The 288,358-nt window shown below is 48.5% G+C and overlaps 1 protein-coding gene across 2 annotated transcripts; it reads left to right on the forward strand.

Annotated features, from left to right (window-relative positions):
• Positions 1-24,166: 24,166 nt before the first annotated feature.
• On the forward strand, positions 24,167-208,751 carry IHH (Indian hedgehog signaling molecule). Of its 2 annotated transcripts, XM_086954434.1 has the most exons (4): positions 24,167-26,240; positions 152,215-152,476; positions 184,325-184,493; positions 188,077-189,238. In XM_086954434.1, the coding sequence occupies exons 1-4, from the start codon at positions 25,935-25,937 to the stop codon at positions 188,261-188,263; spliced, it is 924 nt and encodes a 307-aa protein (XP_086810560.1). In that variant the 5' UTR covers positions 24,167-25,934; the 3' UTR covers positions 188,264-189,238. The 2 variants fall into 2 exon arrangements, with proteins under 2 accessions (XP_086810560.1, XP_086810559.1); XM_086954433.1 differs by lacking the exons at positions 184,325-184,493; positions 188,077-189,238 and adding an exon at positions 201,100-208,751.
• Positions 208,752-288,358: the final 79,607 nt, after the last annotated feature.

A 288,358-nucleotide genomic window follows, 5' to 3' on the forward strand; every position in this document is an offset into this window, starting at 1 on the left:
CCCTCCTCTCCTCTTCCCTTTGGTTTATTCCCCTGGAAGGTTAATTCGAACGTTCACCTCTGTGGTACTGCACTATCACACGGGTATAAGAGGGTCATGAAACTGGTTTGTAAATAAACTTCATTCTTCTTACCTGAAGTGGACTTGTTTTCTTAACAATTTGGCGACGAGGGTCCCAGCCCCTTTTGTACCGCTTTTGGCCACCATAAGTGTGGCAGGGTATACTCAGACGTGAGTCCCTTGCTCACTTTGCCACTGGATTCAAGCAAGCCGAGCTGAAGACGGCTGGAATGCCAGAAACCGGTCCTCGGAAGCTTGTTTCCGGTCCAGGGAAGACATGGCTTGGCAGTTCGGGCTGCACTGTTCCCATGAGGCACAGGGTCAGACTGATTTGCATATAGCCATGTTTGAACTGGGGTGGCAGAGTGGGCTAAAGAACGGTGATGGATTAAACCCAGATCTTTTGACTGGGTGTGAGTGTTTGATTGATTCAGATGCTCCGTCCATCACCACCCCCTTTTGTACCGCTTTTGGCCACCATAAGTGTGGCAGGGTATACTCAGACGTGAGTCCCTTGCTCACTTTGCCACTGGATTCAAGGAAACCGGGCTGAAGACGGCTGGAATGCCAGAAACCTGTCCTCGGAAGCTTGTTCCCGGTCCAGGGAAGACATGGCTTGGCAGTTCGGGCTGCACTGTTCCCATGAGGCACAGGGTCAGACTGATTTGCATATAGCCATGTTTGAACTGGGGTGGCAGAGTGGGCTAAAGAACGGTGATGGATTAAACCCAGATCTTTTGACTGGGTGTGAGTGTTTGATTGATTCAGATGCTCCGTCCATCACCACCCCCTTTTGTACCGCTTTTGGCCACCATAAGTGTGGCAGGGTATACTCAGACGTGAGTCCCTTGCTCACTTTGCCACTGGATTCAAGCAAGCCGGGATGAAGACGGCTGGAATGCCAGAAACCGGTCCTCGGAAGCTTGTTTCCGGTCCAGGAAAGACATGGCTTGGCAGTTCGGGCTGCACTGTTCCCATGAGGCACAGGGTCAGACTGATTTGCATATAGCCATGTTTGAACTGGGGTGGCAGAGTGGGCTAAAGAACGGTGATGGATTAAACTCAGATCTTTTGACTGGGTGTGAGTGTTTGATTGATTCAGATGCTCCGTCCATCACCACCCCCTTTTGTACCAGTGAAGGGGGACGGCACCAGTTTCACCCCCATCTTCTTCGACTCCTCTGAGATTTCTCGGCGCTGCGTGAGTGACACCTTTCGAGTGGTTTCGTCAGCTCATTTTGGGTCAGATCGGTTTCTTGAATTTCTCGGAGCCGAGTTTCCCGACTGACCATTGCCATGTGTCTCCCCTTGAAGTCTCTTTGAAGTTTTCCTTCATCGGAGTTCGAGCTCAGTCCCGGTGCACCTTCAGCTTTCCAGGTGTTCTCAGTGAGCCGTTTTCTGCTTCTCCTGTGCGTAGGTAGTGTCTTGCCTTGGCACTTCCTAGAGACATTTCTGTGGAGTTACGTTCTTTTATTATTCGTCAGTGGAGGTTCATTGCTGGGAAGAGTCTCATTCAGCATTGTTACGCTGTGCTGTCCCCTGTGCGTGAGTCAGTGTTTCATCATCAGTTGTTCCGGTCCTGCGCAGGGTGTTTTGGAAGCAGCGTCTTTCAGGATGTCAAGCATTTTCTTCATTGCTGCGCAGGTGCAGTTTCCCGCGCACTAACCTGATTTCCTCAGCGGTGATTCCTGTCCTGCGCAGTACGTTACAAAAGCAGCGTCTCTCAGGGGACCAAGCATTTTCTTCGTTTCTGCGCAAGTGCTATTTCCCGCGCACTAACCTGGTCTCCTCAGCGGTGATTCCGGTCCTGCGCAGTGTGTTATTAAAGCAGTGTCTTGCAGGGGATCAGGCATTTTTCTTCATTACTGCACAAGTGCTGTTTCCTACGCACTAACCTGGTCTCTCACCAGTGATTCTGGTCTTATGCAGTGTTATTCTAAAGGCAGCGTTTTCAACCACCTCATCAGTACGCCGATCCTGAAGGCTGTTGGAGGTAGTTTTCTTAGCTGCACCAGCGTTCTTCTAACAGAGAACATTTCTATTTAAGAAGAGTTCTACAGAAACCTCACAGTGTGTACTCTGCAACCGTGTTTGTGACTTGGTATGCAAGATTGTTCTAACTGACATTTCTAAGGATAATGTGTTGTTTTCTTCATTGAAAAGGAAAGTTGTAAGTCTATACTTCTCGCTTATATAGAGTTACTCTTATATTCTCTTCAGGTCTTTTCTTCTTCTTTCATTGTTCTTCTTTGCAATTTTCCCCCTGCATTTTCCTGTCCTTTTCTCACATTTTCTTGATCATACTCTCTCCTTTGTCTTCCTTTATTGTTCTTCTTTGCATTTTTTCCCCTGCATTTTCCTGTCCTTTTCTCACATTTTCTTGATCATACTCTCTCTCTTGGACAGACTTAAAGAAGCAGGTTTAACCATAAAAAAGGATAAATGCAAATTTGGTATGGCTTCAGTAGATTTTCTAGGACACACGCTGTCATCTGAAGGTATTAGACCTAAGGTGGATCTCATTGAGGCAGTTGGTAAAGCGCCTTCTCCCTTGAACAAGGAGGAAGTCAAATCATTTTTAGGACTAGCTGAATATATGTCCAAATTCATTAAAAACTTTGCTGACTTGGTACAACCCATTAGAGACCTTTTAAAAAATGATGTTAAATACTCTTGGACTCCAGAACATGAGCAAGTCTTTTCTACAATCAAATTAGCCATTGCTTCTGCGCCCTGTATTGGAAATTTTGATAGCACCAAGAATACAATCCTCACTACTGACGCCAGTAAAAGGGGTCTTGGCACTACTCTTTCCCAAATCCAAGATGGTAAGGAAAAAATCATTGCATTTGCCTCAAGGACCTTAAAGGAAGCTGAGGTAAATTACTCTACCATTGAAAAAGAAGCTCTGTCATGTTTTTGGGCCACCAATCATTTCAAATACTTTTTATGGGGGATACCATTTAAACTTAAAACTGATCATACACCCCTTATCTCTTTATTCGCATCCAAAAGCATAGAGTAGACTACCCCTAGAATAGGCAAATGGTTGATTTCTCTTCAAACTTTCAACTACACTATTGAATACATTACTGGAGAGAAAAATCTTATAGCGGATTGTCTTTCCCGCTTACCCATAGAGGCAACTATTTCCACGGATGAGAAAAAAGAGGATTTTGTTGTCTTACAAGTTTCTATTCCTTCGATCTTAGAAAAAGAATGGAAATGCTCCTATAATAGTGACAACGTCCTTAAAGATTTGAGAGACAAAACCATTCATGGTTGGCCTGACAAGTGCAAGAATCTTCCCTCTGAACTCCAACCTTTCTGGAATGTTAGGGATGAACTGTCTATTGTGGATTCTTATGTATACAAAAATGATAAAGTTGTACCCCCAGAAAATCTCAGAAAACAAATTTGTGAATTAGCACATGAAGGGCACTTAGGAAGGAGCCTCACTAAAAGTAAACTTCGTGCTGGATACTGGTTTCCGGCCATGGACGCTTGTGTGGAAGAGTTAGTCAAGGGTTGTCACGCATGTGGTTTAAGTGACAAAACTAAAATTACCAGAAGAACACCTTTAGAACCGATTCCTATTCCTATCAAAGCATGGGAAAAGTTAGGCATGGACATTATAGGTCCACTACAAGTTCCAGGTTTGCAAGAAAAGTATATCCTGGTTTTAGTGGACTACTTTTCTAAGTGGATTGTCACAAAGTTTGTAAACAATGTCTGCACTAGAACTATTAAATGTTTCTTATCCGACATCTTTTCAAATGAAGGTGTTCCACATACACTCATTACGGACAATGGGGTTCAATTTGTCTTGGAAGAGATGAAAGATTTCTTGAGCAGTTTAGCCATCATACATATTTCAACCCCATTGTATTGTCCACGTGCCAATGGTCTAGTGGAGCGTTGCAACAGGATGATAAAAGATACTTTGCAACTGGCAGTGGCATCACACAAACCTATTATTCAATCGGTCAAAGATATGATTTGGTCATATGTCATTACACCCAATAGCGTAACAGGTTACTCTCCTTTCAGCTTGTTAAGAGGACCAAACCTGGTTCTAAGCTCACACCAAATTGGTTGTTCCAAGATAGTACCTTTAGTTGGAACAAACAGGTTGCGGAAGAGAGAATCCGGAGTAACCAAGAAAGTATAAATGTAAATATGATCAAAAATGGGGAACCAAGCCCAGAGTGTGGGAAGCTGGTCAACAAGTTTTGATAAGAAAGCCTGTGTCAACGAGTAGTAAGTACAATAAGTTTTATGAAGCAGAAAAGATAAAAGAAGTAGGGAAAAATGTGGTTACGATGTCGGATGGCAAAAAATGGAGCATGGACAGATTGGTCAAAGCTCCTGTTCTATCTGACAATTCTATCTCACGCAATGAAGGCGAGATTGCTCATAAGCATCAGTATAAAAGAAGCATAAGAACACCTTTATGGCGTAGAGACTATGTGATGAAATAATTCTAGAATCTGTTTGTGATAATTCTAGAAACTGTTTGATCGTTCTGTATTTCTGGCAGAAAGGAAGATGTGTTATTACTTCCCCCTTTATGTGACCCGCACTTCCTCCTTTCCGTGCTCCCCTCCACCCCTCCTCTCCTCTTCCCTTTGGTTTATTCCCCTGGAAGGTTAATTCGAACGTTCACCTCTGTGGTACTGCGCTATCACACGGGCATCAGAGGAGCATGAAACTGGTTCGTAAATAAACTTTATTATTCTTACCTGAAGTGGACTTGTTTTCTTAACAATATAGCATGGGATCAAAATTATCTATTGATAACCATTGATGTGGTGTCATTATACACCTCGATAAAACACCACATAGGACTCAATGCATGTGCCTACTTTCTCAAACAACGAAATGTAGAGGAGAAAAAAACATACAGAAATGCTCATGCAAATGATCAATCTGTGTCTGACAAACAATGTGTTTATTTTCAATCATCAATTGTACAAGCAGGAGTGTGGTACATCTATGGGCATGTCATTTTCACCAAATTATGCCAATGTCACCATGGGATGGTGGGAAAAGACAATAGCCTGGGACCCCACCAATCAAGAAGATGTGGATAAAATTATTTTATGGGTCCGTTATATCGATGACCTGTTCGTAATTTGGAATGGGTCACAAGCAGAATTTAACTCCTATTTCTCTAAACTCATTAACAATGATGTAGGTTTACAGTTCACACATTCCAACAGCAAAAAGAAAATTCACTTTCTGGACCTCACTGTTTTCATTGAAAATTATCAAATACAGACCACTCTGTACAGGAAATAAACAGCCACAAATAGTATCTTACATGGCACTAGTTTTCACCCTCAACCTCTGCTATCCAACATACCTTATGGCGAATTTATCCGCATGAAAAGGAATTGCACTAAAGATAGTGATGCAGAAACAAAAATCAGGGAAACTTCTGCACAGCTAAAATCAAGAGGGTACAGTGATAGAATTCTCAACAACTGTAAAAAGGGAGTGGATGTGAAAAGTCAAACAATGATACTTGACCCACGAGTAAAAAAGGATGAGAGTCAAGGACCACCTCGGTTTGTGATGACATTTAGCAAAGAAAGTGGCATCATAAGAAATAAAATTCAGAAATACTGGCATCTTATTTCAGGGGATCCTGATATAGGCAAGATGGTGGGAAAAGGGCCATTGATTAGCTACAGAAAAAACACATCTCTAAGAAATTGTCTTGTACAGAGCCATTTCAAGGAAAAACAAGCTGTGAATAAGAACAAAAATAACTGGTTAACAGACCAACGAAATGGATTCCGGAGATGCAATGTCTGTAAAGCTTGCAAAATTGGCCAAAATAAAACCACTTATGATGAACCAAATGGAAAACAAACAACAATTCAAGGACCAATATCATGTGCATCAACACATGTTGTATATGTGGTAGAATGTAAATGTGGTTCCAAATATATTGGCAGCACAACATGTGCACTTAAAAAACGAATTTTGGAGCATATAAGAGCGATGAAAAATAAAGACTTGACATATGCTACCGCCAAACACATGGCCAATTGTCAAAAGAGTGATTGGAGAGCTGTGACGTACTATGGCATTTTCATGTTGGATGCAAATGAAAGAGGTGGCAATCGACTAAGAAAATTACGGCAAATTGAATCAAAATTGATCATTAGACTTAAGACCAAGGTACCTAAAGGGATGAACTTTGATGAGGAACTTTACGTACATCTTGAATAAACATTTATATTGAACTTATGAATCATGCGGAGGCGAAAATTCTGATTCTATCGGGTGCTATCCCCTGATTATATGAACTACAACCTGTAAAAATAGTGCACATATGATGATTGATCAAGGGTACTATACCCGGTTACTTCAGAAAATGTGACTGTAAAACACTGCATAATAGTAATGCAATTCGTATGAATTTAGCGCGAATCAAGCAGCGACTAAATACTGATTGAAATTTAGTAAATTGTAAAATTTAAATATTGCAAAATGTAGCAACAGCATCCCTAAATGCGCAAATATCTTGAAAAGTTTCATTGTGCAAATCGAATTCAGTATGTACTACTAGTCCAAGAAAGCACCCTAATTGCTAAACTGTGATAAATAGTAGACATAGAAATGTGACCACTTACCGTGAACAAAGCCTGTGAACTAGGCTGAAACGCGTAGGTCCGAGCATGGAGTAATAAATATTTTGATGATATAACCCTATCTGTGTGCCGCAATCCTTGGATGAAATGAAAATATATATATATATATATATATATATATATATATATATATATATATATATATATATATATATATATATATATACACACACACACACACACACCTATACCATAAAATCTAATATCAAACATTCTATTATAAATTAAAACATTAATATATTTATTAATTTTTATACTTACATTTTGCACTTTGAGGGCCACAGTAAGGAAAGTGTTGGATAGCGGAGGGGAAAAAAATACTATTCCCACTTCAGTGAGTGCACCAGTTGGGAAAGTGCTGGATAACGGACGGGTAAAAATTACTATTCCCACTCCAGTGAATGCAACAGTAGGTTAAGTGTTGGATAGCGTAGGGGTAAAAATTACTATTCCCATTCTAATTACTGCAACATTAGGGAAAGTGTTGGATAGCGGAGGGGTACAAATTACTATTCCCACTCCAGTGAGTGCAACAGTAGGGAAAGGCTTGGATAGCGGAGAGGTAGAAGTTACTATTCCACTCCATCGAATGCAACAGCAGGGAAAATGTTGGATAGCGAAGGGGAAATATTTACTATTCCCACTCCAGGGAGTGCAACAGTAGGGAAAGTGCTGGATAGAGGAGGGGTACAGATTACTATTCCCACTCCAGTGAGTGCAACAGTAGGGAAAGTGTTGGATAGAGCAGGAGTCAAATTTAAATATTCCCATTCCAGTGAGTGCAACAGTAGGGAAAGTGTTTGATGGCAGAGTGGTAAAAATCAATATTCCCACTAAAGTCAATACTAAATTTAACCAAACAAAATATCAACTACAATACAAAAAATGTTAAAAAACAAAAAAAATATAAAAATAATAAAAATTACAAAAGATAGAAACATATTATAATGTCAAACAATCTAAAATATTACCTACAAACATTCGTTTATACAAATTAAAAAAATTATTTTCAAACAAATATGTATACTTAATAGAAATTAATTATAATAAAAAACATTAAGGGGCCGATTCCGATTCGGTAAAATCCCTTTACAAATAGCAGTATGCAACATATTTCCCGTACCAATCGTACCCGTAAACGTCCTCGTACGTACGATGAAGTACGATTCGGATCTAAAGCAGATCTCCGTACGAATCGTACTGAAACCGTACGACTAAAAAATACGTGCGATTTTTATCCGGAACACGCAGTACGCGACGTCCGTACGTAATTAAGCAGCAGTTTCCGGCCCAGCAAGTACGATTCGTCTCTGCGACACTCCGTACGCCTCTTTTTCTACGGGAGTTCTAAAACGTCCGGAAAAGCAGAGTCCGACCCGAACCACATCCCCGGTACGTGACGTACACGCCATGAATACGGGGGTACGGTGCGTACACCTGCCATGAATACCGGGGTACAGTGCGTACACACGCCAGGGTACGGTGCGTACACACGCCATGAATGCCGGGGTTCGGTGCGTACACACGCCAGGGTACGGTGCATACACACGCCATGAATGCTGGGGTATGGTGCGTACACACGCCATGAATACCGTGGTACGGTATGCACACAGGCCATGAATGCCGGGGTACGGTGCGGTACACACGCTTACTTGTGGCTCCATTACAATAGTGATACGACTTGCTCATACGCGACGTTTTCCCTACTTATCGCATTCTGATTCCCTGGTCTGGATCATACTTGTAGAGTCGTACAGCATGTTTATGATTCGTACGGATCACTTTGAGGGTCTGTGTCCCCATCTGTCACCTAGGGGGGCAGAAGCCAGTAGACACCAGGGTTTTTTAAACGTTGGTGTTGGGGAGTGACCTCTTGGGCAAGGATCGCTCCCCGTTTATGAGGGCAAATTTTTTTGGCTGTTTCCGCTCCCTGTGGGGGCAGATCGGCCTTATTCTTTTAGGCCCACCTACCACCTTTGCTTGGCTGGTGGATAGTATGTGGACTAGTGCTTTATTTACATATGTGATTGTAATGTTTTATTTCTCCTTTTTATTCTACTGTAAAGCTTTTGATTACTGTTTGCGGTTTCGGCAGTGGTTGTTATGCAGTTTTGCGTAGTTGATTTTTTTGGTAAGAAAAACTTTTTTGTTGTATTTACTCCAAATGAGTATTACTATCATGCATGAATGAAGATTTTTGTAAGTGGTGTCATAATGGCAGCATATTTAGTTAGTGTTTTGAGCATGAAATTATTTGCGATGCATTCTCTTATGTGTAATTTTCCTTTCTTTTTCTCTTTTAGTGGGATATTGTTGATTCTTACTGTGTCTGTGCAGAGTAGGTGGTGGTCTTTGCCTATACAGTTTTTTCAGTTGTTTATGGATGATGTATTTTTGCCAGAGATTGTTGAGCAGACTAATTTGTATGCTGAACAGTTTTTGAGGGACCACAGTGCCACACTTAAGCCCCACTCTAGAGCTACCCGGTGGATTCCCACAAATCTGGATGAGATGAAGAAGTTTTTGGGTTTTACTTTTTTGATGGGCTTGATAAGGAAGTCATCCATAGCTTCATATTGGTCTACAAGTCCCTTGATGGCAACTGCCATATTTCCTGTGATTATGACTCGTGATCGGTATTTACTTTTGCTGCGGATTATGCATTTTGTTGATAATACTTTGGCGTTGCCACGAGATCACCCTGACTGTGACCGTCTTTTTAAGATTTGGCCTGTTCTTGATCACTTTGTAGATCAATTTTCAGAGATCTATACTCCAGGAAAAGAAATATCTATTGATGAGTCTTTGGTCCTGTTCAAGGGCCGTTTGGTTTTTAGGCAGTACATCCCTAGCAAGAGGGCACATTATGGAATTAAGCTGTATATGTTGTCTGAGAGTAGGACAGGATATGTTTTTAATTTCCGTGTGTACACTGGTAGGGATTCCACTATTGACCACCCTGGTTGTCCGGCCACTTTTGGAGTTTCAGAGAAAATTTGTGGGATCTTGCTAGAGGACTGTTTAACAGAGGCCACCATTTGTACCTTGATAACTTCTACACTGCTGTGCAATTGTTTAAGGAATTGTTCAAAGTGGACACTTTTGCTTGTGGCACAATCCGCTCTATGTAGAGAAAAAAAGTGTAGCAAACTCCAAGGGCATAGATAATCCCTAGATCAGAATCTAAACAAAATGATAGACCCTCCACAACATTCAAATAAATGTGTGCTGAAACAGCGAGTTATACAAAAATTCTTCAATCTGTTTATTTTGATTATAGTATATTTGTTTGTTATTTTTATCCTTTGTATAAATTTCATTTACTTATTTATTTCATTTTCCACATTTAAAAAACATTTGTATATAATACATAATGTTGAAACACAAACAAGAAATTGGTTATTTATAACTAAAGACGTACAAGGACAATAAGTGAAAACAGAAAAATTACATAACCACAATTTCAAAAACAAATTAACCCAGTGATATACGAGATATTCAGTCGTTGGAATAATTGGTGAAGGCAATGCGGTTGAATGGAACTACGCGCGTTTCGGCCCAAGGCCTTCGTCAGGTGACCGTCATTCGTACATTTTATATAAATAGAAAAAGTGATATAACAAAATAATTGACAAGTTGACGAATCAACACAGAGACTTCGCTTCCTATGACGACAGTTTTAATTTCATTAGTATTGAGTCTGATATGCTGATTTATTTCTGCAAAATGACTTTCTACGCACTTAGTCACGTGTTGATTTTAGTGAGTCTGGTCAATTGACGATAGAAACGAGTCCTTAGAATCTTTATTCCAGTAGTCTGACTCTCAGATGTCCGACGATTATTATTTGTAAATTTTTCAGGGCAACATCCTATTTCTCTGATCGTGTTCCCGCAGAAAATGTCAAAACTCGGGCTCAGTTTCTTTGTAGTAAATATGCACTTGATGCAGTGACGCCGGCACATGTGCTGGATGAGAATATTTTATTATATAAACACTTCGTCTTTGGACTCTCGTGCGCTCGGACGGGGGTTCTGATCGGTCGATGCTTCTAATGTCCGCGATCTACGGACATTAGAAGCATCGACCGATCAGAACCCCCGTCCGAGCGCACGAGAGTCCAAAGACGAAGTGTTTATATAATAAAATATTCTCATCCAGCACATGTGCCGGCGTCACTGCATCAAGTGCATATTTACTACAAAGAAACTGAGCCCGAGTTTTGACATTTTCTGCAGGAACACGATCAGAGAAATAGGATGTTGCCCTGAAAAATTTACAAATAATAATCGTCGGACATCTGAGAGTCAGACTACTGGAATAAAGATTCTAAGGACTCGTTTCTATCGTCAATTGACCAGACTCACTAAAATCAACACGTGACTAAGTGCGTAGAAAGTCATTTTGCAGAAATAAATCAGCATATCAGACTCGATACTAATGAAATTAAAACTGTCGTCATAGGAAGCGAAGTCTCTGTGTTGATTCGTCAACTTGTCAATTATTTTGTTATATCACTTTTTCTATTTATATAAAATGTACGAATGACGGTCACCTGACGAAGGCCTTGGGCCGAAACGCGCGTAGTTCCATTCAACCGCATTGCCTTCACCAATTATTCCAACGACTGAATATCTCGTATATCACTGGGTTAATTTGTTTTTGAAATTGTGGTTATGTAATTTTTCTGTTTTCACTTATTGTCCTTGTACGTCTTTAGTTATAAATAACCAATTTCTTGTTTGTGTTTCAACATTATGTATTATATACAAATGTTTTTTAAATGTGGAAAATGAAATAAATAAGTAAATGAAATTTATACAAAGGATAAAAATAACAAACAAATATACTATAATCAAAATAAACAGATTGAAGAATTTTTGTATAACTCGCTGTTTCAGCACACATTTATTTGAATGTTGTGGAGGGTCTATCATTTTGTTTAGATTCTGATCTAGGGATTATCTATGCCCTTGGAGTTTGCTACACTTTTTTTCTCTACATAGTTTACCTTCCCTACGAGTAGCTAACTGAGTACATTGTAGAGGCCCCCTTTTTCCCATCGAAAACAATCCGCTCTAACCGTAAAGGTTATCCAAAAGAGCTTGTTTCCAAAAAACTTCAGAGGGGATAGTGCAGTTCCTTGCGTAATGATGAGCTACTAGCTGTGAAATTGATGGACAGGAGGGATGTGTACTTGCTGACTACCATCCATGATGAGAGTACTTCACCTGTGGCTTTTTGGGGTCAGTTTGCTGAAGTACGCAAACTTGTGTGCCTTTTAGACTACAATAAGCACATGGGTGATGTTGATAGAGTAGATCAGAGGTTGGAATCTTACACTGTTATTCGTAAGGCGTACATTTGGTACAAAAAGTTGGCCATCCATCTCTTCAATTTAGCAACTTTCAATGCTTTTGTTGTGTACAAGGAGTGTTCTCCTGAGTCAAAGTTGACTTTTGTTTAGTTTCAGCAGTCTGTGATAGGAAGCCTTGTTGATGTGGAACAGGGAAGTGTTCTGGAATCTGCGTGGATCCACAAATTTCCTCCCATCCAGTGTTCCCCCAGGTATCCTGATAAAAATGGTACCTCACTCGCGTGGGTGGGTCAAGTACCCGTGATAGTCAAGGACCCAAAACCTATTGTAAATGTATTGCGATTTATATAGCGCACGTATCACCCGGAGGCATCAAGGCGCTTGCCTTGGGAACCCGTCCTGGTATTCCCCTGTGAGATAACCCCAGCAGGGTATCCACAAGGTGAAAGCCAGGCATCCCGCCGCGAGGGGCCGTAGTGGAGATTAAGCAAGCTATTACCCAGAGTCGCAGAGTGTGAACCCGTGAGCCGAGTAGGCACCGGAACGAGAATTATCGAGTCCGTGGAATTTTTGAGCCCAAGACCCGCCGAGGCGGGGAATTGAACCCTGGTCCAGGACCGTTCTCAGCTTCCGGGTCTGCCGCCTCTAACCCCTGAGCCACACTTCTCCATTGAGGCGACATCAAAATTACCTATCACAAACCAACCTGGTTTTGCAAGGGGGGTCCCATGAGGTTTTGGCCCTGGGCTTGGCAGCCATCTAGGGAAACCTACCAAACCCACACATTTCTGAAAACTAGAGACCCGGGGTAGTCTAGCGAGGTATGCCTTGCGTGGGTCCCCCAGCATTCTCCTAACCAGAATCCCCTGCAAACCTGAAGCACTTTTTCTCAAATTTCTGTGTGGGAAAGTTCTGGAATCTGCGTGGATCCACAAATTTCCTCCCACCATCTTCACCCATGGCATGTGTATGCACCAAGAGCGAGGGGTGCACAGAGCCTGGACCAGGGCAGGAAGTGAGTGACAAAGGGGCAGATATAGACAAACAGAGAGGGATAAAGACAGCTCGAGCAAAGGCAGATTAAATACATAAATGGAGGAGCAAGCACTGCCGGGGCAACTGCTTGCACACTGAAAGGGGTAAGCATAACAAGGAACAAGGCAGGCAATGATGTACAAACAGAGAGGGGTAGCACAACCTGGGCCATGTCAGATGTAAAAAAAACACAGTTGATGGACAGAATGCAGAACAATGTCTTACATTCACCCCAGTACAAAGATCTGGGCCTAAATCCATCGTTTTTTGCACTCCACACCACCCTAGGTCAGACACTGCTATATGCAAATCAGCCTTGACCCTGTGCCTCATGGGAACAGTCCAGCCCGAACTACCAAGCCATGTCTTTCCTAGCCCGGAATCAAGCATCCAAGGACCGGTTTCTGGCTATCAGCCTTCTTCAGCCTGGATAGCTTGACTCCAGTGATGTGGAGAGCCTGGGACTCACGTCTGAGCATACCCAGCCCACTCGGGGTGAAAATTGCAAAAAACACAGTTGATGGACAGAATGCAGAACAATGTCTTACATTCACCCCAGTACAAAGATCTGGGCCTAAATCCATCGTTTTTTTGCACTCCACGCCTCCCTAGGTCAGACACTGGCTATATCTACACACAGAAAGGTGTAAACACAGCCTGGGGCAGTGAAGATATATACACACACGCAGATCTAAACACAGCCTGGGAAAGTGTAGATATGTACACACAGAGAGGTGTAAACACAGCCTGGGGTAGTGATGATAGGTATACACAGAGGGGTGTAAACACAGCCTGGGCCAAGGCAGATATGTTCACACGAAGTGGTGTAAACATAATCTGGGCCAGGGCAGATATGTACTGACACAGAAGGTGTAAACATAGTGTAGTGTAGTTCCTATATTCCCAATAGGCTCTGCGCATTGGAATAACATAAACGGCAGTTTAGACGTAGGACTGAGGTCGACTAGGTCTCTACTGAATATGTTAGACTTAATTAGGTATGCCAGCTAGCTCAGAGGTCACTAGAAACGTTCTCGAATGAACAGGGAGGAGTTAAATTCCCTGATTAGACAAGAAGGGATTCACTTCTGACAACCGCATAAACATGACAACTTTGCTCCCTCCAGAATAAGGAGTATATCTTCAGAGTCGTGTTAAAACAATAGATAACCATTTCACTCAGTCAATCGTGCATACTTAGTTTCACCAGAGTGCAGAGAAATAGAGAGACAGGCGTTTTAAATAAAAGGTGTTATTTATTGAGCAGTCCTCTTTCTCATGCAAAAGAAGTGAATTGCCACAATTGCAATACTTGTCATAAAGTAAAGTGCGTACAGTAAAAGGAGTATTATGAAATAATACTGTAAAAGCATTGATATGGTTTCTGAGCCATATGATACTTAAAACGGATAAAATATATACAATTACATACAATGATAAAAGTTGACTAAACGTACTCAACTGGTGCTTCTAAATATGCCTAACCCAGTGTACCTAACCTAAGCCTAGTACGTGGGAAGGAGTAAGGGAGTCGCAGTTTAAGTTAAGTTAGTTTTGCCAAGAATCTGAATCAAGAATTCTCTAAGGGTCTAATCAGCTCTGTAACTTGGTTTTAGAATGAAGGAGGTCTTGTATCTCGTTCTCAGGACTCGATCTCCCAGTAACCCGCAAGGGTGACTGGAAACACTGGAGCTGGATTTTCGCAGAAGGAGAAAAGACAGCGTCTTTCTCAGTGCGTAAAATGGGAGGGTCGGCTTCCTTCGTCACTCGCATCAGCTGGGCTTTGGGTAAGTAGATAGCCGCTCTGCTCCAAACCACTGTGTGTTGCTTAAGGCAAATGCTGGTATATTTATACCTTGAAGGTGCCGTGTTTGACGTAAGGTTGGACATAAGACGTCAATAAGAACCGTCACTAGGAACTGGCAGTTCTATCAGACTCGCAGGAGTTCTAGGACAAATCAAAACAAAAGTATGGGGAATTCCCAGGTTACTGGAGGTTTGGTTTGTTTAAAGAACTCGTTGTAATTTCTAGGAGTCTAAGAAAGTAGCCTTGCCGTATTTGGACTGCATTGGCTATTACTAAATATGGATATGATTCTTATGCCTTTATAAAGATATGATATGTTATAACCACATAAGGGCATAAATCGGGGATATTTAATTAGGGTCCAAGATACGTTCACAACAATAGCCTGGTGCAGTGCAGATATGTTTACACAAAGATAAACAAACATAGCCTGAGCCAGAGCAGATATGTATACAAAGAGAGGTGTAAGCACAGCCTGGGCCTGTAAAGATATGTACACACAGAGTGGTGTAAACTTAGCCCGGGCCATGGCAGATATGTACTCATACAGAAGTGTAAACACAGCCTGAGGCAGCGCAGATATGTGTAAACAGGGATAAATAAACCATAGCAAGGGCCAGGGCAGATATGTATACAAAGAGAGGTGTAAGCACAGCCTGGGCCTGTAAAGATATGTACACTCAGAGTGGTGTAAACTTAGCCCAGCCCATGGCAGATATATACTCATACAGAAGTGTAAACACAGCCTGAGGCAGTGCAGATATGTGTAAACATAGATGAATAAACCATAGCAAGGGCCAGGGCAGATATGTATACAAAGAGAGGTGTAAGCACAGCCTGGGCCTGTAAAGATATGTACACACAGAGTGGTGTAAACTTAGCCCGGCCCATGGCAGATATGTACTCATACAGAAGTGTTACCACAGCCTGAGGCAGTGCAGATATGTGTACACAGAGATAAACAAACATAGCCTGGGCCAGGGCAGATAGGTACACACAAAGAGGTGTTAACACAGCCTGGGACAGTGAAGATATGTACACACAGAGAGGTTTAAACATAGCCTCTGCCATGGACATGGGGGTACCTTTTCTCCTTGATGACATACAGAGAGGTGTAAACACAGCCTGGGGCAGTGCAGACATGTATACACAGACAGGTGTGAACACAGCTCAGGCCAGGGCAAATGTGAACACACGGAAAGGTGAAAACACAGCCTGGGCTAAGGCAGAAATGTACAAACAGAGAGGTGTAAACACTGCCCGAGGCAGTACAGCAATTTATGCACAGAGATAAATAAACCCAGCCCTGGCTAGTGCAGGTGTGTGCACACAGATAGGTGAAAACATAGCCTGGGGCAGTGACGATAGGGATACACAGTGAGGTGTAAACACAGCCTGGGGCAGTGCAGACATGTATACACAGACAGGTGTAAACACAGCTCAGACCAGAGCGAATTTGTACACACGGAAAGGTGTAAACAGCCTGGGCCAAGGCAGATATGTTTACACAGAGAGGTGTAAACACAGCCCGGGCCAAGGCAGATATGTACACACAGAGAGGTGTAAAGACAGCCTAGGACAGTGAATATATGTACACACGCGCAGATGTAAACACAGCCTGGGACAGTGAAGATATGCACACACAGTGTAACCACAGCCTGATGTAGTGAAGATATTTACACAAAGACAGATGTAAACAGAGCCTGGGGCAGGACAGATATGTACACACAGAGAGGTGTAAACACAGCCTGGGGTAGTAAAGATATGTACACACACGCAGATGTACACACAGCCTGGAACAGTGAAGATATGTATACACAGAGAGGTATAAACATAGCCTGGGGTAGTGAAGATATGTATACACAGGGAGGTGTAAACATAGTCTGGGGCAGTGAAGATATGTATACACAGAAGTGTAAAGATTGCCTGCTCCAGGGCAGATTAGATACACACAGAAAGGGGTAAGCACTGCCCATGCCGGGACAGATTGGGTACAGAAATATTGGATCAAAGACTGTCTTTGCCAGGACAGATTATATACACAAAGAGGCAAACACTGCCTGCTCCAAGGCAGATTATATACACAGAAAAAGAGGCAAACACTGCCTGCGCCAGGGCATATTATATACACAGAGAAAGGGGAAAACACTGCCTGCGCAAGGGCAGATGTTATACACAGATATAGGGGCAAACATTGCCTGTGCCAGGGCAGATTATATACACAGAAAAAGGGGCAAACACTGCCTGCGCTGGGGCAGATTATACACACAGAGAAAGGAGCAAACACTGCCTGTTCCAGGCCAGAATATATACCCAGAGAACGGGGAAAACACCGCCTGCGCCAGGGCAGATTATATACACAGAGAGAGAGGCAAACACTGCCTGCGCCAGGGCAGATTATATACACAGAGAGAGAGGCAAACACTGCCTGCGCCAGGGCAGATTATATACACAGAGAGAGAGGCAAACACTGCCTGCGCCGGAGCAGATTATATACACAGAGCGAGAGGCAAACACTGCCTGCGCTGGGGCAGATTATATACACAGAGAGAGAGGCAAACACTGCCTGCGCCGGGGCAGATTATACAGACAGAGAGAGAGGCAAACACTGCCTGCGCCAGGGCAGATTATATACACAGAGAGAGAGGCAAACACTGCCTGCGCCGGAGCAGATTATATACACAGAGAGAGAGGCAAACACTGCCTGCGCTGGGGCAGATTATATACACAGAGAAAGGGGCAAAAAATGCCTGCGCCAGGGCAGATTATATACACAGAGAGAGAGGCAAACACTGCCTGCGCCAGGGCAGATTATATACACAGAGAGAGAGGCAAACACTGCCTGCGCCAGGGCAGATTATATACACAGAGAGAGAGGCAAACACTGCCTGCGCCAGGGCAGATTATATACACAGAGAGAGAGGCAAACACTGCCTGCGCCGGACCAGATTATATACACAGAGAGAGAGGCAAACACTGCCTGCGCTGGGGCAGATTATATACACAGAGAGAGAGGCAAACACTGCCTGCGCCGGGGCAGATTATACAGACAGAGAGAGAGGCAAACACTGCCTGCGCCAGGGCAGATTATATACACAGAGAGAGAGGCAAACACTGCCTGCGCCGGAGCAGATTATATACACAGAGAGAGAGGCAAACACTGCCTGCGCTGGGGCAGATTATATACACAGAGAGAGAGGCAAACACTGCCTGCGCCAGGGCAGATTATATACACAGAGAGAGAGGCAAACACTGCCTGCGCCAGGGCAGATTATACAGACAGAGAGAGAGGCAAACACTGCCTGCGCCAGGGCAGATTATATACACAGAGAGAGAGGCAAACACTGCCTGCGCCAGGGCAGATTATACACACAGAGAGAGAGGCAAACACTGCCTGCGCCAGGGCAGATTATACACACAGAGAAAGAGGCACAGAGTGCCTGCGCTGGGGCAGATTATATCCACAGAGAAGGGGGCAAAGACAGCGTGTGCCAGTGCATATGTGTGCACGCAGAAGAGGGCAAACACCGGCTGCGCCTGGTAGAATGCACGGGGGGAGCCCGGGCCGCTGGCACCGGGCTCCCCCTTCCTCCCGCGCCCGGACAGGGGTCCCCGCTCTGCACCCCGACAAGTGCCAAAACAAACGGCTCTTTCCTATTCATACTGTGCTGCGAGGAGCAAGAGAGGGAAGTCCGGAGCCCATCGGCGCAGCGACGAGCGCACACCCTCCCCTGGGCACACCGCGCTCCGCCAGCGGGCACCAGGGGGGCATCGGCGCAGCGACGAGCGGACACCCTCCCCTGGGCACACCGCGCTCCGCCAGCGGGCACCAGCAGCTGGAGGCGGGGGGCATCGGGGCAGCAGACGAGCGCACACCTGCCCCTGGGCACACCGCGCTCCGCCAGTGGGCACCAGCAGCTGGAGGCGGGGGGCATCGGGGCAGCAGACGAGCGCACACCTGCCCCTGGGCACACCGCGCTCTGCCAGCGGGCACCAGGGGGGCATCGGCGCAGCGACGAGCGCACACCCGCCCCTGGGCACACCGCGCTCCGCCAGCGGGCACCAGCAGCTGGAGATGGGGCATCGGGGCAGCCGGAGCTGCGACAAGGAGCACATCGAGAGGAGCTCCCGGGGTGGTCGCCAGTGTGCCGAACCCCGGAGCATAGGGGGCTGCGGGCGGACACAAGATAACACCGCCGACCCGCGGAGGCGCCGGGAGCGCAGGCATCGGAGACGCATCAGGGATCCACTGGCACCAGATCACTGGATCACGGGGAACGTGGACGCATCGGGGATCTACTGGCACCAGATCACCAGCCCTCGGCAGCGCTGGGGGGCACAGACATCGTAGATGCATCAGTGATCCACTGGCACCAGATCACTGGTCTCTGCAGACCCCGTAAGCGCGCCAGGGATCCACTGGCACCAGATCACTGGTCTCTGCAGACCCCGTAAGCGCGCCAGGGATCCACTGGCACCAGATCACTAGTCTCTGCAGGCCCCGTGAGCGCGCCAGGGATCCGCAGAGAGGAGTTCCCCAATCCTGGAGCAGCGGTGGGTCCTCACCCCGTGGCGACCAGCGGGAGATCTTGTTGCCCGGGGTCTGGAGCGGGCAGAGACCCCCAGCCTGTGGGGAGTCCGTGTGAGCTCAGCCCAGGGGGAGGGAGCGAAGCCACGAAAGACTCACCAGGGGGGCACGAGGACAGATCCCAGGAGAGCTGGAGCGAGGACAACCGAGAGACCGCCAAGGGACATGACAGGGGACCTCGGGGCAGGAGAGACACAGGACAAGAGAGCTCGGGGCAGGAGAGACGGGAGAGCTCGGGCAGGAGAGACGGGAGAGCTCGGGGCAGGAGAGACGGGAGAGCTCGGGGCAGGAGAGCTCGGGGCAGGAGAGACGGGAGAGCTCGGGGCAGGAGAGACGGGATAGCTCGGGGCAGGAGAGACGGGAGAGCTCGGGGCAGGAGAGACGGGAGAGCTCGGGGCAGGAGAGACGGGAGAGCTCGGGCAGGAGAGACGGGAGAGCTCGGGCAGGAGAGACAAATGTCGAGAGAGCTGTGGGGAGAAGAGACAGGTGTCGAGAGAGCTGGGGGGAGAAGAGACAGGTGTCGAGAGAGCTGTGGGGAGAAGAGACAGGTGTCGAGAGAGCTCGGCGCAGGGGCCTCTGCAGACGCTCCCGGGAGAGCCTCGGACGGCAGAGCGCAGAGGGGTCCCCCGGCGCAGAGGAGCCTCCCGGGTCCCAGCCGTGAGCCAGGGCCGGGCTGGTGATGGATCCCCGGTGTGGGGCGTGAGGTGCAGACACCCCCTCCTCGCAGGGGCCCCGGGACGGCAGAGGGGCCCCTCGAAGCCCACAGCAGGGCTCCCACTCCTGCGGACCCCTGATTGGATTAAACCCCAGGGGCAAGTCTGTTCCGCAGCTGATCGCCCGAGGACCCCCGAGAGCGCTCCTGGGGCCACTCTGAAGCCCCCCGTATCCAGAGCCGGGCACTTTGAGGGCTAATCCCGCAGCAGGATATCCGCACTGGCACCGCCTGCTGGTCTCACCCTGGCACCCTGGGCCGGGTCTCACCCTCAGCTCACCCTGACACCCTTGGCCGCGGTCTCACCCCTCAGCTCACCCGGGGCCGGGTCTCACCCCTCAGCTCACCCTGACACCCGGGGCCGGGTCTCACCCTCAGCTCACCCTGACACCCTCGGCTGTGGTCTCACCCCCTCAGCTCACCCGGGCACCTTGGGCCGGGTCTCACCCCTCAGCTCACCCTGGCACCCTCGGCCGCGGTCTCACCCCCTCAGCTCACCCTGGCACCCTCGGCCGGGTCTCACCCCTCAGCTCACCCTGGCACCCTCGGCCGGGGTCTCACCCCTCAGCTCACCCTGGGCCGGGTCTCACCCCTCAGCTCAACCTGGCACCCTGTGCCGGGTCTCACCCCTTAACTCACCCTGGCACCCTGGCACCCTCGGGTCTCACCCCCTCAGCTCACCCTGGCACCCTCGGCCGGGGTTTTACCTGCGTCCAGTCTGGCCCCCTTGGCACGGACGTGGCCACTCCAATCCTGCACCCTCGGGTCAGCCTGACCCCTCTGCCGAGCCTTCCTCCGCACGGATCAACCTGCAGCCCCCCCCCCTTTACATCCCACCCCATACCTCGCACCCCCATCCCGACGGGGGCGCACTCCCCGCCACACGTCCCTCCACCTCCCCCTCCGCCCGCCAGGGGGCGCACTCCCCTCACAGGACCCGCGCCTGGAGGCAGCCCCGAACCGGACTCTGAACCCGGCCTCAGTCTGCAGCCTCCCCGAACACCCGCCTGGACCGGGACAGCTTCAGAGCCGCGCTCGGCCCCAGGGGGCTGACACGGGACTGGGCAGAGACTGTCCCGAAAGGACCAACGTGTGTCTGCGCAGAGACAGGACCAATCTGGACAGACTGTTAAAAAAGGACCAATCTGAACTGGACAGAGACTGTTAAAAAAGGACCAATCTGAACTGGACAGAGACTGTTAAAAAAGGACCAATCTGGACTGGGCGGAGACTGTCCTAAAAGGACCAATCTGGACTGGAGACTGTCCCAAAGGGAGCAATCTGAACTGGATAGGCACTATCCCAAAAGGACTTACCTGGGGCGCCTGATTGGAGCATCCCTGAGACTGGGCAGAGACAGTCCCCAAAGAACCAATTCGTGTTTGGGAAGAGAGACTGTTCCAAAAGGACCAATCTGGACAGGACAGAGACTGTCCAAAAAGGACCAATTTGTGCCTGGGCAGAGACAGTTCCAAAAGCACCTATCTGTGGCAACTGATCGGAGTATCCCTGAGATTGGGCGAGCCCCCCTCCACCCCTCCTGGGGAATCCCTGAGTCTGGGCACATACCCCCTCCCACCCCTCCTGGGGCATCCCTGAGTCTGGGCACAGACCCCCTCCGACCCCCCTGGGGCATCCCTGAGTCTGGGCACAGACCCCCTTCCACCCCCCTGGGGCATCCCTGAGTCTGGGTACAGACCCCTTCCACCCCCTGGGGCATCCCTGAGTCAGGGCACAGACCCCCTCCCACCCCTCCTGGGGCATCCCTGAGTCTGGGCACATACCCCCTCCCACCCCTCCTGGGGCATCCCTGAGTCTGGGCACAGACCCCCTCCCACCCCTCCTGGGGCATCCCTGAGTCTGGGCACAGACCCCCTCCCACCCCCCTGGAGCATCCCTGAGTCTGGGCACAGACCCCCTACCATCTCCCTGGGGATTCCCTGAGATTGGGCGAGCCCCCCTCCCACCCCTCCTGGGGCATCCCTGAGTCTGGGAGAGACCCCTCCCATCCTTCCGGGGGCATCCCTGAGTCAGGGCACAGACCCCCTCCAACCCCCCCCCCCCCCCGGGCATCCCTGAGTCTGGGCACAAACCCCTCCATCCCTCCTCGGGCATTCCTGAGTCTGGCACAGACCCCCTCCCATCCCTCCTGGGGCATTCCTGAGTCTGGGCACAGACCACTCCCCCCCCCCTCTGAGGCTGGGCACAGTACCCCTCCCACCCCCAGGGGAATCCCTGAGATTGGGCGAGCCCCCCTCCCACCCCTCCTGAGGCATCCCTGAGTCTGTGAGAGAACCCCTCCCACCCCTCCTGGGGTATCCCTGAGTCTGGGCACAGACCCCCTCCCATTTCTCCGGGGGCATCCCTGAGTCTGGGCACAGACCACCACCCTGGGGCATCCCTGAGTCTGGCACAGACCCCCTCCCCCCCCCCCCCCCCCCCCCAGGGGAATCACTGAGATTGGGTGAGCCTCCCTCCCACCTCTCCTGGGGCATCCCTTTGTCTGGGCACAGAACCCCTCCCACCCCCCCTGGGACATCCCTGAGTCTGGGCACAGACCCCCTCACACCCCCCCCCCCCGGACATCCCTGAGATTGGGCACAGAACCCCTCCCACCCACCCCTGGGGCATCCCTGAGTCTGGGCACAGACCCCCTCCCACGCCTCCTGGGGCATCCCTGAGTCTGGGAGAGACCCCTCCCATTCCCCCTTGGGCATCCCTGAGTCTGGGCACAGACCCCCTCCCATCCCCCGTGGGGCATCCCTGAGTCTGGACACAGACCCCCTCCCATCCCCCCTGTGGAATCCCTGAGTCCGGGCACAGACCCCTGGGGCATCCCTGAGTCTGGGCAAGGACCCCCAGGGGTATCCTTGTGTCTGGGCACAGACCGCCTGGGGCATCCCTGAGTCTGGGCACAGACCCCCTGGGGCATCCCTGAGTCTGGGCACAGACCCCCTCCCATCCCCCCTTGGGCATCCCTGAGTCTGGACATAGATCCCCTGGGGCATCCCTGAGTCTGGGCACAGACCCCCTGGGGCATCCCTGTGTCTGGGCCGAGGTCGTGCATCCAGCGAGCTGCCCCGCGGGAGGCAGCCTCCGGGGTCCCCTCGATCCGACAGTCGAATCAGAGACATGTCCTGGAGGAAAAACCTCCCCCCGGCAAAACGAGACCTGGAGAAAAACTATCTCCGAGCCCTGGTTGGAGGTAAGACGATTCCACAGCGGAACCTGTTTGCAAGCAAAGTGAAACAACTATTATGTACTCAGATCTGTTGGATGCATCGTAACTAGGAGTCAACCCTGTCTGAGATGTTGAAAACAGCTCTTATTGAATAAAAACTATTTCCTAATAAAAACGTTCGGGGCTGAAAACTACCAGAAGAAATAGTATCTTGTTTTTTTTAAAAAACAGCTTTCTGGGAATTAAGGTTTTCCTGTTGAAAAAGTGCTGTGAAATAAAAACCGTCTTGAAGGAATGTCAAAGGTTGAATAAGAAAGAGAGTGAAGACTGCCTGAAAGGAACCCCACCAGGAGTAAAGTGGAGAGTAAAAACTATCGGGAAGATCTTGGATTGAAGGAAAAGCGAATACAAAATGCGTGAAAGTCTCAGAACGAGGATACTCGCGTGAATCGGAGCCCAGCGAGTCCAGTGGTAACGCAGGCCGGGAGTAGAGTTTGTAATGGAGTACAGCAGACACTTGGATGACGTTTGCGCCGGGGTGAGCTGGCCCTGGGGTGATGCTTCGTCGCACTCACACCTCCCTTGAGCCATCCTTGGATCGCAGCTGGGGCCATCCCTGCGCCCCCCCCCCCCCCTCCGAGCATCCCTGCGCCCCCTCCGCAGCATCCCTGCCCCCCCTCCGCAGCATCCCTGCGCCCCCTCCGCAGCATCCCTGCCCCCCCGCCCCCTCCGAGCATCCCTGCGCCCCCCTCCGCAGCATCCCTACCCCCCCCCCCGCCCCCTACTAGCATCCCTGCGCCCCCCTCCGCAGCATCCCTGCGCCCCCGCCGCAGCATCCCGGAGGCTGGCTGCCTCCACAGACCGGAACTGGACATTGGTCCACAGGCCATCCCCCACCCACGTGGGGCCAGGCTGGTACCAGGCTGCAGTCTTATTCTCAGCCCATCAGATGACCCCCTGCAAGAAACCCACAGCAGCCCTCCACCAGCAACCCCAGACCAGAGGGGACCGCCTGCTCGGCACAGGCTAAGGAGCGCGAGACGGGGCTGTCTGTCCATCCGTGCACCCGAGCATCATCTGAAGAAGACCCGCAGCTTCCTTCATCACTGAAGCAGACTGAAACACGAAACTGACAGCAGCGCGAGCAGTCAGCCACGCGCAGCAATCCCAGGTCACTAATCCAGCCTGAAGCGAGGAACTGGCAGCACCGAGAGCAATCACCCACCAGCAGCCATCCAGCCAGTCACAGGAGCTGCCACCACCCGCGAGCAACCAGCCACGCGCAGCAATCCCAGATCACTTATACAGCCTGACACGGGGAATTGACAGCACCGCGAGCAAACACCAACCGGCAGCAAACCCTGGGGACTAATCCAGCCTGAAACGGGGAACTTGCAACACCCGCCAGCAATCACCCACCGGCAGCCATCCAGCCTGCCACAGGGAGCTGCCACCACCCTCGAGCAATCACCTATCAGCAACAATCCCACCTGACTAATCCAGCCTGAAGGGAGAAACTGACAGCACCGAGAGCAATCATCCACCAGCAGCAAACCCAGGTCACTAATCCAGCCTGAAACAGGGAACTGGCAACACCCGCCAGCAATCACCCACCACCCGCAAACCTAGGTCACTAATCCAGCCTGACACGGGGAACTGACAGCACCGAGAGCAATCAGCAGCGCTCAGCAATCCCAGATCACGTATCCAGCCTGAAGCGCGGAACTGACAGCACCGAGAGCAATCAGCAGCGCTCAGCAATCCCAGATCACGTATCCAGCCTGAAGCGCAGAACTGACAGCACCGCGAGCAATCACCCACCGGCAGCAAACCCAGGTCACTAATTCAGACTGAAACAAGGAATTGACAGGACCGCGAGCAATCACCCAGGCCCAGCAATCCCAGGTCATCCACCCACCAGCGCATATACCAGTAACAACATTCATCACCACATCCAGCCTAACACCGGGGACTGACAGCCCTCTGAGGAGTCACCGACCAACAGATAACCCCAGACCAGGAATGGCTAACACCGGGGCCTGACAGCAACTGTGGGGACCTGGAACCATTTTGGACACCACTCGTGAGGATTATCACCCCACTCATAACACCGAGAAACACCTGAGACACAATCACTGAGAGACGGTGCCCTAGCGATCACCTCTGCCCTGGAATCTGACCCACTAAGGGATCTACAGTGAGCCCTTCACGCCCGACGGGTGGCCGTCACACCCGAGGGTCACCCGCAGGTATCACTTCACCCGGTGACCCTCCCCGCACCCGGACCCATCGCACCCGAGGGTCACCCGAAGGTAACACTTCACCTCACACCCGAGGCTTCGTGACACCTCATTTCGCTAATCCTCCCTGCCGGGGGTCGTCACACCGGAGCAGTCACACATCGCCAGGACAGGATAGCCCATCGCCCCAGGAGAGAGCGGTGTCAACCCCCGGAGCAGACTCCCACAGGAGCCCCGGCACCGGCGTCCCCCTGGGCCCACCCTTCCCCCCCGGATCAGACCCCCTTCCCACCGGACCCCCGCACCGAGCGTCTCCCCAGGACCCGGCTCCCATGACGCCGCTGGCCCTCCCCCTGCTGGCCGTGGTGGGCTGCGCGCTGCTGCTGGGGGCCCCCGGGGCGCGGGGCTGCGGGCCCGGGCGGGTGATCGGCCGCCGCCCCCGGCCCCCCCGGCTCATCCCGCTCTCCTACAAGCAGTTCCTGCCCCACGTGCCCGAGAAGACCCTGGGGGCCAGCGGGCGCTACGAGGGCAAGATCGCCCGCAACTCGGAGCGCTTCAAGGAGCTGACGCCCAACTACAACCCGGACATCATCTTCAAAGACGAGGAGAACACAGGGGCCGACCGGATCATGACCCAGGTGAGCGATCCACTGGGAGGGATCTGTGGGGATCCACTGGGGAGGCCGGGAGGGATCTGTGGGGGCGGACCGGATCATGACCCAGGTGAGCGATCCACAGGGGGGGGGGATCTGTGGGCTCATGACCCAGGTGAGCGATCCACTGGGGGGGGGGGGATCTGTGGGCTCATGACCCAGGTGAGGGATCCACTGGGTGTCTGTGGGGGCCGATCGGATCATGGCCCAGGTGAGCGATCCACTGGGAGGGATCTGTGGGCTCATGACCCAGGTGAGCGATCCACTGGGAGGGATCTGTGGGGATCCACTGGGGAGGGATCTGTGGGGATCCACTGGGGAGGGATCTGTGGGGACGGACCGGATCATGACCCAGGTGAGCGATCCACTGGGGAAGAATCTGTGGGGCCATGACCCAGGTGAGCGATTCACTGGGGGGATCTGTGGGGATCCTCTGGGGAGGGATCTGTGGGGACGGACCGGATCATGACCCAGGTGAGCGATCCACTGGGGGTCTGTGGGATCATGATCCAGGCGAGGTATCCACTGGGAAGGGATCTATGGGGCGGACCGGATCATGACCCAGGTGAACGATCCACTGGGGGTCTGTGGGGGCGGACCGGATCAAGACCCCAGTGAATAGATAGCTGTGGATCTGGTGCGAGATCTATGGAGACCCAGAAGGAGATCATGGCTTGTGGCAGAGATCTCCCGAGGATACATTGAACAGCAGGAGTGGATCACTCCTCGAGGGAGGTCCCTCACAGGGATCCCTGAAATTGGAGATGCCTTGACCTGGGGAGGGGGTTTACTGGGGTCTGTGGGAGCATTTGGGTTTATTGGGATCCAGGGCAAGGGCTCTCTGATAATGTATGAGAAAGTAGGAGCGGATCTTGATCAGAGTGAGTGATCGACTGAGGGAATCTGCTGCCGTTTCATGAGGCCACATGAAATATTTATGGCCCAGATGTGGGATCTACTGTAAGGGATCTGTGGGAACAGGACTGATTATAACCGAGAGGAGGGATCTCTGTGGATCTATGAAAAAAGGAGTGAGTCGTGTCCCAGGAGTGAGACCTCCGGGGATCCACTGGGGCATCGACTCATTCACGAGAGGGGCGGGGGTCAACCCGAGGTCAAGGGGAAGATCTATAGAAGCAGAGGGCAGATCCATGACCGGCGGGGATCTGTGGCACACATGACCTGATCATGACCCCGGATAGAGTAACTAACGGGGGGGGGGGAGTGGGGGGTCTGTTGGCACACATGACCCGGTCATGACCCAGATACAATAATGGCCACAGGGGGTCGATGGGAAAAGAGGATCTGACCTTGACCCGGGTGAGGGATCTGTTGTTGATCTACGACAACGTGTGAATGGATCAAGACGCAGTTCGTGGATTCGCAGGGGATCTAGGGATCACGGGAGTGCCATGACGTCACTCTGGGCGGATCGTTACCAGCGCAGCTGGCCAAAGAGAGGCTGCTGTGGTATCACTGGGAACATGGGTCAGATCCTGACCCAAGTGAGGGATCTACTGCAGGTTTGTAGGGTCGTGCATTTGGATAGGGACAGAGCGAGGCATCACCCAGGGATGAGAACCGCGGGGGGATCCGGACATCAGAACAACATATGACCAAGCTGAGGGATCAGCTAGGGGCCCACGGGAGATCCACAGGATTACAGTGTAGAATGATACCCACTGACGACATATGAGACAACAGGACCAGATCACGACCAGATGAAAGACCCGCCGGGGTATTCAAGAGCACGTGAGTGGATCAAGGTACAGCTGGGAGGTCTCCTGGGAATCCACTGGATCACATAAGTGGGCCATCTATGAGATCACAGGAGGGGCCATGACTCGGGGAGAGGTCGTGGAGAAGTGTGGCTCAGGGGTTAGAGGCGGCAGACATGACATGCAGTGTGCAGTGCGGTATCCCGGTGTACATATGTGAGATTGACATGCAGTGTGCAGTGCGCTATCCCGGTGTACATATGTGAGATTGACATGCAGTGTGCAGTGCGCTATTCCGGTGTATGTATGTGAGATTGACATGCAGGGTGCAGTGGGGTATGCCGGTGTTGGTGTACATATGTGAGATTGAAATGCAGGGTGCAGTGGGGTATCCCGCTGTACATATGTGAGATTGACATGCAGTGTGCAGTGAGGTATACCGGTGTACATATGTGAGATTGTCATGCAGTGTGCAGTGAGGTATACCGGTGTACATATGTGAGATTGACATGCAGTGTGCAGTGGGGTATACCGGTGTACATATGTGAGATTGACATGCAGTGTGCAGTGAGGTATACCGGTGTACATATGTGAGATTGTCATGCAGTGGGGTATCCCGGTGTACATATGTGAGATTGACATGCAGTGTGCAGTGAGGTATACCGGTGTACATATGTGAGATTGACATGCAGTGTGCAGTGGGCTATCCCGGGTACATATGCAAGATTGTCATGCAGTGTGCAGTGAGGTATACCGGTGTACATATGTGAGATTGACATGCAGTGTGCAGTGGGCTATCCCGGGTACATATGTGAGATTGTCATGCAGTGTTCAGTGAGGTATACCGGTGTACATATGTGAGATTGTCATACAGTGTTCAGTGAGGTATACCGGTGTACATATGTGAGATTGTCATGCAGTGTGCAGTGGGGTTTCCCGGTGTACATATGTGAGATTGACATGCAGTGTGCAGTGAGCTATCCCGGGTACATATGTGAGATTGACATGCAGTGTGCAGTGGGCTATCCCGGGTACATATGTGAGATTGCCATGCAGTGTGCAGTGAGGTATACCGGTGAACATATGTGAGATTGCCATGCAGTGTGCAGTGAGGTATACCGGTGAACATATGTGAGATTGTCATGCAGTGTGCAGTGGGGAATACCAGAGGGGCGCCTGTGAACTTTGACATGGAGTGTTGTGTTAGACTTCCCAGGAATATGTAGTGATGTTTGACGGAGACTCACCTGTGAGACTCACCGGGAATGTGCAATGGATTATATAACAAAGAACAACCTGTGAGAGGTACCAGGGATTTTTGGTGGGGTGTAGCGGAGACACACCTATGTGACTCACTGGCATGTGCAGTGGATTATAGTGTACATTGCAGACACACCTGTGATGCTCATGTGCAGTGAGGTATAGTATACACTGCAGACACACCTGTTATGCTCCAATGCAGTGGGTGTAGGGTATATTGCAGACACACACCTGTGTGAATCACTGGCAGGTGCAGTGGGGTATGGTGCGCACTGCAGACACTTATGTGTAAATCACTGGGATGTGCAGTGCGGTATAGTGTACAGTGTAGACACACCTGTGATGCTCCTATGCAGTGGGGTGTAGGGTACACCACATACACTCCTGTGTGAATCACTGGCATGTGCAGTAGGGTATACTGTACATTGCAGACACACCTGTGATGCTCCTGTGCAGTGGGGTATACTGTACACTGCAGACACAACTGTGATGCTCCTGTGCAGTGGGGTGTAGGGTACACCACAGACACTCCTGTGTAAATCACTGGGATGTGCAGTGCAGTATAGTGTACAGTACAGACACACCTGTGATGCTCCTATGCAGTGGGGTGTAGGGTACACCACAGACACTCCAGTGTGAATCACTGGCATGTGCAGTGGGGTATACTGTACATTGCAGACACACCTGTGATGCTCCTGTGCAGTGGGGTGTAGGGTGTACCACAGACACTCCTGTGTAAATCACTGGGATGTGCAGTGCGGTATAGTGTACAGTGCAGACACACCTGTGATGCTCCTATGCAGTGGGGTGTAGGGTATATTGCAGGCACACCTGTGTGAACTACTAGCATGTGCAGTGGGGTATACTGTACACTGCAGCCACCCCTGTGATGCTCCTGTGCAGTGGGGTGTGGGGTACCCTGCAGACACTTCTCTGTGACTCACTGGCATGGGCAGTGGGGTATAGTGTACACTGCAGACAGACCTGTGATGCTCCTGTGCAGTGGGTAATGTGTACACTGCAGACACACCTGTGATTCTCATGTGCAGTGGGATATGGTGTGCACTGCAGACACTTTTGTGATGCTCCTGTGCAGTGGGGTGTAGGGTATATTGCGGACACACCTGCGTGAACCACTAGCATGTGCAGTGGGGTATATAGTGTACACTGCAGACACACCTGTGATGCTCCTGTGCAGTGGGGTGTAGGGTATAATGCAGACACTCCTGTGTAAATCACCGGCATGTGCAGTGGGGTATAGTATACACTGCAGACACACCTGTGATGCTCCTGCGCAGTGGGTATTGTGTACACTGCAGACACACCTGTGATGCTCATGTGCAGTGGGGCATGGTGTATACTGCAGACACTCCTGTGAGAATCACTAGCATGTGCAGTGGGGTATAGTGTACACTGCAGACACACCTGTGAGGGTCATGTACAACGGGGCACACTGCAGACACTCCTGTATGAATTACAGGCATGTGCAGTGGGGTATAGTGTATACTGCAGACACGCCTATGATGCTCCTGTGCAGTGGGGTATGGTGTACACTGCAGACACTCCTGTGTAAATCACTGGCATGTGCAGTGCGGTACAGTGTACAATACAGACACACCTGTGATGTTCCTATGCAGTGGGGTCTAGGGTACATTGCAGACACACCTGTGATGCTCATGTGCAGTGGGGTATGGTGTATACTGCAGACACTCCTGCGTGAATCACTAGCATGTGCAGTGGGGTATAGTGTACACTGCAGACACACTTGTGATACTCCTGTGCAGTGGGGTGTAGGGTATAGTGCAGACACACCTGTGTGAATCACTAGCATGTGCAGTGGGGTAAATGTACACTGGGGAAACACCTGTGAGGCTCCTATGCAGTGGAGTGTAGGGTATACTGCAGTCACTCCTGTGTGAATCACTGGCACGTGCAGTGGGGTATAGTGTATACTGCAGACACACCTGTGGTGCTCATGTGCAGTGGGGTATGGTGTATACTGAAGATAATCCTGTGTAAATCATTGGCATGTGCAGTGGGGTATAGTGTACACTGCAGACACACCTGTGGTGCTCCTGTGAAGTGCGATACAGTGTACTCTGCAGACACACCTGTGATGCTCCTTTGCAGTGGGGTGTAGGGTATACTGCAGACACTCCTGTGTGAATCACTGGCACGTGCAGTGGGGTATAGTGTATACTGCAGAAACACCTGTGGTGCTCATGTGCAGTGGGGTATGGTGTATATTGAAGATAATACTGTGTAAATCATTGGCATCATTGGCATGTGCAGTGAGGTATAGTGTACACTGCAGACACACCTGTGGTGCTCCTGTGAAGTGCGATACAGTGTACTCTGCAGACACACCTGTGATGCTCCTTTGCAGTGGGGTGTAGGGTATATTGCAGACACTCCTGTGTGAATCCCTGGGATGTGCAGTGGGGTATAGTGTACAACGCAGACACACCCGTGATGCTCATGTTCAGTGGGATATGGTGTACACTGCAGACACACCTGTGTGAATCGCTGGGAAGTGCAGTGCGGTACAGTGTACACTGCAGACACACCTGTGATGCTCTTTGCAGTGGAGTGTAGGGTATACTACAGACACTCCTGTGTGAATTGCTGGGATGTGCAGTTTGGTATAGTGTACACCACAGACACACCTGTGATGCTCATGTGCAGTGGGGTATGGTGTACACTGCAGGCACACTTGTGATGCTACTGTGCAGTGGGGTATACTGTACACTGCAGACACACATGTGATGCTGATGTGAAGTGGGGTATGGTGTACACTGCAGACACACTTTTGATGCTCCTGTGCAGTGGGGTATATTGTACACTGCAGGCACACCTGTGATGCTCATGTGCAGTGGGGTATACTGTACACTGCAGACACACTTGTGATGCTCCTGTGCAGTGAGGTATACTGTACACTGCAGACACACTTGTGATGCTCCTGTGCAGTGGGGTATACTGTACAATGCAGACACACCTGTGATGCTCATGTGCAGTGGGGTATGGTGTACACTCCAGACACACTTGTGATGCTCCTGTGCAGTGAGGTATACTGTACACTGCAGACACACCTGTGATGCCCATGTGCAGTAGGGTATGCTGTACACTGCAGACACACTTTTGATGCTCCTGTGCAGTGGAATATACTGTACACTGCAGACACACCTATGAGGCTCATGTTCAGTGGTGTATCCTACCGACGCACCCGCGTGAATCACTGGCCTGGGCAGTGTGGTATATCGCAGACACACCTGTGATGCTCGCGGGGCAGGAGAGGGCGCCACATCTGCAGTGAGAGGGAAGTAGTGAGGAAGGAGAGGGCGCCACATCTGCAGTGAGAGGGCAGCAGTGGGGCAGGAGAGGGTGCCACATCTGCAGTGAGAGGGCAGCAGTGGGGCAGGAGAGGGCGCCACATCTGCAGTGAGAGGGCAGCAGTGGGGCAGGAGAGGGCTTCGTGAGTCGAATGGTTCCCGCTGAGAGGCCCTGATCTTCCGTTCTTTGGAGGTGAGCGAACTAACTACCATTAAAGTGAAATGGTAGCGCTTCGAAACAGCAGTTGTGCGTTATGAGACGCTATGTGAAACGTGTTTCTATTATCATAATAGCTAGAGTGTGACCCCAGTGAGGGTCATGGCAGAATGAGAGTGGGGGTAGTGAGGGGGGCGCGTGGCTGTAGAGGGGGGAGTGGGGGGGGACGAGGGGCGCCGTGGCTGTAGAGGGGGAGTGTGGGGGGGGAGGACGAGGGGCGCCGTGGCTGTAGAGGGGGGAGTGGGGGGGGGGGGAGGGGGGCCGTGGCTGTAGGGTGGGGGGCGAGGGGCGCCGTGGCTGTAGAGGGGGTGCAGGGGGGGGCGAGGGGCGCCGTGGCTGTAGAGGGGGTGCAGGGGGGCGAGGGGCGCCGCGGCTGTAATGGGAGTGGGGGAGGCGGTCTGAGGTTAGAGGGGGGGTGTGGGGGGGCTCTCTGGTGCCAGCTCTGCGGCTGCTGCTCCTTACTCTGGTTTGTGGTCAGTCCGGATCAACGCCCTCCTTGTTGGTTATTTTAAAAAGTGGAAATATTGTGCTCCGGGAGACAGAGGAGCGCTACAGTGGGTGCCCGGGGGAGGGGCCCCCGGGGGTCTGTGCTGGAAGGCAGGGGCCACAACACAGCGAATTTGTGGGGAACTCATACAACAGTAATTACAGGCAGACAACAGGTACAGCGAGAGAGAGACGGAGAGAGAGAGGGGTGCCAAGAGAGACGGAGAGAGAGGGAGTGTGTGAAAGAGAGAGAGCGAGAGAGAGCGAGAGAGAGAGAGAGAAAGAGAGGAAGAGAGAGTGAGTGTGTGAAAGAGAGAGAGAGGTAGAGAGCGAGAGAGGCCGAGAGAGACGGAGAGAGAGTGAGTGCGTGAAAGAGAGAGAGAAAGAGGCCGAGATAGACGGAGAGAGAGAGAGAACGAGGAAGGAGAGAGAGGGTTAGAGAGATGGGGAGAGAGAGGGGGAGAGACAGACGGAGGGAGAGAACTAGAGAGGGGGGATGAAGAGAGTGAGCGGGAGACAGCGGTGAGGAAGAGACAGGGGAGAGATAGATAGACGGAGAGCGATATATATATATATATATATATATATATATATATATATATATACATACATACATACATACATATATATATATATATATATATATATATATATATATATATATATATATATATATATATATATATATATATATATATATATATTGAAGAGACAGGGGAGAGATAGATAGACGGAGAGCGAGATATATATCTATATATATATATATATATATATATATATATATATATATATATATATATATATATATATATATCGAGAGAGGGAGCGAGCTAGAGAGCGTGAGTGTGTGAAAGAGAGAGAGATGAAAAGAGAGAACAAGAGGGCAAGAAAGAACGGGGAAGGAGACTGGTGTATACAACAAGGAGTGAGAGACACCGAGAGTACAGGGATTCAGAGACTGCTGGAATGTTTAATTACAAAGACTCAACAGACATACAGAAGAGAGGGGAGCAAGAGAGGGAGAGATACGGGGAGAGAGCGAGAGAGAGGGGGAGGGAGGGAGAGAGCGAGAGAGAAAGAGAGGAGAGAGAGGGAGAGGGTGAGAGGGAGGGAGGGGTGGTCTCGAAGAAAGAGTAGGGTCATTACAGGGACTAAAAAAATGCCTCAACGTGTATAGGACAGAGTGATGGACACACAGCGGGGAAAGTTATACAGGTAGATGGACAGACAGACAGACGGATGGACAGAAGGATGGATGGATGGATGAATGCAGTGCAGGTTTGAAAAGCCAGATAGGGAATAGGCTTACACAGTTTTCATCAGGATTGAGGCCAGAGAGGTATTGGATTCTGAGTAGGGGTAGGTGTAACTTGTGTAATTCAGTGTAGAATAATCACACAGAATTACCTCACATTTTTGGAAGATTATGCCTAATTACAGCAGAAGAGTCATTCTATACGTTAATGCAGACCTGCCGCCTTGTGTACAAAATGGCCGTGAGGATGTATTTTGTGCTGAGAATAGTGCTAAATGCAACAGACACAAATAGCCATGCAAGCACCACTCGCACTTACTGCCCTTGGGGAAGGATTTTCACCCAGCTTACTCCAGGGATTTAGCACAATTTATTTTTCGCAAACTGCCCGCCTTGCACCTAAAATGGGCACAAGAAGGCATTTTGCGCTAAAAAATAGCACTAAATCTGCTGTTTGGTAGAAGTTTCTGCCAACATACTCCTCGCAGTTAGTGCTATCTCCGTAGCGCAAAGTGTACTCTTGTGCCTTACATGGATGTTTGGATGCATTTTGCGTTAAGAAATAGTGGTACATACAGCAGAGCAAAAATAGGGGGTGGACACTTGCGGTCGCTAAAAGGGCTCTCCCAGTAGGATTATTATGTGAGCGGGTGTAATTGTCATATCTGTAATTCCACATCATATAGGATCAAAATTACTCTGATTAATTGTAGTGGTTTAGTATTTAGTATTTATGTTAATTAAATGTCATGTATTTCCGAATGTTCCTATGTTCTCTCTCGTGCGGGGAGCTTTCATTCTTGGGTGTTCAATCAGCTACTGTCAGTTGCTGACCGAGCCTAATCGGTGATGCGCACACCTGCTAGTGAATTTAAGAATTTAAGCGTCTAGATTTTTCAAATTGCAACAGGTTTAACAGTATTGTTTAAATAATCGTTTATTACTATAATATCTTTGAAAATAATTATTGTTATGGGAACACCACAGCAGATTTCTCAACTTACTCAACCTTCACCATTTCTAGCGAAAACAGGTAAACCAGGTTTACCCTGGCAAGAGTGGTTCTGTTTGTTCAAAAACCACTTAGTGGCTATTGATGCCACAGAGTACTTACCTGCTCGCAAGTTCGCTCTTCTTTTTGGCAGATTGGGTTTGGCAGCACAACGCATTTTTCAGAGTTTACCTCCTATTCCACCTACGACTGGACAATCTTGCGACAGACATTGGAACATTTATTTGGAGGCTATAGAGAGACTTAAAAAACAGTTTTCCACGCTTCCCAAAATAATGTTAGAAAGGCATATGTTTTACAAGAGAAAACAAGGTTATGAAGAGAAAGTGGAAGAGTACATATCAGCTCTGAGAGTTCTAGCTACCACTCGCGGGTTTGGGCCTTTATCAGATGACATCATCAGAGACCAGTTGGTATTCAATTGTGCATCGCAAAAGATAAAGGAAAGGATTCTTAGTTGCAAAAATCCCTCTCTTTCTGAGGTGATAGACATGGCCTTAAGTATTGAATGTAATGCCATCTCTACTAAAGTCATGCAATCCAGTTCTACAGCCAAAGTTAATTTAGAGTCTGAGGAAACTCACGAGGAAGCTTTATTTGCAGTGGGCTCAAAAGACAGTTCAACTAAATTTACACAAAGAAAAAAACAATCTTTCTATTACAGATGTGGGTCGAAATTCCACATTGGTAACTTTACAGGTTGCCCTGCTTTAGATAGACGATATTCTATTGGCAAAAAGATTGGTCACCTCCAAAAACTCTGCAGAGGTCAAAAGAAAATTGTTCAAGTTCGAAGTTTTGACATCGAGACAGACGGTTGTGCTGAGTCTCTTGATAATTTACTTTTAACAGCGGATTACACGGATGATCCTTTAGAGATTAAAGGCCCCTTGTGTGTTGGTTCGATTGATGGTAAAGAAACAAGGGTCATGGCCGACTCAGGATCTTCAATAACAATTCTGCGTGATTCGTACTTTTTGGAGAACTGGAGTGAAAAGTTGCGCTTTCAAATTCAGACGTGAATCCAAAGGCTTTTGGTGAAAAGGACATAGACATGATGTTTTTTTTATCTGATGTTTAAATTTTAGAACAGAAAATTACTACTAAACTGTATGTTGCCATTAAGGGTAAAACATTGTGGGCTGGAAAGAGCTGGCATGTTTGCATTTATATTTAGTCCCAGGGGATGCGAATCCTGTAAGGGTAATGAGTCCTCTGTATGGAGTGTGTATGAATCCGTTATACATTTAAAAAGTTTGATGTCTGAATTTAAATCAGTGTTCAATGATCAAATTGGTTGCGTGAAAGAGTTTGAATACAAGATAAGGTTATTACTTGATGCGCAACCAGTGGCGCATAAAGTCAGACTGATCTCCTTGAGTGCTAGAGAAGAATTAAAATCCATGTTGGAGGCATTATTCAGCCCACCAATTCATCACAGTGGGTGGCCCCCATTGTGGTTGCCCGTAAAAAGACAGGCTATTTTAGACTCTGTGTGGATTTGAGGGGATTCAATAAAAACATCATAGTCGACTACCACCCTCTCCCTAAGATCCATGAGCTTCTTGCAAATTTGTGAGGAGCTAAGTGGTTTTCGTTGATCGATCTAAAATCCCCATATCATCAGATCCCACTAGCTAGGGAGTCTCAGGAACTGACAACATTCATTACACCCTGAGACTTACCTTTGGTTTAGCATTTGCAGCTAGTGTCTTTCAAAGATTGATGGACACAGTTTTTAAGGGGATGAAGGGTGTCCAGACATATTTGGATGACATACTAATCTTTTCGAAGGATTCAGATGAGCATGTGTAGCTGTTGAGGGAGCTGATAGCAGCTCTTGGTAAATATGTAATGACTGTAAAGGGCAGACAAATGTAAATTGGGTGTGAATGAATTGGACTACCTGGGTCACACAATTTCTTGCAAGGGCCTCAAGCCAAACTTTTCAGTCATTAGGCCTCTTAAAGAGGCAAAACCCCCTCTGATAAAGATTCTCTCCATTCCTTCCTGGGTCTCGCCGAGTATTATGCGAGATTTGTTAATAACTATGCACAGATTGTTGAGCATCTTTGAATGTTGCTTAAGAAGGGTCAAACATTTGTATGGTCTCAAGAGCTTGTTGGGGTATTTGCAAATGTAAAATATCTAATTATTTCAGCCCAGGCCTTACATGCTTTTTGTGATGATTGCCTATCTATTTTCACAGTTGATGCAAGTATGAATGCCCTGCGGGCAGTCCTTAGTCAAAGGGTGAACGGCAAAGAACAAACGGTGGCGTGCGCTTTTAGATTGCTCAAATCATTTGAGAAAAATTACAGTACCATCAAGCGTGAGGCTCTGGTTTGTGTTTGGGCGGCCCAGAAGTTTAAAATGTATATCTGCGGTCACAAGTTTGTGATTTTTACTGATCACAAGCTGCTCACTTTTATTTTTTGCAAGCTTTCAAACATTACCATGTCTGCAAAGTTAACTTGATTAATTTCAAAGTTCAAGAGTATAATTTTGAGATGAGACATATTCAAGGGGGCAACCATTTTCAAGCTCACTGTTTGTCAAGGATGTTAATGGAAAATGATGATGCGGAGGATGTGGAGGAAGATTAAGTTGAGTATGTTTCAGTACTAAATGCAGTAGAGAATTGCAATTCAGTTATCTCAGAGTCAGAATGGAAAGTTGCATTTTGTAAAGATGCTATTCTGTCCAAAGTTTTGGAACATTCTTCTTCTAAATGGCCAGAGTTAAGAAATGTATTTGGGTAGCTAAGAAATCTTTCATTAGTGGCAAATGAAATTTCAGTTAAGGATGGTTTGGTGTTACGGGGAGATAAGTTCATACCTCCAGATTGTCTAAGAAGAACGTTAATCAAGATAGCTCATGAAGGGCATTTAGGGGTGACTAAAACGTGCATGGGGATTAAGCAACATTACTGGTGGCCTGCCATCGATGCCCAGGTGAGAAGTATGGTGGAAGGTTTTGAAGAGTGTTTGCTCTCAAACAAACACTGGAAACTTTCAAAGTTACCTTTGCATCCCACAGAGTTTCCAGAGAAACCTTGGGAAAAAGTTGGATTGGATTTTTCAGGGCCTTACAATATTCTAGCTGAGTCATCGAGATATTTGATTTTAACTGTAAATTATCATTCTAAGTGGAAGTTTGAAAGATTTGTGGACTCTCCCACCACAGATAACACCATTTCTTTTTTTAACAAAGTATTTTTACTGGAAGGAACTCCTAGGTCATTAGTAACAGATAACAGGACTCACTTTGTTTCGGATAAAATGTGTACATTTTTGAAGAGTCACGACATTAAGCATTTAAAGATGGCAATGTACTCCCCAGCTTCTAATGGGCTGGTGGAAAGGCGCAATAAAGTACTTAAGGGAGGGATCCAGAAAGCGCTGGCCGCTGGTCGGGAAGTAGGGACGTTTTTGGAAGATAAAGTGTGGAATTATAATACTTCGCCACACTGTACTACTGGTATCACCCCTTTTGAAATTCTAAGAGGTAGAAAGGCCAACACTGCTTTATTGCCGTCTTGGTTAGACAGTGGTGAATTTGCACACCATGACTCTGGTTGTAAGAATGTAGCAGATGTAGTGAGAGCAAAACAATAGAAAATGAAAGAAAAGTTTGACAAAAGTTCTTCTGCCTATTCTGAAATTGGGGTGGGCGATTGGGTTTTATTTAAGAAACCATCCAAAGTTAGAAAAGGTGAATCTGTATTTTCACATCCTGTTTTGGTTTGTAAGATTAGCAAAGGTGCTGCATTTCTTCAAGGTAAAGCATGGTGGAATAAAAGACAATTGATAAAGGTATCTAAAGAACAAGCTAATTTAATTAAAAACAAGAAAACCTCCATAGCGGAACACAAGTTAGATTGGACCCATTGGTTACAAGATCCAGAAAGACAACGATCCTCAGGTGAGAATGTATTCTTGCCGGAGAATACATTCTCACCTGAGGATCTTTCTTCTCTGTCAAATCATAGTGTGAAAATTGTCCTAAATGGCTCCCAAGATGGCGGAATGACACCGCCAGTGCGGAGGAACGCTGTTTGAGGTCCGGGCTGTGGTCATGGCGGACCGCGTCTTTTGCTGCTTTTTTTAATGAGAATTCAGCTGATATCGTATTACATTGTTGGTGAAAAATCAGACTAAATCAGTCGGTGCTCCGCGGCTTACCTACATCAACGGGAGACAGAGCTGACTGAGATTATGCCGTTTGTATTGAGCTGATACGGCTGAGCTGACTACAAAAACACAGGGCGGATCAGGCTAAGAGCGGCTTACCTATGGCTCTTGTTAGTGTAAGCTGAGCGGTATTGAAACGTGGCCGGAGCCAGGGCTGATGCTGCGACTTCGGCTGATCGAGAGCCGGGTGAGGGGATTACTTCGCTCCATACGACTGCCACGCCTAATCCCTGTAGCATCGAAGGGCAGGGCGGCAATCAACTGGTTTGGTCTACAGGCTCATCGGCGCTCCAACTCACTAACGGCTACAGCAATAATGGCAACAGAGTGTGGGGAGATGGCGCCTAAACTTCAAGGACGGAGTACTCGGACGACGACGGTGGCTAAACAAGCAGTGACAATTTGCACTACGGACTCGGTTCCTGCTGGGAACGTCGTCTGTGCAGCAATGACTTTGGAAACTCAAACGGCAATACCCGAGGCGGTTCCGGATGCAGGAAAGAAAATCATCGGTAGGCAAGAGAAACTAGGGAAGAGATTGGGGGGCTGTCCAGCCGTTGGCAAACCGCCCCCTCGACTTCCCAATGTTGCTAAATCTAACTTTACATCCGATAACACTTTGTTGCTACTAACAGAGGCTAACCCATTGTCTTCGGATTTAAATGATTTCTCTGGGGCAGGGAGTAACATTGTAGCTAGTAGGAAGAGTCAGGAAATGAATGTTGCTTCGGGAGCTAAGGCCAACAATGCTATGAGTTTGAATAATATGCTAAGTGACTGTGTTTTAATGGCTGATACTGATACTGTCATTTATACACAAACTATAGCAGATACTAGTACTCTTGCCATGGCTACTCAACTCATATTACCAACAGTAACCATTAGTGACGCTCTGTTGCAATCGGAGATACAACCTGCTGAAAGTGCGAATGATATGCAACTTACACAGACTATACCCATATTGGCAGTAGCAGATGAAGGGCTGGCTGAAGTGGAGCTAAGTAATGAAACAGAGGGGATACAAGAAATAAAGGAGATTCTAGGGGCAGAGTACCTGGAACATACGGATGGTGCAGAAACAGATGAGGAGTACTGTGAATTTTCCGACATAGGTAACAATAAACCCTCATTTTCAACTAAAGATAAAGTTAGTAGTATTAAAAAGGGGAGAGGCAAAATTAAGAATAAGACTAAGAAGGTTTTAAATAAACCTAAAACCACTACTATAAAGTCATTAGCAGAAAACAGTCCTATTAGACAATCAGTACAAGCTAAAGGTGGTGTAAAATCAATGGCCATGAGACTCTCTGGAAATAGACTTATTGAGTCAGGCGTTACTTCAGGGGATATCACTGGCCTTAATGCTGTAACGGACGTGACAGACTCTGAGGGCCCTGCAAAGGGGGAGGTCGATGTAGTTACTGTCACTCAAAATGTGCAATCTACTTCTACTCCCTCCTCTACTCCAATTCCCACATTGCTATCAATGGATGGGATTGCTGAGCCGAGTCCTTCAATGGAAGTCTCAATGGAAATTTCACCTCCTCCCCTTCTGGCTCCTCAGCTAACAATAACGCTAGTACCAATAGCGTCTGTGGAAATCTCCAATGCACTCCCTCCCACTACTACCTCACAGGCTGTAGCAAGTATAGCAGCGTCAACAACATCAACAGCTGCAACAACAACAGCACTAGTTTCTGAGACAGTTTTGAGTACAGGACCTTTAAAGGAATCTGATGTAATTGGGCTAAAGAATTCTAATGATCTACATTTGTCGAGTACCTCTCAGAATAATGCATCTCTGCCTGTGGACTGGACCCTTCAAGGGGAAGTATCGTCATCATTTCAGATGATTTTACAATTATTAAATGAGCAAGAACGGGAAGCCCAGTCTCATTATCAGCAGATGAGGGAAGATAGTAGCAAGACCCAATCTTCTTTGCAGGAAATGTCCTGTAAACTTGGCGCTATCTCCCTGGAGATGGAAGAGCTTCAGCAAAGAGTGGTTTTAATGGAGGAAAAGTCTGTTTGCTTTGAAATAGCTGTGAATAAACATGAGGCCCAGATGTGTCAAATGCAAGCTAAGCTTGAAGATTTAGAAAATCGGCAACATAGACAGAACTTACGCTTATTTGGAATTGCGGAAGGGGCTGAGGGAGCTGACACTAGAGCATTTATTGTTCGACTATTTCAGAAAGCATTTCCTGAATTATCCGATTGGGATTGGGATTCACAGATACAACGTGCCCATCGGCTCCCACTTTTCCAAAGAAACAAGGGCAGCAAATATCCTCACCTAATTTTGATTTGTATTGGTAATTTTTTGCTTCATCAGGCAATTTCATTAAAAGTGAGACCAAATACTCCAATCACTATTGACTTAACTACTTTTTATGTAAGATCTGATTTAAGTAAACTCTCTATGGAACGACGATGGAAATTGAAACAGTATATCGATCCGATAAAGGAGCTGGGTGGCCAAGCTTTCCTGCAAGAACCAGCTAAACTGAAAGTGTTAAAAAGTGGCCGCAAGTACTATTTTCTGGAAGAAAATGAGGTGGAACGAGCATTGGCTAATTGGAAATCGGAAAAAAATTGACATTGAATAATACTCTTTTCTTTTTCTATATATCTTGGGGTTTTTTTCTCTTCACAATAATGTTATAACAAGTGATGCGGCATGATATTTATGTGTGGAATATGGGTGTTTATATAGGGACTCAATGCTACTTTCTTTTTCCTTTTTTTTTATATAATAGGCAATATAAAATATTACACACTGCTATACGTGGTCTGACATATTTGAGCATATATTTGAATGCCCGGATCCTCGAGGCGTTTGACTCCGTTCTATGGCTGCCAATACAACGGCAGCTGGTTGAATGGGGGGACCTGTAGGTAGGATTGGGGGGGGGGGTAGGGTGTTGTTCGGAAGGGGTGGGGTGGGGGGTGGTTCTTTTTGGGGTAAAAATACCATCATGGCGTTAAACAATTATAATATTTGGAGGTACAGCAAGGCTGATATGATTTTTTGTAGGGGCTTCAAGGACAGGGATATGCACTTCACACAATGTATCTAGTAAAATGTTTAGTATGGAATGTGGCGGGTTTAAATAGCAGGATTAAAAGAAATCTGGTGTACGAGGAACTCAGGATGTATAACCCTTAGATAGTAGTTATCACCGAAACTCATATTGCATATAAGGATAAAAAATTGCTCAAACAACTGGGATATGATATTATGGTATGTACTGAATTTAATGCTTCTATTCGTGGGGTGGCAATACTAAAACATAAACAGTTTAAGGTAGAAATAAGTAGAACATTAACCAATAAGACTGGTAGGTGGGCAATCGCACAGATAGTACAGGAAGGTTGTAAATATACAATTTGTGGGGTTTATGCGTCGAATCAGGATGAACCAAAAATCATGGATCAAGTTAATATGGAATTGCTCTCATGGGATGGGGAGTATATAGTACTTTTTAAATTTTTTTAAAATTTTTTTTTTAGTACTTGGTGACTTTAATTGTATCATGAATTATAATCTAGATACAACTAGAAAAGGCTCATTTCAGATAATGAGTAAGACTAGGGCTGCAATTATAGATCTTGCGGCAATCCATTTACTTAAGGATGCGTGGAGATGCTTATATCCCAGTGTAGCTGGCTACACCTACTATTCAGCTGCACATAAATTATGCTCACGCATAGATATGATTTGGGTTACAGATTCCATCCTTGAAAATAGCACCATAGTAATATGCCCAAGAGTAACCTCGGATCATAATCCAATTATTTTGACATTTGAGATAACAACAGAGAGACCTATTCCCCGCCCTTTTTTGTTTCCCAGATATTTATTTATGGATATTAATTTTGTGAATCAACTGAAAGAGCATATAAAGGAGTTTATAGATATAAATATGTATTCAGCTCTACCTATGATAGTATGGGATGCATGCAAGGCAAGTATACGTGGATTTACACAGCAGTTTATATGGCGGCAAAATAAAGAGCGTCAATGCCAAAATGAGAAAGTGATCGCAGAAATACTTAACCTTGAACATCAAATATCTGAAGCTCTACTAACCGGGGTAGCGAATTTGGATGTGTTAAATTTTAAACTAATTGAACTAAAAGTAACTTTGAAAAATCTCTTTAGGGAAAAAAGTATTAGTAAATTAAAAAAATATCAACTTAACCAATATGAAAATGGTGAAAAGATTGGCAAAGTTTTAGCTTATAAAGTGGCCGAAGATCGCGCCCAGAATGTCATCAAGGAAATTAAAGGGGATAATAATCAGATATTTCAAGATCCCAAATTAATAATACAACAGTTTGCATTGTATTATCAAGATCTTTACACGCCACAAACTGTAGTCATGGAAGATAATATTAAAAGCTATATAGTGGTAAATAGAGTCAAAACTATGGAGGTCGAACAATCTGGCCAACTTGCGGCTGACATTACAACGGCGGAAATTAGAATAGCCATTAATTCCTTAGCAGCTGGTAAAGCTGTAGGAGAGGATTGCATCCCTTTGGAGTTATTTAAAAACTGTATGGAAGAGCTGATACCACTGTTAATTAAAGTTATCCAAGCTATTGGCAATGGAGAGCAAGCTCCAAAGTCTTGGAACCTCACTCAAATTATCTTTTTTTTTTTAAAAAGGGCAAACCACCGCAGGAGAGAGGCTCTTACCGACCAATCTCGCTTATTAATAGCGATGCAACATTTTTTGCAAAAATATTGGCAACCCGGCTGGCACCATTAATGTCTCATCTGGTGTCACCCCAACACATGGGTTTATTCCAAAAAGAGACACTACGGCACATATTAATATGGCCATTTCTGCATTTTATGTGGCACGGACAAAGCTCACCCCACTCGGTATGATTTTATTAGATGCAGAAAAGGCATTTGACCGAGTGGGATGGGGCTTTTTATGGGCGGTGTTACAAGCGTTTGGTATAAAAGGCCAATTCTTGAAATGGGTTCAATCGCTATATGATAAGCCGTTGGGAAAAGTCTGCTATATGGGAAAATGCTCCTCTACTTTCATGATTATGCGAGGGACGCGGCAGGGGTGCCCTTTATCCCCCTTACTATTTGCTCTAGGAATGGAACCTTTCCTGATTGCACTTCAGAGCCAGGCTCTTATTCGCCCCTTTGTAAATGGCCCAAATTCTCTGGATATAACCGTTTATGCGGATGATGTTGCTGTTTATTCTACCAATGTGTCAGAAACTATGACGGGCATTGTAGCAGAAGCAGGGAAATATGGCTTAGTGTCAGCCTATCGACTTAATACCAGCAAAACTCAAATTATTTTGAATCATCAACTACCAGCTTCGGTGATAGGGATATGTGATGTAGCAACTTATCTGGGGGTAAAAATCTCTTCAAATATTGATGTAATTGTGGCATTAAATTATGAACCGTTATTTAAGGAGACTGCTATATTATTTAAGAAGTGGCATAAACTACCGCTTAGTATTATTGGTCGAATAAATTTGGTCAAAATGAAAATATTACCAAAATATTTATATATTTTTCGTTCTATTACCCTACGAGTAAATAATTCTTATTTTCATAGATTAGAAGGTATTATTAGCAGTTTTATCTGGGGTTATAAGAAAGCACGGCGAGCTGTCTCACTTCTCAAACTTCCTTTTAATCAAGGTGGACTGGGTCTTCCAGATATCAAACATTATTATTGGTCTGCTTTTCCGACCCGCTCTCGTAGTTTGCTGATCCCTGATAAATGTTTATATTTTCACAAATTTTTGTTAGGAGTGGACGCAAATATGTTCCTTTACAGACTAAATGACCCCAATTATTTTAAACGCGTAAAGTTCAAGATGGTACGAGACACAGTTAATATTTGGTGATCCGTTCTTATCAAGAGTAAAGTATCTCTGTTCCATTATAAAACCCCTTTGTGGTTTAATCCGGGTTTACCTGAAATTTTTCAGGATCCAGCTGGTCGCGCATTATCAGATGTGGTAGATTTATACGACCATAGGGGATTTTTTGCATTTGAAAGATTGAAGGTTTGTTATAATCTGTCAGAGGGGGGTATGTTTAAATATTATCAGATTAGGGACTATTTTTTGAGGAAGTTGGAACTTACCTCTCTGACAGATTCTGAAGTTTGGAACTGTATTTACAGAGAAGCAGATAAAGCACTGATCAGTATTGGGTACAAAATATTTTCTGGGTACAACATTAATGATATTTCTAAGCTGGCAGAGAAATGGACTAGCAAGTTGGCATTGGAAGTACCACCAGATCTGATCACTTCCTCTTTAAATAGCCTTAATCTTTCTGTTCAATCTTCAAATCTTAAATTGCAGTTATTTAAAACTATATGTCAACTGTATTACACACCGGACAGGATTCTCAAATGGGCAACAAATAATAACTTCTGTGATTGTACGAAATGCCCAAAATGCGATTTAAGGGGGGGCTGATATTATTCACATGTTCTTCTCTTGACCGCATCTTGCTAAATTCTGGAATGGAGTAACTAAAGTTGTGTCTACTAGACTCGTTAGTCCTATTATATTTTCATTAAAAGATGTATTTGTGGGAGTGACAGGGGAAAATAATGTGTTATGTGATCTGCTGAATATTTTAATTACATGTGCTAGGCTGACTATTGCTAGAGTCTGGGTTCAACAAAATCCACCAATGGTTATGGAGTGGTGGAGCCTTGTCAAGGAAATATATAACATGGAGTACTCTCTTGCGAGTACAAGGGGTCTGCAGACTAAGCAGAAATTGGATAGAATGTGGAGATTAATCATGTCATAAAATTGTCTCTTTCATTATTCTTTTATTATTTTATTACTACTTTGCTGAGGATTTGTTTTTGTATCTGTTTTTGCTGTATGTAAGAAACTCTTCTTCTTGGTTGTTCCCCATGATGCAAATAAAAAATTTTTTTTTTTAAAAAAGAATGTATTCTTGCCGGATAATCTGCCTGTGGGTAATACAGTTGAAAGAGAAGCAAATAGTTTCACGGGTGTATCCTATCAGAAAACCTCCTTCCAAGTTCAAGGATTTTGTTGCATATTAACACCTTCCGAGCGTCGAGCGCCCAGTGCTGAATGTTCGAATAACGAATGATGACCCGTTGGCCAACGGTCGTGCGCAGTACTGGCAAGGTAGTGCTCGTGACGACCGTTGGCCGACGGCAGCACTTAAAGGCTTAATGCTGACTAAGATGTTTGTGTTTTCATTATTGTATAAGGGGGGAGGTGATGTAGTGGTTTAGTATTTAGGATAATTAAATTTCATGTATTTCCGAAAGTTCTGATGTTCTCTCTCGTGTGGGGAACATTCGTTCTTGGGTGTTCGATCAGCTACTGTCAGTTGCTGACCGAGCCTCTGAGGGACGCCGCTCTTTGCCGTGGCTGAAGAAGTGATACGAATAAACCAACTTATTTCAAAAGACAGCGACTCATCTGACTAATTAACTATTATATTAAGGGACTCGTTCTGATGGGCTTCCATCAGACGCTCTGAAGCAGCCTGTGGGCTCTAGTGGCACACATGAAGTATAGGGTGAACCGGGCTCTACAGGCGCTGCCTGTAGAATCTCCTTATAGGAGTGTGTGTAAGGCACCTATGTCTCAAGCATCCTGTGGGCTCTACTGGTACCTCTCAAGGAGAGGAGAGGGTGACCCGTGCTCTACATGCGCCGCCTGTAGAATCTCCTTACAGAAGTGTGTGTAAGGCACCTACGCCCCGAAGCACCCTGCGGGATCTACTGGTACCTCTCAAGGAGAGGAGAGGGTGAACCGGGCTCTACATGCGCCGCCTGTAGAATCTCCTTATAGGAGTGTGTGTAAGGCACCTATGCCCGAAGCACCCTGCGGGATCTACTGGTACCTCTCAAGGAGAGGAGAGGGTGAACCGGGCTCTACATGCGCCGCCTGTAGAATCTCCTTATAGGAGTGTGTGTAAGGCACCTATGCCCCGAAGCACCCTGCGGGATCTACTGGTACCTCTCAAGGAGAGGAGAGGGTGAACCGGGCTCTACATGCGCCGCCTGTAGAATCTCCTTATAGGAGTGTGTGTAAGGAACCTATGCCCGAAGCACCCTGCGGGATCTACTGGTACCTCTCAAGGAGAGGAGAGGGTGAACCGGGCTCTACATGCGCCGCCTGTAGAATCTCCTTATAGGAGTGTGTGTAAGGCACCTATGCCCCGAAGCACCCTGCGGGATCTACTGGTACCTCTCAAGGAGAGGAGAGGGTGAACCGGGCTCTACATGCGCCGCCTGTAGAATCTCCTTATAGGAGTGTGTGTAAGGCACCTATGCCCCGAAGCACCCTGCGGGATCTACTGGTACCTCTCAAGGAGAGGAGAGGGTGACCCGTTCTCTGCAGACGCCACCTGTAGACTCTCCTTACAGGACGGCTGGTAAGTCGCCGGCACCCTGTGAGCTTTACTTGCTCCTCACAGAGAGTGGAGATGGCGCCGCAGCCGTGACGTTATGGCTGAACAAGCACAGAATCATATTTCCCGCCAAATCTTGCTACGGTGATCCCGCGCAGAGAGACACGCGCGGCTCTGAGGGCAAGACATACCCTATGACAGGAGCGTGCCGCACTGTCAGACAAAGAATACACTCAGCAGGTAAACAAGAAAGTCAGAATTAACACATAAATTACAGTTCCAAATAATTCCAAATTCCATATATTTTTAAAGATATTTGGTATTTAGATGAATCACAAGTTATATTTTATTTTGAATAAACCGGACTATTCAGTGACTTTTTTGACTTATAATACAACCTGCATAATTAACACTGATTTAAGCAGAACGTTTGATGGTAATCTAAAGTCCACAAGTTCTTGGAAAACACGAGCTCGGAAGCTTTTCAGATGCTTCTTAGACTTAAGTGTTTTGTAACCAGGAATCTGGGGGCAAAGGTCTCTGAGCGCCCTGGAGAGGGGAGTGGGGCCCGCACTGGGCCCTGGCTGGCCCCCTAGACTTCCTTGGCACGAGGAGGCAGCTCTTGGGGTGTCTCTCAGGGTCTCTCTCGCCCCTTGCAGCCATGAAGGGTGAACTGGGAACCCCGGCTGACTGCTTCTCCCGCCTTTGAATGTTTGGCCCTGTCTCTGTCGTCGGGAAAGGACGCCCCTTGGACGAAAAAGCCCAGCGCCTTGGTTCTTTACACGGTGTCTTTGCGGCGCAATGGTCGGAGTGGAGTTAGATGGTTCTCGATTTCAGGACTTGGGGCATACTTATGCGGGCCTTGCGGCATGCTTGCGCCAAGCAAAGTGGTACATGCACGACGCAAAGACCCACATCCTAATTATGAGGCCGTGCAAGGCCCCTTTCCATGGCTTTAAATGACTTCACAAATATGGAATAATACAAATCGCTGCGTTGCCTTACTCTGCTCACGGGAGGCGCTCCATGGGTGTTAGGGGGGCGTTGAGAGTTGCGATGCAGCTCCCAAGATTTAGGATGCATTCCCAGACTTACAAGGACTTGTAAACCTAGGAGTGCTTTAAACCCTTACGCCTCCCAGTGCAGGCATTACAAGGAGAAATATCTTGATTTCTGCTTGTTTTTCCTCTTTCTATGTGTCCTGCATTCTGCAGCACTCATTGAAGGGGGAAACACCTCCATGGATTGTTTTTGTGCAGGAAGGTGAGCTTTCATCCACAAATCATTCCTGCAGACAACAGAGACACCCTTGCACCATGGTGTAAGGAGGTCTGCGTTGGAGCTAGACTGCCAAAACGGCGCATGCGCAGGGGGAAAGGACAGGAATGAACCTGATTGGATAAATATGGCATATTTCTGCCCTTTCCTCCTGGCACAGGGCAGCGCAGCGAGGTAATTTGCAGCGCTGCCCGATGCACCTATCCCATAAAAATGCCCTTATGGTATAGCTGGGGTAGACCCAAAAGATAGTGGAAGCAAATCCTCACGAACGAAACTCCTTTCTGATTGTGGAGTTTCCCTAAGAGGCGAGGGCTGCATAGTTCTTCCGTTCAACTAGAGCATCGGTCTCTTCTCTAGGCACTCTGTCTAGCGCCCAGAAAAAGTAGCACAGGACTCGCTTCAAGAGGAATCTCACTCTGCACCAAGGAGCCAAAGTAGGCGGCTTAGTGAGAGCCCAGCTGGGCAGAAGCGGCCATGCCTCTGGTAGTGAAGCGGCTGAGAAGGTTCCGGGGCTGGCTTTGGGGGTGCCTTCAACCTTGGGCAGGTGCTTCAAAGATCACCCTTGAGATGTCCCGGCAAGGGGGGGGACAGCTGTAATGACTCGAGGTTCACTCAGGCAGTCATCAATCAAGGAGGTTCACTCAGGCAGTCATCAGTCAGTCAAGGTTCACTCAGGCAGTCATCAGTCAGACAAGGTTCACACAGCCAATCATCAGTCAAATGAGATTCATTCAGCCAATCAGTATAGAGAAAGAGAATTATGTAGACCCCACATCCAACCACATTGTATGAACACTGTGAACTCTAAGTTCAGATCCACTCTCTGGAGCGTGATGCGTGCCTTCAGCAGTCGGTGAGCTGCAGCGGTGGCTTTATACTGCTCTACATCATTGATTAGAAATGTAGCAGCATTTAGTGACATCTAAACAATAAAACAAGACACACAAAGAGAAGCGAGGGGTGTGAAGGAGAGTACAGTGACAAGGTGTGAGGGAGAGAGGGAGGGGTGTGAAGGAGATACAGTGATGGAGAGAGTGAGGGGTGTGATAGAGATACAATGTCAAGGTGTGACGGAGAGAGTGAGGGGTGTGAAAGAGATACAGCATCAAGGTGTGAGGGAGAGAGGGAGGGGTGAGGTGGTGAGCTGTGATATGGGCCTTCTCTCATGTGCCTGCCCAGTATCTGCCCATTGTCGCGTCACTAAGGGTGGGTCATGTAGGGCCGGCGCCCCATCTGTTAGTGTCCTGGCTCCCCTTCTGCCCCATGACCAGGAGAAAGCTGCAGCCTGCCCAAACAGAGACTGCCCAATCAGCCTGGGAACAGAGATGTTGTTTATTTACTCTTGATCCCCTAACAGTATTTGCTATTTCCAGCATATTGTGTCCCTGTAGTTGTTTTCTGTGCAGCATAGCAGTCTTGTGTGGGGCCTACTGTGGAACGAGTTGCCTCGAGTTGTAGTCCTAGATCGTGATACGGAACCTTTATCTTTGGCGATCATAGGCTACCCACTGGTTTTAACATATAGCATGGGAACCACCAGAATAAATTGATCTCCGGTACCTCGTGCTATATTTTAACGCACCCACCTACCCTATCCACCTTTCACCTGGCCCCTCACTTGCACTTCACCCACAGGCTGTTGGAAAAAAGATCTCCGATAAAGAGCCCCTCTTAGAGGTGAGCCCGTTGGATATTGCACCGCCTGTCCAACGAGGAGCAACGGCCGATGATGAAGCATGACACTTGCAAGAGTGTGTGAGGCCATTCATTCCAACTAACGGTATGCCCAGGGTAGCCCTCTACTGAGCACTACCCTCCTATTAATTTCTTTCCCTCCTTGACCATACTACTCTTCACCTAATTTTAGGAACAACTGAGTCCCCTTTTTGTCAATCACTGCTTGTGACTTCACATATTACATCACTAATGACATGCTTAATGACATCTTTAAAGACATCACTCATGACATCTCATATGACATCACAGTCTTCACTCCGACTTTTTATGTGGAGACCATTCCCTCCAGACATCAAATGCCCCTTGAAGAGTAAGCACGTACTTTGTATTTCCTACACCCGGTAGCAAAGCGTTTGCAGCTAGCCGACCTCTTGTGGGCTATCAGTGAGACATGAGTCGGCAAGTCTCTGCTGCACACGGCGTTCACCCTGTGCAAAGCTATTCTCAGAGAGCTCACTCCTCCATGCACACAAGACCCATTAGGAGGCCAAGTATGGTGCAAAAGCTTACAACCACTAGCATTAAAGAGGCTATAGAAAACGGAATCCTGATGTACCTTGCTGAATACCTTCCAGTATGAGAAGCATATACCAAACGGTCAGATTTATTAGATGTCATTAGTGCTGTTATCAGTGCTGTCATCAGTGATGCAATTTATAATGTCATTAAACTCGTCATGAGTGATGTAATATGTGAAGTCATAAGCAGTGCATGGCGGGGTTGCAACATATAGTTAGCCATTGTACGGGCCCCACCACTTTTATTTGTGGCCACTTATGTGCCCTTCTAAAAATCACTTCTAGAAATGCCACTGCCTGCCCACTGTCCTCTCCCACAGCCCCCTATTCAACCCTGCCACCTTCGAATGGTCAAAGTTCTCCGTGGCCCATGGTGCGTCTGACGGCGAGTGGAACAACCACGGTGCACGTGTGTGTCAACCCCGCACTTTGATCACAGGCCCTGTTTGGGGTCAGACCTGGGAGATGTGAAGCTTTTTTTCCCTCCTGAGATCCAGAGTCCACTCTGTTTATTGTAGATGTTATGGTGGCAAAGTCTCGTGTGGGTCTCAGATCTTCGGGAGGAGCCCGAGCCCAGCACCCGTTCTGAGGGGAGGGTCGTCAGCAAACTTCACCGGGTTTACGAAGGTTGTCAGGGTTCATGAGCTACACAAAAGTTTTGAAGTTCTATAAAGGAATTGGTGGGAAAATATCTTTCAGCAGCAGATGCTACGGTAACCCCCCCCCCCCCCCCCTGTGGAAACACGAGCATTAATGGGAGCATTTTCATGCAAGAGTTTTCTGCAGAAAAATTATGTTCCAAAATCGTTTTTTGTAGGAATTGTCTCATGCAGTTGTTTGCCAGCTACTCAAATTATCCATGGCAAAATGAGGGATATTTTTGCACAACCCAAATGCTGAAACATTTTTTTAAAGTTGCATGAACCTTCTGTTTTGCTCTTCCAGTACAAAAGCTGTCCTTAAAGACTGTTTCTGCTTTATATTTGTGTGTACAATGCAGCACACATGTAAAGCTGGAAAAATAAGGAGAAATGAACACATCTCTCTTCGTTACGCCTGCCGCGAGCAGGAGTAAGGTTAGTGCAACTCCCTGTCTACACGCGGTCGTATTTAGGGACGTGCACCAATTGGTTGCATGGGAACGCCCATTTATCACCCATGGAATGCTGCCTTGATGCAAAGTTGGGGAGAGGATGTGGTCTCATGACTGTCGACCTTGGAGCTGGGAAACCGGGTTCGAGCCTCAGGGTCGACTCCACATCCTGTGATTCTGGGCAAATCACGTAATCTCCCCGCGCCTACCAAAAAAATGAATGTGTCCTTGTGTAACGTAACTGGTGCTCATGTAAAGCGCTCTAATACCTTTGGGTCGAGTTGGCGCTATATAAAGCTGCAACAAATTAAAGTAGTCTACTTTGCGTTACTTTGGGAAGCTTTGCGCTGGAAAGTAACTCCCACCACAACTCTTAGCATCATGTTTGTGCCACTTTTGTGATGCCAACCTGCCTGAAAGCGTTAGTAAATCTAGGACTCGGTGCGCTACCCTGGCGCTACTGGAGGCACACGCAGTGTTTGGAGTGGACTGGTGTTTTCACTATCGGCTGTAAGTGCACTCTTATTACAACTCCTCTAAACCATGCTTTCCATATGAGTTCTGTTCTCAACTTCATTTAACTTATGAAATTACATGTAATGGGATATTCTAAATTGTGGATCGAAAGTCAGAAACCAGGGGCTGAGAGCAATATTCCAGACATGCTGGGAAAGGTTGTATTTTGTTGGGGCCCTTTTAGAGAGTGTTGATAGCACAAGTGTGGCCCGGAGTGTCCCAGAGTCACAGCTCCTTAGCGAGCCAGCATCAGGTGCGACACTTCCAGGCCGCACTTCTTTTCGCGAGGTTCGGCTCTCAGCGCCTCTGGCAGAACCTTCCAGCCCTTGGCTGCGAGGTATGCAAAGCATCGAGCCCCTTCCTGGCTCTCTGTATTCTTGGCACCTTGACCAGGGACGTGCCCTTAGAGCTTTCATTCTGAGGCGGTATACAGGCGTTATCCTACAAAGAGATACTGCGGCCTTTTCCCCAGAATTCTGTGACAGTACCACGTGGCTTAAACGTGATCCTCTTCTGCACGGCCAGCCAGTGGAGAGAAGCTGCAAATATACATAGCTCTGAGTGGAATTCTACCACTGAGGCGCTACATTCCACACAGGGTTCCTTTACATGTGTGCTGCCAGCATATTGTGCAGATCGCAGGGTGGGTGTGGTTGTGAGGCTGAGGCCACCTTTGGGCTGCCTTTGGAAACAAGGTGTAGAGTTTGATAAGATAAAATGTTTGATTTATTCTCATGCATGTTCATAAATCCTACAGGTGCCTGGATGTTAATAGGACATTTGTATATTAAATAGGCCTTGATCAGGGATTGTTCTATAGGCAGTCTTTATTTTGGGATGACTGTATGGTATTTTGGGCGTTCTCAGCACACTCCATGTGCACCACCACCACAGAGGTGCAGGGGCACTGTCCACCCTCTGCTGAGCTGCAGAACTCATCACTGGTTGGGCGCGAAGCTTGCGGTCATCGGTTTCCCATTGCCTTACATTGGAGGACTGCACGGTCGATAACTATCTGTATGCAGAGAATACTTCTGGTAAAAGTAGGTTTGGAAGAGAAATATACAGCAAAAACACATTTAAGAAGAAGATTTTCTTCTAAAAATCTTTTTGGGAGACCATTTGCAAAAACTTTTTATTTGGCATGATATTTCTCCAATAGCCAAAGTTGGGTAATGTTGGTAAACATCACAATCTGTAAGAAATGTGTCAACCTCAGACACCTTTGAGGGCAGGGTTAGAAATTTCACGCAACTCTAGAGTTAACTGCTCCATTGTTTAGACCTAATTCCTAATTCCTAGGGCCTTATTTATGAATGCCTTGCGTCAGTTTTGCGCCGCCGGTGAGTCACTTTTTGTGACGCACCAGCGGTGCAAAAAATGCGCCTCGTTGCGCCATATTTAAAAAGTGACGCATCTAGGTAGATGCGTCACTTTTTAAACCCCTGCGCCACATTATACCTGCGTCAGGTATAATGTATGCAGAGGGGGTGTTCCCCCGCAAAAAGCCTCGTAATAGTGACGCAGTGAAATCTATGAGATTTCACTGCGTCACTTTTAGGACGCTGTTGCGTCAAAATCTTGCGCCTGCCTCACAGCAGGCGTAAGACTGACGCAAGCCCTTTCACATGGGGCTTTCCCCATGTGAAAGGACGCATTGCTGGAGTTGCGTCACTTTTGTGACACACTCCAGCAATGTGTCACTTTTGCGCTCACAGATACATCAGAAATACTGACGTATCTGTAACTCCTTGCGACATGATGCGTCATACATTAAATATGACGCGTCATTGGTGTCGCAAGGAGTGCGCAGTGAAAAGTGACGCATCGCTGTTTTCACGCAGCGATGCGTCACTTTTCATAAATGAGGCCCCTAGTCTTTAGTCTGCTCTTCTTTTTTACAAGTTTTAACGCATAACGTCTTGTATTAACAACCCGTATCTTCATGCGGACCTTGCTGGTGGGTCATCTCTCTCGAATTTTCATGTTCTGCTGCCACTCCATCCTCAGCCTCCTTATTTGAAGGCAAATCATATCTTTGTATCTTGATATTATTACCAATTCTGCTATTTTTACTTTCTCTGAATGTTCACGTTTTGACTGTTTTTTTATGTGGTCTCCATAACTTAGCAGTATTCTCTGAGGTAGAATACGTCCTCTCTATCTCCTGTCTCCTTTGGTGCCCAGTGTATCCCTTCCATTGGTTTCAGCACTGAGCAGTATCACAAAGTATGCCAAACCCACCCACAACAGCCACAGCTTTGGGTGTAAGGCGCTAAAATGATGCACATATGTCCGGAGACAGGATAATATGTACGACTCATGGTCTCTCCTTATCTTCTGCCCCTAGAAATCTTTGCTGCATATACGAGAGCTCATCGTCCCTTCTACGACTTGCTTCTATAACAGGGTTAAGGTCTCCCTTTAATGTGGATGGCACAGCCATGGGTACAGGTTTAGCCCCTTACCTGCTGGTCCTTAGCACCAGGATGTGGGGCAGATGCAGATATTGAACCCTAATTCAAAAGAGGCGTTGATCGTAGGTGAACACACTGTACTGTGAACCGAGGATCTCTGCCCAGAATCTATGGACTCCATTCCACAACCCTTGGGTTCCTCCCGGGGTGAGTCTCGCTTCTCACCCTGTATGGTCAGCACAGCCTAAAGCTCCTCTTTGTAAAAGCTCAAAAGCCCTGACGCTTGACTCTCATCCCAAGTTACTGGAGGTCACCAAAGTCGTTTCACCTCCTCCGTCTAATTTTGCCAGAATGTCCATTGAAGGTGGACAGAGGTGCAAGGTCACTCTCTACAAAGGAGTTGGCTGAAGGGACCACCTCTACCCACCCGACATCAACCACCAGTGGTAAAGCAGTTGTGCTTGAAGGGTCTGGAAGTCTTCCACTCTCGAGGAATCACTTATCCTGATATCAATTTACTCCTCCCATCCTCAGAGGAGAAACTCCTGCCATGGACTTTTTCGACAATGTAACCAAGGCAGGCGGATGGTTCTCTCGGCCAGCTCCTAAACTTTGGATCTCATGTCTGATGGCCATACAGGAGTCTCATCTTAGTTTCACTAGAAGAGCAGAACACTCCTCCAACAATGCCCGTCTTCGTATCAGTGATATCTCATGGACTTCTGTAATTTTCAAGGAAGCAAGGCCTTTCTGATGGCATGCATGTACTTGGTAAATGTCTTACACTAATCTGAAGTTTCTAGCCTTGCTCCATGAATGATATACGTACCTCACACTAGTTTGGTAAGTGTTTTGTAGACAGATATGCACTTGTCCAGAGAGTGTTGTATACACAGCCTCTTTTTTGTACAACTGTGTGTGGCATTCGTGGTTCTCTCCTTATAGATGTGTGTATAAAATGCAAGAAGTGGAGCGAATCCAAGTACAGTATCCAGATGATATAGACATGACAATGGGCTGAAGTATCGGACTGAATTTCCAATGTCCAGTCGGCGTGTCCAGCCCAAGATGCCTGGCTCATCGGCTCTCAGGGTATCCTTTGGGTGACTTGGATGTTTCATCGTGGAATGCTAGCAGTGACCTCGTCATCCGGTCACTTACAACAACACGGGTTACTGATGAATTGTGCATGATATATTATTACTTGATGAGGAGCATTATTGAAACACATAGCCTTGAGAAAGGTGGCTGGGCAGTCGATGAGCGAAACACGTGTCGAACGAAAGATACATTTTGAGGTTCATGAGGATTATATAAACAGAAATATCTATGTTGGTCCTACACACATATGCTGAATGGAAAGGCATTCTCTCTTTCAATGTATAGGTGTAAATTATTGTTTTATATGTGGATGGTGGTGGAAGGAGGGGAACCAGGGAGGCGCATATCATAACAACTAAATACTTTGCTTTAGTAGTGAACTGTGCTCGGTGCATTCGTTTAGGACCCCTGAGGTCCCTCGCTACTCGCATTAGTTCCATTTGACTCCTTTTGGTAAAAACTTTCCTCAGCTAATTTAGTTAAAGTGTGATCAAAACAAGAGGGTGGATTTCTTTCAAAACTCCTGCGCCTTTATCCATAAACATATGTTGGATTCTTTTTTTGTAACATGCAGGATAAGAAAAAAAACTGGTTGAAATTAGATGCAGAATATATTTTAAACGATGTTAAAAAAAATGTAATCAAGTGTGCACAATGTTTTCAAAAGGTGAGCTGAACGGACTCAAAAATTGATATAATTGTTAAAAGGAGGCAGATAGAGAAAACAAGTGAAGGAATGATTTCAAAAGTAGGACCCAGTAATCCTAACACCTGCCCAGAATGATCCATTGAAGCGAGCAGGCTCAGTTAAAAGCATGGAAAGGTCTGCTATGAAAAGGACAGTGAGCAGAATTCACCAGCCTACGACCTCCCTACAGCTCCCAGAAGCCCAGCCCTAACCGCTGCCCCACACACCTCAGCCAGCCCTCGGGCCCTCACAAGCCACCAGCTCTCTGCAGCTCCCAGAAGCCGAGCCCTAGCCGCTGCCCCACACACCTCAGCCAGCTCTCAGAGGCCTCAGTGCTCTCTGCAGCTCCCAGAAGCCGAGCCCTAGCCGCTGCCCCACACACCTCAGCCAGCCCTCGGGCCCTCACAGGCCAGAGCTCTCTACAGCTCCCAGAAGCCCAGCCCTAGCAGCTGCCCCACAAACCTCAGCCAGCCCTCGGGCCCTCACAGGCCAGAGCTCTCTACAGCTCCCAGAAGCCGAGCCCTAGCCGCTGCCCCACACACCTCAGCCAGCCCTCGGGCCCTCACAGGCCAGAGCTCTCTACAGCTCCCAGAAGCCCAGCCCTAGCAGCTGCCCCACAAACCTCAGCCAGCCCTCGGGCCCTCACAGGCCAGAGCTCTCTACAGCTCCCAGAAGCCCAGCCCTAGCCAGAAGCCCAGCACTAGCAGCTGCCCCACACACCTCAGCCAGCCCTCGGGCCCTCACAAGCCACCAGCTCTCTGCAGCTTCCAGAAGCCGAGCCCTAGCAGCTGCCCCACACACCTCAGCCAGCCCTCACAGGCCACCAGCTCTCCACAGCTCCCAGAAGCCGAGCCCTAGCCGGTGCCCCACACACCTCAGCCAGCCCTCGGGCCCTCACAGGCCACCAGCTCTCTGCAGCTCCCAGAAGCCGAGCCCTAGCCGCTGCCCCACACACCTCAGCCAGCCCTCGGGTCCTCAACGCCAGAGCTCTCTACAGCTCCCAGAAGCCGAGCCCTAGCAGCTGCCCCACACACCTCAGCCAGCCCTCGGGTCCTCACACGCCAGAGCTCTCTACAGCTCCCAGAAGCCTAGCCCTAGCAGCTGCCCCACACACCTCAGCCAGCCCTCGGGCCCTCACACGCCAGAGCTCTCTACAGCTCCCAGAAGCCGAGCCCTAGCAGCTGCCCCACACACCTCAGCCAGCCCTCGGGCCCTCACAGGCCTCAGAGCTCTCTATAGCTCCTAGCAACCGAGCCCTAGCAGCTGCCACACATCTATAGCTCCCAGAAACCGAGCCCTAGCAGCTGCCACACACCTCAGCCAGCCCTCGGGCCCTCACAGGCCTCAGAGCTTTCCACAGCTCCCAGAAGCCGAGCCCTAGCAGCTGCCCCACACACCTCAGCCAGCCCTCGGGCCCTCACAGGCGTCAGAGCTTTCCACAGCTCCCAGAAGCCGAGCCCTAGCAGCTGCCCCACACACCTCAGCCAGCCCTCGGGCCCTCACAGGCGTCAGAGCTCTCCACAGCTCCCAGAAGCCGAGCCCTAGCAGCTGCCCCACACACCTCAGCCAGCCCTCGGGCCCTCAGAGCTCTCCACAGCTCCCAGAAGCCGAGCCCTAGCCGCTGCCCCACACACCTCAGCCAGCCCCGGGCCCTCGGGCCCTCAGAGCTCTCTGCAGCTCCCAGAAGCCGAGCCCTAGCCGCTGCCCCACACACCTCAGCCAGCCCTCGGGCCCTTCCCTCGCTGTCTCTTACGAAGCCAGGCCAAATCCGGCCACTTTCCGTCCTCGCGCGCCTACAGAGAGGATAAATATAGGAGGGTGTTTTTTCCTTTTCCTGTAAAGTTCTGTTTTCTTTGTGTTTCACTCCTCGCTCGCGGCTGCTGCTGTTTCTTCCCCCTGGCGCTGCTCAGCCTTATCGGCTGTGGTGGAAGTGACCCCGGGGCGCGCGGCGCATGCCCGGGGGCCCAGGGTGCCACCGGCCTGCTGCTCCTCATGCCACCTTCCGGGTCTCGGCATGCACAGAGGCTGATTAGAGGAAAGCGAGGGAAAGTGTCAGTCCTCGCTCGGGCCCGTCTCCCCTTCCGCCCCCAGACAGGGAAGGGCCCCCCGCGGAAGCGCAGCCGGGCCGCCCTAAGGGCCGACTCCTAGATTTCAGCCCGAGCTTTGTCCGACTAGGAGGGGCCCCTATCTGGGCCGGGTGAGGTCACGGATACTAAACATAGACTTGTTGTTAAAGTCTTTGCTCCAAGAAGGCCTAGCCCTGGCCGGCACAGGAGGCGGGCCGCCACCACCCCAGGGGAGGGCCACTCCCCGTGATAGGGAGACCCAGGCCCTGGCTTTCGAGCAGGGAGTGAGGGCACTTCTTATAGGCACGGCACTAGAATTATGCGGCAGGGGAGGGTTAAATTATGCGGCAAGGTCGAGTAAATTATGTGCGAGAAAAGATCAAATTATGCGGCACATTTTGTGATGGTATTACTACATTATGTTGTTATTTTTAACCTTGTTAACCCTGTGTGGGCATTAATTGTACCCCATTAGTACAATTTTAACACCCAAATATAGCAATAAGCTACATAAAGGTGACGAGTCAACCTTGGCCAAGCGCCTTCACTGCGCAGCAAGACATCGCTGTGTTTTTACTAACTTTTGAACTGTTTTGAGCTAGAAACATTTTTTGTTAAAATCTGTGGATTATATGGCAGATGATGGATTATGTGGCAAATGTGGCGAGTCCACAATTGCTGCGGCCACACAATCACATAATTCCAGTGGCCCTGCTTATAGGGTCATGGAGGATCACGAGGCGTGCAGTGGTGAAGAGTTCCATGTAGACCTGTGATATGGACTGCACGTGGCCCGTGAAGGACATGACCTGGTGGACAAGCTAGTAGTGCAGCTACTCGTGGGTGCCAGGAGCCCGGGTAAGGTGCCAGCCTGACACCTACCTGAAGGTGACACTGAGGTCAGGCTACAAATAATGGATGGTTGAGGTCACGGAGCTTCAGTGACCAACTCGAGACACTTCCAGGGTTGGAAGGGCTCCGAGGTGGAAAGCAGTTCATGGCACTTAACGTATCATAGCGTGTGTTTGTAAATCTCACGTTCACCCAAGGGTATCTTGGCGCTGAATAACTGATATAGAAGCAAGGCACTCTGCTTGGAGACATGATGTAGAAAGAAGGCACTCTGCCTGAGACAGGGGATATTGAAGGATGTCTCATTTCCTGCGGACAGAGGGGGTTGAAGGATGTCTCACTGCCTGGAGACAGAGGCGATTGAAGGATGTCTCACTGCCTGGAGACAGAGGATATTGATGCATGTCTCATTTCCTGGGGACAGAGGGGGTTGAAGGATGTCTCACTGCCTGGAGACAGAGGCGATTGAAGGATGTCTCACTGCCTGGAGACAGAGGATATTGATGCATGTCTCATTTCCTGGAGAGAGGATATTGATGGATGTCTAATTTCCTGGACAGAGAGGAAATTGATGGATGTCTCATTTCCTGGACAGAGAGGATATTGATGGATGTCTCATTTCCTGGACAGAGAGGATATTGATGCATGTCTAATTTCCTGGAGACAGAGGGGATTGAAGGTTGTCTCATTACCTGGAGGCAGAGGCTATGGAGGAAGGCACGCTGGCACCACACAGAAGATAAGGATTAATGGCACTTTACCTGGGGACACAGTGGCAGGCGCCATTGCCTGGAGATCAAGGTTGTAGACAAAGTGTGCACGATTGGAGCACGTTTCTTGGAGGCTCAGAAGAGGAACACGGCACATTGGTTCATACAAAAATCTGATGGCAAAGAAGCGCGTGTCGTATGTAGCGCACCCCATGGGTAGAGGTATAGAAGAAAGACTGGCTCCACCCCCCACAGAGTGATTGGCCATTGGGCAGAGAGGCGTCCGTCAGGCTTGTGACATATTGAGTACTGACAGAGTGACTCTACTCGGGGCACACTAGAACACAGAGGCCGTAGGCTCCAGTCAAGTTCATGTGGCCAAACTTCAACTTCCGTCCTTGTGGAATTTCTCCCTGCCGCTCAAGGTCCCTCGCGAGACCTCCTGATCCCCACGGGGCGGGCGAGCATCCTGGTCCTCCCCAAGTCTTTCCTATCAGACCCACTAGGGTTTCTCTAGGCATCTGGGAGCAGAGCAGCTCCCATAATGCCCTCTAAGAGGCAGCCATAGCTGTGCTACGCGCGTTACGAACACAATACATTTTGGGGGCTTATTCACAAGCCCCTTGCGCCACCCGGACATCACTTTTCCCATGTTAAAAATGACGCAAAAGTGTCGCAGCGGCTTGTAAATTAGCCTTTCAGCCTCTTTCTCGTCAGGGAACGCGGTGAAAATGGTTCTCCATCCAGCCCGGGGTGTGGCCGATAGCTGCACCCTTCAGCACTGCGACCGGCGTCTCCTTATCTGATGGGCGAAGCAGGTGCCAAGCAGCGCCCCCTCCCAGGGCACAGGGCCAGAGGGTTCTTGGAACACAAGCCTGGCCGCGTTTTATTGAACAGTAAACACCACAAGGAGGAAACAAACAGCATTCCTGCCCTTGTCACTACTACCCTGCTGGACTTACCACCAGGCCTCTGCCTCACTGCACCCGGAACACGAGGCGGAGAGGGCTTGGACCGTCTCCAGACCCCTCTCGCGTCGCGGACCACCGGTGGCCCATGCATGCTCGCACACAGGGCTGCTTTTCTGCCCCTCCCCCATGCAGTATGACTTGTGGAGGGAAAGGTATATAGGAAAAACAGTGTCCCACTGGGTATCAATGTCAAAGACAATTTAAATTTTGCATACAGTACGTATTACAGAGAAGGAATACCAGGGAGTCTCAGTACATTTGTGAAAAGGTTATTAATCACCAATTATGTTGAACATGAAAAGCACAGTTGAAATGCAGCACTGTACATGAAAGACAATCATGGAGCAACCCAAAAAGGCTCTTGGTGACAAGGTGATGACGAAGTGATAGTGACGACGCAAGTGAAGGTGAAAGACAGCGAGGTCGGCGCAAAGTGATAAAAAACAATCAAATATAGGCTTTTACATTGAATATATAAAATAAACAAGTTCAATTTGGCAGAGTGATGAGCCTATTAATAGTGCGCCATGAAATCGCGCTGTGGTTGTCGACAACCACAGCGCGATTTCATGGCGCACTATTAATAGGCGCCATGTAAAAGCCTATATTTGATTGTTTTTTATCACTTTGCGCCGACCTCGCTGTCTTTACATCTAAGCTCACATATGAGGAATCAGGAATACCCTATCCTGTCAGTGTTTTGTTACACAATATTTGAGGGGTCCAGGCCGGGTAGCAACAGGACCCAAGCCTCTCATGTTTTTCCTGTATGTAAACACACGAACACGTAAACTGGTTGAAATGCGAAGGTTTCCAAATTGGACCCATCTTGGAGGGGGTGTTTTAAACTGTGCCCACCCCCACCTGTTGGTGCCCACTATCTTTGAGGCCTCACGTGGAATCACTGCTTTGTTTTTCTACTCGGAAACAGGGGTAGGAAGACCTTGGCGAGCCCTGGTTGGTTGTTGAGGTTTCAGCGGTTTGAGGGTCATTGCCTTACGATTTTTTTGTGCCCTTACTTTAAAAACAGTGAGTTACCTGTGTCGGCCCATGGCCTTCCCAGAGAAGCAACTGGACCTGCCCTGGGACGCTGGCCTTTTTGATGCCTGACTCTAGGCTGACATTTTCCGGGGGATATTTGACTTTGGGCTTCCTTGAGGCTACATCAACTGACTAACCTACTCCGGTGTGTCCAAGAGCCTCAGAGTTTGAGCCGCCTCTTGGTTTAGCTGGCACTCGGAACCGTCAGGTTTATCTGGTAAAGCGAATGATTAGAGAACTTGGGGCCGAAACAATCTCAACCTATTCTCAAACTTCGGTCGGGCTTCTTCCTCGCACCAGTGTGCCAGGAGGGCACCAGGACTGCACACTCACCAACAGTATGTGTGATATGTGCAGCATGCGGCGGGGAATGCGCCCCTTCCCTGGGGAGACGGGCCGCCCTCTGTGTCACCTCTTGGCACCCCGGGGTCAGGCAACGGCCTGCCTCTTAGAGCAGCACTGTTTCAACACTACACTGTCTCAGAAATTCCCTTTAACCACTAAGCAAACACTGCCCTGGCATGGAGGTGCGAGACTGGTACAGTCCCGCGAGTGGGGGTGGGGCCGGGGGAGAAAAGAGAGCAGAGAAGCGACCGGAAATAAGGCTTAGGAAAAAGAGGAAGAGTGTGAGAAACAAAAAGGGGAGAGCGTGAAGAAGCGTTGAAGGATAAGAGGAAACTGTGAGCGAGAGAGGGGACGAGAGAGAGATGGTGCAAGAGAGGGACAAAGAGATGCTGGATAGATAGAGTTATAAATATGAGACGAGTAGAAAGTGGAGTGAAGCAGCTCCAGCGCCCTGAGACCCTCGTGGGTGATTTGCAGCACTTTATAAATCCTGATTGAGTGTATGCACGTAAATGGATACCATCGTTGCACGCGCAAATGGAAACACAATAGAAGGAGAAAGACAGAGACCTTTGGAGGCATTTATCATCTGAAATGGAATAAATAGATAAAGCCAGAGAGATGGAATCACAAAAGAGTAAAGAAGAAATGGGAGTGAACTTGGGAAAGCTGCAGCAGGGTTAATGGGAGCATGGGTAGTAAAAAACAAGACAGATCGCAGAGCATGGGGTGAAAGTGCACTTGGGCGTGGCTGCAGAGCCAGGGCCATGGACACATCCAGTAAGATATGTTTCATGAGCCCTAGTGCAAGCTTGGAAAATAGGCCCCCAAGCTGCTGTGCCAATGCACCTGTTGCACAAGTGGAGAAGTGTGGCTCACTGGTTAGAGGAGGCAGACCTGGAAGCAGAGGTCAGCCCGGGACCAGGGTTCAATTCCCAGCTCGACTGGGTCTTGAGTCCTAAAATGTCCATGGACTCGACAATTCTCGCTCCGGTGCCTACTCGATTCACGGGTTCACACTCTGCGACTCTGGGCAATAGCTTGCTTAATCTCCACAATGCCCCCTCATGGCGGGATGCCTGGCTTTCACCTTGTGGATACCCTGCTGGGGTTATCTCACAGGGAAATACCAGGACGGGTTCCCTAAGCAAGCGCTTAGAAACCGGTTGGTGATTTGCGCTATATAAATCCCTGTACATTTACATTACATAGCTGTGCGCCTGGACAGGTCACTGGACGGCAGAGATGTAGCGGGACTCTGTTAAGAGAGCAAAGACACAAAGAAGAGAAAACTGACAAGTCTAAGTTAAGTTTCAAGTATTATTTATTGTCTCAGTCTGACATTGACAAACCATACAATATGCATAACACATGTACATACTATTTAAGATTATTAGCATACGTAAATATAAAAAAAATTCATAACAGTAAGCCATACTGATGCTTAGCAAAGGAACAGCTTATGATTATAAATAAATAAAAAACGTACTTTCAGTAATCTTATCTAAGGGTAAAAATGAGGACGCCAAACAAGATACTAAAAGGGTTGTCAGGTTGAGATGAGACAATCGTTAAAGTGCTTGCTGCATGTCCTGACTACTAATAAGGTGCCAGTGTCTGGGCAATTGAGCACTCCTTAAAGCATTAGCTCTTGCTGGGTCGCAATAATGATTTTGCGCCTACGAGAGTTCCCTCGTAAGGATGCTATAACTATATTGCAACTAGACCAAACAATATTTACCTAAAATGTCACAAAACTAAATATAGAAATTCTTACAATGTTAAAGTGCTTCACACAGTGTCCCAATCTCTTAAGCAAAAGGTTCTAGTGTAGGAACTTTGGTCCATCCTTGAGTTGGTAAATCTTGTACAAACATGTTATTGCACCCAGCCTTCCAAAACAGAAAGTGCTAGTGTTTGGACCGACGTTTGTGTCTTGACTTTGATAGTTTTACTTGTATTCCGAATGAGCAAAGATGCTTTTTCAACTGTTACCTACTGAATGTGCATTAACTTTTGAGTCACTCTTTGTACAATGCCTGAGGCCTGGAAATCAGGCGATTTTTTAATTTTTTGCACACTTATTCTGTGTTTTATGTTTTTTAATTATTGTTCAATTTAATAAACTCTTCATTTGGAGAAGATAAACGTAGTTCTCATTGTTTTTCTATGTGTCACGGTTTATCACCTCTTGAAGGGACCAGTGCTTTTGTTATAGATAGTGTTTGGCCTATGGGCAGATGTTAAGCATTAATCGTATAAGAATATACTTTTATGACCGGCAGGAAGTGCATTGATAGCAAGTCAACATTTCCTTCACCCGTCAGGACTCGCTAAATAAAAACATTTTAAGGTGATCCAAACGCTACAGGTTTGCTTCCGATAGCCTGATCACTTTTACGTGCGACCAAATAATGGCAGCTGTGTGACAGTCCTTAATATATAAATATGTGTGTGTATATATATATATATATATATGTATATATCAATATATATATTCACTGAAAAAAACATGAGTTTCAGGGACGTTATAGTTATCAGTGATGTCATCAGTGATTTCATTTGAGATGTCACTGACCATGTCATGAATGATGTAATATGTGACATTATCAGCAGCGCATTGCAGGGGCGCAAGTTATAGTTAGCTGAACTTATTATAGCAGCCACATTTCTCTGGTTTTGTACAAGTGAAATGTCCAACTAACTATAACGTCCCTGAAACCTGTTTTTTTTTTTTAGGTCCTCAGGATACAAGAGGACCTTATCGCCCCACCAATTAAATAAGCCCCAGGGAGGTGATGGTCCCCGGGGCAGTGGGGGCGGGGGGGTTGGGACCCCCACAAGCATTTATTTTTAAAGCCCTGGGGAGGTGGCAGTCCCCGGGGCTTTGAAAATACACATTGCCCCCGGGACCTGGCCCACCTAGGGGCTCATATAAAATGAAGCGCAGCAGACTGTATTTAATTTCTTTTATTTTTCGGCCGGATTTGTGTACCCCGCGTGAACTTGGATGATGTGATTTTTTTAACAAAATGAATTTTTTGGCCCTGGAGGTCAGTGTAGGACACCCTGAGCAGGTCTAGAGGATCAGGGTGTTTGTACACTGCTCCTTTTCTTGTTTTTCACCTTTTTCTTTACTCTCTTCGTGTGACTTGGTTACCGAGTCACAAGATGGCTGCCAACACCTCCTGGTTTGGAGTGTTGGCAGCCAATCAGAGTGAAGCTCATGCTCGAGAGGAGTTGCGACTCCTCCTCCGTGCTCAGATATCAAAAGTTTTCTTTTTGTTTTTTCTCGGGAACTACTTAACGGATTTAAACCATTTAAAATAAAGGTCGCTTTCTGGACCAAGACCTACCTTTTTGCCAAATTTGGTGTAATTCCGTTCAGCAGTTTGGGCTGTAGCTGTGTCTAATGTTCATATGGAAATTAACATGGCGAAAACATGTTTTGGGACCCCCCTTTTTTCTTGGCCCCCGTTTGATGAATCACCCCGAAAAGTTCAACACAAGAGCTGACCGGAGTGGGCCATTTGTTTTGAAAATTTTGCAAAGATTCGTCAAACAATGCCAAAGTTATTGGCAAAACAAAAAACTCTTTTTGAATAGAAACGAGGTCCTAACTATAACTACCTACTGGCGACCACCAGTAGGTAATATATACATATATATATAACAAGGATACAGCCCCCCTGTACAATCAGTGGAGCCGGAAGGACTCAGGTCACCAGAGCCCCATCCTCCTGACACCAATGGCCGGAAGAAGAAAAAGAAAGGAAAGACTGTGGCATCTGGAAGCAGAAGGACATGGCCAACAAATAGGGAGGAACTTTGTGCAGGAAGACGATAGACCGGTTCAGGGCAGATATGTGGACATGGTGTTTTTGTGGGACAGTGACGCCTTTGGTACCTTTCCCCACAGAAGATCTGTAAACATTCTGAGCAGGCCCCGGATGGCAGCCAGGCTCATAAACTGACTAATGAACGGTGTGTGCAACTGGGGGCAAAGTTCTTATAAATGGATTCCTGTCTGAGGAAACTGAAGTGACAGGAGCGGAGCCATGGGCAGAGTTGCGGCCTGTTTACAGCTCCCATCCATCCCTCTGTGGCAATCTGGCAGCTGGCAGGCACAACATTAGGTAAAACTATACTGCTGCATCTAGGAACCTGCTCACCCTGGCTTCTGTAAACCAGTAGCTTCATAGAAAAGAACTGACTTGTACTGTAAGGCAGTTAAACATAGAACCTGATGGTACAAAGGTCAGAGGAGACCAATCAAGAGAGGAGTTTGTGGTCGACAATACTGCCTGACCCTAAAATGGCTGCGCATTAGGACAGAAGCTAGAAAAACAGTGGACAACCAACTAGAAAAGCCACATTTTGTTACCACTGATCGCCCACTGGGGAGGCCTCACTGAGGGTAAGGTGGCCACATCTAGAGTGCTGTGTGTCCAGTTCTGAGGGTGAACTCTGGAGTCCTGTGTCCAGTTTTGGAGGCATTGCTGGCATTTACTGTTACTACTATTATTGTAGCTACAATTACAAAGTTTGTACTATTACAATAAAATTCAGTGATGACCAGTGCTATGGCCCACCCTAGTGTACCGTGGGTAGCTCTGAGGGCTATCTGTGGAGTACTGTGCCAAGCCCTGGAGGCCACAGCTCGGTTATCGAGCCAGTTAGGAATGGCCATTAAAGTTACAATACAATATAATACGTCTGGAGAGGGGGGCCAGTGCGAGGGCCACACTTGGTGCATTGTCCACTGTACTGCAGAGTTATGCTATGTTAACAGATTCTTGGTAGAGTGCAATGACTCGCCCCCGAAGGGGCATCTTGGTGCTGAGGTGACAGACAGATGGAGAAACAGCCATTAGAACAGTCAGGTCTTGAGACGTTTTTAAAACCAGGGAAGTCACTGCAGGCCCGAATGAACAAGGGGAGCCTGTTCCAGTTGGAGCGAGCTAGCCAAGAGAAGCCTCGCCCACCATAACTGGACAGAGGCATAACATAAATTGATTTTTTGATCTAAGATTTCTGCTGGGGTGATAGAGGATGAGTTTATCCTGTAAATATGTGGGTCCATTGCCAGATGCACCATCCAGAGTATTTTAAAGGAGTCATTAACCCCATGCATGCTGATGACGGCCCCCAGCAGTCGTGCACTACGGCGCTCGTGTGCTGATGACAGCTGGGGGCCGTCGTAAACCCGCCCACTCATGATTTTGCCGCACAGGCGCAGAATCGCGCCCGCATGGAAGGGGTTAAAGAATGGAGAAAATAAACAAGAATCGGGATGTGAATTAGATGTAGAGAGTGGGAGAGCGAAGGGAAAACAACTATTGCTCAGGGTAGCATTCGACCCATCCTTCTCTTGCTTACTATGACACCGCAGATTCGATGCAGCCTTATGTAAATCAGCTTTGGCCTTGCTCCAATAGGAACTGTCCAGCCCAAACTACTATAGAACTAGCTCTGACCTGAGGTGATGTGAGTAAAAGAATTGATGGACTGGGATGTGGCCCAAGTAATAACCAGTAGCTGAGATGAATCCAAGCATTCTTCCAGCTTATTCTTGTTTTCTTCATTTCGAGGACCTTGTAAATGCTCATTTGGGGCTTTGGTACCCTGTAGAATTAGTAGGTAGGTGTGGAAGTAGATCAAGGAGTGGTGGGAAAGGGAAGAATAAGGGCTGACAGGAGAGGTGGAGAGCAGGCTTGCTTAAGGAGAAAGAGGTGGACAGGTAAGAGGGAAGCAGGAGTAGTGGTCTTTGATGAGATGAAGGTGAGTGTAAGGCGAGATGGATCAGTTACAAAGCCGTAGGAGTGTGGAGTGGACAGGTGGACTCAGAGGACAGATGGGAATGGTGGTGAGGGGTTTTTGTGGAAGAGGATGGGTGTCAGTGGACTCAAGGGTACAGGGGCAGGCTGGTAGGGTATGTATGAGGGTGCAGAGTGGTAGAGTTCAGAGGTCAGACGGTCAAGTAAAAGGCAGTAGGAGTGTGGAGTAGGCAGATGGAGGAGGCGGTGAGGGGTTTGTGTGTCAGAGGACAGGAGTTAGGGGGCTCAAGAGTGCAGGGGCAGGCTAGTAGGGTATGTATGAGGGTGCAGAGAGGTAGATTCAGAGGGTAGAGGACAGCAGGCATGAGGCGATGGGAGTTTGTGCGTCAGTGGACTCAAGGGTACAGAGGCAGGCTGGTAGGGTATGTATGAGGGTGCAGAGTGGTAGAGTTCAGAGGTCAGACGGGTCAAGTAAGAGGCAGTAGGAATGTGGAGTGGGCAGATGGGGGAGGCGGTGAGGTTTTTTTTTGTGTCAGAGGACAGGAGTTAGGGGGCTCAAGGGTGCAGGGGCAGGCCAGTAGGGTATGTATGAGGGTGCAGAGTGGTAGAGTTCAGAGGTCAGACGGGTCAAGTATGAGGCAGTAGGAACGGTGTGGATGGGGTAGATTTAAAGCATCGATGGAGAAAGCAGTAGGGGCTTTGAGTGAGAGTGGGAGACCTCAGAAGGAAGCAGGCATAGGCGGTAGGAGATGTGTGTGAGGGAGCAGTCAGACAGTACCAGGGTGCAGTGTAAGCAGAGAGGAATACAGTTCAGAAGGTAGATGGAAACAGGCAGAAGGGGGTTGTGTGAGGGGAGAGGCATGCGAGGGTATAAGGATGCAGGTGTAAGCTGGAAGTGGAGTGTGTGTTAGAGTGGTAGATTTCCGATGGGAGATGCAAGCAGGTACAAGGCAGCAGGAGGGTGCAGAGGGGTGGATTCAGAGGGGAGGAGGCAGCAGGCATGAGGCGATAGGGGGTTTGTGTGTCAGAGGGCAGAGGGGTGCAGGTGTAAGCTTGTAGGGGTATGTGTGAGAGCGGAGAGAGGTAGTTTCAGAGGTCAGGTGGGGAAGGTATAAGGTGTCATGGAGTATGTATGAGAATGGACAGAGGACAGGGGGCAGAGATTAGAAGGGGAAGATATAAGCGGTAGAAATAAATGTGAGAGTGGGCAGGAAGAGTGCCAGAAGGGGCAGTTCAGTATGTTATGTTATGTTATATTTAGTTTTGTATAGCGCACGGCTACTCAAAAAGAGTGTCCCGGCGCTTTTTTATTGAGACCTATAGCAGAATAACACAACACAGTGATATAAGAACAGAATAAAAGAAACAGAACAAAGAGGTGATGACCTAAAGGGCAAAAAGTCAGGTTTTAAGGCCCTTCCTAAAGGCAAGCAAATTAGTGGCTCCGCGTAGTGTCAACGGCAGAGTGTTCCACAGCTGTGGTGCCAGCAGTCCAAAGGAACGGCCTCCAATACGGGCTCTTTTTACTCGCGGAACCACTGCCAGAAACAGAGATTCAGATCTGAGAGAGCGAGCCGGATGGTAAAAGGCAAGTCTCCTTTGGAGATACTTTGCTCCCACAGCATGAAGGGCTTTATAGGCCAAGGTCAGAGCCTTAAAGGCAATCCGCTTCCGGATAGGCAGCCAATGAAGCGACTGCAGCAGACCAGCAGCACTGGCTCGCCTATTTAGGCCATAAATGGCCCTCGCGGCCGCGTTCTGAACAACTTGCAGCCGCTGCAATAGATATTCTGGCAAGCCCAGGTAAAGGACGTTGGAGTAATCCAATCGTGAGCCATTCAGGGCTTGCACTGTCAGCTTCCTATGCTCCTCTGAAAGGAGAGGCCAGTAGACTCGAGAGAGGGCGTGTACACGCCCGGGGGAAGGGTAAGCGGTGTACATGTGTCTGACATGCATGTCCTGTGTCCTGGGGCTTCGCAGACGTCACACACAGCCTGTGCCAGGCACCAAGGGCCTTATGGATGGGAGACGGGGCCGAAACCCTCCTCCTCGGGTTCATGGGTGCCCCTACCCCTCATACGACCCCCCGCCCCCCTCACCTTCACCCAGACCTAGTCCCAACGAGCCCCTCTACGGGGACAAACACTTCACCTGGTGCGGAGCGGGAAGGGGCCCCTCTGAGAGAAGGGCCTTTCATGCCTTATCTGTGGCTGGAATGCACCCGCGCAGGTTTGCCCCACGCCCTGCTCCTCGGCGGAGAGTTGATAAGATTATGGGAGGAAGTCTCACCTCAGCATTACCTGCCCTGCTCCCCCTTCCCGCAGGAGCTGCGCTCCCTCCCTCCCTAGCCTCCAGTGCCTCCCCCTCCCCCCCCACAGCAGCCCCTGGCCCCTCCCTCTTTCGCCTCCTGTGCCCACCCCTCGAGTTCTGTGTCCTCAGCTTTCACCCCCCCCATCTTCTACTCGTACTCACCAAGCCTCGTTTATATGGTCTCATCAAACCTTGACCCTTTCCTCACCGTTACCTCATGACACCCTCTCTCCCCTCATAACCTCCCCTCCCCTCTCACCCTCTCACCCCTCATAACCTCCCCTCCCCTCTCACCCTCTCACCCTCTCCCCCTCCCTCTTGTTTATTCCTCTCCTCCTTGAAAGCCCCTTCCCTCCTTTCCAGCTCCATTCCTTGACCTCGTCCCCTTTACCCCTGAACTTACCTCATTCCCACATGTACCCTCTCGCTTCCTTAACTCCCTCCTTCCTTCTCTTTTCTTCACTCATGTCTCACACTCTCCCCTTTCTCTCCCTTTTGCACTCCTTTAATTCCCATGGGCTTCTTGCGTGAAGTGTGTGGAGGCTTTCCCTCTCTGTGCTCCTTCCGAGCTCAACCACTGATTCCTGGGTCAGATATGCAAAGCTTACGTGCAACGCAGCACCCAGAGATGCTGCGCTGTGCTGCGTTGCGTGACAGGGAGCGAGCATGAGAGGGTTGTATCTACGGAGATATGGCACGCTTCTCCCCTCTCCCTAGCGTGCAACACAGTGCAGCACCCAGAGATGCTGCGCTGTGCTGCGTTGCGTGACAGCGAGCGAGCATGAGAGCGCTGTATCTACAGAGATATGGCACGCTCCTCCCCTCTCCCTAGCGTGCAACACAGTGCAGCACCCAGAGATGCTGCGCTGTGCTGCGTTGCGTGACAGGGAGCGAGCATGAGAGCGCTGTATCTACAGAGATATGGCACGCTCCTCCCCTCTCCCTAGCGTGCAACGCAGCGCAGCACCCAGAGATGCTGCGCTGTGCTGCGTTGCGTGACAGGGAGCGAGCATGAGAGCGTTGTATCTACAGAGATATGGCACGCTCCTCCCCTCTCCCTAGCGTGCAACACAGTGCAGCACCCAGAGATGCTGCGCTGTGCTGCGTTGCGTGACAGGGAGCGAGCATGAGAGCGTTGTATCTACAGAGGTATGGCACGCTCCTCCCCTCTCCCTAGCGCCGAGCTCCATGCACACACCTTTGGACCAAAGCGCAAAGGTGTCTGCGTGAGTTTGAATAGGTTTTGAACTGGAGGGCACCGTTCCAGTAAAGAATACTATGCTTCGAATGACGACACACCTTTTCCTACTTTGTATGTGCGTTGTACAGCGCAGCGCGCGTGCACAGTCAGAAAGGAAAGGGGAAATGCAAGCATTTCTCATTGTAACACCTGCTTTCCATTAGCGAACATTTTTGGTGCAAAACCCTCTCTACTATTGTTAGTAGATAGTGTTTTGTGTAAAAACCATGGGTGGTAGCAGGGGAACACCCATATACCACCCATGAACGCCTCTTTCAAGCAGGGTGAAAAGCACAAAGCAGCGCTTCACCCTGGTTTGTGTTACTTTTTCTTATAAACCAACTCACATACCAATTTGGCCTGGTTTGTAAATCCCCAAACAGACTTTGCATCGGGTCTGGGTTGAAACGGTGATGATGACCCAACGCTCAGCCTTTGCAAATCCGAGACTGTGTGTCTTCTAGAGAGCCACTGTCATGCATGCGGGCTCCCTAGCTCTGCCGCTGCGTCTGTTATTCCATACGTTTCCCTTTGCCCACTTCTGGCTCTTCCACTAACTGCTTGTGTGATTTTAGGTGAGTCGCTTTCAGTATGTTTGCCTTCTGCAATCCTAGCGCAACCCCTGGAGCTCTGCATGAGTTCAGACGAGTGACCTTAGTAGCTTCCCAAACCCTGGGTCTACCACTGACCCTCTGGGTGATTTCAGATGAGACACTTGCCACACTTATGCCTTCCTCCACCCTTAAGCAATGGCGTTCGGTGCAATTTTATATGACTCACAGTGGCTTCCTTATGTCCAGTTCTATCTCTGCCCTTCTCTGTGATTTTAGGTGAGTAACTTCCACACATGGGCTCTACCCTGTCCTTGGCTCAAGTTCTGATGTTTGGAGGTAGCCCAGGCCTGGTCCTACCGTTGGCTCGGATTCTGTGTGAGACTCACATCTCACATACTCACTCATTCATCCTTCACTCACTTATTCTGTCCTTCCCTTCCTCACTCATTCACTCACTCATTAACTGATTCCCTCATGCGATAATTCGCACACTCCCTTAATTTGTTCTTCCCTTCTCGTTCACTCAGTAACTTGCTCATTCACTCATTCCCTCGTGCACTCATTTACGCACTCACTGCCTCATTTGGGAATGATTTCCCCTTGCTGTCGTAGTGCTAAAGTAGCTTGAGTGGACTCACTGATTTTCTAAGATAGAAAAAAGGCTGTAGGAGGTAGTGAGCCTGCTGGAGTAAATTGTGCTAGTGCAGTGAATATGTACGTGCACTGGGTGGTTGTAGAATGCACTGAAATGTACAGGTGCAGTGTGGTTGCGTGAGTGCAGCAAGGTTGTCTGACTGCAGTTAGGTTGTATAAGTGCGGTGAGGCTTCATAAGTGCAGTGAGGATGAATGAGTGCAGTGAGGCTGCAGGAGTGCAGCTAGATTGAATGAGAAAAGTGAGGTTATATGAGTCCTGTCAGGATATAATGAATACAGTGAGACTGCATGAGAGCAACTGGATTGTATGAGTGCAGTGAGATCGTATGAGTGCAATGAGGTTGTATGAGTGCAGTGAGGCTCCATGAGTGCAGCTAGATTGCATGAGTGCAGTGATGTTGTATGAATGCAGTGAGGCTCCAGGAGTGCAGCTAGATTGTATGAGTGCATTGAGGTTGTATGAGTGCATTGAGGTTGTATGAGTGCATTGAGGTTGTATGAATGCAGTGAGGCTCCATGAGTGCAGCTAGATTGTATGAGTGCAGTGATGTTGTATGAGTACAGTGAGGTTGTATGAGTGCATTGAGGTTGTATGAATGCAGTGAGGCTCCATGAGTGCAGCTAGATTGTATGAGTGCAGTGATGTTATATGAGTGCAGTGATGTTGTATGAGTGCAGTGAGGTTGTATGAGTGCAGTGATGTTGTATGAGTGCAGTGAGGTTGTATGAGTGCAGTGATGTTGTATGAGTGCAGTGAGGTTGTATGAGTGCAGTGATGCTGTATGAGTGCAGTGAGGTTGTATGAGTGCAGTGAGGTTGTATGAGTGCAGTGATGTTGTATGAGTGCAGTGAGGTTGTATGAGTGCAGTGATGTTGTATGAGTGCAGTGAGGTTGTATGAGTGCAGTGATGTTGTATAAGTGCAGTGAGGTTGTATGAGTGCAATGAGGTTGTATAAATGCAGTGAGGCTCCATGAGTGCAGCTAGATTGTATGAGTGCAGTGATGTTATATGAGTGCAGGGATGTTGTATGAGTGCAGTGAGGTTGTATGAGTGCATTGAGGTTGCATGAATGCAGTGAGGCTCAATGAGTGCAGCTAGATTGTATGAGTGCAGTGATGTTATATGAGTGCAGTGAGGTTGTATGAGTGCAGTGATGTTGTATGAGTGCAGTGAGGTTGTATGAGTGCAGTGTTGTCGTATGAGTGCAGTGATGTATGAGTGCAGGGAGGTTGTATGAGTGCAGTGATGTTGTATGAGTGCAGTGAGGTTGTATGAGTGCAGTGATGTTGTATGAGTGCAGTGAGGTTGTATGAGTGCAGTGAGGTTGTATGAGTGCAGTGATGTTGTATGAGTGCAGTGAGGTTGTATGAATGCATCGAGGCTCCATGAGTGCAGTGATGTTGTATGAGTGCAGTGAGGTTGTATGAGTGCAGTGATGTTGTATGAGTGCAGTGAGGTTGTATGAGTGCAGTGATGTTGTATGAGTGCAGTGAGGTTGTATGAGTGCAGTGATGTTGTATGAGTGCAGTGAGGTTGTATGAGTGCATTGAAGCTCCATGAGTCCAGTGATGTTGTATGAGTGCAGTGAGGTTGTATGAGTGCAACCTCACTGCACTTAGGTTGTATCACGCAATGAGTTTGTATGAATGCAGTAAGGCTGCATGTGTGCAGCTAGATAGTATGAATGCAGTGAGGTTAATGAGTGTAGTGAGGTTTTACGAGTGCATTGAGGTTGTATGAGTGCAATGAGGTTATCTGAATGCTGTGAGAAGGCATTAGTGCAGCTAGATTGTATCAATCAATCAATCAATCAATCACAGACATTTATAGAGCGCACTACTTACCCGGAGGGTCTCAAGGCGCTTGGGGGGGGGGGGGGGTGCTGCTACTGCTCGAACAGCCAGGTCTTGAGCTTCTTCCTGAAGGAGAGGTGGTCTTGGGTCAGGCGCAGGTCGGACGGGAGGGAGTTCCAGTTCTTGGCGGCCAGGTAGGAGAAGGACCTTCCTCCTGTTGTCGCTCTTCGGATGTGGGGGACGGCGGCGAGGGCGTGGTTGGTCGATCGGAGGTGGCGTTTGGGAGCGTAGAAGTTGAGGCGGTTGTTGAGGTAGCTCGGGCCTTGGTCGTGTAGGGCTTTGTGTGCGTGGGTGAGGAAACGGAAGGTGATTCTCTTGTTGACGGGGAGCCAGTGCAGGTCTCTTAGATGTCCGGAGATGTGGCTGCATCGGGGGATGTCGAGGATGAGTCTGGCTGAGGCGTTCTGGATCCGCTGGAGTCTCTTCTGGAGCTTGGCGGTGGTTCCGGCGTAGAGGGCGTTGCCGTAGTCCAGTCGGCTGGTGACGAGGGCCTGGGTGACCGTCTTCCTGGTCTCAGTGGGGATCCACCGGAAGATCTTCCGTAGCATGCGCAGGATGTTAAAGCAGGACGCGGAGACAGCGTTGACTTGTCTGGTCATGGAGAGGGAGGAGTCCAGGATGAAGCCCAGGTTGCGTGCGTGGTCTGTTGGTTTGGGTGCGGTGCCCAGGGCGGGGGGCCACCAGGAGTCGTCCCAGGCGGAGGGCGAGGAGCCCAGGATGAGGACTTCCATCTTGTCTGAGTTCAATTTCAGGCGGCTGGTTGTCATCCACTCGGCTACGTCTTTCATCCCTTCGTGAAGGTTGGCTCTGGCGGTGGCGGGGTCGTTGGTGAGGGAGAGAATCAGCTGGGTGTCGTCAGCGTAGGAGATGATGTTGAGGTTGTGCTGGCATGCGATGGCCGCGAGGGGGCTCATGTAGACGTTGAAGAGGGTGGGGCTCAGCGAGGATCCTTGAGGGACGCCGCAGATGACTTCGGTGGTCTCTGACTTGTACGGTGGTAGGCGGACTCTCTGTGCTCTTCCGTCGAGGAAGGAGATGATCCATTCCAGTGCCTTCCGACGTTGCTGAGGCGCTGCACTAGGGTGCGGTGGCAGACAGTGTCGAATGCCGCGGAGAGGTCTAGGAGGATGAGGGCCGCTGTTTCGCCGTTGTCCATCAGGGCTCGGATGTCATCGGTGGCAGCGATACAGTGTGGTTGTATAAGTGCAGTGAAGTTGCATAAGAGGGGGAGAAAGATATATATAGAGAGAGAGACCCTTACGTCATGGTGACGTTACCACGCACCTCACAAGTCCTCAACACGGCAGCGTGGATTATTTATGGGGAAGAAATGACCACTTTTAAAGATGTTTGATGATCGATAGGGCAGTAGAGGCTTCTACCAACACTTCAGGGCTCAGTTCCACAGTAGAAAGTATCGATTCCTAAGACTGACGCCTCCTTGCATGCTCCAAAGTATTTTGAAGTGAATATGTTGAAGAGGGTCCTGCGCTGTTCTACTCTTTCCGTCCGCACAGCACAAAGCAGCAACTTCACTCGCTGCACTGCGGGCCAGCATTTACTTGTACATCTGGGCTAAGGTATGCGTCATCTGCAGCAGTGGTTAATTAAAAAATATAAGTGCCAGGGCTCTCGTCGGGAGGCTTCCTGCACCAGCCCATTTGTCTTTTAGTGCCGCCGAATACGAACCAACTATTAACCATGAAAGTGGGGAGAGGATGTGGCATAATGGCCTGAGCTGCTGCTTCTTAGCTGGGGAACCAGGTCCAAGTCTCGGTGTCGGCTCAATATCCTACGATTCCGGGCAAATCACTTAATCTCCCCGTAAATCAATGTGTCCCTAACTGTTGCTCATGTCAAGCGCCGGTGGTGATGATTAAGTGCCGGGTCTGAGCACTGGAAACCACTGGCTCAAACGTACCTGTAGACCACAGGACATTAGATGTGCATGAAGTGGACTGACGCACTATCACAGCATATGATGTTAGATGCGCTTCCTTTTAGAGCATTAGCTAGGAGTGATGGCATAGGCTTCTTAGGTCAAAGAGCGCTGTCTCATGTGGCGCAGCACGTAACACATTTCACCCAGGGGCCAAAGAAATAAGATCACATCACCCCCATCCTGATGGAGCTCCATTGGCTCCCCTTGCGGGGCGGCACCACCTTCAAAACCAGCTGCATCATTTGCAAAGCTGTCACAGCCTGTGCAGACACGCCCACCATCCCTGGTGGCTCTCACACACCCACAGCCAGGGGGTCCATCAGAGAGCAGGCTAAGAAGGGTCAAATAATTAAAAAAAACAAGACAATATACCTTTTTCATCTTTGCACCCAGGATCTGGAACAACATCCCAGTACCGATCAGGACGGCTGCAACCCTGCTCCAATTTAGGAAAGGGTGGACGCCTCATCTCTTCATCTAACACTACATCATACCTCTTCAACTAACACTACGTCATACCTCTTCAATGAACACTACATCATACCTCTTCAACTAACACTACGTCATACCTCTTCAATGAACACTACATCATACCTCTTCAACTAACACTACGTCATACCTCTTCAATGAACAATACATCATACCTCTTCAATGAACACTACATCATACCTCTTCAGCTAACACTACATCATACCTCTTCAACTAACACTACGTCATACCTCTTCAATGAACACTACATCATACCTCTTCAACTAACACTACGTCATACCTCTTCAATGAACACTACATCATACCTCTTCAACTAACACTACGTCATACCTCTTCAATGAACAATACATCATACCTCTTCAATGAACACTACATCATACCTCTTCAGCTAACACTACATCATACCTCTTCAACTAACACTACATCATACCTCTTCAACTAACACTACATCATACCTCTTCAACTAACACTACATCATACCTCTTCAATGAACACTACATCATACCTCTTCAACTAACACTACATCATACCTCTTCAATGAACACTACATCATACCTCTTCAGCTAACACTACATCATACCTCTTCAACTAACACTACATCATACCTCTTCAACTAACACTACATCATACCTCTTCAACTAACACTACATCATACCTCTTCAATGAACACTACATCATACCTCTTCAGCTAACACTACATCATACCTCTTCAACTAACACTACATCATACCTCTTCAATGAACGCTACATCATACCTCTTCAACTAACACTACATCATACCTCTTCAACTAACACTACATCATACCTCTTCAATGAACACTACATCATACCTCTTCAATGAACGCTACATCATACCTCTTCAATGAACACTACATCATACCTCTTCAGCTAACACTACATCATACCTCTTCAATGAACACTACATCATACCTCTTCAATGAACGCTACATCATACCTCTTCAACTAACACTACGTCATACCTCTTCATCTAACACTACATCATGCCTCTTCAATGAGCAATACATCATACCTCTTCATCTAACACTACATCATACCTCTTCAGCTAACCCTACGTCATACCTCTTCAATGAACACTACAGCACAATGCATTAACCATCCACAACTCAGCATCCCCTACTATCATTCATTGTCTCTAAGCTTGTCTTTGACCCTTTACAGAGCTCAGGGCCGTTGGCTAGGTTCATTCTATAGTATTATCATTCACACACACACATAAATACATAGCCTGGATGTGCGTGGCCTTCATCTGCACCCCTCTGAACATTACTGGGCATGATATGGACTGGATTTGACTTAGAACCGATAATAATATGTGGTTCTCCTCTCGCCTGGCTTCCTCCTAGAACATCAGATAATCATGGTCTGTGCTAGTTACCTCTTAGAACATTTGGTAATCATGGTCTGTGCTAGTTTCCTCCTAGAACATCAGATAATCATGGTCGGTACTAGTTTACTCTTAGAACATCAGATAATCATGGTCTGTGCTAGTTTCCTCTTAGAATATTAGATAATCATGGTCTGCACTAGTTTCCTCCTAGAACATCAGATACTCATGGTCTGTACTAGTTTCCTCTTGGAACATCAGATAATCATGGCCTGTACTAGTTTCCTCTTGGAACATCAGATAATCATGGTCTGTACTAGTTACCTCTTATAACATTTGATAATCATGGTCTGTACTAGTTACCTCTTAGAACATTTGATAATCATGGTCTGTACTAGTTTTCTCTTAGAACAACAGATAATCATGGTCTATGCTAGTTTCCTCCTAGAACATCAGATAATCATGGTCGGTACTAATTTCCTCTTAGAACATTCAATAATCATGGTCTGTGCTAGTTTCCTCCTAGAACATCAGATAATCATGGTCGGTACTAATTTCCTCTTAGAACATTTGATAATCATGGTCTGTGCTAGTTTCCTCCTAGAATATTTGATAATCATGGTCTGTGCTAGATTACTCTTAGAACATTTGATAATCATGTTGTGTGCTAGTTTCTTCCTAGAACATTTGCTAATCATAGTCTGTGATAGTTACCTCTTAGAACATTTGCTAATCATGGTCTGTGCTAGTTTCGGTACTCATTTCCTCTTAGAACATTTGATAATCATAGTCTGTGCTAGTTTCCTCTTAGAACATTTGATAATCATGGTCTGTGCTAGTTTCCTCCTAGAACATCAGATAATCATGGTCTGTACTAGTTTTGTCTTGGAACATCAGATAATCATGGTCTGTACTAGTTTTCTCTTAGAACAACAGATACTCATGGTCTGTGCTAGTTACCTCTTAGAACATTAGATAATCATAGTCTGTGATAGTTACCTCTTAGAACATTTGATAATCATGGTCTGTGCTTGTTTCATCCTAGAACATCAGATAATCATGGTCTCTGCTAGTTTCCTCCTAGAACATCAGATAATCATGGTATGTGCTACTTACCTCTTGGAACATCAGATAATCATAGCCTGTGATAGTTACCTCTTTGAACATTTAATAATCATGGTCTGTACTAATTTCCTCCTAGAACATTAGATAATCATAGTCTGTGATAGTTACCTCCTAGAACATCAGATAATCATGGTCTGTGCTAGTTACCTCTTAGAACATTAGATAATCATAGTCTGTGCTAGTTTCCTCTTAGAACATCTGATAATCAGGGTCTTTTCTAGTTACCTCCTAGAACATCAGATAATCATGGTCTGTGCTAGTTTCCTCTTAGAACATTAGATAATCATGGTCTGTGCTGATTACCTCTTAGAACATTTGATAATCATGGTCTGTGCTGGTTACCTCTTAGAACATTTGATAATCATGGTCTGTGCTAGTTTCCTCCTAGAACATCAGATAATCAAGGTCTGTGATAGTTTCCTCTTAGGACATTAGATAACCAAGGTCTGTGCTAGTTTCCTCTTAGAACATTAGATAATCAGGGTCTGTGCTGGTTACCTCTTATAACATTTGATAATCATGGTCTGTGCCAGTTTCCTCTTAGGACAATGGTTAATCATAGTCTGTGATAGTACCCTCTTAGAACATTAGATAATCATGGTCTGTGCTAGTTTCCTCCTAGAACATCAGATAATCATGGTCTGTGCTAGTTTCCTTTTAGAACATTAGATAATTATGGTCTGTACTGGTTACCTCTTAGAACATTTGATAATCATGGTCTGTGCTAGTTTCCTCTTAGGACACTGGATAAGCATGGTCTGTACTAGTTTCCTCTTAGGACACTGGATAAGCATGGTCTGTACTAGTTTCCTCTTAGGACACTGGATAAGCATGCTCTGTACTAGTTTCCTCTTATAACATCAGATAATCATGGCCTGTGCTAGTTTCCTCTTGGAACATCAGATAATCATAGTCTGTGATAGTTACCTCTTAGAACATTTGATAATCATGGTCTGTGCTTGTTTCCTCCTAGAACATCAGATAATCATGGTCTCTGCTAGTTTCCTCCTAGAACATCAGATAATCATGGTATGTGCTAGTTACCTCTTGGAACATCAGATAATCATAGTCTGTGATAGTTACCTCTTTGAACATTTAATAATCATGGTCTGTACTAATTTCCTCCTAGAAGATTAGATAATCATAGTCTGTGATAGTTACCTCCTAGAACATCAGATAATCATGGTCTCTGCTAGTTACCTCTTAGAACATTAGATAATCATAGTCTGTGCTAGTTTCCTCTTAGAACATCTGATAATCAGGGTATTTGCTAGTTACCGCCTAGAACATCAGATAATCATGGTCTGTGCTAGTTTCCTCTTAGAACATTAGATAATCATGGTCTGTGCTGATTACCTCTTAGAACATTTGATAATCATGGTCTGTGCTGGTTACCTCTTAGAACATTTGATAATCATGGTCTGTGCTAGTTTCCTCCTAGAACATCAGATAATCAAGGTCTGTGATAGTTTCCTCTTAGGACATTATATAACCAAGGTCTGTGCCAGTTTCCTCTTAGAACATTAGATAATCATGGTCTGTGCTGGTTACCTCTTAGAACATTTGATAATCATGGTCTGTGCCAGTTTCCTCTTAGGACAATGGATAATCATAGTCTGTGATAGTTACCTCTTAGAACATTAGATAATCATGGTCTGTGCTGGTTTCCTCCTAGAACATCAGATAATCATGGCCTGTGCTAGTTTCCTTTTAGAACATTAGATAATTATGGTCTGTGCTGGTTACCTCTTAGAACATTTGATAATCATGGTCTGTGCTAGTTTCCTCTTAGGACACGGATAAGCATGGTCTGTACTAGTTTCCTCTTAGGACACTGGATAAGCATGGTCTGTACTAGTTTCCTCTTAGGACACTGGATAAGCATGGTCTGTACTAGTTTCCTCTTAGGACACTGGATAAGCATGCTCTGTACTAGTTTCCTCTTATAACATCAGATAATCATGGTCTGTGCTAGTTTCCTCTTGGAACATCAGATAATCATAGTATATGATAGTTACCTCTTAGAACATTTGATTATCATGGTCTGTGCTAGTTTCCTCTTAGGACACTGGATAAGCATGGTCTGTACTAGTTTTCTCTTAGGACACTGGATACTCATGGTCTGTACTAGTTTCCTCTTAGGACACTGGATAAGCATGGCCTGTACTAGTTTCCTCTTAGAACATCAGATAAGCATGGTCTGTGATAGTTACCTTCTAGAACATCAGATATTCATGGTCTGTGCTAGTTACCTCTTAGAACATTTGATAATCATGGTCTGTACTAGTTTCCTCCTAGAACATTAGATAATCATAGTCTGTGATAGTTACCTCCTAGAACATCAGATAATCATGGTCTGTGCTAGTTACCTCTTAGAACATTAGATATTCTAAGTCTGTGATAGTTACCTCCTAGAACATCAGATAATCATGGTCTGTGCTAGTTACCTCTTAGAACATTACATAATCATAGTCTGTGATAGTTACCTCTTAGAACATTTGATAATCATGGTCTGTGCTAGTTTCCTTATAGAACATCTGATAATCAGGGTCTGTGATAGTTACCTCCTAGAACATCAGATAATCATGGTCTGTGCTAGTTTCCTCTTAGAACATTAGATAATCATGGTCTGTGCTGGTTATGTCTTAGAACATTTGATAATCGTGGTCTGTGCTAGTTTCCTCCTAGAACATCAGATAATCATGGTCTGTGCTAGTTTCCTCTTAGAACATTAGATAATCATGGTCTATGCTGGTTACCTCTTAGAACATTAGATAATCATTCATGGTCTGTGCTGGTTACCTCTTAGAACATTTGATAATCATGGTCAGTGCTAGATACCTCTCAGAACATTTGTTAATCATGGTCTGTGCTAGTTACCTCTTAGAGTATTAGATAATCATGGTCTCTGCTAGTTTCCTCCTAGAACATCAGATAATCATGGTATGTGCTAGTTACCTCTTGGAATATCAGATAATCATAGTCTGTGATAGTTACCTCTTTGAACATTTAATAATCATGGTCTGTACTAATTTCCTCCTAGAACATTAGATAATCATAGTCTGTGATATTAACCTCCTAGAACATCAGATAATCATGGTCTGTGCTAGTTACCTCTTAGAACATTAGATAATCATAGTCTGTGCTAGTTTCCTCTTAGAACATCTGATAATCAGGGTCTTTGCTAGTTACCTCCTAGAACATCAGATAATCATGGTCTGTGCTAGTTTCCTCTTAGAACATTAGATAATCATGGTCTGTGCTGATTACCTCTTAGAACATTTGATAATCATGGTCAGTGCTAGTTACCTCTTAGAACATTTGATAATCATGGTCTGTGCTAGTTACCTCTTAGAGTATTAGATAATCATGGTCTGTACTAGTTACCTCTTAGAACATTTGATAATCATGGTCTGTACTAGTTTTCTCTTAGAACAACAGATAATCATGGTCTATGCTAGGTACCTCTTAGAACATTCAATAATCATGGTCTGTGCTAGTTTCCTCCTAGAACATCAGATAATCATGGTCTGTGCTAGTTTCCTCTTAGAACATTAGATAATCATGGTCTATGCTGGTTACCTCTTAGAACATTAGATAATCATGGCCTGTGCTGGTTACCTCTTAGAACATTTGATAATCATGGTCAGTGCTAGTTACCTCTTAGAACATTTGATAATCATGGTCTGTGCTAGTTACCTCTTAGAGTATTAGATAATCATGGTCTGTACTAGTTACCTCTTAGAACATTTGATAATCGTGGTCTGTGCTAGTTTCCTCTTAGGACATTCGATAATCATGGTCTGTGCTAGTTTCCTCCTAGAACATCGGATAATCATGGTCTGTGCTAGTTTCCTCCTAGAACATCAGATAATCATGGTCTGTACTAGTTTCCTCCTAGAACATCAGATAATCATGGTCTGTGCTAGTTTCCTCCTAGAACATTTGATAATCATGGTCTGGGCTAGTTACCTCTTAGAACATTAGATAATCATAGTCTGTAATAGTTACCTCCTAGACCATTTGATTATCATATTACGTGCTAGTTTCCTCTTAGAACATTTGATAATCATGGTCCGTGCTAGTTTCCTCTTAGAACATTAGATAATCATGGTCTGTGCTAGTTTCCTCTTAGGACACTGGATAATCATGGTCTGTGCTAGTTTCCTCTTAGAACATCAGATAATCATGGTCTGTACTAGTTAGCTCTTGGAACATTAGATAATCATGGTCTGTACTAGTTTCCTATTAATACATTAGATGTACAATATTTACCTGATTTCCTGTTAGGACATGGAACCTTACATTAGATGACATGGTCTTGTTGGCTCCTCTTAGGACACTGGGTTTGCAGACTGTGCCCAGACATTCTCTAGGACATTATATTGTATGATCTGCAGTGTCTTCCCTTGGAACCAATAAGCGTATTCTCACGCGCCTGAGACGGCTGGCGAGATACTGTGACTTCGACAAGTTCCCCACCGAAGATGTCCTTCGACTACGAATCATAGAAGGCTTTACTTCAGAGAGACTGAGACGCAAGCTCCTCAAGAAGAGCTATTTGCTGGAGTACATTGAAGAAATGACGAGGATAGAATAGCAAGCCGATGAACTTGCAAGGAAAATGGAAAACGACAGAGGGGAGAACCGAGAACCAGAGAAACGAGAACAAGCGTTCAGGACGCAATCTCGACCAACACATGGACGATCGCCGCCTCAAGGGCGGTCTCACAGATCGAAGAAACACTACTCACAATCATCCAAGAGACACACCAGCACGAGCCACAACAAAAGGCACTCCGACAAACAACTCAAATGCTATAGGTGCGGTTATGACTTCCCGCAAGCAGACGCCTGCCCAGCAATAGGACAACGATGCCGAAAGTGTGGCCGGGATGATCACCCTGAAAGTATGTACGGAACAGTGTACAAAAGAGACTCACGAGGACCACCGCGACAACACAATCACTCAAGCAGTCGTCATCATGTCCGAGCAGTCCAGGATAGACGAGACTCATCCACTGGGTCGTCACAATCGAGCGGTCACTCCTGCCGAACATATCAGTCACGACGATCATCATCCAGGGAGTCCCGATCTGTCTCTCCCATCCCAAGAGTCTGAAACAAACACGTCTACTGTGTGGCAGACCCTGACCGGCTGAAGGAATATCGGCGGCTGGACATCAGGGTAGGTTCTCACCCTACCAAATTCGTGCTGGACAGTGGAGCGTCACTGAACTACCTACCCGTAGCGGAGTAGCAACGCATGAGACCACCTCCCGAATTAGTCGACGCTCACGTACGAGTATATACATGGATGTCAAAAAATTCACTACTGTGTCTGGGGAAGTTCGCAACTGAGCTGTCGTACCAAGATCGCACCATACAGGCATACATCCACGTCATTGAAGGGCCCGAGGCAGACTGTCTCCTAAGTCTGGCCACTGCAGAGCGACTAAAACTAGTTGATGTCTTGTTCCAAGTGGAGGACAAACCAACCGTCATTCAACAGTTCCCCAAGCTCTTCCAAGGCCTCGGAAAAATGAAGAACTGCCAAATAAGACTACATATCAATGAACAAATCCCACCGGTGGCCTAGCACCACAGGAAGATCCCTTTTCACCTGCAAGAAGCCGTAGAGAAAGAGCTATACGAACTTCTAGAAGCTAGCATCATAGAAAGGACAGATAGACCGACACCATGGGTCTCGCCAGTGGTGGTAGTCCCAAAGAAAGGAGACACTAGCCGAGTCCGTCTATGTGTGGACATGAGAGCACCCAACACAGCCATAGAGAGAGAGAGACATCCAGGCCCTCACATCAGTGACATGATCACGTCACTGAATGGAGCGAAAATATTCTCAAAACTAGACCTCAACAAAGGATACCACCAGCTTGAACTTCACGAACAGTCAAGATACATCACAACTTTCTCGACGCATCTGGGACTATTCAGGTATAAAAGACTAAGCTTTGGGGTGTCCTCAGCAGCAGAAATATTCCAAGAAGCCATCCGAAGAACAATTCATCACATCCCCCATGTATTAAATTACAGTGACGATATCCTAGTCTACGGAGCAACCACTCAAGAACACAACAGAGCACTGGATCAGGTCTGTCATGCCCTGATGGAAGCCAACCTCACACTCAACCAAGTAAAATGCGAGTTTCACAAGCCAAAGCTGAAATTCTTTGGTCACATATTTTCCGGAAATGGCATGAAAGCAGACCCGGAAAAGGTAGCAGTGCTGAAAGACACGCCGAGCCCAGATGATGTTGGTGACGTCCGCTCATTCCTAGGCATGGCCAGCTACTGCTCCCGCTACATACCTGACTACGCCACAATAAGCCACCCACTGAGAACACTCACCAAACAAGGACAGCCATTTCAGTGGTCCCCCGACTGTGAAGAAGCCTTCAGAGAGATCAAGAGATCGGTAGAGTCAGCCAAAAATCTGGCTTACTTCAATCCAAAGAAGAAAACGGAAATAACAGCGGATGCTAGCCCCGTAGGACCAGGAGCCATCGTGGCACAATACGACAGACAAGAAGACCAATGACACATAGTGGCATATGCCAGCAGGAGTCTCACAGACACTGAGAGAGCATACTCCCAGCCAGAAAAAGAAAGCCTGGCTGTAGTATGGGCGTGCGAACACTTCCACATATTCATCTTTGGAAAACACTTCACCCTAGTGATCAAACATCAAGCACTTACCACGATTTTTGGAAACCCTCGAGCGAAAATGCCACAGAGGATAGAGCGATGGGGCCTCAGGCTACAATAGTATACCTATACCATCATACACAAGCCAGGAAAAGCAGCAAATCCTGCAGACTACATGTCCAGACACCCCACCAAATACAGTCACTCCGAGCAATCGATCGCAGACGAATACCTTCACTTTGTTGTAGATCAAGCAAGACCCCGAGCCGTTCCGTTGGTGGCCATCTGCGAAGCGACTGAAGCCGAAGTCACACTACAAGAAGTAAAACGTCGGATCCGAACGAACAGTTGGCGACACCCACAAGCCAGTGGACCACAAGACCAAGACCTGACAGCATTCAAGCACGTCCATGACGAACTATCAATAGCGACCAATGGCCTCATCCTACGAGACACCAGAATTGTTGTACCATGAGAACTCAGACAAGGAGTCATAAACCTAGCACACGAAGGACATTGGGGCATAGTAGCCACTAAAAGAGCACTCCGCGAAAGAGTCTGGTTCCCAACGCTGGATCTGATGGTCGAAACGACATTAAAAGACTGCCCACAATGCCAACTGATAAGCCGCCCAGATCCACCTGCTCTGCTACAAATGTCTCCACTACCGGAGGGCGTCTGGCAACAAATCGCTCTCAACTTCTATGGGCTAGTCAAATCAGGCCAATATGTCTTGGTCCTCATGGACGAATACTCCAGATTTCCCATCACACATCTGTGCCCATCCACAAAAGCATCTAGCACCATACCGATCTTAGAGGAGGTATTTGCCGCATGGGGCATCCCCCAAGTGGTGAAGTCCGACAACGGGCCCCCATTCAACAGCCATGACTTAGCCGAGTTTGCCCGACACCTCAATTTCAAACACCGGAAGATCACGCCACTATGGCCCCAGGCGAATGGAATGATCGAACGTTTCATGACCACAATTAAGAAAACCATTCAGCAAGCGGAGCTCACCCGAAAGGACATTCAGACCGCACTAAACGAAGTACTAAGGGCCTACCGAAACACGCCTCACTCACCCACAGGCAAATGCCCCGCCACCCTCATGCTGAGGCGACCAGAACGCACGAGACTACCGTTGATGATCACCGCAGAGAGTGAACGGTATCCAGACTCAGACCACGAAGAGATAGTGGCCAAGGATAAAATAAAGAAAGAGAAAATTAAGGACTATGCAGATGAACGACGACATGCCACCCCCGCACAAATCCGCGAATGTGACTGGGTACTGGCACAGCAAGAACAACGCCGAAAGTCTGACTGCAGATATCACGAGATGCCACTGAAGGTGATACAACAAAAAGGAACAATGATCACGGGGGAAAACGATGGAAAAAGCATGACCAGGAATACGACGTACTACAAAAGATGCAGTCCTGAGGTCAAAGAACTATTGACGGAACATGAAGCAGAGAGAACAGAGAACCAGAGACATTGACCAGTCACAGTCAAGCACTCAGGGGGACCCCTGACGAACCAGAACTGAACAATACTGAACCCGAATCACGCCCCAGACGGGTCATCACAAAACCGTCTCGCCTGATTGAAGAACTGTAAACAGTTACTGTGTGTGAATATAATACCGTGGTCTTTTGCCTTTTCTTTTGTGTACAGAGGGGGGAGATGTAGTGATGCCCACACATGTGTATGCAACAAGGACCCCCTGAATTAACGAATTTTAGAATTCCTAGGCCAGGGAAATAAGCACGATTGAAAAGTAACAACCTAGGCAATTTGACAATACAAATCACATATAGATCAAAAAAGATATAGAAGTGAACTACAGCTGGCTAAAACACAAGTTTTTATTAAACAATTAACACAATTAAAAAAGGTCATTTATATGACATCAAATGACAGTTAAAAAATCACATTATATAATTGACAATTACACATTGTTAATTCACAAACAGTTTTAAAAAAAAAAATAGGAGTATGTGGCATAAAAATTCGGTCTCTACGCGCGTTTCGGCGGCCAGCGCCTTCTTCCTGGAGCAGCCACACAATATTAATGGTTCGTTTTATCAAAGAGTTGTTTAAAGATAAATTTTCGTTCTCTCGTTTGAATTCTTTTGATGGCAAATAGATTTAGACTGATTGTTTTGATGATTAGGTAGTTAATCCCGCCAACCGGAACCCTTTTAAGATGGTATTGGATAAAATTCGTTCCTGGGTATTTCTCCTAGACTATATCTAGGTCTCTTTGGATTTTGTCAATAGATTTCCAAATTGATGGCTGGTCTATTGTTGGTGCATTTTTCGTATAGATCTGATAACCTAAAAAGAAGAAGGATGCTTGTCTTTTTCAGGTTTCAGGTGTAAGGAGGATGTTAGTCCTTAGGTGTGTTGAGAGTAGAGTTTAAAAGATCTCCCTGCCTGAAACGTCTTATCCCGCCACCGGACATAGGGAGCCTTGCCGACCAGTTTCAGGCAGGGAGATCTTTTAAACTCTACTGCACCAACAATGGATCCTATTACAGTACTTTCTACTTATAGCCCCTTCGATAGGATACCATGGCTCTTATTACATGGCTTTCTCATTGGTGCTTCTTTAATAGAGCGCCCTGGCTCTTACTACATTACTTTACTCTTAGAGACTTTTTAATAGAGCACCCTGGATCCTATTACAGTACTTTCTACTTATAACCCCTTCGATAGGATACCATGGCTCTTATTATATTACCTTACCCTTAGAGCCCCTTTAGTAGAGCTCCCTGGATCTTATTACATTACTTTATCCTTAGAGTCCCTTTAATAGTGCACCCTGTCTCTTATTACATTATGTTAGCCTTAGATCCCCTTTAATAGAGCACCCTGGTTCTTATTACATTACATCACCCTTAAAGCCCCCTTAATAGAACCACTGTGGCTCTTATTACATTACTTTCTCCTTAGAGCCCCATTACTAGTGCACCCTGGTTCTTTTTACATAACTTTACCCTCAGAGCCCCTTTAATGGAGCACCTGGCTCTTATTACATTACTTTCTCCTTAAAGTCCCTTTAATATCGCCCCCTGGCGATTATTACATTACTTTTTACTTATAGCCCCATTAATAGAGCACCCTGGTTCTTATTACATTACTTTCTTCTTAAAGTCCCTTTAATATAGCACCCTGGCTCTTATTACATTACTTTCTCATTGCAGCCCCTGTAATAGAGCACCCTGGCTCTTATTACTAAGTATGGGCGGAATTTGCGAATTCACAATACGTAAATTCGCGCAAATTCGTAATTCCGATTTGCAAAAAGCTTGTGAATTTTTTTTTTGCGAGTTCGCAAGATTTTTTTACCAATTCGGGAACCAGAACTTGCGCATGAAGTTGCAACGGTCGCGAACATGTTGTTTCCACTTAACCAGCCTGCTCGTGATGCCTTTTTCCTGTTTCGGGTCACAATGACGTGTTCGCGTTCGCAATTTCCTGTTTCGGTCGCAATGACCTGTTCGCGTTCGCAATTTCCTGTTTCGGGTCACAATTACGTGTTCGCGATCGCGGCGACGCTCGGCCAGCTACCAAAATCTTGCAGCAAACGCGAACAGGGAGGAAAACTCATCAGCGAACGCAGAATCATGGTAAGTCAATGCTGCACCTGCGAGATTGTATTTTTGAAGCGCGAACAAGAAAAAAAATCTGCAAGCTCGCGAATTGCGGATTTTGGGGCAATTTCGCGCAATTTGCGGGTCGCAAAATTGACAAAAATTTGCAAATTCGGCAAGCGGAATGAATTTTCCGCTCATACTTACTTATTACATTACTTTCTCCTTGCAGCCCTGTAATGGATCACCCCAGCTCTTATTATATTACTTTCTCCTTGCAGCCCCTGCAATAGAGCACCCTAGTTCTTATTACATTACTTTCTTCTGCCAGCCCCTGTAAGAGAGCACCCTGGCTCTTATTATATTACTTTCTCCCTGCAGCCTCTGACATAGAGCACCCTGGCTCTTATTACATTACTTTCTCCTTGCAGCCCCTGTAATAGAGCACCCTGGTTCTTATTACATTACTTTCTCCTTTTAGCCCCTGTAATAGAGCACCCTGGCTCTTATTACATTACTTTCTCCCTGTGGCCCCTGTAATAGTGCACCCTGGCTCTTATTACATTAATTTCTTCTTGCAGCCCCTGTAATAGAGCACCCTGACTTTTATTACATTCCTTACTCCCTGCAGCCCCTGTAATAGTGCACCCTGGCTCTTATTACATTAATTTCTTCTTGCAGCCCCTGTAATAGAGCACCCTGACTCTTATTACATTAATTTCTTCTTGCAGCCCCTGTAATAGAGCACCCTGACTCTTATTACATTCCTTTCTCCCCGCAGCCCCTGTAATAGATCACCCCGGCTCTTATTACATTAATTTCTTCTTGCAGCCCCTGTAATAGGGCACCCCGACTCTTATTACATTAATTTCTTCTTGCAGCCCCTGTAATAGTGCACCCTGACTCTTATTACATTCCTTTCTCCCTGCAGCCCCTGTCATAGTGCACCATGGCTCTTATTACATTAATTTCTCTTAGCAGCCCCTGTAATAGAGCTCCCTGGCTCTTATTACATTCCTTTCTCCCTGCAGCCTCTGTAATAGTGCACCCTGGCTCTTATTACATTAATTTCTTCTTGCAGCCCCTGTAATAGTGCACCCTGACTTTTATTACATTCCTTACTCCCTTCAGCCCATGTAATAGAGCACCCTGACTCTTATTACATTCCTTTCTCCCTGCAGCCCCTGTAATAGTGCACCCTGGCTCTTATTACATTAATTTCTTCTTGCAGCCCCTGTAAGAGGGCACCCTGACTCTTATTACATTCCTTTCTCCCTGCAGCCCCTGTAATAGATCACCCCGGCTCTTGTTACGTATCAGTGCTTGTTTGTGTACAGCGCCCTCGAGGCTGTCTTGATACAGCGCCCTCAGCCACACCTTCTATAAACACAGAAACAATGTTGGAGCCACTTCAAACACTGCACGAGGATTGTAAACCCTTTGTACACAACAACGAGAAGTTAATGTTTGAGCGACATTTCCGTGCACTGCTCTCCTTTGGAAAGAGGTGGACTTTGCAGCCTATGGCCACTGCGCTTGTTTGCCTCTTGGAGGCCGCTGTACAGTGTACAAAGGCCACACGCAAGAGGCCAAAACACGGGTACAATTCACCCAAGAGGCTGTAGTGGGCGGCGTGTGATTTATTTCAGTTTCTTCCGTCATGTTTTGTCTCTGACGTCTCATAATGCGCAGGCAGATAGAGAGAAAAAAAACAGGTACTCTTGGGTAAAAAAAAAAAAAAAAGAAAAAGAAATGATATGTGTACTTTGCAGGCGGTTTTTGACTCGTAACCTACTACAAGTCATGCGGTAATTTCAAGGTTTTTCTGAAGCTTAAATATGTCGTTAGCATTTGCAGTGTGGTGTTACCCGGATGGAACTTGACACGTTGAGATGAGGGTGTTCCAGTCGTGTCCCTAGTGCTGTGACGTGCCAGCCCTAACCTGGCACCTCTATTGCTTTTCGAAAAGGGAGCTGATTGGTAACAGTCAAAAACAGTTGTGGTTAATGTATGGGCGAGGTGTGGAGCAGCGGCCAGAGCGGCTGCCTCCAGAGAGGGGGGCTTGCGGTTCGATTATCGGCGGCAGCTCAGCTCACCACCATGTGACTCTGGGCAATAGCTCACTTAATCTCCCCGACGGCCCCAGCGCCTTGAAACGCTCACGGGTGATATACATGATCACGCTTAACAAATAGGAGTTCTTTTTATAATGTATAAGAATACATTTTAAGATAACAGAACATATAATGGTTGCAGGAAAACGTGATCATTGTGTAGTTCTCAAAGAAATATTTCAAAGCACCGTGTGACGCCAAACAATACTTTAGGACTTGGTGATGCGGACCCGGGTCATTTCCTTACCAATAATAACTGGGGGTTTCTGGATGTGTTATTCCTTATTCTCCTCTAACGCTTGGAAAGGGGGGGGGCGTGGGGGGGGGGGGGGGGGGTCTGATTTCGACCCTGCACTCTACGACCTCTACTTTGAAAGGGGATTTACCAGCCATGCTCGCCCAGGAACTGTCCACTTGTGATGAGGGAGGTGTGGATAGGGGCCCTGCTGCCGTCACGTCATGACTGCAGTCTGCAGGTATCTAATGGAGGGTTAAATGAACATGCCCTTTGAACTCTGTCCCGTGGACGCCCCCTGCGGACACCCCGTGCCCTCAGAGAGGTCCAGAGAGAGCTTGGAGGGCAGGCCGGGGCGCACTGCAGACTGAAGCCTCAAGCAGGGGTCAGCCCCGGCACTGAAGGGCACAAAGAAAGGGCCCTCGGACTCTGTCCCGCGGAGGCCCCCGGGCCCCTCACGGCGGACGGTCACGTGTGTGGCCGCCGCCCCTTCCGGGCTGACCGAGCGCCAGGTGACGCAAGCCCCCAAAACCAAAACAAGCACCTAGAATAGAATAGAATAAAATCCCTTCAGCCTGTCAGTGGACCTGCCCGTGCGCAAGGACGTCTCACGGGAGAGGGCTGCCATCTGCTGGAACCAAGAGGAACTGCTGCAGTATCTGTCACCGCGGGTTTGCAAAAGAAGCTTTGCACCCCCTCACAAAGGCACTTTGGAGCACGTAAATACGTCCTCCCGTGGCCTCGTTCAAGGCACTCTTCTATGTGTCTGTGAATCGACCCCAAAAGTTCAATCTCCAAATAGAAAAAAGTGGAAGAAAGGCACAGACATTTTAATTTGTACCAATTGTAAAGAATATTCCCCGAATATTTCCATTTCCTTCTCCTCTTGCGTGCTATCGAGCTAATAAAAAATCATGTTAGAACAGTAAAGAGGAGCGCGGAGGGGGGTGGGGGGCGTTTTACATCCTGTAAGATGCTGTGTGAATAATCCCCGTGATATCTTGATTTACGAATGCAATTTAAGGTTTTGTGTTCACGAACGTGAATTTATACATGAACAGTTGTTGTCCCTTCATGACAGATTGTCACCTGACAGCAATGATTTTACCACCTGGCAGTGTTTTACCTTAGATGACCTTTTAACTTAGAAGACAGCAATTTATAAAAAGGATATGGTAGATACAAGACACATGGGCCGGTAATGTAATGTAATGTAATGTATGTATACTTGTAAAGCGCACTGTTACCTCGTTAAGTGGCGTCCTGGCGCTGTATACCGCTGGGGAACCCGTCCTGGGTTTCCCTGTGAGAGGGCACCCCCAAGGTGAAGCCAGGCATCCCCAGCGCTGCTGGGGCCGTTGTGGAGATTAAGCAAGCTATTGCCCAGAGTTGCAGAGTGGGACCCATGCCGAGTAGGCACCGAGGCGAGAATTATCGAGTCCGTGGACAATTGGGCTCAGGACCCTGCCGCGTCGGGAATTGAACCCTGGTCCCGGGCCGACTTCTGCTTCAGGGTCTGCCGCTCTAACCAGTGAGCCACACTTCTCCATGCAATTCTCACCAATGTAAACAATGTCAGGGGGTGGAGGCACTTCACCTCTGAACTGTTAAAGACAGTTTCAGAGCGGAGGAAGGCTCCATGGTTGACTCGGGCAGAGGCCGACAGTGCTGGCACAATAACAACTTGGATGGCGTTTGTGCACTAATCCCGCACCCCGGGGCACTTTGGTATTATAAAAGGGTCTGCAGGGGCTTCTGTGGCCCCTTCTGTAACACAGATCACGCCGGCACACATTTTACGTCAGCACAATCATGAGAGGGCATCTGGAAATTAGCCCCCCCCTATATTGCGCCATAGATTTGAAAATTGAAATTTTGCGGCATTAAATTTGAAAAAGTGCGGCATTATTGCAGCACTTTATTTTGCGCCGCTTTGCCTCCCATTTCTCCCTGGCTGGCTGATACCATTGCTTCCTCCTCAGCGCTGCACTTCTCCTCTCCACCACCTACACTTCTTCGTTGATCCAAACACCTTCACGTCCATTTTCGTGTGTTTTGTGCTAAGAAGACAGTGCGGAATGCCAGGAGTAAGTTGATGGAAAATCCTACCCCAAGAGCACATATGGGGGCCATATTATCAAGGAACGGCAATAACCCTATCGCCGCTTTAGCGGCAGGAAACTGCCGCTAAAGCGGCGATAAGGGGCTTGAAGGGGCTTGATATTGTGCCCTTGTGAATTCCTATAGAAGCCCATGTTCTGGTGTGAAGGACATCAAACCTGGGCTTCTATGGGAATTCACAAGGGCATATTATCAAGCCCATTATCACAGTTTCCTGCCACTAAAGCGGCAATCATTTTAACGCCGTTCTTGATAATATGCCCCTTAGTTAGCTGTGTGGCTGCTGACGCTGAGATTCATGTCCGTTTGCATTTCACAATATTTCCGAGCTCAAAATGCAACCGCGTGTCCATTGTGAATGAGAGCCATATTTTTGTGCAAAGAAATGAGCACTACATGCACAATTACTCTTCTCACGTAAGTAATTCCACTATTTGCGCAGAATGTTTTGGTAATTCTGGATGTATGTATGTATGTATTGGTTTTTGTTAAGCGCCCATATCACCCTTAGGTCTCATAGCGCTAGCTGAAAGGCAAATCAGACCAGAGTACTTTTAGAAAAGCCATGTTTTTAGGGCTTTACGAAAAGTTTTGTGATTTGTTTCAAGAGGGAGCTGCAGTGGTAGAGTGTTCCATATCTCAGGTGCTGTTCTGGAGAAAGACCTGCTGCCGTTTTTCACCGTGCGGACCTTAGGAACGGTCAGAAGGTGTTTGCTGGCCGAGCAAAGTGTTCTTACTGGTTGGTATTTACTCAGTTTCTTTGCCAGATGATTGCGGTACGTGGGATTATTACGCAAGTTAGACCCACCCCTGCCCACTCTGTGAGGAAGGGAGGATGTGCGGGGCTGGCACACGCGTCCATGTGGGTCAGTGGCACACACCGGCATCAAGTAGTGTTGCAATCGGCCAATGTCGTGCCAGGTGTTTCACTGTGTGGGCACGTTTTCCAACCCTGGCTGCTTTACTCCCTTTCATCCTTCCAAAATTGAGATAAGAATAAAATAGAAGCTGAGTGACCAAGAACATTTGCTATCAGTGCCAAGAAACTAGATGACAATGCGCTTTGTAAACTAGACAGTTAAGTACATCAGGGAGAGACCTTATCCCCCTGGCACTTCCTGTTTAGTCCCAGCAGCATGCTGTCCAAAAGGTCAGTAAAACTATCTGTGATTGGCTCAGGTCTGCATCCGCAGTCGGTGGAGCCCTGCCAGGTCACGGGGACAAAAGTCGGCCTCTCCCGCCAAATAAAATGCCTTCTGCTTGTAAAAGGTGTTTATCCCATTCCTGGAACGCCGTATCTCCCTGACAACTGTCCAAGGGGCCGTAAAGCGCGGCTCACACTGGCGCAGGGTAAACACCCACCTGCTCGGGGCGCCAGGTCGCAGGGACAGGAGGTGAGCAGGCGGGCGCCGCTGCCAGGCAAGGAGGAGAGGTGTGCGCAGGATCACACGGAGCGGAGTTAGTACGCGCCGGCATTCTTAAGGGTGAGCAGGATCTAAGAAATGATAGGGTGTCCGGGTGGCTACATGTCACAGAAACACCACTTTTCCATTCCTGAACTTTGCTGTTAGACAGGAGAGAGCACGTGCTATCATGGTACCTAGAACCCTGAAGTGTGACCGTCAGCAGACATGCTCGAGAGGTAGGGGGCACGTGCTCCCTTTGAGCCTGGCATCTAGAGCAGGGGCACGTGCACCCCTTGGGCCTGGCATCTCTAGAGCAGGGGCACGCACGTGCACCCCTTGGGCCTGGCATCTCTAGAGCAGGGGCACGCACGTGCACCCCTTGGGCCTGGCATCTCTAGAGCAGGGGCACGTGCACCCCTTGGGCCTGGCATCTCTAGAGCAGGGGCACGCACGTGCACCCCTTGGGCCTGGCATCTCTAGAGCAGGGGCACGCACGTGCACCCCTTGGGCATGGCATCTCTAGAGCTGGGGGAAAGGGGCACCCCTTGGGCCTGGCATCTCTAGAGCAGGGGCACGCACGTGCACCCCTTGGGCCTGGCATCTCTAGAGCAGGGGCACGTGCACCCCTTGGGCCTGGCATCTCTAGAGCAGGGGCACATGCTCCCCTTGGGTCTGGCATCTAGAGCAGGGCCACGTGCTCCCCTTGGGCCTGGCATCTAGAGCAGGGCATGTGCTCCCCTTGGGCCTGGCACCTCTAGAGCAGGGGCACGTGCTCCCCTAGGGCCTGGCATCTAGAGCAGGGGGACGTGCACCCCTTGGGCCTGGCATCTCGAGAGCAGGGGCACATGCTCCCCTTGGGTCTGGCATCTAGAGCAGGGGCATACGCTTCCCTTGGACCTGGTATCTCTAGAGCAGGGGCACGTGCACCCCTTGGGCCTGGCATCTCTAGAGCAGGGGCACGTGCACCCCTTGGGTCTGGCATCTAGAGCAGGGGCACGCACGTGCACCCCTTGGGCCTGGCATCTCTAGAGCAGGAGCACGCACCTGCACCCCTTGGGCCTGGCATCTCTAGAGCAGGGGCACGTGCTCCCCTTGGTCCTGGCATCTAGAGCAGGGGCACGTGCTCCCCTTGGGCCTGGCATCTAGAGCAGGGCACGAGCTCCCCTTGGTCCTGGCATCTCTAGAGCAGGGGCACGTGCTCCCCTTGGTCCTGGCATCTAGAGCAGGGGCACGTGCTCCCCTTGGGCCTGGCATCTAGAGCAGGGCACGAGCTCCCCTTGGGCCTGGCATCTCTAGAGCAGGGGCACGTGCTCCCCTAGGGCCTGGCATCTAGAGCAGGGGGACGTGCACCCCTTGGGCCTGGCATCTCTAGAGCAGGGGCACGTGCTCCCCTTGGGCCTGGCATCTAGAGCAGGGCATGAGCTCCCCTTGGGCCTGGCATCTCTAGAGCAGGGGCACGTGCTCCCCTAGGGCCTGGCATCTAGAGCAGGGGGACGTGCACCCCTTGGGCCTGGCATCTCTAGAGCAGGGGCACGTGCTCCCCTTGGGCCTGTCATCTAGAGCAGGGCATGTGCTCCCCTTGGGCCTGGCATCTCTAGAGCAGGGGCACGTGCTCCCATAGGGCCTGGCATCTAGAGCAGGGGGACGTGCACCCATTGGACCTGGCATCTCTAGAACAGGGGCACGTGCACCCCTTGGGCCTGGCATCTCTAGAGCAGGGGCACGTGCTCCCTTGGGCCTGGCATCTAGAGCAGGGGCACGTGCTCCCCTTGGGCCTGGCATCTAGAGCAGGGCACGTGCTCCCCTTGGGCCTGGCATCTCTAGAGCAGGGGCTTGTGCTCCCCTAGGGCCTGGCATCTCTAGAGCAGGGGGACGTGCACCCCTTGGGCCAGGCATCTCTAGAGCAGGGGCACGTGCACCCCTTGGGCCTGGCATCTCTAGAGCAGGGGCACGTGCTCCCCTTGGGCCTGGCATCTAGAGCAGGGGCACGTGCTCCCCTAGGGCCTGGCATCTAGAGCAGGGGAACGTGCACCCCTTGGGCCTGGCATCTCTAGAGCAGGGGGACGTGCACCTCTTGGGCCTGGCATCTAGAGCAGGGGCACGTGCTCCCCTTGGGCCTGGCATCTAGAGCAGGGCACGTGCTCCCCTTGGGCCTGGCATCTCTAGAGCAGGGGCACGTGCACCCCTTGGGCCTGGCATCTCTAGAGCAGGGGCTCGTGCTCCCCTAGGGCCTGGCATCTAGAGCAGGGGGACGTGCACCCCTTGGGCCAGGCATCTCTAGAGCAGGGGCACGTGCACCCCTTGGGCCAGGCATCTCTAGAGCAGGGGCACGTGCACCCCTTGGGCCTGGCATCTCTAGAGCAGGGGCACGTGCACCCCTTGGGCCTGGCATCTCTAGAGCAGGGGCACGTGCTCCCCTTGGGCCTGGCATCTCTAGAGCAGGGGCACATGCTCCCCTAGGGCCTGGCATCTAGAGCAGGGGGACGTGCACCCCTTGGGCCTGGCATCTCTAGAGCAGGGGCACGTGCTCCCCTTGGGCCTGTCATCTAGAGCAGGGCATGTGCTCCCCTTGGGCCTGGCATCTCTAGAGCAGGGGCACGTGCTCCCATAGGGCCTGGCATCTAGAGCAGGGGGACGTGCACCCATTGGACCTGGCATCTCTAGAACAGGGGCACGTGCACCCCTTGGGCCTGGCATCTCTAGAGCAGGGGCACGTGCTCCCTTGGGCCTGGCATCTAGAGCAGGGGCACGTGCTCCCCTTGGGCCTGGCATCTAGAGCAGGGCACGTGCTCCCCTTGGGCCTGGCATCTCTAGAGCAGGGGCTTGTGCTCCCCTAGGGCCTGGCATCTCTAGAGCAGGGGGACGTGCACCCCTTGGGCCAGGCATCTCTAGAGCAGGGGCACGTGCACCCCTTGGGCCTGGCATCTCTAGAGCAGGGGCACGTGCTCCCCTTGGGCCTGGCATCTAGAGCAGGGGCACGTGCTCCCCTAGGGCCTGGCATCTAGAGCAGGGGAACGTGCACCCCTTGGGCCTGGCATCTCTAGAGCAGGGGCACGTGCACCCCTTGGGCCTGGCATCCTGGCATCTCTAGAGCAGTGGCACGTGCTCCCCTTGGGCCTGGCATCTAGAGCAGGGGCACGTGCTCCCCTTGGGCCTGGCATCTAGAGCAGGGCACGTGCTCCCCTTGGGCCTGGCATCTCTAGAGCAGGGGCACGTGCACCCCTTGGGCCTGGCATCTCTAGAGCAGGGGCTCGTGCTCCCCTAGGGCCTGGCATCTAGAGCAGGGGGACGTGCACCCCTTGGGCCAGGCATCTCTAGAGCAGGGGCACGTGCACCCCTTGGGCCTGGCATCTCTAGAGCAGGGGCACGTGCACCCCTTGGGCCTGGCATCTCTAGAGCAGGGGCACGTGCTCCCCTTGGGCCTGGCATCTCTAGAGCAGGGGCACGTGCTCCCCTAGGGCCTGGCATCTAGAGCAGGGGGATGTGCTCCCCTTGGGCCTGGCATCCTGCCGCGTCCCTGCTTGCTGCCCAGGCCGCGGTGCCACCTGCTCTAAAGCCGCCTCTGAAGAGCCACCCCCGCCCGGGCAGAGCTGCCAAGGAGGGGATGTGCTGGCTCGCGGCGACCTCTGGCGCGCCTGGTGCTGCGGGCACCGCTTCTCAAGCGGGGAGCCCCGCCCCGGCTGCAGCCAGGGAGCTTTGATCGCCTCAGTTTAGGAACGGATCCGGCCCCAGCACAGATGTCCGTAGATCGCTCACCACGGCCGCTAATGGTGGAAGCTTCTCTCTTCACAGAGGCACAAGTCTGCGAGAAGTGCGAAGGCCCCGCCCTCGCGCCCTCTAATTACTGCCCTGTTTGCTTTCGGGCCTGTCCTCCGAGGGAGGCTCGTGTCAGCAGGGCATCAGAGAGCAGGCATGGGCCGCGCCATTCCCTTCAACCTCTCAGGAATGCCTGCAGCATCGGGGCTCGAACTCTGCTGTGGGAGTCGGAACACGTCATCTGGTGCTAACCTTTCTGCTCCACTCTTCCTTCTGTTGCTTGTGCTGTCCCCTGTCCATCCATCCCATGCCAGACATATCCTGTAAGGGCTCCATGAAAGGCGGTACTCTCCCCTCAATTTGGTCTTTCCAAGACCTACCTCAAAAGAATGGCCTAATACTTGCTTTTTTTATCTGTTTCTTTCCTGATGCAGTCCATCAGACGTCTCCTCCCTTTTAACTGGTGTAGCCGAAACATGTCATCTGCTGCTAACTTATCCCTAACACTTTAACTTCTGTTATTTTAGTTGCACCGTGCTAACTCCTTTAAATTAATTTAATGTACATCCACCAATGTATAGACTGGAGTGAGATCGGATCCTCCATAGTTGGTCTTATAAAATTGTGCACAAGGCAGCATTTCACTTTTGACTTTCTGCTCCACAATTTTACTGATGCAACCTTAAATTGTTTACTTCCCCTAGAAGTGAAAACGTGTCCACAATAACTGACATATTGTTTTTAGTCTTGATTTCAGGCACAATAAAATATGTGGCTATGCAAACGTGGATTGATTCTCAAACCGATTTAAGCTTCTGCTTCCAAGCACATGAGACGAAAGGGGATGTGAAGGAGAGACGACGAATGTTTGTGGTGAACTACAATGTGTGGTTGTTTCCCAAGTATCCTACTCACTGTAACTTTGAAATTGTTTGCTATTACTGGCTTTAGTCAGGGTCTCTCGACCCTTCCGCGATCCCTTCTCTCCTCCGCGAATCGATTTCCCATCGGTAAAAATGGGGCACAATCACACAATCTGAAATTTTGAAAAAAAAATGAATTTCAAATAGGACGAAATTCAAAAATTTCACAAACTTCACTGATGTAATTTATATTTCACCCAGGTCTACTCCTAACCTTAAACATCCCCCTAAAATCACCCCTTCCTTACAACAGCCCTAACTACAAGCCTCACTCCAATCAAATCAAAATCCTCTCTCTAAACTCTCTAAGCCACACTCCTAACCGAATAACTGCTCTCTCCCACACCACAGAGGTACCCAGCTCTGTGTCCCTCTACTAGTCATCCTTGCAGCACAGTGGTACCAGGCTCAGAATTCCTTAACTAGTCACTCCACATCACGGTGGTAGTAGAAGGTTCTGGACCCCTCTAACAGCCCCCCACACCACAGTGGCAGCAGGCTCTAAATCCCCACACCACAGCGGCAGCAGGCTCTGAATCCCCACTCCACAGCGGCAGCAGAGTCTGAATCCCCACACCACAGCGGCAGCAGGCTCTGAATCCCCACACTTCAGTGGCAGTAGGGTCTGAATCCCCACACCACAGCGGCAGCAGGCTCTGAATCCCCACACCACAGCGGCAGCAGGCTCTGAATCCCCACACCACAGCGGCAACAGGCTCTGAATCCACACACCACAGCGGCAGCAGAGTCTGAATCCCCACACCACAGTGGCAGCAGGCTCTGAATCCCCACACCACAGTGGCAGCAGGGTCCAAATCCCCACACCACAGCGGCAGCAGAGTCTGAATCCCCACACCACAGTGGCACCAGGCTCCAGATCCCCACACCACAGTGGCAGCAGGGTCCGAATCCTCACACCACAGTGGCAGCAGGGTCCGAATCCTCACACCACAGTGGCAGCAGGCTCTGAATCCTCACACCACAGTGGCAGCAGGCTCTGAATCCCCACACCATAGCGGCAGCAGACTCTGAATCCCCACACCACAGCGGCAGCAGGCTCTGAATCCCCACACCACAGCGGCAGCAGGCTCTGAATCCACACACCACAGCGGCAGCAGGCTCTGAATCCCCACACCATAGCGGCAGCAGACTCTGAATCCCCACACCACAGTGGCAGCAGGCTCCGAATCCCCACACCACAGTGGCAGCAGGCTCTGAATCCTCACACCATAGTGGCAGCAGGCTCTGAATCCCCACACCATAGCGGCAGCAGACTCTGAATCCCCACACCACAGCGGCAGCAGGCTCTGAATCCCCACACCACAGCGGCAGCAGGCTCTGAATCCCCACACCACAGCGGCAGCAGGCTCTGAATTGACACCCCACACCGGCAGCAGGCTCTGAATCCCTACACCACAGCGGCAGCAGAGTCTGAATCCCCACACCACAGTGGCAGCAGGGCCCGAATCCCCACACCACAGCTGCAGCAGAGTCTGAATCCCCACACCACAGCAGCAGCAGGCTCTGAATCCCCACACCACAGCGGGAGCAGAGTCTGAATACCCACACCACAGCAGCAGCAGAGTCTGAATACCCACACCACAGTGGCACCAGGCTCTGAATCCCCACACCACAGTGGCACCAGGGTCTGAATCCACACACCACAGTGGCAGCAGGGTCCGAATCCCCACACCACAGCAGCAGCAGGCTCTGAATCCCCACACCACAGCGGCAGCAGAGTCTGAATCCCCACACCACAGCGGCAGCAGGCTCTGAATCCCCACACCACAGTGGCACCAGGCGCTGAATCCCCACACCACAGTGGCACCAGGCTCTGAATCCCCACACCACAGCGGCAGCAGGGTCTGAATACCCACACCACAGTGGCACCAGGTGCTGAATCCCCACACCACAGCGGCAGCAGGCTCTGAATCCCCACACCACAGCGGCAGCAGGGTCTGAATACCCACACCACAGTGGCACCAGGCTCTGAATCCCCACACCACAGCGGCAGCAGACTCTGAATCCCCACACCACAGTGGCAGCAGACTCTGAATCCCCACACCACAGTGGCAGCAGAGTCTGAATCCCCACACTTCAGTGGCAGCAGGATCTGAATCCCCACACCGCAGCTTCAGCAGGCTCTGAATCCCCACACCACAGCGGCAGCAGGGTCTGAATCCCCACACCACAGCGGCAGCAGAGTCTGAATCCGCACCCCACAGCAGCAGCAGACTCTGAATCCCCATACCACAGCGGCAGCAGGCTCTGAATCCTCACACCACAGCGGCAGCAGACTCTGAATCCCCACACCACAGCGGCAGCAGGCTCTGAATCCCCACACCACAGTGGCACCAGGTTCTGAATCCCCACACCACAGCAGCAGCAGAGTCTGAATCCCCACACCACAGTGGTACCAGGCTCTGAATCCCCACACCAAAGCAGCAGCAGAGTCTGAATCCCCACAGCACACTGGCAGCAGGGTCTGAATCCCCACACCACAGCGGCAGCAGAGTCTGTATCACCACACCACAGAGGCAGCAGAGTCTGAATCCCCACACCACAGTGGTACCAGGCTCTGAATCCCCACACCAAAGCAGCAGCAGGCTCTGAATCCCCACACCACAGCAGCAGCAGGCTCTGAATCCCCACACCACAGCGACAGCAGGCTCTGAATCCCCACACCAAAGCAGCAGCAGAGTCTGAATCCCCACAGCACAGCGGCAGCAGGCTCTGAATCCCCACACCAAAGCAGCAGCAGGCTCTGAATCCCCACACCACACTGGCAGCAGACTCTGAATCCCCACACCACAGCAGCAGCAGGCTCCGAATCCCCACACCACAGCGGCAGCAGGCTCTGAATCCTCACACCACAGCGGCAGCAGACTCTGAGTCCTCACACCACAGCGGCAGCAAACTGAATCCCCACACCACAGCAGCAGCAGGCTCTGAATCCCCACACCACAGCAGCAGCAGGCTCTGAATCCCCACACCACAGTGGCACCAGGCTCTGAATCCCCACACCACAGCGGCAGCAGAGTCTGAATCCCCACACCACTGCGGCAGCAGGGTCTGAATACCCACACCACAGTGGCACCAGGCGCTGAATCCCCACACCACAGTGGCACCAGGCTCTGAATCCCCACACCACAGCGGCAGCAGGGTCTGAATACCCACACCACAGTGGCACCAGGCGCTGAATCCCCACACCACAGCGGCAGCAGGCTCTGAATCCCCACACCACAGCGGCAGCAGGGTCTGAATACCCACACCACAGTGGCACCAGGCTCTGAATCCCCACACCACAGCGGCAGCAGGGTCTGAATACCCACACCACAGTGGCACCAGGCTCTGAATCCCCACACCACAGCGGCAGCAGGCTTTGAATCCCCACACCACAGTGGCACCAGGCTCTGAATCCCCACACCACAGCGGCAGCAGGGTCTGAATCCCCACACCACAGCGGCAGCAGAGTCTGAATCCGCACCCCACAGCAGCAGCAGACTCTGAATCCCCACACCACAGCGGCAGCAGGCTCTGAATCCTCACACCACAGCGGCAGCAGACTCTGAATCCCCACACCACAGCAGCAGCAGGCTCTGAATCCCCACACCACAGCGACAGCAGGCTCTGAATCCCCACACCAAAGCAGCAGCAGAGTCTGAATCCCCACAGCACACTGGCAGCAGGGTCTGAATCCCCACACCACAGCGGCAGCAGAGTCTGTATCACCACACCACAGAGGCAGCAGAGTCTGAATCCCCACACCACAGTGGTACCAGGCTCTGAATCCCCACACCAAAGCAGCAGCAGGCTCTGAATCCCCACACCACAGCGACAGCAGGCTCTGAATCCCCCACACCATAGCGGCAGCAGGCTCTGAATCCCCACACCAAACTGGCAGCAGACTCTGAATCCCCACACCACAGCAGCAGCAGGCTCCGAATCCCCACACCACAGCGGCAGCAGGCTCTGAATCCTCACACCACAGCGGCAGGAGACTCTGAGTCCTCACACCACAGCGGCAGCAGACTGAATCCCCCACACCACAGCGGCAACAGGCTCCGAATCCCCACACCACAGTGGCGCCAGGCTCTGAATCCCCACACCACAGCGGCAGCAGAGTCTGAATCCGCACACCACAGCGGCAGCATGCTCTGAATCCTCACACCACAGCGGCAGCAGACTCTGAATCCCCACACCACAGCGGCAGCAGGCTCTGAATCCCCACACCACAGCGGCAGCAGGCTCTGAATCCCCACACCACATTGGCAGCAGACTCTGAATCCCCACACCACAGTGGTACCAGGCTCTGAATCCCCACACCACAGTGGCACCAGGCTCTGAATCCCCACACCACATTGGCAGCAGACTCTGAATCCCCACACCACAGTGGTACCAGGCTCTGAATCCCCACACCAAAGCAGCAGCAGGCTCTGAATCCCCACACCACAGCGACAGCAGGCTCTGAATCCCCACACCATAGCGGCAGCAGGCTCTGAATCCCCACACCACAGTGGCAGCAGAGTCTGAATCCCCACAGAACACTGGCAGCAGGGTCTGAATCCTCACACCACAGTGGCAGCAGGGTCTGAATCCTCACACCACAGCGGCAGCAGGCTCTGAATCCCTACACCACAGCGGCAGCAGAGTCTGAATCCTCACACCACAGCGGCAGCAGGCTCTGAATCCCCACACCACATTGGCAGCAGGCTCTGAATCCCCACACCACAGCGGCAGCAGGCTCCGAATCCCCACACCACAGCGGCAGCAGGCTCTGAATCCTCACACCACAGCGGCAGCAGACTCTGAGTCCTCACACCACAGCGGCAGCAGACTGAATCCCCACACCACAGCGGCAGCAGGCTCCGAATCCCCACACCACAGCGGCAACAGGCTCTGAATCCCCACACCACAGTGGCACCAGGCTCTGAATCCCCACACCACAGCGGCAGCAGAGTCTGAATCCGCACACCACAGCGGCAGCAGGCTCTGAATCCTCACACCACAGTGGCAGCAGACTCTGAATCCCCACACCACAGCGGCAGCAGGCTCTGAATCCCCACACCACAGCGGCAGCAGGCTCTGAATCCCCACACCACATTGGCAGCAGACTCTGAATCCCCACACCACAGTGGTACCAGGCTCCGAATCCCCACACCACAGTGGCACCAGGCTCTGAATCCCCACACCACAGTGGCACCAGGCTCTGAATCCCCACACCACAGTGGCAGCAGACTCTGAATCCCCACACCACAGTGGTACCAGGCTCTGAATCCCCACACCAAAGCAGCAGCAGGCTCTGAATCCCCACACCACAGCGACAGCAGGCTCTGAATCCCCACACCATAGCGGCAGCAGGCTCTGAATCCCCACACCACAGTGGCAGCAGAGTCTGAATCCCCACAGCACACTGGCAGCAGGGTCTGAATCCTCACACCACAGTGGCAGCAGGGTCTGAATCCTCACACCACAGCGGCAGCAGGCTCTGAATCCCTACACCACAGCGGCAGCAGAGTCTGAATCCTCACACCACAGTGGCAGCAGGCTCTGAATCCCCACACCACATTGGCAGCAGACTCTGAATCCCCACACTTCAGTGGCAGCAGGGTCCTAATCCCCACACCACAGTGGCAGCAGAGTCTGAATCCCCACAGCACACTGGCAGCAGGGTCTGAATCCCCACACCACAGTGGCAGCAGGCTCTGAATCCTCACACCACAGTGGCAGCAGGCTCTGAATCCCCACACCATAGCGGCAGCAGACTCTGAATCCCCACACCACAGCGGCAGCAGGCTCTGAATCCCCACACCACAGCGGCAGCAGGCTCTGAATCCCCACACCACAGCGGCAGCAGGCTCTGAATTGACACCCCACACCGGCAGCAGGCTCTGAATCCCTACACCACAGCGGCAGCAGAGTCTGAATCCCCACACCACAGTGGCAGCAGGGCCCGAATCCCCACACCACAGCTGCAGCAGAGTCTGAATCCCCACACCACAGCAGCAGCAGGCTCTGAATCCCCACACCACAGCGGGAGCAGAGTCTGAATACCCACACCACAGCAGCAGCAGAGTCTGAATACCCACACCACAGTGGCACCAGGCTCTGAATCCCCACACCACAGTGGCACCAGGGTCTGAATCCACACACCACAGTGGCAGCAGGGTCCGAATCCCCACACCACAGCAGCAGCAGGCTCTGAATCCCCACACCACAGCGGCAGCAGAGTCTGAATCCCCACACCACAGCGGCAGCAGGCTCTGAATCCCCACACCACAGTGGCACCAGGCGCTGAATCCCCACACCACAGTGGCACCAGGCTCTGAATCCCCACACCACAGCGGCAGCAGGGTCTGAATACCCACACCACAGTGGCACCAGGTGCTGAATCCCCACACCACAGCGGCAGCAGGCTCTGAATCCCCACACCACAGCGGCAGCAGGGTCTGAATACCCACACCACAGTGGCACCAGGCTCTGAATCCCCACACCACAGCGGCAGCAGACTCTGAATCCCCACACCACAGTGGCAGCAGACTCTGAATCCCCACACCACAGTGGCAGCAGAGTCTGAATCCCCACACTTCAGTGGCAGCAGGATCTGAATCCCCACACCGCAGCTTCAGCAGGCTCTGAATCCCCACACCACAGCGGCAGCAGGGTCTGAATCCCCACACCACAGCGGCAGCAGAGTCTGAATCCGCACCCCACAGCAGCAGCAGACTCTGAATCCCCATACCACAGCGGCAGCAGGCTCTGAATCCTCACACCACAGCGGCAGCAGACTCTGAATCCCCACACCACAGCGGCAGCAGGCTCTGAATCCCCACACCACAGTGGCACCAGGTTCTGAATCCCCACACCACAGCAGCAGCAGAGTCTGAATCCCCACACCACAGTGGTACCAGGCTCTGAATCCCCACACCAAAGCAGCAGCAGAGTCTGAATCCCCACAGCACACTGGCAGCAGGGTCTGAATCCCCACACCACAGCGGCAGCAGAGTCTGTATCACCACACCACAGAGGCAGCAGAGTCTGAATCCCCACACCACAGTGGTACCAGGCTCTGAATCCCCACACCAAAGCAGCAGCAGGCTCTGAATCCCCACACCACAGCAGCAGCAGGCTCTGAATCCCCACACCACAGCGACAGCAGGCTCTGAATCCCCACACCAAAGCAGCAGCAGAGTCTGAATCCCCACAGCACAGCGGCAGCAGGCTCTGAATCCCCACACCAAAGCAGCAGCAGGCTCTGAATCCCCACACCACACTGGCAGCAGACTCTGAATCCCCACACCACAGCAGCAGCAGGCTCCGAATCCCCACACCACAGCGGCAGCAGGCTCTGAATCCTCACACCACAGCGGCAGCAGACTCTGAGTCCTCACACCACAGCGGCAGCAAACTGAATCCCCACACCACAGCAGCAGCAGGCTCTGAATCCCCACACCACAGCAGCAGCAGGCTCTGAATCCCCACACCACAGTGGCACCAGGCTCTGAATCCCCACACCACAGCGGCAGCAGAGTCTGAATCCCCACACCACTGCGGCAGCAGGGTCTGAATACCCACACCACAGTGGCACCAGGCGCTGAATCCCCACACCACAGTGGCACCAGGCTCTGAATCCCCACACCACAGCGGCAGCAGGGTCTGAATACCCACACCACAGTGGCACCAGGCGCTGAATCCCCACACCACAGCGGCAGCAGGCTCTGAATCCCCACACCACAGCGGCAGCAGGGTCTGAATACCCACACCACAGTGGCACCAGGCTCTGAATCCCCACACCACAGCGGCAGCAGGGTCTGAATACCCACACCACAGTGGCACCAGGCTCTGAATCCCCACACCACAGCGGCAGCAGGCTTTGAATCCCCACACCACAGTGGCACCAGGCTCTGAATCCCCACACCACAGCGGCAGCAGGGTCTGAATCCCCACACCACAGCGGCAGCAGAGTCTGAATCCGCACCCCACAGCAGCAGCAGACTCTGAATCCCCACACCACAGCGGCAGCAGGCTCTGAATCCTCACACCACAGCGGCAGCAGACTCTGAATCCCCACACCACAGCAGCAGCAGGCTCTGAATCCCCACACCACAGCGACAGCAGGCTCTGAATCCCCACACCAAAGCAGCAGCAGAGTCTGAATCCCCACAGCACACTGGCAGCAGGGTCTGAATCCCCACACCACAGCGGCAGCAGAGTCTGTATCACCACACCACAGAGGCAGCAGAGTCTGAATCCCCACACCACAGTGGTACCAGGCTCTGAATCCCCACACCAAAGCAGCAGCAGGCTCTGAATCCCCACACCACAGCGACAGCAGGCTCTGAATCCCCCACACCATAGCGGCAGCAGGCTCTGAATCCCCACACCAAACTGGCAGCAGACTCTGAATCCCCACACCACAGCAGCAGCAGGCTCCGAATCCCCACACCACAGCGGCAGCAGGCTCTGAATCCTCACACCACAGCGGCAGGAGACTCTGAGTCCTCACACCACAGCGGCAGCAGACTGAATCCCCCACACCACAGCGGCAACAGGCTCCGAATCCCCACACCACAGTGGCGCCAGGCTCTGAATCCCCACACCACAGCGGCAGCAGAGTCTGAATCCGCACACCACAGCGGCAGCATGCTCTGAATCCTCACACCACAGCGGCAGCAGACTCTGAATCCCCACACCACAGCGGCAGCAGGCTCTGAATCCCCACACCACAGCGGCAGCAGGCTCTGAATCCCCACACCACATTGGCAGCAGACTCTGAATCCCCACACCACAGTGGTACCAGGCTCTGAATCCCCACACCACAGTGGCACCAGGCTCTGAATCCCCACACCACATTGGCAGCAGACTCTGAATCCCCACACCACAGTGGTACCAGGCTCTGAATCCCCACACCAAAGCAGCAGCAGGCTCTGAATCCCCACACCACAGCGACAGCAGGCTCTGAATCCCCACACCATAGCGGCAGCAGGCTCTGAATCCCCACACCACAGTGGCAGCAGAGTCTGAATCCCAACAGAACACTGGCAGCAGGGTCTGAATCCTCACACCACAGTGGCAGCAGGGTCTGAATCCTCACACCACAGCGGCAGCAGGCTCTGAATCCCTACACCACAGCGGCAGCAGAGTCTGAATCCTCACACCACAGCGGCAGCAGGCTCTGAATCCCCACACCACATTGGCAGCAGGCTCTGAATCCCCACACCACAGCGGCAGCAGGCTCCGAATCCCCACACCACAGCGGCAGCAGGCTCTGAATCCTCACACCACAGCGGCAGCAGACTCTGAGTCCTCACACCACAGCGGCAGCAGACTGAATCCCCACACCACAGCGGCAGCAGGCTCCGAATCCCCACACCACAGCGGCAACAGGCTCTGAATCCCCACACCACAGTGGCACCAGGCTCTGAATCCCCACACCACAGCGGCAGCAGAGTCTGAATCCGCACACCACAGCGGCAGCAGGCTCTGAATCCTCACACCACAGTGGCAGCAGACTCTGAATCCCCACACCACAGCGGCAGCAGGCTCTGAATCCCCACACCACAGCGGCAGCAGGCTCTGAATCCCCACACCACATTGGCAGCAGACTCTGAATCCCCACACCACAGTGGTACCAGGCTCCGAATCCCCACACCACAGTGGCACCAGGCTCTGAATCCCCACACCACAGTGGCACCAGGCTCTGAATCCCCACACCACAGTGGCAGCAGACTCTGAATCCCCACACCACAGTGGTACCAGGCTCTGAATCCCCACACCAAAGCAGCAGCAGGCTCTGAATCCCCACACCACAGCGACAGCAGGCTCTGAATCCCCACACCATAGCGGCAGCAGGCTCTGAATCCCCACACCACAGTGGCAGCAGAGTCTGAATCCCCACAGCACACTGGCAGCAGGGTCTGAATCCTCACACCACAGTGGCAGCAGGGTCTGAATCCTCACACCACAGCGGCAGCAGGCTCTGAATCCCTACACCACAGCGGCAGCAGAGTCTGAATCCTCACACCACAGTGGCAGCAGGCTCTGAATCCCCACACCACATTGGCAGCAGACTCTGAATCCCCACACTTCAGTGGCAGCAGGGTCCTAATCCCCACACCACAGTGGCAGCAGAGTCTGAATCCCCACAGCACACTGGCAGCAGGGTCTGAATCCCCACACCACAGCGGCAGCAGGCTCTGAATCCTCACACCACAGCGGCAGCAGACTCTGAATCCCCACACCACAGCAGCAGCAGGCTATGAATCCCCACACCACAGCGGCAGCAGGCTCTGAATCCCCACACCACAGTGGCACCAGGCTCTGAATCCCCACACCACAGTGGCACCAGGCTCTGAATCCCCACACCACATTGGCAGCGACTCTGAATCCCCACACCACAGTGGTACCAGGCTCTGAATCCCCACACCAAAGCAGCAGCAGGCTCTGAATCCCCACACCACAGCGACAGCAGGCTCTGAATCCCCACACCATAGCGGCAGCAGGCTCTGAATCCCCACACCACAGTGGCAGCAGAGTCTGAATCCCCACAGCACACTGGCAGCAGTGTCTGAATCCCCACACCACAGCGGCAGCAGGCTCTGAATCCCCACACCACAGCGGCAGCAGGCTCTGAATCCCCACACCACAGCGGGAGCAGACTCTGAATCCCCACATCACAGTGGCAGCAGAGTCTGAATCCCCACAGCACACTGGCAGCAGGGTCTGAATCCCCACACCACAGTGGCACCAGGCTCTGAATCCCCACACCACAGCGGCAGCAGAGTCTGAATCCGCACACCACAGCGGCAGCAGGCTCTAAATCCTCACACCACAGCGGCAGCAGACTCTGAATCCCCACACCACAGCAGCAGCAGGCTCTGAATCCCCACACTACAGTGGCACCAGGCTCTGAATCCCCACACCACAGTGGCACCAGGCTCTGAATCCCCACACCACATTGGCAGCAGACTCTGAATCCCCACACCACAGTGGTACCAGTCTCTGAATCCCCACACCAAAGAAGCAGCAGGCTCTGAATCCCCACACCACAATGGCAGCAGAGTCTGAATCCCCACAGCACACTGGCAGCAGGGTCTGAATCCTCACACCACAGCGGCAGCAGGCTCTGAATCCCCACACCACAGCGGCAGCAGACTCTGAATCCCCACACTTCAGTGGCAGCAGGCTCTGAATCCCCACACCACCGCGACAGCAGAGTCTGAATCCCCACAGCACACTGGCAGCAGGGTCTGAATCCTCACACCACAGTGGCAGCAGAGTCTGAATCCCCACACCACAGCGGCAGCAGACTCTGAATCCCCACACCACAGCGGCAGCAGGCTCTGAATCCCCACACCACAGCGGCAGCAGACTCTGAATCCCCACACCACAGCGGCAGCAGACTCTGAATCCCCACACTTCAGTGGCAGCAGGCTCTGAATCCCCACACCACCGCGACAGCAGAGTCTGAATCCCCACAGCACACTGGCAGCAGGGTCTGAATCCTCACACCACAGTGGCAGCAGAGTCTGAATCCCCACACCACAGAGGCAGCAGGCTCTGAATCCCCACACCACAGTGGCAGCAGAGTCTGAATCCCCACAGCACACTGGCAGCAGGGTCTGAATCCTCACACCACAGTGGCAGCAGAGTCTGAATCCCCACACCACAGCGGCAGCAGACTCTGAATCCCCACACCACAGCGGCAGCAGGCTCTGAATCCCCACACCACAGCGGCAGCAGACTCTGAATCCCCACACCACAGTGGCAGCAGACTCTGAATCCCCACACCACAGTGGCAACAGAGTCTGAATCCCCACACTTCAGTGGCAGCAGGATCTGAATCCCCACACCGCAGCTTCAGCAGGCTCTGAAACCCCACACCACAGCGGCAGCAGGCTCTGAATCCCCACACCACAGTGGCACCAGGCTCTGAATCCCCACACCACAGCAGCAGCAGGCTCTGAATCCCCACACCACAGCGGCAGCAGGCTCTGAATCCCCACATCACAGCGGCAGCAGGCTCTGAATCCCCACACCACCTCGACAGCAGGCTCTGTATTTCTGCACCAATCTCTGAAATGACCCAGTCCTGCAGATGGCAGTCTCTATGGCCATGCCAGTTCCATGACTCCATACTGCTCAAGAAGTGAGTGGGCACTCGGTGTCTGTGCTCAGATGCCATCTGTTCTTAGCTGTGACATTAACGTTATGCCTTAACCAGCAGTTAAGGACCCATCTATGTGCCAATGTTCATCAACATATGCAGGAAGAAAAGCAGTCCTTAGTTTGTTTTAAAAAAAAGTGCCAGGTCCCAAGATATTTCTCAAAGGCCTCTGCAGCTGGCGCCAGTTCCTGGCACTGCTCCTGGATTCCAGTACTACACAGCTACTAATCACCACACTTCTACAACTGCTACAGTTTAAACTACTCTAGGCCACCCAAAGCTGCTACATGGTCTTCATGAGCTGGTATGTATTTTTAATGTATATCTGTTGAACACTGTCCTGATGTGTTCACTTAAAAAGATGTAGAAACACTGCCACCATGTGGTAAACTGCTATAAGTGCTAGTGTTGAGATCTAAGTGACAGTGCCGAGCACCGGCTAACACAGACTCAAATTAAGCACTGAAGAAAAGATGGATTATATGTGAGATCTTTTTCCATTCAAAAATCAGCTCTGAAGGATGGTAGAAACTTTTCATATTTTGGTGCATGTCTAGCTAGTTGGTCCTTTAGAATTCAAAACATTCGACCTTAAAGAGGGATGACATACATTTGTGATTTTTCTAAAGCTGTAATGTCCTGATGAAATGACTGTTGCATTAGGAACTGATCTATAGAGTTAAGGTGAAATTAAAAACAGCACAAATGAATTATTCTATCCACTCAGTTTGAACTGTATTTAGGTATTTATGTTGTTTGTTTCCTTCTTCAGACAAAATCCCTTGTTTGAGGCTATCAAGTAGGAATGTTTTGAATTCCAGGAAAAATGTGCACCTTTTTCAATGGCTAAATACAGCAATTAAGAGTAAGAGCAGGGCACACATTATGCAGCAGATGATAGACTATGTGGAAAATTCATAAATAGGGCTTCCGGTTTATGGAATTTCTTTTTTTTACATTTCCATCTGTATTTATCCATATTTGTTTTTTGGCCCTTTTATTTTTATTTATCCATATTTATTTTGTGTTTTGAGAATAAATTGAGTTTTAAAATGGTATATTTGACGCCTCTTGCATTTTAGAAAATTAAGCTCCCATATATAACAAAACACTCCACTCACAGGTACATATTAGCATTACACCACAAATGCATGTTAACAGTGCCTGAATTTCTAAGGAAATCTCTTTCTATTTTTTACCTCCGCAAGCTGTCTGCTAAGCTTTTGTCTGAAATTCTTGAAAGACCGCATGAAGAGTCTTTCACCAAAAGCACAATTTTCTGTATTTTTCTGCTTTTAAAAATAAATACAGTCAGGAAACACATCGTTTTTCTCTGTATTTCTCTGTAAAAATCAGTAAAAAAGGACAGCTGGGAGCTTTATTCATAGGTGCGGTGTCCAAACAATTGCATTTTGCCAGTGGTCCTGCTGTGGGCGATAGGTGCCAGATCTCCGTGCCAGGAGCTTTAATTCCTGTGCCAATCCTGCCCTTCATGACTGTGGTCAACTCTGTCCTACTGTGCTAACCAACTGATGAGGTCACAGAGATGGAACGCCCGTGCCCCACCAGCTCTGCCCATCCCTGGAGCCTGGGCACTGATGTGCCCTCCCTGAATCCATCCTCTGTGCTGCTGGCCGGTCTGAATGCCTCATTCTCTCCTCTGAACCCTGACAGGTGGCACAGTACATGTGTGGGCCAGTCTCCCTGAAACCCTAATCTGTTCCTTAACCCGGGGAGTCACAGGGGGTGGGCAGGCTCTCGGTATGTAAGTACGGTACTTGAAAAACACTTTGGGGCATATTACCAACAAGTAGCGATATTTATCACTAAATAGGCTTAGCGACGATTTTTTTATCGCTGCCTATCGCTGGATATGTTAGTGGAGAAAACATGCTATTAGCAAAGTTTTTCTCCATTGTGCTAAAATATCCAGCGATAGCTGCTAAATGAGTGAATATCGCTGAGAATACAGCGATATTCACGCATAAGCGACGAAATGCTCTCAACCATGTTATCCACCTCCCATTGGATAACATGCCTAAGAACTGGTCTGGGCAGGTGTTAGCATTTGGAGATATTCAGCCCCAGCAAATATTTCCAACGCTACGCCTGCTTTGCTAATAGTCGATAGCGACGTTAGCGACTGCTTTCAGTCGCTAACTGGTTGGGTACGCCCACTTTGCATGTCATTAGCAATAAACATCGCTGACATGCATTCAACCACCGGGCCCCACAAAAGCTTCTGACAAATATCGACATCCAGTCCATGCAGCATTCTCCAAAACAAGACAAATAACTGCAGCAGAAACATCGATCTGTTCAATAAAATACATTTATTAGGTAATAGATGTGCATGCTGAACGGAAACATACCTTAATGAAACAACATACGTGTATATGTCAGACCATGTAAATATTGCTGCTTCCATGTACATATATAGGGGTATATATGTAGGGCTTATGCTTTCTCCGAAACATGCATATGAGTACATATTTAACTATGTGTGCATGTCTCCATACATGTATATGTAACAACAACCCTTGTAACCTCCCTCCTCTCCCTGACTCATCACAAACCTTTCTAACGACTATGAACCCGAACAGCCTTCTCCAACTTCCACTACCTTTTTATCTAATTCACCCAACTAACAGGTTCACATGTCCACTACTCTCAGTAACAACTCACAACTCCCCTTTCTATTCTATTCTAACATTGTATCCCTACTCAAAACACTGCTGAACGTTTGAGACCTCAGGAGCACAATCTAAATAAATGTACCACAACTAATCCACAAGGAAAACAGGAAGCACACATTACTCATCAACTAAGCGTATCATTTTATCTCTAATATTGGGTTCTGGAGTAGCCACAAAGCGCTTCAATGCCTTGTCAGGGGTAGTATGTGCTACCCTCTAAGTCCAACAGATTGACCTGAAACAGACACATTTCTTGGCCCACTGACAGCACAAGTCCACAGTCCTCCTAAGACCGCTGTCTGTGATGAGACCTCACAACCACCTCGAATGAAATGCCTAAGACATCAGAAGGTGCAGTGATGCCACACTAAAGGCCGATCATGCCTTATAACAACCGCAGCAACAATACAAAGTACAGCAGTGGTGGGTCCTGTGAAGGTTTAGTGTTCAGAAGTGGATCCTGTAAAGGTTTAGTTGTCAGAGGTGGATCCTGGGAAGGTTTTGTGGTCAGAGATGAATCCTGTGAAGGTTTAGTGGTCAGAGGTGGACCCTGGGAAGATTTAGTGGTCAAGGGTGGATCCTGTGAAGTTTTTGTGGTCAGAGATGGATCCTGTGAAGGTTTAGTGGACAGAGGTGGATCCTATGAAGGTTTTGTGGTCAGAGATTGATCCTGTGAAGGTTTTGTTGTCATAGATGGATCCTGGGAAGGTGTAGTGGGCAGAGGTGGATCCTGGGAAGGTTTTGTGGTCAGAGATGGATCCTGGGAAGGTTTAGTGGTCAGAGATGGATCCTTTGGAAGGTTTAGTGGTCAGAGATGGATCCTGGGAAGGTTTTGTGGTCAGAGATGGACCCTGTGAAGGTTTAGTGGTCAGAGGTGGATCCTGTGAAGGTTTAGTGATCAGGGCGGAGAGAGGGAGAAGGTTACGTTGATCGTCCTCCCTGGCTGAGGCTGGATATACCCCATGCCTGGATGTCGGCATACACCATATTTACCATCAGCGGCCTCAAAGACCCTGTTGTTAGTCGTCAGCGGTGCCTCCCCACTCAAGTTACAAACTGGAGCAGTCACTTCCAGCAGGTGTACATTGGTCCCAGTAAAAGATGCCACCTTTTATCTGTCACACACCCAGAGAATTGAAAATCGTTTCCACTCTGAGAATCCTCATGTGATCCTATGTTCTGCATCTATGGGAACTTCCCAGCAAACTTGTTTCCTAAATAAACCAATAGGCCGGTCTCAGCGGCGTTGATTTTGGGATCCTCGAGGTAGGTTCAACTTGACTGATGCCCGTGGGGACAGAAAGTAATTCTAGAAGTGGTGAGGAGCAATGGCCAGCAACCACGTTTCTTCGTAGTGCCAGCTTGTCACTACTCGAAGAATGCCTCTGCTGGAAGAAGCATAAGAGCCGCAGAGGTCGGACGTGTCAAATATCACTTTATTCAAACTTTGGACAAATTGTGCAGGTTTTTCCTGCATTAAACAATCTCCTTATTATTACATGATGATCTGCAATCCATGATGTGCCTTGAAGCCCACAGAAAGGAATGAAGCACAAATCTAAGACAGATCTTGTGGATTGCACGTTTGCGATGGAATGGCACACTTCTGCCGTCCTAGACATCCAGCAAAGGCTCAGAAGGCTGCAATTCTCCCAAGCTAGGCTCACTTGAGCAGAGCCTTGCTAGCCAAAGCTGGACAGAGCTAAGGTATGTTCCGGCTCCGCGGGCCTGTTCTCCCCTTGGGTGTGATGAGCTTACCCACGTCATAGCGGGCTTCAGTGTGAGGCAGAATATGGTACCTTCTTCCTTTTCATTTTTCACCTGCATTTCATTCCAGGAAGTCCAGGGTCCATCCACTGACCATCACTGGAACTCCCCATCACAAACATTGTTTTACAGCCTGTGACATCACCCACCTCATTTCGATCTTTTTGTTGGTTTTTTGATTATCTAAGATACCTCTAGGGAGGTGTGATCTGTCAGAAAGATACATTTACATACAAGGAAATCATTCACATAGTCATTGGCTTTCGCGAATAATTTGGCATGGAAGTGGTCCTCGGGCCCATTGTATTGTACTGCATTGTAACATTTATATAACACACCCCGATGTGGGGCACTGAAACGTATCTACATGAGTAAAATGCAGCATTGTTTAAAGCGTGTGGGTGGAAGGGTGTTGTCTTTGTTTTGATTCTATGTGGGAAGTGTTTCCATGTTGTGCATGAGGCCAGCCGAGATGCGGTTATTGTGTTATGATTGCAGCACTGAGTGCGGTGGGAGAAGAAGTGTGAGAGAGCCGTGCGCAGTTTTGGTTTTTACAACGCTGAACGCTTTGATCAGCCCTGCACTTCCCACTTTGCCATGTTTTATGATCACAGTACATTTTGCTGATTACTGCCCTGGGTTGTTCATTCTGGGAATTTAGTTTATGTTCATGGTCCTGAGAAGGCGTAGGTTCGAACGAGAGATGGTGGAGAAATCTGCTGGATGGACTTTAGAACAATCATCCCTTATATGACTGTCAGTGTGGGATGTCAAGGAGCAGCCATAAAATGTTGTTTCTTGGGAGCTGCCATGTTGGACCAGGTAGTGTCCTTCGGTGGCCAGCGGTGTGTGGCTGATGTCTCCATTATTCTCTCCCTGTTCAGCTGATGAGTGGTTTATTGCTGTGGACTGGTACAGTACTTGGTGACCGAGCTGCCCCTCAGCAGTTTTGTCTTCTGTGAGTGTAAGAGGGTGAAGAGGTATAAAGGTGCCGTCACTTGGCTTGTTTGAGCTACCATTGGCTGCTGATGCTATAATAAGGTGACCATTGTTTACCCAAAATTGGAACACCGCATGCCATTACAACGCAGTCTTTACAACAAATACTTTGTTAAAATGCATGACATTACTCCGCAAGTTGTTACAATGACTTCCTCTATAGGTCAGAAAGTGTTGGATTTCAAATCTAGCACCTTCCCCACTGTTGCAGAGACTGGAGTTGGAACAGTAAATTATACTATTCCAACATCCAGCGCCCCCCCAGAGCAAGTCAGTGGGCATATTCCTATAAAAGCATTAGTGCGGGCTGGGAGGGTGATGCATGAAGTCACACTGGCATGTTATACCAGGATAGACACGGGTGAGCCCTCAGAACCTACCCAGACATATGCAGATGTTGGAGTGTTTGCCAACATGAGGAGTGTACAGTTCGACCTGCTCTTGTGGACTGTACTCGATGGAGCGATAACTGTTCTGGGTTTTATCTAAGGCGATAGTGTCTTGATCCCAGCCGTGTTATAGCACCTCGTCTGTACTCTCAATGCTTCTGGGCGCTTCACTCTTTTCTAGTGGTGATTTCAGTGGCACGCCCTGAGAGGTCGGTGGTGAGATGATCCGTGGTGAAAGCCTGGAGCACAGTGTTCTTTCCCTTTGTATTGCTTGAGTTTAATTTGTAGGTATAGTGATTCATGCCCATGGGGCGCTGGATGCAAAGTGCTTTAAGCATTGACCGCTCTGTCGGCCATCACCCCATTGTTCCTTTTATAGTTTGAGGCAGTTGCAGGTTGTGTGCTCAGGGAACCGGTTCCTGGGGTGTGAATCTGCAGCGCTGCCCTCATGCCAGACATTCATTCTTTTAAAAAATGTATTTTAGGAACAAAATAACATCACAGTTCAGTAACTTGTCCCACGCCCCCTTCCCCAAATCCCCTAAACAAGGAGAGAGACGCAAGTCACACTGTGTGCAAATGAAGTTACGTCCATATATAGAGTTGGGATCACTCGGGCAGCACCATTGGTGTCAACAAATTACAGCAAATCAGCTCATCCTTTAACCCCTTCCATGCTCATGATGGAACGGTTCCATCATGAGCGTAAGTTGGCCTGTGCTTGTGACGGAACCGTTCCGTCATGGTTCGATAGGCCCAATGGAACGTTTAGCACCGCAGCAAAATTCGCGCAGCACAGAAGGGGTTAACCATAGAGCAGGTTCTGCCTAGTAAAAGTTGTGTTTTCCGTTTTGGGAGTGACACAGGTTCCAACTCTGGGGCATCCTACTGAACATCGATGTAACTGTGTGACTTCAAATGTCTGTGGTTTCCTGGGGGAAGGATGTGGAGACATTGTCTTATAGTTTGATGCTTCATTCAAAATTAACAGTCAGGGCACCACCGATCAAGGGTGACGGGCTGGAGGCAGAGGGGACGGTGGTTGTAAAGGAGAATGGAAATAATTGTTTTAATAATTTTTTTTCACTTACTGTACCACTGCGTGTCTTCTCTGTCTCTCCTCCTCGTCCCTCAGCACCACCGTAACAGAACAGGATGCACACCCAGGCTCACTAAGCCAATCCCAATGCTGCAATGCAGCTTTTTGGTTGGTCTGAGTGCCATGGTTTGGTGCTCAGCCAGGGAGTGGGGGCCTGGGCATGTTCTCCACCCTGGCTGTAATGCAGCCTGGGTGGAGAACATGCCAAGTGCGCATGAATGTTTTGATGGCCCCAGATGGCCGGCCAAACATTCATGGGCACTTGCAAAGTGTGCTCACTACTCCGCGGGCTCCTGTGTCCGAGCAAACCCCACCCGCCCTGCAAAGCTGCTGCAGCAGCACAAAATAAAATGGTAATAACCCCACGTTCTTTTTATTTTATTTTCCCTTTATTTCACAGCTGCACAGCAGTGGAACGACCCTCCTCGCCTTAGCGTAGCAGCCGGCACTGAGGCTTAACAAGTCAGTGTCCTGCAAGAAAGGAGAAAGGACATGTTCAGTTCATCCAAAGTTTGAGAAAACTCATTTAAAAAATAAAGTAAGACCGGTCAAAGTAAGAAAGAAGCGTAGGTATTTGTGGCCAGTTTTCAGAGGGCTAACTAGTGTCTGGTGTGGAGATAGATGCAGTCACTGGTGCTGACATGTACACTCCATGTGGGACATGCGAGTGCATGCTATGAACCATATAAAGTCTGTGGTACCACTGGAGAGTTCTGTTTGATACACACTTGCTGCCTGTAATTAAGGCATTACAGCCCAGGCAGAACACTAGGTACGCATGAAGTTGAAGTTAAAGGTTCTTAGTTAAGCGCACTGCGACCAAGCGGCTTCCTGGTGCTGGAGTATTGACAAAGTACAACAGATGAAGCCTAGGGGAGGTTAGCAGGAATATGCTTGGGAGAACAGAAGGGTCTTAAGCGCTTTACAAAACTGAGTGTAAACTGTAATAGACCTAAGGGACAAGGGAAGACTGTTCCAGATGTGGGGGGCAACAACAGAAAACCTAGTCCCACCGACATGGGTCTTGCGGAACTGAGAACATTAAGAAGACCCTGGCTGGAGGAACGAAGGGAGCGGCTAGGGACGTAGAGTTTAAGAAAACCGGGGCCGTGCGGGCACGGGCCATGAAGACCAAACAGCCCATCTTGAAAAGGAATCTTTGGTGAATGGGGAGCCAGTGAAGAGACCTAAGTAGCGGAGTGAAATGATGGGACTTGGGGAGGTGATGGATAAGACTAGCGGCTTGATTCTGGATAGCCTGTAGTCGGCGAAGTTCGTAGGCCGGAATGCCCACGTACAGGCTATTCCCGTAATCAAGACGGGACAGAATCATATCATCTATTGGACTACAAATTAGAGAGAGTCATGGGTTTCATTAGGGGACTGCAATTAGGACCGAGGGTGCCTAATTAGAGCACTGCAGGCATGGAATATGTGTAAAAACAGGGCACTGAAGATAGCACAGCAGATCCATAGAATGGACACTACAAGTAGCATAACAGGTGTAATGAACAGGAGTCTGCGAGAAGCGCAACAGGTGCAATGAACTGGAGTCTGCGAGTAGCGCAACAGGTGTAATGAATAGGAGACTGCAAATAGTCAACCAGTGTAATGAACAGGGCACCGCAGCTAGGGCAGTTCTTATGCAATTAGGGCACTGTGGGTAGGGCAACTGGTGCCTACTTAGGAGTGGGATGAGGGCAGCAGGTCTAGAAATAAAAGTGTGTGTATAATTGGTGCACTGCACCCTTGAAGCGTGTTTATATAATTGGTGTATATAATTGCTGCACTGCACCTTTGGAAGCGTGTTTACATAATTGGTGCACTGCACCTTTGGAAACAGGTTTATATAAATGTTGCACTGCACCCTTAGAAGCGTGTTTATATAATTGGTTTATATAATTGTTGCACTGCACCTTTGGAAGCGTGTTTACATAATTGGTGCACTGCACCTTTGGAAGCATGTTTATATAAATGTTGCACTGCACCCTTAGAAGCGTGTTTATATAATTGTTGCACTGCACTCTTAGAAACGTGTTTATATAATTGGTGCACTGCACCCTTAGATGCGTGTTTATATAATTGTTGCACTGCACCCTTAGAAGCGGGTTTATATAATTGGTTTATATAATTGGTGAACTGCAACCTTATAAGCGTGTTTATATAATTGGTTTATATAATTGTTGCACTGCACCTTTGGAAGCATGTTTATATAAATGTTGCACTGCACCCTTAAAAGCCTGTTTATATAATTGTTGCACTGCACTCTTAGAAACGTGTTTATATATTTGTTGCACTGCACCCTTAGAAGCGGGTTTATATAATTGTTGCAATGCTCCCTTAGAAGCGTGTTTATATAATTGGTTTATATAATTGGTGAACTGCAACCTTATAAGCGTGTTTATATAATTGGTTTATATAATTGTTGCACTGCACCTTTGGAAGCATATTTATTTAAATGTTGCACTGCACCCTTAAAAGTGTGTTTATCTAATTGTTGCACTGCACTCTTAGAAACGTGTTTATATAATTGTTGCACTGCACCCTTAGAAACGGGTTTATATAATTGTTGAACTGCACCCTTAGAAGCGTGTTTTTATAATTGTTGCACTAAACCCTTGGAAGCGTGTTTATAGAATTGTTGCAATGTACCCTGAGAAACGTGTTTATATAATTGTTGCAATGCACCCTTGGAAGCGTGTTTATATAATTGTTGCACTGCACCTTTAGAAGCGGGTTTATATAAATGTTGCAATGCACCCTTAGAAGCATGTTTATATAATTGGTTTATGTAATTGGTGCAATGCACCCTTAGAAGCGCGTTTATGTAATTGTTGCACTGCACCCTTAGAAGGGTGTTTATATAATTGGTGCACTGCACCCTTAGAATCCTGTTTATATAATTGGTTTATATAATTGTTGCACAGAACCCTTAGAAGCATGTTTATATAATTGTTTGTACTGCACCCTTAGAAGAGTGTTTATATAATTGTTGCACTGCACCCTTGGAAGCGTGTTTATATAATTGTTGCAATGCACCCTTAGAAGCGTGTTGATATAATTGTTGCAATGCACCCTTGGAAGCCTGTTTATATAATTGGTGCACTGCACCCTCGGATGTGTGTTTATATAATTGTTGCAATGCACACTTGGAAGTGTGTTTATATAATTGTTGCAATGCACCCTTGAAAGTGTGTTTATATAATTGTTGCAATGCACCCTTCAAGGCGTGTTCATATAATTGTTGCAATGCATCCTTAGAAGCGTGTTTATACAATTGGTTTATATAATTGGTGCACTGAACCCTTATAAGCGTGTTTATATAATTGTTGAACTGCACCCTTAGAAGCGTGTTTATATAATTGTTGCACTGCACCCTTGGAAGCGTGTTTATAGAATTGTTGCAATGTACCCTTAGAAATGTGTTTATATAATTGTTGCAATGTACCCTTGGAAGCGTGTTTATATAAATGGTGCACTGCACCCTCAGAAGTGTGTTTATGTCATTGTTGCAATGAACCCTTGGAAGTGTGTTTATATAATTGTTTTATATAATTGGTGCACTGCACCCTTAGAAGCGTGTTTATATAATTGTTGCACTGCACCCTTGGAAGCGTGTTTATATAATTGGAGCTCTGCATCCATGGAAGTGTGTTTATATAATTGTTGCAATGCACCCTTAGAAACGTGTTTATATAATTGGTGCACTGCATCCTTAAAAGCGTGTTTATATATTTGTTGCACTGCCCCCTTAGAAGCGTGTTTATATAATTGTTGCAATGCACCCTTAGAAGCATGCTAATATAATTGGTTTATATAATTGGTGCACTGCAACCTTAGAAGCATGTTTACATAATTATTGCACTGCACTCTTAGAAGGGTGTTAATATAATTGGTACCTCACCCTTAGAAACATGTTTATATAATTGTTGCACTACACCCTCAGAAGCGTGTTTAAATAATTGTTGCAATGCACCCTAAGAAGCGTGTTTATGTAATTGGTTTTTATAATTGGTGCACCGCACCCTTTAAAGCGTGTTTATATAATTGTTGCACTGACCCTTAGAATCGTGTTTATTTAATTGGTGCACTGCACCCTTTGAAGCGTGTTTATATAATTGGTTTATATAATTGTTGCACTGCTCTCTTAGAAGCATGTTTATATAATTGTTGCACTGCACCCTTAGAAGCGTGTTTATATAATTGTTACACTACACCCTTGGAAGCGTGTTTATATAATTGTTGCAATTCACCGTTAGAAGCGTGTTGATATAATTGGTGCACTGCATCCTTGGAAGCGTTTTTATATAATTGGTGCACTGCACCCTTGGAAGCGTGTTTACATAATTGGTGCAATGCACCTTTGGAAGTGTGTTTATATAATTGTTGCAATGCACCCTTGGAAGCGTGTTTATATAATTGGCGCACTGCACCTTGGAAGCGTGTTTATATAATTGGTGCACTGCACCCTTAGATGTGTTCATATAATTGGTGCACTGCACACTTGGAAGCGTGTTTATATAATTGTTGCACTGCTCCCTTGGATACGTATTTATATAATTGTTGCACTGCACCCTTAGAAGCGTGTTTATATAATTGGTGCACTGCACCCTTGGAAGCGTATTTACATAATTGGTGCAATGCACCCTTGTATGCATGTTTATATAATTGTTCAACTGCACCCTTAGAAGCATGTTTATATAATTTGTTTTTGAAATTGGTGCACTACACACTTAGAAGCGTGTTTATATCATTGCTGCACTGCACCCTTAGAAGCGTGTTTATATAATTGGTGCACTGCACCCTTTGAAGCGTGTTTATATAATTGGTTTATATAATTGTTGCACTGCACCCTTAGAAGCGTGTTTATATAATTGTTACACTACACCCTTGGAAGCGTGTTTATATAGTTGTTGCAATTCACCGTTAGAAGCGTGTTGATATAATTGGTGCACTGCACCCTTGGAAGAGTGTTTATATAATTGGTGCACTGCACCCTTGGAAGCGTGTTTACATAATTGGTGCAATGCACCTTTGGAAGTGTGTTTATATAATTGTTGCAATGCACCCTTGGAAGCGTGTTTATATAATTGGCGCACTGCACCCTTGGAAGCCTGTTTATATCATTGGTGCACTGCACCCTTAGATGTGTTCATATAATTGGTGCACTGCACACTTGGAAGCGTTTTTATATAATTGTTGCACTGCCCCCTTGGATACGTATTTATATAATAGTTGCACTGCACCCTTAGAAGCGTGTTTATATAATTGGTGCACTGCACCCTTGGAAGCGTGTTTACATAATTGGTGCAATGCACCCTTGTATTATAATTGGTGCACTGCACCCTTAGAACTGTGTTTATATAATTGCTGCACTGCACCCTTAGAAGCGTGTTTATATAATTAGTACACTGCACCCTTTGAAGCGTGTTTATATAATTGGTTTATATAATTGTTGCACTACACACTTAGAAGCGTGTTTATATCATTGCTGCACTGCACCCTTAGAAGTGTGTTTATATAATTGGTTCACTGCACCCTTTGAAGCGGGTTTATATAATTGTTGCACTGCACCCTTTGAAGCGTGTTTATATAATTGTTGCACTGCACCCTTAGAAGCCTGTTTATATAACTGTTACACTGCACCCTTGGAAGCGTTTTTATATAATTGTTGCATTGCACCCTTAGAAGCGTGTTTATATAAATGTTGCAATGTACCCTTGGAACCGTGTTTATATAATTGGTGTGCTGCACCCTAGGAAGTGTGTTTATATTTTTGTTACAATGCACCCTTGGAAGTGTGTTTATATAATTGTTGCAATGCATCCTTAGAAGCGTGTTTATATAATTGGTTTATATAAGTTGGTGCACTGCACCCTTAGAAGTGTGTTTATATAATTGTTGCACTGCACCCTTAGAAACGTGTTTATATAATTGTTGCAATGCACCCTTAGAAGCGTGATAATATAATTGGTTTATATTATTGGTGTACTGCAACCTTAGAAGAGTGTTTATATAATTGTTGCAGTGCACTGTTAGAAGCGTGTTTATATATTTGGTGCACTGCACCCTTAGAAGCGTGTTTATATAATTGTTGCACTGCACCCTTAGAAACGTGTTGATATAATTTTTGCACTGTACCCTTGGAAGCTTATTTTTATAATTGGTGCAAAGCAGCCTTAGAAGCAAGTTTATATAATTGTTGCAATGCACCCTTGGAAGCATGTTTGTATAATTGGTGCACTGCACCCTCAGAAGTGTGTTTATATAATTGTTGCAATGCACCCTTGGAAATGTGTTTGTATAATTCTTGCAATGCACCCTTGGAAGTGTGTTTATATCATTATTGCAATGCACCCTTGGAAGCGTGTTTATATAATTATTGCAATGCACACTTAGGAGCGTGTTTATATAATTGGTTTATATAAAGGGTGCACTGCACCCTTAAAAGCGTGTTTATATAATTGTTGCACTGCAGCCTTAGGAGCGTGTTTATATAATTGTTGCACTGCATCCTTAGAAGCGTGTTTATATAATTGTTGCAATTCTCCCTTAGAAGCGTGTTTATATATTGGTTTATATAATTGGTGCACTGCACCCTTAGAAGCTTGTTTATATAATTGTTGCATTGCACCCTTAGAAGCGTGTTTATAAAATTGTTGCACTGCACCCTTGGAAGCCTGTTTATATAATTTTTGCAATGCACCCTTGGAAGCACGTTTATATAATTGTTGCAATGCACCCTTAGAAACGTGTTTATATAATTGTTTCAATGCACCCTTGGAAGCATGTTTTTATAATTGGTGCACTGCACTGTTAGAAGCGTGTTTATATAATTATTACAATGCACCCTTAGAAGCGTGTTTATATAATTGGTGCACTGCACCCTTGGATGTGTATTTATATATTTGGTGCACTGCACCCTTAGAAGCGTGTGTATGTCATTGATGCACTGCACCCTTGGAAGCGTATTTATATAATTGGTGCAATGCAACCTTAGAAGCGTGTTTATATAATTGGTGCACTGCACCCTTGGAAGCATGTTTATATAATTGGTGCACTGTACCTTTGGAAGCGTGTTTACATAATTGGTGCACTGCACCCTTGTAAGTGAGTTTATATAATTGGTGCACTGCACCCTTAGATGTGTGTTTATATAATTGGTGCACCGCACCCTTAGAAGCATGTGTATGTCATTGATGCACTGCACCCTTGGAAGCGTATTTATATAATTGCTGCAACGCACCCTTAGAAGCGTGTTTATATAATTTGTGCACTGCACCCTTGGAAGCGTGTTTATATAATTGGTGCACTGCACCCTTGGAAGCGTGTTTATATAATTGTTGCACTGCCCCTCTTGGATGAGTGCTTATATAATTGTTGCACTGCACCCTTAGAAGCGTGTTTATATAATTGTCTGCAATGCACCCTTAGAAGCGTGTTTATATAACTGTTGCAATGCACCCTTAGAAGCGTGATAATATAATTGGTTTATATTATTGGTGTACTGCAACCTTAGAAGCGTGTTTATATAATTGTTGCACTGCACTGTTAGAGGCGTGTTTATATAATTGGTGCACTGCACCCTTAGAAGCGTCTTTATATAATTGTTGCACTGCACCCTTAGAAACGTGTTGATAGAATTTTCGCACTGCACCCTTGGAAGCTTATTTTTATAATTGGTGCAAAGCAGCCTTAGAAGCGAGTTTATATAATTGTTGCAATGCACCCTTGGAAGCGTGTTTGTATAATTCTTGCAATGCACCCTTGGAAGTGTGTTTATATCATTATTGCAATGCACCCTTGGAAACGTGTTTATATAATTATTGCAATGCACCCTTAGAAGCGAGTTTATGTAATTGGTTTATATAATTGTTGCACTGCATCCTTAGAAGCGTGTTTATATAATTGTTGCAATGCTCCCTTAGAAGCATGTTTATATAATTGGTTTATGTAATTGGTACACTGCACCCTTAGAAGCGTCTTTATATAATTGTTGCACTGCACCCTTAGACTTAGAAGCGTGTTTATATAATTGTTGCACTGCACCCTTGGAAGCCTGTTTATATAATTGTTGCAAAGGGCCCTTGGAAGCCCGTTTATATAATTGGTGCAACGCAACCTTAGAAGCGTGTTTATATAATTGGTGCACTGCACCCTTGGAAGCATGTTTATATAATTGGTGCACTGCACCTTTGGAAGCGTGTTTACATAATTGGTGCACTGCACCCTTGCAAGTGTGTTTATATAATTGGTGCACTGCACCCTTAGATGCGTGTTTATATAATTGGTGCACTGCACCGTTGGAAGCGCGTTTATATAGTTGGTGCACTGCACCCATAGATGTGTTCATATATTTGGTGCACCGCACCCTTAGAAGCGTGTGTATGTCATTGATGCACTGCACCCTTGGAAGCGTATTTATATAATTGCTGCAGCGCACCCTTAGAAGCGTGTTTATATAATTGGTGCACTGCACCCTTGGAAGCGTGTTTATATAATTGGTGCACTGCACCCTTGGAAGCGTGTTTATATAATTGGTGCACTGCACCCTTGGAAGCGTGTTTATGTAATTGGTGCACTGCACCCTTAGATGCGTGTTTATATAATTGGTGCACTGCACCCTTGGAAGTGTGTTTACATAATTGGTGCACTGCACCCTTGGAAGCGTGTTTATATAATTGGTGCACTGCACCCTTGGAAGCGTGTTTATATAATTGTTGCACTGCCCCTCTTTAATGCGTGTTTATATAATTGTTGCACTGCACCCTTAGAAGCGTGTTTATATAATTGGTGCACTGCACCCTTGGAAGCGTAATTACAGAATTGCTGCACAGTACCCTTGTATGCATGTTTATATAATTGTTGCATTGCACCCTTACAAGCATGTTTATATAATAAGTTTCTATAATTGGTGCACTGCACCCTTAGAACCATGTTTATATAATTGCTGCACCCTTAGAAGCGTGTTTATAAAGTTGGTGCACGGCACCCTTTAAAGCCTGTTTATATAATTGGTTTATATAATTGTTGCAATGCACCCTTGGAAGCGTGTTTATATAATTGGTGTGCTGCATCCTCGGAAGTGTGTTTATATTGTTGTTGCAATGCACCCTTGGAAGGGTGTTTATATAATTGGTGCGCTGCACCCTCGGAAGTGCGTTTATATTATTGTTGCAATGCACCCATGGAAGGATGTTTATATATTTGTTGGAATTCACCTTTGGAAGCGTGTTTATATAATTGTTGCAATGCACCCTTAGAAGCATGTTTATATAATTGGTTTATATAATTGTTGCACTGTACCCTTAGAATCTTGTTTATATAATTGTTGCACTGCACTCATAGAATCGTGTTTATATATTGGTGCACTGCACCCTTAGAAGCGTATTCATATAATTGTTGCACTGCAAACTTAGAGGCGTGTTTATATAATTGTTGCAATGCACCCTCAGAAGCGTATTTTTATAATTGTTGCAAACCAGCCTTAGAAGCATGTTTATATTATTGTTGGAATTCACCCTTGGAAGCATGTTTATTTAATTGGTGCACTACACCCTCGGAAGTGTGTTTATATCATTATTGCAATGCACCCTTGGAAACGTGTTTATATCATTATTGCAATGCACCCTGTTGGACAGGCCACATGAAGGGCCGCTCTCCCCCGGTTCAACCAGGCCCGAGCCCGGTCCCGCAAGTACCACACACCACCATTGCACGTCCTCCGTCCCCTCAGGGACCCCTGCCCCCGAGCACGTTAACCTCGTGGATCCGATCCACTGCCGGCCCACGCGCCCAGCCCGGGCCGCCATCTTGGACACTTCACCACGAGGCCGCCTGGCCCCCGATCGACCTCAACCCGGGGCCTAGCCCGGCCTCAGACATTCCGGCACCACCCTCCACCCAGGAGGTGAGCGGGCTACTTGGCAAGTCAATGGGAGAAAGAGGTGCCGATGGCTCTCCCCCGCCAAGTGCCGCTCGCCCATCGCCTCCCCGGGCGCTGGCTCCACCCCCCTGCTGAGTGTCTGGACTCCCTCATCCCGGACCTCCCGACCTCCAAGTGCGAGGGTCCGGACATCAAAGCACACCAGCCCTATAACTGGGGCAGCTCCAGAGCAGGAAGGCAGTTGTATCTTGGAGTCGAGAGACGTAAAGAGGAACTCATCCTGGACGGACTACTGGCGCTGCCATAGCTCTGTCCTGTGCACCATCGTCCTGCCTGTTGGCGCTGCCACAGCCGTCGTAACCTTCATCCTTCATCGTCGTCGGGATCTGCTGGCGTGGCCGCGGACCGTTGTAACCGTCACCTTTCACCGGGACCTGCAGGCTCCGCCGCGGACCGTCGTCCTTCCTTCATCCATCTCGGGACCTGCTTGGCTCCTCCACGGCCCGATCATCTAGAACGCCGAGCTCGAGGATTGAGAGCTATTTTGTACTCATTGGTAACTAAGACTGTCCCGCTACCCCTTTCCTCAACCAAAGACTAGAATCGAGGGGACCCCTGAGTCCAGACCTCCTTGTATCATACCAACGTAACCTAAGAATTGCATATAAAGTCTCGTTAACCTTCAATCTTGTGTGGTGTCCGTCTGTGGGGGGGAAGTTACTTGTCTGTACAGTCGTTGGAGACGGCTCTCCCTGGAGACCTCTCCCCGTAATCTCGGCCGACCCTCCCGGTCCGTCTAACATTGGTGGCCAGCGGCGCGATCCGAATCACCGCATAACGTACAGAGAGTAGCTCACCCCACAACGAACCACAATGACAACTAAAGAGAGCGGATCAACTGAGAAGTTCCAAATGGAAAAACTAGAGGAGTACAGCCATCGTGAACTAAAGCAGTTCTGCATCGAACTAGGTATCGCTACCACCGGACTAAGCACCAAGGACGATTTTAAGCATGCCCTAGAATCTTGGGCAGAGACCGGGGATGCCGAAGCCCCTGAGCAAAGCACCGCGAAAAAAACCAACACGGCCCCTGAAGGGCAAAGAACCGGTCTTTCGCAAGACGAGATCCAAGAAAGAGAAAAAACCCGACTACACGAGCTAGAAATGGCCCGACTCAAGATGGACGTAGAACTCAAGTTGGCCGAACAAAAAATAAACTTAGAGCACCTACGTCTCCGAGAAGAAAGAGAGGAGAAACAGAGACAAAGGGAGCTCGAGGAAAAGAAACTAGCGTACGAGCACGAACGGAACCTAGCCGAGATCAACCTGCGCAAGCAGAATAAAGAGTTAGGGGTGCCCGAGAGACCACACACCCCAGGGACCACGGAGAAAAAAGTACACATCCCCAAGGATGTTGTCCGAGAATATTTTCGAGAGGACGACATCCAGCAATGGTTTAAGGCCTATGAAATCGCTATGACTGCGCACCGGATCGATAGAAACGATTGGGGAGCCGGCCTATGGGGCAGATTCCTCAATGAGGGCCGCGATACCCTGTTACAGCTCCCAGACCACCAGATGACCTCCTACGACCATATGAAAGCGGCCCTCCTCACCCGCTATGGCCTCACGCCCGAGATGTACCGTCAGAGGTTCCGAGACTGCACACGCATCCCGGGTACAACTTGGGTGGACTATGTAACGTACTTTAGCCGAGCTTTCGAAGGCTGGATCAGAGGGAACAACGTCACGACCTACGAGCAGCTGTTCAATCTGATGGTATGGGAGCATCTGTCCAACAATTGCTTCATTGAACTACGCCAACACCTCCTCGACAGCAAGTTAACCGATCCCCGGCAGCTCGCAGCCGAAGCTGACCGGTGGGAGATCACCAGAGTGGGCCGGAATGGGTCCTACGAGCAGAACAGGAACAACAATGGTCACCACCGACCCAGAGGAGGAGGAGGGGGCCAAGGACGAGGAAGAGACAACACTCCGGCCGCCCCCGTTACCAGCACCACCCCCCCGGCCAACCGGGGCAGCACCCCGGCGCGACCGGGGTACAGAGCCAATGTCACGTGTCACCGATGCCAACGAGTCGGCCACTATGCAAACGACCCAAGCTGCCCGCAGTATCAGAGTCCAAAACCCCGCCATGTGGCCGCCGCGGCACTAGGGGAAGAACAGATCTCCGAGGAACAAGAAACAGACGAGCAAGAGTATCAAGAGTGGGAGCCAGCCGCCATGACTCTCGCGTGCTTAGGGGGAAGAGACATGGTCCCGCGGGTCCCCCTACCCGCTAACACCCAGAAGTACAGCCAATGGGTGAGCATCAATGGACAACGGGCCGAAGCCCTTCGGGACACCGGGGCCAGTGTGACAGCCGTCCGCTGTCACCTGGTGACCCCAGAACAATATCTACCGAACATTCTCTGCCCTGTGCGATCAGCCGACAACTCGGAAAGTCTGTGTCGGATGGCCTGCGTCCCCTTTGAGTGGGGAGGGGTCTCCGGCATGTTGAAGGTGACGGTCCGAGACGACGCCCCCGTGGACTGCCTCCTCGGAAATGACCTGGAGAGCTCCCCGTGGGCAGCCGTGGAGCGAAAAGAACACTTGGGGATGTTGGGCGTCCCGGACTGGGCGTGCGTCACCACCCGGTCCATGGCCGCCCGTGCCAACCATCACCCGGAAGAACCAGAATGGCCGGCGCCACCGCCTCCGGTCGCCCCAGCCGAGACCCCCGACCATGACACCCCCCTCGAACCTGCTCAACCTTCCGACCTCGCTAACCTTGACCAGTGGGCCCAAGAGGGGGGACCCACACAAGAACAATTTCGCCAGGAACAGAAGACCTGTCCCTCCCTCGAGGGACTCCGCCAACAAGCGCTCGCCCAAAGCGCAGGGGATACCTCCGGAACTCATTGGGTCTACTGGGACAATGATCTGTTGTACAGCGAGCAACGAATCGCCGAGCTGGGGGCCAACCGAGTACTAGTAGTGCCCCTCCGCTTTAGAGACTTCCTGCTAAACCTGGCCCACGATGTCCCCCTGGCAGGGCACCTGGGACAAGATAAAACCTACAGTCGCCTAGTGACCCACTTCTTCTGGCCCAAAATGAGAAACGATGTGCACCAGCATTGCCGATCTTGCCCCACGTGCCAAGCCAGTGGGAAGAGCGGCCGCAAACTAAAGGCCCCCTTGCAACCTTTTCCAGTAGTCACGACCCCATTTGAGAGGGTCGGAATAGACATTGTGGGACCCCTGGACCCGCGTACAAAACAAGGCCATCGCTTCATTCTGGTGCTAGTGGACCACGCCACCCGCTACCCTGAGGCTGTTCCTCTCCGGACCGTGACAGCCCCAGTGGTCGGCCGGGCCCTGATGGGGATCTTCTCCCGTGTGGGGTTCCCCCGAGAAGTCGTCAGCGACAGAGGCACGAACTTTATCTCTAAATACATGAAATCCCTCTGGCAACAGTGTGGGGTCACCTACCGATTCACGACCCCCTATCACCCCCAAGGGAACGGACTTGTTGAGCGGTTCAACCGCACGCTAAAAGGGATGATCGGGGGATTGGAAGAGCCCCTCCGTCGCCAGTGGGATGTGCTGCTGCCGTGCCTCCTCTTCGCCTACCGGGAGGTCCCACAGAAATCCCTAGGCTTCAGCCCATTCGAACTGCTATATGGGCACCCAGTGCGGGGGCCGCTCAGCCTGATCAAAGAAGGCTGGGAGATGCCTCCGGCCAAGAGCCCTCCAGATGTCTTCCGGTACCTCCTCACCCTCCGCAACCAGTCCCGGCGGTTCAGAGACCTAGCAAAAGCCAACCTAGAGGCCAGTCAAGAGGACATGAAAAAATGGTATGACCAGAACGCCTCATCCATTGAATTCGAGCCGGGGCAACAGGTATGGGTAATGTCCCCCACGGAGCCATGCGCTCTCCAAGACAAATGGACGGGACCCTTCAAGGTAATCGAGCGCAAGGGTCCTGCCACCTATCTGATCGATATGGAGTCCTCCCGGAACCCACTCCGAGTCCTCCACACCAACAGACTGAAACCCCACTTTGCACGAACAGAACTCAGCCTACTGATGGCCACAGACAATGGGGTTGAAGACGACTCCGAGCCTCTCCCTGACCTCCTGCGGACCCAGGAGCAAGACGGCTCCGTGGATGGGGTCCGACTCTCGGAGACCCTCACCAGAGAACAACGCCAAGAGTGCCAAGCCCTCCTGTCACGGTTCGCCAGTCTGTTCTCCCTCACCCCAGGTGTCACTTCCTGGTGTGTGCACGATGTGGACACCGGAGACAGCCCTCCTATCCGCCACCGGGCCTACCGCGTACCTGATCGGGTACGGGCCTGCATCCAGGCGGAAGTGGCTAAGATGCTCACGCTCGGGGTCATCGAGCCCTCAGACAGTCCATGGGCCAGCCCGGTCGTACTGGTCCCCAAAGCAGCCGCCCCCGGAACCACACCAGAACTCCGGTTCTGCGTCGACTACTGGGGCCTGAATGAAGTCACCAGAACGGACGCACATCCCATCCCCCGGGCAGATGAACTGGTCGACCGAATGGGAGCTGCCCGCTACCTCAGCATCTTCGACCTGACAGCAGGTTATTGGCAGATCGGCCTCACACCCCGAGCACAAGAACGTTCTGCCTTCTCCACCCCCGATGGCCACTACCATTTTACGGTCATGCCCTTCGGCATGAAGAATGCCCCAGCGACTTTCCAACGGCTCGTCAATCAGGTCCTGGCGGGGCTCGAAGGGTTCAGCGCCGCCTACCTAGACGACATCGCTGTGTACAGCCACCATTGGACCGAGCACCTCCACCACCTCCGAGCAGTGCTGCAAGCCCTTCAGCGAGCTGGCCTCACGATCAAGGCCAGCAAGTGTCAAATTGGACAAGGGTCTGTGACCTACCTCGGACACCAGGTGGGAAGCGGCCTAGTGGCCCCTCTACAGCTGAAAATTGCCGCCATCCAGGACTGGCAGCCCCCTATCACCCAAACCGAGGTACGAGCCTTCCTGGGCCTCACGGGCTATTACCGAAGGTTCGTGAAAGACTATGGTACCATAGTGGGGCCTCTCACCGAACTCACGTCAAAGAATCAGCCCAAGAAGGTGAACTGGACCCCAGAGTGTCAAGCGGCATTCGAACAGTTGAAGGCCGCCATGTGTTCCGCTCCTGTGCTCCAGGCCCCAGACTACAGCCGGGAGTTCGTCGTCCAGACGGACGCCTCCGACCAGGGCATTGGGGCGGTCCTGTCTCAAGTGAACACCGAAGGCCTTGATCAACCGGTGGCCTTCATCAGCCGGAGACTCCTACCACGGGAGCAACGCTGGAGCACCATAGAGAGGGAAGCCTTCGCTGTGGTATGGGCCCTCAAGAAGCTCCGGCCCTACCTTTTTGGCACCCACTTCCGGGTGCAGACCGACCACCGACCCCTGCAGTGGCTGATGCATATGCGGGGGGAAAACCCAAAGTTGCTACGCTGGTCCATCTCCTTGCAAGGTATGGACTTCACAGTTGAACACCGGCCTGGGTCAGACCACGCCAACGCGGATGGCCTGTCCCGGTTTTTCCGCCTCGACGAGGAGAGTCCCCAAGAGGATGGGTAACTCTCCCCGCCTTCAGCTGGGGGGGACGCATGTTGGACAGGCCACATGAAGGGCCGCTCTCCCCCGGTTCAACCAGGCCCGAGCCCGGTCCCGCAAGTACCACACACCACCATTGCACGTCCTCCGTCCCCTCAGGGACCCCTGCCCCCGAGCACGTTAACCTCGTGGATCCGATCCACTGCCGGCCCACGCGCCCAGCCCGGGCCGCCATCTTGGACACTTCACCACGAGGCCGCCTGGCCCCCGATCGACCTCAACCCGGGGCCTAGCCCGGCCTCAGACATTCCGGCACCACCCTCCACCCAGGAGGTGAGCGGGCTACTTGGCAAGTCAATGGGAGAAAGAGGTGCCGATGGCTCTCCCCCGCCAAGTGCCGCTCGCCCATCGCCTCCCCGGGCGCTGGCTCCACCCCCCTGCTGGGTGTCTGGACTCCCTCATCCCGGACCTCCCGACCTCCAAGTGCGAGGGTCCGGACATCAAAGCACACCAGCCCTATAACTGGGGCAGCTCCAGAGCAGGAAGGCAGTTGTATCTTGGAGTCGAGAGACGTAAAGAGGAACTCATCCTGGACGGACTACTGGCGCTGCCATAGCTCTGTCCTGTGCACCATCGTCCTGCCTGTTGGCGCTGCCACAGCCGTCGTAACCTTCATCCTTCATCGTCGTCGGGATCTGCTGGCGTGGCCGCGGACCGTTGTAACCGTCACCTTTCACCGGGACCTGCAGGCTCCGCCGCGGACCGTCGTCCTTCCTTCATCCATCTCGGGACCTGCTTGGCTCCTCCACGGCCCGATCATCTAGAACGCCGAGCTCGAGGATTGAGAGCTATTTTGTACTCATTGGTAACTAAGACTGTCCCGCTACCCCTTTCCTCAACCAAAGACTAGAATCGAGGGGACCCCTGAGTCCAGACCTCCTTGTATCATACCAACGTAACCTAAGAATTGCATATAAAGTCTCGTTAACCTTCAATCTTGTGTGGTGTCCGTCTGTGGGGGGGAAGTTACTTGTCTGTACAGTCGTTGGAGACGGCTCTCCCTGGAGACCTCTCCCCGTAATCTCGGCCGACCCTCCCGGTCCGTCTAACACACCCTTAGAAGCGAGTTTATGTAATTGGTTTATATAATTGTTGCACTGCATCCTTAGAAGCGTGTTTATATAATTGTTGCAATGCTCCCTTAGAAGCGTGTTTATATAATTGGTTTATGTAATTGGTACACTGCACCCTTAGAAGCGTCTTTATATAATTGTTGCACTGCACCCTTAGACTTAGAAGCGTGATTATATAATTGTTGCACTGCACCCTTGGAAGCCTGTTTATATAATTGTTGCAAAGGGCCCTTGGAAGCCCGTTTATATAATTGGTGCAACGCAACCTTAGAAGCGTGTTTATATAATTGGTGCACTGCACCCTTGGAAGCATGTTTATATAATTGGTGCACTGCACCTTTGGAAGCGTGTTTACATAATTGGTGCACTGCACCCTTGCAAGTGTGTTTATATAATTGGTGCACTGCACCCTTAGATGCGTGTTTATAGAATTGGTGCACTGCACCGTTGGAAGCGCGTTTATATAGTTGGTGCACTGCACCCATAGATGTGTTCATATAATTGGTGCACCGCACCCTTAGAAGCGTGTGTATGTCATTGATGCACTGCACCCTTGGAAGCGTATTTATATAATTGCTGCAGCGCACCCTTAGAAGCGTGTTTATATAATTGGTGCACTGCACCCTGGGAAGCGTGTTTATATAATTGGTGCACTGCACCCTTGGAAGCGTGTTTATATAATTGGTGCACTGCACCCTTGGAAGCGTGTTTATATAATTGGTGCACTGCACCCTTAGATGCGTGTTTATATAATTGGTGCACTGCACCCTTGGAAGTGTGTTTACATAATTGGTGCACTGCACCCTTGGAAGCGTGTTTATATAATTGGTGCACTGCACCCTTGGAAGCGTGTTTATATAATTGTTGCACTGCCCCTCTTTAATGCGTGTTTATATAATTGTTGCACTGCACCCTTAGAAGCGTGTTTATATAATTGGTGCACTGCACCCTTGGAAGCGTAATTACAGAATTGCTGCACAGTACCCTTGTATGCATGTTTATATAATTGTTGCATTGCACCCTTACAAGCATGTTTATATAATACGTTTCTATAAGTGGTGCACTGCACCCTTAGAACCATGTTTATATAATTGCTGCACCCTTAGAAGCGTGTTTATAAAGTTGGTGCACGGCACCCTTTAAAGCCTGTTTATATAATTGGTTTATATAATTGTTGCAATGCACCCTTGGAAGCGTGTTTATATAATTGGTGTGCTGCATCCTCGGAAGTGTGTTTATATTGTTGTTGCAATGCACCCTTGGAAGGGTGTTTATATAATTGGTGCGCTGCACCCTCGGAAGTGCGTTTATATTATTGTTGCAATGCACCCATGGAAGGATGTTTATATATTTGTTGGAATTCACCTTTGGAAGCGTGTTTATATAATTGTTGCACTGCACTGTTAGAAGCGTGTTTATATAACTGGTGCACTGCACCCTTAGAAGCGTCTTTATATAATTGTTGCACTGCACCCTTAGAAACGTGTTGATAGAATTTTCGCACTGCACCCTTGGAAGCTTATTTTTATAATTGGTGCAAAGCAGCCTTAGAAGCGAGTTTATATAATTGTTGCAAAGCACCCTTGGAAGCGTGTTTGTATAATTCTTGCAATGCACCCTTGGAAGTGTGTTTATATCATTATTGCAATGCACCCTTGGAAACGTGTTTATATCATTATTGCAATGCACCCTTAGAAGCGAGTTTATGTAATTGGTTTATATAATTGTTGCAATGCTCCCTTAGAAGCGTGTTTATATAATTGGTTTATATAATTGGTACACTGCACCCTTAGAAGCGTCTTTATATAATTGTTGCACTGCACCCTTAGACTTAGAAGCGTGTTTATATAATTGTTGCACTGCACCCTTGGAAGCCTGTTTATATAATTGTTGCAAAGGGCCCTTGGAAGCCCGTTTATATAAGTGGTGCAACGCAACCTTAGAAGCGTGTTTATATAATTGGTGCACTGCACCCTTGGAAGCATGTTTATATAATTGATGCACTGCACCTTTGGAAGCGTGTTTACATAATTGGTGCACTGCACCCTTGCAAGTGTGTTTATACAATTGGTGCACTGCACCCTTAGATGCTTGTTTATATAATTGGTGCACTGCACCGTTGGAAGCGCGTTTATATAGTTGGTGCACTGCACCCATAGATGTGTTCATATAATTGGTGCACCGCATCCTTAGAAGCGTGTGTATGTCATTGATGCACTGCACCCTTGGAAGCGTGTTTATATAATTGGTGCACTGCACCCTTAGATGCGTGTTTATATAATTGGTGCACTGCACCCTTGGAAGTGTGTTTACATAATTGGTGCACTGCACCCTTGGAAGCGTGTTTATATAATTGGTGCACTGCACCCTTGGAAGCGTGTTTATATAATTGTTGCACTGTCCCTCTTTAATGCGTGTTTATATAATTGTTGCACTGCACCCTTAGAAGCGTGTTTATATAATTGGTGCACTGCACCCTTGGAAGCGTAATTACAGAATTGCTGCACAGTACCCTTGTATGCATGTTTATATAATTGTTGCATTGCACCCTTACAAGCATGTTTATATAATAAGTTTCTATAATTGGTGCACTGCACCCTTAGAACCATGTTTATATAATTGCTGCACCCTTAGAAGCGTGTTTATAAAGTTGGTGCACGGCACCCTTTAAAGCCTGTTTATATAATTGGTTTATATAATTGTTGCAATGCACCCTTGGAAGCGTGTTTATATAATTGGAGTGCTGCATCCTCGGAAGTGTGTTTATATTGTTGTTACAATGCACCCTTGGAAGGGTGTTTATATAATTGGTGCGCTGCACCCTCGGAAGTGCGTTTATATTATTGTTGCAATGCACCCCTGGAAGGATGTTTATATATTTGTTGGAATTCACCTTTGGAAGCGTGTTTATATAATTGTTGCAATGCACCCTTAGAAGCATGTTTATATAATTGGTTTATATAATTGTTGCACTGTACCCTTAGAATCTTGTTTATATAATTGTTGCACTGCACTCATAGAATCGTGTTTATATATTGGTGCACTGCACCCTTAGAAGCGTATTCATATAATTGTTGCACTGCAAACTTAGAGGCGTGTTTATATAATTGTTGCACTGCACCCTCAGAAGCGTATTTTTATAATTGTTGCAAACCAGCCTTAGAAGCATGTTTATATTATTGTTGGAATTCACCCTTGGAAGCATGTTTATTTAATTGGTGCACTACACCCTCGGAAGTGTGTTTATATAATCGTTGCAATGCACCCCTGGAAATGTGTTTATATAATTGTTGCAATGCACCCTTGTAAGTGTGTTTATATAACTATTGCAATGCACCCTTGGATGCATGTTTATATAATTGTTGCAATGCACCCTTAGAAGCGTGTTTATATAATTGGTTTACATAATTGGTGCACTGCACCCTTAGAAGCGTATCAATATAATTGTTGCACTGCACCCTTAGAAGCGTATTTATATAATTGTTGCACGGCACCCTTAGAAGCGTGTTTATATAATTGTTGCACTGCATCCTTAGAAGCGTGTTTACATAATTTTTGCAATGCACCCTTAGAAGTGTTTTTATATAATTGGTTTATATAATTGGTACACTGCACCCTTAGAAGCTTGTTTATATAATTGTTGCACTGCACCCTTAGAAGCGTGTTTAAATGATTGTTGCACTGCACCCTTGGAAGCATGTTTATATAATTGTTGCAATGCACCGTTGGAAGCGTGTTTATTTAATTGTTGCAATATACCCTTAGAAGCATGTTTATATAATTGGTGCACTGCACCCTTGGATGCGTGTTTTTATAATTGCTGCAATGCACCCTTAGAAGCGTGTTATATAATTGTTTCAATGCACCCTTAGAAGCATGTTTATATAATTTGTGCAATTTCTGACTCTGCACGCTTTTCCCCCTCCTGAGGCGGAAGCCGGGAGGTCTCTAGCCTGTCCCCTTTGTTTTACTCGATTTTAAAATTGTTACTCGCTTTTTTGCACTTCGTTTCACTTGTGCTTAAAAGTGGTTTTATCATTGTATTATATTTGTGCTGTGACCCCCCTGCGCTTGTAGCGCTTTAGCCCCCTTCTCACCCTCTCCCCTCTTGCACCGGACCTGCTCTCGGCTGAGTGTTGACGCCGAGGGCAGGCTCCGGTTTTTGGCCGCCATCTTGGGTAGGGTTGGGCTTCCTGACGCGATTTGCAGCGTCATAAAAGGGACGAGAGGGCGAGTGCAGGTAATTTCTGACTCTGCACGCTTTTCCCCCTCCTGAGGCGGAAGCCGGGAGGTCTCTATCCTTTCCCCTTTGTTTTACTCGATTTTAAAATTGTTACTCGCTTTTTTGCACTTCGTTTCACTTGTGCTTAAAAGTGGTTTTATCATTGTATTATATTTGTGCTGTGACCCCCCTGCGCTTGTAGCGCTTTAGCCCCCTTCTCACCCTCTCCCCTCTTGCACCGGACCTGCTCTCGGCTGAGTGTTGATGCCGAGGCAGGCTCCGGTTTTTGGCCGCCATCTTGGGTAGGGTTGGGCTTCCTGACGCGATTTGCAGCGTCATAAAAGGGACGAGAGGGCGAGTGCAGGTAATTTCTGACTCTGCACGCTTTTCCCCCTCCTGAGGCGGAAGCCGGGAGGTCTCTAGCCTTTCCCCTTTGTTTTACTCGATTTTAAAATTGTTACTCGCTTTTTTGCACTTCGTTTCACTTGTGCTTAAAAGTGGTTTTATCATTGTATTATATTTGTGCTGTGACCCCCCTGCGCTTGTAGCGCTTTAGCCCCCTTCTCACCCTCTCCCCTCTTGCACCGGACCTGCTCTCGGCTGAGTGTTGACGCCGAGGGCAGGCTCCGGTTTTTGGCCGCCATCTTGGGTAGGGTTGGGCTTCCTGACGCGATTTGCAGCGTCATAAAAACGGGCAGGGATGACTCCGCGCAGCGGACGCGATCAGCGGGCGCGCCGGATCTGCGCCAGAGTTGTGCCAGAGTCCTGCCCGTCTGCGCCCGTCCGCGTCACGGCTGCGGTCGGCGCGGCGGCTGGCTCTGGCCATAGGCTTACTTACTCTGCAGCGGATCTATTATCGTTTAATCACAATACCGCCTCCTGTCGGTATGTCTTCCCTGGCCGATTCAAAGGTAAATGTTGCTGCCCAGGCTGTGGATGGTACCCTAACATTTACCGGGCCTCTGAGAGTTTCCGTCCACCCCCGCCTAAACAGTTTAAGTGCTTATTGCTTAACACCCGTTCTTTACATAGGCACGCTTTAGACATCTTCGAGCTACTTACCTCTGAGAAACCTCTCTGTCTCTTGCTCACGGAAACTTGGCTCTGCGAGTCGTCGAATCCTGACATCGCGGCAGCTTTTCCGCCAGATTATATTGTCTATAGACAGGATAGGACAGTGGGAAAAGGTGGTGGTGTTGCTCTTGCAGTTTTAAGATCTTTTGCCTGCACAATTATTCCATCCTTGCCTATACCTGGCTGCGAATCCCTTGCCTTTTCCATTGCACTCTCCCCGCATCAATCCTTTTCTGGGCTTCTTGTCTATAGACCCCCGGGTCTGCGGGGTTCTTTCTTCGATGACCTTCAATCTGCTATCACTGCTTTTTGCCTGAAGGTGGAAAACTGCATAGTGTTAGGAGATTTTAACATCCATATGGACGTTGAGTCGGACAGTGAAACGATTAAAATCAAGGACATCACTGTTCCTCTCGGTCTAACTCCTTACATCTCAAGCGCGACTCATGACAAGGGTCACACGCTTGACCAAGTGTTCTCCACCTTTCCTCTTATTATGTCCCATCCCACCCCTGTTCTCTGGTCTGACCACTCTCTGATCAGTTTTTTAATTCAGGGCAAAAGTAAAACATCTTATACTAACTCAGACCACCTTAGGCATCCTAGAAGACCTTTGCATAAAATTACCCCCGAGAATCTTGCTCAAGTGTTTCAGGATTATCCCTGTACACTATCTGGCCATCTGGAGAGGGATCTTGAAGCCTTCCAGGAATGGTTAACTGAAAGGCTTGATGATCTTGCTCCTCTTTCAATCCCCCCTTCATCTGTTAAGCGCTGCTCGGCTCCTTGGTTTTCGAAGTCACTTGCTTTGGCACGCCGTAATTGTAAGTTAGCCGAAAGACTCTGGCGGAAGCATTATGACCAAGAAGCTAAGTCTGCCTATAAACTATCTATTAAATCTTACCATTCTGACATTCTTGAGGCCAAAAAGAACTATTTTGCAGATAGAATTGAGTCTGCGTCAAATTCCAGTAAAGAAATCTTTACCATTGTTAAAGAGTTTATCTCTCCCAAATCCAGCATAGCTCAGCATAAGTTCTCAGAACCTTGGGTAAAGGAGCTGGCCATCTTTTTCAATACAAATATCAAATTGATTCAAGAATCTTTTCCCCCAGCTACCCCTAATGCATCATTGCATGATTCCAATCTGATGTCTTTATCTCCTGACTCTAGCCCCATTCTATCGGAGTTTCCTCCTTTATTGGAATCTAATTCCCTGGATCTTTTACTCAGGATTAAATCGGGCTCCCCGCTTGACCCGTGTCCGGCGAGCTTTTTAGCTAGGAACGCCAAAATTTTGAATTCCTTAATCTCCCCTATCCTGAATCTTTCTTTGTCCTGTGGCATGGTTCCACCAGCCTGGAAGAAGGCTATGGTTGTCCCCCTTCTAAAAAAAACCAGGCCTCGATCCAGAGATACATGCCAACTACAGGCCCATATCTCTCCTGCCCAGTCTGGCTAAGATCGTCGAGAAGCACGTTCATTCTGTGCTTTCTTCCTTTCTTGAAGACCATGGGTTATTCCATTCTACCCAATCTGGCTTCCGCTCCAACTTGAGCACTGAGACCGCTCTTTTGGAAGTTAACGAAGCCATTAAGGAAGTTCTCGACGCAGGTGGAAGAGCAATGCTGGTGTTGTTGGATTTGTCGGCGGCCTTCGACACCGTCCCGCATGAGGCCCTCTTGAGAAGACTTCACGAGATCGGTCTCAGAGGGACGGTGTTGAGCTGGCTGAGATCTTACCTAGCGGGTCGTCGACAAGTGGTCTGGGCCCCCCCGTACTCCGCCGAGGTGCCGCCTATGGATGTCGGAGTCCCACAAGGGTCGGTGCTGAGCCCGACCCTTTTTAACATCTTCATGACTCCTTTGGCGGTACTGGCGGAGTCAATGGGTGCCCAGATCATATCATACGCTGACGACACCCAGCTCCTCTTCACCTGCAAGAAGGGCATGGAGTTCGACGGGGAGAGCATCCGTGGCTGCCTTGGGGCTGTCTTCAACTGGTTTCAGGGAAGCAGCCTCAAGTGCAACCCAGATAAATCTGAGGTGCTCTTCTTCGGCTGTCAGGCAGAACCACCTTGGCAGGAATGGTGGCCGGTTTGCATGTCCCCCCCTTCCTCCTCATCTTTTCTCGCTAAAAACCTCGGGGTTAAAATTGATAACACCCTTGCCTTGAAAACACAGATCACAGGCCTTACGGGCACCTGTTTTGGTCTATTAAAAATGATGCGCAAATTCCTTCCTATGCTCCTTTTTGCCCACAGGAAGCTGACAGTTCAAGCTTTGATCTGTTCCAGGCTTGACTATTCAAATATCCTCTACCTGGGATTGCCAGACTATCTCTTGCACAAACTCCAGGTTGTTCAAAATTCTGCGGCAAGAGCCATCTTCGGCCTACCCCGGCATGCCAGGTCATCTGAGTTGCTTTCCTCCCTGCACTGGCTTCCTATTAAGAAGCGTATCATATTCAAAGCACTTACTCTGGCCCATAAGGCACTCCATCGGGTAGGGGCCTCATACATTCAGAAACGGATTTCTTTCTATAAGCCCACCAGATCTCTCCGGTCGGAAAATCTTGGCCTAGCAATTGTACCTCCTATTAAGAAAGTCAGAATAGGTGGACGTTCTTTTAAATATCTCGCCCCCACATTATGGAACTCCCTTCATGTTGATCTCCGCCACACTCCCAATCTGTTTGCCTTCAGAAAGGCCTTGAAAACCTGGCTTTTTCATTAGTAACTCTGCTTTGTTTCTGTTGTCCTTCTCCTTTTTTTCAGTAATGGGTCAGAAAGCGCCGGGACACTCCTTGGAGTAGCCGTGCGCTATATAAGTCACCCATTAACATAACATAACCACACCCTTAGAAGCGTTTTTATATCATTGATGCACTGCACCCTTGGAAGCGTATTTATATAATTGGTGCACTGCAACCTTAGAAGCGTGTTTATATAATTGGTGCACTACACCCTTGGAAGCGTGTTTATATAATTGGTGCACTGCACCCATATAAGCATGTTTATATAATTGATGCACTGCACCCTTGGAAATGTGTTTATATAATTGGTGCACTGAACCCTTGGAAGCGTTTGCATATAATTGGTGCACTGCACCCTTGAAAGCGTGTTTATATTATTGGTGCACTGCACCCTTGGAGGCGTGTTTACATAATTGGTGCACTGCACCCTTGGAAGCGTGTTTATATAATTGGTGTACTGCACCCTTAGATGTGTGTGTATATAACTGGTGCACTGCACCCTTGGAAGCGTGTTTATATAATTTGTGAACTTCACCCTTAGATGCATTAATATAATTGGTGCACTGCACCCTTGGAAGCGTATGTATATAATTGGTGCACTGCCCCATTGGATGCATGTTTATATAATTGTTGCACTGCACCCTTGGAAGCGTGTTTACATAATTGGTGCACTGCACCCTTGGATGCGTGTTTATATAATTGTTGCACTGCACCCTTAGATGTGTGTTTATATCATTGGTGCACTGCACCCTTGGAAGCGTGTTTATATATTTGTTGCACTGCACCCTTAGAAGCGTGTTTATATAATTGGTGCACTGCACCCTTAGAAGCATGTTTATATAAATGTGGCACTGCTCCCCTAGAAGGGCGTTTATATAATTGTTGCACTGACCCCTTAGAAGCGTGTTTATATAATTGGTGCACTGCACCCTTGGAAGAGTGTTTACATAATTGGTGCACTGCACCCTTGGAAGTGTGTTTGCATAATTGGTGCACTACACCCTTAGATGTGTGTTTATATAATTGTTGCACTGCACCATTAGAATCGTGTTTATATAATTGGTGAACTGCACCCTTAGAAGCGTTTATATAATTGTGCACTGCACCCGTGGAAGCATGTTCATATAATTGTTGCACTGCACCCTTAGAAGCATGTTTATATAATTGGTGCACTGCACCCTTAGAAGCGTGTTTATATAATTTTTGCAGTGCACCGTTAAAAGCATGCTTATATAACTAGTTCACTGCACCCTTGAAAGTGTGTTTATATAACTGGTGCACTGCACCCTTGGAAGCGAGTTTATATAATTGGTGCACTGCACCCTTGGATGCGTGTTTATGTAATTGTGGCTCTGCACCCATAGAAGTGTGTTTATATAATTGGTGCACTGCACCCTTAGAAGCGTGTTTATGTAATTGTGGCACTGCACCCATAGAAGCATGTTTATATAACTGGTGCAATGCACCCTTAGAAGCGTGTTTGTATAATTGGTTTATGTAATTGGTGCACTGCACCCTTAGAAGCGTTTTTATATCATTGATGCACTGCACCCTGGGAAGCGTATTTATATAATTGGTGCACTGCAACCTTAGAAGCGTGTTTATATAATTGGTGCACTACACCCTTGGAAGCGTGTTTATATAATTGGTGCACTGCACCCATATAAGCATGTTTATATAATTGATGCACTGCACCCTTGGAAATGTGTTTATATAATTGATGCACTGAACCCTTGGAAGCGTTTGCATATAATTGGTACACTGCACCCTTGAAAGCGTGTTTATATCATTGGTGCACTGCACCCTTGGAGGCGTGTTTACATAATTGGTGCACTGCACCCTTGGAAGCGTGTTTATATAATTGGTGTACTGCACCCTTAGATGTGTGTGTATATAACTGGTGCACTGCACCCTTGGAAGCGTGTTTATATAATTTGTGAACTTCACCCTTAGATGCATTAATATAATTGGTGCACTGCACCCTTGGAAGCGTGTGTATATAATTGGTGCACTGCCCCATTGGATGCATGTTTATATAATTGTTGCACTGCACCCTTGGAAGCATGTTTGCATAATTGGTGCACTGCACCCTTGGATGCGTGTTTATATAATTGTTGCACTGCACCCTTAGATGTGTGTTTATATCATTGGTGCACTGCATCCTTGGAAGCGTGTTTATATATTTGTTGCACTGCACCCTTAGAAGCGTGTTTATATAATTGGTGCACTGCACCCTTAGAAGCATGTTTATATAAATGTGGCACTGCTCCCCTAGAAGGGCGTTTATATAATTGTTGCACTGACCCCTTAGAAGCGTGTTTATATAATTGGTGCACTGCACCCTTGGAAGAGTGTTTACATAATTGGTGCACTGCACCCTTGGAAGTGTGTTTGCATAATTGGTGCACTACACCCTTAGATGTGTGTTTATATAATTGTTGCACTGCACCATTAGAATCGTGTTTATATAATTGGTGAACTGCACCCTTAGAAGCGTTTATATAATTGTGCACTGCACCCGTGGAAGCATGTTCATATAATTGTTGCACTGCACCCTTAGAAGCATGTTTATATAATTGGTGCACTGCACCCTTAGAAGCGTGTTTATATAATTTTTGCAGTGCACCCTTAAAAGCATGCTTATATAACTAGTTCACTGCACCCTTGAAAGTGTGTTTATATAATTGGTGCACTGCACCCTTGGAAGCGAGTTTATATAATTGGTGCACTGCACCCTTGGATGTGTGTTTATGTAATTGTGGCTCTGCACCCATAGAAGTGTGTTTATATAATTGGTGCACTGCACCCTTAAAAGCGTGTTTATGTAATTGTGGCACTGCACCCATAGAAGCATGTTTATATAATTGGTGCAATGCACCCTTAGAAGCGTGTTTGTATAATTGGTTTATGTAATTGGTGCACTGCACCCTTAGAAGCGTTTTTATATCATTGATGCACTGCACCCTTGGAAGCGTATTTATATAATTGGTGCACTGCAACCTTAGAAGCGTGTTTATATAATTGGTGCACTACACCCTTGGAAGCGTGTTTATATAATTGGTGCACTGCACCCATATAAGCATGTTTATATAATTGATGCACTGCACCCTTGGAAATGTGTTTATATAATTGGTGCACTGAACCCTTGGAAGCGTTTGCATATAATTGGTACACTGCACCCTTGAAAGCGTGTTTATATCATTGGTGCACTGCACCCTTGGAGGCGTGTTTACATAATTGGTGCACTGCACCCTTGGAAGCGTGTTTATATAATTGGTGTACTGCACCCTTAGATGTGTGTGTATATAACTGGTGCACTGCACCCTTGGAAGCGTGTTTATATAATTTGTGAACTTCACCCTTAGATGCATTAATATAATTGGTGCACTGCACCCTTGGAAGCGTGTGTATATAATTGGTGCACTGCCCCATTGGATGCAAGTTTATATAATTGTTGCACTGCACCCTTGGAAGCGTGTTTACATAATTGGTGCACTGCACCCTTGGATGCGTGTTTATATAATTGTTGCACTGCACCCTTAGATGTGTGTTTATATCATTGGTGCACTGCATCCTTGGAAGCATGTTTATATATTTGTTGCACTGCACCCTTAGAAGCGTGTTTATATAATTGGTGCACTGCACCCTTAGAAGCATGTTTATATAAATGTGGCACTGCTCCCCTAGAAGGGCGTTTATATAATTGTTGCACTGACCCCTTAGAAGCGTGTTTATATAATTGGTGCACTGCACCCTTGGAAGAGTGTTTACATAATTGGTGCACTGCACCCTTGGAAGTGTGTTTGCATAATTGGTGCACTACACCCTTAGATGTGTGTTTATATAATTGTTGCACTGCACCATTAGAATCGTGTTTATATAATTGGTGAACTGCACCCTTAGAAGCGTTTATATAATTGTGCACTGCACCCGTGGAAGCATGTTCATATAATTGTTGCACTGCACCCTTAGAAGCATGTTTATATAATTGGTGCACTGCACCCTTAGAAGCGTGTTTATATAATTTTTGCAGTGCACCCTTAAAAGCATGCTTATATAACTAGTTCACTGCACCCTTGAAAGTGTGTTTATATAATTGGTGCACTGCACCCTTGGAAGCGAGTTTATATAATTGGTGCACTGCACCCTTGGATGCGTGTTTATGTAATTGTGGCTCTGCACCCATAGAAGTGTGTTTATATAATTGGTGCACTGCACCCTTAAAAGCGTGTTTATGTAATTGTGGCACTGCACCCATAGAAGCATGTTTACATAATTGTTGCAATGCACCCTTAGAAGCGTGTTTGTATAATTGGTTTATGTAATTGGTGCACTGCACCCTTAGAAGTGTGTTTATATAATTGGTTTATATAATTGTTGCACTGCACCCTTAGAAGTGTGTTTATATAATTGTTGCACTGCACACTTAGAAGCGTGTTTATATAATTGGTTTATATAATTGTTGCAATGCACACTTAGAAGCGTGTTTATATCATTGGTTTATATAATTGTTGCAATGCACCCTTGGAAGTGTGTTTATATAAATGGTTTATATAATTTGTGCACTGCACCCTTAGAACAGTGTTTATATAATTGTGGCACTGCACCCATAGAAGCATGTTTATATAATTGGTGCACTGCACCCCTAGAAGCATGCCTATATAACTGGTTCACTGCACCCTTGAAAGTGTGTATATATAATTGGTGCACTGCACCCTTGGAAGCACGTTTATGTAATTGGTGCACTGCACCCTTAGAAGCATGTTTATGTAATTGTGGCACTGCATCCATAGAAGCGTGTTTATATAATTGGTGCAATGCACCCTTAGATGCGTGTTTACATAATTGTTGCAATGAACCCTTAGAAACGTGTTTATATAATTTGTTTATGTAATTGGTGCACTGCACCCTTAGAAGCGTGTTTATATAATTGGTTTATATCATTGGTGCACTGCACCCTTGGAAGCGTGTTTATATATTTGTTGCACTGCACCCTTAGAAGCGTGTTTATATAATTGGTTTATGTAATTGGTGCACTGCACCCTTAGAAGCATGTTTATATAATTGGTTTATATAATTGTTGCACTGCACCCTTAGAAGTGTGTTTATATAATTGTTGCAATGCACACTTAGAAGCGTGTTTACATAATTGGTTTATATAATTGTTGCAATGCACCCTTGGAAGTGTGTTTATATAAATGGTTTATATAATTGGTGCACTGCACCCTTAGAACAGTGTTTATATAATTGTGGCACTGCACCCATAGAAGCATGTTTATATAATTGGTGCACTGCACCCCTAGAAGTATGCCTATATAACTGGTTCACTGCACCCTTGAAAGTGTGTATATATAATTGGTGCACTGCACCCTTGGAAGCACGTTTATATAATTGGTGCACTGCACCCTTAGAAGCGTGTTTATGTAATTGTGGCACTGCACCCATAGAAGCGTGTTTATATAATTGGTGCAATGCACCCTTAGAAGCGTGTTTACATAATTATTGCAATGAACCCTTAGAAGTGTGTTTATATAATTTGTTTATGTAATTGGTGCACTGCACCATTAGAAGCGTGTTTATATCATTGGTTTATATAATTGTTGCACTGCACCCTTAGAAGTGTGTTTATATAATTGTTGCAATGCACACTTAGAAGCGTGTTTATATAATTAGTTTATATAATTGTTGCATTGAACCCATAGATGCGTGTGTATGTAATTGGTGCATTGCACCCCTAGAAGCATGCTTATATAACTGGTTCACTGCACCCTTGAAAGTGTGTTTACATAATTGGTGCAATGCACCCATAGATATTGGTGTATAGTTGGTGCACTGCAGCCTTGAAAGTGTGGGTGTGTAGAATTGGAGCATCACACCCTTGGAAGTATTTGTGTAGAATTGTTGCTCTGCACCCATGGATTTTTTGTGTGTATAATTGGTGCACTGCACCCTTGGAATTGTGAGTATAATTGGTGCCCTGCATGCTTTGACGTTGGTGTATAGTTGATGCACTGTACCCTTGGAAGTGTGTGCATATCATTACAACTTATCTTCTTGTTTCTCCACTCTCATTGTTACCTGTGATGCCTGATGTAGACAATTGAAATACCTCAATATTGCAAATATGTGAATTTGTTAATCTGGTTACAACTCTAAAAGCCCTTCTTTGTTTATTACCCTTAACCAAGATCCCCTCGAGACTTAAGTCTCACAACTTAAGATTAGAGGAAAAGGGAACTTTTGTATTTTTTTGCTCATATATAGACCCATTTCCCTTTTCAACAAAGGGTTTCTCCCAATATTTTATTGCATATAATTGCTACACTGCACTCTTGGAAGTGTGTGTATATAATTGGTGTACTGTACCCTTGAACGTGTGTTTGTATAATTAGTGCCCTGCATGCTTGGAAGATGGTTTATAATTGGTGCACAGCACCCTTGGAAGTTTGTTTGTATAATTGGTGCACTGCACCCTTGAAATTGTGCGCGTATAATTGGTGCACTTCACCCTTGGAACTGTTTGTGTATAATTGGTGCACTGCACCCTCGGAACTGTGTGTGTATAATTGGTACACTACACTCTTGGAAGTGTGTGTGTATAATTGGTGCACTGCACCCTTGGAAGTGTGTGTGTATAATTGGTGTATTGCACCCTTGTAAGTTGGTGTATATTGAGGGCACAGCAGCAAACCATGAGTCAGGTCTAAGCATGTGCCGGGACACCTCCTCGGAGGTAGCTGTGCGCTCTATAAATGCCATGAATTGAATTTAATTAAACTCTCAGGGAGGTAGAGGTGGGTGTAACTGTATGACCCTAAAAACGTTTCTCATCTTGTCCCCGCCAGCGCTGCAAAGACCGGCTAAACTCCCTGGCCATCTCTGTCATGAACCAGTGGCCCGGGGTCAAACTACGAGTCACCGAGGGCTGGGATGAAGATGGTCACCACTCTGATGAGTCGCTGCACTATGAAGGACGAGCGGTGGACATTACCACCTCAGACCGGGACCGTAACAAGTACGGCATGCTGGCCCGGCTAGCGGCGGAAGCCGGATTCGACTGGGTCTACTACGAGTCCAAGGCACACATCCACTGCTCGGTGAAGTCCGGTAAGCGCTTAACAGTTACTGAGAACAGTTTCTTGAAATGTGCGGGCAGGGTTGTCTTCTTCATCTGTATTCTTCTTGAAGACTTTGTTTCAACTGATGGAGTTTGGGTCCAAAAACACCATTCCATTGATAATCCTTCTTCAGGTTCCATCCCATAGTCACTATTCTGAGCTGGAGGTTTCCATAGTAATGAGTATCGTCTTCATCCCTTCTAAGGCATTTCCTATAGGCACTAGGCTTTTAACACCATGAGGGGGGACACAGACCACTTCACAAACACACACTATTATACAATGTCAGTAAAAGGCCTCTTGGTGTCAGATAAGAAGCCGCTGCTGTTCACATTCTGTTTATATAAGAACAGATCTCGCTATCCATACATCTTAGAAGGGAAATTTAGAGAGTGGAGTCCATCTGATGCGGTTGTATGATAGACTCACGCATGCATTTACCATGCATGCCTTTACAATGCGGGCAATACCGCCTGTTGGTACCACTCATTCCCTGGGGGCCGTGGCCGAGCTCACTGGCATTCTGATGTTGCGGACACTGGTGGCGCTCAGTGCAACAATCTTTTTTGACAACCAAACTCCTCCTTGGAGTCCCTCATTACCATCCGGCAAAAGTGCCCTATACCTCTCCATATCCCCACAGAATATAGAGCTGTTATCTGCAGCAGTCACATTAACCCTCTGTGCTACTTATGGTGAGTGAAAACTGCCACTAGACAAAACTCTGATCTCTCTCTTTAGCTGGAACATTAATTACAAGAGTTATCTTGACATTTTTAATGTTGCCTGAAAACTGGACACACAGGGAACACTACAGCAGGTGCTTTTAGTTTGTGCTAAACAGAGAGCCCCCTGCCCCCTCCTTAGGTCGGTGCCCCCTTTCAGATCAGCACCCAGTGCAGCTGCACCTGTCGCACTGCCCCAAAGCAGGCCCTGGTTGGTGCACTAGTCTATATTCCATCTTAGCCAGTGGCCTTGAATCAGTTGCACCATTAGAACTCAGCACTTGTGAGTCCACTCTCATGTTATGCAAACCAAGAGGATGTAGATGGGGCCAGTGGCCAACCAGAGAACCGCAGGACTCTTCTGTGAGGAAGAAGAGGTGCGGATTGCTCTATCCACTTGTCACTCAAAGCCCTGGGCGCGGTCCAGACCACTGGCAGGAAGTCCCTCCCTCACATGGGTGTTCGAGGCTGCATGGCAGTCATTCACTGTTGACGGTTCAAGAATGAGGAATTCATGTTAAGGGGTAGATCTTTCTCTACACCAGAGCCAGTCCTAAGGATCTTACGTCAGAACGTTCTCGTGCGGATATGGCCATTTTCCAGGCCCTTGAATCGACACAATGAAGCAGTGAAGCGCAATTGTTTCTCGAATGGACTCATGGTAAAAGCTAAGAACATTTCCAAAAACAGTCCACGGCATAAATGAATTTCAAACAACTTCATTGGTGAATGCCACGCGTCTCGTTGTGAGTTTAGTCCCTTAGTACAACCGGTCTTCCCAATGCCTTTTGTCCTTTACATAGCGCCTCGTGAGCAGCAGGCACACCAGTGTAAAACTACCGGAAACAAAGTACAAGTTACAGGTAGAACTGAATCACATCTGACTCGATGATTGTGGCCCTTCTGTGTACATTTCACGTCAGTAACGCGATGGACCGTTTAGTTGAACTCAAAATCACACACAGATTCAGGGCTTTAAGTGGGGGGTTCTGAGCCCCCCCAGTTTTTTTGGGGGGGCCTCGAAAGGGGGCTCGATGGGACTCTATTTTCGGGCCTCAAGGGTAGGGTGACCAGACGTCCCGGTTTTTCTTTGGTGTTACTAGTGTGGGTAACATGTCTTGATCGTGAAATAGTGCCAATTTCGTTTTTCACTAATGAAAGGCTATCTTGCCCATAGGATAACATGGGGAATGCTGTGTAACATGTTTACCTACATATCTTCCCATAACAGCAAGATAAACATATGGAATCTGGTATCCCTGAACTCAGAATTTAATAACACATCCTTAAGTGAAGATGGTTTTTAAATTCTAAGTGCTGAAATCAGAATTTCCAAATCTTGTACTGACATGGCACTGTTTGGCTCACAGACTAGAACTTGCTGTGGCAGATACAGTTGATGAGGTTGCCTTGGTCAATCACTTCAAGATTTTCATGGACTCATTTTATGCCACATACAGCATGTCACTAAAAAAACAGAGGGAGCTAAATCTGGCCTCCGGGGAACTATGTGTACAGCTTCAGAAGATAGGGAAAATGCTTGATACTAGATGGGTAGCATCCAGTTACAGATCTGTGAAAGCTGTTTGGAACTGCTTCCCTACCTTGTGCAAACATTTTGAGAATGCTTCTAAAGACCCATCAAGACCCATAAGAGACCGGAGTAAGTATGAAGGTCTATTGAAGAAGCTTACATCATATTCTTTTATCAGAGATTTGGGGGTAATGTGTGATGTACTTCAAGAGTTCAAAGACTTATCACTCTCCTTACAGAGGAGGGACATTACAATTGTTAATGCCCACAGACTTTTGGTTATTCAAGTACGTATATTTAGAGCAATGAAGGACTCACCAGGGGAGTTTGCTTCTGCGGCTCTGAGACAGTTGACAAGGGCAAATTCAAGAATATTCCTCTTTTCCATGGTAGAAGTAACTCTGTTGCCCTGAATCCAAATCAGTTTTACCAAAGTCTGTCTGTAAATATCAATAATCGATGTGCCCCGGTTTCTGAGAAAGAACTTATAGCCAGCTTCAGTGTGCTAGATGCAGGCAACTTGCCTTCCGGTAATGAATGCATTCTTTATGGTGAAACAGAGATCCAGAAACTGTGTTCAGAGTTTCAGCTGCCAGCAAGAGATACTATCCAAACTTTTAGACTTTTAAAAGATTTTGGTGGAAAGAAAACCCCTGAAGCATTAAAAAAGTTAGTGTTTTGCATGGAAAACCTGCCAGCAAGTAATGCGGATTGCGAGAGAGGTTTCAGGGCAATGAACTTATTTGCTAGTCCAACAAGGGACTCTCTTCTTGTAGAGACCATTTCTTGATGCTTATGGGTAAAACTCAATGATACTCCATTTGAAACATTTGACGCAAAGCTGTATGTAAAGAATTGGCTGGCAAAAGGTAGAAGGTCTGCTGAAGAAAACTGTTGTGAGAAACCCCAGCAAAATAGACACAGTGAATATTTTCAAGGGTTTTTGGAAATCCTGCACTAGATTTCTTAGTAATGTAAATAATTTTTACATGTTTTGTATTTTATGGCTTATACTTAGTAAATATACCTTTTTGCCTATTTTATTATCCTTTGCTGGTTGCGACTTCATGATTTTCTTAAGCACACAATGCTAGTTATCTTGATTTAGACCACGCCCCTGCTTGGGTAGGCCACATCCCTTTAAGAAATTTGCCACGCCCCTTTTAGAGCACCACCAGTTTTGTTTCCTACTTAAAGCCCTGCACAGATTCGACCTAACAACTATGAGTCAATGAATTTTGTTGAGTTTGTTTTAAGACTTTATACACATACGTAGTGTGCTCTCAGCTGACGCAACACTGAACCAGATGGACCTCTGATTGGTGATAAAACCCACCCTCATCAGGGACAAGACTGATTACCGCTATACTCTCCTTCACCAGGGACAAGACTGGATACCATCAGACCCTCCCTCACCTGGGACAAGACTGGAAACCACCATTCCTCCCACACCTGGGACAAGACTGGAAACCACCTTTCCTCCCTCACCTGAGACAATACTGGATACCACCAGACCCACCCTCATCAGGGACTAGACTAGAAACCACCAGACCCTCTTTCATATGGGACAAGACTAGATACCACTAGACCCTTCCTCACCTGGGACAAGACTAGATACCACCAGACCCTCTCTCCCCTGGGACAAGACTAGATACCACCAGACCCTCCCTCATCAGGGACAAGACTAGAAACCACCAGACCCTCTTTCATCTGGGACAAGACTGGAAACCACCAGACCCTCTCTCACCTGGGAGAAGACTAGATACCACCAGACCCTCTCTCCCCTGGGACGAGACTAGATACCACCAGACCCTCCCTCATCAGGGACAAGACTTGAAACCACCATTCCTCCCTCACCTGAGACAAGTCTGGATACCACCAGACCCTCCCTCACCTGGGACAAGACTAGATACCACCAGACCCTCCCTCATCAGGGTCAAGACTGGAAACCACCATTCCTCCCTCACCTGAGACACGTCTGGATACCACCAGACCCTCCCTCATCAGGGACAAGACTGGAAACCACCATTCCTCCCTCACCTGGGACAAGACTGGATACCACCAGACCCTCCCTCACCTGGGACAAGACTGGATACCACCTGACCATCCCTCACCTGGGAGAAGACTGAATACCACCAGACCCTCCCTCACCTGGGACAAGACTGGAAACCACCATTCCTCCCTCACCTGGGACAAGACTGGATACCACCAGACCCTCCCTCATCAGGGACAAGACTGGAAACCACCATTCCTCCCTCACCTGGGACAAGACTGGATACCACCAGACCCTCCCTCACCTGGGACAAGACTGGATAGCACCAGACACTCCCTCACCAGGGACAAGACTGGATACCACCTGACCATCCCTCACCTGGGAGAAGACTGAATACCACCAGACCCTCCCTCACCTGGGACAAGACTAGATACCACCAGACCCTCCCTCACCTGAGACAAGACTGGATACCATCAGACCCTCCCTCACCTGGGACAGGACTGGAAACCACCACTCTTCCCTCACCTGGGACAAGACTGGATAACACCAGACCCTCTCTCACCTGAGACAAGACTGCATACTGCCAGACCTTCTCTCACCTGGGACAAGACTAGATACCGCTAGACCCTCCCTCATCTGGGACAAGACTGGATACCACCAGACCCTCCATCACCTGGGACAAGATTGGATACCGCCAGACCCTCCCTCACCTGGGACAAGACTGGATACCGCCAGACCCTCTCTCACGTGGGACAAGACTGAGTACCACCAGACCCTCTCTCACCTGGGACAAGACTGGATACCGCCAGACCCTCGCTCATCTGGGACAAGACTGGGTACCGCCAGACCCTCCCTCACCAAGGATAAGACTGGATACCACTGGACCCTCCATCACCTGGGACAAGACTGGGTACCGCCAAACCCTCCCTCACTTGGGACAAGACTGGATACCACCAGACCCTCCCTCACCTGGGATAAGAATTGATACCGCCAGACCCTCTCTCACCTGTGACAAAACTGGATACCGCCAGACCCTTCCTCACCTGGGACTAGACTAGATACCGCCAGACCTCTCTCACCTGGTACAAGACTAGATATCACAAGACCCTCCCTCACCTGGGACAAGACTGGATACCACCAGACCCTCCCTCACCTGGGACAAGACTGGATACCGCCAGACCCTCCCTCACCTGGGACTAGACTGGATACCGCCAGACCCTCTCTCACCTGGTACAAGACTGGATACCACCAGACCCTCCCTCATCTGGGACAAGACTGGGTACCACCAGACCCTCCCTCACCTGGGACAAAACTGGATACCTGCAGACACTCCCTCACCTGGGACAAGACTGGATACCACCAGACAAGACTGGATACCACCAGACAAGACTGGATACCACCAGACAAGACTGGATACTGCCAAACCCTCCCTCGCCTGGGACAAGACTGGATACCCCCAGACCTTCCCTCACCTGGGACAAGACTGGGTACCGCCAGACAAGACTGGGTACCGCCAGACAAGACTGGATACCACCAGACAAGACTGGTTATCGCCAGACCCTCCCTCGCCTGGTACAAGACTGGATACCCCCAGACCTGCCATCACCTGGGGCAAGACTGGATAGCACCAGACACTCCTTCACCTGGGACAAGACTTGATACCACCAGACTCTCCCTCACCTGGGACTAGACTGGATACAGCCAGACAAGACTTTATACCGCCAGACAAGACTGGATACCGCCAGACCCTCCCTCGCTTGGGACAAGACTGGATACCCCCAGACCTGCCCTCACCTGGGACAAGACTGGATATCACCAGACCCTCTCTCACCAGGGTCAAGACGGAATACCACCAGACCCTCCCTACCACCAGACCCTCCCTCACTTGGGACAAGAATGGATACCTCCAGACCCACCCTCATAAGGGACAAGACTGGAAACCACCACTCCTCCCTCACATGTGACAAGACTGGATAACACCAGACCCTCTCTCACCTGAGACAAGACTGGATACCGCCAGACCTTCTCTCACCTGTGACAAGACTAGATACCGCCAGACCCTCCCTCATCTGGGACAAGACTGGATACCGCCAGACCCTCCATCACGAGGGACAAGATTGGATACCGCCAGACCCTCTCTCACCTGGGCCAAGACTGGATACCACCAGACCCTCCATCACCTGGGACAAGACTGAGTACCACCAGACCCTCTCTCACCTGGGACAAGACTGGATACCGCCAGACCCTCGCTCATCTGGGACAAGACTGGGTACCACCAGACCCTCCCTCACCAAGGATAAGACTGGATACCACTGGACCCTCCATCACCTGGGACAAGACTGGGTACCGCCAGACCCTCCCTCACTTGGGACAAGACTGGATACCACCAGACCCTCCCTCACCTGGGAAAAGAATTGATACCGCCAGACCCTCTCTCACCTGTGACAAAACTGGATACCATCAGACCCTCCCTCACCTGGGACTAGACTGGATACCACCAGACCCTCCCTCATCTAGGACAAGACTGGGTACCACCAGACCCTCCCTCGCCAAGGATAAGACTGGATACCGCCAGACCCTCTCTCACCTGGTACAAGACTGGATACCACCAGACCCTCCCTCATCTGGGACAAGACTGGGTACCACCAGACCCTCCCTCACCTGGGACAAAACTGATTACCGCCAGACCCTCCCTCACCTGGGACTAGACTGGATACCGCCAGACCCTCTCTCACCTGGTACAAGACTGGATACCACCAGACCCTCCCTCATCTGGGACAAGACTGGGTACCACCAGACCCTCCCTCACCTGGGACAAAACTGGATACCTGCAGACACTCCCTCACCTGGGACAAGACTGGATACCACCAGACAAGACTGGATACCACCAGACAAGACTGGATACCACCAGACAAGACTGGATATCACCAGACCCTCCCTCGCCTGGGACCAGACTGGATACCCCCAGACCTGCCCTCACATGGGACAAGACTGGATACCACCAGACCCTCTCTCACATGGGTCAAGACTGGATACCACCAGACCCTCCCTACCTCCAGACCCTTTCTCACTTGGGACAAGACTGGATACCGCCAGACCATCCCTCACCTGGGACAAGACTGGAAACCACCAGACCCTCCATCACCTGGGACAAGACGGAATACCACCAGACGCTCTCTCACCTGGGACAAGACGGAATACCACCAGACCCTCTCTCACCTGGGACAAGACTGGATACCACAAGACCCTCTCTCACCTGGGTCAAGACGGAATACCACCAGACCCTCCCTACCTCCAGACCCTTTCTCACTTGGGACAAGACTGGATACCGCCAGACCATCCCTCACCTGGGACAAGACTGGATACCACCAGACCCTCCATCACCTGGGACAAGACGGAATACCACCAGACCCTCTCTCACCTGGGACAAGACGGAATACCACCAGACCCTCTCTCACCTGGGACAAGACGGAATACCACCAGACCCTCTCTCACCTGAGACAAGACAGAATACCACCAGACCCTGTCTCACCTGGAACAAGAGGGAATACCACCAGACCCTCTCTCACCTGGAACAAGACAGAATACCCACAGACCCTCTCTCACCTGGGACACGTCTAAATTCCACCAGACCTGCCCTCACCTAGGACAAGACTCAATACCACCAGACCCTCCCTCACCTGGAACAAGACTGGATACCACCAGACCCTCCCTCACCTAGGAAAAGACTGGCTACCACCACAGTACTACTTGCCTCATGGTACATCCTGCCTCCCTTGTGCCTCACAGTACCCTCTGTGAGGCATGTGGCTCAATCTCCCTGCCACTCCATATACGTCACAGCCCAGTTGCCTTTTCAGGTGCATCACAGCCCCCTGCTTCCCATGTGCCTCAAGGCCCCTGCCCCCATATATACATCACAGCCCAGCAGCCTATCATGTGCCTCAAGTCCCCTGCTTCCCCATGTAAATCACAGCCCCCTGCTTCCCCTGTGCATCAGTTCCTGCTTCCCTGTGCATCACAGCCCCCTGCTTCCCATGTGCCTCAAGCCCCCTGCTTCCCCATATACATCACAGCCCCCTGCTTCCCCTGTGCTTCACAGCCCCCTGCTTCCCCACATACATCACAGCCCCCTGCTTCCCCTGTGCATCACAGCCCCCTGTTTCCCCATATACATCACAGCCCCCTGCTTCCCATGTGCCTCAAGCCCCCTGCTTCCCCATATACATCACAGCCCCCTGCTTCCCCTGTGCTTCACAGCCCCCTGCTTCCCCACATACATCACAGCCCCCTGCTTCCCCTGTGCATCACAGCCCCCTGTTTCCCCATATACATCACAACCCCCTGCTTCCCTATATACATAGCAGCCTCCTGCTTCCCCATAATCATCGCAGACCCCTGCTTCCCACATAAATCGCAGCCCTCTAATTTCCCCTGTGCATCACTGCCCCCTGCTTCCCCATATACATCACAGCCCCCTGCTTCCCCTGCCCCTCAAGCCTCCTGCTTCCCCATATACATTGCAGCCCCATCCATCCCATTGTGCTGCACAGCCCCCTTGACTGCCCTGGGCATCGCTGTCCTCCAGCCTTGCCGTGTAAATGAGCAGTACAGGTGCCCCCACTGAAGAACCGAAAATTATATTACAACCCAAATAGAGCCATACTTACATACAGCCCCAATACCAATTACCAATAATCAGTCAGTTGGCAGTGTAGAAGGTCCAATCGTTTATTATAACAAACAAACTCTGCCAGAGGATCTCCTTGCGACTTAACCCCACGAGGTCCGCCAAGAAGACTGCTGGCACATTATCAACAGATCACATATATACTGTTACATTTCGAAACCGTTACCCAAGAAGGAAAAATACAAGTTGGTACAGGTTAATGCAGGGGAAGGACCATATATGGAAGACAAAGCACCCTTAGTTTAGCTCAGCTCATTATAGCAAGGTCGTGAGGGTAACTCCCTTCTGCTAACTCCGAGAGAGTCTGCACAGCACCCCTTGGAATGTGCTTATCCAGCCTACCCCCACCTACAACCTTGACAGGCTTAACATGCAGAAGCAGCAGTTAGCTGCAGTGGTACTATTTCTCAGGAGAAGGGCTTGAGCTAAATGCAATGACAGGTTTTCATTAATGCGGTGAGTGGACCAGGCCACAAAATGGCGCCGGTTGAGTCAAGCGGTACTGCCTATGATTAGGTGCAAAAAAAGGTGTAACAAAGTGTATACTAATCCCTAGGTTATTACATAATGTGTGCGTATTAGTGTTTGAGTCCCTACATTAGCCTACTAGGTACATCACGCTAATTACTAAAAGTAACTACTTTTTTTACTAGGCCTAAATCGAATTCTGGTTCCTCACCACAAACCCCCCATCCCCCCAACTCTGCTGTAGCTGCACGCTCCGCCAATTCCACGTGGATGACCCAGAGGCCAGTGCGAGTCCAGCAGGACCCCGCTACTAACAGAAGGTGAATGGTGGTTGGACGTTAAGGCTCTCCGGTATGCTAACCTGATCATCCTCACGACCGCATATATATTGGATATTGACTCCAGCATTCGGGACAGAACCTCTCCAAATCCCCACAGACCATGACGCACTTTAGTACCATTTAACTAATACTACGTGATCAGTGCATCGTATGTAATCTTGCCTGCGTATATTCTTTGCAGCATTTCCAATTTTCCTCACTTTAAGTCACTATTTAGGAGTGGTACACGCTGGGCTTGCCCCTGTTTGTCCTGAAGAAGAGCACTGGGGATGCTCGAAACTAGTTGACGCCTACTAGGGACCCCTGACTCATTATAGACAGGAACCCTAGGGACCAACTCCGTTTTTAACATATCATCAAGGAGCCTGAATATATTTTAATTTGCCCACTAGTTAGGTATTTTTAAATTCACCACTCCTCCCACATCACCGGACTGCACATAGTCCCTCACAAAAACAGTGCTCCTACATAATGTCGCAAGTCGTAGCACGCCTCAACCCGCAGCGGGTTGGGATGGCCCCTATGATGAAGCATGTCACCGTGGGGAAACCCTGGTGAGTGAGGGGACTCAAGAAAGGACATTTTTCCTTCTTTATCATTTTTTCTGACATTGAGCATGTTGTTCATCTTTGTTTCATTAGCTAGGTCCTTTATCTGAGAATTCAGATTTTTGTGTTTTATGACTGAACTAGGAGGGTGGACATAGCATACCCCTCTTTCTTCCCTCATATTTTTGAATTCTTTTCTGTCTTTGACCTGCACAGCTGGGTGAACCACAGGGTGCAAAGTAGCCAAAAAGGAGGCAGACAGAAAGAGAAATAGTTTACATTTTGCCAATGAATATATAAATGAGAGCAAATGGAGTCAGAGAGTGCGAAGGAAGAAAGGAAAATAGAGTGCAAATACGGAGAGAAAGATAGAAAACAAAAAAGAAGTAGGATGGAAAAAGACTCAAAAGATGAATGGAAATAAGAAATAATTTTTTATATATATAAATATATTAATAAAAAAGAAGGAAGAAAGATGGAAGGCAAAAATAAAATGAAATATTGATGGAGGGAAAGAAATGAGGAGAGCTGGAAAATAGAATGAAATAATGGAAAGGGAGACAGATGTAAGGACAAAGTAAGGAAAGAAGATAAAGAATTAACGAATTGAAGGACTACAAAAGGAATGACAGATTAAAGGAGAGAAGGAAGGATAAGATGATGAGAAGAAGAAAGGAAGAAACCAGAAAAGAGTGAATGAATAGGAAAAAGTATGGAACGAAAATGAAATAGGAATATCAGAAGGACAGAAAGATAGAAACAATGAGAAATGAATGAAAGAAGGATGGACAGAAAGAAAGATGAAAAGAGGAATGATAGGAGAACGAAAAGAAGTAAAGGAAGAATAAAAGCACAAAAGATAGGAGGGAAAAAACAATGAAAAAAGAATAAAACAAAAGAAAGAACGAAACAAATACAGGTAAATGCAGTTTTTGATCAAATTCCTTTAAAATCATGATGTAAAATGCAATATTTTTACAAATTTCCCATGATTGAACAATATTCACTGGCTTTCAAAGCAAAATGTGAAATTCCTCACTTTGTTCCATTTTTTTGTCATCCGGGCTCAAAGAGGGCTCAGTGTATTTTCCTTGCTACTCCCTAGAGGTAAGAGGCGACAGACAGAGGATCAGTGGGCGAGGGCAGTGCCACGCCCCTCCCTGCCACGCCCACCACAGAGGGTGTGGCCATGACTGCCACAAGGAGTTGGAGTGAGGCAGGGAGTGTGTACACACCTCTGTCCCAGCAATGGGTGTGCTCAGGTAGTGCCCTCACGGCCCGTGGAGGGAGTTTCAGTGGGGCGGAGAGGCGGGGTGGGGGGTGCTAAAAACCGGAGTATGGATAATTAAAGGTTCGTAAATAATGTAATTAATAAAACGAATTTCGTAGCGCGCCCTGCATCGCAAAATGTGAGGCAGGGTGCGCTACGAAATTCGTTTTATTTATTAAATTGTTTACTTGCCTTCAATTATCCATACTTCGGTTTTTAGTACCCCACACCCTGCATCTCTGCCCCATTGAAACTCCCTCCACGGGCCGTGCGCCCAGACAGCCTCTGGGCGCTGTGCCACGCGTTGCTGCAGTTTTGTGGGATCAGGTGGTTTGTAGGGAGCCCCACCATGCCCTGTGTTGCCTCCGGTGCTTCACACACATTAGCCATGTCGTGTACGTGAGATTGCGGGTTGTGTCCCCGAATGAGTGCATCTTTCATATACAGACCGTAGACGTCAGATATTTCCTTTTAGCAGAAGGGGTGTTGCCCGCGTGCGCCCCCACCTCAGGAAATAGACTGATGAATCTCGGCGTTTCCCTTCGTGACTGTGCGCTCGCCGGCATGTCAAGGAAATGAACACACTCCGCGCGCTAACGGCCGCGAAAGGACTCCCCTTTGAATGCCCTCGAAGTGTTGAAATGCCCCTGAGTAGGGCACCCGCCCACTGCACATGTCAACCCGGGGATGAAAGGAGGGGATGGGAGGGGGCGTCAGCACACGCCCCTCTCATGACAGATCTGACGCACTTGTTTTGAAGTTTATTTTGAGGTATTAGGCGAGAATCCAAAGCTGAGAGAGACCCTCTATTGTGGCAATCACAAGTTGTGTGTTTCCTCTTTCTGAAATAATGGATTTTTGGTTTTAATTGTGAGGTGGAGCTGACAAGGACAGGGAGAAGGGGGAAGGGTGGCACCTCAAAGTCTTGAGAGGAGTGTGAGGGTCGCTGAGGAAGGACACGTCTTGGGCCCGCGAGGTGGCCTGACTAGGCCTTCTGGCTGACCCAGTCCCAGGGAAGAGGTTCTAGTGAGTGGTGGTGGACTGGTACCCCCAAAGGGCTGTAATCCTCTCGGTCTCTAGGCGCTGGGGACCCTCGTGGAAATTAAGTGAGCTATTGCTCAGAGTCACATGGTGCTGGGCTGAGCTGCTGCCGGAGCCGGAGATCGAACCGTGAACCCTGTGCTCTGAAGTCCGCTGCTCTGGCCGCTGCGCCACATCACTCCACTCTCCACAATGCTGGACTAAAGACGGACTAAATGCAGACTATAGACTTGATATCTCAGAGCATAACTAGAGAAAACACAAAGAAAGACATCATTTTTATCCAATGTACATGCAATACTCTGAAGTGCATCACTCGTTTGAGAAGGCAGCGGCCATTGCTATAGGCCTGATTGTCGGTGAACTCACCGCAGAGACTCATACTTGCATATTGCATCAATGTTTGTACACAAATATGTTTAGACGTGTGTACATGAATGCCATTTCATATGAGTTGGTGCGTTCCTGAGAGCGCGTCAGCATGCACGTTTGCACACAAGTGTGTTCTTGTGCTGCATACAATCCTAGTTTGTTGTGTGAGAGTCTGTGAAAGATGCAAGAGTCCGGTGTACGCACATTTCTGCATTTGTGTATACGTTGTTTGTGTCTGACGAAAACCTTCCAACATTTAGTGTATTTTAGTACGCGGCCGCTTAATGCTGGCAACAATATCTATTTATTGCATCAACAGCTGATGTTTCCTTACTTCGGGTTCATGGGAAGTGTGTGTCTGTGCATGTGTGGTCGCCAGTAGGTAGTTATAGTTAGGATTTTTTTCAATGCAAAATCTCAAAATTCTATTTGGAATAACTTTGGCGCCGGTTGATGAATCGGCCTGAAAATTTCCTCAAATTTGCCTCGCGGAGCTCCGGTCCTTCCTTGAAGGTTTTGGGGGGATTCGTCAAGCGGGGGACGAGATAAAAGGGGGGTCCCAAAACGTGTTTTCCCCATGTTAATTTCTATAGGGCGGTCAACCTCACTTTTAGCCTGAACGGCTGGTGGTATTACTGAATTGGTTATTGTAACTGGTATGGGTATCTCTATTTTTTTGAAAATTTTAGTTTCTATTTTTGAATATGGTTACATTACACTGAAAGGAGGTCTGTCACTCTGTCACAAGGATGGTGTCATCAGTGATGTCATGAGTGATGTCACTGACCATGTCATGAGTGATGTAATATGTGACGTCATCAGCAGTGCATTGCAGGCGCGCAATTTATAGTGAGTCCAACTAACTATAGCGTGGGAATTTCAATGGTTTTATGTCAGTAAAATTTCCAGCTAACTATAACTGGTGTGAAACTTATGGTTTTTTCAGTGAATATATATATATATATATATATATATATATATATATATATATAAACATCCTTTTCCCCGTGAAGGAGCCTCAATCCCACAGGGCAGGCAGTGCTAGGGGACGGAGCACCCCTATAAACACGACAAACACCATTCCTCCACTCTTTAGAAAGAAAGGCACTGCTCACGGGACTTTCAGGCACACGAAGGTTTAATCTTCATTACATCACAGTGGCAATTTGCAGCAAGTCCTTTACAAAACCCAACGCGTTTCAGCTGACTCGGCAGCCTTGTTCACGGGTAAGTAGCTGGATTGTGGCGTTTTGCGCTTGACTGCGCGCCCTTTGAAGACTACCAGATTCCAAAGTAGTCCCCATTTACTACAATCCCCATCATGCAACATAACACCTTTCTGTTCCGATTTGGTGCAATTCATTTTCCCAATTGTATTTATTTCGAGGACTTTGCAGTCATTCAGGAAACTTTAAGCAGGTGTTCAATGATGCATATAGTTTACAAATAATGCCGCTGTGCCACTCTTTCAAAGTCTGTAAAAACACCACGTGTGGCCTCCAGTCCATAGTGAAAGAGCAACTCACTTTCACTCCCTTGCCTGCATCTCGCTTTTTTTAAACGGCTGAAATCTTCATACCTTTATTTTCACATAGCATCATGTAGGCGGGTCGGGCTCCTTTTGGACATCCAAGTCCGAAAATAAACATCCTTTTCCCCGTGAAGGAGCCTCAATCCCACAGGGCATATAGGGGTGCTCCGTCCCCTAGCACTTCAGGTATGAAGATTTCAGCCGTTTAAAAAAAGCGAGATGCAGGCAAGGGAGTGAAAGTGAGTTGCTCTTTCACTATGGACTGGAGGCCACACGTGGTGTTTTTACAGACTTTGAAAGAGTGGCACAGCGGCATTATTTGTAAACTATATGCATCATTGAACACCTGCTTAAAGTTTCCTGAATGACTGCAAAGTCCCCGAAATAAATACAATTGGGAAAATGAATTGCACCAAATCGGAACAGAAAGGTGTTATGTTGCATGATGGGGATTGTAGTAAATGGGGACTACTTTGGAATCTGGTAGTCTTCAAAGGGCGCGCAGTCAAGCGCAAAACGCCACAATCCAGCTACTTACCCGTGAACAAGGCTGCCGAGTCAGCTGAAACGCGTTGGGTTTTGTAAAGGACTTGCTGCAAATTGCCACTGTGATGTAATGAAGATTAAACCTTCGTGTGCCTGAAAGTCCCGTGAGCAGTGCCTTTCTTTCTAAAGAGTGGAGGAATGGTGTTTGTCATAAATATATATATATATATATATATATATATATATATATATATATATATATATATATATATATATATATATATATATATATATATATCGGTCCTCATAGCGTGGGTGAATAGTGACAGAACCAGACAAACACTATCTTTGTCAGGACCGGTGCGTTAGGAGGACCGGGTTCAATTCGTGTATTTAGGTACTTTCAAATGTGTGTATCAAGAAACTGAAAGTGCAGTTATATTTACCTAGGTCTGCTTTATTACCTTCCCTACTATCAAAGCACGCGTGGAGTTACAACAGTAAGTTCATACTTCATTATGGTCACTGGCCGGTCTTCATAATAATAGAATGTTTGTGTGTGTGCACAAGGGCCCCCTGCAGGAGGGTTAGGGAAGTGCTGCTGTTGTTCAAGTACCTGGAGTGAGGAAGAGGACTTGTCTAGGTGAATGATGTGCTGTCTGGGTGGGTCAATATTTCCCACCGGTGTGTACGTGCAAACTATCTGTACAGTGCAAAGGCAGCAGAGTTCTGTACAGAGTCACAGGCGAGGACCCAGTCAAGACGTGATTTCAGAGGTAGGTAGATTCTGGGAGCAGAAGCAGACTGTTACTGCAGTGTGATGTTGTGTTAGTGTGATGAAGTGTGTCTTCATCCCTTTCCTAAATTGGAGCAGCGTAGGGGGTGTTGTGTCAGGTGAAGGGTGTGCAAGAGGGACCAGTGTGTGAAGTGGAGGGAAGTGTGCTCATGCACTTTTTCCTACTTTCACAGAGATGCTGACTGGTGCTCGCTGCCTTGCTCCGCACACGTGTCCTCTTGAAGGTCCATAAAGGGTGTGAGTGTGGCTCAGTGCAGGCGGGAGAGTAGTCAGGGCCCCTGAGCTGCTGGGCCCCGGGCACTGGAATGTGTTACCTCCTCAGCTTCAGAAAGGGTGAAACGAAGAGCCCTCAGATCTTCTCCTCTTCTGTTAACCTTCTGTCAGGGCTGCCAGCTTCGGTCTGATTGCTGGTGTCTATACCCCGGGGACGTTGCCTTCCTAGTGCCTCGAAGACACTCTGGGGTGTACAAGGACCCAATTAACCATTCTCCAACAAAGTAGAGGTTCATTAACACAGACCCACACTCCACAATGACAGTGAATATTGACACACAGACCTTAGGCGCAAAACCAGACATGAAAAGAACATTCTGCAGAACAGACCAGTGGTAAGAGACATGAAATGGAATAATTCCGCTTAATAACTTGAGGATAGTGTCTGGTAGGTTGCTGCAGAAAAGTCAAAATGGCCGACCACCTGGCTTTTTTATGCAGGATCCAAACGACTGGACCTATTTTCTATTCTGACTCGTGCAGAGTGCCAAGGCCCCCCTTGGAGTACATGCGCGTGTTCCAAGTCGCATTCATCACCATCAGCACAGTGCCAAGACAAGAGGTGGGCACACATCCCAGGATGCCAGGGTCACGGGGAGGCCAGGGGAGGGTTCCCCTCCACACTGTATTTGTCACTGTAGTCTGAAGACCCAACCAGGTGCCATCCCTGAGAGCGCGTGGGAGATGATGCCGCCACCCTGCGTTCCACGCTCACTGCAGTCGTACTCAGTATCTTCTCTGGTCAACATCCGTGAGACACGCGCACTCGCTTTAAAGACCAGGCATTGCAGGCTAGAGAGCTGCGAGAGCGACAGTAGCGCAGCCCGCTCCTGGGACAGAAGCCATGACCATTGACCACAAGCAGTGCGTGGCATGGATCAACATGAAGTGTGTGAGCTGCAGCGGGCACTCGGCCAACGACAGGGTTTAGAGCCAGGTCCCTGCACTATATGTCTGATGTATTTTCAAGAAAACTTAAAACTTTATGAGTCGCACTTAAAAAAATCAACACACCACCATGCACATAGTTAATATATTTTTTAATTAGTGGATCTAAAGATGGGAAATTGATAGCATTTACAATGTAGTGGATCACACACAGCACTAGCCAATGGAGAAGCAAAAGAGCCCCAATGGGGTGGGTTGTACTAGCAAACAAGGTTGTGTGAATGGCACAGCGTGGCAGCTGGAATGATTTCAGGAGAGAAGATGCTGCATAAAGATCAGAATAAACAAGATCTGTGTGAAAGAGAGGTGACGGGTAGAAGGGTAAGAAGCAGAGTCCTTCTCTGGGGAGACCTTTCGTCAGAATCAGCAAACATTCTCAAGGGCAGTGATAGTAGCATCCTTTGTTACTTTACTCCAAGTTGATCGGGCAGGAAAGGCAGTGTCTCCCTGGAGGTGCCATTTATAACTTAGATTCCAAAGTGGAACGGATCTGGATAATTAGTTAAAAAGTCCTGGATTCAAGGGCTACGCCCCTCGCCCTTCACCAGATCCGCAGGGATCTTTTGGGTTGAGAGCTGCAATGGGGGCCTTCTTGGTACCAACTTCTCTTTCTAAAATAACTCAAATGACATCCTGAATAGCTCTTGGTATTTTGAGAGTAAACAAATATCCTGATTATGTCACTTGTGACACCCCTCAGCTTCCCTCTGGGTGTGTGTGTGTGTGTGCACAGTGTACATGAAGAGTGAACCAAGCAATTCCAGAGGTTCCTGTGGCATTTGGAGGAGGATTTGATGAGCAGTTTGGGTGGAGGGGTGGATGAGTGCTTTCAAAGGCTTGTGTCGTTTTGTTAAAAGATTTGGTGAACATGTGCATAGGTGTCTGTGCACTTTGGGTGAAGGGTTGCTTGAGAACTGACTTTGCACATTTTGGGATGACCAATAAAGGTTACTCTGAATCCACACAATCACCAGATGTCAGGTGTGGCATGCTGACTGCTGGCGTGGAAGCTTGGGGGTGGTGGAGGGAGGTGAGTGTCAGGTCCAATCTGGAGTCTTGGAATCATTCCCAACATTTCAAGAGGACAGGAGGGCACAGAAGATCCAGTGAAAGCAGCACGGGCCAGGTGCCCGCCTCCACAGTGACGTCTTTCTTCTCCTCCCCATTACCGCCATCTCCTTGGTGAGAGAGGCACAGGGAGGGGCTTTGGAAACCTTCCATCTAGCCCATATTTATTTGGTAAGTGATCCATGTTGTGTTTTGTTTTGTGTGTCTGTTGTTCGTCGACTTTCCTGTGTTAACCCCAACCACCTACACCAAGGCCATGCCTTGTGCTTTTAAGAGAGTTGGCTCCTGCACCGCACCAGCAGTAGGCTACATACACCCTCCCTCAAGTGGTAAGATGAAGGTCCCATCCCGCCCCATCAAAACCAGGAGGCAAGAGGTAATTGGTGTTTTGTGTGTGTAGTGTCTGTGTAACCCCTCCTCAGTGCAGCGCGTGAGTAACTGAGCCTCATTGGCGACCCAGTCGCAGTGTCACTGTCACAGCAGTCTTGGTCCAACCTTCGCACGGTCTGGGGTCTTTCAGTGCCGTCGGCAGTCTAGATGAAAAAGGGCTACTGTAAAAGCAGCCTCCCGCTGTCATAAGTATCTGTCACTGGAAGGGTAGTAATTAGGTAACTGTCCCATGTGGTCCAGTCACTCGGCCCTGACCTGGTCACGGCTATCACTTACCGGTGAGTCTTGGATCATTTGCTGCCAGCTCCAGGCCTTCAACAGGATAACTTAGCTTGGTCAGATAGGTGCAGTGCCTCTAGAGTAACCCTGTGTCTAGGCCATTGCTACGACTCTCGAATACCCCGGCCGATGCCTCTGACACACACGCTTGACTTATGAGACCAAACCTTGTCAGCCAATCTTCCCGTAAAGGGGGTTAGGAAATCTGAGCATAACACTGTGACAGGATGTATAGTAACTCTGGAGGACTTCATAAAATTGGCAATGCTAGTGAGTGCCACAGGAGAGCATATGCCCCATCTCTGGAGGGGGTGGACCTCTGACGTTGCTGGACTCGGCACGGTGTCTTTGATTAGGTAGTACATTGGTATATGAGACACCCGGCTCGCCACCAAAAGGCAACTTCCACGCATATATATAAAGAAATAGGACCTAATCTGTAAATGCTTTTAACAAAGTACTCTTTTGTAACAAATATATTAATAAATATATTTCAAATACATAGGGGGCGGTGCACTAAAGCCTTTATGAGTACAGGAAGTAATAATATAGGGATCTATGACAGAATTTCGACAGACAGAATTTCGACCTACACAAATATCGGCGTAAATATATCGATAGCAAAAATATCGACGCCCTATGTACAACATGGTAAGTACCAAAATATCGAAAAATTAATATCGATGTTAAAAATATCGTTGTTAAATATATCGATTTTTTTGAATTTAAAATAACATAAAAAACTGTAAATAATACTTATTAATTACTTAAACATATTTAAATATATGTAATAATTGTTAAAAAAATAATAATACATATTTAATAAAAAAATAAAATGATAAATCATATATAATATATAATTACTTAACAATATTTACTATTCCCTCTCCAGTGGGTGCAACAGTAGGGAAAACTGACCCTGAACACAAAAAATACCCCTTTACCCAAAAACCTAAAACTGACCCTGAACCCTAAAAATACCCCTTTACCCATAAACTGAAAACTGACCCTGAACCCTAAAAATACCCCTTTACCAAAGAACTGAAAACTGACCCTGAACCCTAAAAATACCCCTTTACCAAAGAACTGAAAACTGACCCTGAACCCAAAAAATACCCCTTTACCCAAAAACTGAAAACTAACCCTGAACCCTAAAAATACCCCTTTACCCAAAAACTGAAAACTGACCCTGAACCCTAAAAATACCCCTTTACCCAAAAACTGAAAACTGACCCTGAACCCTAAAAATACCCCTTTACCCAAAAACTGAAAACTGACCCTGAACCCTAAAAATACCCCTTTACCAAAGAACTGAAAACTGACCTGAACCCTAAAAATACCCCTTTACCCAAAAACTGAAAACTGACCCTGAACCCTAAAAATACCCCTTTACCCAAAAACTGAAAACTGACCCTGAACCCTAAAAATACCCCTTTACCCAAAAACTGAAAACTGACCCTGAACCCTAAAAATACCCCTTTACCCAAAAACTGAAAACTGACCCTGAACCCTAAAAATACCCCTTTACCCAAAATTAATTAATATTACAAATAAATTACTTCCCACCCTATTCCCCTATAAACCCACAACCCGCTCCAGTAGTAAAACATATAATTTAGTTAAAAATATACATAAATTATCAATTAATTAATCAATTAATCAATTAAAATAAATCATTGCCAATTAATATTTAATTGCAAAATAAATTAATAATTGAAAAATAATTATTTAATTACAAATAAATTACTTCCCACCCTATTCCCCTATAAACCCACAACCCGCTGTGGTAGTAAAACATATTATTTACTTTTATATATTTTTAAATTATAAAAACATATTAAACACATATTATAACAATTAATTTAAATACTTAACTAATATTTCTAACACATATTAGTAAATCGAAATTACTTACATCGATATATATGCTATCGATATTAGTAATTTCGATATTACTTACCTTAGGGTCGATATTCTGGCCATCGATATTGTGGACATCGATATTCTGTCCCATCGATATTAGCAACTCGATATAAGTGTAGGTCGAAATTAAAAACTCGATATTTTGACTGTTTACCATAATATAGTGGTCCTTTTTTACCTACTCTTACATGCCTTTGTGAACTGGCTGTGAAACTACCAACTCTCTATAAGTAAAAATCCCAAAAGGGCTCTGTGCTTTCTGTTTATCCTAATTGCACGTGAATGTTGCCTGAATAGTCCAATTTAATTCCCATTTTGGATGTTTTGGGGCCAACTCACAAAAGTATGTAATAGTACATAAAAGAGAACTGCAGGAGTACTACTGTTGTATGTATACGATTCTAATATATCGTGACCAAGTTTGGAGCAAGACCGAAACGTGTTGATGCTTTAAGCTGCATTAAAATGAATTGAAGTACTCACACGCTGGGAGTGCCGTTCTCTTCATTCAGATTGAGGTGGATTTAGAATTTTAAGCATGCAAGCCGTCACGCTGTAACAAGCACCAGCGGCACTTTGGTGCACACAGACACTGCCATGTCGGAAAAGGAGTACTACTTTATGTAGTTAAAAATGACTTTGTGAATTGGCTCAAAAATATAAGCACAGTTTAATGATCCTGCTTGAGAGGGGAACATCACCGTTGCACTACCTGAGCAGTGTATATCCTCTGACTGGTGCACAGCCTGGCTGAAGTCCATATGCTGTTATAATACCTGATCTTACCCCCTTGGTGTAAGGAAGTACTCGTGGAACACAGCAGCTGCCAGGGATGCAGGGCGGAGCCAAGCACGAGTAGTTATTCCCCGCTCTTGGTGAATCTTGTGTGGTGGTCTGCTCACAGGGTGATTGTCCACCTGTGCCAGGCTCTCTGGGTTTGCAAGACACACTTTAACTTCAGCAATCAGACCACACTCATATTCGCCAGTTCATCTTTTTATGCATAAAATAGCCGCCCTTACATTTATTCATGCCTTATCAATGTATATGACCAGTTAAAATCTCATTTATTTCATAGGGCGCCCAACCCTTCTTGTTATTCTTTTTCATGTTATTACGCTTCTAGTCGGTGTTACCCAAAGTGCCACATTTTATACTACAAGTAAAACAGGCAACATCTTTATCTTCATTCAACCCATGTGGTATGAAGATTTTTATTCTATTAGCTTCCTTGCTGACAGGTTTCTTCTTCCCTCTTGGTGCTTCTGTACTCTTGTCTAACAGAACAAAACAGCGAGAGCCTGTTTCATTGGTGCAACTCTCAGAGGAGGGTCCTTTATCCATGGATTGGGTACAGTTCTTTATGTCCTGTATGTGTATGTTCAAAGTCAACATATCATAAAAGATGAGCCCTCACTCACCTACCCACGTGCCACGCATCATCCTCGGCTTCCTCATTCGCCAAGAATGATTCAAATAGTGAATGGGCTTCGAAAACCGAAGAAAGCTCTTTGGTGCTCTCAGTGGCGTAAGTGAGGAGTGGGCATCCTAAGAGTGTAGCTTAAATATCTCTCTGGTATGTCAAAAAGTATTTTGTTCCCTGAGAGCCGAGGAGAGTATTACAATCTTATGTGGAGTGCTTCAGGAAGAGTTCCTCCTGTTTCATAGTGGTGAACATGTTTCAGCCCAGTGGCCCCACACCGGGTTTGAGGCATTCATCAGGACCTTGTCTGTCCCAAGGTGTTCTTGTATTCTTGTTATTTCCTCACCATTCTGTGGCAGACAAGCTAGTGAACTCCTTTCTATACAAAAAACTCATTTAAAGCAATAGCAATTGAAATCTCCAGAAATATTCTGGTAAAATATCCATCAGGCAAACACATGTTGCAGAGCAGAACATAAATTGCCAGTGATGCAGAATTTGCACTTTAAAAAGTGTAATGTCCTTGCGATTTTAAATATATCACCTGTAAGACAATGACATTAAGAACAAGATTACAGAAACATACTCGGGGAATAACAAGGCAGGATTTTAGCAGGCCAAGCTCTTTGTGTCAAGACGTCACGATTTGCGCCATGACGAAGATGAAAGAAAAAATAAGCGGAAAAAGAAAGCGGATTGAAAAACTTAAAAGCACATTTTATAATTAAATGGAAAATTACCCCCCATCTGATGTTGACAAGGACGAGGGCCTTTGTCTCTTTTTACTGCAGCATAACGCGGAAGAGGTACATTGAGCAAAGTAGCTGAACAGTGCTAACCAAGTTCAAAATATTTTTTGTTTAAAAAAAAACTCAAATAGAAATGAGACGGTAACAGTCTCTCGTGAATCCACGTCTTAAAAAAGCTAGAGAGGGTTCAACTCGTGGGCTCTCTGCTTATGCATTAAAAAAAGATGAAGACGAAGGGGGGTCTGATGTGCACGGGTTCTTGGGTGGTTGAATGTAGAAGACACGCAGCAGTAGTGTACGTTAGGAAACAGACCTAGCGCTTTGAGCATGTAGCGCTGGCACTGTATTTTGTCAGCGTGCATTTGCAGTCACAGCTGAAGAGACAGAAAAACATCCCTTCCCGAATAATCTGCTGCCAGGTTAGTAAAGTTTAAGCGACTAGTTAGCATAGTTTGGAGCACATTCTGCCTGGTAAAGCCTAAGCAACTAGATAGCACAGTTCTGGAAGCAACTAGTTTGCACAGTTCTTGAAGCACATTCTTCTTGGCAAACCGTAAGCAACTAGTTAGCACCGCTCTTAAAACACATTCTGCTTGGTAAAGCGGAAGCAACTATTTAACACAGTTCTGGAAGCACATTCTACTTGGTAAAGCTTAAACAACTAGTTATCACAATTCTTGAAGCCTATTCTTCTTGGTAAAGCTTAAGCAACTAGTTTGCACAGTTCTTGAAACACATTCTTCTTGGCAAACCTTATGCAACTAGTTAGCACCGCTCTTAAAACACAATCTGCTTGGTAAAGCGGAAGCAACTAGTTAACACAGTACTGGAAGCACATTAGTCTTGGAAAAGCTTAAACAACTAGTTAGCACATCTCTTAAAACACATTCTTTTTGGTAAACCTTAAGCAACTAGTTTGCACAGTTCATGAAGGTCATTAATAAACCAAACACCAGCATGAAACCGTGCTGTTCTACAACCTTCTGGGTCTTGAGCTACAGTCTGCAAGGCAAAGTCTCCCCTTTTTCATCCCAGTTCCATCCTGATTGGAGACGACATAGGCATGGTGATGACTTATAAAGTTCACACACATTCTCCAAAGTGTATTTTTCTGCGGGTTACAATTGTGTTTGTCACCTGCAACGGCACTGACGTGGCTTTGGAGATCGGACGCTTGGGGAAGAGTTTTGTTTCAGGGCCCGACATGAGACTCTTCTATGGAGCAGACCATGGGCCTGATTTAGATCTTGGCGAACCGGTTATTCCATCACAACCGTGACGGGTATCCCGTCCACCAAAATATAAATCACATATGATATGATGGGATTCATATTTCGGTGTAAGGATATCCGTCCCCTTTGTGACGAGTAACCCGCCCAACAAGATTTGAATCCGGCCCTCTGTTTGGAGTCGTTCAGAGAGATTCCCCTCTTCAGGTTTTCATCTTCTTTCTCAATGGGTAGGTTCAGAACTGCAGAGCACCCTCCCTGTGGCTCTTTGTCCTCCTAGCCCCCTCAGATTCGTTCCAAATCCCTTCCATGAGTTCTCTTTTTTTTCTTTCTCTCTTCTGATAATTGTAAACCTTGTAGTATGAAAAGCCTGTGATCAAACAGGATGACGTTATAGTATGAAAAGCCTCTGATCTAACAAGATGACTTCAAAGTATGAAAAGCCTATGATCTAACAGGATGAAGTTATAGTATGAAAAGCCTATGATCTAACAGGATAACGTTATAGTATGAAAATCCTATGATCTAAGAGGATGACGTTATAGTATGAAAAGCCTATGATCTAACAGGATGACGTTATAGTATGAAAAGCCTGTGATCAAACAGGATGACGTTATAGTATGAAAAGCCTCTGATCTAACAGGATGACGTTATAGTATGAAAAGCCATGATCTAACAAGATGACTTCAAAGTATGAAAAGCCTATGATCTAACAGGATGAAGTTATAGTATGAAAAGCCTATGATCTAACAGGATAACGTTATAGTATGAAAATCCTATGATCTAACAGGATGACGTTATAGTATGAAAAGCCTATGATCTAACAGGATGACGTTATAGTATGAAAAGCCTGTGATCAAACAGGATGACGTTATAGTATGAAAAGCCTATGATCTAACAGGATGATGTTATAGTATGAAAATCCTATGATCTAACAGGATAACGTTATAGTATGAAAAGCCTATGATCTAACAGGATGACGTTATAGTATGAAAATCCTATGATCTAACAGGATGACGTTACAGTATGAAAAGCCTATGATCTAACAGGATGACGTTATAGTATGAAAAGCCTATGATCTAACAGGATGACGTTATAGTATGAAAAGCCTGTGATCAAACAGGATGACGTTATAGTATGAAAAGCCTCTGATCTAACAGGATGACGTTATAGTATGAAAAGCCATGATCTAACAAGATGACTTCAAAGTATGAAAAGCCTATGATCTAACAGGATGAAGTTATAGTATGAAAAGCCTATGATCTAACAGGATAACGTTATAGTATGAAAATCCTATGATCTAACAGGATGACGTTATAGTATGAAAAGCCTATGATCTAACAGGATGACGTTATAGTATGAAAAGCCTGTGATCAAACAGGATGATGTTATAGTATGAAAAGCCTATGATCTAACAGGATGATGTTATAGTATGAAAATCCTATGATCTAACAGGATAACGTTATAGTATGAAAAGCCTATGATCTAACAGGATGACGTTATAGTATGAAAATCCTATGATCTAACAGGATGACGTTACAGTATGAAAAGCCTATGATCTAACAGGATGACGTTATAGTATGAAAAGCCTATGATCTAACAGGATGACGTTATAGTATGAAAAGCCTGTGATCTAACAGGATGACGTTATAGTATGAAAAGCCTATGATCTAACAGGATGACTTTATAGTATGAAAATCCCATGATCTAACAGGATGACATTATAGTATGAAAAGCTTATGATCTAACAGGATGACATTATAGAATGAAAAGCTTATACTCTCATAGGATGACTTTGTAGAATGATATATAAACAAAAGGAGGGGAACCGAGGTGGGCTATTTTTAACGGGGTCCAGTGTATAAGCCCTGTTAATATGTTAAACCAAGAAGATACACAGTTCCCCAGAGGAAGGATGGGGTGGAGGTTTAAGTAAACCAAGGCAAAGAGAAAGAAGGGAAATTCCCCTTTCGGAACTAAAACCCTCACAGACCCAGCAAGCTAAGTGTCATGCTTCATCATCTAGGTTTGCTCCTCATCAGACTGGCGCTGAAATGTCTGACCGGCACCCATGAAGGGGCTCTTTATCGGAGATCTTTTGTTCCTGCCATTTGGTGCATGTGGGTATGGGGGTACTAAGTGGGGTGTAGACGTGCAAAGTGAGTGAAGGTTAAAAAAGGTTAGGTAATCCACAAGGCATTTTAATGGTGTGGTTAACTACCTCAGTAAAAACAGTGAAGGTAAAAATTACACACTGGTACAATGATCCAGTAGTGTATTTTCTACCTAATGGTCGGCATGTTTCATGCTATAATCGCAATTCATCAGGACAGAAAGAACTGTACTACACAAGGCGGAAGGGGCAATACTACCTTCCACTGGAAACTTATAGGCAGGCCACAGGGTCCTGCTTATTCTAATGCGACCCTACTAAGGTCACTATCGGGCTTCAACGGTCTACTCCCGTGTAATGGCACCTTAGTGATAGGTACCTGTCCGCTGAGCGGGCTACACCAAACACACCTACCCACACGAGGTTCTGATAATTGTAAACCTTGTAGTATGAAAAGACTATAAACAAATAGAATGACGTTATAGTATGAAAAGCCTATGATCTAACAGGATGACGTTATAGTATGAAAAGTCTATGATCTAACAGGATGACGTTATAGTATGAAAAGCCTATGATCTAACAGGATGACGTTATAGTATTAAAATCCTATGATCTAACAGGATGACGTTACAGTATGAAAAGTCTATGATCTAACAGGATGACGTTATAGTATGAAAAGCCTATGATCTAACAGGATGAGGTTATAGTGTGAAAATCCTATGATCTAACAGGATGACGTTATAGTATGAAAATCCTATGATCTAACAGGATGACGTTACAGTATGTAAAGCCTGTGATCTAACAGGATGACGTTATAATATGAAAATCCTATGATCTAACAGGATGACGTTATAGCATGAAAAGCTTATGATCTAACAGGATGAAATTATAGAATGAAAAGCTTATAATCTCCTAGGATGACTTTGTAGAATGATATATCAACAAAAGGAGGGGAACCGAGGTGGGCTATTTTCAACGGAGTCCAGTGTATAAGCCCTTATAATATGTTAAACGAAGAAGATACACAGTTCCCCAGGGGAAGGATGGGGTGGAGGTTTAAGTAAACAAAGCAAAAGAGAAAGAGGGGAAATTCCCCTTTCGGAATTAAAACCCTCACACACCCAGCAAGCTAGGTGTCATGCTTCATCATCTAGGTTTTGCTTCTCATCAGACTGGCGCTGAAATGTCTGACGGGCACCCATGAAGGGGCTCTTTATCGGAGATCTTTTGTTCCTGCCAGTTGGTGCATGTGGGTATGAGGGTACTTGGTGGGGTGTAGACGTGCAAAGTGAGTGAAGGTTAAAAAAAGGTTAGGTCATCCACAAGGCGTTTTAATGGTGTGGTTAACTACCTCAGTAAAAACAGTGAAGGTAAAAATTACACACTGGTACAATGATCCAGTAGTGTATTTTCTACCTAATGGTCGGCATGTTTCATGCTATAATCGCAATTCATCAGGACCTAGAAAAAGAAAAAACTGTACTACACAAGGCGGAAGGGGCAATACTACCTTCCACTGGAAACTTATAGGCAGGCCTCAGGGTCCTGCTTATTCTAATGCGACCCTACAAAGGTCACTATCGGGCTTCAACGGTCTTCTCCCGTGTAATGGCACCTTAGTGATAGGTACCTATCCGCTGAGCAGGCTACATCAAACACACCTACTCACACGAGGTTCTGATAATTGTAAACCTTGTAGTATGAAAAGACTATAAACAAATAGAATGACGTTATAGTATGAAAAGTTTTCGTGCCGCCTTGCCATCTACGTCAGTAGGGAGTAAGCCAGTTGTTAACTTTAATTTTAGCCGCATTGGCACAATCACTTTAACTGCCCATTTTCTGTTTTGTATCCTCTGTAAGTTAGACAGCCTAATTTGTAAACCGGATTGTGCATTTTGTATAACTGGTTTTCCTGTACCACACCGTGCTAGAGAGAGGAGTCTCTGCGCTGCCCACTCCTATTTCATCTGCCACCCAATGCCCTACCCCTCCCAGGACCAATTTAATAATGGCCACAACACAGCCATGCAGCAGAGGCGCGCAGCAGGTGCGCAGCTGACATGCTGCAAGGATGCCAAAGGCAAGCCTGTCTATGCCCGTCACATCTACAAGTTGCCCTGCACAAGGAACTCTAGTTCAACCACCCCACACAGCTACACCATCACAGACCTCCGAGCCCTGGATCCCGGACACATCGACAACAACTGCTGACACACATCTCCACACACCACCGAAGGACCTTTCTCCTGCCAGCACTGCTGCTTCACCTGCAACAACGGATCAATCAACAACGCATGAGACATCGCAAGCACGACCTCCTACACCACACCGACCGAGACTGCCACGGCACAACTCCAGTGCATTCTACTCAGTGCACAATCTCTCTGCAAACACGACATGGAGATCTAGGGCACAATCTCATCCCTCATCCCGGATGTCATCTTCCTCACTGAAACTCACCTGAACCCCACCTCCCTTCGACATCACCACACCCAAATGCTACAAGATAACACAGCAGGACTGAGCCAAAAAATATGGAGGAATTGCCATTGTCTACAAGTATACCATGCATTGCACAACCTCCTTAGATGACTCAACCCTAATAATGGAGCATTCTAACTTTCAACTATACACAGACAGTAAAAGCACCAAAAGAGGCACCCTCATCTTCAAACCACTAGGACCATACTCTATCTTCTGTAATGGCATCCCTGACCTCATTGTCCCAATCGCCATCGAATCCCAGCGCTACACCTTCCAAGGGGATCTTAATTCCACCTCGACAACTCCAGTGACACCAACAGCCTCAAGCATCTTGTCACCAACCTGACACACATCACAGGATGACCTGAACCACATCGCAGAACAAACGCTTGACTTAATTTTTACAACCAGCAACAGAATCAAATGCAATCACATCTCACAGCTCACCTGGATCGAGTACTACAGCATCCACTTGACCATCTCGAGACCTACCAACACTGGCACCATGCCCCCCAGCTCTGCATGCAGAAACTAGAAAACGATATCAGAAGACCAGTGAAACAACACTCTCAACTACCACCCCCAGACACAACATGCTCCCTAGAACAGGCTGCAAAAAACTTCTCCCTGTGGATCACAGAATGCACCTACACTATCCCTCCAGCCAAGACAGTCAAATCTAAAGACCTGCCAGAAGAGCAAGCTCGTTTATAGCAGAGCTAAAATCCTCCACATGCAACTGCTGACAACTAGAAAGAAAGTGGCACACCAGCAAAGAGACCAAAGACCTTACCAACTTAAAGAAAGCACTCAACGAGTATCACTGCCTCTTGAAGGAAAAAAAATGCCCTAACAGACCACATAGAAGCCAGCACAAACCACAGCAAGGCACTCATCCCCAACCCCACAGCCACCGAGAAAGACAACACCCCCTCCGAAGAACAGTGTGACACCCTGGCGGACTTCTTCCATGACAAGCTCTCAGTCATCTACGAAAACTTCAAACCCCTCTGCGTTGACAGCATTACCCGGCTCACACCCACAAGCACAAACCCACACACCTGCTCACCCATTGCGACTCTCTCACAACTCAAACCACAATCTACATCATAAATTGCATGCACTCAGAAGCACCCACAGACCACTGAACCCACATCACTTGAACATCTCCATCACCTCAACCTCCTTCACAGTGGATAGGAAACATATGCAAATCAGGCCCCTCCTGAAGAAATGTTCCCGCTGACCCAGCAGTACCAAAGAACTACTGACCCATCTCCCTGCTCCCTTTCCAGCTAAAGTTCTTGAGAACGTAATCAACCAGCAACTCACCTGGAACATAATAGCATCTTGGACCCCTCTCATTTCAGATTATGAGGCAACCACAGCACCAAGATATTACTGATCGCAGCTACCAATGACAGCGGAGCCCTCCTGGACTGTGGTGAAACAGCACCCCTCATAAACTGCCTTCGACACCATCTCTCATCACATCTTGATCAACAGACTCCATTACATCGGAATCAAGGGAGAAGCCCTCAAGTGGATCGCTTCATACCTCATCGAAAGAACCAAGAGAATCCGTCTCCCACCATTCACCTCAGAACCCTAGATAATCATCTGGGGCATCCCACAAGGATTGCCCAATTTCCCCACCAACTTCAACGTGCACATGACCCCTGGCCAGTGTTGTCAGATCGCACAGACTCAACATCATCTCTTACACAGACGACACCCATCTCATCCTCTCGCTGTCAGAAGACCCCTCCACCACCAGATGAAAAAAGCTGACTGGAAGAATGACTACTCCCTCAGGCTCAACTCGGACAAGACAGAAGTACTCATCTATAGGAACAACACCTCACCATGGAACGACGCATAGTGGCTTGCTGACCTCTACAAATCCCTCAACCCAACAGACCACGCCCACAACCTCTGCATCTTCTTGGACAGCAAACTATCTATGAAGGAACAGGTAAACACAGTCTCATCCACCTGCTTCCACACCCTACACATGCTTCGCGAGATCCTTACGTGGCTCCCCGTCAACACCAGAAGGACCGCCACACAGGCCCTCATCCCCAGCAGGCTGGCCTATGCGAACACACTCTAAGTAGGAGTCACTGTGCACCTCCTGAGGAGATTACACACAAAACCAAACGCTGACGGACCCACCTCACACCCGGCCTCAAGAAGCGACACTGGATCCCAGCCAGAAGAGATGCCATTTAAAGATGTTTACCCATGCATACAAAGCCCTGCACCATGAAAGACCAGCATACATCAACAAATGCCTGACCTTCCACCAACCAACCAGACACCTATCTGCTGCCTCTTCCATGCAGACACCCTCAGAATCCACCCAACAACAGCAGAGGACACTTCTTCTCACACCTGGCGGCCAAAGCTTGGAATGACCTTCCCCTGCACCTCGGGACCACCTTACCTCTCTGAGAATTAAGGAAAAAACACAAACCCTGTCTGTTCGAATGAACAGATCTCCACGACGCAGTGAGCAACTCCAGTGCTTTGAGGCTCTTGTGGGTGATTTGCCGGGCGTAACAAATCCTGATTGATTGATTGATGTCACGGTCATGCGGAGGACCAACTCTCCATGCCATTATCATGTGCAGGTCTAGCACTCCATGATAAGGTCATGGGGAAGATCAGAACTGCATGTCTTATAGTATGGGCCCAAGCCAGGGCCTGTATTAACAAAGTCACCCTCACAGGGTGTAGGCTGGAAGGGCGAGCGGAGAGTAGAGACTTTCTTGTGTACTCAAACCTTATTATGTGCTCAGGGCAACACTAGTCCAACTGTGGCCCGGATCCTGTTGGAACCCGCCACTCTCTGCCAATAACCATGTATTGCTGGTGGCACTGAGCCAATGATGGCCCACCAGATCACAGTGCACTGAAGCCAGGCAGCGCCATGCAGTGCTGCTCCACCACACCATCAGAGGAGCCCGGAACGCTTCCTCCTAGTGCCAGGGTCACAGAGCAAGAGCTGCATTATCATGAAAATCCCTAATATTAACCCCAAACCAAAACAAGTACACCCTCACAAAGAGGCAGGAGTAACAACCCATGTGCACATTTCTTGAATATATCCCGAAGAAGCTTGCCGAGGGTGTGATGTTTCTGCCTCTTTCTTCCACAGAGTCGGGGCAGGCCGCACTACCCAAGGGGTTCCCGCCTCGATACAGATGGATGATGGTGCCAGGGGCCCGGGACGCAGCTATGGCCAGCTCTCCATCAGCCTGGAAGGAGTGGGGCACATACAAGCTGCAGGCAGAGGGCGGCTACGGAACGTGCCTCGATCAGCAGAGGTACGTGGAGTCCAGTGCACCTCTCCTGAGTCCCAGAGAGTTAGTGTCTGAGCCTGGGTTTTATTGAGACACAGGGAGGCGAGTGGACTTCCATTTCACACAGTGAGTCAGTGTTTGAGCCTGGGTTTCATTGAGTCACAGGGAGATACCTGCACTTTCCTGAGATGCACAGAGAGTGCCTTGAGTCATATAGAGAGTCAGGTCAGTGTCTGCCTGGGTTTTATTGAGGCACAGGGAGATGAGTGCACTCTCCTGAGACACAAAGAGAGTGCCCTGAGTCACACAGAGTCAGTGTCTGAGTCTGGGTTTTATTGACACACCGGAAGGTGAATGCACTCTCTTGAGGTCACACACAAAGAGTTAATGGCTGAGCTTGGGTTTTATTTATACACTGGATGGTGTATGCTCTTTCCTCAGGTCACACAGAGAGTCAGTGGCAGAGCCTGGGGTGGGCTGAGACACAGTGAGGATAATGCCACGGTTGCTTACTGATAAACTTCATCACTCTGAGTATTGTCTTCCTCGCCACATGAGTCACAAAGTGAGCTTCAGCTCCACGCCAGAATCCTCCAAAGCAGAGTTAGCCTCCCATGACTCCCACCCCTACCCAATATGGCCGACCACCGTCACCTCTGACCGACTATAAGAGGAGAGTCGGCCCATCCCACTACCTGAAGAACTACCAAGCCCCAAGAACCAATGAAGTCGAAATTACAACAGGGAGGGAGGGATGGGAACTTATGTGGCAAGGAAGACAATACTCTGAGTGATTAAGTTTACCGGTAAGTAACCGAGGCATTACCTCCTCATAAGTCTTCCTTGCCACATGAGTCACAAAATGAGCACATACCCAAGCCAATCGGCTTCCTGTCATACAAAAGAAACCACTGACAAGTAGGAGAGGCCACAGAACCAGGTTTAATCCAAAACAGGATAATCAAATGGACCAAACCACACAGAAGAAATAACAACAGGCAGCCAAACCACGAGCTGGAAGAACCAGCCCGAGAACCGCCTCAGCAGAACCCCCCGCAGACAGACCACCTAAAACCACCCGGTAATGATCCATGAACAAGTGCGGGGAGGACCAGGTCGCTGCACGACAGATATCCTCGATAGACACACCCTTGAAAGAGGTCCGATAGACAGAGCGACTCCCAGTGGACCGACCCTGGACCCGGGACGACAGCTCGGACCACTGAGAACTGAAGGCAAGCAAGATAGCCTGCTTGATCCAATGACTTAAAGTGGATATAGAAGGTATGTGACCAGACTGCACCGAACCAAAAATCACAAACAAACTGTCACAACAACAGAAAGGGCCAGTCCCATCCAAATTGAGAGAAGAATCTGTCCCAGATTCCGGATCCAGAGGAAAGGAAGACAACACCACCTCACGGGAGCAGTTGACAACCGAAGGAACCTTGGGCAGAAATCTCGGGTCAGGGCGCAACACAAGACGATCTGCCAGGACTAGCAAGAATGAAGGAGAACATAGAAAAGAGCCCAGCTCCCCAATCCGACCAGCTGAGGCAATCGCCACCAACAACACCACCTTAAAGGTGAGAAACTTCAAATCCAATGAACCCAAGGGTTCAAAGGGCACACCCTGAAGGGCCCGCAAAACCAACGGAAGATCCCAGGAAGGAGACAGGCAAATCACCCAAGGATGCGTGAATCTGTGGAGACACCACTACCGAGAAGTCACAATTTTACAAACAGGGAGACCACCGAGACAGGAGATGGTTCATCAAGGGGTACAAATGGAGGTGAGTCCATGGCAGCACATTGATGGTTGTCGACATCAACCCCTGAATCCTCAACCACTGATGTACAAGGGGTAGTCCTGATTTAGAAGACAGCCCAGGTCCCTCCATAAAGTGTTCCTCCACTCCACTGGCAAAAAAAACATCCCCCGGACCATGTCCAGACAAGCCCAGATGAACACCAAGTCCTGGGTCGGTAACAAGTAAGACTTCTGGAGGTTGATCAGGAAACCATGGGTGGACAGGACTTTGCAAACCCTCTGGATGTTGAGTCCCCTTAGAAAGAGAAGGAGCAGAGATCAGCCACTCATCTACGCAGGGAAAAACCCTAATCCCCTCCCTGTGGAGGATCCAACCAAGGGGGCCAAAACCTTTGTGAAGACCCTTCGGGCAGAGAACTAACCAAAGGGAAGTACCTGGATCTGGAAGCCCCCCAAGCAAAACTGGAGGAAACGATGGGAGGACGGGTGGATGGGCACATGGAGGTAGGCATCCAGGAGATCCAGAGACGCCACCACCTTCCCCTGAACCAGCAGTGGGAGGATCTCCTGAAACGAGAGCATTTTAAATTTTACATGGGGAATTAAAGAATTAACCCGCTTTAAATCAAGTACTGGACGAACGTCCCCAGTCACCTTCCTCATCAGAAACAGGATGGAATAGACACCCAATCCCCTCTGAGAAGTAGGAGCAGGCTGAATTGCCCCTTTTTCGAGGAGGTCTTGTACAGCGGCCATCAGAGCCTCTAGTCTTCCTGATGCTGAAGGTAGCGAGGTGGAAAATAAATCTTCCTGAGGGAGGGAGTCGAACACGATTGAGTTGCCTTCCCAGACAATCCGTAGAGCCCACTGGTCTGAGATGGATGATTCCCAGGGAGTGATGAAATTCAACACTCATCCAACCACCGGAGCCCCTGCAGTCGGGATCCGAGGATAGTCAGGATTTTGATGCAGGTTTGAGGAAGCTGGCTGAGACCGGGATTTGTTGAAGAACGGGGTGCCCCAGCCATGACCTAGAACTCGATAGGGCAGACTGCACTTGTTTGCAGAAGTGCTTGGAAAAGCCGGGCTGGCTCCAGTAACTGAGTGTGGCTGCCGACGGATCCGATCCTAGTGGGAGCTGGAGCCGGACTCTGACGGGAGAAACAAAATTCCCAGACCCGGCTGCAGCCCCTAATGAGCCCTCAGTGAATCCGGATTGGGCGCCCACCCATGGCTCGCTAGAGCAGAGCCTAGCCCACTACCACAACAGAGGAAGATGGGGAGGGAAGGGGGAAGACTCCAGTAACATAGGTCCGCTGGAGCAGGGCCTCGACTTACCTTTAAGCGCACTTGCAGAGTCCAGCGCAGAAGTAAAAAACAGGGAGTGGGGTCTGCCGGCTCCCCTCTTCTTGTGGGTCAGACGTGACGGTGGTCGGCCATGTTGGGGAGGGATCCGAGGCATGGGAGGCTAACTTTGCTTTGGAGGGTTCTGGTGTGGAGCTGAAGCTCAATTTGTGACTCACGTGGCGAGAAAGACTTACAAAGAGCTAATGCACTTTCCTGGGGGGAGGGGCATACCTAGTGTCAGTGGCAGGTCTCTGGATAGAGTAAGACACCTGGAGTGAACACACTCCCCTGAAGAAACACACACTGATTCAGTGAAAGAGCTTGTGATAGATTGCGTCACTGGGAGGCGAATTCTCTTACCCGAGGTCACACAGAGAGTCAGTGGCTGAGCTGGTGATACACTGGGAGCCACCCAACCCCAGACAGTACAGACCCCTCTGCTCAGGTGAGCTATGCGCGTGCAAACTAACGTTTGTTCTTTTCTTCCAGGGCTCCTCTCGCTGAGGAAGAGCTTGGCTCCTCAGGCTGGACTAAGAGGAGGAAGAGGAAGAGGAAGAGGAAGAAGAAGGAAGGCGGGAAGGGCAAAGCAGTGGGAGGGAGAAAAGAAAACGGGGGGAAGAAGAGAGATGAGAAGAGAGTGAAGAAGAGGGGCCCGGAGAAGGGCAGGGCCATGTGAGGAACAGGAGGAGGAGGAGGGAAGGTGTACAGGTGGCAGTGAAGAGGGAAAGACAGGAGAAAGGAAGGGAGAGATAAGAGTCCAGAGAATGGGATGGACGAGAAAAATAAAAGGGGCAGTGAGATCAGGGCCGGACTGGCTGCCGGTCGTTTTGGCATGCTGCCGAACGGGGGGCTGATTTCGTTGATGGGGACCTGCGAGTGCTGAAAGAAATTCGTTTTGCTTTGTTTATTTCGAAGCACACACAGGTCTCCATCAATGAAATTAGCCCCCACCGCAGTGACATCAGCCACCAGCTCTGAAGCATGCCAAAACGCCCGGTGGCCAGTCCGGCCCTGAGTGAGATGGGAGGTGTGAGATGTAAGAGAGACAAAGAAAGGACTAGGGGAAAGTACCAGAGAGAGAGGGGGGGGCACGTCAGAGGGGGAGGGGCGGGGGAGCCAAGTTGGAGGCAGTGAGTGTGAGTGGGAGAAAGAGACGAGGACACAATCTGGCAAGAAATGAGAGCTTTTGGAAGAAGTCTGTGAAAAGAGCGGAAATGGCAGAAATGGGGAACCGGTTTACAATGCAACTTTTACCACGCAGTACCTATACCACGCAACTTTTACAACGCAAGTCGTTACAACGACTTGCGCTGGGGGGCGCTGTAGGATAGGGAATAGTTTAATTTACTATCCAAAACCTTCCCTACTATCCACGGGGACTGGAGTTGGAGTAGTAAATTAAACTATTCACTATCCAGTGCCCCCTAACGCAAGTCGTTGTAACAACTTGCGTTGTAAAACCTGCGTGGTAAAAGCATGCGTAGTAATGACATATATCCGGCAGAAATATATAGAAATAGGTTCTATTTTTTACTTGTTAAACATAGCTAATATATTCCTGTAATTTGAAGTTCCTTTATGATTCATGCTGTATATATTTGTTTTCGAAAAAGCTACGGATTTCTTTAAATAAATGATGGCTTGAAGTCTGGATTTGTGTGTTCTTTGTCTCTGGGCCTTCAGTTCTCCCCTGTGTGTGTCGGTGTACCAGAGGTGGTGAGCAGGTCTGTGTGCTGGAGTGTGGATGGGTTAGTGTGCAAACTTGCAGCCACGTAAATCCAAGTGTGTATGCAAGAAACTGGGGAACTTGGTTCTAGCATGACGGGAGGTTCAAGCATCCTGTGATCCTGGGCAAATCACTTACCCTCCACGTGCCTGGAAATGAATGTGTCCGTATATAATGCAACTGGGGATCATGTAAAGCGCTTTGAAGCCTTCGGGTCGAGTTCGCTGTATACAAAACAGAAAGAAAAAAAAAGTCATTGTGCTGGGAAATGCACTTTAGAAGAATGCGCGTGTGTGCACGGGTGTGCGCGCTCTTAGTTACAAGGGGATTGTTGTGCAGTGATGTAAGTGTGACTTCGTTTATACAGCTTCATTTTATTTGTATGCAGTTTTTATCCAAACTCTGGCTGCACATGCAAACACTGAACACTACACGAGTAATAGCTTCTTCTTTATTTCTTTATTTCCACAGTATTGTCATAAAAGAGGTCACATTACAATCAGCAATAAAATTAGCACAATCCATTTCATTTCAACACATTAGGAAGCTAAAATTACATCATGTCCATTGGGCAATTTCATCATAATAAAGTATAAAAACGATAAAATCAATTAAAAACATAATCAGCAGATAGCCCCTCCCTTCTCTAGTAGGTGTTCAAGCTCCCTAGATCTATACATGTGTATACTATATCCCATTGAGACAAGCATTCACATATTTCCTTCTTTTACTGTAATATCAGTATTTATCAATGGAGATGAAGAAAGGGAATCAGTCACAAACCTTCGGTATTAGGAGTATGACAACGAGATGGGGGGGGGGTATATTTCAAAGGTTCAGGCTGGTGACAGCTGCTTCTGGTAACGCCTGTATCACCAGCCTGAAGCTTCTAGCCGAGGGGGGTAGGGCGCGTGGGTTCCACATCTGGGGCTGCACCAAAGAAGGGCTGTTTGCATTCTTTACCTGAATGCATTGATTTTTGGTAGATTCTCTACAGTGTTTTGATTCAGGTTTAGGTCATTGTTCTTTAGTAAGTGCCAAGAAGACTCGATTGTTTGCACACTTAGGCACTTTGGTGCAGAATTACTAAGGCTTTGCACAGATGCAAAGCAATGCTTGGGGCACATATTTATCAAGGGTTTGGGGCGCGTTTGTACCATGCAATGTGGTGCATGCACAATGCAAACCCTAACATGTGATTTATCAGCCACGCAAGGCCACTTTGCGCCGCCCTGAGTGGCTCAATGAATCTGGAGTGATGCAACGCAGCGAATATCGCAGCACTGCGTTACTCTGTCCCAAGAAGGCCTTCACAGGGCGTTACGTGGGTGGTCTCACTCGGCACCCATGGATTTTGATGGGGTCCCAGATTTACCATTGCCATTACTGGGAATATGCTCAAATGTTATGCAAAAAAAATATGTTATTTCTCCTCGTTGTGTCCTCTTTCTAAGTGTGCTGCTGGTTTGTTTTTGTGCACAAAAGTGTCCCTTCCTACACAAAAGCAATCCTGCATACACTTTGCCCCCCTCAGTTCATGCAAATCAGTCTTGACCCTGAACAGCCAATCCCAAACTGCCACGCCAGATCTTCCCTGGACTGCAAACAAGCATCCCAGGACCGGTTTTGAGGCAACACCCCTCCCCAGGCAGACTGTCTTGATTCCAGTGGTAATGTGAGCAAGGGACACACTCATTGACATACCCTGCCTACTTAGGGTGAACAAGCAAACAAAATAAGATGAGGTACAGAGCACTGAAACTTTTCAGACCCTCACCCTAAGTCACAGATCCAAAACCGGTCCGAGGATGCTTGTTTCCGGTCCAGGTTAGACATGGTTGGCAGTTTGGGCTGGACTATTCCCATGAGGCACAGGGTCAAAACTGATTTGCATATTGAGCTAAAGAACAATGATGGATTCAACCCAGATCTGTGACTGGGGATGAGTGTCTGAAAAGTTTCAGTGCTCCGCCCATCATCTCCTTGTGCTAACCTTTTCAGAGCACCATCGCACCGCCGTAGGCGATGACAGCAAGGACAGGCCTACCCTAGGAGGTATGGCTCTGGGAGGTGGTTCCTGCTTGCAAATACAGACCAGCAAATATTGTTGCTGCACTGCATTGTGTGAAAAAAATCACTCCCTACAAAAAAACACAAGGGATGAAAGCACCAATTTGTCCCATGCAACCACTAAGCTCCTGTCTCTGTGTGCCAGCCAATGATTGAGTCTCGCCATGGACCAGCCACAACGTACCAGTAATGTGCACCGAAGGCTGCTCACGTCCATGTTGCAGCTTTGGGGCTCCTGAACCCCTTCATTTAACGCGTCCATTGAGCCTGGGCAGCAGCTGCAGTCCTCTGCACCCTCTTTCCTTGGGGCTCACACCTGCACTCACCTTTATTGGACTCCATCCCCAAGTGCAGGCTATCCTTTACACTGTCTTGCTTGGTGTGTGACAGCAAGGACACGATGGTTAATAGTGCAATTCGCACATCCCCCACCCCAATGTCTCTGTGGTGGGATGAAAGAGGGCTCCATAGCATGGAGTGTGTGTGGGAGCGGTGCAACTAGACAAGAGCCAGCTAGCGAGGCCATCACACCATTGCGCCTCCCTGGTGGCACCCAGGACATCGTTTTACTCTCATGATCTGAGGGTTAATGTCAGTGCCTAATGTGTAAAATATTAAGTGCCAGGGCTCTGAACAGGAGGCCACTGCCGCTTGCACCACCCATCGCCCTTGTCATTGCTGCCAAAGAACTCCTAACCATCTCTCTCGCATGTAAATGCGACAGGTCAGATTATTCCAGGTCCCCAAAGCAAAAGGAATGGCTGGGGAGCAAGGTCTTAGTAATTTTTGTGTATATAATGTTTTCCTAAACAACTGTTATACTGCTCATCTCTAAATTAAATGAGCAGTGCCACCTTGTGGCAGTCTGCCCTAAGTGTGGTGTTGACAATGAAGTGCCGGTGCTTAGCACCGGAAAGCTCCGGCTCAAACTAAGCACTGGGTAATGTGCCTCCCACCATCTTCCAGGTCATGTTCTGTAATCACAAGAAAGCTTGAGCGGGAGAAAGGGGGGCTCATTGAGACCCCAGCTTGATGTTGTACTAAGAGTTGAGCTTTCCTTATCCGCCCTGTCCGCATGTGACTGCCCTAGGTGGACCTCACCAACCTACAAAGTACCTTTGGTGGATCAGCAGCCCCCCTTAGCCTCCCCCAGAGCCTTGAGACCCTTACGGATGAGTAGTCACACTTTACAAGTTACCTGATTGATTCACTAACACGTGTTCTAGGATTTGGATAAAGTTGGTGCCTCGTTGTTATGGGCCAACACCCAGACAAGCAAGAGTTGAGTGCGCCTCTGCCGAGTGCTCTTCTTGCCAGATGCGCTACAGAGTCACATCCGGCCTCATACATGCATCCCAGCAGGAAACAGGTGGAGTGTTAGAGGAGAACCCAGGGTACACAGAGCGTCTCATAGGGCCAGGATGGTTCAAAGGACCATCATTGGGTTTTTGGCCCTCAGACCCACTTCTCCGGGCCTCCGCCGGTCTGCGGGCCTGTGGGTACCATTCTGGTGCTGGGCATCTTCTTACACTGGTTTATTGTATATGCCAGAACCCTGTTGCCCCTTAAAATGATCTTCAAATTCAGTGGTGGCCTCCAACCTGGAAAGAATGAAGTGGGCTGGTTCTTCAAGGCTGAGACCCAAAGCGACCCCAAGCGACCGGCACAGTCGACTGGCTTTTCACTGGGTTGAAGAGAGGAGTCCCGCCTCCTTGGTCCACCTCCAGAACATGGTGTGCCCTCCAGACCAGAGGTCTGACCCCAGAACCCCTGCCCTGCTGAGCCCACATCTGCAGGACACAGGCTGGACGTCTCACTCCCTGGGTGTGCAATGGGTCCGGGCATTGGCCGGACAGTGGGAACGCGGTGAGCTTGGCTCAAGACCAGTAATAATATTAGGATCAGGCCCTGGCCTTCGGACCTTCAAACAAATCTATTGCTGCCCCCTTCTCCAGAACAAACCCAACCAACCTGAGGGGTCGGGCTGGATGGGAGATACTGGAACGGAGCACCGGGCTGAGGGCGTGCATGGGTGGGAGCGTGCCAGGAGCACAGAGAGGTGTCTATGTGGCCGGGGCGGTGGGTGACCGCCTGGCTGCCGCTTGGTGGTCACTGACACTGAGTGGCGCGTGGCGCCATGGCTGAAGGCTTTATTGACTGATTGGCTTGTGGTGTTTGTTTGTTTTTGAGCAGGGAGAGAGCTATTTTGGAGAATTGGGGGTGTATCCTGAGCCGCCTGGGCTGCACTGACAGCACGCTCTTTGTCAGGGGAGTGGCTTGTGGTATCTGCTCTCCTGCCTGCCTGTCTCTGTCTTCAGGATCCTTCCCCATGGAAAAGATGGAGGTGCAAGCAAATTTACTGATCTCTCTCTGCGCATGTGGAGTGATTTCACCTACATAAGTTATCCTCCCTCGGGGGGGGGGTGTTTGTGTGTGTGTGCGTGTGTGTTTGCATACACACTATATACCACTGTATGCAGAAGGTGTTTGTTGCCCACAAAGGGTTTGTTGCAGGCCCTGCCTCACCCCTGCTATGAAATGTGGGAGGTCGTGAGCAGTGGGATTGGCGGCTCATGAATGTTTTGATGAAGGGCCTCATTGAAGGCCCCGCCCTGCAGCCAATCATTGTTGGGCAGTCAAACATTTGCGCAGTAGGCATTGACCACCCGTGGAGGATTGGCTGCACGGCCTGGACGTAACTGAACCCTGCAGACAACCACTTCTACGCACGGCCAGAGCCTATGCAGCGTGAGGGATGGCCAGCTGCGGCGAAGTGAGGCCAGGCCTGCACCAGCCGCCACTCTGCGTAGCTGAAGGCGTGCACGGTGTGGGTTGGTCGTCCAGAGTAGAGGTCTCCAAACCGGTCCTGGAGGGTCGGATCCATGCCAGATTTTTAAAATTACTACATGTATCTCAATGGGGATATCCAAAAAATCTGGCATGGATCCGACCCTCCAGGACCGGTTTGGAGACCCCTGGTCCAGAGGGTGGGGCACAGGGTCTGGTTCTGCCGCTGACCAATGCTGCGTACAGACAAAAACACACGACTGGTGTCCCTTGGCACGGTCACTAGTGATGGCATTGACATGTCATGAGTGGTGGCGTATATAGGGTCATAACCACAGCATGATGGGCACACGAGTTATGGTTTGTGTAACCATAATTGGTGAATTTCAGTGGTTCTTAGGTTTTGTTTTGTAACCATAACTGCAACTTGACTGTATTTTTCCAGTGGATTTTAAGGTTTTTATTTTATATGTTCATTAAGGTCTTATACCTAAAGCTGACCATAGCTTCACTTTAGCCTTTGTTTTTTTCCAGTGACAGCCAATGCATGGATGCCAGTATGAGAGGGATGGGTTCTCTGATCACGTGTGAGCGGTACATGAGCCGCACTGGTCTGCTGATGTCTCATCAGGGACTTAGGGAGGCGTGGCACGAGAGACGAGCCCCACCATGTCAGAACCACTGCCTCAACATAACCTGTATAGCACAGGCTCATCGTAAAGGGAATCTGGCGCTGAATAACAGATGTGTATTGTTACACAACTCAATGGTACTCTTGTTATCAACCTCAGAAGGATGAAGGGCCCCGCCGCTGGGATTCGAACCTGTGCCCATGAGCTCAAAGACAGACCCAGGCAGTGGACGCATCAGTCCTCTGATCCACCAGACCCGGGACACTTTGATTCCATGAGCAAAACAAAGAGACTCGGCAGGAAATACCAAGAGGTTATTTAGAAGCAGCATAAAATCAGGAAAAAATCTATATGGTAACTAAAAACACCAACCAAACCACTCACTCAACACCTATAGAACCTTTTTTGTAGGAGTTTCTGAATAACAGGGAAGGGTCGTTTCTCTGTTCGGGAGCGCCCCCTGTTGCCGTTTCATTTACTGACCATGGAAGGGAAGGCCGCTCGCTGTCCTGTTTTTGATTTCCCGCACACATCTGGAGGCTGATGTGTGAGGGGGATGTATGCATCTGGCCTCGATTGTAAGTGAACGGTTCAGCCTGGGCAACTGATTGGCCGCAGTCCCCAAGATCAGTCAATGAATGAATGAATCAATCAGGATTTGTAGAGCGCTGCGAGTCACCCGCTAGGCTATCCAGGCGCTGGGGTCCTGCTGATGTCAGTCAAAGCCCCATGTCTTGAGCCCTTTGAGATACAGTAGCTGACGATGCTGCCTAGAATGACCCTAAAACCTTTTCATGGGGGGTGACATGGGTGTGTGGTGGTGTGACATGGGTGTGTGGTGATGTGACATGGGTGGGTGGCAGTGTGACATGGGTGGGTGGCGGTGTGACATGGGTAAGTGGCATTGTGACATAGGTGGGTGGCATTGTGACATAGGTGGGTGGCATTGTGCCATGGGTGGGTGGCGGTGTGACATGGGTGAGTGGCATTGTGACATAGGTGGGTGGCATTGTGACATATGTGTGTGGCATTGTGCCATGGGTGGGTGGCAGTGTGACATGGGTGAATGGCATTGTGCCATGGGTGGGTGGCGGTGTGACATGGGTGAATGGCATTGTGACATAGGTGGGTGGCGGTGTGACATAGGTGGGTGGCATTGTGCCATGGGTGGGTGGAGGTGTGACATGGGTGGGTGGAGGTGTGATATGGGTGGTAGTGTCGTGTGTTGTATAGTAGACCAACATACGTTTCATGTCTACTGCTCAGAAGTTCCTTCAAGACACCCCCATCTGTTTCCACATTCTTGGCACGCAGAGGTGCGCGAGTAGCTGCTTGCATCGAATCCAGTGAGTGCACTCTTCCCTTCCATGAGGTGCTCCTTCAAAGTGCCGCGCGCGTGGTTGGCCTTGGCAAGGAGGCCTCTCAATGGGCCACATGGCTGCTTTTCACATTCGCATCATGACGTAGTGTGCCGTGTTGCGTTGTTATCTCACGATGCTTTGTATGGTTGTATGTCGTGACGTGCTGTGTGTCATGTAGTGTTGTGCACTTATGCGGGTTGTGTCATGCCATAGTCCATAATGCTGTTTTCTGCATTTCATGGTGTGATATTGGACGCATCTGGACGGAGCGCTGAATGTTGCCAGCACTTTCAGGAAGATTCAGTGTGCGGGAGCCGTCTGCCAGTCAGAGACCCCTCGGTGAGTGGGTGGGTGGGTGAGTGAGTGAGTGAGTGAGTGAGGGCAGGGACTCGCGCGTGCATCCGGGCCATGCAGTCGGGTGGGCACTTGGACTACTGTGAGCAGAGGGAGGCTTACTGCATCCGGGTCAGGGCTGCCCAGAGAAGCTACAGGGCGTGCAGGGGGGAGGTAGGGGGCATGGCTTGTCTGTCCCGGATGAGAGGGGGGTCAGGGTCAGTATCAGGTGGGTGGGGGCTGCGAATGGATGTACAGGGCTCTGTAGCTCCTCCGAGGAGGGGTTGGGGGCTAGAACAAGGAGCTTTAGATTCACCCCTGTCTTCTAAATACAGTAACACGACCACGAGGGCGCGGCCCGACGCCCCAGCCCCACCACCGTGACCAGCAGTAAACACCTCGCCCCCTCGCGTGGCAGCGTGGGCACAAGGCTGTGGTCGGTGGTGTCAGTAGAAGGGGCGCCGGGGCCGCGGGGTCGGGCATCGAAGAAGCCTCTTTTGTACACACGAACAAACACAACCTGGCAACAGAGGGGGGCGGGGGGCGTGCACCGCCACCCCCCACCAAAGGGCGTCAGTACTGGGCACAGAGTGTAAACAGAGGTGTATTTAGGGAACACAGGGGGTGCTGTGCGCTGGAGCCGGTGCCAGGGGGCGTGGGAGGGGCACTGGTCCCAGCAGAGACAACAAAGGTCCGAGCATAGCTGGACCGGACCCCAGATTTAGGCATGGGGTCTTTGACCTTCCTGCCCCACCGTGTGTCCAGCCCCAGGCCAGGGGCCCAGAATACCCCACCTGCCCCCCAAGGATGTTTACAGCAAACGAACTACTCATCCAGGTGTTTACAACAGCCCTCCTGTCCCCCAGGCTTCTTAAGTCACCTACCTGTCCCCACACAGGTCTGGCAAAAGTTAAACTATATGTTCATCTGAGAGTCTAGAACCATCTCCTTGTCGAGAACAACAACCCCTCCCTTCCCCAAGGTGTTCACACCTGGCTGCTTCTCATGGTGTAACCAAGGTACCTCCCAAGTTGCCTAGAACAATCTGCCAATCGCGTTCGCCGGTGCATCTTACCTCTCACTCTGAGTGCCCCATCAAACAATAAATATATTCATTCATTCAGATCCAGCAGCACATGAGGTAAAAGAGGCAGAAGGGGAGAGGTGGAGCAAGAGGGAACAAATTAATTAGGGCGAGAGAAAAAAAAATCCACACAAGTCATGGGGCAAATAAGAGAAACAGTGACATCCTATAATATGATGACGTTTGGCCCCACAGCACACCGTTAATAATGGACGGAACCCGACAAGTACCACTAGTGATAAAAAGTGCTCCGGACCATGACATCAGGCTGTTGTTAGCCCACAGATAGCTTGGCGGTGCAGGGCTATGTCACCAGGATATTGTTAGCCCAAAAAAACAATATGGCGGGGCCGAACAACAGCCCTCTGCCTTTACAAAGGCTGGATCTGGAACATATGGCTGCAGGAGGGGCCGACCCGCCCCCGCCATGGCACTCCGTTCATCAACTAAACACAAGGATTTGCCAACTTTTATTATAGCGCTTCATACTTGCAGTTATACCCTGTCTAGCCTCTGAATCTTTGGGAGATGAAACACCAAGGCACAGGCAAATACACAACGCCGCCAAATAGTGATGCACGTTCAAAGTTCAGGCGGCCTCAGTCCGCTCCATAGCGCCGATATCGCCCCCCCCCCCCCTGCTTAACAATATTTAGTTGCGCTGCGCAACATAAACAGTCCATACAAGTTTTGTTGGAAAAACAGTTTGCTGCAGGTTTATTACATACAAGGAGTGTGCCAACTTGGTGGGTTAACTTATGGGCGACCCAAGGACAGGCAGTGGTACTCACCTAAGCTGCCCTGCCCGCCTGATGAGCCAAACTGCACCGTGGCCAACCCAATCAGTGCTACAGTTGATGTGGGGTTCTCCCCTTACATACCATGGACCCCTAGTCCACAGCTTTTACTCATGCCTTTTAGGGGTGGAGCGTAGCCAGCCAAGGCCCCGGTTGCTCAGGCTTACAAGAGCCCGAAGGACTAGCAGGGTGTCGTTGTTTTCATCCAGGGTCATGCCGTAAAGACTCCTGGGATTTGGCCGTAATGCGCACCTCTTGTGCTCCTGATAGGGTACCCCTCGTACCAATCAGCCTCCAGATTGCCCTGTAACTCCGCCTGCAACACAAATTAATGCATTAATAAATTCAATTTGTTAGCCAGCCCACCCGCCAGCACGCAGGGTAAGCGGATTGGGGGGGGGGGGTAACAGTGTGTCCAGTGGGGGACAAAGAGGGTGGCCAGTGGGTGGGGGCAGGTATAAGTACCTGGTCCCAGCCCACTGCACAGGGAAATGTCGCCACTGAGGCGCCGGACTTACGGGGGACTCCCAGAGTATGGGGGCCTTGTTACAGGGTGGGGGGAGGTGCCTAATGCGGCACTAAGGGGCCCGTCCTTTTACAGGGCCCACTGCGTGCGCCGCGGGCAGCCGTATTTTGTTAACCTGGCCGTGTACAGAAAAGTTAAATATGGTGTTATTAAAAAGATTGTTACTGGCAGCTTTGTGCCGTAAAGGTTCCAACTCGCCACCTGAACCCATCCCTGCAGCTCAAAGCGCCTGCGTTCGTTTGTTTAGATTTTGAAGATTTGCACTCACAGCTCACTATCTCACAAGCGCTCTTGCACACTCTCCTATTCAATAGTGCCCACGCTATATTCGCTTACCCACTAGCTACCCCCTTACAAATTTACTCTTAACGGGCACGTCTTGGGCTCAGATTCTCTCGTATTCACACAGCACAGTGGTGCAGTGCGCAAACTGGAATCAAACAATGCAGTTCGAGAGATAGTAGCGGTCATGCAGGTGGAGTCTTAGGAGCGTTTGTACTAAAACGCCCATTCTTGAACAACGCGAACTGTTGAGCTGTGGCACAAATTCATTCTATAGTACACATTCTGGGGCTCATTTACAAGCCCTGTTTGGCTCTGGAACGTCACTTTCCGTGCTGTTACGGTGGTGCACAGGGCTTAGCCGTATCCACAATGACACGTAAAGCCACCCTGACTGTTCATGGCATTTGTAGATATGGAATGAGGCAACGCAGAACAGGTCAAGCCCTTCCTGCACAAAAACAATAATCCCTATAATGCAGACACCCTTGCACCAAGGTACAAGGGCGCTTGCGTTGGCACATGGCAGCCAATTGGGCACCAGCGCAAGGAAAGAGGACAGGAATCTGATAGATATAGTGCATTCCTGCCCTTTTCTTCTGCCGAGGGGCAGCGCAGCAGGAAGGTCTGCAGTGCAGTGCTGCCCTACAGCAAAATATTGTAAGTGAGGCTCTCAATGCGAGGACCACCTTCCGAGGGCATACCTAGTTAAATGTGATGTTCTGCAATAATGGCACGAGTTACACCTAGAAATATACCAAAGTATTCTGCTTGCAATTGTGTGTGCCTGCTTTTATTTGGTGGTAGGATTTCAGGGAAAGCCAGGTCACACAATTTTAGTAGATTTGGCTTTGTGTGAAAACCTTTGCATGTTTGCTCTGTTTCTGCCCTGTTACAGCCCCTTTGTATCCCTTATAGTGGGCTGACACGCTGCAGTGCCGCTGAGCTCACATCAACTTATCTGAGCAAATTATATTTTGCATTGGATAGTTGACAACACTGCCTTTGTAGTTAGTTGTTGCATGACTTTTAGAGTTGCACGACTGCTGTGCTACATATCAGTAAATCTGTGCTTTGTTTATATGTTTGTATTAACTTCTTTGCTCTTAGTTTCCCTCAAGATGATTGATATTCAGGGAGCAGAATTTGACTGTATGAGCCACATATATTAGGCTTAACGTTGTATTCATACTGTACATCAACGGGGAAGTGGAAAGGCTGCAGAAAGCATGTGCTCTTTTTTAAGATAAGATGATTTTGAGCTAAAATATTTAAAAGAGAAGGTATAACTTATGGATTCCAGAGTCTAGAATATCTAAAAGAGAAGATTGCATCTTATGGATTCCAGAGTTTAAAATATTTAAAAGAGAAGGTGTAACTTATGGATTCTGGAGTCTAAAATATTCACAATAGACAGTTGCATCTTATGGGTTCCAGAGTCTAAAATATTCAAAAAGAGAAGGTTGTAAGTTATGGATTCCACAATACACACTATCACACAGCTTACAGTGGGAAGCTCTAATAGAGATGTGAACAATCAATGGTTTTTCAACAATCTGTTTTCTCAATACCTATCACTTGTGAGTTTATCATTTATTTTGCTGATAGAATGTTGCTCAGGTACTGTGATAAGATCTCACCTTCACCCATGGGATGGTTCATTCCCTCACAGCCTTCCTTGATTTCTCACCTGGAACCCGTCCCTGGTCTAGTTTTGAATTGTCCACCATTTTAAGATGTGGTTTCCCTCTCTGTTGATTAACAAGTTGGTGTGCATTTGGATAACATGGTGCTTCCCCTAAACACCTGGTATTATTAGGGATTTTGATTTGACTACAATGATATTATTGCTTGTACTGAGACTCTGTCTAGGGACTGCTCCTAGTAACTGACCCCTTGTTATCTTTTCTTTAGAACATTCTGCTGCAGCAAAGACAGGCGGCTGCTTCCCTGCAAGGGCCTTGGCAACGCTTGAGAGTGGCATGAAGATCCCCATCGCAGAGCTGAAGCCGGGTCATCGTGTGCTGTGCATGGATGAGGGTGGCCGCAGAACCTTCAGTGATTTCTTGACCTTCCTGGATAGAGACTCTGCAGCAGTGAAAGAGTTCTATGTGGTGGAAACAAGGGACCCGCCACGCAGACTGGCACTCACTGCGGCCCATTTGCTCTTTGTTGCAGATACCTTCACTGTGCCACTTACAGACTTCAGTACAGTTTTTGCCAGCCATGTGCAGCCTGGACAGTACATCCTTACAGAGGGGGTACTTGGGCTGCAGCCAGCTAGGGTGGTTTCTGTCACCACCCGGACTGACTCAGGTGCTTTTGCACCCCTCACCAGCCATGGCACATTGCTGGTAGACGATGTAGTGGTGTCCTGCTTTGCTGTGGTCCAAAAGCATCAGCTGGCACAGCTAGCCTTCTGGCCACTGCGGCTTTACCACAGCGTGGGGAGGCTAGAGACACAGCCAGAGGGCATGCACTGGTACTCACAACTTCTTTACCGGCTTGGCAAGCTTTTGCTCATGAAGGAACAGTTCCACCCTCTTGGAATGCCCTCTACAAAGAGCTGAGCACAGAGGAGGGCCAGGGAAGGAAAAAGAAAACAGCGAGAGGAGACTAGCCTGCTAGGCAGCACCAGCACACGCGATGCTGGCATGGGGCAAAGCAGCACGGAGATCTTTGGAGGCCGTGACTAGAGTGGGCAGCAGAGACATATACTGTCTCCCCACTTCCATGCTCCCCAGTAGCCCTGCTCAGCTTGGAGGCCTGGAACAGAGAAACACTGCAGGCTGGCTCTTATTTGCATTTGTCAATAAGAATTGTCCTGTTCATGAGTCAGAAATATGGGGAAGGCCTCTAAATTACAATCAGTGGAGAAAAACTGTGTCAGCGAGCTCTACAATGTTGGTTGGAGACCAGAAAGTGGGCTGCACTCATCTTATTCATAGAGCCCTTCTATGAAAGCAGAGGTGCAACTTCCTGGTCCATCTCTGCCCACAAGACCAGACACTGCTGCTGATGATCAGGGCGCATTAGGAGTAGCCTAAGGCCTGCTTGAATCGTGCAACCTCCCATATGGGAAGAAGGGGCACCTCCTCGAAGGATAGACTTATTTCCTAGCATTTATCCAGGGATGACTGGATTGGGGTGGGGGCAGGAGGAGGCAACTTATGGGAGACAAAGCCTGGTAAGACCAAAATGCTTTATTGGAGGTCTTCTACCAGATTTTCAATGGAATGGCTGCTTAATAAAAACTTTAATATATAACAAGAAATAGTATATCCAGGAAGGTAGTACAGACCCATCTAGAATGTCCTTTCCTTGCTTTCAGCCAAAACATGAATACCTTCCAGTCTCCAGTGACTTGTTTGCTCTTACACTTCTTTACCTCTACATCTATCATGTAAACCTTTTCTTATTCTATTTTTGAGGCGCACTTTCAATAGTCTAGCTGGAAAATAGTTCCAAGCATTTTTTCCATGAAGGACTCCTGAATGTTACTCCTTAAACTCCCTGCAATAACTTGAGTCCTTGATTTAGCTAAATCCCTAATTTGAGTGCTTCCTGTTGATGAGCTCGTGTCTTGGGTTTGATTTTTGGTTGTGGAAGGTAAAAGCATTTCTGCACAGAATTTTCGAACAGTCACTGGAGTCTATGGGAAATTGGAATAGCATTGTTGTGTCATAAATCTGCAAGTCTCCCCTGTTTACATCTGTGCTCTCTGTATGGAACCCTAAAGAGAGTCTACGTTGAATTGGACCTTAGACATTGTTGTCCTTAAAGTAGTCTCCAAGAGACAGTTACTAGAAGAAAAACGCTCACATTTGTGATCGCAGAACCAAGACCCAAAGAGATGATGGTTTGATCAAAACAAGATATTGGATTATGTTTTATGTAGAGTACACAAGAACGTCATTTGGAGTTTGTCAAGGGTCGTTGATGTCACATCTAACTTGGTCCCTGCTCCTCCTGGAACTTTCTTTGTGAACCCTGGCCTCAGAGGGGGAAAAACGTTTGCCTCTTCTAAGGTTATGGGTCCCAAAGGATATGCCAGGAGTAGCAGGGAGCAAGCTAAAGCGAACAACTGCGACTCCTGACTACCTCCAAATGACGTCAATGAGAATACATCCATAGTTCTATGTAGGCCCTATTCAACATCGGATGCAGTAGAACATTCTAGAACGGTATTGTAGACGGGCCAATGAATGCCAAAGGTATATGTTTGTCATTTTGGTAAGCTTTTTCTCTTTAGAACAAAGAATGCCCACACAAACACTCTGTAACTGCTTGTAATGCTTCGCAGAAACATGCCAGAGAGAAGAAAAACCTTACTACACCTACATATGTGTCAGCTTGGAAAATTCCAAACCGTATTTGCATCTATGTACACTGCAATAAGTTATTCCTTTTACTGCTTGTTTTTGGTGAAGTATTTAATGTGATTTTGCTTTGTTTTTCATCTAATTTATACATATGGTAGCCCCTATGGCGCACACACTGATAATATATTCACCTTCAAGAGCTTCAACTTGTAGTGAAAATAATTTTTAAAGCCTCTGAAAAATGGGAATCAAGGAGTGCCTATGAAGTTCACACATTATTTTAGATTAGGGATTTGTAAACAGCTGCAGGTCTGATGGTCTGATCTCTGCATGTGATTCACATTACGTTGGAGGCTTCCTGCTCAGATCAAGTGATTGTTGAGGCACATCAGTTCATGGCAGTAAGACACAGCCTCCAGATTTTAGGATGTAGATTCTCAAATGTATGAAAGGGAAAGCCCATGAGACAGTGTCGTGTTCACGGTATGACAGGATTTTGTAGGGAATATTCATTTTGAATGCTTAGGGCAGAGTGCGGGCACTAGAACTCATTTTTAAAATCATTTTTTCAATCCTGTATAACCAAATCTCCCATATGTATGTATGTATGTATATATTTGCATACTTATATAGCGCTGTTCTGTCACCCAGAGGGTATCCTGGCGCTTTGACTCAGCAAGCCGAAACCACCGATGCAGAGCTCATACTACTCTTGGAAACAGATGGGTTTTCAGCCCTTTTTTGAATGCTAGGAATTCACCCTGACTCCTTAGCGAGAGCGGAAGAGAGTTCCAGAGTCTAGCGGCCGCAAAGCTAAACGACCATATGACCAGACCCAAGGCTCGTGTTCTGCAACAGTCATCTCTCCAGGTTTTTGGCGCGCTCTGCCACTGGGACATACTGAAAGAGGAAAGTTCTGTATTGGGCTAGCACTTTTCTTTGAGCATGCCCCATGTGTGCACGTTTTTTAGTCCTCTCACATTAACAGCAGGAAACTCCTAAGGTGTGTTTCGCATGGATATTTGTTAGCTGTCAGTTTCACACTACTATTTCATTTCTTGCAGGGAGGAGTATTTATAATGGGGGGAAATGATCAATTTGCAGGATTAGAGAGTGCTGTAAACAATGAGTGTACCGCTACAGCTGTCTCAGGAAGTTATAAAGCACAGACAATAAATTAATCATATCACCTGCTTCAAAGATATTGCCCTGAAGGCTCCCCCCTTTCCCTGTCTGTCCAGTAGTAACTATTTCTAAAGATTGGCTGGTGTTCCACAGTGGTAGTAAGTTTAGATTACTGCTGGCACTTGGCTGTTAGTTCACAGAGTCTGTGCAATACACCCCTCTCTGCACAGTGATTTTCAGGGAAGTGCGCAGTGCCCACATGTTCCAGCGCATGGAATTGGAGGTCCAGAAGGCACTCAATTACACGATTTTTGTAAGCAGCTAAAATCTTTAAAAATGTATCTGAAGTACAGTCCATATGTCCATTTTAAGTAGAGCGACTGCAAACTAGTAGAAAGCATATCTTATTTGTAAATGAATAAGTGAGTCAAATGGTTCTGAGATGGTAATTCTGCTGCTACCAAAGCATAAAAATTAGTGCCAGTGGGTCAAAATATTCACTCTAAAAATATTGAGCTAACAAGTTAAATAGCAAAAACAGAGTGACCAAAATAAAACGCAACAAAAATTCATTACAGCAGGACTTCCATATTGAAAGGCAGCATCAGGTTCAAAGCATATATTGGACTTGAAACATCCAGTTTGAACTAGAACTGGAGTAATGGAGGTGCATTCATTAATAAGTGTTTGAATGATTTATGGCCTGATTCTAAACGCCGGACTCTTGTGCCTTATATAGGTTGCGTTGATTATAGGTGTTATTAAAGTTAATGTTATCATATCAATATGTTGGGTAGTAGGTGTTTACTATAACATATATCAGAATTAAGTATAACTTTCAGACAATTACTTTAGACAGTTTATGGGAGAAACTCAGGAATCAATGTAGAGATGACAGCCAATCCTGTGCTTTAGAGAGCAGGTGGTGTGAGAAGCTTGCAGGTGGCAGACCTGATCCAGGACTTCTAGTCTGCCACCGACGCTGGTCAGGGTCGCATGCACCCTGGTCACAAATCCTAAAGCTCTGCATTTCATGTACTTGTTTGCACTGAGTTCTGAGAGTCGTGGCTAGCAGTGTCTGCTGCAGAATCAACTTGTGGCTCCATACAGAGGAAAGGTGAGCACAGGAGGCCTCGAAGATCGGCCGCTGCATCTCATCTAGTTGGGTGGGCAGAGTCAGTCACCCTGCACTCTCCAAGGTACCCCTTACTCTTCTCTCTCAAATATAACATATAAAATACTGTTTGTACTTAATCCATTTGTCAATGAGACATCTAGAAAAGAATGTGTGTTGACAAAACACTTCTCTTAAAATGATCAATTATCTGATTTCTAACTCACCTGCAAAGGAGGTCATGGTCTCCCGATAGTTACCTAAAACAGGGATAGCTGCGAGTTTGGGGCAATTTAAGGGCAAAATCTTACCCTGTCAATACAGTCACAGCAGATGGGCACAATCAAGAAGCAGAGTGAATGCTGAAACACCCACTTTAGGTTTCGTTTCAGCACATTTTCCAACAGAGTGGCAGGAGGCTGCCTCCTGGGGATTGGGGGGGTTTCATGCAGAACAGTATGGATGAAGGAAAGATGGGGTATGTGGGGCACAGGAACTGTCTGAAAAATGTCTGGGCTTAGAGTTTTTTCAAACTGAAGATTGCTCTCACAAACATCCTTCAGTAGGTAGTTTAGTTGCCTCCAAAGCTGAATTAGAGTTCTAAGGTATTATCTTTTATCATATCATTGATGAGCTGCACTCACCAGCATCTTCAGAGTGTCCAACAGGCAGGCCAGGGTATTTTCATTTAAAATTGATCACAAATATTCACAAGCGAGCACTTGAAATCCGGGATAGACCTGCAAATAATCACTTTCAGTCTTTTCTGTAAATAAAGATTCACAACTTACCTGTGGGTCTGCTGCACACCAGTGGTGGGGGTGAGTGTACAGGGCATGTGAGGTGAAGGGGAAGGGCTAGCCAGAGCCCTGTGGGGGCTTGCCTCACCTACATGACATTAAAAGCAAAATCTATTTTTAAAAAGCTACCCAGTGAACCTAGGCCGCTAAACTTAAAATCAGGAGCCTCCAGGCCATCAAATCACCAAAGTATTTGGTAGATTGTGGTTTGAGGCAGAGCTTAATCTGAGGTGGAAAAGGTGTTTGACATTTGAAGGTTGGTTGTATGTAGATGTGGACAATGAGCAGCAAGGTTCTGGAACAGATAACTTTTTTTATTGTTGTTAATGCGACATAGAAAAATCGAGTTACAGTGGTCTAGTCATGGACGGCCAAACAATGACAGAGCTTTTCAGAAAGAGAAGATTCCTCTGAAAACTGATAGCTGATAGTACAATTCTTAAAAAAAAGTACAGAGTTGGAAAAGTACGTTCAAGGAGGAATTAAAAATGTCTGCCAAGTTTTAGACTGCCATAGAATCTCAGACACCAAGCGTACTCACCCTCCCATGGCATTGCATCCGGAGGGGTTAGTCACTGGTTTATTGTTCCCAAAGTGGAGGCAAGTATATGAGCCTGAATAGAAGCTGGTCAGTGTATTCCAACCCGGGCGTAAACCCCTGTTAATGCATTGGTCAGAATTACTAGTTGATTGTTATTTTAAAGCATCTGATGATAATTGGATTAGCTAAATAGCTCACATTTCCGGGAGGCAAAGCTGCCGAAATTTAACAGGGGAAAACCATATTGTAATTACTGTATCATGATGATATTTGTGTTATAAACACCAAAATCCACATGTTATTCCCCATAAACTTGTATTAGGTGTTATTTATGGCACTCAATACATGATTTTTCTCGTGGTATTGTTATTTCTAATTTGCAATAAATAACACCTAAGCTCGTAATCAGGGCGTAGGGGTAATTTGAGTATACCTGAAGCCACACCCCTGGAAGACAGAAGCAGGTATACATTAAAATGATCAAGATTGTTTGACACTCACTTTGTCTTTTTATTCTATTTCCCTTCATTCAGGGAACTACTCTGGGCTGTTTGTAGGTGTACTCACTTTTCATTAGCTGCATCCCTTAGATGACTCATTCTTGGGCCAATGACTCCTACTCCAAGTACTCAGCACTTCACAAACTAATATGTTTACATTTTCCAAAACAAAATCATTACCTCCACAGTCCATAAAACATTCCAAGAAAGGGGTGTTTTAATATAAAATAGGGCTGCAGAGTCTGCTTTGAACATGTACCTTACTTGTGTGATCTGCAGCTTTCTGTACTAATGGGTTTAAGGTTGTTCCAAAGAAGGTGCACTTTCATTCATCAATCCCAAGCACATAAATCAAACAGCCCGTCTTAACCTGGAGGGGTTTAAATCTATGCTGAATACTGTTTGCCATGCTTGCATGTAAAGCTAAAGATGGCTAGCAGAACTGGAAAAATAATAGTTCAAATAAGCATTTTATTTTTAAAATATATATGATGGAAGAAAATATTTCAGAAGTGCAATAGGTAGCTTTGCAGGCACAGCCACATTCATTCAGGGAAAAGCGCCACCTAGTGGCCGGTACAGGTATCACCTGTGGACCAGAAGCTGGTCCATTCCATCCTCATTGTTTGTAGGAACATGCAAGACTATTTTACTTTGATAAATGAGACAGTAGAAAGTTCCAGAAGTCCAGCACAGAAAGCTCTGGAGTGCTTTAGAGAGGGATGGCCCTCTACAACAGATTTCAAAGATGCCTTAAAGGCTTAATTATTACATCTGTGCAGGACACACACTCATATGCCAGTTTTTCACACTGTCCCCTTGTCACTTGTTTGTCCAAGTGCCCTTTACTGAGATGCCTTTCTACATATTTATTTTTCTATTCTTTTCATGTAAAATAGATTTGGAAATGTTTGATGTCAATACAGAAATTCATTTTATATTATTAATATTAATATTATATTTGAATTGATAATTATGAAGCAAAGAAGATTTTTTTAAAATATATATAATTATTTAAAGATTTATTATATAAGTGTGAGTCTTTTGGGTATTGTCACAGAGGGGAACTGGAAGTCCTCTTTGTACTGGTGATTTAACCTCATGTCAAATGTCTCTACAGGTTACAGGCCATTTCTGAAACCTCTAATAAAAACATGAACCACACTATTTTTGGGTCTTTTTTTGTCTCTATAATATTTTCTCACAGTTGTTTTCCCTTTCACCTGTGTATTTGCGTCTTTGCTCTTCTCTTTCATACGCCTCTTCCAATTCCAGGGAAAAAGGACATTGGGATGCAGCATACCTCCGTCAAGGCAGCTACAACCCACCCTCAGGTTTAAGGACAGTGGGCAGCAACATACATCTCTGCAGGGAGAAGGGACAATGAGCAACTACATACCTCCCCCTAAGGAAAATGGGACTGTGGCCAGCTGCATACCCCCTCCAGAGAAAAGGGACAGCGAGCGGTTACATCCCACCCTCTGGGGAGAAGGGGCAGCGGGCAGCTATATACCTCCCTCCGAAAATAAGGGATAGCGAGCAGCTACACACCTCCCTCTTGGGAGAAGAGGCAGTGAGCAGCTACATACCTCCCTCTTGGGAGAAGGGTCAGCAGCTAACTACCTCCTTCTGGGGAGAATGGGCAGCTAGCAGCTACATACCTTCCCCTGGGGAGAGGGAACAGCAGGCAGCTACATAAGTCCCTCCATGAAGAAAGGACAGTGAGTAGCTACATACCTCCCTGCAAGGAGAAGCGACAACAAGCAGCTAAATACCTCCCTCCGTGGAGAAGGGACAGCAGGCAGCTAAATACCTCCCTCCATGGAGAAAGGGCAGCAGGCAGCTAAATACCTCCCTCCTGGGAGAAGAGACAGTAGGCAGCTACATAATTCTCTCCGGGTAGAAGAGAGAGCGGACAGCTACTTACCTCTCTGCACAGTGAAGGGACAGCAGGCAGCTACACACCTCTGTACAGGGAGAAGTGACCGCAGGAAGCCACATACCTCCCCCAGGTAGAAGGGGCAGAGAGCGGCTACATAACTCCCTCCGCGGAGAAGGGACAGTGAGCAGCAACATACCCCCCCCACGGAAAATAGGACAGTGGACAGCTGCATGCCTCCCTCCAGGGAAAGGGACAGCGAGCAGTTACAAACCTCCCTCCTGGGAGAAAGGACTTTGTGCAGCTACATACCTCCCCATAGGGTAACTGGGACAGTGAGCAGCAATCAATCAATCAATCAATCAGAGTACTTGTTGAGCGCGCTACTCACCCGTGAGGGTCTCAAGGCGCTGCGAGGGGGGAGGAGGGGGGGTGCTGCTACTGCACAAAGAGCCAGATCTTGAGGAGTCTTCTGAAGGTGAGTAGGTCTTGGGTCTGCCGTAAGTGGGCAGGGAGGGTGTTCCAGGTCTTGGCGGCGAGGTAGGAGAAGGATCTGTCGCCAGAGGTGGTCTGTTGGATGCGGGGACAGCGGCGAGGGCGAGGCTGGTGGAGCTGGTGGGTGGGGTGTGGAAGCCGAGTCTGCTGTTCAGGTAGGCTGGTCCGGCGTTGTGGAATGCTTTGTGTGCGTGGGTGAGGAGCTTGAAGGTGATCCTCTTGTCGACGGGGAGCCAGTGTAGGTCTCTCAGGTGGGGGGTGATGTGGCTGCGGTGGGGGACATTGACGATCAGTCGGGCAGAGGCGTTCTGGATGCGTTGTAGTCGTCGTCGGTGTTTGGCTGGGATTCCTGCATAGAGTCCTTTGCCGTAGTCCAGTCTGCTGCTGACCAGGGCCTGTGTCACCGTTCTTCTTGTTTCTGTCAGGATCCACTTGTAGATCCTCCAGAGCATGCGGAGGGTGTTGTAGCAGGAGGAGGAGATGGCGCTGACCTGCTTTGCCATGGAGAGGGAGGAGTTGAGGATGAATCGTAGGTTGCGTGCATGGTCGGTGGGTGTTGGTGATTTCCCAGTGTGGTCGGCCACCAGGAGTCATCCAGGCTGAGGGGGTGGGTCCGAGGATGAGTACCTCCGTCTTATCTGAGTTCAGCGTCAGACGGCTGCTCATCATCCAGTCGGCGACGGCCCTCATTCCCTCGTGGAGGTTGGTTTTGGCGGTGGGAGGGTCCTTGGTGAGGGAGAGGATGAGCTGGGTGTCGTCGGTGTAGGAGATAATGTTTAGGTCATGCTGGCGGGCCACTTGTGCGAGGGGGCCATGTAGATGTTGAACAGCGTCGGGCTGAGGGATGAGCCTTGGGGGACACCGCAGATGATGTCGGTGGCTTCGGATTGGAAGGCTGGAAGGCGGACGCTCTGGGTTCTGCCGGTGAGGAAGGATCTGGTCCAGTCAAGGGCCTTCTCTTGGATTCTGGCTTCCAGGAGGCGTGTCTTAAGAGTGCGATGGCAGACCGTGTTGAAGGCGGACGACAGGTCCAGGAGGATGAGGGCTGATGTTTCACTGTTGTCTAGTTGGCACCTGATGTCATCAGTGGCGGTGATGAGGGCTGTCTTGGTGCTGTGGTTTCATCTGAATCCGGACTGGGACGGGTCCAAGATGTTGTTGTCTTCCAAGTGGCGGACCAGTTGCCTGTTGACGATTTTCTTGATGACTTTAGCCAGGAACGGGAGCAGGGAGATGGGCCTGAAGTTCTTGAGGTCCTTGGGGTCCGTCTTGGGCTTCTTGAGGAGGGCGTTGATTTCGGCATCGCTGTTTCGAAGGAGATGTTGATGACCTTCCGTAGTTGGGGTGCGATGGCTGCGTCTGCTTTGTTGAATACGTGGTGTGGGCACGGGTCTGACGGAGAACCTGAGTGGATGGAGTTCATGACCTTGCGTGTCTCATCATTGTTGACGTTGGACCAGGAGTTCAGGCAGATGGCGCTGGTGGTGTTCGCAGGGGAGGTGGAGTCTGGCGTAGTCGAGCGGTTGTGGTGTTGAAGCTGTCGTGGATGTCAGCAAACTTGCAGTGGAAGAAGATGGCTAGTGAGTCACACAGTTCTTGTGAGGGAGGGATGTCATTGGCGTTGGGGCTGGGGTTGGAGAGGTCGTTTACGATGCTGAAGAGCTCTTTGCTGTCGTGTGCGTGCAACATACTGAGCCAGAAAGAAGGGACAGTGAGCAGCTACATACCCGCCAGAGAAATCGGAAAGTGGACAGCTGCATTCCTCCCTCCAAGGAAAAGGGACAGCAAGCAGCTACATACCTCCCTCCAGGGAGATGGGACAACACGCAGAGACAAACCTCCCTCCACGGAGAAGGGATAGCTAGCAGCTACATACCTCCCTCCAGGGAGATGGGACAACACGCAGAGACAAACCTCCCTCCATGGAGAAGGGATAGCTAGCAGCTACATACCTCCCTCCAGGGAGATGGGACAACACGCAGAGACAAACCTCCCTCCACGGAGAAGGGACAGCTAGCAGCTACATACCTCCCTCCAGGGAGATGGGACAACACGCAGAGACAAACCTCCCTCCACGGAGAAGGGACAGCTAGCAGCTACATACCTCCCTCCAGGGAGATGGGACAACACGCAGAGACAAACCTCCCTCCACGGAGAAGGGACAGCTAGCAGCTACATACCTCCCTCAAGGGAAAGGAATCCGGCAGCACCAACCCGCCCTCAGGGATAAGGAACAGCTAGAAGCAACAACCCTCTCTGCTGGGAGATGGAATTCATACGTCCCCCCATGGAGAAGGCACAGCGAGCAGCTGTGTACAGCCCTCCCTGGAGAAGGGGCAATGAGCAGCTACATACCTCCCCCTAGGAGAAATGGGACGGGGGACAGCTGCATACCTCTCTCCAGGAAAAAGGGATAGCGAGACGCTACATACCTCCCTCCAAAGAGAAGGGACAGTGGGCAACTACATACCTCCCTCGGAGACAAGAGACAGTGAGGCGCTAAATACCTCCCCCAGGGTGAAGGAACAGCAGGCAGTTACATACCTCTCTGCAGGGAGAAGTGATAGCTAGCACCAACATACCTCCCCCTGTGAAGAAGGGACAGTGAGCAGCTACATTCCTCTCCGTAGGGAAAATGGGACAGCTGGCAGCTGCATACCTCACTCCATGGAAAAGGGACAACGAGCAGATACATACCTCCCTCTGGGGACCAGGGACAGTGGGCAGATACATACCTCCCTCCATGGAGAAGGGACAGCAGTCAGCTATATACCTTCCTGTGGGGAGAAGGGCAGCAGGCAGCTTTAAACCTCCCTCTAGGTAGAAAGGAACTGCAGGCAGCTACATACCTCTCTACAGGGAGAAGGGACAGTGTGTAGCTACATACCTGCCTCTGGGGAGAAGGGACAGTGAGCAGCTACATACCTACCTCTGGGGAGAAGGGACAGTGGGCAGCAACGTACCTACCTACAGGGAAAGGGGACAATGAGCAGGTACATACTTCCCCCTAAGAGAAAATGGGACAGCGGGCAGCTTCATACCTCCCTCCAGAGAAAAGGGACAGCAAGCAGCTAAATACCTCCTTCTGGGGAGAAGGGACAGGGGGCAGCTACATACTTCTCTCCGGGTAGAAGAGACAGCATCAGCTGCATACCTCCCTCCATGGAAAAGGACAGCAGGAAGCCACAAACGTCCCTCCGTGGAGAAGGGACAGTGAGCAGCTACATACCTCCCCCGGGGAGAAGGGACAGTGAGCAGCTGCATACCTCTCTCCATGGAAAAGGTACAATTAGCAGCTACATACCTCCCCACAGGGAAAATGGGACAGTTGGTAGCTGCATACCTCCCTCCAAGGGATAAGGGACAGAGAGCAGCTACATACCTCCCTCCAGAGAAGGGATAGCGAGCAGCTACAAACCTCCCTTTGAGCAGAAGGATTAGCGTGCAAACTTACCTCTGCAGGAAGAAGGGACAGTGGGCAGCTACATACCTCCATCAGGGAGAAGCAACAGGGGGCAGCTACATACCTCCATCAGGGAGAAGGGACAGGGGGCAGCTACATACCTCCCGCCAGGGAAGTAGGGACAGAAGGCAGCTATATACCTCCCGGCAGTCAGGGACAGTGGGCAGCTACAACGCTCCTATTAGGGAAAATGGGACTGTAGACAGCTTTATATGTCTCTGCAGAGAGGAGGGACAGCAGGCAACTACATACCTCTCTGGACAGAGAAGGGACAGAGGGCTGCTACATACCTCCTTCTGGGAAAGCCCGATTCCAGTATAAACGAGCATTACTGGTGGCAAAGAGGACTTGGGATGATTCCCATTGGGAGGAGCTGAAGGTGGCTAGTCAGTCCCAAAACGGTGAGTGATTTTGGGCATTGGTCAGAAGCTCAAATGGTGGCGACACTGAACCAATACCCAACCATATTACTCATGGGGAGTCGTTCGATCACTTCAGGAGTTTGTACGAAGGGGCAGGGATATCAGATAACAGTGGGCCCTCTGAACACGACACACCACCTATGATTGACGCTTCGTCCCTCATTGATCCTGTAGGGCAAAAAGAGGTCGAGACAGCCATTAACAAAATTGTACAAGGGAAGGCACCGGGCCAGGATGGCTTCCCTGGAGATTTATTTTGTGCCAATATCGAGCAATGGGCTAAGTACTTCTCCCTTTTGATTAATGCCCTCCTCCAGGGGTCTCCGGTCCTGAGTTCTTGGAAAGGGGCCGAGGTGATCCCGATTTATAAGAAGGGACAAAGGGGAGACCCTGGCAACTATCGTCCAATCAGCCTCATTGATGCTGGTCAGAAGGTGGTTGGCAGGGTTCTTCTGGAAAGGATCCTTTCATGGGCAGAGGAGAATAACATCATCTCCCCATTCTAGGCAGGTTTCAGAGCGTGCACTAGCACTGTTGACCAGGCATGTAGGCTGGTTTTACTGCACTGGAAGATAGTAAGCATTGGCAAGGGTGGTCTGTACTTGGCCTTTATTGATGTAAAGACCGCGTTTGACCTGGTTCCCCGAGAGCGCCTCTGGACGGTTTTGCGGGAGATGGGGTTCCCCTTGCCCATTCTGAATTTGTTGGCCCGTATGCACGATGGAAATTATGCTTGCATCCGGTGGGGCACTCAGGAGCAGAAAACCGACCAAATCCCGGTAAATAGAGGCGTCCGCCAAGGATGCGTCTTGGCGCCGACCCTCTTTTCATTGTTTGTAAATGGGGTTGTTTCATTTTTATCTGATATCGATGCCGATGCCCCTACCCTGGCTGGTGTTAAAGTCCCCGCTATGCTGTTTGCGGGCGATTTAATTTTAATTTAATTTAATAACGATTTCTAAAGCGCCTGGTGACCCAAAGGCATCCCCGCGCTATATGATTTGTGATCCTGTTGAGGGGGAAGAGAAGGAGGGGAGAGCGACAAAGGGGCTTTATTTAGGGAACAGATGAGTCTTTAGTTTCTTGCGGAATACCAGGTAGTTGGGTTCAAGTCTGAGGGAGCGGGGAAGAGCGTTCCATCCCTTAGCTGCTTGAACGGAAAATTGCCGTCCTCCTGTACGGGTTCTTTTAAATCTAGGGGTGCTAGCTAGGTTCTCATTCTGGGATCGTAGGGATCTGGTTGCTGTGTAGGGGGTAATCATTTTGCTGAGAATCGCCGGACCAGATCCGTTGAGCAGCTTGTGTGTCGTGCACATCGCTTTGAATTGCACCCTTTGGCGCACAGGGAGCCAGTGCAGAGCTTTGAGGGCCGGCTTGGCGGACGTTCTGGAAGGGGTGTTAGTAAGCATGCGTGCCGCCGCATTCTGTGTCCGCTGGAGTTTCGTTAGGGTGGCCTCAGGGGCTCCCAGATAAACCAGGTTGCTGTAGTCCAGGCGGGACAGTACTAGTCCCTGGATGAGTAGCTTCCTGGAAGTAGGTGGCAGTAAGGGCAGGATTTTACGGGTCGTGCGCATGAGCCCGAAACAGGTGCCCGAGGTTTTGGTTGCTTGACTTTTCATAGTGAGTTCTGGTTCGAGCCACACCCCGAGTGTCTTGATTTCGCGTTTCGGGGGGGGAATTTCCCCGAACACATCGGGCCAGAGTGCTGGAGGGATGGTCGTCCATTGTTTTCCTAGTAGCATCACCTCCGTCTTTGTCCCATTTAGTTTTAATGATGAGTTATTCATCCAGCTGTGAATTCCTGTGAGGCAGTTGGTCAGGTTTTCTGGATGGTCGATCAGCTGGGACAGGGAGACGACTAATTGAGTATCGTCAGCATAGCTCACCATTTTTATGTTGAATGGTGTTACCACGTCCTCAAGAGGGGCCATATAGACATTAAAAAGCGTCGGACTCAGGGAGGAGCCCTGAGGGACGCCGCTTGTGAGTGGGAGGGTGAATGAGTGATGATTATCGTCCCACACTTGGAAAGTGCGCCCTGTAAGGAAGGATTCAATCCATTTGATTGCTGTCCCGGTAAGTCCTGCATCCACCAGTCTATGTAGAAGGACACGCTATTGGTATCCAAAACTCCTATGGGGCTTCAGATGTTATTGGATCGGTTCTGTCCATTTTGGAACTTAAGGGGATTGGTCATTAATACAACCAAAACCAAGCTCCTTTATTTCAACCCTAGCAAGAAAGCCAATTGCATGCTTACACTTGATGGGGTGCCTTTAGAGCGTGTTAAAATATTTGACTACCTAGGGATAAGGATATCCGATCAATTGAAATGTGTTAGACGGACCGGGAGGGTCGGCCGAGTATAAGGGGAGGGGTCTCCAGGGAGAGCCGTCTCCAGCGATCGTACAGACAAGTAACTTCCCCCCCACAGACGGACACCACACAAGGATAAGGTTAAACGATACTTTATCAGCAATTCTTCAAGTACGGTCATATGATACAAGGAGGTCTGGACTCAGGAGTCCCCTCGGTTCTGGTCTCTGGTTTGGAAAAGGGGTAGCGGGACAGTCTTGTTACCAATTGGGTGGATGAATAGCTCTCAATCCTCGAGCTCGGCGTTCTTAGATGATCGGGCCGCGGCGGAGCCAGCAGGTCCCGAGATGATTGAGGATGGCGACGGTCCGCGTCGGAGCCAGCAGGTCCCGATGAAGATGGAGGTACAAACGGTCCGCGGCCACGCCAGCAGGTCCCGACGACGATGAAGGTTTACGGAGGTTGCGGCAGCGCCAGCAGGCAGGACGATAGTTCACAAGGTAGGGCTACGGCAGCGCCAGTAGTCCGTCAAGGATGAGTTCTTCTCTGCGTCTCTCGACTCCAGGATACAACTGCCTTCCTGCTCTGGAGCTGCCCCAGTTATAGGGCTGGTGCCCTTTGATGTCCGGACCCTCGCACTTGGAGGTCGGGGGGTCCAGGATGAGGGAGTCCAGACACCCAGCAGGGGGGTGGAGCCAGCGCCCGGGGAGGCTGGGGGCGAGCGGTACCTGGCGGGGGAGAGCCATCGACACCTCTTTCTCCCATTGACCTGCCAAGTAGTCCGCTCACCTCCTGGGTGGATGGTGGTGCCGGGATGTCTGAGGCCTGGCCAGGCCCAGGGTTAGGGTCGATCGGAGGCCACGCGGCCTCGTGGTGCAGTGTCCAAGATGGCGCCCAGGTCGGACGCGAGGGCCGGTAGGGGATCGGGCCCAAAAGGTCGAGATGTTCAGAGGCAGGGGTCCCGGAGGGGACGGAAAACGTGGAGTGGTGGTGTGTAACACTTGAGGGACCGGGCTCGGGCCTGGTCGGGCAGAGGGGGAGCGGGCCCTTCATGTGGCCTGTCCAACATGCGTCCCCCCCAGCTGAAGGCGGGGAGAGTCACCCATCCTCTTGGGGACTCTCCTCGTCGAGGCGGAAAAAGCGTGACAGGCCATCCGCGTTGGCGTGGTCTTGTCCAGGTCGATGTTCCACAGTGAAGTCCATCCCCTGTAGGGAGATGGACCAACGTAGTAGTTTTGGGTTCTCCCCCCGCATCTGCATCAGCCACTGCAGGGGTCGATGATCGGTCTGTACCCGAAAGTGTGTGCCGAAGAGATAGGGCCGGAGCTTTTTGAGGGCCCATACCACGGCGAAGGCCTCCCTCTCGATGGTGCTCCAGCGTTGTTCTCGGGGCAGGAGTCGCCTGCTGATGAAGGCCACTGGCTGATCAAGGCCTTCGGGGTTCAATTGAGACAGGACCGCCCCAATGCCATGGTCGGAGGCATCCGTCTGGACGACGAATTCCCGGCTGTAGTCGGGGGCCTGGAGCACAGGGGCGGAGCACATGGCGGCCTTCAGTTGTTCGAAGGCTGCTTGACAATCTGGGGTCCAGTTGACCTTCTTTGGTTGATTTTTGGAGGTGAGTTCTGTGAGGGGCCCCACTATGCTACCATATAGGGGTGGGCGGAAAATCCGTTCCGCTCGCGGATTTTGCGGATTTTCGGGAAATCCGCAATCCGCGAGATTTGCGAATCTCCCGCAAAATCCGCAAATCCGCGAGCAGCGGATTTGGCTCGCACTGCTCGCACTGTTCGCGTGAGTTCGCGCCCCGCGAATAAGTGCGAATAAGTGCAAAATTGCAGAAATACGCTCTTAGCAAAACTGAAAGTAACTACTTACCAGGTTCAAAAGTTCAGGCTCATCATTAGTAGCCATTTTCTGTAGTGCTTCCTGAGGGGCCCCTCCAGAGTTCAGTTGCAGGTTGCAACTATTATGTGACCCTGCTCTGAACCTCAGAATAGTTACATATATGCCACAAAGGTCCTGAATTACAGCTAAGGGAGACAAGCAGGAGCCAGGCTGGAGGTTCAAATCCATTATTCAGCCCCTAATTCATTATTGTCAGTTGGGGCAGGGCAGGTGTTGTAACTAATTTTGCAACAATGAAAGCACTTAGCAAGTTCAAAAGATCACTAATCAGGAAGCACTAAGGAAGCAGGTGCCAGCTAAAAAAATATTCTGTGACACATTAATCAGCCCCAAATTAATTCAGGTCACTTGAGGCAGGGAAGGTGTGCTTGTTGCCACAATAATGTACACTGACTGGACAACCAGAGGGTGCTGTGATGAAACAGAGGGTGGCATGGGTGGGCCAGAGGGTGGCATGAGTAGTCAGAGAGTGGCAGTGGTGACAGAGAGTGGCAGTGATGAAGAAGAGTGTCCCAAACAGGCTGGACACGTAGAAACAACAAGTTCGCGAAACTTGCGACCCGACAGGTAAGTTCGCAATTTGCGACATTGTACAAAACCCTCGCGAACTGGCAGAAACCCGCGCAAACACAAAAAAAAAAAAAATCCGCAAATTCGCGGAAATTCGCGGATTTTGCGGATTGCGAATCCGCAAATCCGCAAAATTCGCGAACGCGAGATCCGCAAAATTCGCTCATGCTTACTACCATAGTCCTTCACGAACCGTCGGTAATAGCCCGTGAGTCCCAGAAAGGCGCGTACCTCGGTCTGGGTGATGGGGGGCTGCCAGGACTGGATGGCGGCGATCTTGAGCTGCAGAGGGGCCACCAGGCCGCTTCCCACCTGGTGTCCGAGGTAGGTCACGGACCCCTGACCAATCTGGCATTTGCTGGCCTTGATCGTGAGGCCAGCTCGCTGAAGGGCCTGTAGCACCTCTCGGAGGTGGTGGAGGTGGTCGGACCAGTGGTGGCTGTATACAGCGATGTCGTCTAGGTAGGCGGCACTGAATCCTTCGAGTCCTGCCAAGACCTGATTAACGAGTCGCTGAAACGTTGCTGGGGCATTCTTCATGCCGAAGGGCATGACCTTGAAATGATAATGGCCGTCAGGAGTGGAAAACGCCGATCGTTCTTGGGCCCGGGGTGTGAGGCCGATCTGCCAGTAGCCCGCCGTCAGGTCGAAAATGCTGAGGTAGCGGGCAGCTCCCATGCGGTCGATTAGTTCATCTGCCCGGGGGATGGGATGTGCGTCTGTTCTGGTGACCGCATTCAAGCCCCGGTAGTCGACGCAGAACCGGAGTTCCGGTGTGGTGCCGGGGGCGGCTGCTTTGGGGACCAGTACTACTGGGCTGGCCCAGGGGCTGTCTGAGGGCCCAATGACCCCGAGCGTGAGCATCTTGGTCACCTCTTCTTGGATGCAGGCCCGTACCCGATCTGGTACGCGGTAGGCCCGGTGGCGGATAGGGGGGCTGTCCCCCGTGTCCACGTCGTGCACACACCAGGAGGTGACACCTGGGGTGAGGGAGAACAGGCTGGCGAACTGCAGCAGAAGGTCTCGACATTCTTGGCGTTGTTCCAGGGTGAGGGCCTCCGAGAGTCGGACCCCGTCCATGGAGCCGTCTTTCTCCCGAGTCCGTAGGAGGTCCGGGAGGGGTTCGGAGTCTTCTTCGGCTCCATTGTCTGTGGCCATCAGCAGGGGCGGCTCTAGGGTCATGGCGGCCCTGGGCAGGGAGCGTAGGTAGGGGGCCCCGGAAGAGGGGGTCCGGGTGGGGCAGAGCGCGGAGGCCAGTAAAGAGGGGGGGGTCAGGGTGTTTAGAAGTGGAACTGAGCCGGAGGCCACCAAATCCTTGCCAGGGGCCGCCACACAAATATGTATCCATCCTCAGAGGATAAATATATTAAGGATATATATTGGTGTGGTGGCCCCTGGGGTTTGGTGGCCCTGTGCAGGTGCACAGCTTGCACATGCCTAAGGCCGGCCCTGCCATCAGGAGGCTGAGTTCTGAGCGCACGAAATGGGGTTTCAGTCTACTAGCGTGGAGGACCCGGAGGGGGTTCCGTGAAGATTCCATATCGATGAGATAGGTGACAGGGCCCTTGCGCTCGACTACTTTGAAGGGCCCCGTCCACTTGTCTTGCAGGGCGCATGGTTCGGTGGGGGACATTACCCATACTTGTTGGCCGGGTTCAAATTCGATGGAGGAGGCATTTTGGTCATACCACTTTTTCATGTCCTCTTGACTGGCCTCCAAGTTTGCTTTCGCCATCTCCCTGAATCGTCGGGTCTGGTTGCGGAGGGTTAGGAGGTATTTGAAGACATCTGGAGGGTTCTTTAGAGGGGGCATTTCCCAGCCTTCCTTGACTAGGCTGAGCGGCCCCCGTACCGGGTGTCCATACAACAGTTCAAATGGGCTGAAGCCAAGGGACTTCTGGGGGACTTCTCGATATGCGAAGAGGAGGCACGGCAGTAGCACATCCCACTGGCGACGGAGGGGCTCTTCCAACCCCCCAATCATCCCTTTGAGCGTGCGGTTGAACCGCTCAACGAGTCCGTTTCCTTGAGGGTGATAGGGGGTCGTGAATCGATAGGTGACCCCACACTGTTGCCAGAGGGACTTCATGTATTTTGAAATAAAGTTCGTGCCTCTGTCGCTGACGACTTCTCGGGGGAAGCCCACACGGGAGAAGATCCCCATCAGGGCCCGGCCGACTACCGGGGCTGTCACAGTTCGCAGGGGAACAGCCTCAGGGTAGCGGGTGGCGTGGTCCACCAGTACCAGGATGAACCGATGTCCTTGTGCTGTACGGGGGTCGAGGAGCCCCACAATGTCTATCCCGACCCTCTCAAACGGGGTGGTGACCACTGGAAATGGTTGTAGGGGGGCTTTCAGTTTGCGGCCGCTCTTCCCACTGGCTTGGCACGTGGGGCAAGATCGGCAATGCTGGAGTACATCATTCCTCATTTTAGGCCAGAAGAAGTGGGTCACTAGGCGGCTGTAGGTTTTATCCTGACCCAGGTGCCCAGCCAGGGGGACATCGTGGGCCAGATTTAGCAAGAAGTCTCTAAAACGGAGGGGCACTACTAGCACTCGACTGGCCCCCAACTCCGCGATCCTTTGTTCACTGTATAGCAGATCATTGTCCCAATAGACCCAATGTGTTCCGGAGGTATCCCCTGCGCTCTGGGCGAGGGCTTGTTGGCGGAGTCCCTCGAGGGAGGGACAGGTCTTCTGCTCTTGGCGAAACTGCTCCTGGGTGGGCCCACCCTCTTGATGCCACTGGTCGAGGCCAGAGAGGTCCGGAGGTTGAGCTGGTTCTGGGGGGACGGCACGGTCGGCGTCTTCTACTGGAGCGACCGGGGGAGGAGGTGCCGGCCATTCAGGTTCCTCGGGTCGGAGATTGGCACGGGCGGCCATGGACCGGGTGGTGACGCACGCCCAGTCCGGGATGCCTAACATCCCCAGGTGTTCTCTTCGTTCTACGGCTGCCCACGGAGAGCTTTCAAGGTCATTCCCCAGGAGGCAGTCTACGGGAGCATCATCTCGGACCGTCACCTTCAACATGCCGGAGACTCCTCCCCATTCAAAAGGGACGCAGGCCATCCGACACAGACTCTCCGAGTTATCGGCTGAACGGACAGGGCAGAGAATATTTGGTAGGAACTGTTCTGGGGTCACCAGGTGACAGCGGACGGCTGTTACACTGGCCCCGGTGTCACGGAGGGCTTCGGCCCGGCGTCCATTGATGCTCACCCATTGACTGTACTTCCGGGTGTTAGCGGGTAGGGGGACCCGCGGGACCATGTCTTTCCCCCCTAAGCAGGCTAGAGCCATGGCGGCTGGCTCCCATTCTTGATGTTCTTGCTCATATTCTTCCTGTTCCTCGGAGATCTGTTCTTCCCCCAGGGCAGCAGCAGCCACCTGGCGGGGTCTCGGGCTCTGGTTCTGTGGGCAATTTGGGTCGTTTGCGTAGTGGCCGACTCGCTGGCATCGGTGACACGTGACATTGGCTCTATATCCCGGTCGTGCCGGGGTGCTGCCCCGGTTGGCCGGGGGGGTGGTGCTGGCAGCGGGGGCGGCCGGAGCGTTGTCTCTTCCTCGTCCTTGGCCCCCTCCTCCTCCTCCTCGGGGACGGTGCTGACCGTGGTGGTTCCGGTTCTGTTCATAGGACCCATTTCGGCCCACTCTGGTGATTTCCCACCGGTCAGCCTCGGCTGCGAGCTGCCGTGGATCAGTCAATTTGCTGTCGAGGAGGTGCTGCCGGAGCTCGATGAAGCAATTGTTAGACAGATGCTCCCACACCATGAGATTGAAGAGCTGTTCGTAAGTTGTGACATTGCTTCCTTTGATCCAACCCTCGAAGGCTCGCCTGAAATAGTTCACGTACTCCACCCAAGTTGTACCCGGGATGCGGGTGCAGTCTCTGAACCTCTGGCGGTACATCTTGGGTGTGAGCCCATAGCGGGTGAGGAGGGCCGCTTTCATGTGGTCATAGGAGGTCATCAGATGGTCCGGGAGCTGTAGTAGGGCATCGCGGCCCTCATTGAGGAATCTCCCCCATAGACCGGCTCCCCAGTCGCTTCGATCGATCCGGTGGGAGGTCATAGCTATTTCGTAGGCCTTGAACCATTGTTGGATGTCGTCCTCTCGGAAGTATTCTCGAACGACATCCTTGGGGATGTGTACCTTCTTATCTGTTGCTCCCGGGGTGCGGGGTTGCTCGGTCGCCCCTGATTCCTTGTTCTGCTTGCGTAAGTCTGACTCAGCTAATTTGCGCTCATGTTCATATGCTAGTCTTTTTTCCTCGAGCTCTCTTTGTCTCTGTTTTTCCTCTCTTTCTTCTCGGAGCCTCAGATGTTCTAAGTTCAGTTTCTGTTCGGCCAACTTGAGTTCACCATCCATTTTGAGCCGGGCCATTTCTAGTTCATGTAGTCTTGTTCTTTCTCGTTCCTGGATCTCGTCTTGCGAGAGGCCCGTTCTTCGCTCCTCGGGAGCCGTGGTGTCTTTTTCTACTGCTGCGATATTTTGGTCCGGGGGTCTGACGGCCCCGGTTTCTGCCCAGGACTCCAGGGCATGCTTGAAATCGTCTTTGGTACTTAGACCGGTGGTAGCGATACCTAGTTCGATGCAGAATTGTTTTAATTCACGATGGCTGTATTCTTCCAATTTCTCCATCTGAAATTTCTCGGTGGATCCGCTTTCTTTGGTTGTCATCGTGATTTCGTCGTGGGGTGAGCTACTCTCTGTACGATTATGCGGTGATTCGGATCGCGCCGCTGGCCACCAATGTTAGACGGACCGGGAGGGTCGGCCGAGTATAAGGGGAGAGGTCTCCAGGGAGAGCCGTCTCCAGCGATCGTACAGACAAGTAACTTCCCCCCCACAGACGGACACCACACAAGGATAAGGTTAAACGATACTTTATCAGCAATTCTTCAAGTACGGTCATATGATACAAGGAGGTCTGGACTCAGGAGTCCCCTCGGTTCTGGTCTCTGGTTTGGAAAAGGGGTAGCGGGACAGTCTTGTTACCAATTGGGTGGATGAATAGCTCTCAATCCTCGAGCTCGGCGTTCTTAGATGATCGGGCCGCGGCGGAGCCAGCAGGTCCCGAGATGATTGAGGATGGCGACGGTCCGCGGCGGAGCCAGCAGGTCCCGATGAAGATGGAGGTACAAACGGTCCGCGGCCACGCCAGCAGGTCCCGACGACGATGAAGGTTTACGGAGGTTGCGGCAGCGCCAGCAGGCAGGACGATAGTTCACAAGGTAGGGCTACGGCAGCGCCAGTAGTCCGTCAAGGATGAGTTCTTCTCTGCGTCTCTCGACTCCAGGATACAACTGCCTTCCTGCTCTGGAGCTGCCCCAGTTATAGGGCTGGTGCCCTTTGATGTCCGGACCCTCGCACTTGGAGGTCGGGGGGTCCAGGATGAGGGAGTCCAGACACCCAGCAGGGGGGTGGAGCCAGCGCCCGGGGAGGCTGGGGGCGAGCGGTACCTGGCGGGGGAGAGCCATCGACACCTCTTTCTCCCATTGACCTGCCAAGTAGTCCGCTCACCTCCTGGGTGGATGGTGGTGCCGGGATGTCTGAGGCCTGGCCAGGCCCAGGGTTAGGGTTGATCGGAGGCCACGCGGCCTCGTGGTGCAGTGTCCAAGATGGCGCCCAGGTCGGACGCGAGGGCCGGTAGGGGATCGGGCCCAAAAGGTCGAGATGTTCAGAGGCAGGGGTCCCGGAGGGGACGGAAAACGTGGAGTGGTGGTGTGTAACACTTGAGGGACCGGGCTCGGGCCTGGTCGGGCAGAGGGGGAGCGGGCCCTTCATGTGGCCTGTCCAACAAAATGGCACCCACATATTGAGAAAATGGCCCTGAATCACAAACGTGTCCTGGGAGTCATTGGGAGGGAACATAGAGCTCCAATATCGAGACCCATAGCACCTGCACTGGAGATGTATTCTGCAAAAGCTATAGGTAGTTCATTGTACGGAGCAGAGCTCTGGGGCTTCAACAATGTCGATCCCCTTGTTACAGCTGGAAATAAGTTTTTTAGGGAGCTCGTTTCACTACCTAGGGGTACCCCTAACAAACTACTCCAATATGACCTTGGACGCCGATCAATTAAAGATCTTATTACCTTGCGCCCGCTTCTCTATTGGGCCCGTCTGTGGCATACACCTGAGCTATCTAGCTACGCAGATGGCCTTAGAGAAGTCATGAACATGCAGGGGTCGCATAAAATTGTCTGGCTTACTAGGGTAAAGAAGTTTCTATTGGCTATTGGTTTTAATATTGCATGGGAGACAGGTGTTTCGGAGTCTAAACTGGAGATCAAGAGAGCTTATTGGCTATGGGTTGATGCTCAAGATTCCAGAGATACAAACCTGGCCAGGTTGACAGATGAGTTCCGTCTACACAAGACAGTACATCATCTTGAACCCTATCTGGATTTCATTAGGAAACCCAAAGATAGGGCCTTATATATTCAGTTCAGACTGGGAACTCTTCCGGTTCGTGAACGTACCTGTAAGTGGAAACCCTCCAACCAAACACCAGCCAATTGCCCGTTTTGTACCGATGTACCCGAAACCATCCCACATTTTTTTTTAGTATGTCGCGCCTATAATAAACCTAGGTCGAAATGGTTAAAACCTGTTTGCCGTCTGCTCGAGACCAAGAATCACACCTCTGCCCGTAGAATCTTGCAGACTGATCCTAACACCACCCTAGCCTGTGGGGTGGCCAAATTTCTTAGTTGGGCATGGGTGATTAGATTGAAATCCCTAAGTTAATTTTATATGGAGACTGCTTTATAATCTTGTCCAAAGCTGTAACTGGTTTAATGACTTTTTATTGTATCCTTGTCTAAGTGTTTATGTAATTTTTTTTATAAATGAATTGTATTTTAACTACCATGTGCTTTTTAAGATATTTCATATCGAAATAAAGCTTTGTACAACCTCCCGGCAGTCAGGGACAGTGGGCAGCTACAACCCTCCTCTTAGGGAAAATGGGACTGTAGACAGCTTTATACGTCTCTGCAGAGAGGAGGGACAGCGGGCTGCTACATACCTCCTTCTGGGAGAAGGAGCAGTGGGCAGTTACATGCCTCCCTCCAGGGAGAAGGGGCAGTAGGATTTGTGATTCTGCGTCCAGCTCAGGTGAGTCCAGATTGGCCTCTTATCCACTGCTGGTCAATGAGTGACTCTGACCTGAGGGTCCTCGCTGGGAGACTTTCCTCCTGAGACCCCTGGCATGAAAGAAGCACCTGGGATGCTTAGCTGAGGGTCCCCTGGTGGTCAGTGAGGTTTTCGAGTACTCAAGAGATGTGCTCGCATTGTGGAGAGGGTGCGAGCAGCGAGGCACTTGTAGGTAAAGCTTTATGTAGGAGTTGCGTCGCCCGTGCACTACGCAAGGCGCAACTCTTAAGTAAGATATTTGTAGCCCTGCAGCCCACCGCGCGTGTCCCTGTGTGACTTCATAAATTCAGAGTATCGACACAGCACAAATCGCTATGTTGCGTTATTCTGCCCCAGGGAGGCCTTCCATGGGCGTTACGTGCATGTTCACACTCATCCACCCGTGGATTTCAGCACCTGCCCGGATTTACCTTTATTGGTCGCAGGAGCGGCCCGTGCAGGTAGGAGCGGCGGGGCAGATTGGGGTGGGGGGGATCAACAGACGACGATGAGGGAAAAATAAGAATATGAGCAAGTTGCCCTCGTCTTCGCTTGTCAAGTCCCCCACCCACCCCTCTCCACCATTCATACCTGTACGGGCGCTCCCGATTGGTAGACCTGGCAATGCGCCAAAATGCTAGGCCTCCCCAGGTGTGAGGCATAACGAGGAAAAACATCTTTATTTCTCCTCGTTTTTTCCTCTTTTTCTGTGCACTGCATTCTGCAGCACACAAAGAATGAGAAAATGCCTGAGGGGAAAAGAGAGGAACACACCATAGTCTGTTAAATACAGCGCATTCCTGGCCCTTCCCTATCACGCAGCGAGGTGAGGCGCTGCGAGGCGCTGCGCTGCGCTGTGAGGCGCTGCTTGATTTTTTCATAAAAGGGCCCCTCACTCTCCAGGTCATTAATGAAACACAAACCTCTCCCAGGGACGGATGGAGACATTCGCTCTGCTCTTCCCTATTTCGTGATATTAACCCCTCGTGTACCTTCTATTCTGCAAGGACTGCGGGACTCGCGCGTTTACAGCTCTCACTCTGAATTTATGAGTGAACAGAAATTGCACAAGATAAGAGGCCTCTCCCTCCGTGCTTGACACTGATTAGGACTTGACCGTGTGTGAGGGGGTAGAAGTGACTCCGCTCTGCCCTCTGAGCCCTCCCACCCCCTCCATCCTCGGCTCCTGTCATCACTGCCCCCTGCCAGGACAACACACAGAGGCCAGTGGCAGAGCCTTCAAGCCGCTGATGAAAGCTGATTGCTGTCAGGACAGGACATCCCGTGTGACCTCATGCACGCGCGGGGGCTCCAAGGGAGGGCTCTGAGGCCGGGCCGCGTGCCCCCTGGCTGGGGGGTGTCGCCGCCCCACATCAGGCCGCCTTCGCTGCTTTGATTGCAGCCGCCACTTCGTGCAAAGGACATATCCGCAGCGGCCAGCGAGGCCTAATTGTGAAAAGTCCCCTCGCGGCCGCCTCCCAGTGTCGTGTCTGGGGCCTCTTGTGTATCACACAAACCAGGGCGAGGCACGGAGGTATTTCATAAGCTACAGCCCCCCTCCCCAGCCCCCCTTCAGCTCCCCCTCCACCCCTTATGAATTGTACTGCGTTGTAGTGCTTTGAAAGGGAGCGCCGAGATAGCGCTTCGTACCACTGTTATGAACCTGAATCACGCTCCGGGGGTTGCACCAGGCCTCTCTGCATAGACGGGAAAGAGTGCGCCTACCGTGTGCCCTTCGCGCACCTGTCCCTCGCACCTCCTACGTCACATGTAATATCAAGAAAACAGACACGTCTACAGTGCGCCTGCCCGAGGCCACGCAGTGGCCATCAAGAGGGCGGGTACCTAGTCAAGGAGGGCGGTCCCGCCCCCACTGTTGTGTCCGGCATCTCCGCCTCACCGGTTGGAGGAGGCGGCCGGCCGAGAATCTCGTCCGGGCGGCAGGGAGGGGCTTCTGGGGTACTTAGGCTTCGGCGCCCTTCCCCGAATCCTCTTTGCCGCCCGGACGCCGTCGCGACCTCGCTGAACACTCTTTTGTCGTCTTTCGTCGTTTCAAGGTGAGCGTGGCCTCGGGCCTTTTGTCGCCTCCACCCCCCAGTCCCTGCTCGGCCGCCTGCCCCCTCGAGGTGAGGTGAGAGCTGGCGAGGTGGCCCGTGAAAGCGGGCTGCTGTGGGGGGGGGGGGGGGACGTTCGGGGCCGTTGCGGTCCTTGTCCCTGGCTGATGCGGGTTTCGGCGGGTACTTAACGGGCCCCACAGCGATTCCCCGGGCAGCCGACCCTCGTTTCCGGGATGGGGCCGGGGTAATTTGTGCGGCCTGGTGGGATGGGGCCTGTATTCACGGGGGGGTGTTCGACCTCCGCTCGCTTTCCCCGCCTCTCTTTTCTCCCGTCGGGGTGGCCATTTTGTGTCCTGATCGGCGGGTTATTTGTTCGGGGGGGCCTGCCCGCGTGGGTGAGGTATGATGTTTGCTTGATCGCGTGTGCTGTCCCCCTTTTGCCTGCCAGTCGCGCATGGGATGATTGCCGCTCGAAATGTATTTAAGCGCTTTTCCTTTATGTATATGCAGATCTTTCCATGCTCGCAGTTTCGAATCATTTCGGTTTTGCATCTGTTGTCCATGTTTAAGTAAATGCCGTATCCACTTTAATGCAGCTGTTTTCCGATTATTGATGCTTTGTGTTACGTTTCATGATGGCGCGGGGTATGTTTTCGAGGGGTTGCGGGGAACCAGTTTACAGCTTGCGGGCTCATTTATGTCTGATCTTAGCCAATTTTACGATATGCTCACGTCAATACATGTGTTAGCTAGTAGTTTCACTATGCTGGAGGGCTGGTTGTGTTTTGATGGCGCGGCGGATGTTCTCCTAATGATGCCTTATAAATGTTTTAATGTTTGTGACGTGATGGCGCGGCGGATGTATTCGTAATGTTGATTTATAACGGTTTTTATGTTTGTAGCGTCGTCCCCCCTTGTGGTCGCACGCATGCTGGTATTCAATTAATGCGGTTTGCTATGTTTTCAGAGTGTGGGGAGGTGGGCAGAACATGACGTGTTCTACGCTGTTCTGGCTTGGCGCATCGTTTGGTTCAAATGTTTCTTTCGCCGAGATCAAGGTGAGGGACCTGGCGGGCGCCCGCCATTTCGTAAGCCTCTCCCCGGGGTTGCAGAGTGTTTACACTGCCGGAGGTAGGGGGGGGCCTGCGTCCTGGGATCCCGGGCCTGCAGGGGTTTTGCTGCCTGGCGCCTGCCTTTTCTCACTTGCGTACTTTCTAATCATTGGTCTTCTTTTGCAGGAGGCGTGTGGAGGTTGCGCATGGGCTTCATTGTGGTTGGCGCGTGCGCACGCTTTGCGGCTCCGGCGGGGCCTCGTTGTTTACATGGCACTTTTCCTTTTTCTTTCAGATTCCGGCCGTTTGCGGGCAGTCGCTTCCGCACCTAGGCCTTCCGTGGTTACCGGATATCGGTGCATCTTGTCGCACCTTCTGCCGCACGCCTGCCCACCCGCCCCCCCCCCCCGTGCCTCACCGATCGTCCTATTTTGCGCACACGCTTACGCAGGGGAAGCGCAAGGTACGTTTTCACACGCGCGTGATTGTATGTGTTTGTGGAGAGTCTCACGCATCCTGAATGTTTGTGCACGCTTTCACGTTGGGCGTTTACCGGCGGTTTACGATCATGGTGCTCTTAGTGTCCCGGTATGGGCATTTGATGTGGGGATTCAGGCGTTTCACAGCCCATTCTGTTGTTTCAGGTACTTTACTCGTGTGGGGGACTGCATCGGTGCGTTACTTCCAAGTCACAAGGATTTTGCTGAGGTATGTTTTTCGGCGTGTGGGCCTCCCCTGGAGGAATCTGCCCGCGGGACAGGAGTTTCGCCCCCTTTTGGTCTAGTGTCGTGGGGTGCTTTGGGGGAGAGCTTTCGGGGGTGTATGGTGTCTTTTGGTTTATCAAAGTCGTGTGTATACGTCCTCACGGTCCTCTCTTTTCCAGGATACTTTCGACTGCGGCATGGAGAGTCAGGGGTCCCCCGCCCTTTTCACACAGACTTCACTGGTTGAGGACTCTGGGCTAGGACCGTCGCAAGACCCCCAGATGAAAGCCCTTTTGGATGCGATAAAGACTAATGGGGTGGCTTGGGCGAGTGGACTTTTACTTGCCAACCCCCCTAGAGCAACGGGGCCGCCCCCTGCCCCACTAATAACTGAAATAGAGGCGGCAGAGGACACAACCACAGGGAGGTCCAAGCGCACAAGGAAGCCAACAGTCAAAGACTTCCCACCGGAGCCCCCCGCAAAGTCCAGGGCGGCTGAACCGATCAGAAACGTGATAGTACATGCCCCGGCATCCCCCCCGGCGGTGGTCCGGGTGTGCCCCTCCTCTCCTCCACGCTTGGCGGTCCCAAGTGCGGAATTCGCTACCCGGGCGGACCTGGGTAAGATTACTGACTCGCTGGCGTCATTTATGTCCGAAATAAGAGCCAGTTTGTGCCCTGCCCAGTCTAGATCATCTGTTTCTGCACTACCTGTGATTCTGCCATCTTCGCCAGTGGCCCCTTTGTCTTCTGCCGGGGAGGCAGATGTTGCTCAAGTGTGGGGTGGTACTCCTGCACAAGGGGGGTTTGTTGTGGGTCCCGTCACTTTACCTATTGTCCAGACGGTCAGCGTGATAGACAGTCAGGTGCCGGGTGCTTTTCCTCCTCAGGTTTTGCCGCCGGTGCAGGGTGTGCCCCAGGTGGCCCCCTTGCCGGCGGTTGTCGCTGCCCAGCCTCTAGCGGGGCTATCTGCCACTCCCCCTCCTTTGCCAACGACCAGTGTTGTGGCTCCACCGACAACTTTGGTGCCCATCCCTGCGCCCACAGCCCTCATGACCATGGCGCCCCTTCTATCAGGCAAATGCTCCCTGGCCTGGCAGGTTCCCCAGGCGGCGAAGGAAGGCATTTGGAGGAGGGAGTTCATTGACATTTTCTCGCTCCTCATGCTGGGGGCGGATGGGGTGGATGTGCGAAGGATGGGGTCTAAAGATGAGGAGAAGAAAGCTCGCTTCCAGTCCTGGCCCGAGAAGTCTATTAGAAACTGGCGTCAGGCCTTCGCCATCCTGGCAGCAGTCATAACAGAACGTTTTCCGGACCAAGCACAGGGTCTTTTTCAATACAATAGCATCATAGTTAATGAAGCGGAAGCAACAACTGGGATGGGGTGGTATTCTTATGACTGCGAGTTCCGAAAAAAGATGTCTGTCTGCCCCGAGCTGGAGTGGGATCAGGTTGAGGTCAGACTGTGGATTGCTCATATGGGTAAAAGTAAAGTAGAAAGTGGTAACAGTGTTGTCCAGGCCAGGAAGTCAGATAATGAGAAGCTGTTCACCCAGAAGAAGAGTAATTTTCGCCAGTCCTTTCGTGGGGGGCGAGGGGGGGGCGGTTCTAACAAGCAATTCGCCAAGAAATATGCCCCTTCCACCTGCAGGATGTTTAATGCGGGAAACTGCACTTGGGGGAAAGCCTGCAAGTTCTCCCATGCGTGCAGCAAGTGCGGTGGCCCCCACCCTGAGTCCTCTTGTGAGAAGAGATCCCCTGCCCCCAATGCTGCCAACAAAGACAAGTAGTACTCCCAGGGACCATCCTCCCCCCCCTCCCCCAGTTTCTGAGGTCTCCCAGCGGCGCGAGCTTCTCAGCCCTCCCCATCGTCCACCTGTGTTGCCGGTCTGGGATTGCCCCAATCGTGGGACCAAAGGTCCATCTCCAATCATTTTGCCCAGGTTACTTGCCCTCCTTCATAAATACCCCAATGTGAAAGATAGGGATACCCTGTCCCATGGTTTCCTCGAAGGCTTCCAGATCCCCTATCAGGGCCCCAGAGTCAGCAGAGATGCTGAAAACCAAAAATCAGTGAGGGAGCTCCCAGAGGTTGTAGACATAAAGATCAACAAGGAGGTAGCGTTGGGGAGGGTGGCTGGGCCTTTCCTGTCCCCCCCCCTCCACGACTTTGTTGTGTCCCCTTTGGGTGTGGTCCCCAAAAAAGATCCTGGGGCCTTCAGATTGATTCACAATTTGTCCTTCCCAGAGGGGGACTCTGTTAATTCTTGGTTGCCTGAAGAGGCTTGTTCGGTCTCCTATTGTTCCCTGGACATGGCCATAGATTTGGTGAGGAGGGCAGGGGTAGGAGCTTGGCTGGCCAAGGCAGATATTGAGGCGGCTTTCCGCTTGCTACCGGTCCATCCTGACAGTCAGCACCTCTTGGGATTCAAATGGAAAGGGGGGTACTACTTTGACAAATGTATGCCCATGGGGTGCGCTGTCTCGTGTGCTTTCTTTGAGGCATTCAGCACCTTTCTGCAGTGGGCCCTCTTGGAGGAATACAATGTGGCTGCGGTGTCTCACTACCTGGATGATTTCCTGTTCATTGGGAGGGAGGGCACGCAGGAGTGCCAGGAGGGCTTGGACTGTTTTGTGGAGCTGGCTGGCCGCTTGGGGGTGCCCTTAGCGCCGGGTAAGACCGAAGGCCCTGCTCAGGTGCTGACTTTCCTGGGGATTGAGCTTGACACTGTACAGGGGGTGTCCCGTTTGCCGGCAGAGAAGGTGGGGGCCTTGAGGGGTGACATTCAGGCCTTGCTGGGTAAAGACAAGGCGCCGCTGGGGGTCATTCAGAGCCTCTTAGGTAAGCTAAACTTTGCTGCGAGAGTGATTCCTGTGGGGCGCGTCTTTGCTAGGCGCCTGGCCAAAGCCACTGCTAAAATTAACAAACAGTACCATTTTGTCAGGTTGACCTCCGGTCTCAAGAAGGATTTGAGGATGTGGGATGTTTTCTTGGCGGATTTTAATGGGACTGTGAAGTGGAGGTCCCCTTGGGTGGGGAGTCCAGAGTTAAACATGTACACTGACGCCTCGGGCCGCGAGGGCTTTGGGGCCATTTTGGGAGATGAGTGGTGCGCGCAGCGTTGGCCCAACTCTTGGCGCAAGCGGGGCATTACTGCCAACATTGCTGTCCTGGAACTCTTCCCGATTGTCATTTCCTTACACCTGTGGCCTGAGGTCCTGTCCCATAGAAAAGTCTTGTTCTGGTCAGATAACATGGCAGTGGTGCAGGCGATCAATGGGTTGTCTGCCAACTGCCCCATGGTGCTGTCTCTGCTCCGGGAACTGGCTAGCAGGTGCCTGTTTTGCAATGTCGATTTTAGAGCCAGACACATTGTGGGGGTCACCAATGTCGCAGCTGACGCTCTCTCTCGTTTTCAGCTGGACCGTTTCCGGGCAGCCTGCCCTCAGGCGAGAGAGGAGATGACCCCCTTTGCGCCAAGGCTTTGGCACATCTTGGAGTGGAGCAGCACATGAGGGAAATGGGCGAAAAATCATTAGCACTGAGTACACGTAAGCGCTACTCCAGCCATCGTGCTACGTTCACTAAAGTGATCTCTGACCTGGGTTTGCAATCATTGCCATTAGAGAAGAAAGTTCATGCTTTTATAGTATGGGCTAAACAGCAGTTGAAATCGCACTCTTGGGTATGCGGCCACCTAGCGGCAATTGGGCACGAGGCTAGATTGTGTGGGGGACATGACCCCACCTCTTCATTTGCAATTAGGGCTGCCTTGAAGGGTTGGGCGAGGGAGGATCCTAGGGCCCCAGATGACAGGTCCCCTATTGATTTCCCTTCTCTTCAGGCCATGTTGCGGATTTTACAAGCTGTTGTGCACTCCAGGTACGAGGAGTCCCTTTTCGCGGCGGCTTTCGCCCTAGCTTTCTTTGGGGCATTCAGGAGTAGTGAGCTGGTGGCTCGCTCTAAGTCCGATACCTCCATGGATGCCCTGGGTGTGGCGGATATTAATTTCGAGGGGGGGTTGTCTGTTAAGCTGAGAAGATCCAAAACTGACCAGTCTGGTAGGGGGTCTCTGATTAGACTTTCCCCCCTTGGGGATCCCCGCTACTGCCCCGTGGCATTGCTGCATGCCTTCATGGCATTACGCCCGTCGGGGCCGGGTTACCTCCTGGTGCATGCCGATTCCAGCCCTTTAACAAAATATCAAACGGACAAGATCATGATGGCTTGCCTTGACAGGGCTGGATTGCTGGTTGTAGGGAAGAGGTTCTCGAGTCACTCATTCCGCATTGGGGCTGCCACTTCAGCTTTCCGCGCTGGGATGTCCCCAGGGCAGGTGCAGTCGGTGGGGCGTTGGGAATCTGCCTGTTATAGGCGTTATGTTAGGCCTTGATCTCCCCCCCCTCCCCCCCCCCCTCTTTTGCAGTATTGTTGATTTGTTTGCTGTGCTTCATATTTGTATAACATGTGTATTGAATAAACACCCTTGAACATATCGCGTCTTTCTTTGACAGGTACTCGCGTGTGGGTCTTGGGGCATTCTATGGTCAGCAGATTGGCGCGCTGGGCTGCCATCCGTCAGTGGACTGGTTCCTTCACAGAGATAGAGTGCGTGTGGTTGGGTTACCCTGGTATGCGCTGGCATAGCCTGCTGTTTCGATTGAAGGAGATCCTTTCTCAGGGGGGGCCTCTTCCTCAGCATTTAATAATCCATTTGGGGGGCAACGACATTACCTCTGTGGGGAAGTCAGCTCTGCTTCTTAGGATGAAAACGGACCTGGGTATCATTGGCAGCATGTTGCGCGAATGCGAGGTCTGGTGGTCCGAATTAGTGCCCAGGAGGCACTGGTGGGGTGCTAAGTCCAGTGAGGCAATCGAGAGGACTAGAAGACGCGTAAATGCGGCCATGAAAAAGTTCACGCAGCGCAGAGGGCTTGGTTTCATTAAACATGACTTGATTCAGGAAAAGGTCAAGGGGTACTTCGAGGAGGATGGTGTCCACCTCACGCCTGTTGGTTTAGACCTCTTTTTGCTGGACTTGAAAGAGGCACTCATGAGCAGAGGATGCAGGTAGTATAGGTGACATTGGTGGGGGGCCTGTGCGGCAGCGGTTACCACCGCACAGGCTGTGGCGGAGTTACGGGGCGATCCGGAAGAAGAGAGGTGCAAATGATGTACTTCAGCGGGCACATAGGGGTGCCAGAGCCTAACCTGTAACCTCATGGGAGGTGCAGGAATCCGTGTCGGCACCCCAGTAGTCCTTCGGGCGGTTGTGGGCCTGTGCAGCCGGGGGTTTGCCTAGTCACGCCCAGCAAATGGGTGTGTCAGTATTTTATTCTGTTATGCAGCAGTTGGGTGGTTCGCCACTGTGCTGCTTGGCTCAATCAGGCGGACAGGTGGCGAGAATGCGGCCTGTCCTGGATCGCCCGTAAGCTAACCCACCATCTTTACATATGTTGTATGTAAATAAATCCTGCAGCAGTTTTTACCCAAACTTATAATTGTCTGTGTTTCCTTTGCGGGTTTGGGTATGTGGGGCGGGGGAATGTTATGTCGCCCTGAGTTGACTATGCGCCTGCCCGAGGCCACGCAGTGGCCATCAAGAGGGCGGGTACCTAGTCAAGGAGGGCGGTCCCGCCCCCACTGTTGTGTCCGGCATCTCCGCCTCACCGGTTGGAGGAGGCGGCCGGCCGAGAATCTCGTCCGGGCGGCAGGGAGGGGCTTCTGGGGTACTTAGGCTTCGGCGCCCTTCCCCGAATCCTCTTTGCCGCCCGGACGCCGTCGCGACCTCGCTGAACACTCTTTTCCCTCCCTTCCTCTTACCCAGAGTGTTAATGGTAGGGGTAGGGGGGTTTTTGTAATGTGTTTGTTTTTCGTTGCAGGCGGAGTTACGGGGCGATCCGGAAGAAGAGAGGTGCAAATGATGTACTTCAGCGGGCACATAGGGGTGCCAGAGCCTAACCTGTAACCTCATGGGAGGTGCAGGAATCCGTGTCGGCACCCCAGTAGTCCTTCGGGCGGTTGTGGGCCTGTGCAGCCGGGGGTTTGCCTAGTCACGCCCAGCAAATGGGTGTGTCAGTATTTTATTCTGTTATGCAGCAGTTGGGTGGTTCGCCACTGTGCTGCTTGGCTCAATCAGGCGGACAGGTGGCGAGAATGCGGCCTGTCCTGGATCGCCCGTAAGCTAACCCACCATCTTTACATATGTTGTATGTAAATAAATCCTGCAGCAGTTTTTACCCAAACTTATAATTGTCTGTGTTTCCTTTGCGGGTTTGGGTATGTGGGGCGGGGGAATGTTATGTCGCCCTGAGTTGACTATGACTCTGAAGGGGGCGTGGGGAAATACTCCTCACGCAGCAGAAATCCCGCATCACTTTTCACATTTCGAACTTGTACACAAAATTCCTGAAATTTCGCCATTATGCCACATGGCATAACAATGCTTTTTTAAAAATCAAAATGTTAGCGCAGGCGCACGAAAACAACCCCAAACACCACAATGAGAGCCGCTGTTGTTCAGGCACTTGGGTTTTTGCGCTGTTTTTGTAGGGTGAAATGCGCCTTTGCGCCCTGATTGGACGCAGGGTACCAGGCTGTACCCTTAAATGTAGCAGTAAATGCTGGTTGTGCATTTCGCCTCTTACTGATGTCGCGTCATTTTGCATAAGTCGTGCAGAATGTTGCATGTCTCACAAAAGCAGATCTTGTGAATTTCTCACCCTCCACTATGAGACCTCTTCCCATACGTTCCTGAACCCCCCCGCCCTCCGCCATGGGTTCCTGCCCCTCTGTGGTGAAGTTACACCCCCTCCCCTTCACCAGGGGGCGTTGTGTCCAGCCCACTGCCCCTCCCAGCAGAGCTCAGCTGCCCTCAGGTGAGTGTCTCTCATCAGCAAGTTTCCGCAGAGCTCTTGGGTCTGGCTGCAGACAGCTTTACTCACTTCTTGCCTCAGGGTTTGTCATCAAGAAGAAGGAACAGTGGAAAGGGAGCTGGGACCAGCTCACTTCGGAGATTGGTTTCTTTGAGTAAGACCTCTGCCAGTCCTTAGCCAATGCTTGTTGATCACATCAGCCAACCTTAGCTTGGCCATTGTTCCTCGAGCCAATAAGGCAAGAGCTGGCGGCGGCGGCCCCTCTTCCGAAACGTCAAGTGCCCCCACTTTGTGCAACAAACGGGCTCTTCCACTCAGGGAATCCTAGAACCTTCTGCACTTTAGAAAACTGCCCCGGACCCGGCTCTCTTCAAGCTCCCTCTCCCCGCACCCGATGACTTTGGTGCACGCAGGTTACTGGTTCAGCAACGGGAAGCACCCTGTGCGGGGACAGATATGCGCTATACAAGATCTATCAATATTATATAACACTTGTAGACTGCTTCCATTGCCATGCAGGAACAGTGAAGAGTTCTCCCACTGCCATGCATAAACAGTGAAGAGTTCTCCCACGGCCATGCAGGAACAGTGAAGAGTTCTCCCACTGCCATGCATAAACAGTGAAGAGTTCTTCCACTGCCATGCATAAACAGTGAAGAGTTCTTCCACGGCCATGCAGGAACAGTGAAGAGTTCTCCCACTGCCATGCATAAACAGTGAAGAGTTCTCCCACTGCCATGCATAAACAGTGAAGAGTTCTTCCACTGCCATGCATAAGCAGTGAAGAGTTCTTCCACTGCCATGCAGAAACAGTGAAGAGTTCTCCCACTGCCATGCATAAACAGTGAAGAGTTCTCCCACGGCCATGCAGGAACAGTGAAGAGTTCTCCCACTGCCATGCATAACCAGTGAAGAGTTCTCCCACTGCCATGCATAAACAGTGAAGAGTTCTCCCACTGCCATGCATAAACAGTGAAGAGTTCTTCCACGGCCATGCATAAACAGTGAAGAGTTCTCCCACGGCCATGCATAAACAGTGAAGAGTTCTCCCACGGCCATGCAGGAACAGTGAAGAGTTCTCCCACGGCCATGCATGAACAGTGAAGAGTTCTCCCACGGCCATGCATAAACAGTGAAGAGTTCTCCCACTGCCATGCATAAACAGTGAAGAGTTCTTCCACGGCCATGCATAAACAGTGAAGAGTTCTCCCACGGCCATGCATAAACAGTGAAGAGTTCTCCCACTGCCATGCATAAACAGTGAAGAGTTCTTCCACTGCCATGCATGAACAGTGAAGAGTTCTTCCACTGCCATGCATAAACAGTGAAGAGTTCTCCCACTGCCATGCATAAACAGTGAAGAGTTCTTCCACTGCCATGCATAAACAGTGAAGAGTTCTGCCACTGCCATGCATAAACAGTGAAGAGTTCTCCCACTGCCATGCATGAACAGTGAAGAGTTCTCCCACTGCCATGCATGAACAGTGAAGAGTTCTCCCACTGCCATGCATGAACAGTGAAGAGTTCTTCCACTGCCATGCATAAACAGTGAAGAGTTCTGCCACTGCCATGCATAAACAGTGAAGAGTTCTCCCAATGCCATGCATGAACAGTGAAGAGTTCTTCCACTGCCATGCATGAACAGTGAAGAGTTCTCCCACTGAAGAGTTCTCCCACTGCCATGCATGAACAGTGAAGAGTTCTTCCACTGCCATGCATAAACAGTGAAGAGTTCTCCCACTGCCATGCATAAACAGTGAAGAGTTCTTCCACGGCCATGCATAAACAGTGAAGAGTTCTCCCATGGCCATGCATGAACAGTGAAGAGTTCTTCCACTGCCATGCATAAACAGTGAAGAGTTCTCCCACTGCCATGCATAAACAGTGAAGAGTTCTTCCACGGCCATGCATAAACAGTGAAGAGTTCTCCCACGGCCATGCATGAACAGTGAAGAGTTCTTCCACTGCCATGCATAAACAGTGAAGAGTTCTCCCACTGCCATGCATAAACAGTGAAGAGTTCTTCCACTGCCATGCATAAACAGTGAAGAGTTCTGCCACTGCCATGCATAAACAGTGAAGAGTTCTCCCACTGCCATGCATGAACAGTGAAGAGTTCTACCACTGCCATGCATGAACATTGAAGAGTTATTCCACTGCCATGCATTAACTGTCAGGATCTAACAAGGCGCCTACCTAAAGTCTATGGACTTCAAATCCCACAATGCCTATACAGGGGGCGGGGTCCTATAAAAGTCAGGTGGACCCATTGCTTCCTGTTAGTAATTTTGTATTCTATGGTGCTTGTGTGGCTATCCAGACTTTAGTATCCTGGCTTCTCTTGGGACTGTGTTTGAGAAGCGTTGCTTGAGTATTTTTGCTGACTACAGCGCGTGTGCTTTGGAACGCGCTGATTTCCGAGGATTCAGTGGTCTGCCAGTTTCGGCGGGGAAGGAGTTTCCCGTATCTTTGTTTTGGGACGCACGCTGTTTGATCTAGCCGCTCGTCAGCGGACTGGGAGTCTACTCTCAGAAGACGCGCGGCAAGGAAGAAGAAGCGCCTTGGGTGCAGTAAGTAATAACGCAGCGCGTGATGTTAAACGCGCTGCGGTGAATGTTAACGGAGACGCTCCTAAAAAGGAAACTGTGTGTCACAGAATTGACATTGATGAATTATTGCCTGTGAGTGATCTCGCCGGAGAGCGGAGTGCTGTGGGGAACCCTCCGCGCATTGCCGCTACGAAGTACGGCACTAGTGTCATAGGTGTTCATTTTACCCAAGCGGAAGATCGTGGGAAGGCCTACATCTTGCCGTATTGGGGAGAACTGTGATATTTGTTAGAAGACATTTGTGGATAATTGGAAGGAAGCGGAGGACAGTAGTAGGAGGCTACGTCTTGCCGGGTTCCTAAAAGAGAACCTTACTTTTATGGGCAACACTAAAATACTATTTGGAAGAGCATAACTTGTTTTGGTTTTGAATACACTTAATTTGGTGGAGGATACTCGTTTCTTTAAAGACTCTTTCTAACCAAGGAGGGGTAGGTGCTGTTTCTATACCATTATTATACACCGTCAAAAGCAAGAGGAGTGTTTCAGTACTAATTGTTGTTTACCATCCTTAGGAAACCTGTGCAGATAAACTCAACATTGTAAAGGGAGGAGGCTATTCACAACCAGGATATACAGGGAGGTGGAAGAGAGCATTGGTTCTAAAAAGGTGAACCCTTTTCAAATAGTACTAAAAGAAGCAGGGAGACAGGGATTTGAAATAACAGTACTAACCTGTGCATTGTTTTGTCTTCTTGTCTTTCAGCTATCCCTTCCCTGCAGACCCCTTCCTTTCCCTTCCTTGGTCTCCTGTTTTTTCCCTCGCCCTATCGCTCGAACCCACTGTGTTTTTTAAGCCAGTGTGTTGGTGAGATCGGGAGGTGGAGTTTTATGTGCATCAGCCGGATCCTGCAGTGTGGAGCCTGACAGAATTACTAACCCACGAATTGCATACTGCCTGGTCCGGCTGGGGTACATATGGCCACCTTGGACGATGTGTTGAGGGCTTTGGTCTTAGTTCAGCAAGAGCTAGCGGCTTCCAAAGCGGAAGCTGTAGCTCTGAAGGATAGGGTTGAGCAATTGTCAAAAAACCCTTTTTCTTCGGGGGCACAACAGATTCAAGTTACTGTACCTCCCCCCATTCCTTTAGCTACGCCTGAACGATATGGAGGGGATCCACGCAAAACACAGGCCTTTATGACACAAATTTTGCTGCATTTTTCATGCAAGCCGGCGTCTTTTCCGACTAATCACTCTAGGGTGGCGTTTGCCCTGTCATATTTGGTGGGGGATGCTGCTAATTGGGCGGTGCCCTTAGTCAAAAACGACGATGCCATGCTGTCCAACTGGAATATGTTCAGGGAGGAATTTGAGAAGGTTTTTGACAGAAGGGCCACCAATTTCAGTGCAGATAAAGAGCTGTTGTCATTACGTCAGGGGAGAAGCGATTTAATAACGTATTTGACTACTTTCAATCGCTTAGTAGCCGAAACAGAATGGCCGGAGGGTAAAAGAATGTCCCTGTTCTATCAGGGTTTAAGAGATGAACTGAAGGACGCAGTGGCGCATATAGATCCACAGCCAACCACTTGTATTGACATGGTGAATCTGGTGTTGCGGTTGGATGGTCGTTTGACTGAGAGGAGTGGGGATAGAAGGAAGTGGGACAGGGGCTATGCCCGTACTACAGGGTTTCCCTCTAGAGCTACGGGTTCTGCAGAGTCAGGGGTGGAGCCAATGGAGATCGGAGCGATTAGGCCCCCTTTATCGAAAACCGAGAGAGAGAGTAGAAGAGTACAGGGGCTCTGTATGTACTGTGGGAAAAAGGGACACTATGTAAGAGAATGCCCTTCAAAACCCAAGACCTCTAATACTTGGAACAAGAATCAAAGGGTGGCAGCGTCTAGCACGGCAAGGGAGAAGGAAGAGGTGCAAACATCATTGCCTAAGGCGGAAGAGGTTCCCGATTGGAAACTCACCTCCTTGGCTTCCTCTGGTATAGGAGAAACTGAGTCCCATTTGGTGTTGGAGATGTCCTTGGAGTGCGAACAAAAATCCCATCTGGTGATGGTGATGTTGGACTCCGGGGCGACAGGAAATTTCATCGACAATGATTGGTGGATCGATTGGTGTTGCCTAGGGTACCTCGAGGTAATCCTGAGGAGGTATTAGCGGTTGATGGGCAGCCCATTAAGTCGGGTCTAATAACCGAGAAGACAGCAGAGGTGGAGTTGTCTATAGAGGTATCCGAAGGGAGACACGTGGAGAAGGTGGAATTGAACATCATAGATGCTCCACAATATGAAATAATACTGGGAATGCCATGGTTCACATACCATAATCCGTCCATTGACTGGAAATCCCGTACAGTACTGTTCTCTTCTGGAATGTGCAAGGAACATTTGGTGCCTTATGTATCCTCTCCAGGGGCAGTGTTAGCCTTGCAATTCAGGGTGGCTACAGCGGCAGAGAAGGAGGTAGTGCTTCCGAAGCAATACGAACTCTATCATGAGGTCTTTAGCGAAAGCAGAGCCGAGAAACTACCGCCTCATAGGGCCTATGACTGTAGGATTGATTTAATTGATGGGGCAGTAATTCCTACATGTCGGGTTTATGCATTGTCCGTACCTGAAACAGCTCATTTACGGGAGTACATTACTCACTATGAGAGCATTGGATTTATAAGACCTTCTCGTTCTCCCGCTGCCTCTCCCCTTTTCTTTATAGCGAAAGCTAATGGGGATTTGAGGGCATGTGTGGACTACCGCGTCTTGAATAAAATTACCATCCGAAACCGTTATCCTCTCCCCCTAATCACCGTGTTGATCGATCAGGTGAGAGAAGCTGTGATCTATACTCGCTTGGACTTGCGGGGGGCTTATCACCTGGTCAGGGTTAGAGAGGGGGACGAGTGGAAGACGGCTTTCAAGACGCGGTATGGACTATACGAGTATCTAGTTATGCCGTTTGGGCTTTGTAATGCCCCCGCGGCTTTTCAGTTTCTGATTAATGACGTGCTAAAGGAGTTCATAGACTTGTTTGTGGTCGTGTACATAGACGACATTCTGGTGTACTCGATGGAGGAAAGGTGTCATGTGGAACATGTTTGCAAGGTGTTGGCCAAGTTGCAAGAACATAGCCTTTTTGTAAAGCTCAGCAAATGTGAGTTTGGTGTGTATAGTGTAGAGTTTTTGGGAGTAATGATCAGTCCATCGGGGTTGCAAATGTCGGAACGGAAGGTGGAAGCAGTGCGAGACTGGCCGGTTCCGAGAAATGTGAGAGAGGTCCAGAGCTTTCTGGGCTTCGCGAATTACTATCGCAGATTTATTATGCATTTCTCGTTGACGGCGGTACCTATTACCAAACTTCTGAGGAAGGGTAAGCCTTTCGAGTGGACAGTGGAAGCCGGGGAGGCTTTTGAAACTCTAAAAAACTCATTCACTACTGCCCCTGTGCTGTCACATCCCAATCTAGAACATCCCTTTATTGTTGAGGCAGACGCTTCGGATGAAGCTATCGGGGCGGTGTTGTCACAGAGAGATGGGAGTACAGGGCAGTTGCACCCGGTGGCCTTTCTGTCAAAAAAGTTGAGTTCGGCGGAACTCAACTATACGATAGCGGAGAAGGAACTACTGTCGATAAAAAGGGCTTTTCAGGAGTGGAGGCAATACCTATGGGGGGCACTACATACCATCACTGTGTACACCGACCATAGGAATTTGCAATTCATGTCATCCGCTAGACACTTAACACAAAGGCAAATGAGATGGATGCTTTTTTTTGCCGAATACAATTTTGTGGTTACCTTTCGGCCGGGGTCTGAAAATAGAAAAGCAGATGCCCTATCAAGACAGACAATGCCCACTGATAGCGTGGAAGAAACACAGGCCATCATTCCTGAAGGGAAAGTTCTGTGTATAGTAAGAGCTGAAACGTTTTTGGATGAGGTACGAACATATTCGTATCCTGGAGGATGGATGTCATGGGCTCATGGCATAGCAGAAAGGAGGGTGAGAGATGGTTTGCCTTTTTATCAGAACAAATTGTTTCTGCCCTCAATACCATTGCAGAAAAAGGCGTTTGTTTGGGGGCATGAGGGAGAGCTGGTGGGACATCCTGGTGTTCGTAAAACTCTTGAAATAGTCCAAAGACACTTTTGGTGGCCTAATCTGGGTAAGAACGTCAAAGCATGGGTAGCGCAGTGTGACACATGTGCCAGGGCCAAGGGACTAAACTCTAAAACAGCGGGGAAGCTTATAACCATGCCTACTCCCAAGCAACCCTGGCAACACATTAGTTTGGATTTTGTGTCTGGCCTTCCATTGGACAAGGGATTTTCAGCTGTGTTAGTGGTAGTAGACAGTCTCACTAAAATGGGACACTTCATCCCTTGCAAAAATCTACCGAACGCTAGTCAGACGGCGCAACTTCTAGCTAGTAATGTTGTCCGTTTGCATGGTATTCCCAGGGTGATCGTGTCCGACAGGGGGCCCCAGTTCATTGCCAGGTTCTGGCGCATGTGGTGTCGCGCCCTGAATATTGAGTCTAATCTGTCTACCAGCTTCCACCCACAAACAGACGGGCAAACAGAGCGACTGAATCAGACCCTAAAGAAATATCTGAGATGTTTCTCTAAAGAAGCACATGAATCCTGGGTTGATCTGTTGTGGATGGCGGAGCTGGCTTACAATAACTCATGGCATAGTTCAACAGGGATGTCACCTTTCAAGGCTACATTTGGATTTGATGCTAAAACATTGCCGATTGACATACCACTCGATCTCCAAGACCAACCCTCAGTCAGGGAAAGGGTACTGATGTTGAGGAAGGTACATAAGGGAATTCAGATACATCTGAACAAGGCCAAGGAAGTGTACAAGAGGTGGGAGGATCGTCACAGAATAGAGAGTCGTCAGTATGTAGTGGGAGATAAGGTCTGGCTGTCTACCAGGAACATCAGGTTCAAGTTGCGCAGCGTGTTCCACCCCAGGTTTATCGGCCCCTATGCCATTGTGAAGCAAGTGAACCCTGTCACTTACAAGCTGAAACTGCCTGGTTCCTTACGCATTCACCCGGTGTTCCATGTGCAGCTGTTGAAACCTGCTCTTTCTTCACGCAGGGCGGCCCCTCCTCCAGTGTTGTGTGATGGGGGTATGGAATACGAGGTGAGAAGCATTAAGGACTCAAAGTGGAGCAGGGGTGTTCTTAAATACCTGGTTTCATGGAAAGGGTACACCGCGGAGGATGATTCCTGGGAGCCATGTGCGGACGTACATGCTCCGGCGGCGGTGCGCTCGTTCCATCGGAGGTTTCCCGCTAAGCCTGGCCCTAGGAGGCGCTAGGGGCGGGGACATACTGTCAGGATCTAACAAGGCGCCTACCTAAAGTCTATGGACTTCAAATCCCACAATGCCTATACAGGGGGCGGGGTCCTATAAAAGTCAGGTGGACCCATTGCTTCCTGTTAGTAATTTTGTATTCTATGGTGCTTGTGTGGCTATCCAGACTTTAGTATCCTGGCTTCTCTTGGGACTGTGTTTGAGAAGCGTTGCTTGAGTATTTTTGCTGACTACAGCGCGTGTGCTTTGGAACGCGCTGATTTCCGAGGATTCAGTGGTCTGCCAGTTTCGGCGGGGAAGGAGTTTCCCGTATCTTTGTTTTGGGACGCACGCTGTTTGATCTAGCCGCTCGTCAGCGGACTGGGAGTCTACTCTCAGAAGACGCGCGGCAAGGAAGAAGAAGCGCCTTGGGTGCAGTAAGTAATAACGCAGCGCGTGATGTTAAACGCGCTGCGGTGAATGTTAACGGAGACGCTCCTAAAAAGGAAACTGTGTGTCACAGAATTGACATTGATGAATTATTGCCTGTGAGTGATCTCGCCGGAGAGCGGAGTGCTGTGGGGAACCCTCCGCGCATTGCCGCTACGAAGTACGGCACTAGTGTCATAGGTGTTCATTTTACCCAAGCGGAAGATCGTGGGAAGGCCTACATCTTGCCGTATTGGGGAGAACTGTGATATTTGTTAGAAGACATTTGTGGATAATTGGAAGGAAGCGGAGGACAGTAGTAGGAGGCTACGTCTTGCCGGGTTCCTAAAAGAGAACCTTACTTTTATGGGCAACACTAAAATACTATTTGGAAGAGCATAACTTGTTTTGGTTTTGAATACACTTAATTTGGTGGAGGATACTCGTTTCTTTAAAGACTCTTTCTAACCAAGGAGGGGTAGGTGCTGTTTCTATACCATTATTATACACCGTCAAAAGCAAGAGGAGTGTTTCAGTACTAATTGTTGTTTACCATCCTTAGGAAACCTGTGCAGATAAACTCAACATTGTAAAGGGAGGAGGCTATTCACAACCAGGATATACAGGGAGGTGGAAGAGAGCATTGGTTCTAAAAAGGTGAACCCTTTTCAAATAGTACTAAAAGAAGCAGGGAGACAGGGATTTGAAATAACAGTACTAACCTGTGCATTGTTTTGTCTTCTTGTCTTTCAGCTATCCCTTCCCTGCAGACCCCTTCCTTTCCCTTCCTTGGTCTCCTGTTTTTTCCCTCGCCCTATCGCTCGAACCCACTGTGTTTTTTAAGCCAGTGTGTTGGTGAGATCGGGAGGTGGAGTTTTATGTGCATCAGCCGGATCCTGCAGTGTGGAGCCTGACATTAACAGTGAAGAGTTCTGCCACTGCCATGCATAAACAGTGAAGAGTTCTCCCAATGCCATGCATGAACAGTGAAGAGTTCTTCCACTGCCATGCATGAACAGTGAAGAGTTCTCCCACTGAAGAGTTCTCCCACTGCCATGCATGAACAGTGAAGAGTTCTTCCACTGCCATGCATAAACAGTGAAGAGTTCTGCCACTGCCATGCATAAACAGTGAAGAGTTCTTCCACTGCCATGCATGAACAGTGAAGAGTTCTTCCACTGCCATGCATAAACAGTGAAGAGTTCTGCCACTGCCATGCATAAACAGTGAAGAGTTCTCCCACTGCCATGCATGAACAGTGCAGAGTTCTCCCAATGCCATGCATGAACAGTGAAGAGTTCTCCCACTGCCATGCATAAACAGTGAAGAGTTCTCCCACTGCCATGCATGAACAGTGAAGAGTTCTCCCACTGCCATGCATGAACAGTGAAGAGTTCTTCCACTGCCATGCATGAACAGTGAAGAGTTCTCCCACTGCCATACATAAACAGTGAAGAGTTCTCCCACTGCCATGCATGAACAGTGAAGAGTTCTCCCACTGCCATGCATGAACAGTGAAGAGTTCTTCCACTGCCATGCATAAACAGTGAAGAGTTCTCCCACGGCCATGCATGAACAGTGAAGAGTTCTTCCACTGCCATGCAGGAACAGTGAAGAGTTCTCCCACGGCCATGCATGAACAGTGAAGAGTTCTTCCACTGCCATGCATAAACAGTGAAGAGTTCTCCCACTGCCATGCATAAACAGTGAAGAGTTCTTCCACGGCCATGCATAAACAGTGAAGAGTTCTCCCACGGCCATGCATAAACAGTGAAGAGTTCTCCCACGGCCATGCATGAACAGTGAAGAGTTCTTCCACTGCCATGCATAAACAGTGAAGAGTTCTCCCACTGCCATGCATAAACAGTGAAGAGTTCTTCAACGGCCATGCATAAACAGTGAAGAGTTCTCCCACGGCCATGCAGGAACAGTGAAGAGTTCTCCCACGGCCATGCATGAACAGTGAAGAGTTCTCCCACGGTCATGCATAAACAGTGAAGAGTTCTCCCACTGCCATGCATAAACAGTGAAGAGTTCTTCCACGGCCATGCATAAACAGTGAAGAGTTCTCCCACGGCCATGCATAAACAGTGAAGAGTTCTCCCACTGCCATGCATGAACAGTGAAGAGTTCTTCCACTGCCATGCATAAACAGTGAAGAGTTCTCCCACTGCCATGCATAAACAGTGAAGAGTTCTTCCACTGCCATGCATAAACAGTGAAGAGTTCTGCCACTGCCATGCATAAACAGTGAAGAGTTCTCCCACTGCCATGCATGAACAGTGAAGAGTTCTCCCACTGCCATGCATGAACAGTGAATAGTTCTTCCACTGCCATGCATAAACAGTGAAGAGTTCTGCCACTGCCATGCATAAACAGTGAAGAGTTCTCCCAATGCCATGCATGAACAGTGAAGAGTTCTTCCACTGCCATGCATGAACAGTGAAGAGTTCTCCCACTGAAGAGTTCTCCCACTGCAATGCATGAACAGTGAAGAGTTCTTCCACTGCCATGCATAAACAGTGAAGAGTTCTCCCACTGCCATGCATAAACAGTGAAGAGTTCTTCCACGGCCATGCATAAACAGTGAAGAGTTCTCCCACGGCCATGCATGAACAGTGAAGAGTTCTTCCACTGCCATGCATAAACAGTGAAGAGTTCTCCCACTGCCATGCATAAACAGTGAAGAGTTCTTCCACGGCCATGCATAAACAGTGAAGAGTTCTTCCACGGCCATGCATAAACAGTGAAGAGTTCTCCCACGGCCATGCATGAACAGTGAAGAGTTCTTCCACTGCCATGCATAAACAGTGAAGAGTTCTCCCACTGCCATGCCTAAACAGTGAAGAGTTCTTCCACTGCCATGCATAAACAGTGAAGAGTTCTGCCACTGCCATGCATAAACAGTGAAGAGTTCCCCCACTGCCATGCATAAACAGTGAAGAGTTCTTCCACTGCCATGCATAAACAGTGAAGAGTTCTCCCACGGCCATGCAGGAACAGTGAAGAGTTCTCCCACTGCCATGCATAAACAGTGAAGAGTTCTCGCACTGCCATGCATAAACAGTGAAGAGTTCTTCCACGGCCATGCATAAACAGTGAAGAGTTCTCCCACGGCCATGCATAAACAGTGAAGAGTTCTCCCACGGCCATGCAGGAACAGTGAAGAGTTCTCCCACGGCCATGCATGAACAGTGAAGAGTTCTTCCACGGCCATGCATAAACAGTGAAGAGTTCTCCCACTGCCATGCATAAACAGTGAAGAGTTCTTCCACGGCCATGCATAAACAGTGAAGAGTTCTCCCACGGCCATGCATAAACAGTGAAGAGTTCTCCTACTGCCATGCATAAACAGTGAAGAGTTCTTCCACTGCCATGCATGAACAGTGAAGAGTTCTTCCACTGCCATGCATAAACAGTGAAGAGTTCTCCCACTGCCATGCATAAACAGTGAAGAGTTCTTCCACTGCCATGCATAAACAGTGAAGAGTTCTGCCACTGCCATGCATAAACAGTGAAGAGTTCTCCCACTGCCATGCATGAACAGTGAAGAGTTCTCCCACTGCCATGCATGAACAGTGAAGAGTTCTTGCACTGCCATGCATAAACAGTGAAGAGTTCTGCCACTGCCATGCATAAACAGTGAAGAGTTCTCCCAATGCCATGCATGAACAGTGAAGAGTTCTTCCACTGCCATGCATGAACAGTGAAGAGTTCTCCCACTGAAGAGTTCTCCCACTGCCATGCATGAACAGTGAAGAGTTCTTCCACTGCCATGCATAAACAGTGAAGAGTTCTCCCACTGCCATGCATAAACAGTGAAGAGTTCTTCCACGGCCATGCATAAACAGTGAAGGGTTCTCCCATGGCCATGCATGAACAGTGAAGAGTTCTTCCACTGCCATGCATAAACAGTGAAGAGTTCTCCCACTGCCATGCATAAACAGTGAAGAGTTCTTCCACGGCCATGCATAAACAGTGAAGAGTTCTCCCACGGCCATGCATGAACAGTGAAGAGTTCTTCCACTGCCATGCATAAACAGTGAAGCGTTCTCCCACTGCCATGCATAAACAGTGAAGAGTTCTTCCACTGCCATGCATAAACAGTGAAGAGTTCTGCCACTGCCATGCATAAACAGTGGAGAGTTCTCCCACTGCCATGCATGAACAGTGAAGAGTTCTCCCACTGCCATGCATGAACAGTGAAGAGTTCTTCCACTGCCATGCATAAACAGTGAAGAGTTCTGCCACTGCCATGCATGAACAGTGAAGAGTTCTTCCACTGCCATGCATGAACAGTGAAGAGTTCTCCCACTGAAGAGTTCTCCCACTGCCATGCATGAACAGTGGAGAGTTCTCCCACTGCCATGCATGAACAGTGAAGAGTTCTCCCACTGCCATGCATGAACAGTGAAGAGTTCTTCCACTGCCATGCATAAACAGTGAATAGTTCTCCCAATGCCATGCATGAACAGTGAAGAGTTCTTCCACTGCCATGCATGAACAGTGAAGAGTTCTCCCACTGAAGAGTTCTCCCACTGCCATGCATGAACAGTGAAGAGTTCTTCTACTGCCATGCATAAACAGTGAAGAGTTCTTCCACGGCCATGCATAAACAGTGAAGAGTTCTCCCATGGCCATGCATGAACAGTGAAGAGTTCTTCCACTGCCATGCATAAACAGTGAAGAGTTCTCCCACTGCCATGCATAAATAGTGAAGAGTTCTTCCACGGCCATGCATAAACAGTGAAGAGTTCTCCCACGGCCATGCATGAACAGTGAAGAGTTCTTCCACTGCCATGCATAAACAGTGAAGAGTTCTCCCACTGCCATGCATAAACAGTGAAGAGTTCTTCCACTGCCATGCATAAACAGGGAAGAGTTCTGCCACTGCCATGCATAAACAGTGAAGAGTTCTCCCACTGCCATGCATGAACAGTGAAGAGTTCTCCCACTGCCATGCATGAACAGTGAAGAGTTCTTCCACTGCCATGCATTAACAGTGAAGAGTTCTGCCACTGCCATGCATAAACAGTGAAGAGTTCTCCCAATGCCATGCATGAACAGTGAAGAGTTCTTCCACTGCCATGCATGAACAGTGAAGAGTTCTCCCACTGAATAGTTCTCCCACTGCCATGCATGAACAGTGAAGAGTTCTTCCACTGCCATGCATAAACAGTGAAGAGTTCTGCCACTGCCATGCATAAACAGTGAAGAGTTCTTCCACTGCCATGCATGAACAGTGAAGAGTTCTTCCACTGCCATGCATAAACAGTGAAGAGTTCTGCCACTGCCATGCATAAACAGTGAAGAGTTCTCCCACTGCCATGCATGAACAGTGCAGAGTTCTCCCAATGCCATGCATGAACAGTGAAGAGTTCTCCCACTGCCATGCATAAACAGTGAAGAGTTCTCCCACTGCCATGCATGAACAGTGAAGAGTTCTCCCACTGCCATGCATGAACAGTGAAGAGTTCTTCCACTGCCATGCATAAACAGTGAAGAGTTCTCCCACTGCCATGCATAAACAGTGAAGAGTTCTTCCACTGCCATGCATAAACAGTGAAGAGTTCTGCCACTGCCATGCATAAACAGTGAAGAGTTCTCCCACTGCCATGCATGAACAGTGAAGAGTTCTCCCACTGCCATGCATGAACAGTGAAGAGTTCTTGCACTGCCATGCATAAACAGTGAAGAGTTCTGCCACTGCCATGCATAAACAGTGAAGAGTTCTCCCAATGCCATGCATGAACAGTGAAGAGTTCTTCCACTGCCATGCATGAACAGTGAAGAGTTCTCCCACTGAAGAGTTCTCCCACTGCCATGCATGAACAGTGAAGAGTTCTTCCACTGCCATGCATAAACAGTGAAGAGTTCTCCCACTGCCATGCATAAACAGTGAAGAGTTCTTCCACGGCCATGCATAAACAGTGAAGGGTTCTCACATGGCCATGCATGAACAGTGAAGAGTTCTTCCACTGCCATGCATAAACAGTGAAGAGTTCTCCCACTGCCATGCATAAACAGTGAAGAGTTCTTCCACGGCCATGCATAAACAGTGAAGAGTTCTCCCACGGCCATGCATGAACAGTGAAGAGTTCTTCCACTGCCATGCATAAACAGTGAAGCGTTCTCCCACTGCCATGCATAAACAGTGAAGAGTTCTTCCACTGCCATGCATAAACAGTGAAGAGTTCTGCCACTGCCATGCATAAACAGTGGAGAGTTCTCCCACTGCCATGCATGAACAGTGAAGAGTTCTCCCACTGCCATGCATGAACAGTGAAGAGTTCTTCCACTGCCATGCATAAACAGTGAAGAGTTCTGCCACTGCCATGCATAAACAGTGAATAGTTCTCCCAATGCCATGCATGAACAGTGAAGAGTTCTTCCACTGCCATGCATGAACAGTGAAGAGTTCTCCCACTGAAGAGTTCTCCCACTGCCATGCATGAACAGTGAAGAGTTCTTCTACTGCCATGCATAAACAGTGAAGAGTTCTTCCACGGCCATGCATAAACAGTGAAGAGTTCTCCCATGGCCATGCATGAACAGTGAAGAGTTCTTCCACTGCCATGCATAAACAGTGAAGAGTTCTCCCACTGCCATGCATAAACAGTGAAGAGTTCTTCCACGGCCATGCATAAACAGTGAAGAGTTCTCCCACGGCCATGCATGAACAGTGAAGAGTTCTTCCACTGCCATGCATAAACAGTGAAGAGTTCTCCCACTGCCATGCATAAACAGTGAAGAGTTCTTCCACTGCCATGCATAAACAGTGAAGAGTTCTGCCACTGCCATGCATAAACAGTGAAGAGTTCTCCCACTGCCATGCATGAACAGTGAAGAGTTCTCCCACTGCCATGCATGAACAGTGAAGAGTTCTTCCACTGCCATGCATTAACAGTGAAGAGTTCTGCCACTGCCATGCATAAACAGTGAAGAGTTCTCCCAATGCCATGCATGAACAGTGAAGAGTTCTTCCACTGCCATGCATGAACAGTGAAGAGTTCTCCCACTGAATAGTTCTCCCACTGCCATGCATGAACAGTGAAGAGTTCTTCCACTGCCATGCATAAACAGTGAAGAGTTCTGCCACTGCCATGCATAAACAGTGAAGAGTTCTTCCACTGCCATGCATGAACAGTGAAGAGTTCTTCCACTGCCATGCATAAACAGTGAAGAGTTCTGCCACTGCCATGCATAAACAGTGAAGAGTTCTCCCACTGCCATGCATGAACAGTGCAGAGTTCTCCCAATGCCATGCATGAACAGTGAAGAGTTCTCCCACTGCCATGCATAAACAGTGAAGAGTTCTCCCACTGCCATGCATGAACAGTGAAGAGTTCTCCCACTGCCATGCATGAACAGTGAAGAGTTCTTCCACTGCCATGCATGAACAGTGAAGAGTTCTCCCACTGCCATACATAAACAGTGAAGAGTTCTCCCACTGCCATGCATGAACAGTGAAGAGTTCTCCCACTGCCATGCATGAACAGTGAAGAGTTCTTCCACTGCCATGCATAAACAGTGAAGAGTTCTCCCACGGCCATGCATGAACAGTGAAGAGTTCTTCCACTGCCATGCAGGAACAGTGAAGAGTTCTCCCACGGCCATGCATGAACAGTGAAGAGTTCTTCCACTGCCATGCATAAATAGTGAAGAGTTCTCCCACTGCCATGCATAAACAGTGAAGAGTTCTTCCACGGCCATGCATAAACAGTGAAGAGTTCTCCCACGGCCATGCATAAACAGTGAAGAGTTCTCCCACGGCCATGCATGAACAGTGAAGAGTTCTTCCACTGCCATGCATAAACAGTGAAGAGTTCTCCCACTGCCATGCATAAACAGTGAAGAGTTCTTCCACGGCCATGCATAAACAGTGAAGAGTTCTCCCACGGCCATGCATAAACAGTGAAGAGTTCTCCCACTGCCATGCATGAACAGTGAAGAGTTCTTCCACTGCCATGCATAAACAGTGAAGAGTTCTCCCACTGCCATGCATAAACAGTGAAGAGTTCTTCCACTGCCATGCATAAACAGTGAAGAGTTCTGCCACTGCCATGCATAAACAGTGAAGAGTTCTCCCACTGCCATGCATGAACAGTGAAGAGTTCTCCCACTGCCATGCATGAACAGTGAAGAGTTCTCCCACTGCCATGCATGAACAGTGAAGAGTTCTCCCACGGCCATGCATAAACAGTGAAGAGTTCTCCCACTGCCATGCATAAACAGTGAAGAGTTCTTCCACTGCCATGCATGAACAGTGAAGAGTTCTTCCACTGCCATGCATAAACAGTGAAGAGTTCTCCCACTGCCATGCATAAACAGTGAAGAGTTCTTCCACTGCCATGCATAAACAGTGAAGAGTTCTGCCACTGCCATGCATAAACAGTGAAGAGTTCTCCCACTGCCATGCATGAACAGTGAAGAGTTCTCCCACTGCCATGCATGAACAGTAAAGAGTTCTTTCACTGCCATGCATAAACAGTGAAGAGTTCTGCCACTGCCATGCATAAACAGTGAAGAGTTCTCCCAATGCCATGCATGAACAGTGAAGAGTTCTTCCACTGCCATGCATGAACAGTGAAGAGTTCTCCCACTGAAGAGTTTTCCCACTGCCATGCATGAACAGTGAAGAGTTCTTCCACTGCCATGCATAAACAGTGAAGAGTTCTCCCACTGCCATGCATAAACAGTGAAGAGTTCTTCCAAGGCCATGCATAAACAGTGAAGAGTTCTCCCATGGCCATGCATGAACAGTGAAGAGTTCTTCCACTGCCATGCATAAACAGTGAAGAGTTCTCCCACTGCCATGCATAAACAGTGAAGAGTTCTTCCACGGCCATGCATAAACAGTGAAGAGTTCTCCCACGGCCATGCATGAACAGTGAAGAGTTCTTCCACTGCCATGCATAAACAGTGAAGAGTTCTCCCACTGCCATGCATAAACAGTGAAGAGTTCTTCCACTGCCATGCATAAACAGTGAAGAGTTCTGCCACTGCCATGCATAAACAGTGAAGAGTTCTCCCACTGCCATGCATGAACAGTGAAGAGTTCTCCCACTGCCATGCATGAACAGTGAAGAGTTCTTCCACTACCATGCATAAACAGTGAAGAGTTCTGCCACTGCCATGCATAAACAGTGAAGAGTTCTCCCAATGCCATGCATGAACAGTGAAGAGTTCTCCCACTGAAGAGTTCTCCCACTGCCATGCATGAACAGTGAAGAGTTCTTCCACTGCCATGCATAAACAGTGAAGAGTTCTGCCACTGCCATGCATAAACAGTGAAGAGTTCTTCCACTGCCATGCATAAACAGTGAAGAGTTCTCCCACTGCCATGCATAAATAGTGAAGAGTTCTTCCACTGCCATGCATAAACAGTGAAGAGTTCTGCCACTGCCATGCATAAACAGTGAAGAGTTCTCCCACTGCCATGCATGAACAGTGAAGAGTTCTCCCACTGCCATGCATGAACAGTGAAGAGTTCTTCCACTGCCATGCATAAACAGTGAAGAGTTCTGCCACTGCCATGCATAAACAGTGAAGAGTTCTCCCAATGCCATGCATAAACAGTGAAGAGTTCTCCCAATGCCATGCATGAGCAGTGAAGAGTTCTTCCACTGCCATGCATGAACAGTGAAGAGTTCTCCCACTGCCATGCATGAACAGTGAAGAGTTCTTCCACTGCCATGCATAAACAGTGAAGAGTTCTGCCACTGCCATGCATAAACAGTGAAGAGTTATTCCACTGCCATGCATGAACAGTGAAGATTTCTTCCACTGCCATGCATAAACAGTGAAGAGTTCTGCCACTGCCATGCATAAACAGTGAAGAGTTCTCCCACTGCCATGCATGAACAGTGCAGAGTTCTCCCACTGCCATGCATAAACAGTGAAGAGTTCTTCCACTGCCATGCATGAACAGTGAAGAGTTCTCCCACTGCCATGCATGAACAGTGAAGAGTTCTTCCACTGCCATGCATAAACAGTGAAGAGTTCTGCCACTGCCATGCATAAACAGTGAAGAGTTCTCCCAATGCCATGCATGAACAGTGAAGAGTTCTTCCACTGCCATGCATGAACAGTGAAGAGTTCTCCCATTGAAGAGTTCTCCCACTGCCATGCATGAACAGTGAAGAGTTCTTCCACTGCCATGCATAAACAGTGAAGAGTTCTGCCACTGCCATACATAAACAGTGAAGAGTTCTCCCACTGCCATGCATGAACAGTGAAGAGTTCTTCCACTTCCATGCATAAACAGTGAAGAGTTCTGCCACTGCCATGCATAAACAGTGAAGAGTTCTCCCACTGCCATGCATGAACAGTGAAGAGTTCTCCCACTGCCATGCATGAACAGTGAAGAGTTCTCCCACTGCCATGCATGAAGAGTTCTCCCACTGCCATGCATGAACAGTGAAGAGTTCTCCCACTGCCATGCATGAACATTAAAGAGTTCTTCCACTGCCATGCATAAACAGTGAAGAGTTCTCCCACTGGCATGCATGAACAGTGAAGAGTTCTCCCACTGCCATGCATGAACAGTGAAGAGTTCTTCCACGGCCATGCATGAACAGTGAAGAGTACTCCCACTGCCATGCATGAACAGTGAAGAGTTCTCCCACTGCCATGCATGAACAGTGAAGAGTTCTTCCACTGCCAGGCATGAACAGTGAAGAGTTCTTCCACTGCCATGCATGAATAGTGAAGAGTTCTTCCAAAGCCATGCCTGAACAGTGAAGAGTTCTTCCAAAGCCATGCATGAACAGTGAAGAGTTCTTCCACTGCCATGCATGAACAGTGAACCATTCATATCAAGCAAGACAACAAAAAAGCCCCATGGTTCAACGAAGACCTTAAGAAATCCAAAAAGACCTGTCGCACCCTAGAGAAAGCCTGGCGAAAAAACCCAACCACTGACAACCTGTCCACCTTCAAGAACGCCACCCGCAAACACCACCAACTGATCCGATCCACAAAGAAATCAGCTTTCAAGAATCGACTCGACAACAACGCCCACAACAGCAAGGAACTTTTCAACATTGTCAAAGAGTTTACCAACCCCATTGCCGGCACCAACGACATCACCCCCTTTCAAGACCTCTGCGACTCTCTAGCCTCATTCTTCCACAACAAAATCGCTGACATGCACAACAGCTTTGAAAACCAGTCCACACCCCCCTCCTCCGAAATAAAACGCCCTTCCAACAACCTTTACGCCTGGAACCCAATCACCACTGAAGACACCATCTGCTTGATGAACTCCATCCACTCAGGTTCTCCAACCGATCCATGCCCCCATCACATCTTCAACAAAGCAGACTCCACCATCGCACCCCATCTCAGAGACATCATCAACTGCTCCCTCGACTCCGTTACCTTCCCGGAAAGCTGGAAACATGCCGAACTCAGCGCCCTTCTGAAGAAACCCACAGCAGACCCCTCTGAACTGAAGAACTCCCGCCCCATCTCGCTCATTCCATTCCCTGCCAAAGTCATTGAGAAAGCAGTCAACACTCAGCTCGCCGCCTTCCTCGAATCCAACAAATCCCTCGACCCTTCACAATCCAGCTTCCGAGCCAAACACAGCACCGAGACCGCCCTCATCGCAGCAACAGACGACATTCGAACTCTACTAGACAACGGAGAAACAGCTGCCCTCATACTACTTGACCTATCTGCAGCCTTCGACACAGTATGTCATAGCACCCTTATACAACGCCTCAGCAACATCGGAATACAAGGAAAAGCCTTGGACTGGATCACCTCGTTCCTCACCGGAAGGACCCAGAGAGTCCGCCTTCCCCCTTTTAGATCAGAGGCCACCCCAGTCATCTGCAGCGTACCACAAGGATCATCTCTCAGCCCCACCCTCTTTAACGTATACTGAGTCCCCTCGCAGCCATCGCGCGCCAACATAACCTCAACATCATCTCCTACGCAGACGACACCCAACTGATCCTCTCCCTCACCAAAGACCCAAACACTGCCAAAACCAACTTACACGAAGGAATGAAAGAAGTAGCTGAGTGGATGAAGAACAGCCGTCTAAAACTGAATTCAGACAAAACGGAAGTCCTCATCTTAGGTTCATCCCCCTCCGCCTGGGACAACTCATGGTGGCCTCCGGCCTTGGGAACAGCACCCACACCCACGAACCACGCACGGAACCTGGGTTTCATCCTGGACTCCTCCCTCTCGATGACCAGACAAGTCAACGCCGTCACGTCATCCTGCTTCAACATCCTACGCTTGCTCAAAAAAATCTTCAGCTGGATCCCCACCAATACTAGAAAGACGGTCACCCACGCACTGGTCACTAGCAGATTGGACTATGGAGACTCCCTTTACGCCGGAACCACAGCCAAACTACAGAAAAAACTCAAACGCATCCAAAACGCCTCAGCCAGACTCATACTAGACATCCCCCTCCAAGCTCACATTTCCGGTCACCTGAAAGACCTCCACTGGCTCCCCGTCAACAAGAGAATAACGTTCCGTCTCCTCACCCACGCCCACAAAGCCCTCTACAACTTAGGACCCGAATGCCTCAACACACGCCTGTCCTTCTACACCCCCCGCCAACTACGATCGTCCAATCAAGCCCTCGCCACAATCCCACGCATCCATAGATCCACCATGGGAGGAAGATCCTTCTCATATTTAGCGGCCAAAACCTGGAACTCTCTCCCCACCCACCTCCGCCTCACTCAGAACCACCTCTCCTTCAGAAAGCAACTAAAAACCTGGATATTCGATAAGTAAAGTACCCGCCTCCCTCAAGCGCCTTGAGACCCTCTGGGTGAGTAGTGCGCTATACAAATTTCGAACTTGAACTTGAACATGCATGAACAGTGAAGAGTTCTTCCGCTGCCATGCATGAACAGTGAAGAGTTCTTCCAAAGCCATGCATGAACAGTGAAGTTCTTCCACTGCCATGCATGAACAGTGAAGAGTTCTCCCACACCCATGCATGAACAGTGAAGAGTTCTTCCACTGCCATGCATGAACAGTGAAGAGTTCTTCCACTGCCATGATTGAACAGTGAAGAGTTCTTCCACTGCCATGCATGAACAGTGAAGAGTTCTCCCACTGCCATGAATGAACAGGGAAGAGTTCTTCCACTGCCATGCATGAACAGGGAAGAGTTCTCCCACTGCCATGCATGAACAGTGAAGAGTTCTCCCACGGCCATGCATGAATAGGGAAGAGTTCTCCCACTGCCATGCATGAACAGTGAAGAGTTCTCCCACTGCCATGCATGAACAGTGAAGAGTTCTTCCACTGCCATGCATGAACAGTGAAGAGTTCTCTCACTGCCATGCATAAACAGTGAAGAGTTCTTCCACTGCCATGCATGAACAGTGAAGAGTTCTTCCACTGCCATGCATGAACAGTGAAGAGTTCTCTCACTGCCATGCATAAACAGTGAAGAGTTCTCTCACTGCCATGCATAAACAGTGAAGAGTTCTCCCACTGCCATGCATGAACAGTGAAGAGTTCTTCCACTGCAATGCATGAACAATGAAGAGTTCTCTCACTGCCATGCATAAACAGTGAAGAGTTCTCCCACGGCCATGCATGAACAGTGAAGAGTTCTTTCACGGCCATGCATGAATAGGGAAGAGTTCTCCCACTGCCATGCATGAACAGGGAAGAGTTCTCCCACTGCCATGCATGAACAGTGAAGAGTTCTTCCACTGCCATGCATGAACAGTGAAGAGTTCTTCCAAAGCCATGCATGAACAGTGAAGAGTTCTTCCACTGCCATGCATGAACAGTGAAGAGTTCTCTCACTGCCAGGCATAAACAGTGAAGAGTTCTTCCACTGCCATGCATGAACAGTGAAGAGTTCTCCCACTGCCATGCATGAACAGCGAAGAGTTCTTCCAAAGCCATGCATGAACAGTGAAGAGTTCTCCCACTGCCATGCATGAACAGTGAAGAGTTCTTCCACTGCCATGCGTGAACTGTGAAGAGTTTCTTCCAAAGCCATGCATGAACAGTAAAGAGTTCTTCCAAAGCCATGCATGAACAGTGAAGAGTGCTTTCACTGCCATTCATGAACAGTGAAGAGTTCTCCCACTGCCATGCATGAACAGTGAAGAGTTCTTCCACTGCCATGCATGAACAGTGAAGACTTCTTTCACTGCCATGATTGAACAGTGAAGAGTTCTTCCACTGCCATGATTGAACAGTGAAGAGTTCTTCCACTGCCATGCATAAACAGTGAAGAGTTCTCCCACTGCAATGAAAGACCACTGATGCTACCAGCTAGCTTGTGATAGAACATACTAGGGTAGCTGTCTACCCCACACCAGCACATGCCTCCCCTCTCGAGCTGTCACCATTGGTGGATCCGAGGGACAGGCAACCAAGCTGTGACTTTACTCCTATCTTGCTGCTCATTGTGTTTCAGAGTGCACAGTACCCCCTTTCCTGTGTTCCAGCTCACATTCAGGATCAATTGACTTTGCCAGTGTTTTTTAGCGATGCTGAACAGCATTGATACAAATCAGTGCTTTTCCCTGATGCAGTCGCAGCGTTCTGTAGCATGAGCACGCCTCATCACGCATACGTGTACATGCCTCATCATGCATATACGAGTACACGCCTAATCATGCATACGCGTGCAAGCCTCATCATGCATACAAGTACACGCCTCATCATGCATATGCGTACACGTCTCATCATGCATACATGTACATGCCTCATCATGCATACGCATACACGCCTCATCATGCATACGCATACATGCCATGCATACATGTACATGCCTCATCATGCATACGCATACAAGCCTCATCATGCATACGCATACATGCCTCATCTTGCATGCGCGTACATGCCTCATTATGCATACACATGCAAGACGCATCATGCATACGCGTACATGCCTCATCATGCATACGCATACACGCCTCATCATGCATATGCCTATACGCTAGGGGTGTGTGGAAGTCGCGTAAGGGACTTTCGCGGAGAGGCACGGAGATTGAACCAATCTCTGTGCCTCTCCACAAATTTCCATTACGCGGCATCCGCCCACAGCACGCCGCCCGCCTGCCGCCTCCCGCTGCCTCCCTCTGCCTCCCGCTCGCCATATTAACATTATTAAAGGCTAAAATAAAGATTTAAAAAACGTACCTTATCACCGAGTCATCTTCCTTGTCTGTAAGCCTTCTTCTCGGAACTGCGCACGCGCTGGAGCCTGCGCATGCGCATTCCTGGCCTGGAATGCGCATGCGCAGGCTCCTGGGCATGCGCAGTTCCAAGAAGAAGGCTTACAGACAAGGAAGATGACCCAGCGATAAGGTAAGTTTTTTAAATCTTTATTTTAGCCTTTAATAATGTTAATATGGCCGCCAGGAGGCCGGTGGTAGGCGGGCGGGAGGCGGGCTGCCAATTTCGGTCCACCCCCGAGTGTGCCCTGTTTCTCTGCCTTTTTTGCGAAAGGCAGAAGGGGCAAATATCCACCCATTCCGTGGGCGGAACGGAGATGTCAGCCCACCCTTAGTATACGCCTCATAATTAAGGCCCCCTGTTTACCGTTTTTACGGATTTTTACAGATCCCCCAAGTTTTTACACTGAGTGCAACATTACCACATGCTCCTTTACCAAGCAAGTCATTACAACGACTTGCCTTAGGGGGTGCTTGACTTTGGAATAGTTTATTTTACTATTCGAACTCCAGTCTACCCAGCAGGTGGGAAGGTGTTGGACTTAAAATCCAACACCAGTCCACCAACGCGTCCCCTAAAACAAGCCGTTGCGTGGTAAAGGAATGTGAGGTAATGTCACAGTCTGGGTAGTGACTACGTTGTAAAGACACATCATGGTAATTACTGTGTGGTAAAGAATGTTTCTCCCAACAAAGTGATATGGACCATTCCACTCCTTGTGTCAGACTTCTGACCCCAACCCGGGGAATATTCTGATCATAAGGACAATACCCAGCAGAGGCTATTGACAGCTGTAAGTGTCGAGAGTCAGGCCCTGTACCATCCACTGTCGGGAGGAGGCTCCAAGCGGGGGTCTTGCGTAGGCCTCACATCCAATCTTGGGGCTGGAAAGTAGTTCCCTACTTGCTGCTGAGGTTTGCCAGCGTGGGTGGCAACTGCCCAGGGGTTAGGCACCCTACGTCTACTCTCCTTCCCAGCAGTCCAGGGGTGTTATCTTGAGATTAGCTATCCAGCCAAGGGTCTCTACACTGAGGCTGAACAGAGGACAGGGTTTAGCGTTTCTGCTTCTTGCCCCTCCATCTGGACTCCCATACCCTCTGTTTGACAGTGGTACCCCCAGAAACCGGTCACAACTCATTTCCCAGGATGCAGTCAATCGGCATCTAGGGACTGACTATGACCCTCCCCTGAGTCACTTGGCACTCCATTCCAGGGACCCCAGAGCCTTAGGGCAAAATAAGTCCTGCCTTTGGCCTGAGGTACCCTACACACCTGTCTGGTGTACTGATCTGGGAAACCAGCCATTCCACGGCCATGGTCTTCCTGGCACTTAGGGCCGTGCCAGGGATCCCTTTTACGGTAACCTGGCTTATGATGCTCAGGGATCATAAGCTCACTCTCTGGGTCTATCTCCCAGCTAAGTGAGACTAGAGCATGTGCAATAACCTTCCCCTGGGGACTACTTCCCTCTAAGGCCACCTTGGCCACCCCTGTAGAAGTCTGCCAGTGAGTGGTTTCTTAGAGCAGTCAGAGCCCCCCCTGCTTGTTTCCTAACTGGAAACACTCAAAGCAGCAGGATTGGAAATGGGGTGCAATTGGTCACCACCCACCAGAGTCTCTCCCTGTTTCGCAGAAGGGGCAGGGGTTCCATTACCACCACCTTACTCTGGGACTTGTGTGTGTTACCCTAGATTTCTACCTCACTCTGCTGGAGGGGGGCCTAAAGGGGGGCCCTGAACCACACTTCTTGGGGTCAGTCCAAGGCACCATATTGAGCATTCTAGTACTAATCCAGAGCTCAGCCTCTTTTCTTTTTCAAGCTCCCTGGGTTCGATGTGCTTACTCTCGACTGGTTGTTGGTGCAGTTCTGTAAAACATTTACTGAATGTGTGTTCTCTGGCGGCAAACACGTTGTACAGCCTATTGTAATCACTCACATCCAATCCCTTCACCCAACCACCCTGTGCCTTGCAAAAAAGATCCAAAAAGTCTGCATAGGACTGATGTGGCAGCTTCTGGCTGACCCCAAACATTTGAATATTTTTCATTGAGGGGATACTTCATCCTAGGTCCAGTAATGCATCCCTCCCCTCCCGGGAAATGAGCCTCCAGAGACTTGCTCCTCAATCCTCCTCCAGGGACCCTCTGCATCTCTATGGCAACCGCATAAGTTTCAAACCCCTTGTCAATATCATCCCCACAACAAAGTTAGGCGCCAAGTCTTTGAGGATGTGGAACCTCTAGTCTCCACTGGGCACTGAGGTTTAGCTGCCACCATTGCCGTTGGAATATGAGGCTCATTTGGCTTTAAGGTGCAGCGCTTTATGACTGGGTTTATGAGCTAGCCTCTTCTCCTCCAAAGCAAGCTTCAACTTGGCCAGCTTGAACTGGCAGGCCTGGGGCATGGTTTAGAATGCTGCTAAAGTGGGTGGCAGGGATCACTGACAGAATATCGAGGTGCAAAATATCGACCTACCAAAATATTGATGAAAAAACGATAGAATGAAAGAATATCGACTTCCTATCTACAAACAGGTAAGTACAAAAATATCGAATCCAAAATATCGTTGTAAATAATATAGTTTGTTAAAATATTGAATTTTTTAAATGTCTTAAAATTAATGTGAAATAATGAATAAAATTAAGTAAAACATACTTAAAAATACTTAAATAACTTTAAAATTAATGTAAATAAAAAAATAAACATGCATTTTTATTTTTAAATACATATATATGTTAACTTAATAATAATTTTAAAAAAATCAATATTTTTAGTGTTGATAGCGGGAGGGTAAAATTTATTATTCCCACTCCAGTGAGTGCAACAGTAGGGAAAGTGTTGGATAGCTGGAGGGTAAAAATTACCATTCCCACTCCAGTGAGTGCAACAGTAGGGAAAGCGTTGGATAGTGGGTAGGTAAAAATTACTATTCCCACTCCAGTGAGTGCAACAGTAGGAAAAGTGTTGGATAGCGTAGGGGTAACGATTACTATTCCTACTCCAGAGAGTGCAACAGTAGGGAAAGTGTTGGTTAGCATAGAGGTGAAAATTACTATTCCCACTCCAGAGGGTGCAACAGTAGGGAAAGTGTTGGATAGCGTAGGGGTAAAAATTACTATTCCCACTCCAGAGAGTGCAACAGTAGGGAAAGCGTTGGATAGTGGATAGGTAAAAATTACTATTCCCCCTCCAGTGAGTGCAACAGTAGGGAAAGTGTTGGATAGTGTAGGAGTAAAAATTATTATTCCCACTCCAGTGAGTGCAACAGTAGGGAAAGTGTTGGATAGCGTAGGGGTAAAAATTACTATTCGCACTCCCGAGAGTGCAAGAGTAGGAATGTGTTGGATAGCGTAGGGGTAAAAATTACTATTTCCACTTCAGTAAGTGCAACAGGAGGGAAAGTGTTGGATAGCGGGTAGGAATAATTTACTATTCCCACTCCACCAAATGTAACAGTAGAGAAAGTGTTAAATAGCAGGATGGTAAACATTACTATTCCCACACCAGAGAGTGCAACAGTAGGGAAAGTGTTGGATAGTGTATGTAAAAATTATTATTCCCACTCCAGTGAGTGCAACTGTAGGGAAAGTGTTGGATAGAGTAGAGGTAAAAATTACTATTCCCACTCCAGAGAGTGCAACAGTAGGGAAAGTGTTGGATAGCATAGGGGTAAAAATTACTATTTCCACCCCAGTGAGTGCAACAGTAGAGAAAGTGTTGGATAGTATAGGGGTAAAAATTACTATTACTCCTCCAGTGAGTGTAACAGTAGGGAAAGTAATGATTTAATAATTAAATATATATAAATTAATTATCAATGCCAATGAAAAATGTATCAAAATTAATTTCCAATGACAAAATATTTAATAATTGATTAATTATAAATACCAATAAATATTCATTAAAAATAATTGCCTGTTCATGTTTAATTACCAACAAATTCCTTTTCAATCTTCAAAATTAATAGGTAATAAAAATGTTTTACCAATTAATTATTAATTAACAGTAAATTAATTATCAATGCACCAAAATGATTTCAATAATTGTTTAATTACAATTAAATTACTTCCCACCCTATTCCCCTACAAACCCACAACCCGATCCGAATAATAAATTAATACAATTAATATAATTATCAAATAATGAATTAATAAAAATTAATTACCAATTAATAATTGATTAACAATAAATTAATTATCAATATCAATAAATAAAAATAAATAATTAATGAATTACAATTAAATTGCTTCCCACTCTATTCCCCTATAAACCCACAACCCGCTCTGAATAATAAATTAATACAATTAATATGATTATCGATTATTAAACATTAATGATCACTTAATAAAAATTAATTACCAATTAATAATTATTAAACAATGCATTAATTATGAATACCAATAAATAAAATACACATTTACTTAATTACAACTAAACTACTTCCCCCCTATTTCCCTATAAACCCACAACCAGCTACAAAATTGAATTACGCAAAAATAAATAACATAAAATTAATGACTTAAAATAAATTCAAACATACATTACAAAAACTTATACATACATTTAATACATATAATAACACATAAAACACTATAATAAATCTATCTTTTTAACAACTATACTATGACTGTCGATATTACTAACTTCGATACAATGAAAATCGATATTTCTTACCTGAATTTCGATATTCTGCACCACTATATTTTTGTGACTCGATATTATGTCCATTCGATATTTAAAACTCGATATTTTGCCATTTCGATATTAAAAATGTGATATTGTGACTGTTCACCGGGTGGCACAACACATTTTGCAGGCTCACTAAAAGCATTTCATTACCAGGTACTTGGTACATGTAATACCATTTACTATTTTATATGTAAATTAAATATGCCAATCAGGTGTAAGCCAATTGGTCTAAGTGCTAATGCCAACAAAAACAAAATTGAGATAATTGGAGGGGTGAAGGCAAAAGGTTTGGTGGTGACCCTGCAGAGGGGGCTAAATCCAACAAACAAGCACAGATTATAAATCAATGCACGTATATGAAAACATGGACATTTTTGCATCAACAATGTTCATATGTAACCATAATAACTAAAATGTATTTCTTTTTTAACCCCTTCAGTGCGTAGGATGGCTAGGAGCAGTCTGACGCACTGTTGCTCATGTGCGCGGACGGCTCCAGGCCGTCCGCGCACATGGCACAAGGAATCCCAGTGGTGAGGGCACCAGAGGGATGTCTTTAACTTCCCCAGCTCCCAAGGCTGTTCTGTTTGTTTCAGAGAAATGATGATCAGCTCACACGTCGCGCTTACATCATTTCACTGAAACCGAAACTGAAATGAGCCAACAGGCTCATTTCAGTTTCATTTTCTACGTGCTCAGGAGGCTATCTCAGCCCCCCGGGCACGCAAATAGATGGGAGAGGTATCGTTGGAAAGGGGAGAATCGCCCCTTTCCAATGGTACCCCTCCCTTGTAGATCCCTGCTTGGGGGTCACCCTAGGAGGGCGATAACTTAGCAGGGATCCACCCACTAGACACCAGGGAGGGTAGAGCGGCCCCTTGGACAAGGGCCTTTGCTCCCGCCATATTATTTCTGCCACATTCAGTAGGGACAGTATCCCCAATATGCCCCCCGGGGGGCAGTAAGCACACTAACCACCAGGGATTTTTTGTAGCAAATTTTGGGGTGGGGGTTGTCCGAGATGAGCATGTCAATACCCAGCCAACCCCGCCTAATTCCACAGTCTTTCTGCCACCCATGTGGGGCAGATAGGGGCAATAGCCTTCAATCTGCCCCCTGGAGGGGGCAGAAAGAGCACTAGCCACCAGGGATTTTGTTTAGCACATTTTGGGGTGGGTATACGTAGAGGTGTGGGCTGCCCAAAATGGGCATGCTAATGCCCCCACCTACACCCCTCAAAAATTGCCACAGCCTTTCTGCAATAGCCCCATATCTGCCCCTGATCTGCCCCGGGGGGGGGGGGGGCAGAAAACACACTAGGCACCAGGGATTATTTTTATGTACATAGGGTTGGGGGCTGCCCAAAATGGGCATGCCTATGCCCCCCAAAAAATTATACAGTGTTTCTCCCCCCGAGGATGGTGGGCAGAAAGCCTACTGGGCACCAGGGATTGTTTTTTTTATACATAGGTGTGGGGACTGCCCAAAATGGTCATGCAAAAGCTTCCACCTCCCCCAAAAATTGCCTGAATCTTTCTGCCTCCCCTGGGAGGCAGATGGGGGCAATAGCCTCTGATTTGCCCCCCGCCCCGGGGCCAGAAAGCCCACCAGTCACCAGGGATTTTGTTTTTCATTATACGTAGCAGTGGGGGCTGCTCAGAATGGCCATGCCAATGCCCCCACCTCCCATAAAAATTTGCCACAGTCTTTCTGCCCCAAGAGTCAGATTTGGGCATTAGTCCCCCGGGGGGAGCAGACTGCGCACTAGGCACCAGGGATTTTTTTTATAGGTAGGGGTGTGGGCTGCCGAGAATGGGTATGACTTTCTGCCCCCCTGAAGGCAGATCGGGGCAATAGCCACTTATTTGCCCCTCAATGGGGGGCAGAAAGCTCACTAGGCATGAGGGATATGTTTATGGGCTAGTGAGAGATATGTTTATGGGCTAGCGAGATATGTATTATGCTAGTGAGAAGCTCCGTAGGCAAGGGTTTCCCCCTATGTTTTAGGCATACATTTTGGCTGTTTCTGTGATATTTTTATTCTCATCTGCACCTAAGCGGGGGCAGAAAACCACTAGAAAATAGGGAGAGTTTGTATTTGTGTAAACTGGAGTTTGGTTGACAGTCTGCGTGTACAGACCTTTGGATGGCATTTTCTGGCAATGTGTGTGGACCTGCACTTGGCCAATGGTGTGGCTGGACTCGCGCTTGATGACGGTGTGTGTAGATTGGAGCTTGCCTGGTGGTTTGCATGGAGTGGCACTTGGCTGGCAGTGTACGTGGACTTGTGCTTGGATGGCTGGGTGCATAGATGGTGCTTGGCTGCAGGGGCGGACTGTTCGTAATAGGCACCGGGCCTTTCCGCGGTGGGCTGGAGGGGTGGGGGCCAGTTTTCTGGCCATGGGGGGGCAGTTTTGTCACTCGGGGACAGTTTTGTAGCAGTGCTGCAATATCGGGCCCCATTTACAAAAGTGGGAGCGGTGCTTTTTACTAGCAGGACCCCCTCCCAGGGTCGGTCAAGCAGCAATCTGCCAGAGCTGGTAGCTGTTCCCAGTCCGGACCTTTTTGGCTGGGGGTGTGTGGGGATGGTGCTTGGCTGGCAGAGTGCATGAGTGGTGCTCGGCTGGCGGTGTGCATGGATATTGCTTGAGTGACTGTGTGCACGGATAGCATTTGGTTGGCAGTGTACGTAGATGGCGCTTGGCTGGCGGTGTGCATGGATATTGCTTGAGTGACTGTTTGCACGGATAGCATTTGGTTGGCAGTGTACGTAGATGGCGCTTGGCTGGCGGTGTGCATTGATGGATCATGGATCATGGCTGGTGGCGTGCATGGATGGCGCTTGGCTGGTGGTGTGCGTGGATGGAGGTGTGTGTGTACTGACTCCTGGCTGGCAGTGTGGCTTGCATGGATCCCCAGTGTTTTCGTACCCAGAATCCCCGCAAACCTCATATTTACTAACAAAGTCACATTTTCCTCATATTTCTGTGTGGGTAAGATGTAGGCTCACCGCGCAGTCACAAATTTCCTACTACCCAGCATCCCCTTGGTATCCTGAGAAAAATTCTACCTCACGTGTGTGGGTGCCCAAACTAGCGTCAGCCGAAATACTTAGAAAAAAGCTGCCCTTTTGGACCTGCTTTAGGCCCCGCTCAATCTCATCAAGTTTTTGGCCCTTCAATGTCTTAGGCAATTGGCCCATTCTCACAAGTAAGGCATCATTTTTATTGGGAGACTGAGGGGATCGCTTAGTGGTAGGAAATTGGTGCCTTGCTGTGTTCCCACAACTTTCCCACACGGATATTAGAGGAAAGTGTGACTTTTTAGCTAAATTTGATGTTTCCGTTGGATTCTTGGAAGGAAAATGTTGGGGGATCAACGCAAGCCACACCTCTCTGGACTCCCACAGGTGTCTAGTGTTCAGAAATGTCAGGGATTTTTAGGTTCCGCTAGATGTCTGCAAGCCTGGGACCAAAAACTCATGTGCCCACCTAACTATCACAAAACAAATGGGTTTTTCAAAGGGGTCACCTGCGTTTTGATCCTGGGCTAAGCGGCCATCTAGGGAAACCTATCAAACCCACAAATGTCTGAAAACTAGACATCTGGGGTAGACTATGGAGGTTTGGCTTGCATGGAGCTCCCAACATTTTTCTACCCAGAATCCCCAGCAAGCCTCAAATTTAGCTTACAAAATCACATTTTACTCACTTTTCTGTGTGAGAAAGTTGAGGGATCACTGGGTCACCACAAATTTCCGGCCACCCAGCATTCCCCCAGATCTCCAGATAAAAATGGTACCTTACTTCTGTGGGTGGGCCAAGTACCCACAACAGGCAAGGTCCCATATTTAATGTGGAGACATCAAAATTGCTTATCACAAAACAATCTAGTTTTGCAAGGGGGGGTCATCTGGGTTTTTGGCCCCAGGCTCGGTGGCCATCTTGGAAAACCTATCAAAACATCACATTTCTGAAAACTAGACCCCTGGGGAAATCCAGGGAGGGTAGGCTTGTGTGGATCTCTCAGCGTTTTCCTACCCAGAATCCCCTGCAAATCTCACATTTTGCTGAAAAAATCTAATTTTTCTCATGTTTCTGTGTGGGAAAGTTGTGGGATCACCAGGCAAATTTTCCACCATGCAGCATTCCCCCAGGTCTCCCGATAGAAATGGTACCTCACTTGTGTGGGTGAGCCAAGTACCCGCAACAGGCAAGGGCCCAAAATATATTGTGGAGAGATCAAAATTACCAATTACAAAATGACCTGCATTTGCAAGGGGGGCACCTGCGTTGTAGGCCCCGGGCTCAGCGGCCATCAAGGGAAACCTACCAAAACCACACATTTCTGAAAACTAGACATCCAGGGGAGTCCAAGGAGGTATGGCTTGTGTGGATTCCTGAACACTTTCCTACCCAGAATCCCCTGAACCCTCAAATTCAGCTCATAAATTCACATTTTTCTTACGTTTCTGTGTGGGAAAGTTGTGGGATCACAGGACTGACACAAATTTCCCACAACCCAGCGTACCTAGGTCAACCAATAAAAAAGGCCAAGTGCCCCCTACAGGCAAGGGCCCAAAACATATTGTGGAGACATCAAAACTACCAATTATAAAACAACCTGGTTTTGCAAGGGGGGTACCGACATTTTAGGCCCTGGGCTCTGCGGCCTTCTAGGGAAACCAACCAAACCCACACATTTCTGAAAACTAGACACCTGGGTGATATAAAGGAGGTATGGCTTGCCTGGATCACCCAATGTGTCCCTACCTAGAATCCCCTGCAAACCTCAAATTTAGCTGCAAATAAATCACATTTCCTCAATTTTCTCTGTGTGATCACCGTGCCGGCACAAATGTCCTACCACACAGCGTTCCCCTCAGTCTCCCAAGTAAAATGATACCTCACTTGTGTGGGTGTCCAATGCAGAATCACCTAAAAATGTATTTTTAAAAAATTTAGTGCTACGAATTTGCTCTGCTATACACTTGCAGGCAGATGCATCAAAGAAAATACCGGGAGCAAACGGGCAGATTCTCAGAATCTGGCCGTTTGCTCCCGGCATTGTAGCATTTGGGATGCATCATCCCAAATGCAGAAATCGCAATTTAAGGAATCTCTAAATAGCGATTCCTTACTCTTGCATTTAAGGAATCCCAAAATGAGATTCCTTAAATGCAATGCATGAAACCCAAAAAAATAGCGATTTCGCTAATAGGGGGAGCAAATTACCATGAAGTTGAACTTCGTGGTAATTTGCTAAAACTTTGAAAAATGAACTTTTGTGCATTTTTCAAAGTTACATGTTGCGCCCACACATGCCCTTAGGGCATGTGTGTGTGTAACATTTGTGCACAGGTCCATTTCAGGGGTGCAACAGGGTGTCCTTTGGACACCCTGACACCCTTGAAATAGCGGAACATTAGCGATTCGGTAATAGCTAATCGCTAATAAGGAATGGCTTTCCCATTCATTGCTATGGGCCTAAAGGCCCATAGGAATGAGTGGGAAAGCCATTCCTTATTAGCGATTAGCTATTACCGAATCGCTAATAAGGAATATGTAGGAATCGCTAGTAACATTGCTATTCCTACATGCATCCCGTTTTGCGAGTCTTTAATAGCGATTCCTTAAAATTCGCTATTAAGGACTGGCAAAACTTAACTTTGATGCATCTGCCAGTCGATTGCTATGTTTTTGGCCCTTCCCAGTCACAGGCCCTTGGCCCACCCACACAAGTGTAGTATCATTTTACTCATTGAGGTTTCTAGCACCAGCTCTTTCTCCAGCCAAGTCTCCTGAAGGTACTGTCCTCTTCAGGGATCTTTTTTAGATGGAGACTTCACTGGTGTAGGAAAGCTCTGAGGAGGTGGTGATTGAGGTGCCAGATGTCTCCAAGAAAGCGATTGGAGAAATGTAACCACTTAATCCTATTTTCTCGCAGGCCCCCACCTCCTTTTGCAGCACTTTCTCTTTGCCTACTGTAAAATTACCCCAAATCCCCTGTTTCAACAAAGGAGGACCCTGTTGCCACTAGTCAGTTCTACCTCCGATATCTTGGCCCCCTGCCCTCTAACATCCAAGTGATCACCGGAATTGCCAGACACATAAACCCACCTAGGGGTACCAGACCACCATCACAACGCACTGACATACCTCTGACACCCCCCTCTCAAAAACACACAAACAGCAGCAAGACAAACTGCATGCTCTGAAACTGCAGATCAGTAACCAAACATGCAACAGCATTGACTGAAGCCATACTGCACCACAACATCAACATTATGTTCATCACAGAAACCTGTATCAACGTATCATCCTATCCAATCCTCCACCTCCTTGTCCCCCCAGGTTTCTCAATCATCAAGAAGGACAGGATAGACCATCATGGTGGTGGCATAGCCATCATACATAAGAACAGCATCAAAATAGCTGAAACAAATAGCCAACATGAAACATGAGCTCACACAGAAGGTCCAATGCAAAGGGTGTTTGTTATAGCTTAAAACTCCTCAACAAAATCAAGCTCTTCCTACCTCCAAATGTCCTAAAAACTGCAATGCAAGCATTGGTTGTGTCAGGAATGGACTATGGAAATGCCACAGGAACAGGAACAGTCAAAGGAGACGTAGCCCCCGTGAGAACCACCATTAATACAGCAGCAAGAATGGTCACATTAACAAAGAAACATGATCACATCTTCCCCACACTGTAAAGCCTAAAGTGGTTACAAATTGAAGCACACTGCTGCTTCAAAACTGCATGTCTCATCTACATTGCCCTCCATACTGGTGAACCAGATTACCTCACAGCCAAACTCAATAAAGCAGGACAATTGAGACACCTAAGAAGCTCCAACACGCTCCTTCTCATCCCATCTAACAGACATAGACAAAAAGCCCTCTCCTACTCTCTCAAGCAACGCCCCCAAAATCTGGAACCCTCTCCCAATTCATATCAGAACTAACCCCTCCTTCATGAGTTTCAAGAGACAACTAAAATAATTTCTCCTCAACCGACACCCCCGGAAAATCGCATGGAAACTCCACCTAGGTACATATAACTTTCCTGCAAGGCCTACACAAAATATTGGCGCGCAACCCAATAATCGTAATGTTTAATTACTGAAAAAGAATGACTAGACTCACAAAACTGTATTTTTTTATCTCACTGTGATTGACTGATGACAGTCTAGGCTCTGTGTTATTATAGTACTGTGCTATTAGTGTACTGTGACTGTCTCATAATCACTCTTACGCTGCTGTAAAGTGCTCGGATACCCCTCGGTCGTGACAGTGCTATGTAAACCTTCTAAATAAATAAACCTACATCGCCCCCCACATGAGAGACCTCCACAGGCTCCCCATCCAGAAGACATGCCAGTTCAAGATCCTCACACAAGCCTACAAAGCCCTCCATGGCCTTTGACCTGCCTACACCAACCATCGACTGAACTTCCACTAATCCTCCAGACAGCTGCACTCCTATTCACTCGCCCTCACACACACACCCCGCATCCATCGGTGGCTGCTCATTCTCCTACATCACTGCCAAGACCTTGAACAACCCCCCCCCCCCCTCCAGCTCTGAACAGCTCGCTTAATGGCAGATTTCAGAGAGACACAAGACAGAAGGGTACGGAGTTCCTTTAGGTGGGGAATTAGCCACTATATATGTACTCTAGGAAGTCAGGGGGTGGGGAATACCTCATTTTGGAACTAGGACCCTCACACACCCAGCAAGCTAGGTGTCATGCTTCATCATATGGGTCTGCTCCTCATCGGGCGGGCGATGCAATGCTCGACGGGCACCCATAAAGGGGCTCTTTCTCGGATATCTTTTGTTCCTCGCTGTATCGGTGCCATGGGTGTGAGGGACCTAAGAAAGTGTAGATGTGGGATGTGAATGGAAAACAGTTAAGGGAACCTCTGTGATGAGTTTTATTCTGTTAGGGTCCCAACCTGGTTAAAAGTATTAGAGGGGGGGCGACTATTTTTTTATAAGGTGACAAATATTTAGCTCAACCCTGTAATGGCTGCCTTTTTGCCGGCTCTTTGGAGAAGGAGAATGATGGAGAGTGACTCCAGCCTATCACCCCCATAGCATAGGGATTAGGACTATAAACATGGACCCTGTCTTACATATATTAGGGCATTTTCGTGCCATTTTCCTTAAAGTAAGGCTTATGAATTTAAGTTAGGGGATAGATATATAAGTACTAGTTATGATTTGCTCATTTGCTAACATGCTGGGCTATTTTCTATGGAGCTATGCATATTGTGGGCTCCGTAGGCCTTAAACGAGACAGACTCCATTTTGCTTTCTGCCCGGTAGCCGAGAAGGCTTTCTAGGTCAAATGTAGTGTTTTAGTTTCAAGCTGTTGTTCGCTTGGAGAGAACCGGTTCAGGCTGACCCTTATCGAAGGAATGTATTTTTCTCCACTCCGAAGACACAACTTCAGGCCGGCCGGCTGGGAACGTGTCCTTGGTACGGGGAGGTACAAGAATTTGGTGGGCGGCAGGTTGCTGGCCGTGAATTTCCATGAAGGAACGGACTTTGATATTAGCGAAGGTGTTAGTCAGTTTGTCAGTTAGTCCGTAGGCGGCATCTAGCCGTTAGCATCTCTGCCATTATTCATCTCATGGTGGACGAGTCGCCATCTTTGAAGTCTGAGAAAGATTTAAGACCGAAACTCTCTGAGAAAGACTGAACGAGAAGCAGCGCGGAGCGCACTGATACAGAGAGAGAGAGAGACGGTAGCTAATAATCAGCAAGGTTCCGGTGTCCTGAAGGGAAGCAGACGAGGTTGAGCCTAGCGGTGCAGACGTGTACTTGTGACGGCTGGGGTGTGACTGCAAGGCGAGCCAGGACACAGAGACGAGAAGGGAACCTAGATGACTGCCGAGTCCAGACTTCATATTAACCAGGCGATGTCCGTCCATTGCTCATAGAACGTGCACTCTAATCTTTACCTTTTCTTTGCAGAATGTATGTCGCATAGTAATGTGATTGGTGTCTATTGTTAATAAATACCCTAATTCTTATAGAATTATTGTGTACCTGGTGTTCGTGTTCAATCTTGGTAAACTTTATTCCTAGTTGAGAATTGTTTAGGTGAACGGATGGGAAATCCCGATCAGGTAAATGGTGATCAAATAAAGAGGGAGTGAGTGGACCTTTGATGCCAAGAACAGGGAGTACACTATACAATCTGGAACTATATTCAAAGTTATTATTGTAGTTTTATCCCGAGTAGACCACTGAGATATTATCCCAACAATGGTTCATAGGAATGTGGTCGTCGTTGATATGCGGCGTTAGTGAGAACGTTGGGTGGGAGACCAACGCTTATACCCACTGGATTGTGGCTTGAATAAGTGAGAACGTCAGGGAGGATACTGGCGTGTAGTTTCGCAGGATTGCGAACAGTTTGGAAAAGGGAGCATTGGGTTCTGCAGGCCCATGTGTAGACGCACCGGATTGTGTGTCAGATCTGCCCTAGGGTAGAACGGTCTGGGTCGGGGTGGCCGCGAGACCAACTGATGTGAATAAGATATTGTAGAAAATCCATACATGTATATTGTCATTCCCCATCCTTAGGTGCGACCTATATATATATATATATATCTCTGTATATCTATCCATTGTAAATACGACCTGAGGAGGGAAGGTGAGTACGTTTTGGCTGGGTCATAGGGGCCCCTGGGGGCTGATCCCATCTAAACAGAAAATCCAGCCATTACATCTGGCGTCACGAACTGTTTACGAAGCCTGTGTGCATTGTATTGTTTTAATCTTGTTGGTTTGCGCTCGGCTTGTACGTATAAAATTTTGTTTATAATTGTGTATATAACTTTTTTGTGTCATTATGTTTGCGAAAAAATCAGCGTCGGTTTTCAAGTTACCGATTCAGATTCCCGGGTGGGAATGTACCCCTTACGAGGCTTTGGCCCGTGAGTGGGCCGATTCTACTGGTTTGAGTGAAAATTGATCTTCATGCTTGGAGCAGGCGGAGCCTGCCGATGTGGTGTCGTGCTTGCAGAAAGCGCCAGTAGTGAAGGGTGATGAGCTTCCTATTTTAGGACGCAGAGGGTGGATTGTTCTCAATGCATATAGAATACTGCATGAGAGGTTTGTACAGCTACAAAAGCAATTTAAGGACATGGAGGGACAGTGTGTTGAGTTGCAAAATGCGCATACTCTTTTACGTTGTCAAAATAAATTGCTTGCCGATAAACTTGAAACATATCAGACCATTGCCGAAAGAGCTGCGGTCCGTATTGCACGATATAAGTATAAACATCGTCGTGGTCGTGTATCTACACGCAAAGTGCGTATGGTTGTAGCGAAAGCTGGAATGGATTGGAACCCCGATGAGTGGGACGGTAATATCTGGGATTCTCATACTTCTGACTCCTCGGCGGAGGAGGGTGACAAGCGCGAGTCTTCTCGCTCCGGACGTGATTGTAAATCTGCTTCATGTACTGATCTAAGTCCTGATTGTGACCGTGCTCGTTCTTCCCGTGTGGATGACGTAGCTTGCCCTGATTGTGCTGTTAAATCTAAGATGCAGGCTTCCTCGGAAGCTCTTCCCGCAGTTTCTGCTCACCCGATTTTTCGACGGAAGTTACAACAGGCCCCTGGTAATCCGGGTGGTATAGCTCTTGATTGTATTGAAGACTTTACTCAGCAGGAGGTTAGTGACATTCTGCAACGATTTCGACAACGGCCTGGTGAGGCCTTGCTTACCTGGATGGTGCGTCTTTATGAACTTGGCGCTGCCGGTATTATGCTCGATGCTGTTGATTGCTTACGATTTTGCTCTTTGAGTTCTGATTCTACGATTCAGGATCATTTTCGGAATTATAATGGTGCTGGTCAAATTTCTTTGCTCCAGCTTGCGTCTGACGGCTGTAATCATAAATATCCAACTGAATCTGATTGGCCTACTGATGAGAAACCGTGGTACACTCTGCGCGATGCGTCGCAACGTTTAAAAGAGGAAGTCATGAAAACTGCTATCTTCCTTAGTACTGCTGATAAATTATTGGATGGTCTTTTAACATCTTCTGTGCGTAATCGCATTATCCGTTCTTCTCCTGTTGCTTACAAGCAGGTCATGATGACATTATTGATTAACCAAACTGGCAATCCTTTGTCTGTTGTGCTTGAGTCTGTTCGTCAGCTTGGTGAGCTGGGTGAATGGTTTAAACCTGAAAGACAATCTCGACCTGAGGGTCGTACTGGTGGTGACTATAAGTTCTCTAGACGTGACATGTTCCTTGCTCTCATTGCTGATGGGGTCAAAAGGGAAGACATTGATGGTGAGCCTAATAATCGCTTATGGGACATGTTTCGTAAGCGTGGTTTGGATCGAAAGGAGGGTGCCCGTCGTGTGCGAAAGAATGAGTATGATCGTGGTTCGGATGACAGTGGTGATGAGAGACGACGTGTGAATTCTGATCGCCGTGATGATCGGCGCTATGAACGTGATGGATCCCCTCGTCGTAATGATGGGAGGGGGAGAGAGGATGATCGTGAAAGGGGAAGAGATGATCGTGTTTCTAACAGACGATGAGATGCAAGGAGTTATTCCCCTGACGTAAGAAAGAGGGAGGATCGTAACAGACTCTCTGACCGTAACTCACAACTTTTTGAACCTGACACTAATCCGTTTTGTACTGGAGACGGATATGAACAAGACATTCTAATACCAAAGAAAACCGAGAGTATTTACCCTGATTTGTCTTGGTTGACAGACCGCAGGAAAAATGACTAGGAAATAGGTCAAGCTCCGGTACGCAAGTGGGCCCACAGAGATTACAGGCCCTATGTAGATATTGAGATTTTTTGGAAACATCGTAATATCCAAAGGGCCCGAGCGTTAGTTGATACTGGGGCGGAGGCCATTTTAATTCATGGTAAGTCGAGAAAATTTCATGGACAGTCTTTTACGATTACTGGTCTGGGTGGTAAAGAGACACCCGCGGTTCAAACTGCACTCGAAATTAAAATTGGTAGAATTCCTCGTAGAGAATACTCTGTGTTGGTTGTGCCACTTTTGGAATACATTATTGGAATTGACATTTTGAAAGGTATGACTTTGCACTTGGATGATGGATGCTATCAATTTGGTACACGACAGTATATTTCGACCAGACCCGTACGGGTTGGCCGTTTACGCATGCCACCTGTTAAAATACCTTTAGCGACGAAAGTGATTTCTCAAAAGCAATATCGCATCCCAGGTGGTCATGAAGAAATTACTGCTACGATTCAGGATTTGGTTGACGCAGGAGTCATAACTCCGGTCACATCTGCTTGGAATAATCCCGTTTGGCCCGTGCGCAAAAGTGACAATTCTTGGCGCATGACTGTTGATTATCGAGAACTGAATAAAAATACACCTAAATTGACTGTTGCAGTGCCTGACATTGTCACGCTGATTCAAAGAATTCAAAAGCATCCAGGTACATGGTATGCTTCTATTGACATTGCTAATGCATTCTTTTCGATTCCGATTGCCCCCGAATGTCAGGAACAATTCAGTTTTACATGGAATGGACGTCAAATGACGTTCCGGAGTCTTCCTCAAGGCTATGTACATAGTCCTACGATCTGTCACCGGCTGGTGGCGGAACATTTGTCTGAAGTGCCCACGAATCCACAAGTTCAGGTTTGTCATTATATTGACGACATTTTGATTCAAGGTGAAACGCAGGACCAGGTGCAGTCCCATTTAGATCAGATCATTGACTGTTTGCGAGCGAAAGGCTGGGAAATCAATCCTGACAAATTACAAACTCCATCCCAAGCTGTGAAATTTTTAGGAATTAATTGGCATGAGGGTCACAGAGAGGTGATTCCACAGGTTAAACGAAAAATACTTGATTTTGCTGTTCCCAGAAACAGGAAAGAAGCTCACTGCTTTATTGGTTTGTTTGGATTTTGGCTTCAGCATATTCCCCATTTGAGTCAAATCTTAGCTCCACTGTATCGAGTCACTCGTAAAAAGAATGCGTTTGAATGGGGTGAACCTCAACAGACTGCTTTTATTTTGGCTAAAGGAGCTATTCAGTATGCTTTGGATTTGTGGCCTTTGAGTGAAGGTGATGTGGATTTGAATGTGTCCGTGGAAGGCCTGTATGCCAATTGGAGCTTGTGGCAAAAGCAGGGCAGACAAAAAGTGCCATTAGGTTTTTGGACCAAAAAGTTACCTGAGGCTGGTGAGCGCTACTCACCTTTTGAAAAACAGTTGCTTGCTTGTTATTGGGCTCTGGTGGATACCGAGCAATTGACCCTAGGCCATGCTGTGATTTTAAGGCCCGAAATTCCCATTATGCAGTGGGTTTTGAGTTCACCAAAGTCCCATCGAATTGGACATGCTCAGGAGGCTAGTGTGATTAAATGGAAATGGTACATTCAGGACAGGGCACGTGTGGGTCCGAAAGGTGTGGCGGTTTTACATGAGCGAGTGGCGCAGGCGCCCTCCAATGAGATTGAAAGTGAGTGTTCGGTTCCCGTAGTGCAGGAGTCTCCCGTGAAGTGGGGTAAGTCATTCGATGATCTGTCCGCGGAGGATAGAAAACATGTATGGTTTACTGATGGTTCTGCGAAATTCATTGGTGACAAAAGACATTGGAAAGCTGTTTCGTATAACCCGATTACACAGAAATTGTTGAGCACAACTGGAGATGGTAAGAGTAGCCAATATGCTGAACTCTATGCAGTTTACCAAGTTTTGAAACAGGAACTACCTGGTACATGTCATATTTTCACTGATTCCTGGTCCACTACGAATGGACTAGCGGTGTGGCTGCCAACATGGCATTCTCATAATTGGGAATTGCATTCAAAAGAGTTATGGGGCAAAGAGCTGTGGCAAGAAATTTGGGAATTGCTCCCGCAGAGTACTGTAACAATCTTTCACGTGGATGCTCATACTCCAATTGACTCCCTTGACAAATTTTTCCATAATATTGCAGATGAACAGTCTAAAATTTCTGAGGCAGTGGTTGACATGCAGGATTCTGATTTGGCGGGATTGGCGAAATGGGCCCATCAGAAAGCAGGACATTTTGGAGAGAAAGCCACTAACAGGTGGGCTGCTGATAGAGGAATTCATATTCCCTTTTCTTTAATAAAAGATGTCATTCTACATTGTCCCATTTGTCAGCATTCTAGGAAAAAAGAGGTGCCCCAGATTATTCGAGGTCACTTGCATCGAGGTAAATTGCCCGCCCAAATTTGGCAGATTGATTATATTGGTCCGCTCCCTATGAGCAGAAATTGTCAATATATTTGTACAGTGGTTGATACTTATAGTGGCCTTTTGGTCGCTTTCCCTTGCAAGAACGCTACCCAAGTGAATACAATTAAAACCCTGGAGCTGATTATTCTGTACTATGGTGTCCCTTTTCAAATTCAATCAGATAATGCATCCCACTTTCGTGGAAGTTTGGTGCAGGAATTCTGTACGGAAAATAATATTGATTGGGTGTTTCATATTCCATATTACCCACAAGCTTCAGGATTGATTGAGAGAATGAATGGCTTGTTGAAAGAACAGTTGCGCAAGTTGACTGATGACCGTTACAGCCAGTGGAGAGATGTTCTACTTCAAGCTTTGTTAATTTTAAATAATCGTCCTTTGTTACATGCTGAATCTCCTTTAATGCGTTTGTTTCCTCCACATGTTGATGCGAAACCGAATTCTATATCAAATACTGTCATGCATTGGGAAATTACCCCCGGCGCTTTGGCTCCATGTAGAGCAACCCCTGGTTCCGCAGGCCTCGACCTGCATGCTTTAAATGATGTTAAATTCCCAGGAAAGGATCGAATCATTGTTGAAACTGGCATTGGTGTCTGTATACCTGCCGGTAGCTTTGGATTAATTGCCCCTAGATCTGGCCTGGCCCTGAAAGGTGTACAAGTGCTCGGAGGAGTAATTGACAGTGATTATCAGGGAGAGATTAAGGTTCTCTTGCTTAATAGCAGTGAGACTGATTTATTGATCAAAAAGTCTGACCGCGTTGCTCAGTTACTGATTATGCCTGTCTTCAGTGGTGAGATCAAAAAAGGCTCTGCCCCAACGTTGCTAACTGTGCGAGGACAAAAAGGCTTCGGATCGTCTGATCTTCCTGGAGCTAAGATATGGGTGCAATCGCCTAAAAATCCTCCTGAACAGGCTGATATTATTGCGACCGGTCATGACAACACCGTTTTGGTGATGAAGCCAGGGAAAGATGGCTGGGAAGCTGTCCCAGCTGATAAATGTTACTTACGAGAATGATTAAGGTCTGTGTTTGTATTCTTCCAGATCATTCTTTGGATTGCTGCTGCAGGATGTGTCGGCGCTGGACTCCTTTTGGCCTGCTACGCCGGGAGAGGAGAGGATCTACCGACGCCGGTTGATGGGATAATACGAGCCCCGCGGTCTGCGTGGGCAACTTCAACTAACTTTTGGATTACACTCGCAAAGCGGGTGACGAACTCTCCACATTTCTGCCTTACCCCCATGAAGTCCGTCACTGACATTTTAGCGACCTGTTTGGTTGCTGTCCCTGCATCCACTGAGACTTTACGTCATATTTTTAATATATCTAATGCCCGACCTAATGTTATTCTGGGCGACTTTGCGGCCCACGAATTTTGTCCCTCATGTACTGCTCTTCCAGACCTTGGTGTCCCTATGCATTCCCGCATTACTACTTTTAATATTACCCCTGGAGACCTATGTTTCATAATGACTTGTGACCCTAAAGCTATTACTGAGTGCTTGAAGCTGAAGCTCCAAGCCGCTACTTCCTTTTCAGCTCATCAACGTTTGTTATGTTCAAAGAGACTTCCGAATTCATGTCTTTCAGTTAAAAATAATATGACCTGTAAACGTTTATTAGTAGCCACTAGCCATTATCGTTCAATGCTATTGCCAGCTGGATGGCTCTTTTCCTGTGGGAATTCATCTTGGCCCTATATTCCTGCGAATATTTCTGGTGGCCCATGTGCCATCACTAGATTGAGTTTGCTAATGTTTTCCTCACATCCTACTTCACATTCCCGTATTGTACGTGATTCTATGTCATTGCATGAAGATTGTGATTCCTCTGTTCATCTCTATTCCAGATCAGAATATCTTGGTTTAGCTTTTTCTATTATTGGAGTGCCTGCATTGGCCGTTTATAATGCCAAAACAATCGGCAAAATGGCCTGCTGGATGGTTAAGTCCATTAACCAAACATCTACTGTTTTATCTGATCTCTTATTAGATGCCCAAGGTGAACGTAGAGCTATTTTGCAGAACAGGGCCGCCATTGATTATCTCTTGTTGAAACATGGACATGAATGTTCTGATTTTGAAGGTCTGTGCTGTTTTAATTTGTCTGACCATTCTAAAGTTATCCAATCCCATATTGACAAACTCCACGACTTGACTGCAGAAATTAGACAACATATAGATCAGGGTTTCTTTGACTGGCTTTTTACTTGGCTCCCTGACATGCATTCCTTACGACAGATTTTAGGGGGGGTTATTGTCGCTATTTGTGTCCTAATAGCTATTTGTTGCTTTATTCAGTGCATCCCTTCCCTGCTGCAATTCTTTAGACTTAGCAAGGGTCGTAGATCAGTTAGTTTTGTTTCATATTATTCTTCTACCGATGTTAGTTCCATTTAGTTTGTGGTTAATAGACTGGAGTCAAGGGGTGTAATGTAATGGCTGCCTTTTTGCCGGCTCTTTGGAGAAGGAGAATGATGGAGAGTGACTCCAGCCTATCACCCCCATAGCATAGGGATTAGGACTATAAACAGGGACCCTGTCTTACATATATTAGGGCATTTTCGTGCCATTTTCCTTAAAGTAAGGCTTATGAATTTAAGTTAGGGGATAGATATATAAGTACTAGTTATGATTTGCTCATTTGCTAACATGCTGGGCTATTTTCTATGGAGCTATGCATATTGTGGGCTCCGTAGGCCTTAAACGAGACAGACTCCATTTTGCTTTCTGCCCGGTAGCCGAGAAGGCTTTCTAGGTCAAATGTAGTGTTTTAGTTTCAAGCTGTTGTTCGCTTGGAGAGAACCGGTTCAGGCTGACCCTTATCGAAGGAATGTATTTTTCTCCACTCCGAAGACACAACTTCAGGCCGGCCGGCTGGGAACGTGTCCTTGGTACGGGGAGGTACAAGAATTTGGTGGGCGGCAGGTTGCTGGCCGTGAATTTCCATGAAGGAACGGGCTTTGATATTAGCGAAGGTGTTAGTCAGTTTGTCAGTTAGTCCGTAGGCGGCATCTAGCCGTTAGCATCTCTGCCATTATTCATCTCATGGTGGACGAGTCGCCATCTTTGAAGTCTGAGAAAGATTTAAGACCGAAACTCTCTGAGAAAGACTGAACGAGAAGCAGCGCGGAGCGCACTGATACAGAGAGAGAGAGAGACGGTAGCTAATAATCAGCAAGGTTCCGGTGTCCTGAAGGGAAGCAGACGAGGTTGAGCCTAGCGGTGCAGACGTGTACTTGTGACGGCTGGGGTGTGACTGCAAGGCGAGCCAGGACACAGAGACGAGAAGGGAACCTAGATGACTGCCGAGTCCAGACTTCATATTAACCAGGTGATGTCCGTCCATTGCTCATAGAACGTGCACTCTAATCTTTACCTTTTCTTTGCAGAATGTATGTCGCATAGTAATGTGATTGGTGTCTATTGTTAATAAATACCCTAATTCTTATAGAATTATTGTGTACCTGGTGTTCGTGTTCAATCTTGGTAAACTTTATTCCTAGTTGAGAATTGTTTAGGTGAACGGATGGGAAATCCCGATCAGGTAAATGGTGATCAAATAAAGAGGGAGTGAGTGGACCTTTGATGCCAAGAACAGGGAGTACACTATACAATCTGGAACTATATTCAAAGTTATTATTGTAGTTTTATCCCGAGTAGACCACTGAGATATTATCCCAATAATGGTTCATAGGAATGTGGTCGTCGTTGATATGCGGCGTTAGTGAGAACGTTGGGTGGGAGACCAACGCTTATACCCACTGGATTGTGGCTTGAATAAGTGAGAACGTCAGGGAGGATACTGGCGTGTAGTTTCGCAGGATTGCGAACAGTTTGGAAAAGGGAGCATTGGGTTCTGCAGGCCCATGTGTAGACGCACCGGATTGTGTGTCAGATCTGCCCTAGGGTAGAACGGTCTGGGTCGGGGTGGCCGCGAGACCAACTGATGTGAATAAGATATTGTAGAAAATCCATACATGTATATTGTCATTCCCCATCCTTAGGTGCGACCTATATATATATATATATATCTCTGTATATCTATCCATTGTAAATACGACCTGAGGAGGGAAGGTGAGTACGTTTTGGCTGGGTCATAGGGGCCCCTGGGGGCTGATCCCATCTAAACAGAAAATCCAGCCATTACAAACCCCCAGATGATCAACATGTTTCCCGCCTCAATAAGTCACTAATGTGATCAGGTGGCAATTCCTCAGGACCGTGTGAGTAATAAAAACTATCTACAGTGAGTGGTGAGGTGCAACGCTACCTACCACTTGCTCTACCCGAGTGAGGGTCATTACCCTGGAGATAGTCAGTCAACCTAGAGTACAGAGGAAAAAATTCTTATAAAACCACGATCAAGGTGGGGGAAAAAATATTCCTGGTGAATTCAGTTGTTAGGTTTAAGTTTACACATTCAAAGTCGAAACATCTTATTAAAAAAAAAAGCATACAGTGCTCTCATGTAGAAAATTCAAGCTCTATATGTGCTTCTATACAACTCCCCTGTGTATACATGCTTCAAAAATGGTGATATGGACCGTAGTGGTGAGTGGTCTTGAGCTCACCTTTTCGTGGTTACTAGTTCTGCCACATCAGTTAGCAGCGAAGTAAAAGGATACTCAATGTGGTGTCACTATATGAGAAGACATATGGAAGACCAGATCAAATCTATTGGCTGCATGCACATATAGTTTGTTCCTCACTTGCTGGCACTAGCTCATTAGTTAGAAAGGAACAGAAGGTCCGGGTCAGGTAGGTTGTAGCCTACCATAGTGATCCCAAACCAATTGACACGATTGAGTTTAAAAATCCTACACAAGGCCGGTATGTCTGGTAGTGGCGCTGCAACCAGTGTCAGAAACCGGAGGCTTGAGGAGCCGTACCAGTCAGGCTGCATAGCGTGAGAGCCCCCAGGGACCCGGCCGCATGGAGGGCTACTACCATAACGCTGACGGTGTCTGCTCAGAGCACAGTGGCTGAAGGCTCCCCACAACTGTTACCAGAACCTCTTACCTCAAAAAATCCACCGGTGTCAGATTGATCCTCCCAAAAGGATGTGCAAACTCACCTGCTCCCAATCAGAGTTGCATGGCCAACCTACCCGCTCTGCTGACCCCCAGAAGGTATCTTGTCACTGCAAGAGCCAGTTTAAATACTTGCCGCAGAGGTCACAAAGTAGGAAAATTGTCCGCAGCTGGGAAAATAACGAAATCACGCGGTAGTTCAGCTGTGATGTCACTGCTGACTAAACCATTGCGGCCATCTTAAGGTGTGTTTTTGGTAAATGAGCAACTCACTCGCCACGTTCTTCCACTGCAAGATCGCCGACATACACAACAGCTTCGACGCACAGACCACGCACCCCACTGCCGAACCAACGCCCGCCACCACCACCCTCTGCAACTGGACCCCGATCAACACCAAAGACACCACCCGCACGATGAACTCCATCCACTCCGGATCACCAACCGACCCTGCCCACACCACGTCTTCAACAAAGCCGACGCCACCATCGCACCCCATCTCATGACATCATCAACTCCTCCTTCCACACCGCCACATTCCCGGAGAGCTGAAAGCACGCCGAGCTTACCGCCCTCCTGAAGAAACCAACGGCGGACCCCACCGACCTCAAGAACTACCGTCCCATCTCGCTCCTTCCCTTTCCGGCCAAAGTCATTTAGAAGACCGTCAACAGACAGCTTGCCGCCTTCCACGAGACGAATGGTTCCCTCGACCCCTCGCAGTCCGGGTTTCGGGCCAACCACAGCACTGAGACCGCCCTTTTCGCAGTCACCGACGACATCAGAACCCTGATCGACAACGGGGAAACAGCGGCCCTCATCCTCCTGGACCTCTCTGCGGCGTTCGACACCGTCTGTCACCGCACCCTAGTGAAGCGCCTCAGCAACATCGGAATCCGAGAGAAAGCACTGGAGTGGATCATCTCGTTCCTCGCCGGAAGAACCCAGAGAGTCCGCCTCCCCCCGTCAGATCCGAGGCCACCGAAGTCATCTGCGGCATACCACAAGGATCTTCACTCAGTCCAACCCTCTTCAACGTCTACATGAGCCCCCTCGCAGCCATCGCACACCAACACGACCTCAACATCATCTCCTACGCCGACGACACCCAGCTGATCCTCTCCCTCACCAACGGCCTCACCACCGCCAGAGCCAACCTACACGAGGGGATGAAAGACGTAATGACTGGATGAGGAACAGCCACCTTAAACTGAACTCAGACAAGACGGAAGTCCTCATCCTGGGATCATCACCCTCCGCCTGGGACGACTCCTGGTGGCCCCCGGCCCTGGGCACCGCTCCCAAGCCAACGGGCCACGCATGCAACCTGGGATTCATCCTGGACTCCTCCCTGTCGATGACCAGACAAGTCAACACCGTCTCATCTTCATGCTTCAACACCCTGCGCATGCTCCGCAAGATCTTCAGATGGATCCCCACTGAAACCAGGAAGACCGTCACCCAGGCACTCGTCACCAGCCGACTGACCTACGGGAACACCCTCTACGCCGGAACCACAGCCAAACTTCAAAAAAGACTCCAGCGCATCCAGAACGCCTCCGCGCGACTCATCCTGGACATCCCCTGACACAACCACATCACCGGACACCTGAGAGACCTGCACTGGCTCCCCGTCAGCAAGAGTATCACGTTCAGACTCCTCACCCACGCACACAAGTCTCCCCACGACCTGGGCCCCAAGTACCTCAACGACCGCATGACCTTCTACACGTCCACCCGCCAGCTACGATCGACCAGTCACGCCCTCGCCACCGTACCACGCATCCGCAGAGCCACCGCCGGAGGAAGATGCTTCTCCTACCTGGCAGCAAAGACCTGGAACTCCCTCCCCACCCACCTTCGGCGAACCCAGGACCATCTCTCCTTCAGAAAGCAGCTCAAGACCTGGCTGTTCGAGAAGTAACACACCCCCTCACCCAGCGCCTTGAGACCCTCCCGGGTGAGTAGCGTGCTTTATAAATGCCGTGATTGATTGATTGATTGATGTTGGTGCATAACAGCTACAATCTCGCCACGCCTGTGAGTGCGATGTTGTAGTACGTGGGTTGAGATCGTATAACACTATGTGAAGTGCCTCATTTGGGTCGTAAGGCCGTAAAAAATGGGCTCACAAATTAGTGAAAAGCGTGATGTCATTGTAACCGGAATCATGGCGGCCATCTTGGAGTTTGTTTTAAAAAGCCCCAAACTATCTTGTGTTGGGATGAGATTAGTGTATAGAAGGCGTCCAATAGGTATGAGGTTCCTCAATCAACAAATTGCAGTATGCCCTGGTGGTTAACACTACATAGGTTGCCCATTAGGGGTAACGGATGGTATGGTGGCAATCGGATCTAAGGAAACTGGAAGTAGACATCATGCAGTGTATCCTATTCACTCAAGTTATGCAGTGGGCAGTTAGCATGTATTGATTAATTAATGATGCTGCAAGGGATGTCATTCTTTAAGCCACCATTGGCTGAGTCAAGGCGGAACACCCACATTTGTTCAATCCTGAACAGAGCTGTGTGTGTTATTTGTTGGTGTGCCTCAAGAACTACCCAACGTAGACTTTCTGGGGGATGTCTCAGTTTGTAAAATGAGTGTACAGTTTAGTGTTCATCTTGAGGCAACAAATACTGCTTTTATGTTTATTTATTCGTGTCTTGATGGCTCTCATGGTCATCCCGATGTATCTTTTCTCGCAGGGGCATGTCAGCAGGTACACACAGCAGGACGTGTCGCAATTCGTGTGTTTCGTAATGGTCCATGTGAATGTGTCAGATAGAACCAGTTCTTTAGTTTGTTTTGTCTGTGGACAGACGGTACAAGATCCGCAGGGATAGTGTCCCATGAAAGGGGGAGATCCCACAATTGTCTCTGGTTTGAGCTGATTCTATTTTGGGGTCTTATGTGTATCAACATGTCTTTTAAGTTGTTTGTACGTTTGAATGCAAATCTAGGTTTGGGTATGGCGAGAGTCCCTGTGTTCAGAATCTCCCAATGTTTATTCATGGCTCTCTTGATCAACTTTGATCTGGGTGTGAATTTGGTTACGCATGTCACAGTATTAGAGGGTTCTTTTACATGTACCTCTAGAAGGCTTTCTCGATGATTATTTCTTGCTCGTTTCATGCAAGAATTGATTTGTTTTCTTGGGTATTGTCTTTTTTCCAAATTGTCTGACAATGTTTCAGCTTCAGTCTTGTAGTCATCTACTGAACTACAATTCCTCCTGATTCATAAAAATTGGCTGAAGGGTAGGTTATTTTTCAGAGTCTTTGGATGATAACTGCGGGGACGCCTGATTGACGCCGGAGTTACGCCTGAGTTCAGCCCGTCTGCGCCCGTCCGCGCTGAGGACGGGCTGCAGGACGGGCTGGATCCTGCGACGTCTGACTTGTCCGCTTTGTCCGTTAGCGAGGTACTGTCTTGTGACTTGGTGTCTCTTAGACCCCCGGTGCGCCTCTGCCACCATCGGCTTCCTCCGGAGGTCCTACGTCTGGCGAGGTTTTGCCCTTCGTGTAAAACGTCTTTTAATTTCTCTTCACAGGCTGCTAGGAAGCCTGTTCCCCCTCCCCCTGGTCTGCCCATTTCTCAGCCCAAGCAGGGCTTTTTAATTAATGCGCGGTCCCTGATCAAACATAACATAGACTTCCATGACTTTGTAAGCACTAGACAACCTGACTGGGTCTTTATTACTGAGACTTGGGCCTCTGAGTTTTCTGGTCACGACCTCCTTTTGGCCATTCCAGAAGGTTATGCCTTACAGAGGTTGGATAGAGTACGACGCAGAGGAGGTGGACTGGCCATTCTTTTTAAGTCCGCACTCTCCTGCACTATAAAATCTCTATCGACTCCCTCAGACTCATTTGAGGCCTTATACTTCTGTATTGTGAATGCCCCCTCGAGCTCCTTCACTGGAATTCTTCTATACAGACACCCAGGATCTAGAGCTAACTTTTGCCCGGAGCTTTTCAGGATTTTGGAACCATATTTTGGCAGATCTCTCTTTACCATCCTAGGTGACACGAATTTTCATCTAGAGGATTTGGCATCTAAGGACACATCCTCCCTAGTCAACTCCTTGGAAGCTTGTGACTTTGTCCAAAGAGTGATTCATCGAACCCACAAGGCTGGCCACATCCTTGATGGGATATTTTCTAATGATCCCAGATTAACTGTCGGCGTTCCTTTGCCGATAGTCTGGTCTGATCATTTAGCCATTCCACTGTCCTTGGACATGCCCCGTTCTGAGGTTAAGGTGGGGACTATCAAGAAATGCCTCAAAAGAAGCTTTAAGAATTTTACGAATGAGGCCTTGGCCCCCTTTATTCGTAGCACGAATATTACATCCCAGCGGATGGTAGATGAGTCGGCTCTAGAACTCGCTGACTCTATCA

This window comes from Lissotriton vulgaris, chromosome 2_1 (genome assembly GCF_964263255.1).
Source record: "Lissotriton vulgaris chromosome 2_1, aLisVul1.2, whole genome shotgun sequence".
In the NCBI taxonomy this organism is placed as follows: Eukaryota; Metazoa; Chordata; class Amphibia; order Caudata; family Salamandridae; genus Lissotriton; species Lissotriton vulgaris.

Bases quoted from the DNA above. Each gene is read 5' to 3' on its own strand.
- IHH (XM_086954433.1), top strand. From the start codon at position 25,935: ATGACGCCGCTGGCCCTCCCCCTGCTGGCCGTGGTGGGCTGCGCGCTG. The intron at 26,241-152,214 runs GTGAGCGATCCA...TGTCCCCGCCAG, and splicing joins CCGACCGGATCATGACCCAG to CGCTGCAAAGACCGGCTAAA. The intron at 152,477-201,099 runs GTAAGCGCTTAA...TCTTTTCTTTAG, and splicing joins CCACTGCTCGGTGAAGTCCG to AACATTCTGCTGCAGCAAAG.